Source organism: Sceloporus occidentalis, unplaced genomic scaffold (assembly GCF_023333645.1).
Source record: "Sceloporus occidentalis isolate IW3139 unplaced genomic scaffold, rSceOcc1.0.p SCAF_4, whole genome shotgun sequence".
NCBI classification, from domain to species: domain Eukaryota; kingdom Metazoa; phylum Chordata; class Lepidosauria; order Squamata; family Phrynosomatidae; genus Sceloporus; species Sceloporus occidentalis.
The window spans coordinates 37,364,710-37,653,067 of NW_028316984.1; the positions used below are offsets into that span (position 1 = coordinate 37,364,710).

General features: G+C 40.7%; 3 protein-coding genes across 11 annotated transcripts; 1 reads left to right on the forward strand and 2 right to left on the reverse strand.

Annotated features, from left to right (window-relative positions):
- The first annotated feature begins 9,251 nt into the window (after positions 1 to 9,251).
- Positions 9,252 to 82,469, forward strand: LOC149313754 (neurabin-1-like). Of its 3 annotated transcripts, XM_089519735.1 has the most exons (19): positions 9,252 to 9,781; positions 11,545 to 13,446; positions 24,944 to 25,076; positions 26,537 to 26,657; positions 33,226 to 33,330; positions 33,473 to 33,593; positions 36,664 to 36,807; positions 37,552 to 37,605; positions 38,991 to 39,220; positions 42,685 to 42,781; positions 42,869 to 43,040; positions 44,584 to 44,735; positions 46,589 to 46,910; positions 57,190 to 57,271; positions 58,237 to 58,308; positions 58,779 to 58,971; positions 68,900 to 69,016; positions 75,725 to 75,913; positions 81,158 to 82,469. In XM_089519735.1, the coding sequence occupies exons 2-19, from the start codon at positions 11,815 to 11,817 to the stop codon at positions 81,323 to 81,325; spliced, it is 4,104 nt and encodes a 1,367-aa protein (XP_089375861.1). In that variant the 5' UTR covers positions 9,252 to 9,781; positions 11,545 to 11,814; the 3' UTR covers positions 81,326 to 82,469. The 3 variants fall into 3 exon arrangements, with proteins under 3 accessions (XP_089375861.1, XP_089375863.1, XP_089375864.1); XM_089519737.1 differs by lacking the exon at positions 37,552 to 37,605; XM_089519738.1 differs by lacking the exon at positions 68,900 to 69,016 and having other exon boundaries at positions 9,253 to 9,781; positions 81,158 to 82,467.
- Positions 82,470 to 90,658: 8,189 nt separating this feature from the next.
- Positions 90,659 to 115,689, reverse strand: PDK1 (pyruvate dehydrogenase kinase 1). 3 transcript variants are annotated; one of them, XM_089519743.1, is made up of 11 exons: positions 115,407 to 115,689; positions 110,508 to 110,649; positions 108,277 to 108,348; positions 103,829 to 104,013; positions 103,487 to 103,582; positions 102,616 to 102,693; positions 100,686 to 100,762; positions 99,190 to 99,288; positions 97,279 to 97,389; positions 94,886 to 94,999; positions 90,659 to 94,774 (listed from the first exon to the last, which is right to left on the reverse strand). In XM_089519743.1, the coding sequence occupies exons 1-11, from the start codon at positions 115,522 to 115,524 to the stop codon at positions 94,634 to 94,636; spliced, it is 1,233 nt and encodes a 410-aa protein (XP_089375869.1). In that variant the 5' UTR covers positions 115,525 to 115,689; the 3' UTR covers positions 90,659 to 94,633. The 3 variants fall into 3 exon arrangements, 1 of the variants encoding a protein (XP_089375869.1); XR_016280857.1 differs by lacking the exon at positions 90,659 to 94,774 and adding an exon at positions 96,614 to 96,769 and having other exon boundaries at positions 94,918 to 94,999; XR_016280856.1 differs by lacking the exon at positions 90,659 to 94,774 and adding an exon at positions 96,614 to 96,772 and having other exon boundaries at positions 94,918 to 94,999.
- A 1,848-nt stretch (positions 115,690 to 117,537) lies between these two features.
- Positions 117,538 to 198,955, reverse strand: ITGA6 (integrin subunit alpha 6). 5 transcript variants are annotated; one of them, XM_089519750.1, is made up of 27 exons: positions 198,792 to 198,906; positions 161,647 to 161,774; positions 160,422 to 160,501; positions 159,158 to 159,413; positions 153,550 to 153,681; positions 151,914 to 152,030; positions 149,237 to 149,450; positions 147,763 to 147,956; positions 147,178 to 147,269; positions 146,101 to 146,228; positions 143,789 to 143,884; positions 142,999 to 143,060; positions 141,192 to 141,349; positions 139,223 to 139,381; positions 138,385 to 138,500; positions 138,085 to 138,274; positions 137,913 to 137,996; positions 137,201 to 137,280; positions 136,958 to 137,035; positions 136,769 to 136,871; positions 134,316 to 134,489; positions 132,828 to 132,926; positions 131,328 to 131,438; positions 131,139 to 131,234; positions 128,548 to 128,673; positions 126,489 to 126,618; positions 121,248 to 121,327 (listed from the first exon to the last, which is right to left on the reverse strand). In XM_089519750.1, the coding sequence occupies exons 1-26, from the start codon at positions 198,824 to 198,826 to the stop codon at positions 126,511 to 126,513; spliced, it is 3,216 nt and encodes a 1,071-aa protein (XP_089375876.1). In that variant the 5' UTR covers positions 198,827 to 198,906; the 3' UTR covers positions 121,248 to 121,327; positions 126,489 to 126,510. The 5 variants fall into 5 exon arrangements, with proteins under 5 accessions (XP_089375875.1, XP_089375870.1, XP_089375876.1 ...); XM_089519749.1 differs by lacking the exon at positions 126,489 to 126,618 and having other exon boundaries at positions 117,538 to 121,327; XM_089519752.1 differs by lacking the exon at positions 151,914 to 152,030 and having other exon boundaries at positions 198,792 to 198,925.
- Between the last annotated feature and the right edge of the window lie 89,403 nt (positions 198,956 to 288,358).

Genomic DNA, 288,358 nt, shown 5'->3' on the forward strand with positions numbered 1-288,358 from the left:
GTCTCCATCAAAATACAACAGAGAAATATAATTGGGAACGAGAACATGGGTCAAGAAAAACCAAGTCCGTTTGCTCCCTTTTGTAATGGGAACGATGGGCGTGATTCGAATATGACTCGGGAACTCTATCCGAGCCAGACTTGCAGCAAGAATCATCGCTTTATAGCCCAGTGGGAGTGGGGCCTCAAACAGTCAACTTTTCTTGTCTTTGCTCTGATCAACACAAGTAGGCCATCTGCTCAACTCACTACCACATCTGTTTCCCTTTTTGAGGATGCATTGTGGACAATTGTTGGTAACTTCAGTTAAATAAAAACATATTCTGTTGCTGACAGGATTGTCTCCTGACTTTTCTCTACTTTTGTCTCATGATAGTTTGTTCTTACTCATTTTACTTCATAGTATCTTATTAAATATATATGTGACTACATTTTTTAGGTTTTATGTCCATGCTTATATTAAGTCACCATGATGGGATTTGGTGTAACTTGAACTACAGTTTTAAATTATAACCTTTGGGCTCCAGTAGAGTGTAGTCTATAATTAGAGGTTCACTTTAAGCAGAGAGAAACTGTGGTCTGATTCAACAGTAAAGAGAAGCTTTTTTTGCCTTTCAATTTACTAACCCTATCTACAACTGAAACATGGTACCACACCAAACAGTAAGCTTTTCCTAAATTGAAAACACCTCCTTTAGTTATGTATAAGAGAACAGTACATGAATTATGCCTATCTCAACATTTGAGGAAAACCACTTTCACTCGCCCACCCTTTTTCCATTTGTGGCTCTCTCATGTACTTTCGGATTTTTTCAAGATTGTATTCAAAATACGTTGAACAATAACATTAATCTAGAAGTCTTTAAATGCACTGAATAGCTAGAAAAGAGTTTGGGAAATTAAATTTAATATGTAGCTATTCACTATTTCACTATGTTTCAGAAGTACTACTCACTGCTGTATCAAAAAAAGTAACTATTTGTGTTGCTCATGACAATTCAATTAAAGGGTGCCCTTGGTATCAGCTGGGCTTTGGTTTCAGGACTCCACTGTGGATACCAAAATCTGTGAATGCTCAACTCCAGTTAAATACAGTGGACTAGTGTCCACTGTATAAGGTGTCCCTTATACAAAATGGCAAAATCAAGGTTTGCTTTTGGGAATATGTGTATGTGTTTAATATTTTCAAGCCATGGATGGATGACTCTGTAGATGAAGAATCCATGGATACAGAGAGCTGACTGCATTTTATTTTAAAAGCTCTTAATGGTAAAACGGGAATGGCATAAAGCTTGTAAAACCTCTATCAAATTGCCTCTAAAATGTATTTAAAAGTAACTCGAATGTATTATTGACTTTGGCCCGGTACATGCCACCAAGAAGGGGAGTCCAGGCGTCGATTGTAGAGTTAGGGACCACACACCAACTGCACAGTCCCTAACCTTACGGCATCACGGTGGCAAAATGGTGGCCTCCCATCCATATGGGGGCCGCTATTGTGATGTAAGCAATGCACAGCATATGGATGTTGCTGTGTGTCACTTACGGCACAAGTATGTCAATGGTGCACTTGTGATGTGCGCACAGTGTCCTAAGAAGAAGCTGTTTTTTCTGGGTTCTTTTTGGGGTGGAGGGACATCCCTCTGCAGGAAAACCGGCCGCCTCCAGCCCGCCCTTTCGGGGAGGTATGTACCGGGCCTGTATCAGCAAATCAGTTTCATTCCCACTCTTCATGATACTTTTGGAGTGTGACTAAACTGAAAGTCTTATTACCAAAAGTAAGTGTAGCTCTTTATGCTAAAACCATTACTTGTATCCAAGCCCTGATACAATTTCAGGTAGTCTAATGTGTTTCAAGATTTGTAATTGTATTAAATATTAATAAAATACAATAAACATTTTATATTTCAATGGATCCCAATCCTTATGCGTTATTTCAGTAATAATACACTTTGCACTCGCTATCTGAAATACTGAAATAGTAACCTGAAGGACATAAATATTCTGAAGGTACAAGATCCTGTCTGATCTTAGAACCTAAGAGGGTCAGTTCTGGTTGGTACTTGGATGGGAGACTGCAAAGAAATACCATATGTGGTAGTCTATATTTTAGGGAAAGGCAATGGCAAACAACCTCTAAGTATTTCCTGCTTAAAAAAACACTGTGAAATTCTTGAGGTCACCATAAATCAACAGATCACTTGAAGGCACATACACACACATAGAGTAACCAGGTTTACTCAGCAGAGAACAATTTGGTGTTATAGTAGCAGTATGTGCCTTCAAATTATTTATCATAGGGTGCATGGAATACTCAGAAGTGGTTTGCCTCTGAAATAGCCTATAGCTCTTAATGGAATACAGCCAATATTTCTGTACCTCACCACAAGTAAAAGGTCTCAGTCTTACAATTAAAGCTGAACTTTCAGGAAAAGGTCTGGAATATCCCTGAGGAAGACAGCCTGATCTGTAGCTGTGACTCTGGCCCTGACTTTTCAACACAGTACTTTGACAAGAACCACTTAGGGATTGTTCACACTGGCAAAATAAAGCAGCTTCAAACCAACTTGAAGCCTACTTGTTCAGACAATGTACAGGGCCAGTCTGGGTACACACCAACATAAAGCCATGCTGGAGTGGGAAAAAAAGAAGCTCTGATCATGTTTAATGTGAAAAATTTTCATCATTGTACCAGCATATAAACAGCATGGTATGGATGAAGGAAGGCTAAGGTGGCATATGGAAGTGGCCTTGAGCATGCGGCGCGAACACATCACTACCACACACGCCCATCTGGACGGCGCGCAGGTGTGACGTCCTGGTGACATCCTAGGGTTGTGGGGCATGTGGAAACGGTGCCCCGAGGCAACCCTAGCACATTGCCAAGATGTGCTAAAGGGCTCGTTTGTAAAGGGCCATAGCCACCAATGCTATTGCTCACCATACTTTTTTTCATTTGTGCTTACAGGTGCACGAATATCCAGCTGCACCACTGACCCGTTGCACCATTGAGCTGTCTCACACCTCATGATACAAAAGTACAACAAACATGGGAGATCACCAATAATTCAATGCATGTAATTAAAACATACACAAACCAGTCAGCAGAGAGCATAGGTTGTAGGGGAAGAAAGTGCCAATGGTGTTTATCACACTATACTCTTATAGTGCTACTATTCCACTTTGACTCCTCTAGCTGCCTCCTGTTGCATTCTGGGATTGGCAGTTTTAAGGAGGGGTATTTAGAATTCTCAGGCTAAGAACTTCTCTGCCTGAGAATTCTAAATACCCCTCCTTAAAACTGCAAATCCCAGAATGCAACAGGAGGCAGCTAGAGCAGTTAAAGTGGAATAGTAGCCCTATAAGAGTATAGTGTGATAAACACCAATGTGTCACTGGGTGCACCAATGCACTCTTACGTATTGTTGGCTAATTATTGTGAAAAAATATTTGTAATATTACACTAGATAATCTTCAAGGGCAGCACCACGTAGAGTGCATTACATTAGTCTAATTGGGAAATTACCAGTACATGTACTACTGTGGCTAGTTTATTTCTATTTCAGTTTATTTCAGAAAAGACCATTGCTGGAATACCAGCCAAAACTGGCATCAAGCACTTTGAGGCACAGTGTGCACTTGGGCCTCCAGTGACAAAAAATGGATCCAGTAGTACTCCCAAGCTATATACCTGCTCCTGCAGGGCCAGTGCAGCCCCATCCAGGACATGCTATTTACCCAGTTCCCAGACCCACAAAACAACATTCAACAGAGCCTCCATCGTAACAGGATTCTGCTTCAACTTATTTCCCCTCATCCAGCTCATTTCAGCATCTGGACACTGGCCCAGTATTAGCACAGCCCTGCTGACTTTGATGGCAAGGAGAAATAGAGCTGAGCATCATCTGCATACTGATGACATGCAATGCCAAAACTCCTAATGACCTCCCCCGGTGTCTTTATATACATATTGAAGAACATGGGGGATAAGATGGAATGCGGCTACTTAATAGCTATGGGGCTAAACCGAAATCCTCAAATGCTGTTTTCTGGAACTAGCCCTATAGATAGGAGTGGAACTACTGTAAAACAGTGCCTCCTACTCCCATTTCACAGAGTTGGTCCAGTAATATACCATGAGCAATATTATCAAAAGCCACTGAGAAGATCCAGGTCAACAGGGTAGTAGTCCCCCTGTCTTTTCTCCAGAGTAGGCCATCAGTCAGAGCAATTACATTGGGCACTTGGCATCTGTTGGGATTTGGTTCCAGTACCCCTGTGGATACCAAAATCCATGGATGCTCAAGTCCCATTGTATACAATATCATAGTAAAATGGTGTCCCTTATATAAAATGGCAAAATCAAGGTTTGCCTTTTGGAATTTTAGGATTCTTTTAAAAAATATTTTCAAGCTGCAGGTGGTTGAATCCTTGGATGCAGAATCTGTGGATATGGAGGGCTGACAAATACTCACTGTTTAAGTGTCATACTTTGGCCTGAAAAGGGTCCAAATAACCTTTTACTTACTTAAAATTTGCCATGACAACTTTTTTCCTCTTCATGATTAGAATATTCACAGTGCCATTACATTGTTCCTGCAGATGATCAGAGTGCCTGGCACACAACCTCTGGAGCTGAGCATTTCCAGATCTTATCTGGGATTTCAACAGTCACTAAGTTCAGCCAACTTAAACACAGAGTCAAAGCTTAAGGCCTCAGACTTCTATGGCATGTCATTTATTTAGATTAGTTTGAATAGGTGTCACCTGCCAATATGGATGACGTGCTTGGCAGAGGAACCTATCAGCTGGGTCCATTTCTAGTCTGGCTAGCGAGAGCCAATTGAAAAATCTGATATGGTAGTTAAAAATGTTATTCGAGGGGCAGGGTGCCAGATAGCCTCAAGACTGTAGCTGCTTAGGCTCTGTTCAAAACAAAACAAAATATACTGCTTGCTTTTTGATTTCCTAGCCCTGTTTGGAGAACGCTGTTGAACAAGTGGTGGTTGTCTATCAGCTTCAGGCAGATTTGAATACTGTAATCATCTCGGAAGTATGCCAGCTTGGCACTGAGTATGAGTACAGCTCTAAGAGTGCTCTTGTGTACTTGGGTTGAAGATCTCTGCCTAGATATCACTATGGATAATGTCACTGGGCTGGTTGTGTAAAACTTTGCTGCACCTTTTGATACTGTTGATTGTGAAGTGGTTGTGATCAAGGGCAATGAGTGGCTGGCCCGTTTATTTGTTCAGTGTACTGGCTTCTTCCCTTTCAACATTTGCAAGGTTATTTGGAGATATGTTGCCAGGAGTTGACAGATGAGGATGGGTAACCTCTTTCACCCTAAGGGTCAAATTCAGTTTCAGAGTGCGCATTAATTCCAGGGGAGGGTGGGGCAACAGGGCAGGACCCAAACTATCAGCATATTTTAGATTCAGCTTTTACCTGCTGGTAACTATCGGCAAGCTTTAGAAGAATTTCAACCAATGAGAATGAGGTGGGGGAGGGAGATTCATACAAAAGCTGGGAAATAATAAAATGATCCAGAAAAAGGTATAGTCCATCATCCAGAAAGAGGTATAGCCCATCTGGAAAATTCTAAGAGTTCTAGTCCCAACATTCAGAACCATTGGTTAAGTTGGCTGATTCTGATACGAGTTTAAGTCCAAAAGTTGGAAGGCTGATCAGGGTTCCATTTCACATTTAAAGATGAGTGGCATTCAGCATTCAGTCAATGACAAGCATATCTTTATATTTATTAATTTTTGTATGTCTTTTAAATTATTTTTGTGGTGATTTTAATTGTTTTAAAAAATTATTATGAATACAGTATTTTAATTGTCTGGTGGCTGCCTTTAGTCCCACTTTGGAAGAAAGGTGGCATAGAAATTAAATGTGAATATGGTATGAATTTCATTGAAATATGATCACACATAGCTTCAGCATGCATATAAGGAGGAGGAAAATTGCCTTGCTTAGCTTGTCTTAATATAGATATAACATGTAGCAGATACAGTTGGTTCGTCATATCCACAGTTTTTTATCTGTAGATTTTAGCATCTACCGCTTGAAAAAAGTGTGTGTGTGCGTGTGTGTATAATTCCAAACAACAAACTTTGATTTTGCCATTTTATATAAGGGTCACCATTTTGCTATGCCATTGTATCCAATGGGACTTGAGCATCCATGGAAACCAAGGGCCCACAGTATAACACAGCTAGACCTCCATTCTGCTATCCACTTTGCTGTTGTCCATAGTAGAGAAACAACAGCCTGGAGCTTCATGCAGTTCTCCAGGAATTGTATTAATTGCCATCAAGTTGCCTTTGACTTATGGTGAGCCTATGAATGAAAAATGTCCAAGATGCTCTGTTAACAACCAGTCCTGTAAACTTGGAGTTGTGGCTTCCTTGATTGAGTCTTATCTACCTGAAATGAAGATTTCCTCTTTTCTGACTGTTTCCCACCTTACCAAGCATTATTTTCTTTTCTAATGAGTCATGTTATCCCATAATACATTCAAAGTATGATAGTCTCAGTTTGATCATTTGGGCTTCTAGGAAGAGTTCAGGCTGGATTTGCTCTCGTCTAGGCAGTCCATGGCATCAGTATAACTCTCCTCCTGCACTACATTTCAAATGAGTTCTTTTTATGTCAAGTTTCTTCACACTCAATTTTCACAACCATACCAACAAATTAGAAATATGATGGCACGGACAACCCTGATTTTGGAATTCAATTGTATGTCTTTAGACTTGAGGATCTTATCTAGTGCATTCATTGCTGCTTTTCCAAGTTCTGGTTTTCTTCGGTTTTGTTTTTCTGTATATCTCTGCTTGTTGATGTTTCTTCCTCCAGTTTTTTACAGTTCCTTCCCTTGAGACTAATCCATCAATTAAATCTACAAATAGTCACTGTAACATTTTTAAAAGTATCCTAAAACAAAAGTGGGTTTCTGGGCATGGGGGGGGGGGGGCGCAGTTTGTGTAGCCCTATGCCACACTGGAACAGAAAATTGGTATTTGGACTTGCTGAAGTTTCCTCCTTGGCCCAATCTCATAGAAATAGGATACAGAGTAGAAATAATTTGCTCCAAGTCAGTTAAAGATCTAATATATTTAAACATCTCACAAAACTAGTTCCCCGGGTGTTGATGCAGCAGCAGTCCCCACCAGTCTTGCAGCCTTATCACGCAAGTCTGCATGCTGTGTGCCCTCAAGTCATTTTTGACTTATGGTGATACTAAGGCAACCCTATCATGGGGTTTTCTTGGCAGGATTTGTTCAGAAGGGGTTTCCATAGCCTTCGCCTGAGAGCATGTGACTTGCCCAAGGTCACCCGGTGGGTTTCATGGTGGAGTGGGGAACTGAACCCTAGTCACCAGAGTTGTAGTCCAACACTCAGTCCACTAACCATGCTGACTCTACTCAGAAGTAAGGTCATTGTGTTCACTTGGCCTGAGTTATCATAGGAATGCAGATGTGCTGCACAACTGAGACTCCCAAATCAGCACTTATGGGATTACTCTTCAAGATGCTTTGCCATTGTCTGATACAAAAGGGCGTAATGAAAATTTAGTTTATTTAGTATTTAATTAGTGCTTCAGTTCTATCAATGTCCCTGTCCCCTGAGATGTTAGTGACATGATCAATAATCATTTTGGCTGTGTATTGTTAAAAGTAAATTATCCCGTCCACATACAATGTTTTATATTGGCAAGTATGAAGTATAGGTAGACTTCAAAGACATAGCCGTGTTAATCTGGAAAATCAGTATGCAGAGGGATCCTGTAGCACTTTTGAGACTAACTCAAACGAAAGAAAGAAGTTGGTAGCATGAGCTTTCATAGGACTTTTATCACACTGGGGGAAAATCAGGGGTTTAAGCAGGCATTTTCTGGGGACAGTTGCACATTTGTGGCAAAGATTTTCACACACATTGCATTTAAAAAGAGGACTTATCCTGGGAAGAACCAGGAATGCTCCAGGAACAAATCATTCATGGGATTTCCCTGTGAATGATTTGTTGCTGGACCATTCCTGGTTCTTCCTGGGATAAGCCCTCTCCAAGTGTGACATTGTGAGAAAATCTTCACTGCGTTTGTGCAACTGTCCCCAGAAAATGCCTGTTTAAACCCCCGATGCTCCCTTCTCCCATGTGATAAATTCCATAGACTTGAGCCTATTTCCATGAATCTGAGGAAGTAGTTCTCAAGTCTACATAAGCTCACGCTACTAGCTTTTTTCCCCCCGTTAGGGGTTGCAGAAATAACCCAGTTTGATACTGCTTTAACTGCCATGGCTCAATGAACTTTATCACACGGGAGGCAAACGTCCTCCTCCCATCATTAAATCATGTTAATTGCAGGATCGTGGGGAAGATTATCACAACCTTGTGCGCTTATCCCATTCTTGTCCCATCTGTAAACAGTAATGGATGCGTCATTTGGTATTAGCAGGAACTGCCCTGGTAACCCAACTCGATCTGTAGGAAGTGGCAGGATATAAATAACATTAATAAATTTATTATTATTATTATTATTATTATTCTCTGTCAGAGAGCTCTGGTGCCACAGCAAACTATAAATCCCAGGATTCCATAGGATGGAGCCAGGGCAGTTAAAGTAGTGTCAAACTGGATTGTTTCTGCAGTGTGGATGTGCAAGCTTGGTCTCATATGCAGCTCTTTGGCTTCTGTTGGGATTGGAACTCAAACACAACCCTTTCCAAATGCAAAATGTGGAAATAAATGTGTTAAACGTGTTTACTTGATGTTTTAGGGGAGAGAGGGAGGGGGAAATTGGGATATTAAATTTATTGTATTGTATGGACTTTTTAATTGTAAGCCGCCTCGATTGTGTTCTGACAGAAAGGCGGGGTAAAAATAAAGTTTATTAATAAATAACTCTGGGGGGGGGAATCTCTTGGCGTTGCTGCCAAAGAGAGAGAGAGAGAGAGAGAGAAAGAGAGAGCTGCAGAGGCCACCAATAAGAGGTCGCAATGGAAACCATCCAGGCCAGTTTTTTTCTGGACTTCCCGCCCAATGGTACCGCCCGAACCCCCCCCCCCCCCCGTCGTCCCACTATGGAATCTCCCAACGGATGCAGGCGTTTCCTTTTCGAACTTATTAGACTCGTCGCCGTCGCTGGCGCTAACACACTAACCTCTCCTCCTCCAGGCCCCGCCCCTTTCCTCGATTGAGTCCCTCACTCACCTCTGATCCCGCCCCGCCCCTCCCGCTCTGTCCGCGGAATAGACTCTCTTTGTGTCAGGGGGCCAAGGAGAGAGAGCGAGAGAGAGCGCGCGTGCGTGCGCACGCGAGGGAGAGAGAGAGAGAGGGGAAAGCGCGCGCCTGCCCGCGCGCCCCCGAAAGAAGGGAAAAAAAGAGAGAGAGAAAGAAGAAAGCTATTGAGATTGAGAAGTGTATAAAGCGGCCGTGCGTGCGGGCGCGCTAAACAAGAGAGAGAGTAGTACTCGCGAAGTAGTGAAAGGCGCGCGGGCGGGCGAATAGTTTTGTGAGGGGGAGGAGTGAGTACATAATAAAAAAAGAACAGAAGAAGAAGAAGAAGAAGAGAAAGGAGGAGGAGAGGAGGAGGAGGAGGTGCTGGGCAGCTGTCTGGGGACGACGACGACGACGAGTGGATCCCCAGCCCGTTGTTGTTGTGAGGCGGCTCGCCCGTTGGGCCAAGGAGCGGCCAAAAGGGAGGAAGGACAAGAAGAAGGAGGAAAAGAGGACGGTTAATCCTCCTCCCTCTAACCCCCTCTTCCTCCTCCTCCTCTGAGGTAGTAACACTATATGTAGTTTCAAGGGTTTGGAAAGTTGTTGTGAGGGGAGAAGAAGAGGAAGAGGAATAGGAGGAAGAAGACGAGGAGGAGGAGGAGGAGGAGGAATGTGAGGGAAGGAAAGAGGAGGAGGAGGAGGAGTGTGGAGTGGCGAAGGGGCTCTTTGGCGTCTGGCCCCTTTGTGAGCCGCCACCGTCCGAGCTGGGTCTCCTTCCTCCCTCCTCCTCCTCCTCCTTTCCTCCCTCGCATTCCCAGCCGGGCAGGAGGAGGAGGAGGGGAAGGACTCGCTCTCCCCCTGCCCCCGGGAAGTTGGGGCCGAAATGGGGCTGGAGTGGGGGGGGGGTAGGAGGGAATATTGGTCAGTATTGGGTGAGAAGTGGGGCAGAGATCATGGGTGAGGGGAAGAGGGTTGGTTGGGGGGGAGGGAGAGAACCTCAGTTGGGACGGAACACCTCCCCCTTTCTTCTCCTTCCTTCCTTCCTTCTTCTTTCATTCGTGCCTTCTTTCCTTCCTTCCTTCTTTCTTTCTCTTCTTCCTTCTTCCTTTCCCTCCTTCCTTCATTCCTTCCTTCCTTCTTTCTTCCTTTCTTTCTTTTGTGGCTTCCTTCTCTCCTTCCTTCTTTCTTCCTGCCTGCCTGCCTTTCCTTCTTTCTTTTATGGCTACCTTCCTTCCCTCCTTCCCAGGGGGACCAGATATGTCCTCCTCCTCCTCCTCAGCGCCAAGGAGGACCAGGCTCCGCAAATGGAGGGCCTTCAGGGGAAAGGGGTGACCAGAGGAAACGCTCCGAAGCCCTCCCCACCTGAGAAAGATCAGTGAATGCTTCCTCGTCCAGGCTCAAGATGGAGGGCCTTTTGGAATGAATGCCTCCTGGGCAGAAAGGCTGGGTGTGGAGGAGGGGGGCGTGTCCGGGAAAAGGAGGACAGCAGGCCACTCGTGTGTGCAGGGCCTCCCGGGGAGGGGGCAGGAGTAGATGGCCAAAGGGGAAACTTCAGAACTCTCATGGATCAGTTAATGCTTTCTCAGCCAGGCTCAAAATGGAAGACCTTCTGGAATGCCTCCTGGGCAGAAAGGCTGGAATGGAGGGCAGCTCTGGGAAAAGGAGGACTCTCTCTTCCTCCCCTGATTTCCTCTCTCAGGAAGATGAGGAGATGATGAGTGGCCCTTAAGGAAGTCTGCTTTAAAAGGACCCCGTCTCTTGTGGCCGAGGGGAGAGTAGGCGAAAGAGAGATGAGAAACGAAGGAGTTTCCTCCTTTGGGTTTGTTTCCGAAGCAGAAAGGAACTTTAAAAAGAGCCCACGGGTTTCTCCCTTTCTTTCACCTTGTTGTTAATAAAATGCCCTGGAAGTCCCATCCTCTGCCCTGGAAGCCTTTCCTCATAATCCCCCGGTGAGCAAAAGCTGGCTCTCAGTGGCCAGAGAGCAGGAGCGACTCTTCACAGCGGACTGACTTAAAAGGCATTTTCCTCCTCCACTCGCTTTCCCCTTATTATTTCCCCTCTTTTAGAGCTCAGCTTTGATACAGGAAAACTCACTGGGTGGCAGAGGGTTGGTATGTTTTGGCTGATGTTCAGTCCTGCAGTTCAGAGATTGTATTTAGTCTCCAATCTCAGCATCTTTTTTTTGCTTCCTTTTTGGTTGCTAGAACAGGATCAAGATTCTTGCTGTTCCTCAGGGCATGGAAGTGCATTACTGTCTGTGCTGGAAGAAAAGTGGCGTAAATGGATTAAGGTGTCAGATCACTGTTATTTTGTTTCATTTTAACAGATGGCTTCTGTATAGGAGCGGATCAGCTGTGACAGTTAGTGCCTCACTATTCCAGAGAAATTCCAGTCCTGTCCTGCCTGTGTGCTTCTTCCCACAATTCACCTCAATGCCTTCACGGATGTATAAACTGGTCAGCAGCATCTTCCTGTCTCATTCTCTCTCCAGTCTGTAATAGACTTGTATCCAGGCATTGTGGGGGGCAGCTGTTGTTGATTTTCACACCCCACCCCACCCCACCCAAAGAAGAGTGAAGGCTGTCTCCATCTGACAATGATGAAGACTGAAGGCAAAGGAGAGAGGACTTTAAGAAGTGCTTCTCCACACAGAAATGCCTATAAAGCTGATTTTCATGCCATTAAGTGCAGTTTTGATTCAGTAAATGCTGATAATACTGCAAACAAATCTGGTCCTCAGCAAAAGCTGACCAGCTCATCCAATGGAGGAGGTAATGACTCACATGTTCGTGGCAGAGCTGCCACTTACGGCAACAGAGTACACAAGATCAAGAACATGTTCATGCAGATGGGTGGTTCTTCCACTCCATCATGTGAGAACAGCCCACCATCTGAGCCCAAAGCCATTGTAAAAACAGTGCCGACGGATCCTTCTCCCCCTTCTCCCAGCAGTCCATCTTTTCTCTCTGTTCAGAAAAATAACCACCTCATTACTGGTCCTGTTCCCTTCAGCAGCCCTCAGGATTCTTTACCTTCTGCTTCTCTCAGTGATAAAATTATTTGCAGCAGTGATGAAGGAAATTTAGATAAAGCTGCCCTGGCAGAGAAGTTTTCAGAGACAAGAAAATTATTTGAAAGGAACATAAAAAAGCCATGTTTATTGGACAAAGGTCCTCCTAACAAAACGGAAAGGGCTGAAGAAAAGAGGAGGCACGGCTCTGCCTCTTCATCTGACAGTAGTAATGTAGCAGATCACTTTAATTTCAGTACTGATGTGAGTTCTCAGGTTGCCATAGAAAAAACAGAGAGCGAAGGAAGCAGTGAGCACAAGCAACAACAATCCATTGGTAGCTGTAGATCCTCACTGAATGCTGGACCCATTTCTAGAAGACTAGAGAGTTTTTTAGCTGATAGTGACAGTGAGGAATCCAAAGACACTCTGAAAAATGAGAGCACATCAAGCCCTGTCCAGACTGTGTTCTGCAGCTGGGAATTACCAGGGGTTAGAGAAGACCTATGCATGAAGCAGAATCAGTGTATTGCAGAACATGCCCTTTTGAGCAGCACAAGGGATGATCCAAGAAAGACCACTGAAAGAGATGCAGTAACTTCAGAAAGAGACCAGCAGTATACAACCACCACATCCAATAAAGTGGATAGAGCCCCCATAAAAATCTCCCAAGTAGAAGTAGTTAGAGCTGAATTAATTATGGTGCAGAACAAAACTTTAGGGGGTAACAGTGAAATTGTGGGGGAAGTTAATGTCTGCCAGAAGGAGAAACAACTGCGACTTCCAAGTTGGGAAGAAGAAGAAAAGGGCCTTATATCTGAGGAAATGGAGGAACTTAATGTATGCAAAGATGACCTTAATTTGTGCAGTGAGGCCAATCAGACAGAAGTAAAAGAAGTAGCATCTTTGGAAGAAGATCATACAAGAGAGCAGGTCCATAAAGAACCAATAGGCAATAGTGAAGATGAAGATGAAAATCAGGAGGTACAACACAGAGAGAATTTTAATGAATTTAGTTCCAGTGTTTTTGGAATTGAGAATGCAGCTTTTGATGATGACAGAGAAACAGACTCATATGCTCAGGGCCCTGAAGGAGAGGAAACTTTGCCAGAGGAGGAGTATAACTATGATAGTGACTATGAGGAATTTCCTGGACTTTCTGAGGAGGAAGAGCCAGATCCAGAGAGGAAAGTGAAGTTTTCCACAGCACCTATCAAGGTAAAACATTGTGCATAGATCTCTCCCCGCCCCCGCCTTTTCTCTGATTTATGTTTCTGATTATGGACTTCCTGGAAATTTGCTTGGCATGTGGTATAATTGTTACTGTTTTGAGTACGTTGGTAGAAATGTTAGGATATCTTATCAGAGCCTATCTCGTCAATTGGCATGGGCCCAGAAGCTTACAAAAACCAGTACATGGAAATTATTTCAGGCATGTACATTCTAGGTCTGGATTTTTTTAAAAAAATGTAAAAAAAAAAACTTAATGTGTTGTTCTGCTAATGTGTAAGTAGCTTTTGAATTTTAGGACTGGAGCATGGCTTTGACACAGCTTCCGGCCTCTTAGGACGCATGCATCATTTAAACAACATACCTCCAAAGTGACCCGAAGCAGCTTTATTTTGGTCTGTCTGGTCGAGCACTTAGGCCCAATACAGACAGGCCAAAATAAAGCTGCTTCAGGTCACTTTGGATTTATGCTGTTTAAATGATGCATGCAAATCAAGAGTCCGGAAGCCGTGCCAAAGCCATGATCCAGTCCTAAGGACTGGAGCACAGCTTTGGCGCAGCTTCCGGACTCTTAGGATGCATGCATCATTTAAACAGCATACCTCCAAAGTGACCCGAAGCAGCTTTATTTTGGCCTGTCTGTATGGGGCCCTAGTTAGCTATTTGAGGCTGGTATCCTAAGCATAACTATTGAATAGATGTTAAAGAAATTAGTGGAATGTTTCCAAATACACATGCTTAGATTTCAGGCTGTACAACAGCCATGCCTAGTCTAGTGATATTTTGGATGGCAACTACCAGAAGCCTTGACCATTGGCCATGCTGGCTGGGCATGATCGAGGTATAAGTCCAAAATATCTGGAGGGACACCAAGTATAGGAAGGCTGCTATACTTTATCACGGGGAATTAAAATGTCAGTACCTGCAATAAATAAATTCTGTTCTAGAACCATCTTATATAACAGATAATTAGGCTGTGCATCCTGTTTATACATTATGTGAGTTATGCTTACACAGCTTCTGTAATATTTGTGAGTTGTACTTTTTTGCCTTTTACTACAGCAGTAACGAGCCAAAAAGCAAAACAAAAATTAGTATTCGATGAGCATCTGGTAATAGATGGCTTGTATAGTCTGGCCTCATAGGGAGCCAGTGTGGTGTAGTGGCTGAGTTGTGGACTAGGACACTGGGAGACCAGGATTCAAATTCCCACCTGGCCACAGAAAGCCTGTGGGTGGCCTTGGGCAAATCATGCTCTCTTAGCCTCAGGGAAAGGCAACGGCAAAGCCTTCAGGACAAATCTCGCCAAGAAAACCCTGTTATAGGGTTGCCATAAGTCAGAAATGACTTGAAGGCACTTGATGAACAACAGTAGTCTGGTCTCACTGTGTTAGTCACTTCCTTGTGTGTGTGTGTGTGTGTATGTATTTGCCTTCAAGTCTTCTGTTGACTTACTTGTAACCCTATGAATTTCACAGGGTTTTCTTAGGTGAGGAATGATTTTTTTGCAAGGGCTGTTCGACAGTGGAACACACTCCTTCCTTGGAGTGTAGTGAAGTCTCCTTCCTTGGAGGTCTTTAAACAGAGGCTGGATGGCCATCTGTCGGTGATGCTTTAATTGAGATTTCCTGCATGGCAGGGTGTTGGACCGGATGCCCGTTGCGGTCTCTTCTTACAGCACCTGGTATTTGTTGGTGGTCTCCCATCAAAGTGATAACCAAGGCTGATCCTGCTTAGCTTCCAAGATCAGATGTGATCTGGTGCCTTTAGTGTATTTAAGCTGAACACATCAACAACAGAATAAATGGAATACAAACCATCTTCTCACCTCTGAACAGAAAATTATCATTTTCAAAACTGGACTTACACCCAGAAATTCTGCTGAATGTCCTAGTAGTAGAGTTTCAAAAGAGTATTCTGTAGGTCATATTAGAGAATAAAATTAGACAATTACACATTTGATTTTTAAACTTAGGCCTGTTACAGACTGCCAGAATAAAGCTGCTTTGGGTCTCTTTGGAGGTATGCTATTTAAATGATGCATGGGTCCTAAGAGTCTGGAGGTCGTGCCAAAGCCACACTCCATTCCTAAGCACTGGAGTGCAGCTTTGGTGCAGCTTCCGGATTCTTAGGATGCATGCATCATTTAAATAGCATACCTTCAAAGAGACCTGAAGCAGCTTTATTTTGGTAGTCTGTAACAGGCCTTAGTTCAGCAAATTGTTACTTAACATCTTCTGAGCCTCATTTCTCTTTTGAAAATGTATGAAATGTTTTGGCAAAGAAATTGCTTTGTATTACAGCCAGTTTATTGTACTTTCTTGGATCCAAAAACCTCATTAATTGTCCATGGGCAAATTTGAGGTAAACTAGTTGAGAAAAATATTTATCATGTGTGAATTCGTTTAATTGACTAAAAAGAGTCAGCTGACATATTTAATGTCACTTTTTTGTCATTTGTTACCCTAGGCCAAAATGTTTTTATTTTTTCCCTGTAAAGATAAGTGTTTGTCTTTTGTCCATATCATATTCATAATTTTAGTCTATAATTTTAGTCTATAGTTTATGTGACATATAGTGAGATGTAACATAATAGAATGGGAGCAACTGGATGACAGATTCACTACCTCCACCCCTTTATAGTACTGTTTTCTCCCTTGTCAGCATTACATCTTCACCAGTGCAAACAGGACTAATTATAACAATTTCTTAATTGGTGCTTGCGTACCTGTTCTACACTCTTGTTAAGGTGGAATCTTGATTAATGCTACTTGTAGTTACTGTGAATGAAGGTTGAATGCTTGAAGTATGATTGAGAGGGGGAAAGCAAAGGAGGTGGGACTCCAAGCCAGAGCAGGAAGGGCTACATACAAGTGACCATGTAGCCTGCCGCCAATAATATAATCATGGTTAAGAGAGTGGCAACATTACCTTTGCTGAGAGCCAGTGTGGTGTAGTGGTTTGAGTGTTGGACTATGACTCTAGAGACCAGGGTTGATTCCCAGTGAGGCTGTCTGATCTTTGTGGGTTTCTCTTGAAGGTGACTTGGAAGCTCCTTTCTTTTGTAAAGCATTCATAGTGGTTTGAGTGTTGGATTACGACTCAGGAGACCAGAGTTCTATTCCCCACTTGGCCATGGAAACTCACTGGGTGACCTTGGGCAAGTCACATGCTCTCCACTTCAGGGGAAGGCCATGGCAAACCTCTGAACAAATATTGCCAATAAAACTCCATGATAGGTTCACATTAGGGTCACCATAAATCAGAAATGACTTGAAGGCACACAACAAACAGTGTTCTACCTGTATTTGTTCTCATTTGGCTAATGAGTTTACTCTGAGCGTGGGATTTTGTTGTTTGTTATGTACTGATTTATCTCTTATTTGTAAATGCAGGATATGTAGCAGTATTCTATAAGAAGCAAGATATTTTTCATTTTATATAGGTTCGCAAAATAGTTTATATTAAAGTTCTTGTTGGTTGTGTTCAGTTGGTTAGTGCTGTACCAAGCTGAAATGTTCCCTCCCTTAAGATATTGCATAAAGATACTAGATGGAGGTAACCTCAATACAAAAAAAATTATTTAAACTTTCAAAATCTGTACTATCATAAACAAATATTGTGATGGGCATAAAACATTATTTTTATTTAAACAAACAGTTATTTTAAATCAGTGTTCTCTATTGCATCTATATCTTAAAATCAATGTGCATAAATACCATTTTCCAGTTGCCCCCATATTGCACCCTTTTTATGCATTAAAATCCCCTCAAAAACCTGCTTTAGGGTACTAGGATACTCACTGCAGGAGGTTTTTAGCACCTGAGATAACTATGGGGAAGCAGAAGGGACCAAAAATCCTGACATTGCTGCATGTGTCACATGAGATTTAAACACAAACAGGTGACTGGAACAATGAGAGCTGACTCTACAGTACTCATTATCCATTAAAGATATGTTTGGGAAATGCTGATTTTTTTTTAAAAAAATTCACTATAAGTTCAGTCTGTGTCCTTTGGAAGGGCCTGTTAATTGTTCCTTTATAAACTTGTGTGGGGTGTGTAAATGTATGTATGTGTGGTCACTATTTTTTTAAGCTTCTTACCTGAGTTGAGCACTTTACTTATCCCATCCCACAAGCTTTCAGATCATACTTTTGCTGATGCCATTCAGTTTTCTCTTACTGCAATCTAAGTCTGATATCACAACAAATTACTTTTATCAGCTTTCTGGTAAGATATCATATCCTTATCCATGGAGAACATGTTCCATGACCCCAAGTGGATGCCTGAAACTGTGGATAGTACCGGATCTGTACCTGTAATGTTTTCAGACCGTGATTGACCATGGCTAACTGAAACTGCAGACAGCTTCATTGTATTTTTGGTCCATGGCTGACTGTGGATAACTAAAACCACGGAAAGCAAAACCGCAGATAAGGGTGAACTGCTCTATTAGATGTGAGATTAGCAGGGTTTTTTTTTAAAAAAGTGAAATGAGTCATTCTTGGGATTAAAAGAAAAGCATGTAAACATACATCACTAATAAAATCTATTTTATCCACAAGAATTTAGAACTTTGTCATGTACACAACCTCCTTTTTCCATCTAAATTTCATCTCCCTACACAAATACACTTGTGGTTTCTGCACCACAAATATGAAGAGCAGTTTAACATGTTTCAGCAAACGTTATTCACATGTGAAATGGAAAAAGGTCAGGTAAGCCTTGCACAAATAAAGAAAAACATTCTGTAACTTCTAGAAACCATTTGAAAGCTTTTTCCAAAATACATTCCAGGATGATTTCTTTCTTTCAACAGCCTCTGCTTTTCTTATGATTTCCATGTTGATGGTGAAACTTATGAATCTATGCTATTTTAACATGCCAGGGTGTTGGTGAGGGAGGCTAATTTGCTTTCCCCTGTTTCTTTCTATTTTGCTTCATATATGCTCAGTAAGTGATTCTAGAATCAGCTGTTTACCTTGGCTGTTGTATGTAAGTGCACACAGGTACAGTAAGATTACTTAGAGCAGAATCCCATTCATTCCCAGGTCAAGAATTATTGTTGCAGTGTTTACTGCAGGCACACTGCTGGATACTAGCATTGAAGGTCTTTTGGGAGCCTTCCTTTATCTCCTCCCAGTGCCAAAGCTGCCAAAAACAAAACAAAATCTTCCAGCTAGGCAGAAGGCAAGTGAAGGCTGGTCTGGGCTGGTCTCATGTAAAAAGGCTTTGTCAAAAGGAGCTTCTTTGTCAGAGACTTTGTTAACTGCTTATATTTGCAGAATTATTGCTTTTGCCAAGAGACCAAGCCATTTTAAAATTACAGTTGGGCCTCTATATCCATGGGGGATCTGTTCCGGATCCCCCCCTCCCATGGATACAAAAAAGCAGGATTTCAAGTCCCATCCTCCCTTATGGTAGTGCGACATGCATGTGCCTGCTAGTGCACCTGCATGCATTTGCAGCCATTGGGGACAACAGGGCTTACCATCTTCGCATGCTCAGATCCGCAGATGTCAAGCTTACAGATATGGAGGTCCAACTGTAATAGACTCCAGAAAACTCACCCTACATATACAGTACTGTACTTACAACTTTCTTTACTAAAACTGAAAGTATCCTTGTCTTGCTACTTCTGAACTTTCGTCATTATCAACACATCAAATGTGTCCTATGTTTTCTGCTTTCTCCCCTGTCTAGTTAGATGAGATATCCAAAATGTTGATCACTTTGAATCCTTCTACCTGCTCTCTTGATCCTGTTCCTTCTTGCATCTTAATTACCGTTGCCTTGCTGTTCCCCCTACTCTTCTCCATCTTGTTAATCTGAGTTTAATCATGCTCATTTCATTTTGAGTTTAAACATGCTACTTCACTTGTTCCATAGAATCACAGAGTTGGAAGAGACCACCACAAGAGCCATCCAGTCCAACCCCCTGCCATACAGGAATACACAGTCATAGCACTCCCAACAGATGGCCATCCAGCCTCTGTTTGAAAACCTCCAAAGAAGAAGGCTTTGCATACTCTAAGGCAGCGTATTTCACTGTTGAACAGCTCTTGCCATCTTCTCTTTCTAATTATCATCCTGTTTCACTGTTGCATTTCCTCTCAAAAATTTTGGAGTGTATTGTTTATGGGTGTTGCTTCAACTTTTTTCCTCATGTTTCTGTAATAGATCTTTATCAATCAGGATTTCACCCTTTGCACTCTTCAGAGATGGTTCTTATGAAGATCACACATGATTTAATTTAGACCAATTATAGGATGTCTTTCAGCTACCTCAGAATGGATGCTTCATTGTCACCTAAAACCTAGTATGACAAAGACAGAATTACTTCATTTTCTTCCAAACCTTTACAACATAATTCTCCATCACTATTAATAATATTCTCATTTAGCCTGTTAAGGAAACATGTAATCTTGGCTTTATTTTTTACTCTTCTTCATCTTTTGTTCTTCACATTGAAGCTGTAGCAAAGTCATGTCACTTTTTAAAAATAACATTGCCAACATTAGATCTTTTATTCCTGCTTCTGCTAAGATCTTACTTCCCCTGGTCATTTCTCACCTTGATTATTGTAATCTTCTTTTGTCTGGTCCTCTGGTATATCATCTTAGTCTTCTGGTTTCCATTCAACATTCTGCTGCTAAGGTTATCTTTTTGGCCTGTTGTTTTGATCACGTTATCCCAGTTTGATATCTCTTCCTTGATTACCCATTCTTTCTAGCATTCAGCTCAAACTTCTTTTAATTTTGAAAGAACTACACAACCTAGCTCTCCCTTGTCTTTCAACCCTTATATCTGTTTACAGACCTGCTTGAGATCTGAGCTCTAGGAACTCTAGGCTACTCATCCAACCAAGGATTTCCCCATCCTGGGCTCGGCTTCATCCTTTCTCACTCGCTGCTCCATACTCTTGGAATTGCTTCCCTGCACATTTGTGGACTGTTCCTTCCATCATTATCACAATTAAAAACTTTTGTTTTTTTCAAAATCTTTTAGAATTTTAGTTTCATATTGTTTTATGAATTTGCTTTACATTATATTGCATTTTATCTAGATAGTTTGATTTACAACTGCATTGCATGGTTTTATATTTTCATTATTCCATCCTTCTGTGTGTGTATGTGTGTGTATGCTCAGACATACACATATAGTTTAGATTGTACACCTTTGGCAGGACCCACTGTTTTTGGTTGTTTCACTTGTAAAGTGCCATGTGCATTAGGGGCACGGAACCTATGGCCCTCCAGGTTCTGATGAACTACCACTCCCATCATGCCTCACCAGCAGCCAAGCTGAAGGAAGTTTTAGCCAGGCTCATGGGAGCTACGCTACATGTGGCATTACCATAAGGGGAGGAGCTACAACTAAGCCCTCATGAGCCTGGATAAAACTTCCTTCAGCTTGGCTGGTGGTGAGACATAATGAGAATGGCATTTCGCCAGACCCCAGAAAGCCATAAACAATATAATAAACAATAACAATAATAATTATAAAACTGTGAAGTTGAAGACTTTCATGGCGGGCGTTCATAGTCTTCTGTGGATTTTCCGGGCTATGTGGTCGCGTTCTGAAAGAATTTATTCCTGACATTTCACTTGCATCTGTGGTTGGCATCTTCAGAGGGTGGTAGCATCGAAGTATGTGGAGTGTGTGTGTGTGTGTGTGTGTGTGTGTATACGCAGTCCTTGGCACCACTTGGAAACGGGCTTTAAGGTGTTTCCCTGCCCTCTGAAGACCTTTGGCTGGGAGGAAGTCATTAACATTTTAATGTCAACTGACGTACACACAGATTAACATGTAAATCACTTCCTCCGAACCAAGGGTCACACAAGTATGTATATACTTCCATGCCACCACCCTCTGAAGATGCCAGCCACAGATGCAGGAGGAACGTCAGGAATAAATTCTTCTTCCAGAACACGGTCACATAGTATCTTTGTCTTGTTAATCTTAGAAAGCATTAAAATGTGGTTGATCAAGCTTTCTAATACATGATTCACAGTATTAATATAATAAGCAGGATTCATATATTTTCATTGAAACTTTAATGCAAAAAAAAGTTTAAACAAAAAAACCCTAGGGTGGTTGTTTTATTTAAAAAATGTTTCCCCCTCCAACACTGCGTATGAGCATTGTAATTATTAAATGCTTTCTTGGACTACTACTTTTTTCTGTTCCCTGTGTAATATAGGCCCCCGTTCAGACAAAGCCAAAATAAAGCTGCTTTGGGTCACTTTGGAGGTATAGTGTTTAAATGATGCATGCATCCTAAGAATCTGGAAGCTGCGCCAAAGCCATGTTCCAGTCCTAAGGACTAGCTAGAGCGTGGCTTTGGTGTGGCTTCTGGCCTCTTAGGATGCATGCATCATTTAAACAGCATGCCTCCAAAGTGATCCGAAGCAGCTTTATTTTGGCCTGTCTGTACGGGCCCATACAGAGCCAGAACATAGGTATGTTGCCTAAATTTACTCGATCCAGATAGGTATACAACTTGTTTGAATTGATGCTTTTTATATTACACAGAATTTACAAATCACTCATGCTTCTTGTTACTGCTTGTAATATTGAAAACTGGTTTTGGAGGTCTTATGCATCCCATCTCGCAACTTCTGAATTAGAGAGATAACATTTCAGTCATATTTAGACAATAAAACTGTTCTCTAAAGAACTCTTATAATATAAGAGTTATATAAATGATATGATTTCCCTTCTGCTGCTTTGTAATGCATTTTTAAAGCAATATTTACATATCTGGGACCTTTCAGTCAAGCTTATCAACCAGGTTCGAATGCAGTCCATATTATGTTTTGCTTTAGTGTTAAAAAATGCTAAACCAAAGAGCAACTGCATTTAGATAATGCATACATCTGTTGTTACTGTGTGCCTTCAACTTATATCCTAGTTATGGCAACTCTAGGGTGAACCTATCATGGGGTTTTCTTGGCAAGATTTGTTCAGATCAGGTTTACCGTTGCCTTCCTTTGGGGCTGAAAATGTGTGACTTGCCCAAGGTAACCCAGGCCCGTTACATACGAGCACTTTAGTACGTGCGGAGCGCGTACTAGGGTTAGAAAGGGCCGGTGCTTCCGCACCCTCCTAACCCTAGTGCGCGCTCTGCGCGCACAAAATGGCAGCAGCTGTTCCACACGGCCGCCACCATGAGGATGTCACGGCCGCGCTGCCTCTATACGGGGCAGCACGGACGTGACGTCCTCGCTCTGTGCCAGGGCGCATGGTGCGCCCTTAGCACGGAGCAGGAAGGAGCTCCGTTTCAGAGCTCCTTCCTGGTTTGGTCCACTGGGCGCAGCCTTCACATGGCTGCGCCCAGCGGACCAAAGGAGAAAGGGGCCAAGCGGCCCCTTTCTCCTCCTCCTTGCCGCCACAGGGTGTCCTTGGGGCTTGAAGCCCCAGGGACACCCCTTTTCAGGCTGCGGGGAAGCGGCGTTTTGCCGCTTCCCCACAGCCTGAAAAGTGGTGGATCGGGGCCTCAGCGGCTGCCGTTCTAGCCACTGAGGCCCCGATACACCGGGGAAAGGGGCGGGTACAGCCCACCCCAAATGGACGGTCTGTAACCTGCCCCAGTTTCTAGGCTGAGCAGGGATTTGTACTCTGGTCTCTAGAGTTCTACTCCAGCACACAAATTGCTACACCACACTGGTATACATACCAAATATTTATCTACAAATTGTTTTTTTAGATTAAAAAATTGAATTGCAGTGATGATTAAATGGCCACAGTATAACCACTGACAGAACAGCAGAGTTGAGAGGAAGTGGTCCATTCTCCATATTCTGGCCCCCATACGCTTCAAACATCTGCTTCTGAGGGCAGGGAAACACCTTAAAGTCAGTTTCCAAGTGGTGCCAAGGACTGTGGAGAGGTGTGTGTGTGTGTGGCAAGGGGATAACGTTCTGGTACTGCATTACAAGTACAATATAATTTGGCCAATGTTACTTGAAATGCAACATATCCTATTCCTAGATAGCAACTGATTTTGAGCACAAATAAACATGTTATGCTTTTAGAAAGCTCTGATTAGATTTAAAAATCCTTTGAATAATAATAGCTTTTGTCAATAAATAAAGTATAATGACTCAGAGCAGACTTTTGCAATCTTCTTATAGAAAATATACAACTCTACAAACCAGAGTTCTGTAGAAACCATTACTTGATATGAATGAGCAGCAGGCTGTTGTATGTTGCTCAGTCCCACTTACTGTGGAAATGGCTAAACAAACCAACTGTTCCATGTTGTTTGATTGTGTTAGTTTGGCAAAGGGCAGCTTCCTTTCTCTGGTTTGTTTCCTCCCAGTAAACGAGAGAAAGAAGCCAAGAAAAACCTGGATTATTTCTCTGTATTGTTTGGGAGGGGGCAACAAACCAGAGAAGAGAAGCTACATGTTGCCAGATGGCGATGAACCAACTACAAAGCGAAACCTTCCTGCAAACAGAAGTTACTGAACAGCATGCATGAGCCCACTGCTCCTTCGTGAGAACGCAGGGTTCCATGAAAGCCTGAGTTGTCTTATTGTGCAAGCTCAGCCATTGTGTTGAATGTGTAATTTCAACACTGTTCTAGTCTATATGTTTTCTAAACTGACCTGCAGTGAAGCTGTTAAATTTGTGCTGAAAAAGGACTTAGAAGATAAGTTGGCAGCCAAGAATAAAAGTTCATTGTTCTGCAAAGCTCTCTTTTTGTTTGTATCTACTGTTTGTTGCCTTTTGGTAGTCTCCTATTACCAGTCTTCATAAATTTCATTTCCCAGGGTTGATGCAGGTGTTCGTGTGTGTGTGTGTGGGGGGGGTTGTATTTATAATTAAATAAATAGTATGAATTATGAAAGCAAAATTATAAAAAGAAACTGAAATTTGCAACTCCAGTATGCTCTCTTGCTCTAACTTATTTTCTTTTGTTAAAAATTTTAAAATTCTTTTGGCATGGAATTTTGATTTTATTTCGGACAGAGGTGAGATTGTTCATATAGAATACATGGATACAATTATTGCTTAGCAAGTGTGCAAAGGGCGTGAAAACAAAGTAATATTTTAATCCATGTGTTAATTCTTAGAGCTCCCACTGTCCTTACAGGCATGCTGAGCTGGGGGGTCATGAGAGAAGGTTTTCTCAGTGGCTGTCCCCAGATTCTCTTCAAAGGAAGCTAGTTGTCTCTGTGGTCCTTCTGCCCTATTATTCAAGCAGGCATTGACTAGCTGTTGAAGAATGGGCTTTCAACTACTGTTGCTGTACCTTTTTTACCTCAGACGTGCATTTAATTTTTTTATTGTTTGAATTTGCTGGTTGTTTTAACATGATTACCTGTTTTAACGTAATTTAATGTGCTTTTAGATCTGTTTTTTAAGCATGTTGTAAGCCATTGGAAGAAAGGCAGAATATAAAACGAATAAGGTGCTTTTTTTTAGATCTTGTCAACTTGCATGAGTGAAAAGTTATTTATCTTTTATTTTCTCAGGTGTTCACTACTTATTCAAATGAAGACTATGATAGACGTAATGAAGAGGTTGACCCTGTGGCAGCATCAGCAGAATATGAACTTGAGAAAAGGGTGGAAAAAATGGAGGTTTTTCCTGTGGAAATTGAAAAAGGTGCATTTTTAATTGGTTGTATTAAAGTAATTAACTATTTTCCAGGCCCAAACAGTCAATATAAGTTGATTATCAGAGTTGAAATTGTCAGGTCCGTGGTTAGACGATCTCTAAAATTTGTGCTGCTTAAGCTGCAAGCAGCAAACAGAAAAGACAAACTCCACATGCTCTAAGATGGTCAACTGTTATTCAGCGTTCATTCAGTTTTTTAAAAGCCCAAACTGTTTCGGCCACACCAGACCTTCTTCAGGGGCTGAAAACAAATATACATACACTTAAAATATAGTATTTAAAAAGATAGGACAATACTGAGCAAACTATGATATACAAATATCCTTATAGAACTTAATAAGGTTATACATACCCTTTGAGAGAAATCACTGGAGTTGTTACCCTCTCCAGATTTCAGGACCATAGAAATAAAAGGACCAGACAGTATAGTGTTTCTGTATATATACATATTCTGAGATGATCTTGGAAAGGCCTAACTAGTGATATAACTTGGTACAGGACACGGACAAATGATGCAATCTCTCCTGATATTTGCTCATGCTATTCATTCAATTAAATCATTATATTACATTTATACCCATACATGTGTTTTGATATATAATTGAATGTCCAAATCTTCATTTAAACCTACAGGCACCATGGATTTCAGTTTTAGAATCCATTCTATCTCTTTTTTTTCTTTAGAATATGTTCTTTAATATTATAAATTCTTTCTATAACCCAAAATTGGAAATCAGCTGTAGAATGTTGCATTCCAACAAAATGACCAACTAAAGGAGTTCCCACTCTTCTATTTTTTTGATTTGTTCTTCATTTTACCGATATTGTGGTTCATCTATGCACATTGGATAGCATAGATTACAAAACTAGTATTGCATGTGCTAAAGTGGGATAGTATATATCGCTGTTAGTCATTGCAATTTATGAATTCTGTCATTTTAGTTGTGTGGGTGCAGTATATGCAATGACCACATGGATGGTGTTCTGTTGGTTTAGATAGATTATGTGCTTTCAATTCCTTATTTATACTGCTCAAGTTGCAAGCCTATACTCACCTTACCCTGGGAATAAACTCTGTTGAGATTGATGAGATGCTTCTGAGTAGATAAAGGACTGCATTGTAAGGGTTACAGTTAGGGATTGCTTCCTAAATGTTTAAGGGCTGCAAGGGTTGAATCTATTTTCAAGTAGTCAGTTTTTAAATTAAATAGAAGACTTATTTGGTTTTCTACAGGAATGTACACAAACAAATAGAAGCTCGCTAGGCTGCCATAATATATAACTTGATTAAGGAATGTGTAAATACACTTTTTTTCTTCAAATTTCATAGTTGTAAATGTTTACTGTTCATTTTTACAAAACTGTATCAAGGTAATTTGCAGTATCTTACATGTGTAACCACAAATCATTAAATGAACATGTATGGTCTGTTTTGTTGTAACCTATAGGTGACAGTGGCTTAGGTATCAGTATAATCGGAATGGGCGTTGGTGCAGATCAGGGCCTGGAAAAGCTGGGAATTTTTGTAAAAACAATAACTGAAGGTGGAGCTGCTCAGAAAGATGGTCGGTAAGTTTCCTCTTCGAATGCTTGTGTTTAGTAGACTTTTCTTGTTTTGCAAGAAACCATTCATGCTGAATCGCAGAAACATATGTATAATGTTTTACCACTCCTTGTTATGAGTATATCTTATTAGTTTGACTCAAATGTAAATGGAGACAATGACTTCCTGCTACAAGGATGTTGAGTACATGTGCTTTTTGCCCGCACCTCTCTCTTGAACCATAATGAGAAGGTGCTTTCACATTTGAGCTAATCACACTTCCCTGCAATATTTGAACTTGGGAAATTGTGGTTTAAGTCAGGATCCTAGATTATATAGGCTGCTAAAATTTTTACATATTCTTTATTTTACATCTCTTTATTTTAAAGGTTATTTAATAAAGCTGAAAAAGTCTACCGTATATACAGTCATCCCTTGGCATTTGCGCGGTTTAGAGATGGAGGGCCCTTGTGAATGTGAAAAAAATGCAAATATCTTAGCCCCGCCCAGACACAAACAATAAAGAGTCCTCTCCCACCAAGAGCACCACTCTCTTTGCAGTCTTGACACATCTTGCCTGCATTTCCAAGCCCTTCCACTTTCAGTCTGGTTAGAAAAGCTCCATCTTATCCCTGCATTTTCCTCCTCCCTCCTCTCCATCCAGCTGGAGTTTGGAAACAAGGGAGATGCAAACTCTGGCAAGGTAGGGAAGATAAGTGTTCCTTTTTTTCTGACTGGGTGGAGAGCGGGGAGGAGAATGGGGTGAAGGGGCTGATCTTGATAAGCAGCAGCTGTAAAGTCCTGAATAGTCAAAATCATGAATCTGAAAGCCGCAAAGGGATGACCGTACTCATGTATAAGTTGAGGGCAGTTTTGGGGCCAAAATTATGTTTTTTTGCCATGACCCGTGGATAAGTAGAGGGTAGAACTTGAAGGCTCCTTCAGTGTGAGTATATGTGTTCATGCGGAAAGAGGGACTTTAATTGAATCTTTTTGCTTCAGTGTTTCAGCTTTTGTTTTATCCTTTCACTCCACAGACAACAGCAGCATGGGTGGGAGAGGTACTCTGTTTGTTTGTTTGAAAGCAATCAGTCACCCAGGACTTTTGGCTTGGCTCAAGAGAGAAATAAACTGCTCTCCTGACCGTATGGGGAAATCTAAAAGAGCTGCTATCACATTACCATACTGACCCGTAAATAAGCCAGTGTGGGATTTTGGAGTCAATTTTTAGGCATAAATTTCTAATTTTATAGATAAGTATATACAGTAATTTAAAACATTTGTTTTTAAGTTTTTCTAAGAAAAACTGTTGTTTTTTGTTCATTATGCTATATATATTGTGGAACCCAGCACTTTCCTTGTATAGTTTGTGTGTGGGGGGGGGGGGTGAGAGATGCTGAAAGAGGACTGATGTGGATTATCACATTTTAGATTAATAAGCAGAGATAAGAACTGAAACTTTCATCCACTTGTGCAGGCCTTTTTTCTGGGTTATTTCAGAATTCTGTCCCAGTAGGGATGAAATGGAAACTAGAGCGAAAGGAAGAAGTTCTTCTTTGTTTGATCTATCCTCAGAAAGAACAGGATTCACTTGAATGGTCAGAAAGGCATCAAGTTCAATTAAATTTTCTGTTTGGCTTCTTGTTTTAGCCAAAACAACATACAGTGTAACATATTTTTCTTGGTTTTGATCTTCCATCAAAGTAAGAATGTAGAGGGCCCTTGAGCTCAGATGTTCTCTTCCTTTCCACCACTCTGGTTCAGCCTCAAGATTAAAATCATTCACTTTTGTTTTTGAGTAATCACTGCTGGGCATTATATCTGAAGCTGGACAAACTGTCTAGCCTTAACTGTACTTAATGAAGTAGCTGTGTTAGTCTCTTGCTTTCTTGTGCTGCAAGAGATTAACACAGCTACTGCTTTGAAAACTGCCTCAATGGAAAGCACTGTGTTTAATGAATGAAGCAATTTCATACCATTGATTCAAGAAGTTGCCTTGTTTCAGTAAACTAGCTGTGATTAACCTCACTGAAGGATGTTGAAAATAGAAATGAAGGGCCATGATCTCCTTGCAGCTACAGTGAAGAGGCCAAGAATCATTTGAGCCTATGACTCACTTAGGTTTGTTCTGGTAATATAAACCAAAGTTTGTTGTTACACTTTAAAAGCATAACTTTGGTTAAATGTTGCTGTTGGAGCATTCAGAAGTTGTGCCGAGACCGCCTAAGGCAGCCTAAATAGGAACTGATCTTTTCCACTCCTATTTGGGCAGGCAGCATGGTGTGTGTTTGCCACAGTGTTTTCAGTGGGGACAGCTTGAAGCTGGCCCTTCCTGCTGGTCTGTTCCAGCCATCAATGTAGTAAGCAACAAAAATAGTGAGGAAGTGGTCTTTCTGTAATATCTCTTCCCTGAAAACAAAGGGGAGACTACTCTGCTGACTAAGCTATGTCTTTATTTATTTATTATATTTATTTGTAGCCCACTCTTTTCCCAGGACTGGGACTCAGTCTTATTTAACTCCACTCTTTCTTCTACTCTTGACAGCTTTGCCCCTGTATCTGTATGCACAGCCTCCTCTATGACTAAGCTTCAGCCCTGGATTACTCCCATTGTTGGGTTACTCCGGTCCTGCTCTCAAACGGCCGAACATCTTTGGAAAAAGTCCAGGGAGTGGGATGATTTTATTCATTATAAATTCATCCTTTTATCCTTCTCATGTGCCCTGTCCATGGCAAAACAGAATGACAGTCCGTCCTCGCCTTACGCGGGGGATCCGTTCCGGATCCCGCCATGTAAGGCAAATTCCGCCTATGTTCAAGCCCCATTGGAAACAATGGGGCTCGTGCGCGGCGGCGCGCGGGGCGCAACGGGCAAGCGCACCCATTCAATTGAATGGGACACTCCGCCCCGCGCACGCCCCGCGGTTTGAGCAAACCGTATGGCGCGGGCGCGCTGTATTACAAATTATCGAGACTGCGCCAACGAGAGGCTCCTGCAGCATTTGTTCTCTTGCTTCAACACTTTGCTAAAACCTTCCTCTCCCCCCTGTCTGTTCATTATTTTTCCCTACCAATTTCGCAAACTATTTTATCACTAAGTTCATCACTATTCAATCTGAGATAGTTCTTCCTGATTTGTCTTGTACCACTAATCTTCTGGCAGCTTCAACCAAAAAACTCTCTGTGTTTCCTCCTGTTTCTGTGGACAAACTCCCCATGCTGCTGAACTCTTCCAAACCTGCAACCTGTTCTCTTGATCCAATTCCCTCTCATCTTCTAATCTGTATAGCCCCTTCTTTTCTGCCCTCGCTTCTCTATATCTTTAATCTCTCTCTCTCTTCAGGCTCCTTCCCTTCGGACTTTAAACATGCTCTCATTTCCCCAATTCTGAAAAAAACTTATTTGATCCCTCTTCTTTGTCTAGCTATCATCCGATTTCTCTTCTTCCTTTTCTTTCTAAGGTTTTGGAACGAGTTGTTTATTCTCGCTGTCTTGAGTTTCTTGAAACCAGCTCCATTCTAGATCCTTTTCAGTCTCGTTTCTGCCCACGGCACTCTACAGAGACGGCCCTCACAAAGATCTTGAACGATCTTTTGCGGGCCAAGACAAAAGGCCTTTATTCTGTTCTCGTTCTTCTTGATTTGTCTGTGGCCTTCGACACCGTGGATCATTGTCTCCTAGTTGATATACTTTCTGACCTTGGGTTCTCGGACTCTGTTCTTGATTGGTTTAAATCTTATTTGTCAGATAGGTCTTTTGCAGTGGTCACAGCGGGTCAGAACTTGTCCTCTGTTCCCTTATCTGTTGGAGTTCCCCAGGGCTCTGTTTTGGGTCTCCTACTGTTCTCTCTTTACATATTGTCCCTAGGAAAACTTAACAGTTCTTTTGGTTTTTCCTATCATCTGTACACCAATGACACTCAGCTATATATTTCCACCCCTGTCCTTTCTCTGGGGCTTGAACAGCAAGTTTCATCTTGTCTCACAGCTATCTTGCAGTGGATGCGCCATCGGCATTTGAAGCTCAACATGTCCAAGACGGAGCTTCTTGTCTTTCCACCTAGGTCCACCCTTCAGTACTCCTTTTCTGTTTCTGTTGATGATATCTCTATTCGGCCAGTCCAGGAACAGAGAAGGAAATAAAGTCTTTAAGGCTATTTAATATAGAATAATTCAAACATATACTTAAATGGGCATTACAAACTTTAGAGTTAGATAATGATTACAGTGAGATACAAAAGGATAAAAACAGAAAGTAGAAACAATAAGGTGGCAATAGTAATAAAAAGAACCTACACCAAAAGGCTTGAACACAAAGAGTCTTTTGACATATAGACAGATTGTACACATAGACAGAGATTGTACACCTATAAGAAAGGTTACATGGGCCCGTTACAAACGGGCCTGTAAGTACGGACTCAGTCTGTACTAGGGTTAGGAAGGGGCGGTGCTTCCGCACCCCCCTAACCCTAGTACGGACTGAGTCCGTACAAAATGGCGGTGCCCCTTCCACATGGGGGCCGCCATGATGACGTCACGACCACGCCGCCTCTGTACGGGGCGGTGCGGACGTGATGTCGTCACTCCGAGCGAGGGCGCTTAACGCGCCCTTTGCGCGGAGCAGGAAGGAGCTCCGTTTTGGAGCTCCTTCCTGGTTTGCATCGCTGGTTTGCGTCGCTGGGCGCAGCCTTCAGACGGCTGCGTCCAGCAACGCAAGGGAGAAATGGGCCAAGCGGTCCCTTTCTCCTCCTCCCCGCCGCCGCAGGGTGTCCTTGGGGCTTGAAGCCCCAAGGATACCCCTTTCCAGGCTGCAGGGAAGCGGCCTTTTGCCGCTTCCCCGCGGCCCGGAAAGCGGCGGATCGGGGCCTCAGCGGCTGCCGTTCTAGCCACTGAGGCCCTGATACACCAGGGAAAGGCGCACCTACAGGCCGCCCCAAAGGGGCGGTCTGTAACACGCCATGGAGTACTTTAAGGCCTCATTGATGCTACAATTTCTGGGTTACTATCTCATGCTGTAGCTCCTAAAGAGGGGAGATACAGTGCTTAGGGACCTGGATGAGCATAGAATGGAGGCGGCCCCAAAAAGAGCTCATGAGGCATCTGCACTGGCAATTCAATCTTCAGTTGCTGCTTTAATGTTTTCACAAGCTGCCTTATTGTGGTCTCAGCATATTTTAGATGCAAAAGACATTGAGGAGCAGGAAGGATATTTTAGATGCAAAAGACATTGAGGAGCAGGATTTAGCTAGAGCAGTGCAAAGTATACAAAAAAGATTGAAATCTATTGCAGATGCGGGTCATGACTTGGCAGCTTTTGTGGCTCAAAGTATAACACCAACTACAGTAGTAAGGAGCTCGGTCTACTTAAAACACTGGGAAGCAGACCAAAAATCTTGGTCTAACATGGTTTGTGTGCCATTTACTGGACATCTTCCCTTTGAAGAGAAGGCTTGAAGGGGGGGGGGGGGTTAATAGAAAGTAAAGATAAAAAATGAGTTATGCCATTACTCGGGGGGGGGGGGGACGAAAGAAAGCAAAATAGAAGAAATTTCTATTCCTTTCGAGGAGGTAGAAATTTTGGAAGACAAACATAGGGCCTGAACAGACCGGCTCTAAAAGCTGGCTTCCTGGAGGTTTGGGGTCATGGCATTTATACACTGCACACATCCAAGATGTCTTCAAGCCACCCAGCTGTTTAGACATGGGCAGCTTCAGGACACGTTGGTGGTGCGGCATTTATACACAGCATGCCGCCAGAGCACCTTGCAGCTACCTTCAAGACTGCAGGGCATGAAAAGTTGGCTTTTTGCTGGATGAAAAAGGAGCAGATCTTTGTAGCGGGGAAAAAGGGGATTGAGACTGCAGCGTGTGTGCGCCACCCCTTCCTTTTGTCTGTTTTGCCCCTAAGCTTAGGTATGGAAGAGCATGGGGTAGGAGCAGATGTCAATCAGAAGAGACAGGTCTACCAGCAAAGTAAGAGAGGGGTGAGCCAACCCAATAGAGGTTGTCGCTGGCAATATTGGCAATACAGGAATTCCAATTGGGGAAGGTTTCTGCAGTTCGGTTCTCTATGGCTGTGGATAACATCAGGCAAGTGGGTGATATAGGTCATGACAGTAGGATAGAAGATTATTTTTACACAAAGACCAAGGAGTAGCTACCTTCTTTCTCCAGTTCCAAGGAGGAGAAGAGAATAATACTGAAAGAGGTACAGAATCATCTGCAGATTGGTGCAATATAGGAGGTATCTTTTTAGGAAAGATCCAAGGGGATATAGTCAATATTATTTACAGTCTCAAAAAGCAATGATACTCTTAAATATTTAAATGTTTTTTTGAGTTATCAGAGATTCAAAATGAAAACTGCCAACTGTAGATCTAGAGATCAACAACTGGATGATCTCAATAGATTTACAGGAAGGATATTTTCACGTCAGTATAGCTCCTTCATTCTGTTGTGAAGGGGTACCCCTGGCTGATCTCACAAGGCAAGAGTCCTATGGGATGCAATGGCCAAACATGCCTTTTATTATACTTTTTGACTCAGAAACAGTGTTCTGTGTAGAGTCTAATGCTACATGTTCTTTGCCTTTCAGAATCCAAGTAAATGATCAGATTGTTGAAGTTGATGGTATAAGTCTTGTCGGGGTTACCCAATTTTTTGCTGCAACTGTACTAAAAAATACAAAAGGCACCGTCCGGTATGTTTATCTTCATAAAATAACCAGATAGACTTCTTTACTAATAATGCTGAAAGGGAAATATTAAGTTGTTTTCTGTTGAAGGTCCTAGCATAGGAAACTATATTGTATGAAGTAACTGACTGGTGATTGCTCTCTCTAGGTTTCTAATTGGCAGAGAAAAACCAGGAACTCAGAGTGAAGTAGCTCGTCTTATCAGTGAAACATTGGAACAAGAGAGATGTTTATATGAGCAGCAATATGCCCAAGATGATACAGAACAGGTATAAATTAAAATAAAATTAATTAAAATTAAATAAAATTAATTTAAAAATTAACATTACATTTATATTATTCATATGTTGGACTGTCTATAAAATGTTGCTGTGAATTCCTGCCTATATCAAGATATTTCTCTTTAAGTAGCCAGTTAGCTGGTTTCTCTAGGTCACTATATAACCTGTTAAGTGCAAAACTAGGAACTGTGGTCTGGTAACTGTATCCAGTGTGCATCTTTTCCTTTGCGCCTCTGTAGAGTGACCATGGACTGAGGTAGCCAGTATGGAGGATGGTGAGGTTTTGGGGTGGATGAGAGGGCAATAGACGGGGCAACAACCAAATAATGTAGGTTGAGAAGGCAGGGCAAAAGAGCAGCATAAAGGCTTTGTACTCAGGAGAGTTTGGGAGCAGAGTGAGGATACTCCATTTCTGCTGATCCAAGCACCTATTTCTGAAACTCAGATATTTGCTCAGGAGGTTAGAGAGTAGTCTGGAGTAATGCCCAGTTAGGTGTAAAGAAGCTCTGCAGAAAAGACCAAGGAAATGCTAAAGATGGTTTGTCCCCTGTGTACACGACACACTCATTTTTCTGGCCTCTTTCTTTCTTTTTCTTCTTCACATCCTTTTCCCCCTTTCTTTTTCACTTTTCTTTGTTGATTTGCAGCTTTGTTCCTGTGCATCTACTTCTATCTTCTCCATGTTTCATCTGTTCCTCCTCCCCACTGCTCACTGTACTTCCAATTTCAGCCTTCTCACTTCCACATTTCTCTCTATTGGATGTATACATATAAAGATATAATAACAATCTGTTTCTTGATGTGGTGCTGGACACAGCTGTTCAGGCTATTCTATACCTTTTTTGTACTTCTGCAAGCACTCACGTTCCCCTGAGCAGATTTTGTTGCCAGTTGTGCTGTTTTGATCATACATAAAATTCTTGGGCATTGCTAATAGAAAGAATGACTCCCAGTTGTTGCATATGCATGTTCAATAGGTTTCAGTAAAACTAGCAGTTACCTTTCTTTGGAAAGGTAGTTGAGTGAATAAATTATGTTTTTACTAAACAGGAACCATTTTTTGGGAGGAGTTTTGTTTGAGAATTGAATCAATGTTATTGGGCTAGTAGTCCCTTGACCACCAGCAGATAAAATATGCAGGTAGCAAGTTCTGTTGCTATGTATAATCCTTTCTTATTCACCTCCTCTACCTGATGGTCATTGAGGAGAGGAGAAGTGATGCTCTCCAGTTTGCTAAATTTGATTCAAGGGACACTGGTTGCTGACTTTCAATGCAAAATATCTTACACATTTGTTTAAATGTTGTAAGCCACATTCAATCCTACTTCTGATGGAAAAGGTGTAGTAGTTGTTTTTAGTGTAAGCTTTTGCATATATATGTTTGTATGTAGGTAATGTACTGCAGTTCATACAACAACTAACTTCAAAATCATTGTGTGTCTTTTTGAGGCATTATTGGACTTTAAATAAAGGAGAGTGTAGGTAACATTCAATACATGCTACCCCTGCATTAAATTAGTGGCTGTATGTCACCATAAGACATCAAGCATGGCTTGACCAACCTTGATTCTTCTGAGTACCATGTTAGCACGCTCAGCCCAAAGTGTCCTGTTTTGAAATTGGTTTATGAATGCTGGCTCATATGGGCCCGTTACAAACGGGCCTTTAAGTACGGACTCAGTGCATACTAGGGTTAGGAAGGAGCGGTGCTTCCGCACCCCCCTAACCCTAGTACGGACTGAGTCCGTACAAAATGGCAGCACCCCATCTACATGGGGGCCGCCATGACGACGTCACGACCGCGCCGCCTCTGTACGGGGTGGCGCGGATGTGACATCGTCGCTCCGCACGAGGGCGCTTAATGCGCCCTTTGCGTGGAGCAGGAAGGAGCTCCGTTTCGGAGCTCCTTCCTGGTTTGCGTTGCTGGTTTGCATCGCTGGGCGCAGCCTTCAGACAGCTGCGCCCAGCAACGCAAGGGAGAAAGGGTTCTCCTCCTCCCCGCTGCCGCGGGGTGTCCTTGGGGCTTGAAGCCCAAAGGACACCCCTTTCCAGGCTGCGGGGAAGCGGCCTTTTGCCGCTTCCCCAAGGCCCGGAAAGCGGTGGATCGGGGCCTCAGCGGCTGCCGTTCCGGCCACTGAGGCCCCGATACACCAGGGAAAGGTGTGCCTACAGGCCGCCCCAAAGGGGCGGTCTGTAACGCACCTTGGTCTCTGGATTAGATGCAATGGGCATCTTGGCTTAATTGTAGTTCCCTGGTCTGTTTACTTATTGGCATGAAAGGAGGAGCAAAATGAGAGCAGTTAGGCTGAATATACCAGCATATTCCTTTTACACTTGATTTGCTAAGCAAAGATTGACTTATTATCCCAATGCGTGAAACTAGCTAATGATGCAAAATGATGATTTTATTAATTGTGATATCCCAACTTTTCCCCAGTAATGGGACCCAAGGCAGCTTACAATTTACCAAAAAATAATATACAAAAATTATAGATTAAAACAACACAATAAAATTATAAATTTAAAAAAAGTCAGTTGAACAATTTCTAAAGTTGAAACCATTAAAATACATTAAAATTGCATACAAACCAGAGAATAGCATAGTGCACCATTAAAAGCTCATCACAGTCAATTTCTAAAACACTGACAAAATAGGAAAATTTTGTCCTGCTGGCAGAAGAAGAGGAAAGATGGGACCATCCTCGCCTCTTTAGAGAGGGAGTTCTAAAGTCTGGAACCAGCTACTGAGAAGGCCTTCTCCCCTGTTCTCACCACAGAGGGAAGGGTCTCTGCAGAAGGTCTTAGAGCTCTAATGGTTTTATAATCACATAATGATCTAATATCATTTCAAAAATAGTACTTAAACAATTTAAATGGAAATTATTTACAAAAAAAGTTCTAAATTTACACAAAAGGAATAAAACTTGAAATGTACTATGCATGAATATAGTAATAATGCTGCTTTTGTATTTCTTGAGTTCTGGGAATGATTTTATTTCTGTTTTAAAAGGTTGTACTGTATTCAGGTTCATTAAAATAGTATTTAATTCCTTTACAGGATGATGATTATGATGATGAAGATGATTCTTTTGAGTCACATTTACATGGAAAATCTGTGGAAGTATTTTACCTTCCTGAAAATGAAGATATCAATTTGCCATTAGATATGGATTCCACACAGTTTCTGCTAAAATTTAAAGAGGTACAGTCTGGTTTCTGCTATCTGGTAAAATGAAAAATAAGAGATCTCTTACATTGGATTCTGTACATGCCATATTTTAAACAGGTTATGTTATGGAAGACAGTAATTTTGTTGTTGGTAGACTGATAACTTTTTGATTTTGCCATTCTTTTTTGAAAACCAGTCTATTAGCAAAGCATTTCTGAGATTATGGATTTCATAAAAAGGGCAAATTAGTATAGGTGAAATATATTTTTTTCCTATTCATTATTAACATCTTCATTCAGCTGCTTTGAACCAGGTTATAAATTATAAGTTGGAATAAAAAAAATTCTATTCCACAAGAGTGTTTGCATTCAGGGACTTTTTGATTATTTTTGTTCATTCTCTGTTTGCATTTAAAGCAGCACTCAAATTGCAAAATTTTAGGAAATCATTTGTAGTGTGTTCACTGCTTTGAAAATCACTGTGATGAACTTTTTTCCTTAGCCATTTACATACTATTGTTTAGCAGGTAAAACTTTTGTCAGGTTTCTAATATGAAATCTAAAACAATGTGTGTGTAAAAGAACTTTGTTTAATTGCCAGATCTTCAAAATAAGCTTGTTAAGGGATTTCTTAAAGGTAAAAGCTCATGTTATTTTATTAGTCTATTTTTTCTACTGATAGATGCTGGGAGGGTTTTAAAAACATAATGGTAAGTCTCACAAAAGCAATGTCCACTTTTTTTTTCCCATTCAGCAATATTTTTTGTATCCTTTTTAGTTACAGTTAAAACATGCAGTTACGACTGCTGAAGTTAACCAGCTTAAGGAAAAGGTAAGTTTTTCATATGTAAAATGCAAATATTGTTTTGCTTCCTATTAGGTGTTTGTAAAACTGTGGTTTGACTACACAAAATACCACTAAGATAAAACCAAACACATACAAAGAAGTTAGTTCGTTATTTATTCAAGAGTTATTATTTCATTTTTCTTTTGGTGTTTTGTTAATAAGGGCTGAAGTTCTGTTAGAGGTATATGCATGTGTAAGTGTCCCTTAGGCATAAAGGTGCCCATTTTTAGCACTGTGGGAGTTGGCATTCCCTTCCTCCACAGTGTGCACCCTCTCCCTCCAACCTACTGTGAGACCTTGAAGCTGCCTTGAAAGACCATTCAGTGCTTTGTGGAGAGCAGGCAGGATCAAAGAAACATCTGGTTACATTCTCCTAGCCAGATGCAAAATGATGACATAAACACTGTGATCCACAGATATACAGAGAACTCAGTGCTGCTATATATATTGTGCATCTGACTTTGGAGGTAGCCACATTTTTTTTCTCATGCTGTCTGCTTGCTGCAAAATACAGAATGTCCATATGGGACAGCTTCTGGACCTTTATTGTAATTTGGAGGGAGGGTATATGGCTTGTTATATACTTGCATACATTGTTAGGTTGAGGCCAAGATGTGTTTGTTCAATAGTTTGGTTTTCTTCCTGTCTTTTCAACATACCCATATCTGTTTCCCTATCCCATTTTGTAAGAAAGACAATGCATTCTTTGTGGAGAGAAGCAACTTCTGTTCTTTGTCCATTATTCATAGGACAGAACTGTGTGATGCCTTATCTCAGGCTAAAAGAGGCCTTTCTACAGGAACTCCTGTTCTGTCTCTAATATGAGATGTACTTCTTTCAATACACTCTGTTTAGCAGGGAAGGAAAGGGAACTGCAGTTCCTCACTGGGAGACTCTTCTACATCATATTGAGGGAGTCTGCATCCCTGTCTTTATGCTAATAAAAAGAAAGCACAAGAATAGAATTTCTTAAAGTAGGCCACAAGAGGGTTTCTTTGTCTTAAACTTTGCAGTGAATCAAACTTCCCATACCAATGAAAGTACCCTGAATTTTACAGGTTGTTGGGTTATTTTGAGTCTAGCTAGAGATGAAAACTGGATTAAGATTTCTTGCAAATGAATTATTGTACACATCTTTTATCTGTATGGGTTTATAGAAATTTAAACGGTGAATCTGGTTATGTCATTAATATGATTAGCATTTGTATATTGAGAGAATGATCAGGCAGAGATCTTTGATATATTTTCCAAGCATATATTTTGAATATATTTTCAGGTTTTGCACTTTGAGTTTGGCTTTAAGAGTAGTATTTATGAATTAGTGTGAACCATTGTAGCATACTTAATAATGTGATTAATTGTTTTTAAAGTTAAAAGCAACTGAAGCTGAAAAGATTGAATGGGAATTAAGTAAATCACAGCTCCAGGAAACATTAGATGAGAACAAAGAAAAAATAAAGAAGTTGGAGACCTATTGGTTAGAAGCACAAAGCTTATGTAAAACAGTAAATGAGCATCTTAAGGAAACTCAGGAACAATATGATGTCCTGGAGAAAAAATACAACAAAGCCAAGAAATTGCTTAAGGAATATCAGCAGAAGTGAGTTCATTATCATTTTCTTACAGAAAGTCATACAGATCTGTGTTGTTGTTTATTGCATGTACTATATGGAAACTATGCATATATGCTACGTCTTGGGGTCTTAATGTGGGGTCATTTTAGCAAAAATGATATCACTGCTTCATTTTCGAGGAAGCTGGAAAATGTAGGATAGTTTGAAGCCAGTAGGTTTGAAAATGGAAACGGTAAAAGCAAATTGCAAATGATGGCATCAGAAGATTCTCGGGATGGCAGGGGTGATCAATACACTTTCACTGGGTTCCACACCATGCACCAACCGCAAGGCAGGAGTCTATGTTCTTTTCTGTTACAGTCCGTTGGGATTCAGCTCCCCTTCTCCCTCAGTTTTATTTTACCTGCCCTGCTAACCAGACTGAGGCAACCCCTTCTCCAAGGATTAGGTTGTAGGCAGTATAATAAATGGATAGGATACGGGAGACAGATAAAAATAATGAAAAATGCAAAATGGAAGGTAAAACAGACAAAGAAAGCCATGAAATGACAAAAGCCTCCCAGATGATTGCTGCCGAACAAGTCTCTGGGGAAGACCACTGGAACAGATTGAAGAAAATATTTATCTCCTCCAGTAAAAGTGAAAACAAGAACATAATAATGGAAAATAAAAGAGCTAAAGAGGACACCTGGCTCTGAAGGCACTATAATGGAGGACGAAAAGGGTAAAGAATCCAGATGGACACCTGACCTGGCTCAACCCCCGTTCAGACGCATGCCACAAATACTACAAAGGGAGCCCAGTGAAAGCCAGATGACTTTGGTGAAGAACAAGCCGACTTAAACTTACCTAAGGCAGGGGAAAGAGCTGTGGAGGCTCAGGCTTCTGCGTTCTCTGCCAGCGGTTGCAATTTTAAGCATCAGTGCTGCAGAGGTCTGGGCCACCATTTTGATTCGAGCAACTCCAGCATCCCTCTCAAAATCTTAAATTCCAGTTAATTTGTAATTATTACCAGACATGATTTCCTCAAATGCACATCATTGCAACAGCCTGCTTGTTTTTAAGATGTAACAAAGAGGTTTGTCTGCCATTTGTTACATAAATCCAGGTAGCTGCAGGAAGACCATGGGGTGAAACAGACAGGCAGGAAGGAATGGCCATAAGCTGCTCCCAGACCAATCACCCTTGGGCTGTGCTGAACATACGCTGTGACCCCAAAGGTTACTCCTGTTGTGGTCCAGAATGGACTACGGCAAGGAGTTGTAGAGATCCACTTCTCTGGGGCTGTTTTTGAGCTACCTTAGGCAGCCCTGGAGCAGCTTCTGGGCACTCTGGGAACATGCATTGTCTAAATGCCATGTCCCCAAAATGGCCAGAAGCCGCCCCCATCTGCTATCTGTTTCGGGCTCATGCATTTCATTTTAGGCATCAGGGAGAAACTAACTAAGGAAAGAGGGAATTAAACTTTTGAATTCAATATTATTACTCCCATACAAAAAATCCATCCAAAACTCGTCAGCAATGAGAAGTTTTCAGAGAGGAATGGTGAGCTGAAGAAAGTTAATCAGAAAAAGGTAAGGCATTGAGTGTGTTAAGTTTGTAGAAAGGCAAAATTTGCTGAGTAACAAGTCTTTCTAATGGTGGTGTCTAGGGAGGTATCCGGTTCTTCATTTGGTCAAGGTTGTTGGGCTCAGTTCAAGTTGCTTTAGGTCTCATGATATGGACAAATTGCTTCAGTCAGTCTGTCCTATCCCACTAGCCATGTACCTTGGTTGTTAGGAGCCAGATGACCTACTGCAGATTGATTAGGTGGGCCCAGGGAGGTGGTAAATACCTTACTATGGAGTTTATCACACGGGAGGAATTTCTCTTAATTTCGAATGAAAAGAATGTGGGGCCAGAATGCATTCACATGAATTCGCTAGTTCATTGAATTTACCTGAATTTGAATTGCATTCGAACTGACTTCCCATTGCCCGAAAATAGCTTGCTATTGCCCAAAATTGTGTGTGATCACCTCTCACGCAATAACGTGAAACCCCATGATTGCGTTCAGATTGCCACTGGATTATACTTTCAATTTCCCTTGTCTGATATGTCAAGGAGAGGTGCCTGCCCCTATGAAGAAATTGGTAGAGTACCAGCTCCTGAAAAGGGTCTCTCTAGATCCAGAGGTATATGAGAGCTACTGACCCATAGCTAATATCCCTTTTTTAAATAAGGGATTTGTTGAGGTTTTTGTGGTTTTGTCATGCCATGTGGCCGTGTTCTGGAAGAATTTATTCCTGATGTTTTGCCTGCATCTGTGGCTAGCATCTTCAGAGGTTGGTGGCATGGAACAGAGTGGGGTATATATCCAGTCTGCTTTTTAATATTTTATCCAGTCTGTTTTTTAATATTTTAATATTTTCTGACACTCTGTGTGAGATCATCAACTGTACTTCTTGCTGTAAGTATTAGCTGGGGCTGAGAAGGTGCTACATGAGAGCCTTAATGCTTTAATTGGCTAGATGAGGACAAGGAAATTGAAATTGAATCTTGATAAGATTGAAGTTGTACAGGGCTGATGATTCTTAGATAAGGGAACTGGGTAAGTGCGCTGGATGGGCACTTCCCCTTGGGTAGTAGGTGTGTGCCTTGGGAATGCGTCTAGATTCATCTCTGTCACTGGAGGCCCAGGTGGACTCTGTGACTATTGAATACCCTGAGGCCACTTTGGTTGGTCTTCCAAGTTACAAACTCTCCTGGACAAGGATAACCTAGCCACAGTAGCTCATGTGCTGTAACTTACCAGTGAGGCCTTCTGATCTTTGTGGGTTTCTTTTGAAGGTGACTTGGAAGCTCCTTTCATTTTTAAAGCATTTGCAATGGTTTAAGTGTTGGATTACAACCCTGGAGACCAGCGTTCGATTCCCCACTCAACCATAAAACCCATTGGGTGACTTTAGGCAAGTCACATGCTCTTCGCCTTAGGGGAAGGCAGTGGCAAACCTCCTCTGAACAAATCTTGCCAAGAAAACCAATGATAGGGTTGCAGCAAGTCGAAAACAACTTGAAGGTGCACAACAACAACAACAAACAACTTTTAAAGAGTTGATTTTGACTGTACATTGTCTTGCCATATAGGATGAATTAAATGAAAATATTTTAATTTAATAAATAATTAAATATAAGTAAAGTCAAAATAGAATTTCACAACAAGATGACCACTGAATACTTACCACCAGCTGTATACACAAGAAAATTAAACATGTGTAGGCATATTTGCAACAGGGAATGTGTTTCAGGGCTTAGAAGAACTGGTAGTTCATTCAAGCTCACAGGATATTGAGCTGAGCAAACTAGAGAAGAGTGCTGTGAAATTTGTTTAACTGCTAGGTAGAACTGAGTACTAGCTCAGTTTAATATAGGAAGAATTTTCAATAAATGTCCTTTTTCATATAGAAGGGATATATATTACAAATTATTATTCTGACTCTTCCTGTACTAGAGAAGTAGAACTTATGAAAAAAGAAGAGGATCATAAAAAGATTCTTGAAGAGAGGAACCAGGAACATGCAAATCAACTCAAAGCAATGCAGGAGAAGGTATGGCAAGGTGAATTTTTAAATATAGTTTTTAAAAATGTTTATAAATTCATCTTGGGCTTTTAAATAGTATTGTAACATTTTCAGATGACAGAGCTTGAAGATAAATTAAAAATATATGAGAAGCTTCCTTACATGTTTGGAAATAACATTTTGTTAGAAACTGACACTCCAGATCCTGAAAAATTGACGGAAAAGTTTGAAGTTAAAGATGATATTCTGGAAATTGAATCTTCAGTGGAAAAATTAGATTTTTCTGGTAAGTATAGAATTTTAAAACAATCTCATTATTTCTTAAATGCTTATGGATTTTGCTTGAAAAGAGTTCAGTCTTCCTAGCTAGTTTTTCACTTTAAAGGTTTAGCTTTAAAGCTAACAAATGAAAGACATACATTTTTTTCAGCATAGGTAGCAGTGGCAGAATAAATATGTAGAGATGCAGTATTTTCTGTAGCATTTGCATTGGCACAAAGCTGGGATTAGGTAATATACCCTTCAAATACTGCTGGATCAAAATTCAAGATGACCTGAATAGACTAGATAACTGAGCCAAAGCTAACAAAATGAAATTCAACACGGAGAAATGTACGGTACTGCACTTAGGGCGGAAAAATGAAAAGCACAGATATAGGATGGAGGACACCTGGCTGAATGAAACTACATGTGAAAGAGATCTAGTGAAAGTAGACCATAAGTTGAATATGAGTCAACAGTGTGATGCGGCAGCTAACAAGGCCAATGCAATTTTAGGCTGCATCAATAGAAGTATAGTGTCTAGATCAACGGAAGTAATAGTGCCATTGTATTCTGCTTTGGGCAGACCCCACCTGGAATATTGTGTCCAATTCTGGGCACCAATATTTAAAAAGGATGTTGAGAAACTGGAGCGTGTCCAAAGGAGGGCGACTAAAATGGTGAAACGTCTGAAAACCATGCCCTATGAGGAATGACTTAGGGAGCTGGGGATGTTTAGCCTGGAGAAAAGAAGGTTAAGAGGTGATATGATAGCCCTGTTTAAATATTTGAAGGGATGTCATGTTGAGGAGGGAGCAAGCTTGTTTTCTGCTGCTCCAGAGAGTAGGACCCGGAGCAATGGTTGCAAGCTCCAGGAAAAGAGATTCCACCTCAACATCAGGAGGAACTTCCTGACAGTAAGGGCTGTTCGACAGTGGAACAAACTCCCCTGGAGTGTGGTGGAGTCTCCTTCCTTAGAGGTCTTCAAACAGAGGCTAGACAGCCATCTGTCGGGGATACTTTGATTGTGATATCCTGCATGGCAGGGGGTTGGACTGGATGGCCCTTGTGGTCTCTTCCAACTCTACGATTCTATGATTCTATGACTGCAGTTCTCAATATCCATACAATTGGTTTGGTTGACAGAGAATGATGAGAGTTGTAGTACAATATCTGGCGAGGCACACATTTCCCTTTCTTGCCATAGTTGGTATGCAGTCTAAGTTCTGTCTTTTAAAAGTATTCTTCAAGGTATTCCATTTAGAATTGCCATCTATATACTGGTTCAGTAAGGTGTGTCTTCTCTTATAAAAACCTAATATATAGGAATCAATGTTACTTGCATTATATTATGAATAACAAATAAAAGGACATTTTATTGAACCAACTGTGTAATTGAAAGAACATGCAAGCTTTTGAATTTGAGTTCACAATATTTTGTTTTGGTTACTTAAGATTAAATTTTAATTCATGAAGGAGCACGGAATAACTGATGACAGAGGTTAAAAGCTGAGAAATCTTTTACTGCTGGAATATTCTTTTTAAAGATAACTGCGATTTCATTACAGATTTTGATAACTTTGTTGGAGACACACCGAGGTTAGACACAAGTGCACATAAAGCAAAAGCTCAGCTTGCCTTGAAAGTAAAACGTCAGCCACCTTCTCGGTCAAAGTTAAAAGAGTCTCTTGGAGCTGGACAAAAAGATATAAATTCACAGGTACAGTGTTCACTTTATTGATTTTTTGTAGCCCTCATTTTTAACTATCAATGCATTCATGAGATAAGTTACAACAGCATGATGGGTGTCTAGTAAGGTCTAGCATTGTTTTATTCTGCCAGTTTTTCAAATAAATGATTTGATTGTACAATGTACCTTTGTTTTACACAGGGGATCCATTCTGGGACCCCCCCCCCCCCCCCTGCATAAGGGAAATACTGTGGGACCTCAAATCCCATTGATTTTAATGGTGGCACACTCCTTCGCGCTATTAAGAGGTCCAGGGCTCACTGTCTGCATGACCTTGAATCTGCATATGGTGTGGGCACCCTGTATTTACTTTACCCTAAATATAAATAGATCTCTAGTGCTAGTTCATTAGCAGACTTCAACAAGAACTTTGTGCTATTAAATCCTGTGAATATAAATGAATTTAAAGGGAAGAGGGACTTACAAGGCTGTTACAAGTGTTCGGATAGAACTCAGTAAAACTTAGTTTTATCCTCTGTAACTCTGTGAAAGAACTCATCTTCTCTGGATAGACAGCACGAGTAGTCCACAAGAAACACTGGGTTGACTGCATTGAACTATGAGACATGTAAGGGAATGGTAAAAGAAAATTTAATAAATAAATAAATGTACAGATCTCTATTGTGCTTGAAAGGAGGAGCACAGTTCCATAGCCCAGTTCTTGTCTCTTAGGGAGATACTTAACTCCCCCTTTTAACACTGATCAAAATTATTTAAATTTGTGAATGCCTGCTACGTTTAGTGCCTTTCAATGTGATTTTTAAATACCATATATAGTCGTGTACAAGTTGACCTCATGTATAAGTTGAGGGAAGGTTTTAGGGCCAAAATCATTGATTTTGATATGGCCCATGGAGACAGAAGGTTTTAAGATCAGGTTGGAAGTGGAGCGAAAATGGGGAAATGCAAGGAGGAGGAGAAGCAAAGGTTTGGAGATCGGGTAAAAGTGGAGGAAAAATGGGAAAATGCAAACAGGAAGAGGAGGAGAAGGAAAGGTTTAGAGATTGGATTGAGAAGGGAATCACCACACATACTCACACTCATGCCTTGCTGCTCTTTCAGAAATCACTGCTGAGCCACAGAGAGTGGGGTATCAGGGTTGCTTTTTAAAGGACCTTTATGAACAGTATTACTGATTGTTGTTTTTGTTGTTGTTGTTAACTGCCCTCCAGTCGATCTAAACCCATGGTGACTATGTTGACCTATATATACGTTGACCCCAGATTTTAGGGTCAACTTTTGGGCATAAATTTCTTGACTTATATAGTTGAGTATAATCAGCACTGCATTTCAAACTGAATTTTATTATTGATGATTTTATTTTATAATTCTCAATGAAATATTAGCATTTGCTTTTCTTGTTTGATGTTTGCTTGTTGAGTATATTTTATACAGAATGTTTAAAATTCGGAGTAAATAAGTAAATAGTAACATTTGCTTACCAGTAAATTATAAAAAAAAGCCAAATTGTCATAAAAATTGAAGAAAAGATAAAAAAAATAGGAAAACAAATTCCTGTGCTCTACCCCTAATGAAAACTTCAGGTAAAGAAGATAGATTTTCCTTGGTGTTGTGAAGAGTCAGCACAGAGTAAATGTTTCTGAAAGAGCATTTAACAGTAAGAATACTGTACTACCACTGAAAACAACCCATGCCCAGTTAGATACCCATCTAACCTCAAATGAGTGCATCCACGACAAGCCTTAGATTATGGTGTCATTTAATGAAAAGATTTAACAAAGATTTAATAAAAAGGTGGCCATTCATTTTGTCATAGACTGTTTAGATTGTACATTAAATATTGCTTTTCACCTTGTTTTCAGAGTGTGGATGATAATAATGGTGAGACAGAGGAAAATAGTGGGATTGGTTCTTCAACGGTCACAGAGAAGATCACTTCATCACAGCAGAGTGATACAGATCAAAGCACTGATAAACATGAATGTGGTGAAAGTACTGAAAGTTTATTAGAATCAAGTCCATCCGTTTCTGTGAATTCTTCTCCAGTTTATAAACCACACACAGAAAGTAATCCTGGAGTAACTCAACCGGCCCATAATGATGATACTACTCCAAATTCTCCTTCAGGATACTGTCGAAATGTAAAGTACAGAGAATCAAAAGGAAAAGGAAAAGTGAACAAAGGTAAGTTTTAAAACTTTGTTTTAAAGATTTTTAAAATCTTGGCTTATTGTTACACCGTTCATATCTAGAGAAGGCGAACAAAGAGGGAGTTCCAGAGTGTAGGGGCAGCCACTGAGAAGGCCCTCTCTCTTATCACCACCAATTATACTTGTGATGGTCGTGGGACAGAGAGAAGAACTTCTCCAGGGTATCTCACAGCCTAGGCTGATTCATACTGGGAGATATGGTCTGCCAAATAGAGTGGACCTGAGTCTAAAGAGGGGAGGGCTGTATAATGTCACCTCTGTTAGAGTGTCGTCCTTTTCATCTTAACCTATGTACAATTGTTAGTGCAGTTGTTTCCATAGCTAGTACAGGTGAACTCTCTTAACCACAATTGGATATAATTTGAAGAATCACAATAATTGCTTGTCTTGTGCCTGCCCAGAGCTGCTCAGAAACTTCTAGTACTCAAGATGTACTGGAGTTTCATTACTAAGGTGGTAGTGTTTAGGTGGAGGCACTCATCCTTATCACCTGTTCCTTTTTGTCCACTGCAGCTCAGAGGCATTATTTTTTGTGTAATTTTATTTTTTCTCTATCTGTTTCTTCTCAATTGTTCTTTTTCTCTTTGTGTTAATCTCATCAGCTAATACTTCATCAGCATTTCTATTTATTTTCTGTCCATGAGCCTTTGGGCTTATTGTACCAAGAAATCTCTTCATTGCAATTCATAGCATCTAGATTTATTTTTAAGAAACATGTTGAGTGTGGCAATAACATTCCTCAGTCAGATGACAAGTCCCACTCTGTTCTCTTTAAGAGTTTGTCACATTGTAGTGTAAACATTGTCAGCACTTTACAAAGTATGCACTCAACTATGTAGACCTGAAGTGTCTACAGCAGGGGTGAGGAAAGTGCAGCCCACTGGCCACATACTCCCATGCTATTTTTTATGCCTCACAGTGCTCCCCCAACAAGCCCTCCCAAAGAAATTGCAGGGGAAAATTGCCATTGAATGTCACCCAACTTACCTTAGAGAACCTAGTGCAATTTCACCACTTTTTTGGGTGGGAGCTGTGCAGTTTTAGGCCCAGGAGAAGCCATCTTTCAAACAGGAGACCTTGAAAAAGGCCTCTCTTGCGTTTAAAACAGCATGGAAGGAATACAGGAGAATGGCGTCCTCTTTGGGAGGTACAGTGTGACCCCTATTATTATTATTATTGCATTCATTTATTTATTTAGTTATTTACTGTATATCCTGCCTTCCTCCTGTACAGAGACTCAAGGCGGCTAGCAAAATTTAAAACAGTCCCAAGTTAAAACAATATAAAACATTAAAAATACAAAGTTTTTTTAAAAAAACAATTTCAAAAAGTTAAAAATCTTACATGTTCAAATTTATAAACTGTTTATAAAACTCTTACAGCACTCATGTCAGTGTGAGAAACCTGATGACATAAAAGTGTTTTTATCTGCTTCCAAAAGGAAAGCAGAGATAGAGCGAGCCTGGCCTCTCTAGGGAGAGAGTTCCAGAGCCTGGGAGCAGCCACCAAGAAGGCCCCTCTCTTATTTCCACCAGATAAGCCTGAGAGGGTGGTGGGACAGAGAGAAGTACCTCTCCTGATGATCTCAACACTCTGGTGGGCTCAGATTGTATAGGTCTTTATAGATCAAAACCAGCACTTTAAATTGTGCCCAGAAATGAACTGGGAGCCAGTTGAGCTGTTGCCACAAGGGTGTTGTTTACTCCCGGAAACCAGCTCCAGTTAACAACCTGGCTGCAGCTCTTTGGGCCAACTGAAGTTTCTGAGCACTTTTTAAAGGCAACCCCATGCAGAGCACATTACAGTAATCCAAACGGGATGTAACAAAAGCATGTACCATTGTGGCCAGATTTGACTTCTCCAGGAATGGATGCAGTTAATGCAGTAATTTTAGCTCTGCGAAAGCACTCCTGATTCCACTGATGCCTGGGCTTTCATGCTCAGCGCTGAGTCTAGGAGTATCCCCAAAATGCAAACCTGTGTTTTCAGGGGGTGTATAACCCAATCTAACACAGGCTGAATGCCTATTCCCAAATCTTCCTTTCAGCTGACCTAGATGTCCTCTGTCTTGCTTGGATTAAGCTTCAGTTTCTTTGCCCTCATCCAGTCCATTACAGCGGCCAGACATTGGTTTAGGACAGGATCAACTTCCTTGGAATTAGGTGGAAAGGAGTGATAGAGCTGGATATCATCAGCATACTGATGAAATCTTACTCCAAAACTCTGGACAACTTCCCCCAGTGGTTTTATGTAGATGTGCATAGGAGACAACACTGACCCCTGAGGGACCCCACAGGCCAATGGCCATGTAATCAGAACCGGAATCTCCCCTCACTACCTTCTGAGAATGTTTCTCCAGGAAAGAGCAAAGCCACTGTAGAACAGTACTTCCAGACTCCATCCTGGAGAGGCAACTCAGACGAATACCATGGTCAATGGTATCAAAAGCCACTAAGAGTTCCAGCAAAACCAAAAACAGGGACACACTCCCTGTATCTAATTACCTGCTTAGCTCATCCACCAAGGCTACCAAAGCTGTTTCTGTACCATAGCCAGGCCTAAAACCAGACTGACATGGATCTAGATAATCTGTCTCATCCAGGAACACCTGGAATTGAGTAGCCACTACACTCCAGCACCTTGCCCAAAAATGGAAGGTTGAGACTGGCCTATAGTTATCTAATAGAGTAGGATCTAGGGAAAGATTTTTTCAGAAGAGGTCTTACCACAGCCTTCTTCAGGCATGTTCGGACCCTGCCTTGCTGTAAAGAGGCATTAATCACTTCTCTTACCTACTCTGCCAGTCCTCTTCTGGCCTGTTTAATTAGCCAAGAAGGGCAAGGGTCTAGAACACACGGTGGCTCTTACCTCTCCAAGCATCCTGACTACATCCTTGGGCTGCACAAATTGAAAAGTATCCATCAACACTGGACAAGCAGAAGCCGTGGTTACATTCAAAGGAACTGTATCCACTTTGGCATCTAAGTCAGAGCAAATCCGAGTAATTTTATTTGCAAAATGGTGAGCAAATTCTTCGCAGTGAACTGTCGAGTGGCTTTCATTCTCCTCTGGTCTAGATTGCAACAGATCTCTGGCCACTCAAAACAACTCAGCTGAACGATTCAGTGCAGCTTCAATAGTCTTAGCCAGAAAGGCTGTCTTTATTGCTCTACCATATGCTTTCAGATAAATTTTAGCCTGTTTCCAGTCACATTCACCCTAAGTTTTTTGCCACTGTTGCTCTAGTCTCCATCTCATTCATTGCATTGCTGCCAGCTCCTTAGAAAACCAGGGAGCTGGTTTAGCGCCACTTAGTGAGATGGGACACTTAGGAGCAATTGTGTCAATTGCCCTGGTCATTTTCCCATTCCAGAGATCAACCAGGGCTTTGACAGGACCACCTGTCAAGGCAGCAGGAAACTCCCCAAGAGCCAACAGGAATCCATCTGGATCCATAAGCCTCCTGAGGTGGACCAACTTAAAGGGTCTCCCACCCCTGCAGAGGTTCTGAGTTCCAGCAAGTCTAAACCTAACCAGGAAAGCTCCTTCATTTCCAGATCACCATCATCCCCCTTCCCTACAGAACACAAGGTCTAGAGTGTGCCCTGCAGCATGAGGGATCAGATACCACTTGGGAAAGACCCATAGTTGTCATGGAGGTCATGATGCCTTGAGCCACCCCTGACAGGGTAGCCTCAGCATGGATGTTGAAATCTCCCAGCAATATAAGCCATGGAGACTCCCAACACCACCCCTGAGACCAGCTCAGGCAGGGAGACTGTTGAACAGCAGTATAGGCAATACACAAACAGAATCCCTAATCTGTCCTAGCTGCCAACCTTTAAATAAACACACTCAGACCCTGAGGACTGAGGGATAGAATGCCTGGTCAGGGGGGATATTATTCTGATAGACCACTGCAACTCCATCCCTCCATCTCCCAAACCTTGCCTGCTGCTGCACAGAGAATTTTGGTGGACAAAACTGAGAGAGATTACCTCCCCCCCAAACTCATCCAACCAACCACTTTTGAGACTAACTGAAAATGCATCTGAGGAAGTAGACTGTAGTGTACAAAAGCTCATGCTGCCAACTTCTTTCTTTCAGTTAGTGTCAAAGGTGTTACAAGATCTCTCTAGATCCCAATACCCTGTAAAACTTCAGTGACTGCTCCCTGAGTAGCATTACCTCCCTCCTTGGCTACACATCTCCCCTCCCCCATATGACTGGTCAGTTGTTTACCCTGACAAGCTGTGTCTGTTAGCAGGTAAGAATTTTGATCAGACAGCAGAGGAACAGGCCCTTGCTCTCAGCTTAACCCCCCTCCCCCGCCCCCGCAAAAGCAACCCTGCCAACAGGGGACTCGCCCTCTCAGTAGTCCCCACCCAAGCCAGTTGATCAAACTGCTAGGAACTGCTGGCTTGGCCTCAGTCCTGTAAAGAGGCAGCTCTCCCCTAGGCTCAGACATTTGCCCACCCCTGCTCTGCAACTTCTGTCATTCACTGAACAGTTTCTTCAGCCGTGTCTTCCAGTTAGTAACCATAGTTTTCCCATTTTGTCATCAATGTTGAGTTCACTGTTCAGTGTTGATACTTCAGTGTACCAACCTGAGACCAAGTTTTGATTATGACTCTTCCCTTGGTACTATGCCAGGGATTAAACCCCAAATTCAGACAGTTTTAAGGTCTCTTATGAAGAAGGTGGCATAGGGGGAGAAAAAGAAAAGGAGAGGTGGCTGGTCAGAATCCAACTAAGATTCTTGGCTAGACTTTCTCACTACCATCTCAGTATTAATGTCAGGGTCAACAATGATGCTAGTGGTACATCTACAAGCATCAAGTACACCTATACATTAGATCAATACATTGAGATTGCTGTGCTGACCAGAATATGTCTGAGATACTGGTTTTGATCTTTTTTTAGAATGTGTAGCTGGCACTTTAATAACGTTTGGATAACTTAGTTCATTGTCTTTTTTATGTTACCCAAAGAAAGGTGAGGGAACTGGGGAGGTCTCTGCCAATTGTGTCAGCTTGTCTTTTAAAAATTTGGGAATTTAAGGATGCTTATGAGAGGCTGGGTAACTTGAAGAGTGTTCCCACCTATGTATGTCAATATGAATTGATGAGGACTCCCAAGTTTGGGTGTATAAGAAATACAATTTTTATTTAGAAATATGCAAGAGTGCAACCAAACACATGATAATAACTCAAACAGACATACCATTCAGAGCCAACTGAAATAGAACTGTGGAAACTGGATAGCAGAATTTAGGAGCATAGGAGGGATAATATTTACCTTTCCTGAAGAGGTGACCACAACAAGCGAGATGTAGCTCAGACGGGATCTGAGGGAGACACAGTAAGTAGAAGAGTCTTCGGATACATTGTACTATCTGTGCTCAAAGACACTAGGTTTTGGGACTTATACAGTCAGCCCTTCTTATACACGAATTTCTTATACAAGGATTCAAGCATCCATTTTTTTAAATAAGGGACACCGTTTTGCTATGTCTTTATATCGAATGGGATGAGCATCCACGGATTTTGTTATCCACGGGGAACTTGGAACCAAACCCCAGCGTATAACAAGAGTCCACTGTATTTATATCTGAGATCCTAGCCTCAAGGGGAGTTAGGTGCGATCTTGCAATGTAACTCCCAGGGAATCGACAGTGGGATTCCAGAACTACTGATGACTTTAACTTCAGAGTAACAAAAAGAACAATAGGATTTAGGACAACTCTGGGATAGATGGATAGGGAAGTGGGCTGGGAACACAGCAAGGGATAGGCAAGAAGCATTGGCTTACTGCTTTCACCTTTATGTATGGTATGCAGAAAGCCTGGGGGGGGTGGAGGGGAGATGGTGCAATCAGCAAACACATTCAGGTTTTGTCTTGGTATTGCATGGGTCCTTCATATGTCTTTGGGTCTATATATCCTTCTGATGGAAATTCACATGGTGTTCCAAAAGTCACTGTGACCTCTTAAGAACATACCTGGCTCCAGATCTGAAAATATGGAGACCCTCAAAGAGACATGTGGGCGCTCAATAATGGCGCTGCCCGCATGTCGTAGGGCTCTGGAGCGTGTGTTTGGTGCGTGCTCCCATGCCCTACTGTCGCCATCAGGACGCCGCTTCCTGGTGGTGTGTACCACGCCTTTATTACCTAATGTTAATCAGCAATTAATAGAAATAATTCAGGAAAGAAGGAAAGTTCAGCAGTTGGAAGTAAAGGAATTAGGCAGAAAGGAAAAACTGAGTTAAAAAGGAAATGGTCAAATGCATGTGGGTAGGAAGTGTACTAAAAAACCTAAACACATGTTAGAGAATGCTGAAGATTCTGATTCAGATTTGGAGGCTCCGTCTTACATGTTGGTAAAATTTTGGGTAACAAGGCTTCAAAACTGGTGATTTCACAAGGGTCAAAAGTATGCGTATTCCTTTGTTATGGTCTGACAAAAGTATCAAGACCTCAAAATGTTTCATCTCATTCTTCAGTCATGACAGAAAACAAATATTATTCTTAATTTATGAGATTAAGTCAAAAATTTGCTGTAGTACTTACATGCACATTATTTATTAAATTTAATGTCACTGAATTTTTTTTAAATAAACTTTATTGAAATAAAGTTTCGTAACACAGGATGATGAAAAGGAGAGTGACCTGGCAAGTTCTTTTTTTTTTAATTATTTTATTGGTAGAATGAAATTGATACATGTTATTATAATAAATTGATAAAATATTGATTAAATTCACCTTACAATAATATATAAAAAAGACTTTTACATTATATTCCCCATACATATAATATATCCCTTTATATTCCATTCTTTACTACTTTATCTAACTTTAATTCATATTTCTTTTCATCATATATTTTTCATAATTCCCCCCTTCCCCCAAGTGCTCCCCATCACCCGAGCCTGTCTTCTTATTACTCTATCTCCAGAATTGTAACTCTTCCTCTGGTGGTAAAACACCTCCTTCTTTTCCTAAAACTTTTTGTACAAATGTTTTCCATATTGCTTCGAAATCATTTCTCTTGATTATTCCTCTTCTAAACTTAATTTCACTAGTTAACTTATCATTAATTGCTATTTGCCAAATCTCTCTATACCAATCTTGTATTTGTAAATCTCCCTGGTCTTTCCACTTTTTGCTATCATTAATCTCGCCGCTGTTAATAAATTTGTAATTAGATCCTTTATAACTTGGGTGCAGTTAATTTTATCATATAAAGATAATAACGCTATCTTTGGACTAAATTCTAAATCAATTTTTGTTATTTCTTTTATCTCCTCAAATACAATTTGCCAAAATTTCCTTACGGTTCTACAACCCCACCACATATGCATATAAGTGCCTATCTCTTGACACCCTCTCCAACATAACCTTGAATAATTCTTATTTATATGACTTAACCTTACAGGCGTTAAATACCATTTCCAAATTATTTTGTAATAGTTCTCTTTTATTCGTATAGAATAAAATTTTAAATGGCGTTGATTCCAAATTTTCCCCCATTCGTGGTCATTTATTTTTTGTACTAAATCATCCTCCCATGTTGTCTTTAAATAATCTTCTTTCTCATTATATTTTAATAATAATTTATATATTTCACTTGTGACCCCTTTCAAAGTTTCATTTGCCTCTATACTTTCTCTTTGCCTAATCAACTGTTCAAATTTTGTGTATTCTCTAATCTCTCCTATATTTTTCTCATACTTCTTTATCCATTGTTCCAATTGAATACAATTATACCAAGTTAATTTTGATCCTCGCAATTTCTCCTTTATTTTCCCTTTCTCCCTCATAGTCTTCATCCATTCTCTTATCCTATATATTTCTTGACCTTTTACTAATTTCCCTACTTCTTCCTTTAAATTTACTGGAAATTTTTTTAGCATTATAACTGGTTTTAAAGGTGAAATAGCTGGCATTAGTTTTTCTTTATTTTTTTTCCAAATTTCTAATATATTCTTTAAAAAGGGGTTTTCTATTTCCTTCATTTCTTTCATAGTAAGTTCTTTAAAAAATATATTTTCCAATTTTTCCTCTATTCCTGTTGTTTCCATCTCTAACCAATCTAATTCCCCTTTCTCTGTGATTCCATCTATAATATATCTTATTTGGTTTGCATTATAGTACAATTTTAAATTTGGGAGACCCAAACCTCCTTCTTTTTGGGGTTTATACCAATATCTTTTATTAAGCCTTGCTTTTTTATTCCCATTACAATAGTTATTCACTAATACTTGCCAATTTTTAATTTCAACCTCTGATATTTGTATTGGCAACATCCTAAACAAAAAATTAATCTTAGGCAGAATTTTCATTTTTATTAATGCGATTCTACCGAACCATGATAATTTTATATTTTTATATTCTTCTAATTTCCTTTTAATTTCTATTCTTAATTTTTTATAGTTCTGATCCTCTAATTTGTGTAGATTTTTTGTAATTTTTATTCCTAGATATTTAATTGTATCTTTTACCTTTATATCTATCTTTCCATCCTTTACAAATTCCTGTTCTTCCGTTTTTGGATAATTGAACAACATTAGCTCTGATTTATTCCAATTGACTCTTAGTCCTGTCATTTGTCCAAACTCCTTTAAATGGTTTTTCACATTATTCATTTTTTCCAAGGGGTCTCTAATTGTTAATAGAGTATCATCTGCAAATAAACTTATCTTATTCAATTTTCTCATCCCAATTCCTTCCAGATTTTTATCCTCCCTAATAATATTTGCTAATATTTCAATAATTATTGCAAATAAAACCGGGGAAAGAGGGCATCCTTGCCTTGTTCCTCTAGAAATTCCAATTTGATTTTTCTCTCTTCCTTTTGTCTCCTTACCTTGCATGTTTCCCTAATACAAATCCCTCTTGCCACTGCTTTCATAGTATCCCATAATAAAGCTTGAGAAATCTCTTTGTTATTAATATCCCATATAACCTGCCATTCTTCCTCTTTTTTATTCACTATTTCTTTATTATTAAGTATGCTAGTGTCTAACCTCCATCTTTTTGCTTCTCTATAATCTTTTTTAATTATGAAATCCATGTTTACTATTCCATGATCTGTAACTTTTATTCCTTCTATTTCACTATTTAATACCCTTGACATCATATTTTTGGATACAAAAATGAAATCTATTCTAGAATAATTTTTATGAACCGCTGAATAGTAAGTATAGTTCTTTTCATCTCCTTTAATCCATCTCCATACATCTTTTAATTCTTTCCTATTCATTATCTTGTTCAAAGGTGTAATCTTATTAAGTCTGTCCCTTATTGTTGGGTCTGATTTATCTTTAACCTTATCCATGACCATATTGAAATCTCCTGCCATAATTGTGTAATCTCCCTGCATATCCTCCATTTCCTTAAATACTTTTTCATAAAATTCCATTTGATTTTCATTTGGAGCATACACATTTACCAACAAGTATTTTTCTCCCCCCATCGTTCCTTGCACCAATACAAATCTTCCTTTTTCATCTGACTTAACTTTTAGTATATCAAACCCACATTTCTTAGATATTAAGGTTGCTACTCCTCTTGCTTTAGAAGTACCATATGCTTTTTCATATGTGGCAACCCAGTTCATCTTCAATTCTGACGATCCTGATTTCGCTTGGTGCGTTTCCTGAATAAAAAAAATATCCACTTTCTGTTTTTTCATTAATGATTCAATCCTTTTCCTTTTAATTACAGACCCCAGTCCTTTCACGTTTAATGTTGCTATCCTTATTTTGTTATCCATGTTGCTATTCTACATCTTCTATCTAGGCTCTTCAGGGCACTACCCCTACAAACATTTCCCCCCTCCCTCCCGTCCCTCCCCCCCTTCCCCATTTAACCCACCTATCCCTTCTTCCCCTCCTCCATCCCCAAGGTCTTAGACCTCGCCCATGGCTTCTATTAGCCCTCCGACCTGGCAAGTTCTGACAGACACAAAACTCGTTGTTTACATTTCAGTGACATTATATATAGATATAGATATAGATATATGTAATGTCACTGAAATGTAAACAAAGAGTTTTGTGTCTATCAGAACTTGCCAGGTCACTCTCCTTTTTGTCATCCTGTGTCAATTCAGTAAAGCAACAGAATACATATTTTGAAACGTTTGCTAATTTAATGTAGTTTCTGTTCTTACCCACAGACAATTTTAAGCTTTTTTTTTAATGAAAAATATATTTATACAAGGTGTCTTATATCAACATTGTCATTCAACACAGATGAAAAAAAAAGTGAAGAAAAGATTGAATCAAGTGAAAGTGCTTCAGTGGGAAAGTCCAAAAGGCGTTTTCCAGATTTTGGGTAGGCATTCTTTATTGTGTTCTTGTATTAGATGACTAAACTGCATATTTATCATATATCAGAGTGAGTTAAATGATTACCTGAATAAGTAGCAATCAACTGTGTATGAATACATCAAAACTGAAAATGCCACTGTAACTGGACAGTGGATCTTCCTCTGGTATCTATTGAAACGTAATAGCTTGCATTATGCCAAAAGAGTCTTTGAGTTAACTTGACTGAGGTATACATGGTTTTTAAAAAATATAAATGGTAGATAATACAAAATGGGTACCTTTTGTGACAGCCCTTAAGTATTAACGTACATAAGTAAAATGCCATTATGACAAAACAGGCTGTGTCTTGGGGCTAGATCTTTTTGTTTAAAATTTGAATTAATAAATATATAGCAAGAAACCCATTAGTAGGTCTGTGTTCACATGTCTTGGCATTTGTGTGATCATACATATTCTTACAAATGTAGAGAGATTCAGGCCCATCTTTGTCAGGATCAAATTAAGGTATATTTTCACAATAAGTAGCTGAAATAATAATCACATACATGGCATTGTGACATTGCTAATGGTTTCTTTCCTACTTCTCCCAGGGTCAGTATCCTAGTACAGAGCAAACCAGTGCATAGATGTGCTGCAAGGCTTTAGCTGTAGGTGCTCAAGCAATCCTTAAGTTGAGAGAGAGAGACACCTCAGCCAGTGACAGCCAAGAAAGCATCTATCCTTGTACTATCCTTGTTTACATAAATACATGGGTTACATCTGTTTTCTGTAGCAACTCTACATTTGCTGTACTCTGTTCTACAGTAGAATACTTTCCAGTGTAAAAAAACATTGTGGTTTGTAATTTGATGTAATGTGGCAACTCCTGTATTGTTTCATGGTACAACAGAAATGTTTTAGGACAGTCCGTTTTGCTTTACGTAATCTTAAAACTAGTTATGTTCAATCTTGCTATTTTCTTAATTTCAGAGGCCTAAGAAAATCTGGTGGTAAAGGCAAGAAACAAGAAAAAGAAAATGCAAGGGGTTCTCTGGATAGCCGGTATGTACACATACATGTTACATTCTCAGCTTGTATGCATTCCAAGTTGAAAAATTGATTTGGAACTAGAATATTGTTCTGAATGAGTGTATATAATTTTCAATTTTGTGTATCATATTGTTGAATAACAGTATTCTGGAAAGTGAGGAATTTCAGATAGAATTAAATTTCCTTTGAAGGGTTCAGAGCTGGTAACAAATTAGTTATCTAGTTTGAAAAAAAATCACACACTAAAACACCTGCTTCTGAAATACTTTGAAATGTAATAATCTAAGCCTACTGGTTAGACCTATATTAAATGCTTTACACTTCATGCTACAAAATGAAGATACCAAGATGAACAAAACATTAAAATATGTGACCTTAAGTCATATATATTTAATGTACGGTACCACAATTATGCCGATAAATGTAAGAATCATGGAGTCATAGTTTTTCAGATCATTTATGAAAAAATGTAATTGTTTCAGGGGGTCCAGAGAACTACTGGAAGATTCAGTCAACAATTTGTCCGCATCAGATTCAGATTCTCCAATTCCCACTTGTATGCCTTTTTCTTGGTTTGGAGACAGCCATAAAGAACATAGTTCTAGTAGTACTCTGAGCTTTTCCCAAGGTGGGCATGATGTCTTTGAACAGAGCCAAGAAAAGAATAGAAGCAAGGTAAATGTAATCTTATTTGTACATTATGAACATTAGTTTTGATAACTATTGCTCTAGAGTTAAATGTTTGGAGTTTGCTGTTCTTGTCACATGTGCAAACTGTGACAAGAACTTGCCTGCAGTAGTCTTTACTTAAGATGCTCTCCCAGAAGATGATGAATTTTTAAAGTAAAATTACTATGAGAGTTTTAAAAATGTATCCTAATGTACACATTTTCCACATGATGTGAAGATAAAAGTGCAGAACAAATATGTTTTGCTTTTGTATTAGAATCAAGAGGCTGGGTTTTTGAAATATATTTGGCCCTCCATATTCACAGATTCAGCATCCACAGATTCAAACATCCGTGACAAGCAAACCTTGATTTTGCCATTTTACATAAGGGTCATAATTTTTATTGTGTCATTGGATATAATGGGACTTGATCATCCACAGATTTTAATATCCACAGGGGCTCCTGAAACCAAACCCTAGCATTTCCAAGGGCCCACTGTATGTAGGAATGGTTCCAGAGTTTGCTGCTACCAGAGGTCAAACTTCCTGAATTCTTCACAAGATGCTTTTGAGAAGGACGCAGTGTTTTCCCCCCTTAATTCCACTTTACTTATCTCTGATACTGTGCCAGAGTATCCCCCAGTTTTCAGATGCATAGCATCCTGCATGTGGAAGGAAGGATAAATGAAAATTACATCCTCCTGTGTTTCACTAGTGGAAGTGCTTTGTGGGATGAAATCTTTCTGTGGAGAGAAGGAACCTTTTTACTTGTGGAAGGTGACAACTAGGGCTCAGCAATTTACAGCCATTTGAACAAACTTGTTTTCAATCCACACTTTGATTCTTCTTTCCTATGTTCTCTTTCCATTTCTTTTAAATGAGAACAATTTATCTCTTAAATGCAGGTTATGGAAATAAAACATACCACAATTAAATGTACTGTCTACTTGTTCAAGGGAAATCAGTAAAATTTTTATACTCAAAAATCTCGTAGCTAACTTCTCAAAATTTACTGATTTGGGATGGGTGCATGACCTTACTAGGTGGCTATTAACATATGAAGAACAGAGTATATAGAATACATAATAATCTTCCTGTCTCTGCTTTTTATTCTTAAAAAGCATCAAATACACCTTTGTTTTTATAAAATTTTCAGTTCAACTAACATTATTATTATTATTATTATTATTATTATTATTATTATTATTAAAAATGTAGTGCAATATTTTTTGTAAGGGTAGAGATTTTTACTTTTTCCAGAAGTGTGAAAAATGTACATCTTTACTTTATGGCATCTATGGTTTGAGATTCCTCTCTTGAAAAACAGCAAAAAATAGATGTGGAGGAAGGTCCCCTTGCTGAAAAGTGTATAGTCAGGAGGGTTTTTAAAGTTATCTTTCTTTTTGTTTTGTTTTTAAATAAATGGAATATTCTCTATTACTTGAAGTTACTGAAGCTACCGAATGCTACTCATTTTCTATATCTGAATGTGGTGGTTACAATGAGGCTATCTGCTGTCAAAATAATGTTCTAATGTTGTGGTCGTTGTCCTTGTCTTCCAGTAATTCTTTTTGTTCTTGCATGCCCTGTCTTTTCTGTATGGCTTTGATAGAACATACAGTTCTTAGTGTAAATCTTTCCACAGCTAATTTTGTTTGGAGGATTTCTTGTTCATTTCAGTTTTTAAGCTAATCTTGTGCATACATTTCAAGCTAACCGTACTTTACTTTGTCTTTCTTTGCTTCAGAATAGGTATTTATCACTTGAAAGATTGCCCTATTTGTATACAGATGCTTAATCTGTTTATATAAATGTTTTTATGGCTGCTTATGCCTGCATATATGTAAGAGGCTGTATAGTTCCCTCATCCATAAATAGGAATCTCATGAGTTAGTAAATTTGGGTGTGACTATAGTTCTGCCATTGAACATGCACAGTCAGGATTAGGATTGCACAGTTATTGCAAGCAAAGTGGGTTGGATCAAGAATAAGTGGGTTGGATCAAGAATAACCTATCTATGAATGGAAGGGCTCATTACATTTATGGATGTACAGGGGTTTAGCAGATGCTGTCCTTTGAGTGTGGGAGACAGCCATTCTGGATTCCTGCTATGTTACCTCTCATTCTGCCCCAGCAAGTCACCTAGCTCTCTAGAGCACCGTCTCAGGGGTCAAAAGGGACATCGGAAGGAAAAAATTTGAGGACTTCCTCCCTGTCCATTTCCTCTGGAGATGGCAGAATGCTGTTTACTAAACTAAACCAAACTAACTTGGGGGCAAAAACAACAGCCAAAAAGGGGTGGCTTGGAGCCACCTTTTTTAGGCTGGATTGGGGCCGCAGCAAACAGATATGCGGCCCCAATCTAGCCAGGTTCCTCCCCAAATGGAAGCGGAAAAAAGCTGTCCTTTTGTCGGCTTCAGGGCGAGTGGCATCTAAACGTTATGATTTCAAGCTGAATAGAAGCCGGACAGCATGTAATTGCCAGCTCAACTTTTGTCCAGCTTTAGGGCATGGCATGTCTAAACGCCATGCCCCCAAGCAAGCATGAAACCAGCTTAACTGGGCCATCTGTTTTGCCTCTTTCTTACCTAAACTAAAAAAGTACTAATCAGGTTGTCATGTTATACCCATATCTATCTTTAGAACTTCTCTGATTCTGTATCTCTGGTCCTAGCAGTCCTATCAAGCAGATAATACTTTTGACTCTTGGAACCATGCTGTTACTTTAAAATCTCTTGAATATACTATCATCACTATTAATATTCAGCAAGATCTCATAACACCCTTGAGACTGAGAGAAGGAGGTTGGTAGCATAAGCTTTACAGGCTTAAGTCTACTTCATCAGATACTACCAGCTTCTTCCTCTCATTTAGTCTCAAAGGTGGTGCAAGATCCTTTTGCCTTATCACTTGAAAAGTGAAACAAGACCTGTTTGTTTTTTTAATTGTCTTCACCTGCTGGCAGAAGGACACTGTGGAACAGCCCACTGTACCAGAGCAGCCATCAAGAAGGCCCTTCCCTGTATTTCCACCAGCTGTATTGTGAGGCTGGTGGGATGGAGAGAAAGAATTCTGGAGTTTTTTTGAGGATTTTTCGGGCTATGTGGCCATGTTCGAGAAGAGTTTCTTCCTGACGTTTCGCCAGCATCTGTGGCTGGCATCTTCAGAGAATGCTTGGCTGGAAAGGAGTTGGGTATATATACTGTGTGACCTGGCAATTTAGGAGTGATTTGCATGTGTATTGTTCTGTTGCTAATGGCAGGCCTCAGGGTAGGAGGGTATTCTGGAGTTCTCAAAACCTGAGCGGACTCATGTGGGGAAACATATTTTTTTGGATTAGCTTGATGCAGACATTACAGGGCTTTATAGCTCATAACCAGCTCTTCATATTGTACCCAAAAACAAGCTTTTATTTAGATATCTTTTATTGTAACCACTAAATACTATCATATGGTTGATAGGAATTTGACAGTGTGGCCAGTCTGTCAAAACTAAGTCACCTCCTTTCTCATCTTGTTTGATCTTACTTTAAGCTGATAAAAGTTCCCCCTGGTTTTTAAAATTGGGATTACTTCTTGCCAGGATCCTTGCATGCACGTCTGCTGATGGAAGTTCTACTGTCAGCAGAGTTAAGAGGGAGGGGAACCTAAAACCAAGTTGCCTTAAAAGCTTGCTCTGGCAGGCTTAAAAAAATTTCAGAACCGGTTTGGGGGCAGAGTGAGAAGAGTAAGAAGGTCTTGTCAGCATGATGTTACCTTTATAGATGTATCTGGAATTCATTATATATTCTGTAAACAGTTATAATATTGAGTATACTAAGTCTAAGAGAGGCTAAATCTTACTAAATCTAAGTTTATTGAGTTGTATCTACTAGTATCATCTCACAGTTGCAAATGTTCTTCTACTTTGGGATATGCTGTTTTTATTTTTGTACATGTGTTAAAATCCCATGTTTTAATTTTGTTTGCATAAGATGTTTCACAAGTTATTGCACAAATGGTTTGACAATTCATTAAGAATACTAGGTGTTGCTTCAGCTAGTTGTTCTTTATTTCTGGTTGTGCTCTTGGATACATACAATACAGTATTTCTTATTTGTCTAAGGAAGTCTGGCCAATTAGAAGACATTTGGCTTCCTCTAAAGTATGAAAACAAATTTGTGGGATGGGTGCAAGTATTTTAGTTCAGTAGACATTAAAATGTGAGTACTATAAAGACTGTATATTCCCTAGTTTTTGTTACTGTTCCCCCCCCCCCCCACTGCTGTGCAACACTGAAATAAGAAACCCCCTCTTTTCATTTTAGACATCTATTTCCTAGGCAACACTAACCAATAATCATATTTTTAAATCTTTTTTAAGTAAAATTCTCTGCAGTGCAGCCAACATTATTATATATTTTATTACTATGTATTTAGTGACTTGAAAATATTTTAGTAAAGATGCACTTAACAACTCTGAAGATTGTTTACAGTACAGTTGGCAAACAGATTCACATATTTCAATGCAGACTGCAATTTCTCATTATATACATTCAAATTTAATATCTGGCTTTATTACATTGCTTTTTAGTTTTGATGAAATAATAAAACATAGCTAAAGATCTACTACATTAAAAAAAATTGGACAGTTTTCATGTTTAGACTGGACAGACATTTGACCATGTTGACTAATATATAGTCAGCCCTCCACATTTACGATTTCGATTTTTCCGGATTTGATTATTTGAAGATTTGATTAATGTGATCTCTCTAGGAATTTCTAGGTCCTCCAGTTCGACTCTGCTGAAAGTTGACTGTAGAATCATGTAGGAGGACCTAGAAATTTCTAGAAAGGTGTTCTCTCAGGTTTAAAAAAGTGTTGTTTTATTTGTGTTTTTTTCCACTTTCACAGGGGCCCTGTTCCCTTACCCTCAGTTAAGAGAGAGCCCACTGTAATCCAAGTGATCTAAGTTTTTGTCAAATACCACAATTTTTTTTATTATTAATACCGAAATATCTGCCCTTCAACATTCCTTGTCCCTCTCATTGCATGCAAAAAAGTCAGAGTTAACATACTAGGATTACAAAATGTCTTGAACTTAACCTTTGTAGTGTGCTGCATGTGCCTTTTAAAAATTCTGAATCTAGAGTTCTGTCTGTGCATATTATTTAATCAATTGTTTTAGCAGCAGTTGTCTCTAAAAATGTAATTCCAAGTCTATTTGTTTTTGTAATAGAATGCCAATGCTACTGGTGAGAGTTAAAGACCAGAGAGTTTTTAGAATAAAATTTAGTGGGTCAAAGTTGTAAAATGAGAATTATGTCATCAGAATTTTTCTCAGCATGAAGTAGTAGAGTCAGCACATCACAGTAGAGGTGTAACTTACACATTTGCAATGTTAATAACTAGATAATTAAATGCATGGATTAAAGATAGTGGGCTGTTCTTGAAAAGGTTGCAGGCTGACACGTGACAAATCATTTCACTAATACTTCCCTAGGTGAATGCTGCTGCTTTTCCTAGCTGAGGAAACAGATATTGAGTGGGGAACAAATAGACTTCACGTATCTTGGATGTGAGTTCAAAAAACTAACTTGAAAGCAGAAATCACTTCCCAAGCCTGAAATGAAAATAAAATAGAAAAACTTTCTCTACATTATTTTGTGTACGTTAGAAACTTGGCTGGACACAAATGAGTGATCTTGGTGATATTTGCGCCTCCAGCAGCTTGAGATATTATTAGGATGTGTTTATTCTCTTTCATAGTAGAAAGAAAGAAGATTTACCTAGACATAAGCATGCTAGCTGTTAAATGCAACAGAGAAGGTGCCAATCTAGAAAGCTTGCACTGAACAGGCTATCTGCTGCAGAAATAATAGCAAAAAGAAAAATTCTCTTACAGGCCATCCATGCTGCAGAAATAATCCAGTTTGACACTACTTTAATGGCCATGCTATGGACTTCTGGTAATTGTAGTTGTTGGGGCACCAGAGCTCTCTTACAGAGAAGGCTAAAGGTCTCATAAAATACAAATCTGAGGATTACATAGCATTGAGCCAGGGCAGTTAAAGCATTGTCAAACTACATTATTTTGGCAGTGCAGATGCAGTCTTAGTTTACAGTGGTATACATATTTATTACTATACTTGCAGTTTGAAGGCAGGTTGTAAAAGGATCTTGTAGTACCTTTGAGAATGAGAGAATGAAGTTGATTGCATAAGCTTCCGTATACTTATGTCTACAAAATCTTATGCAGCCAGCTTCTTTCTCTCAGTCTCAAAGTTGATACAAGATCCTTTTGCATACTAATCCAAACTAATATGGCTATATCTTTGAAGGCAGGTTGTATATGTCCAGCTTTCTAGTCCTTTTTTAGCCGAAAGAACATGGACCGAAGGGCTGAAGAGCAATCCTTAGTCAGCAAAAATAGATTGCAAATTGGAGAAACATCCTTGGGAGATCATCCAATCAGAAGTTTCAAACTTGCATAATTGTTCGGGGATAGTGGCAGCAAAGAACTCACACTAACAAATGCACTGCTCTTAAGAATTGCAAGATGTGTTCGAACCTGTCTTGTAAATGCTGGAAGGGCCAGTTTGCATTGCCAGTACACAAAGAATTATGTGGATTAATGCAGCTGTTTTCAGATACTGTACTTTGGAGGCCTAAATAGTGGCATTGTATTTAGAATGTGGCTCAGTTCACTGCTGGTTTTTTTATAACTGTGTTTCATGATTTAGTATATGTACAATTCTATTGCATTATATATCCACTATTATACAATAGACATACACACACACACAGAGTTATATTTACAGTACATATATACAGTTGTATATATAGCACATAATTGTGTGTTTTAGCATGCCTAAAAGTACCAGATTCTGTCTGATCTTGGAAGGTAGGCCTTGGTCAGTACTTGGATGGGAGACTGCCAACGAATACCAGGTGCTGTAGGTGATAGTTTGGGGGAAGGAGCTGGCAAACCACCTATGAGTATTCATTGCCTAAGAAAACCTTATGAAATTCATGGGGTCACCATATGTCAATAGGTGACCTAACGGCACACAAGCACACACAACTGTGTGTTTTGTGGCTTTATGTAGAAGATAGACGAGTTATTAGTCTGCCAGTTTTGTCAAGGCTGAGGCTACGTTCAATTAAAGCAGGGTATACAATTGGGGCTACATGCAGCCTTTGGCTGCTACCTCTGCATCCTTGAAACTGGTGGAAACCACGCCTGTTCAGCTGAGCTAAGCAAAAACACTTGCTTTCTTACTTCCAAGATAGTTATTTAATGGCTGCTACTACAAGTAGTGAATAAATAATTACACTGATGTGTGTTTGTATGTATGTAGGGGGATGTATAGGTGTGTGCATATATGATCCGCAGTCAGCAGTGGATGTGACCCATGGGCCCAAAGAATTCTATGGCGCGTTACAGACGGACCCATGAAGGGCCGTCATCACTCCGTCATTACGCATGAGGGGCAGCGCTTCCTGACGTGCCTTGCCCCTCGCGCGTAATGACTATGTCAAAATGGCGGTGGCCGTTCCACATGGCCGCTGCCATTTTGATGTAGCAGACGCTCTGCGTCCACACATCACGCGGCGGACTAGCGCCTCGCAGCGTCTCTTCCAGGGCCGAGGAAGGATCACAATTTTCGCGCTCCTTCTTTGCTGCGTCCGGGAACCACGCGGTTTGGATGCTGCGGTTCCCGGACGCAGCAACCAGCAGTGGCACGAGACTGCCCCTTCTGGGCCGTCTGTAACGCGCCTAAGTCACCTTGATTAGAACCTTATGTGAAAACTAATTCTTAGTAATCCTATTGTCAGTGTTCAACATGAACATTAAAGTCTATAGTACAAGTTGAGATTTAAAATTTTTTTATAGTTTAGCTAATCTGTGCCATATTTAGGAAGTGTGACAAATGGGCTGTGCATTGGTCAGTAGTCTATGTAAGGTCTAATCTGCACTGCAGAAATAATGCACTTTGACACTGCTTTAACGGCCATGGCGCAATATTATGGAACCCAAGGCGCCATCGTGTCCCCGATGCTATATAACATCTATATGAAGCCGCTGGGAGAAATCATCTGTGAATACGAGGCTGGGTGTTATCAGGCTGATGACACCCAAATATATTTCTCCATGTCCTGGTCATCAACGACAACGAGAGATTGCATCTCTCCCCTCAACCAGTGTCTTCAAGCAGTAATGGATTGGATGAGGGAAAACAAGCTCAAGTTGAATCCAGACAAAACAGAGATACTTATGGTAGGGCCCCCCAAACCAGATATTGGGCTGCAACCTCCAGTCCTAGAGGGGCTCACGCTCTCCTCGAAGGACTGTGTTCAAAGTCTGGGGGGTACTTCTTGACCCGTCGCTTCAGATGAGGAATCAGGTGAATGCGACAATCAAGAGCGCCTGTTATCAGCTTTGGCTGATACGCCAGCTGCGCCCTTTCCTGCAACAGGGTGACTTCGAAACTGTAGTACATGCGCTGGTAACCTCAAGACTTGATTTTTGCAATGCGCTCTACATGGGGCTACCCTTGTGCCTAGTCTGAAAACTCCAGTTGGTACAGAATATGGCAGCCAGGTTGGTCACAGGAACAGCAAGGAGTGACCATGTAACACCAATATTGAAGTCACTCCATTGGCTGCCTGTCAGTTTCCGGGCACAGTACAAGGTGTTGGTTATCACCTTTAAAGCCCTACATGGCTTGGGCCCAACCTATCTAAGGGATCGCCTGTTTCCATATAATCCACCCCTTACACTCAGGTCCTATGGGAGGAATTTATTAAAGCCCTTAAAGACCAGGTTCACGGCGACCTCCCAGAGGACATTTTCTGCAGCCGCTCCCAACTTATGGAATGGCCTGCCGGATGAGATCCATCAAATTTCTAATCTAGAGGACTTTAAAAAAAGCCATTAAGACGGATCTCTTCCGGGAGTCCTTCCCGGAATAAAATACTTGGCCACGAATAAGACTTCCCATCTAGTGAACTCTGCCCATGATGATTATTATTTGGATTAGTCGGCTTTCAATATGTAGTTTTTAATCTTATATTGTTTAATCTTGTTTTAAGGGGGGCACTATGTATATATGGATGCATTTTAACTTGTTATACGTCGCTTTGATTGCCTGGCAAAAAGCGGGATAGAAATAAAAAATTTATTATTATTATTATTATTATTATTATTATTATTTAGTGTGTTGTGGCACAAGAGCTAAATATCTCATAAAACTAACAATCCCAGAATTCCATAGCTTTGAGCCATGGCAGTTAAGGTGGTGTCAAACTGCATTATTTCCACAGTGCAGATTACACCTAAAATAAACTTGTCTTCCGATTTGCAGTCAGGTTTGCTGTTCTTAAAGGAACTGTACAGCCATTTAATAGTGAAGCGGAAAATTTGAAAGAAGGAAATTTCTTTTAAGTTTTGAGCTAGGATTTCAATTTTCTTCTGTGAATAGGCTTTCTAGTCAGTGATTTGCAGTGGCGGTAGTCTACTCCTCAGCCTCCAAACTGTGCTCTTGTGGTTGAAGGTTATCTCCATAAAAAGGATGGCATGTGACACATGGGGCTGCAGCAAGGGACAACAGTGAAAATTACTCACCCACCCACCCTGTATAGTTGAGTGCCCAGAATCTAGTATTGCTAGTAGAGTGTGGGGTTTCAATTTTAAGATACATGCCTCTGTGTCTGCTCTGTCTTTACTACTAACATTGTGCACTGAAAATATTTGACTTCACATATTTAGACTTTTGTGAAAATATGTTCATACAGACCTGGTTGGTAAGAACCAGACCACTTATGAATTGTTACTTTGGTGAGAATAGTATGAGATTCCATAACCAATGTAATTAAAATAATACTGTGTCTCCTTTTGGCTTCTTATTCTAAGGGGTAAGTTAACAAAGCGTTATTTCCACTTGTTTGCAGAGTAGAGTTGTCATAGATGATTCATGCCATAGCAAGCCAAGTTGTGATCTGTCAGGGTTAGTGACAGAACCAAATCTTTCAGGGCGTTCACACACTTTAACCTTCTCTTCAAATGAGGTGAGTTTTAGTGTGTCTGTATGTATTGTTGGTGTCCCCCATCAGACTTCATTTTTTGTTTAAAATGATACAGTAGGTTATTATATTTGTACCTTCAATATTATTATAATATTTAAATATATTACTATAAAGGATCTAAATGTTATTTGCCCCTTAATAATTTTTAGATTAATGAATGTGTTGTTGACTATCCTCACTAAACATATTGTCCATTATTTGCTAACATATTTTGTAAATACGTTCTGAATTTTAAACTGCAGAACTTATCAGAGTCAGCATAATTTATTAGATATTGCATTTTTGTATATTCATGTAAAATAGAGAGATCTTACTGCTCATTACTAAAGAAAGATATGTCTTCAGTGTGTTGATTTGCTATATAACCAGTTATTGTTGAAATTGTTCTAGATTCTTTATGCAGCCAATCCTTTGGGGGAAAGATCTAAATTAAATCTTCCAAATCTACCTTAATGATTTATTATCTCTATAAAAACTGCTCTTTACCTAAGGGTTTAAAAGTATAAGGTTTATACTCGACTATAAGTTGAGAAATTTATGCCCCAAAATTGACCCTAAAATTTTTGGGTAGACTTATATAAGGCTCAGTACATCAGTGGTACTTAGAAAGGTCCTAAAGCAAACAAGCCTGATGCCCCAATCTCCATTGAAAACCAATTTCTTCCCCCTCCAGTCTGTTTTGCAAGCCTTTGCTTCCTATCGGAAAAACTCCCCATTTAAATCCATTCGCTTCTCTGTCTGGTCCCATTTGCAAGACCTGGCTTCCTATTTAAAAAAAACCTCTCCATTTAAAACCATCTCTCCAATCCCTTTTGCAAGACCTTGCTTCCTATGGGGAAAAAAACACCTCTCCATTTAAAACCACTTGCTTCTGTCTCCAGTCCATTTTGCAGGACCTTTCTTCCTATAGAAACAACTCTCCATTTAAATTCACTTGCTTCCTTTCTCAATCCGATGGTAAAACCTCTCCCCAGTACCTGGGAATCGGTTGGGAGAGGTCCAGAGAAGAGGGAGGAGGAACGGAAATGGTATTTCCCCCTTTCCATCCTTCCTTATAGCCCCCTAAATTTTACCTTTGACTTATCCACGGGTCATACCAAAATCCAGGATTTTGACCCTGAAGTCTTCCCTCGACTTATACATGAGTTCGACTTGTACATACCGTATATACTTGACTATAAGTCGACCACATGTATAAGTCGAGGACAGGTTTGGGTGCCAAAATTATGGACTTTGATATGACCCTTGGATAAGTCGAGAGTAAAATTTAGGGGGATATAACAAAGGATCTAAAGGATGAAGCAAAGCAAAACAATGTCAAATAACTTCCAAAATTCAAGCAGACATAAATCTCTGTGCTCACTCTTAAGGCTGGCTGGATGAGAGAATAGAGGGGGGTCAACACTTCCAGGGCATATTATACTCTTCACTTTCACCAGGGGATGTTTTTTTCTTTGAAATAAGCGTTCAGATACAGTACTTACATTGACCTGTGGATAAGTCGACTCAGGTTTTTAGGGTCAATTTTTTTGACCTAAATTTCTAGACTTATACATGAGTATATACAGTAAATATATACAGTACTGTTCCTTCTGCCTTTCTCCCAAATTCAATTTTGCACTCAAAGCAGCACGATGTTGTGTTCATTCCTTATGCTGTCTTATATGAAGATTGTTTGCTTTACTGCCCAAGGAGCCCATACTGTGATCTTTTAATATGTACTGGGACAAATATGTCCAAATCTTCACTTGTTAGTAAATCCCAGAATAGTTTTCTGCTGTGCAAGTCTCATTTCTCCAGCTTTCGTTTTATATTTTCTGAATCTACTTGCTTACTTTTGCCTTAGTTTTTGCTCTTTTTCTAGTCTCTCACTTACCACTACCATCACCATCATTCGTATTCTTATTTTCTGTATCTTTTGCCATGATGTTAGCAGGAAAAGTCACAAAAGTCCTTTAATCTTCTCTTACACATTTGCTCCAGCTAATAAAGTCTTCACTAGGAAAGTATTACGGTACATCATGTAAACCTACATGACAGGCAGCTACTCCCTTCTCTGTAGCAGTCACCTTTGCATGAGAAAGTGAATGGCACAATGAATCATAGAATCATAGAGTTGGAAGAGACCGCAAGGGCCATCCAGTCCAACCCCCTGCCATGCAGGAACTCTCAGTCAAAGCATCCCTGACAGATGGCCATCCAGCCTCTGCTTAAAGACCTCCAAGGAAGGAGACTCCACTACACTCCGAGGAAGGAGTGTGTTCCACTGTTGAACAGCCCTTACTGTCAGAAAGTTCCTCCTAATGCTGAGGTGGGATCTCTTTTCCTGTAGCTTGCATCCATTGCTCCAGGTCCTAGTCTCTGGGGCAGCAGAAAACAAGTCAGCTACCTCCTCAATATGATATCACTTCAAGTATTTAAACAGGGCTATCATATCTCCTCTTAACCTTCTCTTCTCCAGGCTAAACATCCCCACCTCCCTAAGTCGTTCCTCATAGGGCATGGTTTCCAGACCCGTGACCATTTTGGTCGCCCACCTTTGGACACGCTCCAGTTTTTCAACATCCTTTTTAAATTGTGGTGTCCAGAACTAGATGCAATATTCCAGGTGGGGCCTGAACAGAGCAGAATAGAGTGACACTATTACTTCCCTTGATCTAGACACTATAATTCTATTGATGCAGCCTAAAATTTCTTTGGCCTTGTTAGCTGCCGCATTGCACTGTTGACTCATGTTCAACTTGTGGTCTACTTGGACTCCTAGATCCCTTTCACATGTAGTCTCGTTCAGCCAGGTGTCCCCCATCTTATATCTGTGCATTTTATTTTTCCGCCCTAAGTGCAGTACCTTACATTTCTCCTTGTTGAAGTTCATTTTGTTAGCTGTGGCCCAACTTTCTAGTCTATTCAGGACATTTTGAATTTTGATCCTGTCCTCTGTGGTGTTAGCTACTCCTCCTAATTTGGTTTCATCTGCAAATTTGATAAGTATGCTCCCAATTCTGTCATCCAAGTTATTGATAAAGATGTTGAATATCACTGGCCCTAGAGCCCTGTGGGACCCCACAGGTCACTTCTCTCCAGGATGAAAAAGAGCCATTGTTGAGCACCCTTTGGGTTCGGCCAGTCAACCAATTGCAAATCCATGTAACGGTTATGTTGTCTAGCCCACATTTCACTAGCTTGTTTGCAAGAATGTCATGGGGAACCTTGTCAAAAGCCTTACTGAAATCAAGATATACTATATCCACAGCATTCCCTTCATCTACCAAGCTGGTTAATTTATCAAAGAAAACTATCAGATTTGTCTGGCATGACTTCTTTCTCTGAAACCCGTGTTGACTTTTTGTGATTATGGCATTGCTTTCTAGATGTTCACTGACTCTCTGTTTAATGATCTGCTCCAGAATCTTTCCTGGTATAGATGTCAGACTAACTGGATGATAATTGTTGGGATCCTCTTTTTTCCCCTTTTTGAAGATGGGGACAACATTTGCCCTCCTCCAGTCTGCTGGGACTTCTCCTGTTCTCCAGGAGTTTACTTACTATGAAGTCTCTTCTGGTCTGCTGTACAGGAGGCCTTTATCTCTATCTCTCTAGTGACTGCAGTCATCACTTACAGCCATCACTTTATGCAGTAGAGATTTCTGCCCTTTGATGACTCTTTGTGTCATTGGGTGGGCAGTGGAGGTGAAGGGTCTACCTAGCACTCTACGTACATCTCTTCTCTGAAGAATTCCCCTGCCCCTTTGTCTTTGCATGGAGTTATAAATCCTAGAGTATTGTATACTAAAAATCCTACTTTGTGATCCTTGCCTTTCCTGGATCGGGCTAGGAGGTTCATGGTAAACTTAAATGGACCTTCACCATAAAATAACCAATATACCATTTTTTTTCTCTAAGAAAACCAGTACGGTGTAGTACTTTGAGTACTGGACTAGAATAACAGAAGACTATGGTTTTCCCACTCCTATTCCCACTCAGCAATGGAAACCTTCGGGGTGACCTTGGGCAAGTCACACTCTCTCAGCCTCAGAGAAGGGCAAGGGCAAACTCTTCTGAAAAGAAGACTCCATGATAAGGTTGCCATAAGTTGGAAGTTACTTGAAGATACAACAACAACCATTTTCTCTCTCAGTAGCAATAGAGAATATCTGGAATACATCCTTGGAGCATCCCAGAGAATGCATGTTTTGTATCTAAAAAAATAATGAGATAGGTTATCTGTAATAATGAGTGTAACAATTTGAAGTTTCTTAATAAACATTACATACTTGTTTAGTCTGAAAAATTTAATATAACCAAAAACTGGGGTAGAGGGAATGTAGTGTGAGATCTAGTTAAACCCTACTGCTTCTATAGACTCTCCTTCTTCATGGTCTCTGTGAACCACACAAATGGGTTATTCTGCGCCTGCGCAAAATGCTGGGATCCTTCTTCCACATCTGCTCCAGAAATTTTCGGGAATGCACAGGAGATGGTACTTAGAAAATGACCTGAGAAGTTTCTGTACCATGCCTATTACTTGCTGATGCCTCATTTTTATGATATATTTAAAATGTTTTATTTATTTAACCCAATGTAACTGGTAGTTCATAAGTTGTGTCTCATACTGCAGTTTCATGTGGTCCTGAAAGTACAAAATATTGAAAAACTGGGATCTAGTTATTAGGAGTAGACTGTTTGAAATTTCAATGATGTATGAAAGGGGTGGCTCACTTTCAACCTTAATTTATCAAATTTAGCATAAGATAATTTTGCCTATTCAGAACTACTGTTGCAAGTGAAAATTGGGGGGGGGGGGCGGGCTGTGGCTATATGTACAACCATATTCTTATTTTTTTAATTATTGAATTCAATAGATTTACAACAATAAACACGATAAAATAACATTAACATTTATAAGTATCAGGATGGTATGATCATAGTGTTTGAAACTGGTGACCAGTCAGTTTGTAATTCATGTAGTTTTGTCTCTCCAGTAAGTTTCTTGTGTAGCACACAAAGTTATTTAGTATGTACAACATTTTCACATGTCAAACTAAACAAATAATTTAGTTTGAGCATAACAACAGAGATTGATGCAAGATTAGTTTAAATTTGAAGTATTCCTACTTTATGGTAAATGCAAATAAAAAACATTTTTCCAGAAGGTGCATACCACTTGGAAAAATAATCTTATAGTAAGTCAGAAACCACTGTTGTCACTTAAGAAATGAGAGGGAGATCTAATGGGGAAAAGTGTTGACCTGATACCACTCTTTGTTCAGCTGTTGTGGACTTTTTACATGTGGTGCAATTGGTGGCTGCAACTTATTTTGGCTAGAATTTATAAATAGCATGACAGTTGTCCAGAAATGTACTAAAAACAGTATGGCAAGCGTAGTTACATTAACCTAAATACAGTTCAAAGTTGACAGAAAGCAAAAACACAACATAAAATCTTGATTGATACTACTGTCACAATTTCTCTTTGGCAAAACAGATAGATCATGTAGTTTTTACTATATGTTATTGAGTAAGAAATAAAACAATCCTATCTTAACCAAAGATTATATGATAGCTTTAGAGAATCGAGAGCCCATTTTTTTCTTAGTGACCTTGAAAGCCATAATACATCCAGAGGAAGTTGACATATGAGAAGATCGTGTCTATACTGTCTTTAGCTATATACTGTATCACCTTAATGAGATTCAGGGAATAGTTCAGACAAACTGTAGCACTTTAATAGAAGTTTAATATACACTTTTTTGCTTTTTGCAATTAATTACATGGTAGAATTACTGTATTTGTGTAACTTAAAAGCTGAACTGTAACAATTGTCACAATCCTGGTTTTTTGTGGGTTTTTTTGGGGCTATGTAGCCATGTTCTAGAAGATTTTCTTCCTGACGTTTCGCCAGCATCTGTGGCTGGCATCTTCAAGATGCTGGTGAAACGTCAGGAAGAAAATTTTCTAGAACATGGCCACATAGCCCGAAAAAAACATGTATGCTGGCCATGAAAGCCTTCAACTTCACATGTCACAATCCTGTTGAAGGACTTCATCAGCAGAAACAGTATTTGTTTAAAATCAATAGGTACAAAAGATGCTTGGTTCCCTTGGCCTAGTTTTTACTCTAAAAACTAGTACAGTAATTCCCACCACCACCACTAGTAGTGTACTTCTACAATTGTATTTTTTTCTTTTCCCCAGCCTAGTTTCAGCTACAAACAGATGTTGCAGTATACATAGGGGGAAATAAATAAATGATAGAAATGAACTTTACTACATTTGATCTAAATATAAAAATCCTTCACATAAAAAGACCAGAATCTGGTTTAAATGTATTTTTTCAACATTTTATCAGTATTTAGAATGATTATAAAATGATCATAGTTGAAAATTATCATCCATTTAATGCAATCTTTGTTTTCTAGGTATCTATGAAAAGAGTTTTAAATCATTTGTCAGAGATATAGAAGTGTTCTGGTATAGGCTGGGAGACATTATGTAGCTACAGAACTAAGAAGGTTATGCATTCATAACTGCCTTAGTGAATTCCAGTCATACTAACAAAAGAAAAAACTTCAAAATTGGCCTTTGTGAAAACCTTTGAGGATTTTACACTTTAGAAATGCTGCATTTTTTTAAATAAAATCAGTAAATTAAATTAAGTAGACACTGATTTGCTTGTTTTTTCTTGATCAGGCTTTAGATGATGAGCCATTAACTACAGGGAAACAAAACCAGTGGCACAGTAGACCCATTTCTGAGTGGACAAACCAACAGGTATGCCATTGGCTAATGGGAATGAACATGGAGCAGTATATTGCAGAATTCACAGTCAAGAATATTGATGGACAACAGTTGATGCTGCTTGACAGTGATAAATTGAAGGTAAGTTTGATTCATACCAACAGTATTTACAGTGGGCACTCGCCTTACGCGGGGATCCGTTCCGGATCCCTCAGTGTAAGGTGAATTCCGCCTATGCTCAAGCCCCATTGTAAACAATGGGGCTCGTGCACGGCGGCGCACAGGGCGCAACGTGCGCGTGCCCATTCAATTGAATGGGACGCGCTGCCCCTTCTGCCCCGTGTGTGCCCCGTGGCTTGAGCAAGTATGCTCAAGCTGCGTAAGGCGCGCCCGCGTATGACACAGGCACGCTGTATTATGGTTGGCAACAGGTGCTTGCGGACACGCTATACACGGATTTAAGCCTACGTGGTAAAGCTGCGCGGGGTAGCACGTCCCACTGGCGCCACCACACGTACAAGCCCCACTCACTTGAATGGGGCTCGAGCATAGGCGGAATTTGCCTTACACAGGGGGGTCCGGAACGGATCCCCGCATAAGGCAAGGTTCCACTGTATTCTCTACCTTTCTCTAGTATAAAACTAATACTCCAGAGAAACAATTCTTAATACAAAAATATTTGAGTCTGTGCAGGGTATGGGCTGATAAACTGTATAACAGTCCTCAAGAAACAACTTAGGGATTGAGCAAGGTGGAATAAAACTAGAGAACTGATCCAGTGTCTGTTCTGCCATGACTGTACCATACATTTTGCTCCTTTCCCAAACAAAGAAAGTAGTAGGAGTGTCTATCAGTCTGTATTATCTTGCCCTTACACCTCTTTCACTTTTTGAAGAACTCCTTTGCAACCATGGGCCCTTGAAGGCAGCTACTTCCAGTGCAGAAAGTCTGAAAAGTCAAAAAACAGCAGAAACATTCTGAAAAAACAGAATTGATAAACTGTACATAGTGTGAGTAGAGAAGAACAGGATACCTAACAAATGCTCTTAGTTCTATAAAGATACAATGTTGATCTGTGTGGGTGCAGAGTGACCTATATATATGAATCACTGAGACCATGAAGAACTTACATTATACATTAATTATTGCTGCCACTTGCAGTTGTTGGTGTTTGCCTTGAGGTCATTTCCTACTAGAGTGAACCCATTGTGGGATTGATATACTTAGTTGTATTAGTAGGATTTAACACCCTGTTATCACCTCTGGATTCCCTCCATCCATTTTTGGTTACATTTAAAATTTCAGAATAAGAAAGTATCTAGTATTTACTAAGAAACTTCAGAATTATACACATTATTATAGAAATCATTCTTTCAAGATACAAAAAATGCATTCTTTGGAATGATCCAAAAATGTATTTCAAATATTTTCTCTTTACAGAGAGAGAAAATGGTGGTGGTTGTGTCCCTTCCAAGTAAATTCCAAATTATGACAACCCTATCAAGGGGCTTTCTTAGCATGCTCTTGTCATTCTCTGAGGTTGAGAGAGTGTGTCTTGCCCAAGGTCACCCACTGGGTATTCATGGCTGATGGGATTCAAACCCAGGTTGCCAGGTCATTGTCCAGCGCTCAAAACTACAACACATGCTGGGCTCTTACCTTGCATCGTACAGTACTAAGGCATAATCCCCACTGGCATTGATAGGGCTTCTTGGTTTAGGGTTGGACTGTAAAATAATTTTTCAAGTTGATTTCTTACACTTGACAGTACAGTCTTAGGAATGTCTATCCAGACATTCATTGTGGGCTTATACCCAGGTAGGTGGATATAGAATTGCAGCCTGATTTTTCTATTATGTAAAACAAATTCATTTTAAAAATTATGTACTAGTAGAAGAAAGAGGAAGCTTTGAAAAGTATGGAATGTTCTCATGTTCAAAAATAACTCATAAGTCTTTCCAGTTTTATCCTATGTTGCCATCTGCTGATTAAAAAATATACTACACTTGCCTAACGATCTGATATAAGTTGAGTCTCCCTTATCTGGAATTCCAAAATCTGAAGTATTCCAAAATTGCTCACATGGCAGCTGAGATAGTGACACCTTTGTTTTCTGATGGTTCAATGTACACAAACTTTGTTTCATGCACAGAATTATTTAAAATTATGTGTATAAAGTTACCTTCAGGCTATGTGTATAAAGTGTATATGAATCATAGATGAATTTCATGTTTAGACTTGGATTCCATTTCCAAGATACCTCATTATATATATGCAAATATTCCAAAATTCAAAAAAATTCTGAAATGCTTTCTGGTCCCAAGCATTTTGGGTAAGGGAGACTGAACCTGTACTTTGTTATGCTAGAACATGTTTTTTGTTTTTCAACTGAGTTTGGTACAATCCCTTCCACTTTGGAAATTAGGATCGTATGAGTGAACTCTCATTTTTACCTTTATAAATAGTCAAGTTGGGTTGTCTTAAAAGGTGGTGACTGCACCTATTGCCAGAAAGAATTTGAATTCACATCTGTCCAGTGCAGGTCCAACAATTTTAGCTCCTACACTGTTACAGAATTTACTGGTGCATAAAATGAGTTCTCTGTCCTTGTGCCACAGTGTAAATGCAGGTCCCATCAGAGTTTTAACAACTTTGAATGTTAGGAAATGCAAGTCCAAAAATTCAGTTGAATGCATATTTGGTTCTTTAGATCTCAGCCTAGAATGCTACAGTAAGAACATTTTTAAATGACAGATATTCAGAAGAGAGTGACTCCTAGCCAAAGATTTTAAATTTCCTTCTGTTGTATCGAGACTAAGGCCTGAAACAGACCAGCCAAAGAGACCAGTATGAGGCTACGCTGGAACCATAGCAACCACATGCTCCCGATCCAGGTTGCTGCCACGGTCCTGAACTGGGTTGGAAGGAATGCATTGCATCCGCTCCTGCTTGGCCTGGTTCTTCCCAGATGATATGGGCTCGGCGTAGCTTCTAGCCATGTTCGGGGTGTATCATCTGACCTCTATGCCCCGAACACCCCTGGAATCTATGTCATTTTGCCCATGTGTTTTGGGCCTTAGTCATACTTGTAGTAGATCAAGTGGATTTGATTGGATTTAAGTTTGGATCTGACTCATCAAAACTAGTTGAATTTATTTGAGGTGTGACCAATTTGTTCATTGATTTCTACCAGTACAGTGATGAGCTGCTTAAAGTACAGTGGGCCCTCTGTATCCGCAGACTTGCCATCCGTGGATTTAAGCATCTGTGGACAGCAAGCCCATGGGGGGGAGGGGGAGGAAGAAAGAAGGAAGTGGAGGGAGGAGGAGGACTGAAGAAGCCATGGAGGGGAAGGAGGAAGGAGCAGGGAGAAGAGGTGGGAGAAGGTGGGAGCAGTGGAGTCTAGGGGGTTGTGGACCACCTGCTGCCTGCAGTTGCTCCTTGGGGCCATGTAGGTGCTGCTCCAGGCCTCGTGAGGGTCTCTGGGCCTTGTGGGGTCTCCAGGTGGGCAGGAAGTGACCGTTTCCATGGCTTGTGTGGCACTTCCCCCACACAGCCATTTCTCTGCCCAGGCAGGAGTTTTCCCGGCCCACATGGCACTTCTCCCGGCCAGCACAGCTGTTTCTCTGGCCCCAGAAGTTCCCCCTCCTCACACCAGTGTGGGATCCCCACTGGGTGGGAGGAAGCCACAGAGGAGGAGGGAGGAGGAGCAGGAGGAAGTGGCAGCAGAGGTTTCTTGCCACCAGCCGACAGGTGAAAGCAGGGAGGGAGGATGCATCAGGTGAAGTCCCATTGTCCCCACGCCACCATTGAGGACAATGGGACTTGAGCATCCACAGATTTTGGTATCTGTGGGGGGGCGGGGGTCCTGAATGGATCCCCCACAAATGCTGAGGGCCCACTGTAATAGCAGATTCACTACATGTAAAATACCACGCGTTCATGCTGGGTAAACTTAACTATGAACCAGACCATATATAGAAAACATTTTCTTACAGTCCCAGGAATAAATGCAGCAGTCATTTTAACATTAACCTTTTCCCATAGTTGTGGTTTGTGGTTGAGGGAGTGCTCATGTTGGGGCCTTATGCTACTATAACTGGAGGTTGATGCTATAGGATCTACTTCTTACTGTGATGCAGTACCTTTTTGTAGGAAGTTTGCTTGGCAACATAAGAGCTGCTGCATAGTTCCATGGCAAAGTTCTGTCTTTTTACCACTGGCTGGCCATGGAGGTTGTGCCATGAAAGTTTCTTGTTAGTCATCTCTCTACTGCCTCCCAAGTCCAAACTGTATCCAGGTATACAGACAGAACTTTACCCTTAGCAAGTTTTAGTTTTATAGAGGCCTTCATCAATGTGTTACAGTAATGGTAATTCTAAACATTGGTCCATATTCTACATTGTCTAGTTAGTTAGACATATGTAACTTAAGTAAGGTCCCCTGGCTCAACTCCAACCTACTTCACGAGGCATCAGCCATGTTGGGTAAAGGAGGTCTGTTCTTCTGGCAATTGGGACACTTGCAAATGACATTCTTTGTGGGGCTGAAAACACAATCCACAACACATGGGTTTATCCCTCATATCAACCAGGTCAGGCAGGATCTCAAAATTCCAAGACTTTGTAACTGTTGCCTCCAACCCTTTCTCCACAGTTTTGTTTTCTAGCCTTGATAACTGATCCAACATTAGTCCACACTAGAACTATTTGTTTTTGATCATTCTTGGTATGCATCAACCACTAATTTCCACCTCCATCCCACCCAAGAGTGAGGCTTTGAGAATGATTTGTGACAGGGATTCTGCTTCTGATGGTCACAGGTGTTCTGCTTGCTGATGGGAGGGGTGGAAATATCATTCACCTGCACCCCAGTTGCCAGCAGGAGAGAACTCCTTTGCCAGATGCAGTTGATAACTAGAAAAGCAGGTTTGGAAGATAATTTACAATCCTGGCAACAGTGCCAAGATCATGACTCTGTAGTGACAGTGAAAACAGAGCAGTTACACATGCATAACTTTCCATTAGCATCCATAACTGCAATACTGGATTCCAAGCATAAATATAAAGCAGCAGTATCTCATTTGACTTATGATATACTTGCAGAATGTCTTCTACTGATCATGTTCTTTAAAACACACACCCTCTCTTTTCAGCATATCCACATGTTTGCATTTCTTCTATATATTTGCATTTTATAGATTGCAAAGCAAAATTAGTTTGAATGATTTTGTTGTGCTGATTTCTGGTTGCAAAAGTTCATACAGCTCACATATTTTGAAGTAAATGTTTCTGAGGAGTCACCTCCTAAAATAACAAGTGTTTATTTTTTGCTAAACAAATTGCTACTTTTTTGTAATTTAATAAAATACAACTTTTCTTTTAGACTCTTGGAGTATGCAGTCAAAATGACCGATCAATAATAAAGAAGAAAATTAAAGATATTAAAAAAGCACAAGAAAAGCTAGAAAAACAGAAAGAAAAGTGTCATAAGAAGGAGAAGGAAGTTCGGAAAAGTGGCAGAGTAGTAGCCACTGTAGAATCAAGCTGCTAAAATGAGTTAATAGTATAAAGAACTGTGTCCTCCAATGCAGTTTCAAGGGCTAAAGTGGAGCTATGCCAGTATAATGCTTCATTTATTTTATCAGACTTTACTTCAGCTTCAAGAAGTGTAACACTTGTATATTACTGTATAATTATGAATGTAGGAGGGAGGAAACAAGTTTTTCAGTATAGATTTTTTACCTCCAATTTCCATTCCTTCCCCATTTATATGATTCATTAAATGAAATATTTTCAATTTTTTATATTTAGAGCATTAACTTGTACTAATGGACAGTAAATTAATTTCCCCATAAGTAATGTGTATATATATGTGCCTGACTGTTCCAGCTCCCTGAAGTATCTATTGAAACTGGTATGTTCAGTTTCTGAACATTAGAATCTGAGAAATTACAATATAATGTTGGGTGGTATCTGGTATAAAGAGAAAGTATCAGGTCACTGTGTTCTGTTGGAGATAGTTTGCTGCCACTAGTGTATAGAGAATAATTAAGTTTTTAAAAGTAATAGAAAATTAATTTAATCAAATGTAATGAAGTGTTTAAAATACTGTATTTTCCAGAGTTCATTTTAATTTCAAAATTAGTAATATAATTCTTGACTTGCCTCTTTTTATTTTCTAAGATAAGATAGCTCTATGTTTCTAAGCTGCCAGGTATGTTGGAACAGGATTTCAAAGTTTACCATTCAATTTTTATACACTTTTGTATGGAAATTTTATAGTTCAAGTAATGAATAAGATCGGACTGTAATACATACATTACACTTTCTTACAAGAGAAATGTATGTAATACATACATTACACTTTCTTACTCGAGAGTTTTGAGGACCAAAATTATATTTTTGCTAATTTTAAAATGCTGTTGGTCTTCCAGGCTTAAAATAATACCATGATAGGCATAGTTGGAGAAAATGTTAATGAAGCACTGGGTTTCTGCATTGTACATAATTATTCTGTAGACACAAAAGTCTTCCTTTTCATGAGTAGCATTTGTTTTCTAAAATAGTGTAAAACACCATTGCCAACTGCTCTTGGAGTAACATCACTACATTAAAGTGACATTTCTGAAAAATGAAATAAATTTCATTAAAAAAGATAAACTTTTGTGTTTTTACTATGCTTATTATGTAAAATACGAGTTAATGGCATGCACTTTTGATAAAATGGTTTTGTAATAAAGGGTTAAAACAACTAATTGCAAAGACTAGTATTTCCAAATTAAAGATTTAAATTATTTATACAAAATGACTTAATTTGGATTCAACTAACCATGGGAAAGAAGTAAATATATTAGTATATCAGAAATTTATACAGTAACTTTTCCTGTGGTGTTGTGCCAAAACTGTGTCACAATGAAACACAGTAAATAAGAAAGATCAGTGCTGAAGTACCATATAACTTAGTGCAGTATAACAGAATGAGCAAACATCTCCATTTGGATGGAGCCCTGTTTTACACAGTTCTCTCCTAGGTCAGAAATGGATGTTCCATTATCAAGTTGCTTCTTGAATAGATGTACGTGCTGCTGATTGTCAAGACCAATGCCCTATTACATTAGTTTGGAAGAATCTAAAATATGCTCATAATTCAGTTTCTGAAAAACCGAAATTTGCTCTGTTGAATGTTCAAGAAATTCAAAGTTGGACATTTCAGAAAGTTATGCTTCAACTAATAGTTACAAGAAGAGTTTCTATTTTACTCTTCTTACAAGAGAAATGAACCCTATGTAGGTGTTTTGAATAAGGATTATACACATGGAGAGGGCAGTAACTATTAGTCATCACTTGTTTGTATGAAAAGTTTTGAGTCTGAAATGGACAGTCTCTTGTACGCTGAAGGCTCATGGCATGAGTCAGAACCCTAATTTTTCCAAGAACCTAATGTCTGTGGAGATTCATTCAGTGACAGAATGGAGCTAGCATGCTCCCTTCCTTACATGTTTAACTGCTATTTAGAACATTGGAATAGGGCTATACTTGAAAAGCTGGAGATACTGGTAACAATCTTCCTGCATGACAAGATGCCAAGAAATGACAAACATGACGATCCTTCTAATAATTCAGGTAATGTTAGAAAGAAATATTACAGAACAATCCTGGAGCTCATTTCTTGGCTTTTCTGTCACATATTCGGACATGTTGGAGGAAGCAAAATTCACTAACTTGGGGGGCTAAAAGCAACCTATTCTGATGCTAGGCTAATAAAGCTAGTGACCTTTGGATGGAATGAATGTGGTGGTGCAGTGGTTAAATGCCTGTACTTCAGCCACACACTCACAAACTGCAAGGTTGCGAGATCAATACCAGTCAAGGGCTCAAGCTTGACTCAGGCTTGCATCCTTCCGAAGTCGCTAAAATGAGTACCCATGGTTGGGGGCAATTAGCTTACACATTGTAAACTGCTTAGGGAGTGCTTAAGTGCACTGATAAGCGGTATAGAAATGTACTTGCTATTGCTATACCTCAGATTCATGGACTAGAAGTGTAATTATTTTAAACATGCATGCTCTCACCATTCCGATTTTATTTTTAAAATACCTGGTTTCTCTTAAGAACAAATTGTAGTTCCTAAAACAGTACTGATACTGTAAATATGCTACAATCCATCTTCCCACATATTCTCCAGGCTGCTGAGAGGTGGAACCCACACATCCTACTTTTTCCCATTACCACCCAGAAACAGACAGAAAGTTGCAGGACGTCTTGAGCTATCTAATGAAAAAAACTGAATTGAGTCGCCCCATCTTAGTGCTCAGTTCTTTTTCTTGCCTGTGCCCAAAGCAGAGCTTTTTGCCTTTGCTCCTACCTTTTTTTTCTTTTCTTTGCTGGTGCTTTTTCAGATACTTGTTTATTCTCTCTTTTGTCTTCTGCTCCAAGTTTTTCTGCTTCACTTTTTCTGGTTACTGAAAAAAAACCTCCTGTTTTTCCTTTTTATCTCTTAATCCTTTCTGTCCCCCCTCCATTCACCCCCCCCCTCTGCAATGGCTCCAGTGGGTGGGAAGAGTGATATGCCACTTGCAAAGAAGAAAAAGCCCACTCCAGACTGTTGCGTGTGCAATTCAAACTGCAGCAAGGTCAATTTTACAAAGGGCCCTTCTGCTGCTGAAGCAGTTGAAGTAGGCAGTGCTGGATCCATGCCATGGCCCAGGCCATTCCTCATATGGCCATATTGGCACCCAAAGAAGAAGCGGCATTAAGTACAGAGTAGTTAGTTTCAATGGAGGCTTTGGATGAAAGGATGTTAGTTGTTGCAGCAGCTAACAACTTGTCAGAGCTTGCCAGGGGACAGTATTACAGTCAGGTTGTCTCACCTTTGCCCTGGAGGAGGGAATGTTTAATGAGGGGTTCTCAAACTCTCTCCCTGTCCAGAGCCCCTGGGGTGTGTGTCCCCCCACCGCCTTGCCTGCCATTAATCCACTAGGTGGGCTTGTAATTGGTTGACCAGCTGAATCCAAAGAGTGCTCAGCAATGGCTCCTCTTCATCCTGGAGAGAAGTGACCAATGGGGTGCCATAGGGTTCTGTCTTGGGCTCAGTGCTATTCAGCATCTTTATCAACGACTTGGATGAAAGAATAGAGACCATCCTTATCAAATTTTCAGCTGACACCAAATTAGGGGTAGCTAATACCCCAGAGAACAGAATCAAAATTCAGAATGACCTTAATCGATTAGAAAGCTGGGTCAAAACTAAGAAAATGAACATCAACAGGGAGAAATGTAAGGTTCTGTACTTAGGCAGAAAAAATGAAATGCACAGATATAAGATAGGGGACACCTGGCTTGACAACACTACATGTGAAAGGGATGTAGGAGTCTTAGTAGACCACAAGTTGAACATGAATCAACAGTGTGATGAGGCAGCTAAAAAGGCCAATGCAATTCTACGCTGCATCAACAGAAGTATAGTGTCTAGATCAAGGGAAGTAATAGTGCCACTCTATTCTGCTTTGGTCAGGCCCCGCCTGAAATGCTGTGTCCTGTTCTGGGCACCACAATTCAAAAAGGACATTGAGAAACTGGAGAATGTCCAGAGGAGGGCGACCTAAATGATGATTGGTCTGATGCCTTATCAGAAGAGACTTAGGGAGCTATGATAACATTGATTAAATATTTTAAGGGATGTCATATTGAGGATGGAGCAAGTTTGCTTTCTGCTGCTCCAGAGAATGGGACCCGGAACAATGGATGCAAGCTACAGAAAAAGAGTTTCCACCTCAACATTAGGAAGAGCTTCCTGACAGAGCTATTTAACAGTGGAACGCATTCCCTCAGAGTGATGGAGTCTTCTTCTTTGGAGGTCTTTGAACAGAGACTGGATGGCCACCTGTCAGGGGTGCTTTGATTGAGAGTTCCTGCCTGGCAGGGGGTTCGACTGGATGGCCCTTGCGGTCTCTTCCAACTCTATGATTCTAATAATTGGACCACTTTTTCTTATCCTTTTCACTGTAATGGGAGTGGTGATCCTGGCTACCATTTTGTCAATGATTGTAGTGCCCACCATTTTGAATTGGGAGATTAGTGAGGCATTCCTTGGTATTCTGTTTTTCACTCCAATAAACAAAATTAGCCTTTGACAGCAGCACTTTCAGCCTTTTCAGTTGTCCCATCTACCAGCTATAGACAGCACGCCAACCAGCATCGCCACTCCCCTCCGTTGTCCCTTCCTCCTGGGAATGCAGCTGTTTCAGTTATTTTCTGAGCAGTATGCCCCTCTGCCCCTCTCCCTGGAGTTTTCCTTATGAAAAGAATTTGGGGAAATCCATCCATGATCTGTTGGAGCACTTAACACAACTGCTTGAATCCCAGGCTATGAAGCAGTCTGGCCACAAGAGGGCAGATGAGAGATGCAACAAAGGCCACAGTTCTGCTTCTTGGTTGCTAAAATGCCCTTTTGAAAAGCTTAGGCAGACCCAGTCCTCTGCATCCTGTTCTAGATCCCAGTTTTCCAGAAAACGTCTGAATGTTCCTACCCTCTGTTAAGAGGAAAGCCACTTCTCCATCCCATTCTTCTGAGGCCTCTGATAGTGGCTCAGATCTTAAATTCTTGATTTTAGAAGAGACTCCTCAGGACTCTGGGAGAAACTGTGTTTCTGATCATGAGGAAGGGGTGGTCAGATTCAGGGGGTGTTCCCACTCGCTTATACACCGGTTTACAAATCGAATCCAAGGTGTATCGTTCCCACTCAATCCCAAATTAACTCTAGAACAGTTCTAGATTAACCCGCAATTGTTCTCACTGCGATTCTAATCTGATTCGAATAGTAACATTTAACCCAGATTAGAAGTCTATAAACCGGCGTAAAAAAATACTAGGGTCTACCCTAGTATTATCCCTTGATCCAAGATAGGAAGCGCTGTATTTAAATGGGAACATTTCGGCGTCTGATTCAGGTTCCACTGGAGGAGCAGCGCTCAAGGGGCTGGCCTGGGAGTGTCACCCTCTTTGGTTTCTTTCTGCATTGCCGGCGGCATTTTCTTCCATTCACATAATAGCCTTTCCTCCGGTGGATTGCAACCTCCCCTCTGCTCCTCTTTCATAGACCGATGTGTGAGGAGAGCCATTGAACACCATTTTTAAGGCTCTGTCCAGAGGAACTATGGGATGGGTTTTGCAGGACATATCCCTGCTTCATGGCTCTCCAGACAGCCCTGGGAGCAATTTTCCCGAAAGATTCTCTCCCCATAGGACAGGCAAAGCGAATTTTGGGAACCGAGGCTCTTTCCAGAGGAACTATGGGATGGGTTTTGCAGGACATATCCCTGCTTCATGGCTCTCCAGACAGCCCTGGGAGCAATCTTCCCCAAAGATTCTCTCCCCAATGAAGCCTTCCTTGATCTGATTTGGCGAAAACACAGGCACACACACTATATAGATAGATAGATAGGTATGTAGGTGTGTGTGTGTTTATACACACACGCTTATATATGAATGCTCTCACACACATGCATATATATATTATGGGAATTATGGGAACTGTTGTGTTTGTGAGACATTTATCCTCCTCTGCCAGAGAGTGCTGGTGCCATAATAAACTACCATTCCCAGGATTCCCTAGCACTGAGTTATGGCAGTTAATATGGGGAGACACAGAAGAGGACGAATAAGCGCCTCCTCATTGGCTCTTTTTTTAAAAAAAAACAAACGCAAAATTTATAATGAATTAAAAATGGCCAGGTAGTGGGAACGCAGGTACAGGCTACATCGGTGTATGTTACTCCGAATTAATGTGACATCATGATGATGTTGCTTTGACTGACAGCCGAAACAAGTGAATGTGAACGAAAAAGTAACAAAACCGGTTTAAATATACACCGATTCATCCTTGAATGGGAACGAAACAGGGTCAATTACAGCGAATTAAAATAAAATGTTACGTAAATGGGAACGATACAAATAAAGCAATTTGAAAAGCGGGATAACATTCGCTTTATTTTGAATCGCTTTAAAACGAACCGCTGTATTTAAATTCGTTTGAAATCGCAAGTGGGAATGCCCCCTCAGACACCACTCAGAATCCTCTGATCACTTGTTCCTCAGCGCACAGGTTAGGAACTGCCAGTCTAAGGTATCTGCAACTTTGTGTCTCTCCTCTTCCATTACTGATTCCGATCATCAGTGTGAGGCAGCACTGTCTTAATTGAATGAAAGAGGCACCATGTCCCATGTCCGCCAAAATATTAAGTGAAAGAAATTCCCTTTTCATCAGTTTTTCATAATCAGAATAGCCTTAACATTGCAAAGCAAGAAATGTGGTACCCTGGTGGCACAAGGGTTGATATGAGCATCTGTGGGTGGCAAGTCCCATAGTCCCCAATGACTGTGCATGCACATGGCCGCACTGCCATTAGAGAGAATGGGACTTGAAGTCCTGCTTTTTTATATATATTAAGGGTGTGTGTGTGGAATGGATCCCCCCCTGGATATGGAAGTCTGACTCCTTCAAGAAAAGTCAGCTGGGTTCATTCCAGGCCATCACCCACTTAGGAGCCCTAACAGATACTACCAAGTTCATACTCAGAGAAATGGTAGCTGAATTTCCTGTCCAGGGCACAGAGGTTTCTGTCTCTCTGGTATCCCTTGTTCAGCTCCTAGGCCTAATGATCTCAGTGATACAAATAAGTACCAGGGGCCTGATTTCACTCAACAGCAGTGGTTTTTGAAACCATACTAAGAATTCATCACCCATCACAAGCACTTACTGCTCCACCTTCTATCTCAGGTCAGGCTTTCCCTATCATGATGGTCCTATCAAGCCAATGTGCAGAAGGGATCTCTCTTCACTGAACCTCGCCGTGTTATGGTAACTTCAAAGGACAGTCTCATCGAATGAAGAGCCCATTGCCAAGAGAAGGTGGCCCAGAAATAAAGAAAAGGTCACAGAATGGCTAGAGTAAGCTCTGTGTTCTCCTGGTCTAGAATAAGTTCCTGATTGAGCCATCCTGAGACTCAACATTACCTTCTTGCTTGCGTTGGTGTCACCTTTCCATATCAACCTAGACATTGTTCTCCCAGCTTTCCTGTAGAACCCTGGCAGATGGTGACACTGTCATGACATATGAAGGACTTTGGCCTTTTATGTCAACAGGATTGTGACCTTTCAGGCCCCACACTCTTTGATTTACTCTTTGTCACAGCATTTCTCACAGTGGCTGATGTTGGCTATCAACCTAGCATTTGAACAGCTCAATTTGAGCCCATTCCATGCAGGCTGTTGCTGCATCCTATGCTTTCTTGGCTGACGACATTTGTAGGACATCTACCTAGTTGCAGCCCATGACGTTGATAACTCACTTGAGAGTGGACTTGAGGTCTCAGACTGATACTGTTTTGGGGAGAGCTATACATTCTAGTATATATTATCATTAAAGTCTGACTGCTGTACTGTGTTTCTACATTCCAGGGTACTTCCTCACCTTTAAAATGCTTCGATACTTTTATTGCCTTATATGGGTGGGGAACATTATCCTTCTGGTAAATATTTTGATGTTTCGCTCAATGTTCAGTAAATTTTTTACTTGTTTGCAGCGACATTCCTACCTCCTACTTATGTAGAATCATAACAGCTGGAAGAGACTACAAGGGCCATCCAGTCCAACCCCCTGCTATGCAGGAACTCAAAATCAAAGCATCCCCAACAGAAGGCCATCCAACCTGTTTAAAAACCTCCAAAGGAGACTCCACCAAACTCCAAGCTAGCTAGTGTAGCTAGCTAGTCTCCCATTTGAGTGAGTCCGAGACCATAAAAGAGGTCAGGTTGCACACCTGTAACTGTAGTTCTTTGAGTGATCATCTCTGAACTCACACAATCCTGCCCAACCTCCCCGTGTCATATGCTGCCTACCCTTTGGATTGCTGCATCCAGGGAACTAGCAATTCGGGGGGGAAGGCCCCTATATAGGCCGGAGGGGTGGGGCTACCATCAAAACACTTATGTAATGCTTATGCAATGTTCTAGGTTCTAGAACAGATTCTAGATCACAACTTATCCAGGTGCAGGGTAATTCATTTCTGTGAGTTCACAGATAACCACTTAAAGAACTAGTTACAGGTATATAACCTGTCCTTTTTGCCTTTTAATCCAGTTTCCTCAAAGTGCAAGTTGTCGCATTTCACAATAGCTACTTGGATTATGGTATGCATCCTCATGATCTTGCCAAAATACCTCAACCTTTGAATGTTGCTGCCCATTCTATGACAGCTGCTGCCACTACTGCAGCATCCGCTTCTAATGCCTCTATCAGTGATATCTATAGGGCTGTCACTTGAAGCATGCTTTCTGCCTTCATCCACCACTACAAGATTGATAAGTATAGATCACTGGATGACTTCTTTGACAGAAGGCTCTTTCAAGAGGTACCACAAGGGTCTTTGCATGTGAGGATGTGTGGATTCCTTTTCTCACCAACCTAGAGGTTTTTTGGTTGTTTTTAATATGCAGGTGTATTCTGGGTTGTTGAGAAGAGGAATCCACTCCTCCCATTGTGACTGCCTCATTTTTCTCAAAGTGTGATGGCTTTGTTGTTGTTTTGTTTTTTCTGCTTCTGTGAATTGTAAATTATGCACTAAGACTACTGAGCTGAGAGGAGCCAATTCAAGTATTTTCATCAGATATTGTGAGATCATGAGACATCCTGCCTTTCTGTGGGTGGTGATGGGAGAAACCCAAGTAGTGTGGATTCCTTGTCTCAACAACCGAGAATGCATATTCACAGTAAGTAACCAATGTGGCATTCCAACACCCCAATATACTTCAGGTTTCTACAATCAAGGCAATAAAAAAAACTGGAACAGCAAAAGTTACTCACAATCAATTAGAAGTCTGTGTTTTATTTTAAAATGCTTATTTTATTGTTTCTTACAAAAATCACTGTAATTCATCTTGCCAACCAAAATTATTTTCACAGTAGAAGATTAAAATTCTATATACAAAATGTGTGGTGTACATTTCCAGCTGCAAGCAAATTTTGAAACCTAGTTCTAGTACTAGCAGCAAATGAATACCTGTAAAGGTGCATTGTCAATTATATTCTCTGAAATACTGTATTAATGGGATCAAACATCAAAATAACAGCAAATAAATGTCTGGGATTGAACTCTTCAGCTGCACACCACAAACAGCTGTTAACGGTTTCCCCTAGTAATTATTGTTAATATTTTCATCCAGCTCAGCTAATATATATCTAAACATTAATGCAAATCTTACCGGGTTCATTTTGAGCTTGCCCATATTATTTTCAAACTTCAGACAAAGCTGCACCTAAGAGGTGAAGGCTAGAACCCTAATTATGAATGTCTTTAAAATTGCAATTTCACTGAGGATGGCAAATCCAGCCCCCGTTTCCCTTCATCTGAAGATCAGTAAATTTTTGAGTATCAGGGCAATGCATAAAGCTGAAACTGGAAAAAAAGGGGACCTCTGTATAGTACATCTTGGCCAGAATCCTATCAATGCACTACACATACATAGCTATAGCAATGTATACAGTAGTAGCAGAAGGAAAAAGAAAGCAAGTACAGTAGCAATGAAGGAAGTCAGACATTGGAGCCACAAGGGGCTTGAAGCAGGCAGATTCTGCTTGCCTTCCTTTACCACTGCTACATGAGGTAACAGTGCACATCATGTAGTGCACCAAGAGGTTTCCAGCCTCTGTTACTGAATCCACATACAGCTCTATTACTGATGTGAGGATGGGGGATCTCATAATATCATACAATAAAATGTATCTGAAAGTATATCTGAAAGTCTATTCTGCAGTTCCACCTTCCCTGCCTATTTCCCCCAGACAATTTGGCACTACTGTTGCTCTTCAAAGGGTTTTTTTTAAAAACCTAAATAAAATGTTTTTAAGAGCATGGCCTAAAATACTACTATGAAATACTTTTGCGACCTACTAGAGTAGACCCACTGAACTAATGTTAAGTGTTGGCTTACCAAGTTTCTATTGATTCAATGGGTCAACTCTAATGAAAAGTAACAGTAGTATTTAGGCCTGTATTTCACTGATTTCTGTTCCATTCGTGCAAACTACCTAAAAGTACATTCTTTATTTTTGTATGTGCATGTCAGCAATCAGTGATAAAGTATTTCAATTACAGATACAAATTAAAGCTAGTTAATGTGATTTGAGAGCAGCAGAGGCCTGCAAGGAAGAAAGAATTGTAGGGATCTTCTCCATTTTGATTATAAGATTGCTGGACAGAAGTACCATACCCAAGAAAGATTCACAGGACCTGAGATTTTACGTTCATCAAGTTGAGAGCAATTATTGACAGTTATGTTGTGCCACAGCTTAATTAGCTGTATGGATCTGTAACAGAGTTTGTACATTTTAAATATCTTTTGCATTGACTGAATTAATTTCTTGTGAGCAACTATGTTTTATCCATAACTTAAAAGTTCACATTTTCCTTGCAGTTTGTAATTAGAATCACTTAAAAGAAACATCTTGTGCCTACCTAGGTCATACGTAATTCTCATTGCATTCCACAGGATTAACGCCCTAAAAATGTGCTTAGGACTGCCATATTCAGCCTGAAATCCCTTATCAAATTGGAAGCCCCACTTCTGAGCAGACATACAGGACTGTGGTTTAAATATTACTATGACAATAATAACCATTGCCAAATATATAAAAATTCTACTGAACTCACTGGAATGGAACTGGTTTAATTCCTTACCTGGTTTAATTCTCTTAATTATCTGGTTTAGCTTAATTACCTGATTTAATTAGCTTACATGGCTTGTTGGTCAGATTTGACTGGAAGAAGATGGGGAAAGCATAAACAAAGAGTTTAATATATATAGCAATGCAATTAAAAGACTAAAGCAATGTAATACTCTGAAAAAGAATTTAGAGTTCTGAAATTGCATTAAATTATAGTGTGGGGGGAAAGCTTTAACCAATATTTTAAGAAAAACTGTGTCAATGCACAAAAGCTGTATCAAGCAGATGTCAAAGTGCACTTGCCTATAGTGACTAAATTGTCTTCACAACTTAAAGCGTGTTGTAGTTTGCAAAACTAGTGCAAGTGTTAATGACATTCGGTTTAGAGACAGGCAAAGCTTTATCAACATCACTTATTTTCCTGAAAGTGGTAGTAAAAGTCAGTAAAAGAATTAAGTACTTTTGAAACCATTAACTTTTAAAATCTCTACAACAGAAAAGAGAAATTTTCCATTTGTATAACCAGCTCTGTAGAAAATACCACTGAACTTGCATTGTATATTGGCACCGTTAAAGGTTAAACCAACCTTCATCAGTAGAAACCAGTGGTGCTTAGTGTTTTTGCTACATGTGTTGCTGCTGACAGGCAAGTATAGGGCAAGCTCTATAGAAACAAGTATTTTAAAAATCAATTTGTTTTGATATTTTAATGCTACTTTTATGTAATACAGTGGGACCTTCCCATCTGGCTGGGGAGGTTGGTTGGTTGCAGGCTGCCTTGCAGACAGGAGAAACTGTAGCTCAAGCCCATATTAGTCATTGGACAGTGATTTGCACACCTGAACAGTGTGCAATCACTGGCTAACATAGGGCAAGGCAATCCGCAAGAGCTCCAATCCACAAATGGCCAACTCACAATACAGCAGGCTCACTGTACCCAACTTAGATTTTCATTTGAAATTCCCTAGGTGGAAAACAGGACCTGATCTAGCCAAAATTAAAAGTTCTTAAGTGCCATGGATTTCAGTGTCAATGGACAATGGATTTAAATATATAGTTCAAAATTCTGTTGGGCAGTTATGACTGCATAAGCACCATAAGTATGGTGCTATGCAGTGCCTTCTGTCTTCATCCTCCCCAATCCTCACTTACCAGGCAACAATGACTATGGTTAATGAAGATCTATTTCTTCTGTGCCTCAGGAAGAAGCTGACTGACATTCCCAGACCCTCCTGTCAGCTATTACCAGTGAAATAGTAAGAAGCCGGCCCTCTTGTCAGAATTCCCCCTCATGTTGGAGATCACTCACACAAGGGGGAGTGGGGAGAACCATCAGCCAAGACCTTCCCAATCAACGAGGAACAGATGCCACACCATTGATTGCAATAGCTTCTTTGCAGTTAGTGGGGACTGGGAGACTTTCATGGTCCCTATATATCCCTAAACTAGGGACTACTTAGAGAACATGAATATGAAAGTCATGAATGTGTAACTCTTGTTTACACATTCGTAACAGCACAACAGGATTCCAGTCATGTTTAACCTTTCAATTAAAATGAATTAGACTTAAGCACTTTTAATATTAGCTGGAACACATACAGATTTTAAAGTTGAAAAATTATTTACCCTAGGGCTGGTGCTTAACATTAGATGGAACAAACTGATTCCAAGAAATATTTAAATACAAAAACACATGAAAATCATGAAATGTCTCTCATGTTTTTGAATTCTTCAGAACAAAGTGCTGTGATAGTGCAAATAATTCTCGGAGGTGGTTTACAAAATAGCCATACATTAATTTTTGGTAATTAAATCATATAATATTTGAACAAGCTGGTCACTGGTCTCCTTGTATCAAATCTAGGTGCTGAACACTAGAACATTAGATTCAGCTACTGAAACAACTTAAGGTAGAAGGATTGGAATAAATTTAGACTATTTATTTTTCAGAATGAACCTTGCACTGTACTCTAAAAGTAAAACAAAAACATGGCTTTCTAACTGCTGTTTTGTGGCAATCACTACTCCCCCAAACTAAATATTAGAGTTGTAATGGGTTAGCCAAATTTACACAGTACAGACAGAACTGCTGTACTAAAGGTTGTCTTCAGCTTGGTACATCTATCTCATCCTGCTATGTACTGCGGAATGTAGTCATGTCCTTTGGCTCACTGCTGGGGACACACCAGTCATCTGCTTCATGATTTGCTGTGTAATGTTTCCATGCTGATTTGTTATACACAGGCAATCTTTCAACAGATTCTGTTGATAAAGCCTTTAGAAAGGAGAGAAGAGAAGAAGAGCAAGTGTTAATATAACCTCCCAAAAGCAGAATCATTAAAAGGCACTAAGTTTGGTCAAAATAAATAGTAAATGAATGCCATGCCTTTATGAAGATAACAGCATCAGTACCATAACCCTCTAGCGAGTAAAGCTTCAGATCTCCTTGGAAGTACTGAGCATAGAGACGTGATATAGGTAAGCCGTAGCCAAATCCAGCCTGAGAAATAAAGCACACAAAAAACTTACGTTAACTGAAGCACCTGAAGCCAATATAACTACCATTTTGTAGAGTCAACCAAACATACTGCTAGATACACACAGTATCACAGAGAAAAGTGAACAGAATGGAGGTAATACTACAGATGGCTTCATTCTCAGCTGGAACTGAGTGTGTTGTAACTGGCCTTAGGTGTTTCTAATGAAGGACACCTGGAAGATCTGGAGGCTTTACCCTCTTCTTTGGATAAAACAAGGTTCAGAGGGGGAGAGCACTTCTTTGTTGGGGGGAAACCCACTGCAAGGTTTCCAGAGGCACATATCATCATTTTTTGCCAGAATATTTTTTTCAGCAAAGGTATAGTGCTCTGCAAACAGCACAAAAGGTACTGATGACTACACAATTTCTGCCTCTGCTTTAATACATGCAATTCTCTACGATTATAGGATTCGGGAGGAATATGCACTGGATATCTACTAATTTCATTTTGGTTAGCATAACTCTCATTATCAGATATGTATGAAGACTGTACAGGATGGTAAAGCAGAACACAATAAAGAACTCCAGAAAAGAAGTGAGTAAAATCATAGACAATGTATCTCCTTGACACACAGGCAAATTGAACTGTCATGATAGAAAACTGCTTACACCATTTCAACTCACTGGGCCATCTGCTTATACCAAGTCAAATCATTCGGCCATCACACTCTGTACTTCTATACCGACTGGCAACAGCTCTACAAGGGTTTCAAACTCAATTTTCCCAGCTCCACTGGGATATGGAGGGACTAAACCACCAAATGAACATTCCCCAAATACTAGTACTAACAGGTAGGTTGTTAACTTTTGTACAATCCTGTTCCAGTTTGTTTTGCAGGCACTGGTAGATGTTAAATCTCTTGGCTTGAAATGTTTCACCTGCTGATACCTGAAAACCAAACTGCTATTAACATCTCAAGTCAAGCAACTTTTCCTGGTTGAGGCAATTCTACTAAACAGAGTGCATTTGCAAAGCAGAGCTTCTTCCAAATAAAAGATTCATCTTGCAAGCACAACACAGAATGCTGTTCATAGTATGAGCCACTAATGTGTTAAGGCGGGAGGGGAGCTACCAAATAAACTCTGTATGATAATTCACTTACTTTACCCATAGTGACAAGATTAATTTGTTTCAGATGAAAACAGGATTCATGTGTTTAAGAAAACAAATGCAGCACTTCTAAATTTCTTCTTTACATCTGTTTCAGCAGCTTCTTTCACAACAGCTGGTACAGATATTATTTAACTAACCACTCTAACTTCTCACAGAATTAAATTATGCCTCTACAGGTGTGAGCCATTACATACTGAGTTAGCTGAGTGACATACCAACACTAGCTCTGCTCTGCGATACTACAGAGGTTGCTGAAGTATAAGGGATCTAACATTAAGGGTTAGTACCCATTCCTAGAAAAATACTCAGGAAAAGGGGCAGAAGAAATGTATTCTGTTTACTGAGGATTGTTCTCAAAGTAAATACAGTCAGCCCTTCTTGTATACGGATTTTTTATACACGGATTCAAGTATACACGGTTTGAAAATGTTCCAAAAAAGTATAAATTTCAAATAACAAACCTTGATTTTCTATTTTTTATAAGGGACACCATTTTGCTATGCCATTGTATTTAATGGGACTTGAACATCCACGAATTTTGTTATACACGGAGGATCTTGGAACCAAACCCCAGCATATAACAAGGGTCCACTGTATAAGTAGGAAATTTAGAAGTACTGCTGGTAGAAGAAAAAAATATAGAAATCACATCTTGCATTTTTTCAACAAGAGGAAAACAACACTACACTCACGTCTCACATAACCTGAGTGAATCATTAACTCCCTGGCTAATCCACTAAAACAACAACGGCTCACAGAAGGTAAAAAATGAGCATCTCTAAAATGTTCAGAATTTTGAATTGGCCCAGTATGCTAATACTGTGAAAAATGACAAGACAGTGGGATTGTTCTTGCTCAGGTAACATTGTTAACTGCAACAAGCAGACGTCTGAGAGGGAACAGATAATCTGGTTACAGCCTGAGCACTTTCAACAAGCATTCTTGCATTGAAAAAAAATTTCCCATGCAAAAGGTGGTCCTGTGGATACTAGCTTTAGTTCATTTGTTTCCAGCATATATCTGTACACAAGCAGTGGATCTATGAAAATTCGGCTAGAGAAATAAAGGATAAAATAACTCATGCATTTCTCAGCTGACAATGTGAGGGAGCATACAGTGTACAGACCAAAGGTGTTGCTCGTGATGTCTCAACACGAGGACGTGGAGCTGTTGAATACATATAGTTAAACAGGCGATCAATTTTTCTTAAAGGAACACCACCACCACGATCACACATCTAGAATATGAAGAGAAAAAAACAAAAACCCTTGACTGAATTATTGTATGTACATGAATTCCCTATCTCAATATTTATTAAGAATATTGTCTGGAATTCTACATTCCACTTTTTAAAAATATGCATAACTAAGTACAGGTTGAGTCTCCTTTAAATCAAAAATACTCCCAAATTGTCCACATGGGTAGCTGAGACTGTGACCCCTTTGTTTTCTGAAGATTCAATGTACACACTTTGTTTCACACAAAAAAATACTAAAATATTGTGTATAATGTTACCTTCAGGCTATGTACATAAGATGTATATGAAACAAATTAATTTTGTGTTTAGACTTGACTCTCATCTCCAAGGTACTTCATTATATATATGCAAATATTCCCAAATCCAAAAACTTCAAAATCCAAACACATGGTCTCAAGCGTTTCAGATAAATGAGACCCATCCTGTAGCATCTCTTGGCCTGATCCCATCCCCAAACTATTTTACTGAGCATCAGTTGCACCAAGAGAAGGAAGTTTGTTTTGCTGTCAATTGGGGCATGGGTAGATGACATTTCCACCTGCTTCCAACCAGCCAATGAGGCTGTGACAAGGTCCTGCTTCAGACTGTCCCAGCCTTGGTGGCTGGCAGGCGGGAGATGGAAACATCATCAGCACAACACAAATGATGAGTACTCTGGCTTATTTATACAACATATCCTATGGCTGGTGAAAAATGCACACCAATGGTAGCCTCCCTCTCATCCCAAAAGGTGGATTTTGCACTGTATTTATTAGATATTCAAAATATTTTCTATCCACTTTGTTAATCAAAGTTTCATAATAAATACATAACAATGACACACAACCAAAAATTTAAAAAGCACGTTTCAATATAATCTCCAACAGCCTCCAGTCACAAACCCTCTGTAAAAAGCCAGGCTTAGCCCATGTGCCAGGAAATGGAGAGAAAGTGCAAAAGTCTGGCTTTTCAAGCAAGTTATTCCACAACTGAAAGGCAGCAACCATGAAAGCCCTGTCTCATGCACTTGCCTCCCTGTTGGATGAAAAACATCAGCAGAAGACACAATGACCAAGATCCTGCATTGCTGACATAGCAATGACATCACCATACCCCCCTGCCAATCTACTACTTAAGCAGGCATTGCCCCAACTGAAGGGCTTCTGTGGCCTGCAGAGCGGAGCAATGGGAAATGACAACTGCAGTACTCTCTTGATTGTAAGTCACATTTAAATAAGCAGCTGAAGAGGGACCTTCTGGAGCTGCTTGTCTCAAGGAGCCCTTCAAATAGGAGAGCACTGCAGTCATCATTTTCCACTGCCCTTAACTGCAACACCTTGGAAAACCGTTTGGTTGGGATGCTGTCTACTTAAGAGGTAGGTTTTGGAGGCCATATTTGGCCATAAATGACCATAGACATGAAGTTATGAGATCATAAATTAAGCTTACAATTTAAAAAATATTGAACAGGAAGCCAGCCAACTTTATTATTTATTCTATATCCTGTCTTTCTCTCCCTATATGGACCCAAGGTAGCTCATAATTTCAGTTAAAGCAAAATATATTCTAAAAATGGATAGTACACAAGTTTAAAAACAATTAAAACTACTGAATTAAAACATTAATTTTAAAGTTTTTTAAAAACACTGGATGCAGTGATGGCTCTGTGGCAGATATCCCCACTAGGTGAGACTGGGATTGCTCTCATTAAGTCATTTGCTGAGTCTACAAACTTCAAAATGAGAGAATAAATGAGAAAAGAGCTTTGAAATGAGACAACTTGAGAGAAAAAGTTGTTACCTTCACAGTCAAATCCTCATTGCCTAATGTGACATGCACATGGATTGGAGGGTAAATGCCACGATCAGCATGATGTTCCATAGTAGCCCTCATTGCATTCTAAAATTGCCAAAATATTAAATATAGATTAATATTATAGCTTTACTTCCTTCTTGCTTACTAAAGTTGAAGAAAACATTTGCCCTTAGGTAATTTACACATTTTGTGTCAAAATTTTTGAAAGAAAATTATTTTATAGTGCACTGAATTTATACTCTGCTGTATGATAAAGTCACTTTATTGGGAACTAATGGATATTGGATTGCTTTTGTAAGCAGATATTTTTGCTGTAAAATACTGAATGTTGTTTCGTGTAACTTAATACGTAACAATCCTATAACTAGATACTGCAAAATGATGGAAATTTCTCTTCTGACTTTTTTAATACAGCCATCGAAGGGTGGGTGCGTTGTCCCTTAAAATAAAAGTTGTTTTCATTTGTTTACAGCCTTATGAAATGGAGGAAAAGGCTAGGGAACACCATCTAACTCCATATACATGAAGAAAGTGATTTACCAAAGCATTCAGACATTTCCATATGCACGCCTACTCCATTCCTGTTGAGCCTCAGCCTGACATGCTGCTCTGTGCCAGGTACAAAGGTATCCTATACCTAATGCACAATCATCCACCAGCCCACTCTTCTCCAGACTTACTGGGACACAACAGATGATGTCCTGTTAGAGACATATATGCAAGTGTGGCTTTACACACATGGATACCTCTTTTTGGACATGGCGCAGGGTGTTATTCTCTCTTTATGCTTCATTCAAAATGCACACACACCCCCACATCTTTCAAGTTGCAGGAGAGGTTTCTGCTTACCAGAGGGGAGGTGAAAGGCAATTCACATGAGGAAAATACAATTACTCTGGGCTCTGAGGGGAAGGAAAGGAGTGCATTCTTTCCAAGAGTCTTCCTCTAGCCCTGAGCTATGATCAATTGTTTCTTCCATTCAGACAAAGGCTAGCACAAATTGCCTCCTCCCTCCCTGCCAGGAGGATGCAGCACCCGACAGCCTCCAGGGCAAGCCGGAGGACACAGAACTCTGTGGGCAGCTTCACACTGCCTCCTCAATGTAAGATCTCAACCAAGGTGTTCCCACAGAAGCTGTAGCTCACTGGAGGCTTAGAAAAAAACAGTGGTACACAGCCAGCCAAACTGTGGGAGTGGGAAGGTTTCATAATATTAGAAATTGCTATCAAAGGGATGTTATCACTCCAAGAGGGAAAAACATAAGATTGGAAGTTTCAGCAGAAGTCCCCAATAGTTCCTTTTGAGGACTCAGGTTATATATGTCACATGTTCCTTTCAGGCACTTATCAAAAAAATGACAATTTTCCTAATTTTTTCAAAAGTGATTTTCAAAAAGTGTGAGGAATTACCACATTAATCTTTCTTGCCAGTCTGCCTATGGAGAATAGAACACACAATATATCAAAACATTTTGTACAAACCTTGAAAAGTTCAAAAACCATGTAGTAGAGATGTGACGGTACATACACCACCTGCATAGGCTGCCCTGGTGATTTTACTGCAAAGAAGGGGGAATGAATAGTAATCAGCTGAATGCTAGACAGACATTATCAGCTTTGGCAAAACTTTCACATGATTAAACAGGGCAGCCATGTTAGAAAATAGCTATGGCTTTGATCCAAAATGCTACTCAGTCATGCTATCTATCCACTGGGAATTGTGGCTCCTTGCTCCCGTTTTGAAAACTAGACACACTGCCATCACTACACCATATCTAATATTGATTCTGCAACTATCATGATTTTCAAAAGTTGTTTGTTATGGGGATACTCAAAAAGCTAAAGTCTAAACTTCATCTCTCAGCAATTTAAATACAGCAACCAAAGCTGGGATTCCTGCCTTTAAAATAAATTTCTTTCCATTTATTTACAAAGTATTCAATGGGAACAACTACACCATTACCGTATAATGTCAAATTGCATGCTTATTTGCATGCTTGCATATTTTATTGTATGTTTGCAAGCACAAAGACATAAATCAAACAACATAACTCTTGATTGCTGTTAGCAGAAAACATACTCAAAACCTTCAGAACTTTGCAATGAAATAAAATCCAGAAAGCAGGATTGTGGTATTCACACTGGAATGTACTCAGATCTGAGCACATCTTACCCATCTCATTTCAAAAGCAGAAGCAGGGAGAAGAAAATCTCTTTTCCACAGTGTAACTGTTACAAGTACAAAGTAGGAGAATGTATCACATGGTATGATGTTATCTGGAGGTAATATGGTACAGCTCAGTACTGAAGTCTTTTCCACACACTCCAGATTAGTGTGAATCTAGCGATCAGTGTACTGATCGTGTATTTTCACACTGAATCCTGTAATATACAAGGCAGAACACGTTGAAAGAACTGCATTTGCCTTTTTATAGCATATTTCTGCAGTATAATGAGTGTCTCAAGACACTTCACAGCACAAGTTAAACAGTCTCTTGTCTCTACACTGTAAGTAGCCCTGGAATTTCTTTTAACAACTACAAAGGCCATGTGTCAGGATCAGCACTTACCTGCACTGCAGAGCAAGCAAGCCAATGTCATGAAGTCAAAGAACCGCTTCCCACTATCACAAATACTATCTAAAATACTGTATATAATAATAATAATAATAATGTTTATTTATATACCGCTTTTCCAAATTAGATCAAAGCGGTGTACAACAGCAAGTACAATACTCATGCATAAGTCTAGAAATTTTAATCAAAAATTTACCCAAAATCCTAAGTCAACTTATCCATGGGTCAATGTAAGTACTGTACTTTAACTCTTATAAAAGAAAGGAACCATCCCCAGGTGAAAGCCAAGAGTGCGATCTGTCTTGGGAGAACTGACCCCCTTCTATTCTCCCATTAATCAAGCCTTTAGCACAGTTTTGCCAACTGGAATTTTGTAAGTCTTTGGCATCGTTATCCTTTGTTTCATCCTTTAGATCAACGGTTCTCAACCTGTGGGTCACAACCCCTTTGGGGGTCTAATGACCCTTTCACAGGGGTCGCCTAGGACCATCGGAAAACACATATTTCCGATGGTCTTAGGAACCGAGACACCACAATTTTATGGTTGGGGCTCACCACAACATGAAGAACTGTATTAAAGGGGCGTGACATTAGGAAGGATGAGGACCACTCCTTTGTTATATGCCCCTACATTTTACCCTCAACTTATCCACAGGTCATGTCAAAATCCATAATTTGGGCTCCAAAACCTGCCCTCGACTTATGAAATCGACTTATAGTTGAGTATATACAGTATGTCTGTTCGTTTTGAACTAGGAAGCATGAGAAATACTCCTACTATGCTTGACCAGAGTGCATGATTTCCTTCAGTAAGCCATCTCCCTTATCATTCTTACCATTTTGCTCATCAAGTACAAGTTCCGGGCAGCTCATATAATATAAGTCACAGAGTCTCTTGGCATTTTCATAGCCATCTGTAGAAAAAGCCACAACAATTCTGTTTAAATAGTTGAACTGTTTAATAGTTGAACTATTAAGTTTGAGAACATGTGAGCAATGCCTGGTAAAATCTCAGAAACTAGTGGAGTTGGAGATTAAGACTTTCAGTGGTTACAATGCAAGACTTCAGTGTCCTTTGCAGCTCCCCTACCCCACCCAAAAAGCACAAGTATCTGAACAGAATGATACCCAATAGCACTCCTGTACTTAAGCATTAGCTTGGCCACAGATCACCAGAAATTCCATGCAGGTAAGTGAGTGGACTGGTGGAGGAGAAATGAAGTGCATCCTACAACAAAGCATGTGGGTTGCTAGAGGACAGAAGCTCCCTCTGTCCCTCTTCTACCAGTCCAAGTAAAACATTTACCAAGCTAACAACTTTAGGAGATTATTTACCAGGACACAACAGGAAATACAACAGAATAACTGCATCATCCTTTGCATATTTGTCTAGGCATCAATCCCTTGAGTTTGATGGAGCAGATTTCAACTAAGTGTGCTCAGGACTGCTGTCTGTTGCTCTAGTTTGGAACTACAATCTTAATTACACTAAAAAAAATTGTATATAAATTCCATCATTCAAGCATTCTATATGCATAACTGGGATCAACTTTGGCACTAAGACAATCATTAGCATTATACTTCAGCAAAACTGAAAACCTATATGCCAAATAAAACGAGATAAAGGCACAGTCAAGAACTCGTTTATGCTACCATCATCTATTTGTTGTCATATTCATTTTCTTTAACAGATTTGCAAGAATTTACCTTTTATAACTTCAACGACATTGCACTTAGGATCAATGCTTCCAATGTGTTTTGGATGAGCTGGATTAACTTTGACTTTCCCCCCAAACAACAAGGCTACCAACAAAAGATAAGAAAAGTGATTTTACAATGTACAGGCCATAACAACAGCAGATTTTACATTAGAAGGGCAAAGGCTAAGAACACACACACACTTGGAAAGCCTTTACCAATAGATGAGGAAAATGTTAATAAGATCAACAGATATAAGAGGTGGAGATATGTGGGGTTCTTTCCCCTTTGAAATGCACCACTCTCACTCACTGCAAAAAATTGTCTCCCAACAAGTAATGTAACACTTACTGTGTTGATTAAGAAGCATTCTTATTGAAATGCGACTCATGAAGAAACGGTCCAAAAAATACTGCACATTCTGACTGGTCACTGGATCGACACCATAGTGATCCTTATATTCTATCACGCCCTGAGCCATAGTAGGAATGACGTCATTGTGACGATTCCGGATTGTTATCACAGTATCTGTAAAACTTAAAAAACCAAATGGACTTTCTATGAAACCAATCTATGAAATATTAAATTCAGCAAGCCTATTCCTAGATAGAAGCTCCAGCTTCTGTGTATCTACTTAGTGCAAAATCAATGGTTACAAAAAGCATCCTGACATCCAACGAAGAGCATGTGATAGTTCACAGAGAAAAGATGGGAGGATTTCATACTAGTGAGGGAACTTTCAGATATGATGCCACTTCTGGTTGCATAGCCATGATTATTTTCAGAGAAAGGACAGCTATGTTTATACAGGGTTTGTTTGTTTGTGTGTGTGTGTTTGTGCACTTAAGAAATAGTGGGTTGGATCCTTGAATTCCCTGACTGAAGTTCCACTAGTGGAAGAGAAGAGGGTATTTCTATTTATTCCTTCTTCCCCTTGAAGTCCCACCAATATCTCTCCTAAAGGAAGAGATTGGAGGCAGAGGTTGCAGGGAGCAAATAAGACAAAATCACTTCCCCTTTCTACAGCCTATGGAGAGGCAAACAAGTAGACATCAAGCAAGTATTCTCTAGGCTTGATGGAACCTGCAGTACAATAAACACAGAGAGACATTATTTACCACAAGACTATAAAAACATTATATGCAAAAACACTAAAAATATCCAAGTCCCACCAAGCTTAATGGAGCCTCCTCCTAAATAAGTGTGTACAAACTAACAAAAAGCCCAACATCACAATTCTATACATGTTTACTGGAAAATAACCCCCACTGTATCCAGTATAGTTTGTGCTTAGAAACGTATGCACAGCATTGTATCCTTAAGTAGGGAAATCCAAAATAAGTACCAATGTAAATATAATTAATCCCCGATTTACCTGCCATTAAGATATTTCAAGCAATATAGTTCAATTTATGGAGAAGCAAACAACAAGCAGCTATCAAACAAGTGTATTTTTGGAAACTCTTCTGCAGTCTGAAAATAGCACTGAGAAGGACCTGTCCTTAGTAAGAACATGCTTTACCACCAAAGGCAGAGGCATCTAAAGCTGAGCCTCTGACACACAACCTCAATAAACAGGCAGGTTCACATGTGAAGCAGCTTCTTCTTTGGCTGTATATTCTTCCAGTTTTAGGCAGGACCCAAGGAACCTTTTGGGCTAGTACAATATAAACTTGTAATATAGGTGCCTTTCCCACAATCTTTTACCCCATTAAAAATGTCTGCTTTAATTCTGCAACTAGTTATATATTGTACATTTTTAAAAGAAATATCCAGTTTTGCACATTTTGTTTAATAACACCACCCAAAGTGTACTATTTTGTAATTATTCTGTCATTAACTTTTCGCCCACTATACTCTCACTGTCTTGATTTTTCTTTTTATTCTAATTTATCAATGCAAACATATAGTTGTGTTAGTCTTAGAATCAGTACATAGAGAGATATGTAGAACCTTTGAGACTAAGGCGGGTTACAAACCGCCACTTATGACACGCTCCGTGCGTGCTAGGGTTAGGAAGGGGCGTGGTAGGGTTAGGAAGAGTCGCCCCTTCCTAACCGGCCCTGGCTCCAACACGCGCGGAGCGCGTCATAAACGGCGGCACCCATCCACATGGGCGCTGCCATTTTGACGTCTTGGACGCATAGCGTCCAGACGTGTCATGGCAGAAGTGACACCGCGAGGGCGCGCTTTGCCCCTCGTGGCGCCACTTCCGTGTTTTGCCCCTCGCGGCGCCACTTCTGCGTTTTGAAAAGGAGCGCCATTTTGGCGCTCCTTTTTCGCTGCGCCGGGAAGCCTCGCGGTCTGGCCGCTGGGGCTTCCCTCCACAGCGAATGGCGGCGGTGGGAGAACGGCCGCTTGAGGGCGGTCTGTAACCCGCCAAACTAAAGGAAAGAAATTGGCAACATGAGCTTTCATAGACTTCAGTCTACTTCCTCATATGCATTTGAGGAAGAAGATTGAAGTCTACGAAATCTCATGCTGCCAATTTCTTTCTTTCAGTTAGTCTTAAAGGTGCTACAAGACCTATCTACTAATTTATCAGTGTAATTGCAAACATTAAAGCTTTATTTATTTATTTTTCCTTTTTATAACAAAACCATGAACTAGTCCCCCAAAGTCAATTTGCTCTTGAAAGTTCACACTCAGCAGACAAGAGAGTTTGGGGAATTTAGCCTTCTTGCCCCATTGCAGGCTGCCTGCAGTTTTTCATGAGTGCCAGCTGGCTGAAAGCCTTTCAGCTTCTATCAAAGTCAGTGGTAGTATGAAAAAAATCTGTAGGGCTATACACAATTCTTTTGTTTCTTGTAAATCTCATTTAATAATGTAAGCGAAAGTAGTTCATATAGGAGTCTGTCTGCAAGTATCTTGATGACAATGCAGTGATCAGTAAAAGCCAGTATAGGTTTGTCAAGAACAAATCCTGCCAAACTAATCTTATTTTTTTCAATCAGGTCACTAGTTTAGTAGATGGTAGAAATACTGTGGATGTCATTTATCTGGATTTCAGCAAACTTTTTGCTAAGATCCTCCACATTTTGATTAGCAAGCTGATTAAATGTGGAATAAATTGAACCCTAACAGGGAACACTGTCTGATTGATCCACAATTAGTTTGAAAACTGTGCTCAAAGAGTTGTAATCATTGGCTATGCTTCAAAATGGAAGGTCTCAACTGGTATGCTTCTGGGTTCTGTTTTAGGGCCATCACTCTTCAACATTTTTATCAATGAGTTAAATGACGGGGTAGAGAGAATCCTTATCAAGTTTGCAGATGATATAAAACTGGGAAATAGAAACAGAATTCAAAAGGACCTAGGTGAACTAGAAAACTGGGCAGAAATTAAAAGAATAAAAATCAAGCAAAATACAAAATTCTACATTTAGGCCAGAAAAACAAATTCACAGGTATAGAATGGAGAAGTATGGCTCAGTAGTACATGTGAAAAGGTCCTGGGGATTACTGTTGATCATGTGGAACATAAACCACAGCAGTGTGGTGCTGCAGCAAAGAAGGTGAATGTTATTTTAGCTTCCATTAACAGAATAGTTTTCAAGCAAAGGGAAGTAGCAGTCCCACTATATTCTGCAAAGGTCATCTATTCATCTAAAGTACAGTGTTTAGCACTGGGCGCCTCATTTTAATAAGGTTGCAGACAAGTTGAAGCAAGTTCAGAAAACGGCAAAAATGATGGTAAGAGGTACAGAGAACAAACATAATCACAAAGGTTGAAGGAGCTCAGCTTGTTCAGCTTGGTGAAGAGAAGACTGAGGGTTGACATGATGACACCCTTTTAATACCTCAAGGCCTGTCACAGAGAGAAAGGGGCAGGCCTGTTCTCTAATTTCCCAAAGGGTAGGAGCAGGTCTAGTAGTTTGAAATTACAGAAGAGTAATTCTGTTTGAACATTAGAAGGAACTTCTTGACAGTAAGAGCAATACAGCAATGGAACCAAATGCCTAGAGAAGTGGTGGGGTCCCCTTCTCTGAACATCTTCAAAGAGAAGCTGGGTAGCTATCTGCTGGGGATAGTTTAGCTGAACATCCTGCATTGAGCAGCAAGTTGGACTTGAAGGCCCATGAGGCCCTTCCAACTCTAAGATTGCAGGATTCTTTTTCACAAGATTTTCTTTTACATAACATTTCATAAGAAAAAAAATCTTATGGACATCTGTTGGGGGATATTTGTGATGTAAATATATACAGTAGATGCTTATTCCAGTTCCTGAGGCTCTAGTTTCATATATTTTAGGACTGAGCAGAATGTAAATTATATGCAGTTGGTTGCTTTGAATCTGTACTCCAATGGGTCAGGAAATCCAAAATGATACTGTCCAAAGAGTTAATCAAAAATCTCTCTCTCTCCCTCTGTGTCTCATACAGACTTAGTTTAACTGCTCAAGCACATTATCATGTACTTTAGAAAACCCTTAGGGATAAAATCAGAAGGCCCATCAGTTCAGTAAGTTCCTTGAGATGGCTCTACACTGCTTCTAATCCAGCAGATCTTAAGATCTGGAAAACAGATGAAAGGAAGTAAGTTTCTAGAAATCACTTCAGGAATTATGTATAGTTTACATAATGTCTGTGCTCTTCTAGGGCCTTCTATTTGCAGACTTCTTAAATATACTTTTCACCAAAAATGTAAGTTAAACGTCACCAAAACATACTGTACAGCAGATGAACAAGAGCAGTTCTGCATCTGTGCTCTTTAAGTAATTAAGAAACAAAGGAAATGTAAAAAGAAAAAGAGAATCCGTTTCTACAGCATATAAAATAATATGGCAAAAATATGCTTACCAAGAAACAGCTTCTGAATCTTCAGAACTTTTGTCTTTAAAATCAAGGATTTCCTGAAGACTTTGGACATACCTAAAAATACAATGTCCATGTGGTTGATTTTTGTCAATAATTAACCATTTTCTTCTAATGTTTTCTAACTACTAAGGGAAAAAATGTGAGTTCACTAAAGAGCTAAAGGCTCTGGTCTTGATTGCCAAATATTTTCCCACAAGTTAATGCAAAGTGGTATGTTATGATGTTCTATGGGCACAGAACCAAATGCTGCTAGTCTGTTATGGTTCTTAACACAAAGAAGCCACCATTGAAGGTCTTCTGGATCCCCCTTCCACTCCTGCTGAGCTGGATGGGACCCCTTGAGACCACCTTTTTCAAGTAGCTGCCACTAGGTGAATTTCCTTATCTTCCCCCTTAGCAAAACACCAGGACTTTGCTAAGTAATTCCACAAATAGTTTCCGTTGCCAATTTGAGAAAGAACTAGCACATGAAAGAGGAGTGCGAGACAGACAAGGTATTTTCAAGATAAGCTTTATTCTAATTAAGGAGTTCTAGAGCAAAGGATATCATGACATGCAAGGCCATTTGTCCTACAGGCACAAAGAAAGGTAAGTTACAGAATAGTCATTTCAGCCAAGCCAGTAAAATAAACCCAAAAATCTAATGCCACTAACTACCGTAGTACAGGCTCCTAACCTTACTTTCTGCTCAGATGGGATTTGTAGTCCTTGATGTTTCTGGACAGCTGGGGGCCTGGATTCCATTGTCCAGCTCTACCAGCTCATTATGGTCTGCCCCAGGGCCGACAGCCCCAAAAGGTAGACAAAGGTAGACTCCAAGCCTTGTGCTGCAAACAGGCTTTTGAAAGTCTCTCTCTCAGAACCATCTCAAAGGTTTGTACTTCTCTCCCAATTCCCCCATCTCATTGGACCACTGCCATTTCATCAGCTATGATGTCAACTGTCACTAAAATGTACATCCCACCAACAATTAACGCTTTGTTATCTGGGATGAAGTCCTCTCATAAATGGAGGGACTCCCATTTGTCATAGGGTACCATCAGTACCATCCATCCTTTCCACTCCAATTTGGCTGAGAAGAATTTTAGTTTTCTGCTTTTGGTTAAAAGCTTGCCATGTTGTCCAGACCTGAAATGACAGCTAACACTAATTATAGTTAGTTTGAACAAGTCCCTTCAAAATCATGATTTAAGGTTGGATTGTTTTATATTGCGAGGGACAAATGTTTTTCACCTGATAAATTAAAACGGAGTGGAAGCAACATGCCAGGGATCTTACTTATGCTCATGGGGGGCTCACAGCCAAGGCTAGCATCTCTTTTCCCAATGTACACAGGAGAGAGCAGAATACAAAGCTGGGACTCACTGGGGCTCATTCCTGCTCATGTAAATTTATGCTTAATCTATGGATGAAAAAAACTGCTGTGAGGACCAATTATCTGCTTCTGGTACCTTCTGGGGGCTGCACAGACTGCAAGAAATAAAATATAACAAAAACCAGAATGGTCAGAAGTCCACTTCTGTTTTTGAAAAATGAGGGTGGCTGGCAATATTAAACAAAGCCGGGGACTGCAACCTATTCAGAGATGAACTGCTCCAGGAAAGGCAATTTTCTTTTCTTTTCTTTTTTTGCGGGGGCTAGAAAAATGATGGTCCAGCGAGACTACTTGTAACACACCTTCGAATCAACTTCACTTTCTAGGCACTCTATCCTAGGATTTTCTTGGCAAGATTTGTTCATTGGGGGCTTGCCTTTGCTTTCCTCAGAGACAGAAAGAGTATGACTTACTCAAGGTAACTCAGTGAGTTTCCACAGATGAGCAAGAATTCAAATCCTGGTCTCTCAAGAGTCATCCCTGGATCATCTCTGGTTAGTACTTGGATAGCAGACCACCCAACGAATGCCAGGTGCTATATTCTATATTTCAGAAGGAATGCGCAAAACCATCTCTGATACCCCTTACCTAAGAAAACCCTATGAAATTCATGGGGCCATCATAAGTTGACACACAATACATACACACACACAAATCCAACAGCTAATCCCAACTGAGACAGACTCACTGAATCACAGTGATTTAAAGAAATGTTTACATAAGTTGACTGAGTAGGTTTACTTGACTTGGATCCAGCAATAGAATTCAGGTCTTCATCATGACATACACTCATGGCTCCAGTTTAGTCTTACACATTTTTTTAAAAATAGATTCTTACCAACTTTGGACAAGTTGAACTGAAGGTGTTTTCAGAAGATTATCTGGAAGCAAACTTATTTCTTTCATTATGTTTGCCAATCTTACAGGCAACTCTTGTCGCAGAAACATAAACGAAGTCTTCTCACAAGCATTGTCAGATCCTAGACAGAAAATACCAGGAAAAAATGGCTTGAATAAATAGATTAAAATAAATATATTACAGACTGTTAAGTGAATTCATACAAAACAGTAATAAATACAAAATAGTGATAAACAGGTGCCAATAGATTCTCTGCTTTTTAAAAGATCCTAGATGACATTTTTATCTTTGGTATAAATATGGCATTCTGCAATAGTCAAGATTAAGCATTTTTGTTACAGAGTGATAGATTACCATTTTCAGACTGGAGACAACATTATTTTTTAAACAACTATTGGGCAGAGAAACGTTCTGCAAAAAAGAAAGAATCATATTTAAATGGTTTCGTTTTAAGAGTACAGTTACTGGAGAGTAAAGTTGTTTTGACCTCTAAAAAAGACAACTGGAGCATAGCTTGCCATAGCAGTAGAGAAGTAGGTTAGTGGGTCAAGAGAAATCTTCCTCTGCTGAGTATCATTTTTCCACATGCCTACAGACAAACACTGTTTTGAACAAGATAACTCTTCTCAGGAACTACATAAAACAGTAAGGCAAATTTTACAGGGACAATGTTGGTAGAACTAGAACATTTCTCTCAGGCCATTTACGAGACAAACTAGCACAAGTCCAGCAATCACATTATTTGCACAGAATAGTTCAATATAACATCAACAAACAAATGTATAACATCGATAGAGCCCACAGAGGCAAATATATGTTATGCTATCTGTGCCACATATCAGAAGTGGATCTGATGCTGAATAGATGATTTATGCTAATGTCCTCAACATGCAAACCTTTTTTTAAAAAAAACACAAAGGCCAAACAGTAGTAGTTGTGTGCCTTCAAGTAATTTCAGACTTATGGCAACCTATCATAGGATATTCTTGCCAAGATTTGTTCAGAGTAGGGTTGCCTTTGCCTTCCTCTGAGGCTGAGAGAATGTGAATCACCCAATGTCACCCAGTGGGTTTCCATGGCCCAGCGGTGATTCAAAACCTGGTCTCCACAATCATAGTCCAACACTGAAACCACTACACCATGCTGGCTCCTAAACAGTAGTACTGCAGTTCCTATTAAACATGTTTAGGAAAATATTAAATTGTGTATCCTTGTCCAGATTTAATAGAAATCCTGCCCAGACTGTGTGCTCTATAAGCAGTGATGCTTGGACCACAAGCCTGAAATATACCGTATTTCGCCTTCCAAGTGGCCACCCCAACCGCAGCTGCTACTCACAACTGCTGCAAAGCACTTCACTCCAACAACACCAAGATAATTGAATTAACACTGCAAACGCTAACATGCATGTAGAAAATGCAATGATTCAAAAAATCCAAATAAACAAAAATCTTCCAAATCTGTTTGGATATATCCAGTATGCTAGCTACCATGTCACCCAACTAGTGTTGTTGCAACAGCACTGCACTTGAAGGAGAAGGCCACATACATGCCAAGTTAGTTGTGAGCAAATACTACCAAAAACTGGGACTGTTCCAGTGCATTGATTTCTGGTTGTTTTTTTAAAATTGAAACTTGTAGAAGCATATGCATTTTAAAACTACATTCTTGTAACTTGAAATGTAACTGATGGTCAGCCTAGCTAGATGTATATGTCATTTTTATAGCAAAAAGACATTTACCCCAAGGTTGGAAAAGCAATTTTGAACCATCAGTCAGTGGTTAAAGGATCATAGGTGCATTACAGAGCACCCAAGAAGGGCGCTCTGCCGCCTCCGCCGGTTGCTACATCTGGGAACCTCAGTGGCCAAACCGCGCGGTTCCCGGGCACAGCAAGAAAGAAGTGCCGAAATGGAGCTTCTTTCTGGGCCCTGGAAGTGGCACCGCAAGGCGCTAGTCGTGCACTCGCGGCATCACTTCCACCGTGCACTCGCGGTGTCACTTCCACTGCGCGACATCCGGGCGCTATGCGTCCATGGCGTCAAAATGGCGGCCCCTGTATGGACAGGCACCGCCATTTTGTATGGACTCGGTCCATATTAGGGTTGAGGGGTGTCCAGAAGGGACGCCCCTTCCTAACCCTAGTACGCCCCTTTGGTGTGTCTGTAACATGCCTTACTATATCAACATACAAACAAGCATTTTACAAACACCAGCTCTAAACAGATCCTGGTTGGGGATGCCAGGTTTTTTTTTTATTAATGAACATAGGCCTATTGTTATTGTGTGCCTTCAATTTGTTTCCGACTTCTGGTGACCCTATCATGGTGTTTTCTCAGGCTGAGAGTGTGTGACTCGCTCAAAGTCATCAGGTGAGTTTCCATGGCTGAGAGGGGAATTGTACCCTTATCTCTAAAGTCCAATGCTCAAACCACTAATTCATGCTGGCTAGTCCATTAAAACTCCCATGTGTTTCCCTATTTTTTAATTCTTCTATACTTTCGTTCTTCTCTTTTAAAAAATATAATAACTCAGTAACATTTTTAAAAGACTGCTGAAACACTTAAAATGTTTTACAAGGCTGCAATTCCATGTTTGTATATGTAAGCAAAAAAAACTCTATTAGTAGCTAAGAGTATGCCCCATTAAACTCAACAGATCCTATTTACAAATATACACATGGAAGACCGCAGTGCAAGCCAGATGTTTGCTGATTAATAATGTGGAACATGACTGCTTCCCCAGAGATAATGAGTACACAGTTTAACTGAAGCAATATGTATGTTTACACCAAACTTTCAACAAGTGTATGTGCAAAAACAAAACTAGTTATTGAGTTTACACGCCACACACTTTTATGTTTGGATCACTGTGGAGCTGTGCACATCCAGCTTGATAAAAAAATAAAATGCTGCACGCTCGAGCCAATAACTGATAACTGCAACTGTCTGGAAGGAAGAATATGCAGGGCAGATTTAATAAGAAACAGTCTTTAAAATTTTTACTATTCCTTTAAAAAAAACACATCTGACTAGAGAATAAAGGCCATTCTACTGAATAAATCAAATTCATGATACTGTGACACCAGGCTTCTCTATTCAAACCCCACAACATCTTTCTGAAGGCTTCTGTCATTCTCCCGTTTGTTTTTCTGGAACAGCTGTGTGGCCATTTCCTTTGCTAAAAACAGTTCCTTTGTAAATTAGGTCCAAAACACACTGCAGAAATAATCCAGTCTGAGACCGCTTTAACTGCCCTGGCTCAGTGCTAGGGAATCCTGGGAATTGTTTACTGTGGCACCAGAGCTCTCTGAGAGAGAAGGCTAAACGCCTCACAAAACTACAGCTCCTGGAATTCCCTAACACTGAACCAAAGCAATAAAAGTAGTCTCAAACTGGATTATTCCTGCAGTGTGTTTTGGACCCTAGTCATCCCTAGAGGCTTTTGGGCACCTGCAGTAATGACTGTTTCAGTTAAATGCAAGCGCCAATTCCAAGGACTGTGTGTTTATTCAGCACTGAGTGCCCCCGTACGTTGTTGTGTACCTTCAAAAGTCACTTCTGACTTTTGGCAACCCTAATGGAAACCTATCAAGGGGTTTTCTTGGCAAGATATGTTCAGTGTGACTTGCCCAAGGTCACCCAGTGGGTATCCATGGCTGAGACGGGATTCGGACCCTGATCGCCAGAGCCACCGTCTCCCAAACCACTGGGCCACGCTGACCCTTAGATAACAAAGCACACCCTTGTCAAGAGTGTTGCTGCAGCCCCGGTTATGCCATGTGGGCTCTCCGTTGTGAAATCCTGAGATTCGAGTTTGTTGTGGCACCAGAGCCCTCCGACAGGGAAGGCTAAATACCTCACAAAACAACAAATCCCAGAATTCCACAGCACTGAGCCAGAGCTGTTAAAGTGGTGTCAAACTGCATGGATTCTGCAGTGCAGATGCAGCCACTGCCAAAAGAAGAGAACAAGCAGGTTGGCCGGAGAGGTCCTCCTTTTCCCCAGGACCTGTTCTACATTTCAGCCTTCTGTCCAGCAGGAATGCCTCCATTTTGAGCCTGGCCTGAGAAGCATGGATCGGCCTTTCTGAGTGCTTGAGCTTTTCCTTTGGTCATGTCCTCCCACTGAATGAATGGCCTCCGTTCTGGCGCCTTGTCCTTCTTTGCTGTGAGGAGGACACATCTGGTCACCCGAAGAACGAGGGACCCGAGGCCTCCCTTTGGCCGGAGGGAGGCTCCTGCTTTGGGCCCCATTCCCCCCCAAAAGGCGCCGGCATTTTCTGAGGGGAGGAGGACTCACTCTTCCCTCTCTCCTCAGGGAAAAGAAAATGGAGGGGAAGGAAGGAAAGAGAGACAGAAAGAGAGAGAGAGAGAGAGAAGGGATTTGGGAGGGAAGGAAGGAAGGAAGGAAGGAGAGGGGGGGGGAGAAAGAGAATGAAGGGAAGGGAAAAAGAAAGGGAGGGAGGGGGAAGGAAAGACAGAAAGAAAGAACGAGAGGGAAGGAAGGGAAGACAGGCAGGCAGGCAGTCAAGGGAGGAAGGGACAGAAAGAGAGGAAAGGAAGGACAGGAGGAAGGCAATAAAGGGAGGTGGAAGGAAGGAAGGAAAGAAAGAAAGAAAGAAGGAAGGAAGGAGCGAAGGAAAGGAATAAAACAGGAAAGACGGAAAGAAATGGGAGACGGAAGGGAAAGAAACATAGGAAAGAAGGGAAGAAAGGAGAGAGGGAGGGAAGGAAGAGAAGATAGAAATTAGGAAAGGGAGGACAGAAGGAAGAAAGGAAGGAGGGAGGGAGGGAGGGAAGCGGGCCAGTGGGAAGAGCTGAGGGAGGGAGGGAGGGAGGCTGCCTCCTGGCCCTGCTTTCTCGGGTCCGTGGCTCACCGAAGTCGAGGAACTGTTTCATGGAGAGGGGAGACGGGGAGAAGCGGCAGTAGAAGTCCACCTGCTGAGGGATGGAGGCCGGGGAGAGGCCCCTCAGCAGCGCCCGCAGGAGCCTCATGGCGGCACGGAGGAGGAGGAAGGCTGCTTCTGCTCGCCCCGCTCCTCCTTCGGCTGCTTCCTCAGCTCGCCCCGGCCGCCATTCCCTGCCCCGGTGGGGGCGCTGCTCTCTCTCCTCTGGGCCCAGGCGCCGGAAGGACGAGGGAAGGCCCCTCCCTCCCTCCTTCCTTCCTCTCTGGGAGGGTCCTCCTCAGAGTCCCAGATAATAAGCCCTACCCGCCCCACTTTTTGGTCCGGCCCTTAGTTTTTACCTCATAACCCACTAGGCTAGAAGTTACTTAAGCCTGCGTCCACATTGGAGAAATTATCCGGCTTGGTACCGCTTTAACTCTTTTCTGGCTCACGGCTATGGGATTCTGGGAGTTGGAGTTTGTTGTGGGTCCAAAACTCTGCCCTTCAAGGGATTTTGGACTTCAGCTCCCAGAAGCCTCAGCCACGTTGGCCAATAGTCTGGGATTCTGGGAGCTGAAGTCCAAAAGCCCTTCAAGGGCACAGTTTGGGGACTACTGCACTACACTCTTAAAACGTGGCTAATTCCCTTTAACTACTCTGGCTGCCCCTTCCTGTTGCATTCTGGGACTTGTAGTTTAGTGAGGGGCATTTAGAATTCTCAGAGCTCTTAGACCTCACTGGACTACAAGCCCCAGAATGCAACAGGAGGAGGGCAGCCAGGGCAGTCAAAGTGGAATAGCAGCAGCACTATAATAAGAGTGTAGTGCAGTAATCTGAAAGAGAGAAATTGGCAACAGGGACTTAGGAGGTAGGCTTCCCTTGAGGCTACTTTCTCACATGCTTTGGGTGGAAATGCATCTGAGGAAACAGAATCAAGTCTAGGAAAGCTCGTGCTGCCAACTTTCTTTGTTAGTCTCAAAGGTGCTACAAGATCCCTTTGCACACTGGTTTTCCAGTTCCCGTCAGGGAACTCTGGTGCCAAAATAGACTACAATTCCCAGGATTCCATAGCATATGGCAGTTATAGCTGTGTCAAAATGGATCATTTCTGCAGTGCGGGTGCAGTCTCAATCTTCAGAGACACAGCCCTGTTAGCCTGGAATATCATTTCATAAAAGGATCTTGTAGCACCTTTGAGACAAGAAATGGGTGGCATTGTCTCATAGACCTAGGGCGCATCTACACTGTAGAAACAGTGCAGTTTGGCACCACTTTTAACTGACCTGGCTCCATCTTACAGAATCCTGGGATTTGTAGTTTCGTGAAGGCACCTGCAGTTTGGTAGAGAAAGTTAAAGACCTTGTAAAACTACAGTTCCCAGGTTTCCATAGGATGGAGCTACAGCACTTAAAGTGGTGCATTATTTTTACAGTGTAGACGCAGTGTGCAAAAAAAGCTGTAGTAAAAGCTTTAGTAGACTTGCTTATTTATAGGTAGACCATGTTTATGAAAACTTAGGCTGCAACTTCTTTCACACAGTCAGTCTCAAACATGCTACAAGATTTTTTGTGGGCTTTTTTGGGCTATGTGGCCATGTTCTAGAAGAGTTGCTTCCTGACGTCTCTTCTAGAACATGGCCACATAGCCCGAAAAACCCACAAAAAACTGGATGCCGGTCTTGAAAGCCTTCGACTACAAGGTCCTTTTGCCCTCTGTATTGTTCTCCCTCAGCCAAGGCTTAAGAAAGATAAGAAAAAATAAAAAGGCCTGTTGACTGTAAGCTAAATTGTGTCTCATAGGGGAAAGTTTCGCTAATATATAATGCTTTTTGTAGTATTCTAAGAATTCCTGATTCTTATACTCCATTGAAACTGTACAGTTAACACTAGCTTATTTTAGTGTCAAGAAAAGTACTGTATCTAACTTGATTATAGAGCTCATGAATTTATTTGATTTGTCTTCAGAATATCATGGGCTGACTATTGTGCTGTTTTGCACACACTCATGTTTCCTATGTAAAATGTGTAGAGTGGGTCTAACTGAAACAAATATTTGTTCCACGTTTACATAAATTAAAAATGTGTAAGTAGTAAATAATCATTACCACCAGAGAAAGAGCTTTTCATACAAAATTTATTTTCACGCTTTTACAGAAATATCCACAGGTCATTTTAAGCCATGATTTAACATTAGATGTTAGTAACAGTCAATGTATAAAATGAATATATAACAGTGATGTGACTTGAGATGACATTAAGCCGGCCCCAATTCAACACTGCCTACATTTGCTCTTTTTGACCAGACATTCATAATTGTGGGTGTTTTTGTTGTTGTTTTTTAAATGCAGCAGTGTTTCCAAGTTCTGTATTTTCAAGTGACTAAGTCAAAGCACAAAGATGGGATTTGAAATGATAAGATGCTACCCACCATACATGCTGCCATAATGACCTTGTGTAATCCCTATTTAAATGAATAGGGTTGGTTGACATAGAAGCAGCAGGTTTTGGTGGACAACAGTGTCAGGCATTAGAACAATAACTGACAAAATAATTTTCACATTTAATAAACACCTTTCAAACAAATTAAGATTTTGTATAAAGTGTACAATTGAACAATCATTTGGATAACAATAAAAAATGGAATGTAGAAAATTGAAATTAAGAACCAGAAACCAAACCTTAGAAATCACTTGTTCCAAATAACGTTTTGTGGGTATGTCTACAGAGCACAAGCATCCTGGTTTCTTAGGGTAAATATTTAAAGGTTTGCATAGTTTTCATCCCTTCTCAAATATCAACCACATATTAAAAGTTTTGTTTATATTTCATATACAGTAAATGTTACAGCACATTTATAATTCTTTCTTTAACAGTACCAACATTTTTAAAGATGTAGCTTTAAAATACTGCAGATACTGTGTTACAATCACAAGTATTAAACAGCACAAGTGTGTGGAACTATACTTACAATTAAAATTTAGGTGTTTAGGACATTTACTCAGTAGTCTTAAGTTGGATCAGTACAGATCCATAGTTAAATTTTGGAGCTTATTTCTTCTTTCAAGTGCTATAGCATCTGCAGTAGTTAAATCTTGTTCCAAAGCCAGTATTAGAAAATCTTTCCCTTGTGGTGTCAATGAATACTTGTCTTATTTTCTGTTAAGTTAGTCATATAAAATTTTTATAGATAAAACATCTGTAAGTATGCATTAGTGCAGTTACTTAGAAGACAACAACACTTCTCTACTACATAACCAGAAATATGTAAAGAACAGCTTTCCTAGAATGTTTTAGTCATTGAAATTCAAGGGTTTAATTATTGGCACATGTGGTAGAAAGTGTTCATTTTTAGGCTGCAATCCTATACACACCTACCTAGGAGTAAGTCTCAATGAATTCAGTGGGACTCATTTCAGGGAAGGCATCTACAGGATTCAACTGTTAATAAATCTGTATTTGTTTATTCACTATTGCTCACCAGTTTTAAAATCCATTTTAAAATCTTTGGCTTAACATTTAGTCCAAGACAAAGATTTATAGTAAAAATAAATATATAAGAATGACTTACATTATATACAAAAAAGTACAACGAGTATTCAAGCTTTAAAAAATAAACCTGTGTATATTTGGTGTGAGCAATGGTTTCACACAAACTGATTTTTAAAATATTACTGAAACATGACCTATTGCACATATACGATCACACTAATTACCATGGGCACACATGAGTTTTAGGAGAAGGAATTAGAGATTTAGTGATCTTTCATTCACCTGAAAAACACAAGTCAGCACCACTGTATACACTTGTAGTTTTATGGGTAGCAGAGCTGTAATGGCTTAACTCCCTCCCTTCCCCACTTTAGAATTGGAATATACCAAAGAAAAAAGTGATTTTCAAAACATGTAGGCTACCATGGAGTCTCTATTGTGAAAGATCAGCTAGTCTCTACAGCCATAGAACAAAAAGGATGGCTTACACATGAGTATGATGTCCAGACAAAGTTGAACCTCAGCACCCGTCATTTAGAAATGAAGCCATAAAAATTGCATCAGCTTTTGAGCATATGGGATGGGATACAGGCTGACTTTGTTCCCATGGAGATTAACAGGACTAGCTAGTCAAGGCTAAACTTAAGGCCCCATTTATTTAAATAGGAACTATGTGCAACTAACATAGCCTAGATCCATCACATATATTTTAACAGGAACACACACACCTATTTCCGGAGGAAAAACCAAATGCACCAAAGCCTTACAAATATAAAGGACACTCTTATATTCTGATCAGATATAAGGTTTGCTTTTTTTTTCTGGGGTGAGGAGGTATCTCACAAAAAGTTTCAAAATCCAAACTACCATTTGTTCCATGAAAATGGAAAGACCCCAAGACCTTTGCTGCAGATGAAGGGGAAAGACTGAGTTTGAGCCAGGACCTATTAGAGTTCAGTTTTCAGGGACAAGGCTTTAGCTGTATAATGTGGAACAATAAGCCTGGTTGTGTGCAGAATTCCTCTCGCTCTGAATAATCACAATCAGCTTCCATGTGTCTGAGAATCAGAGAGCTTGGAAAAGCTACTTTGTTGGACTGTAATTCCCAGAATCTCCCAGCCAGCATGGCTGCAGAATACTGGGAGCTACAGTACTAAAAAGTTGTTTTCCCAAGCTCTGTTTAGGGTCGGGGGGTGGGGGGGACTTCCAGTTTGTGGATAGGATGTTGGTCAGCAAGACAACCTGAAAGATTTGAAAGCCTACTTTTCATTTTAGACATTCAATAAAACCTCCTCACACAAATGTGAGGAAATGCAAATCAAGCTGCAAAGGCAATCTAAGTGGAAGAAGGAAAACGAGCTCACAAAACTCAATCACACAAGAGTCTCATACTATTTTTTAAAAACCCTAAAACAATGCATGGCAAGGCACTACTCCCAACCACAAAAAAGGAAGAGTTCATGTAAACTGGTTTACCCTTCCACCATTCAAATAACAAAGACTAACAAATTGAAGTACAGGAACATTCCAAGTTAGGAAAATGGATCTCATGATCTTTCATTCAGGTTGGAGTGGGGATCATGCTGTTCAGTAGAGGGCAAGGGAGCACTCCAGACAGTCTGAGGGAAAACCTAATAGAAGATTCAGACTTAGAAGGACAGACATAACACATAGTTCATTCTATGGGAGGGATCCCTAATGAGCCATATGAGGATTCAGGTTACTTCAGCTGTCTTTTGACTAACACTAAACAACACTGAGCACACACATCCAGTTTCACCCTGCTGGCCACAAATGGGCTGTTTTTCCCTCTCTGAAGTCCACTGGCTGCCATTGTGTATGCCTTGCAGAAGGGAGATGACAAAGGATCTAGAAAGGCAGCCAGTAAGCAGCCAGGATCATAGGTACAAAAGATGTGCTGGAAGAAAACAGATCCACTGAGAGGGCCCTGGACAGTTTTATTCTGTAGAAAGAAAGGGAGACTTTTCTTTGTAACTATTCCTGAAGACTCTGCTCTCCCTTTCCAGAAAAGCTGGTTTTATATATATATATATATATTTAAAAAGTGGACATTTTAAGTAAGACGCAGAGATTGGTTTAGACAGACTTAGCATTTTGATCTGTAAAACAAAACAAAAAAACTTTGATATAAATCTACAAAAAAGGGGCAGCCATTTTTTTATACTAGTCTTCTTCCATTCATCCACTGTGTGAATCAGACACCTTAAAAGCCATTTAAGTCTTCAGTACAGGGTGTGTGGAGATTTACCCCTAGGAATAACTTTCATTTTCACTCCACTTTGTGATCCATTGTTTTTTCACTTTAGTTTTTCCATCTTTGATCTGCCTCTCCTCTTTCCGAATTCTTACAGCATGGTAGCGGGGGATGCTGTCATCGTACCTGGAACGCTGAAAGAATCCGCACTACAGCAGGAGGAGAAAAGAAATACAGATTTCAGTACATGTCTAGTCTAGTAGAAGACAAATGGTCTTCCTTTGAAGAGAGAGGAAAATGCAAGATGTGAAACCTCAGATATAGCGACAGGCAACAGCAAACAGTGCAATCCAAGCAGAAAAATCTTCCATTAAACTCAGGATCTCACAGAGATACAGAGAGAAATGTATTTTGAGCTATGACATTGATGCTTTCTATCCAGTCAAGATCAAGGTGCAGTTTAAATTCTGGATTAAAAGCCCAGTATTAATGCCCTCCTCAATCATGAAAACAACACTGGTAGCTGCAAATTGGTCCACCATTGGCCCTATACTCGGTTTACATGTAAGGGCTAAAAGTGATTGGGATGTGAATGCTCACATAACACAAACACCACCACCACCACCACCACACAAACAAAACCCTGTATACACTGGATCTGCCAGCCCGTCTTAAAGCAGTGATCTCTATCACATGGAAAAGGTAAGTTGAAAACAGATTTTGTTTCTCCGTTTGGCAAGGACAGATATGGAAGGGGAGTAATAGGGCTTCTAGCCTACACAGGACTAATAATAAGCAGAACTCTATTCCAGGAAATGCCCAGCTATTTATGAACAAAAGGCATAAGACCTTTCCCTTCCCTAGTCCACTATACTGCATAGAACTTGTGACGGGTGGGAGAATAAGGACTGGTAATGAAGTCAGTGGGATGTAGTGGTCTGAGTGTTGGACTAGGACTCTAAAGATGAAGATTTGAATCCTCATTCAGCCATGGAGATCCACTGGGTGGTCTTGGACAAAGTCGCACTCTCTCACCTTTTAAGGTAAACCTCGGAATAAATCTTGCCAAGAAAACCCCATGATAAAATTACCTTAGGTCAAAAAACAACCTGAAGGTGCACAGCAACAAATTCACTCTGCCAGCCTGGGCAGAGCAACCAGGCCTCCCTTTCACTCCCCTAAATACATTCACAGGAACGTTTCTGCAGTTTGACTCGACGGACAAAGTTGGTCTTTCATGAAACAGTGGCACCTGATGGGGTGAGAATATTTCTTGCGCAGGGCTGAGAGGCAGTTAGGAGCAAACTTTGGAAGCATTACGTTTTGAACTGTTAACTCCCATAATCCACTGGCCATACTGGTTGGAGAAGATTGGGAGTTAGAGTCTGAAAAGGTTATATTTTCAAACTCTTCTTGGAAGAAGCCAAATTACCCTATACATTTAAAAAATTAACACAGAGAGAAAGACCAGCCTCTCACTCCACATTAGGCTAGAGGAAAGCTGAAGGGGAAAGAAGCTCTCTCACTCCTTTAGAGTGCCGCCACAGGACAGCACAAAATGGTTCTTCTGGGACTGAGGTACCTCATTCCCCTTGTATCAGACTAGGAAGCACTTGGAAGTGGCAAGGATCAGCCTGTTGTGTGAGGCAAGAGCTGGCCTTCCCCCTCATGGCTTATAGAGGCACAGCAGTGGCAACGGATAATGGCTGGCTAATAAGGCATCACCTAAATCAGTGTTATTCAAAAGTTGTAGCCATTGGAGGGAGACTGGGTTGGAGAAGAATGCCATCAGAGAACCATACAGCAAATGCCTGGAGCAAGATTCTCCAAGCATTATTCTTTTCCATTAAAAAGTATGCATTTGTTTGTCTGATCCTTAAAAGAAAAATGCATCTCCCTGCCCTGCACACATGGACAACATGCCAACATTTGGTGGTAGCACTAAGTCCATCAGTGGTGGGGGTAGGATACTATAAACCAGTGTTATAGAGGTTTGTATAGGACAATTTAGGTTTGCCATGAAGGTTCACAGTGAATACTGTCAAGAAATTCTGCTGGAGGGGCAGAAAGCTTACTGACAGCTTTATCAAATCTTTTAGCAGGTTTGTATTTATTGCTATGTTTTCTGGAGCTTGTAAATCTTAGAACTGATGCTGAGCATGGTGCTCCTACCTTCTTGGGTATTTCAATATCCTTTATAATTACTATACAAGTCCCTCCCTTCCAAAAACTGTGGGCTCTTCCTATCTATGTAGCAGGGGTGGGTAACTGGGGAAGGCTAGGGTGCTACATTAGACCCCTTTGAGAGCTCAGAGGGATGCACCTGCTCCTCATGGCCCCCAAATGCCTCAGAGGAATTGGGAGTATTTTCACCATATTTTAGGTGTTTTTCTTATTTAAAAAAATCAGTGGATGTTCACCTTATGTACCCTAGTGAACCTTTTGGAGCCAATTCTTTTGTAGGAAAAAAAAATCCAAAAAATATTTTTGACCAGGAAGGGGCAGGAGGCCTCTTTGGAGGCATTCTAGAGCAAAAATAAAAAAATAAAAACGTTAAAAGAATTTGGTTAAAAAATGTTTTTGAGTCACAAAAACAACCTTGGGGTTACCCATGTTATTTAGAGGTAATTTTAACAGTAACTCAGGAAACTGAGGACTTGTAGGGTTTGAGAGAATTTCTCATATATAAAGGCATGATTCTGTGTTTCTGGTATAACCCATGGTTCAGAATGCTGTGTTTCCTCTGCTTTCTAATGCTGCTTTTAATGCTCCAGGAATCCAGAACTTGCAGAGCAGATGTCATGTTTGTGTTGTCTCTGTATCTTTGGGCTCTAGTAAGATGTATCCTCCCCATCCTGCCTTGGACGAAGTTACATCAATAGAGACTATGTTCAGATCACTCCTATATTTGTCAGAGGAATGATTCATTCTCCCCTTAGCTGTTAACATTTCAGCCTCTTCAGCCATAATGTAGCTAATGGGTTGCTACCCCCCCCCCCCCCAATTTTGCAAGCAGAATGAATATTTTTACATATGTGAACTCAAGAGTTGCAGGAGCACAAGGTATCATGCAGTAGCCAGGCTTCAGAAGAGAAATATATGTTCAAGAATAGAAATAATAAGTAAAAAAATTTTTCCAGTAAACTTTCCACAAAAATTGAGAATCAAGAGCAGCCTTTTACTGGAAAAGGCAGCAACAGCAGTAAAATCTTTTGACATGCATTAATGGTTAATAAAGCTATTTAACATCCGAAGATAGGAGCTTCTGCAATGAAATCAATATGTATATATTGAATCTTGTTTTATAGAACATGGCCCATATTGTATTGAATCCTCAGACTGATTATCAATTACATACGTAGGCCACATTACAGATTGATTTACTCTGTACATGTCTTCTCTGAGAGTAAATGCCATTGAACTCAATAGAGCTTATTTGTGGGGTTACAGCTTTAACTCTGTGTTGGAGTGTGGCCAGAGAAACTGCTAATTTAACTAACAAAGGCACGTTACAGACAGGCCCTCACGCGTAACGAGTGCATCAAAATGGCGACACCGCCATTTTGATGTTGTGGACGTGTAGTGTCCGGACGCCGCAAGTGCGCACCTTGCGCTTTGCGGCGCCCCTTCCAGCGAGCAGGAAGCAGCGCCATTTTGGCGCTTCTTTCTTACTGCGCCCGGGAACCGTGCGGTTTGGCTGCTGCGGTTCCCGGACGCAGCAGTGTGAGACCGCCCGTTTTGGGCGGTCTGTAACGCGCCATATATTGCTTTGTTGATCTAGTTGGCAAGGCCTATCAACAAGTGTTGGAAGAACCCATAGACAGTTTTATATTTACATTTGAATTTACATTAACTTTTGTCACCTTGAATAGTGTCACTGACCACTAGTATGAAAACAAGGTACATGTTTTTAAGGCTACAATCCCAACCGTATGTGCCGTCAAATTATTTTCTATTAAAATCAATGTAAGCAAAAGCTTTTTTAACAAAGAACACTGAAAGATGTTCTTGCTTCAAAACTACAATGTGAAAGTAAAAGCTAACTTAGCCAGAATGTTTATTCCCTAATTAGGTACTTCCCTTCTGCTTTCTCCACATTATCAACTATCATTCAAACAAGTGGTGCAAGAGAGACTCAAAGACTATTTTAACTTCACATATGAAAATGCTTTCTCCCCCAAGGTTAGAGGGATGGCATTACCAGATTTTTTACTGTTTGTTAAGGCATGATAGTATAGCTCAGAATTTCAGCTTCATGGAAACATTTACCGCCTCAGTTTATCTCTAAATAGCTACTGCAGAGTGACTGCATGTTGGGGAGGATCCTGGGCCAATTTCGTGTGGGGCACAGCTCAAGTCTCATATAGTCATGAAGAAAGGGGGAGTGTATCATCACTGCTGTTACATCACATTGCCTCCAACTGTCCTAATTTGGCAGGGACAGGCCTGAATATTGTAATTCTCTGTAGTCCCACTTTTTCAGCTGCTTTTGAAATTACTCACTTTCTCTCTCCACTCTCTTCTTTTGTCCTCAACTTACTTCAGTTGCTGCAAATTGAATTAAAAGTGCCCAAAAGTATTCACTGAATTAACACAGCGGGGAGGGGAGTGGTGAGGATGGACATAACTCTTTCCAATAGATACAGGCAAAAGCAAACTACTTCTTCTTCCCCTAGCTTGTGTGTTCTTCCTCATCAATTACTTTTGCCATTTTGACTACATTGTGACATTGCTTAGCAACATATGTCCCAGTTTTATCTGTGACATATTGAAGGGTATGAAATCATTGTGGGTCAGAACCCTCTGCCCTATTAGAAATCGCCTGGACGTCTACCAGCAGATCCGAGGCTAATTTCCGTTTACTGCAGTCTAAGACGTATCCTTTCCTGCAAGTCATAAATTGAGATTGATAGCAGCTGGCAAACTATGTTATAGGAAATCTCATCTGATATTACTGATCTTTTTCATGAGAAAATGACCCAAAGAGTCCTTGGAACACAATATGAAAGCCACCAGCTTGGCTACATTTAGTATTCTTTCCTTTTTCATAACAATTTTTGGAAAAAAGCCCCAGGGGTATATTCTGTTTTCTGTGTTCAGCATCTAGGTGCCAACTTTAAATAAAAAGCTTTCAGAACATCAAGGAAGAAAGCACAAGTAGGCAACTGTTAAAAAAGAAAACAATTGACAAAAGAACTGGCGTCCTCGTGCATCGAGAAAGGGATTATAAACAATGCAAGCAAGCAAAAATTGATATTTCAAAATGAGGCAATTAGTGGAACAGATGCAGCAAGCTTCCAGTCATTAGCCACCGCAACCAAAAGCATATCCCGCAGCTAATAAATCCAAACAAAAAAATTGATCAATTACCAATTACAGAAGTAGATCAATACTATGCATCAGAAGTAAGCCTCTCTTTATCAGATGGCTGAGTATGGATCTCAGCCTTGTGATATTTGGCATCATAATGATCTTTCTTATCTCTCTTGAAGAAACCACACTATAAGGAAGCAAGGCACTTTAGTCAATATTATGGGCTAATGGGGAAAAATAAAATAAAAGGATGAACCAGATTGCTTTGCATGTACATTTAAAACATTTTCCCGATTATCTCACAACTCTAAAATAATATTCCAGGTTAATACATTTCCAGCAGGACTTTTCCATAGCTATCTTCTTGACTGCTTTAATCTTTCATTTTTATAGAATATGCATTAGTTATCAGTAAACATAATATCATTATTTTTTAAAGCCTGACATGTATGTTCAGCACACAGGAATAGCACACTTGAAAGAATGTACCACTTGCTGTATGTACTAATGGCAATACCCAAACTCAATGTTCTACACAATCTAGTGCTGACATTATAAAGGAATGAAGAAGTAATGCATGCATAAATATAGGCTAGCATCCTGTTAGTAACGTATGCAGGGGCAAGTCCAATTTATGCCTATGTCAGTGATTTTTCTGGTTGGTAAAGAGGTTAGAACTCACTGCCAACCTTGTGGTATAATGATAATATTCCCTCACTCCAAACCCCCTTTTGCCTGCTTGCAGCCTCTCCCCAACATGGCTATTTTTACTGACAGGTTGACAGTGGCAGAGAAGCATCTAGTAATGTTCCTATAGCTGGACACACATCAATGATGTCATTCTCTGGGACCACCAAGGACCATGGGAGATCCTGGTCACTGTGCATCCAGCATGGGAATATAGCTGAGTTGGATGCTTCTATGCTGCCCAAATTCTGCTCTCCACCAGCCAGTAAATGGCCATGTTTGGGGAGGATTGCAGCAGGTAAAAGATGGGGTTGATGGTGGGAAAGCAGATATGACATTGCTCTCCTTGGCAGAACTTTATGCTGCATCACCCTGATCAAGGAGCCCAGCTGCCATTCTGACTGTGCATTTACAGCTACCTCCTTTAAGATGTAAAAGCTTTAAAGAAATTATCAGTTGATAAAAGATTTCCAACAGACTTTATATATCTTTTATTTCAGGCAAGTCAAAGTCCAGGCTTCAAGTAATCTGAATAGCACTGACAGGGAAGGAAACACTGAAACATGTACACAGATCTCCCATTCCCTATAATGTCTTGGCATCTATATGTACATGAGGATATGAGAAGGAAAGAAATATCAAGTCTTATGAGAATTCCTCTACACCCATACATGCATCTTGACACTGGGAAAAAAGGTAATGTGTGTATGGGAGAGAGTCAGTGACTGAATAAGTGATATAGAAAGAATTAATGGCCAGTTTCAAAATCTTGGCCTTTACAGAAAGGTTAATCCCACCTAGACTGTATCATCTAAATTTATATGCATATAATGTATGGGCTTGTCTCTAGCAGTGTCTGCCCAGGAATGAATGGGTGCTGCTAACAGAATGAACTCCCTTCTCCTCTGCAGCCTGCAGTATATAATTTTAGATGATACAGTCTAGGTGGGATTAACCTTTAGCATACAGACACTATTTACATGTCTGTGCACTCCTCATATCTACTATGCATGGTTTTTACTATTTTGCTGCCATTCATAGATTTTTGAAATGCTACTGTTAATGTGTTTCTCTTCTGCCCCTTTAAACCAGGTGTGGGAATCATGTGATCTTCCACATCTTTTTGGATTGCATCTCCCAGCATTGTTATCACTGGTATGCTGTCTAGGTGTGCTGGGACATGTAGTCTTACAGCACCTCGAGGGTCATGCAATTCCCACTCCTGCTCTCACTGATAATGATGATGAGTCAAATGAAAAAAGAAATGGGGGGAGGGGTCACACTTTGCCATCTCTGCCCTACATTAAGCTGATGGTGGTCTTTTTCCATCTGTAAAAATACTTAAAAGGTAACTTGTTAAAACATTTCAAACAATATGTAAATGGATATTTAACAAATATCAAAATAATATATCAGTAAAATAACTCACCTTCCATAGTAAGAATACCAGTAGAGCAAGCATCAACAATCCTGCAAGAATGGCTATTAAGATGATCCACCAAGGAACCCCTTTATATAATGCTACAGTCTTTGCAGGAAAGACAGTGACCCGTACCTACCAGAGAATAGGAAAGTATATAGATGTTATTGAGGAGGGCAGAATTTCATTAATTCAAATAATGTGTTACAATTTCCAGTTTACTGCCACTTTCCCCTTTCCTCCTGTGCTCCAGATGTATTAGACTACAAGTCTCCATATCCCAAGTCAGGAAATTTACTGCTGGAAGCTTACTTGAAAAAAATATCTTGTTTTTTCTATTCTTACACAAGCATTTCTCATCTAAAACCTGGCTACTCCAGGATAGCTTCTGCTGGTGGTAAAAGCAGTCCAACAGATGGCCCTTTTGCACTGCCTTTTGATGGCTTGGGAGTGCGGCGTTTACACGCCACATGCTCCCAAGCTGCTCAGAAGCCACCTGGCCATTTACATGGGGGAGGCTTCATGACACTCAGGCGGCTTGACATTTACATGCCACTGGAGCATCATGAAGCAGGCTTCTAGCTGCAGTTTGGCAGCAAAAGTGGCTTTTTGCCACTCAAAAAAGAAGTGGGTCTTTGCTGCTCCTTTTTCAGGTGGCTTCAAGGCAGACTGGGGTCACAGTGTGAGGTTGCTGCGGCCCCGATCTGCTTTCGGAAGGCACCCCTTCTGGCTGACTTTTTTGGCTCTTAGAGGGCCAAATGCCAGACTAAAGAAGGCTGACTTTGAACTATTAGACTATAGCAGACAATGCTAAATCTGCTCAGTTAATTTCTTATTAGCATGTAAAAACAGAAGTGTTTATTTTTAGTTCCCATCCACACTTTTGGAATGTGCAAATGCTTATTAAAGTTCCTGTATGATGTTGCCGCAGAGAGGAACATGAATGTGTACCTTAGAAGTGTAGAAAAGACAGATGGGGGGGGGGGGAGAGCTCAAGTTTTATTATGAATCTGAGAAATGTCATTATTTCTAAAGCAAGCCAAGTCACTGATAACAAGAAAATGCACTCATACTGTTGAGTCTCAACAGAATATTGTGACATGATGCATGAATCAAGAACTTCACTAACAGTATCACAGAACGCAATATATGTCCATTTGGTATGACCTGGTCATATTCATACTGAAGTGAAATATACAAGCATAAATGAGCTATTTCAATGCCCTACCGGTATGATCAATACTATACATCAGAAGTAAGTCTCTCTTTATCAGATGACTAAGCATGGATCTCAGTCTTGTGGTATTTGGCTTCATAATGATCTTTCTTATCTCTCTTGAAAAAAGCACACTATATGGAATGGAATTTTAGTCACTATTATGGGCTAATGGGAAAAACAAAAAATAAAAAGATGAACTAGATTGCTTTGTATGTACATGTAAAATGTTTTTCCAGTTATCTCATCTACAGTAACATTCCCAGTTAAAATGATTTCCAGCAGGATTTTTCCATAGCTGACTATCTTCTTGACCGCTTTAATCCTTGACTTACACAGATTATGCATTAGTTATCAACAGACATAAAATCATTATTTTTAAAACCTTAACACTATGATAGAGTGTTTAGATTGTGGGGGACAAGACTGGTGTAACCTAATCTGAGGCGAACCATTGTTCTGGTCCTAGTAAAATACACCATGTAATCTTGGGACCAGTCACTACCTCTCAGACTAGCCTACCACAAAGGTTTATTGTGAAGATAAAAATGAGGAGGAGGACCTCACACACTGCCTTGAGCTCTCTGGAGGGAAAATGGTATATAAGGTTCTCAGGACCAACAAATAATATGCCAATACTGCCAGCGTGGCATAATGGTTTGAACACTGGTCTGTGACTATGCAGAATAGCAATAGCAATACCATGTACATTTCTATACCACTTATCAGTGAACTAACACTCCTTAAGCAGTTTACAGTCTGTAAGCTAATTGCCCCCAACAAGCTGGGTACTCATTTTACCAACCTATGAAAGGGTGGAAGGCTGAGTCAACTTTGGAGCTCTGGGATCGAATTCAAAACTTTGTGGCTGCAATACTGGCATTTAAGTACTGTGCCACCAGGGCTCCTATGTAGAATGGGATTCGAATCCCCACTGGGCCATGAAAACCCACTGGTTGACCTTGGCCAAGACATAGTCCCTCAGCCTCTGAGGATGGCAATCACAAACCCCTTACGAAGAAATCTGCCAAGAAAACCCTGTAATAGGGTTGTCTTAGTATCACCATAAGTCAGAAACGACTTGGACAAAACAACACATAGTGTCTTTGCCCTCTGTAATGTGTTTTACCAATTTTCAACAGCAAAACATAAAGGTTTGTCTCCTGGAAATGTAAGCATGGATGCCCTTTGCAAACCATCTCAGAAAATGATGAAGTCCTAGAGTGCTAGGAGGTGACAGCTAATGAATTAATATTTTGAGGCTGGAGTGATCAGTCATTTAGAAGTACTGGTTTGGACAGACTCAGCACATCTCCTATATAGGTACACTTTCTAATGTATAAAACATATGGTCATCATAATAAAAGTAATGTTACAGACTCACATTAGTAGCTTCATTTGCCAGTTTAATATTATCTGCAGCAGCAATACTGATTGAAGCTTTAAGAGGAATGTCTAAATAGTTCATTTTGGAGTACTCCTGGTGAACAGGGTAGAAAAAAAGAAGAAACGCTTTCATTAGAAAAAAAAAGAGAGGACCTAAATCTATGCAGAATAAATGAGCAGAACATACCTCAAGAAAGGTGCTATTCCACAGTCTTGAACGCAGCATTATGGATGCTTTGCTGTCCAAGCCTTGCAAGGGGCATCTTATGTTGACACATTTTGCCTCCCCGTTACATTCCTGCATTAAAATACACCAAACATTTATAAAACTGTATACTAGAAAGTAGATAGTCAATGTTTCTGCCAAGAAGGCCTTTCTATTAAGATAAGATAGAAAGACTAGCAAAACCATGTTCTACACAACTATCCTACAGCAGAAGCGAGAATCTGAAGCAAAACTGACACCAGTAGAGAAAAATTGGGGAGCATTTCTTCACCTCATTCAGTTCCCTTGTTAGACTTCTTTTTCCTCCTCCTCCTCCTGGGAAATTAAACTTTGGAGTTTATCACACAGAGGGCAAATTGGTAAAATCCCGTGTAGAAATGGTATTTAAAATCCGGGTGTTGTTTGTTAGATGCATTGATGTGAAAGAGAAATAATGCTAAAATAATCTGAACGGAAAGCTACTCTGTACTTTTATAATTTAAGGAAAGTAAAAAGTAGCTGGTTTTGGTGACTCTGTGTTTTGGTTATTCTCACGTTATTTCTTTGTCACATAAACGTCATCTGAAAAACATCCTGCAAATGCAGTTTTTTTCAACTTTCTGTTTGGGTTAACCCCGAATGTCATCTGAAAAACAACCCACGAATGCAGGTTGTTTTCAGTTTAAATTTAGTTTCTGCACAGGATTCGTCCATTGTGATAAACTCCTATGCCAGATCCAGGGCCAATGCAGTTTTGCAGCCATTTGGGGGGCATGCCCAGGGAAATGGGGAAGCTGAATTCCATTGACTGAAAGCTTCTCCTAAATCCACTCCTGGCATGCCTCCATTTTTCCGCACACAAGGGTGACAGAACTTAGGTTAGAGAGGCAAGGGCTGCTGAGATTTCTCCATGCTCAAAGAGAGATCCACTCTATTTGTTGCAGCATGGTATTTTAGATACGGCAACCTTAAATGTATTTATTCTATTGCATAATTCTGGACAGGACCACCAATATTTCAGTACAATCAGGGTACAGTAAGAAACAATGTAAGGCTCAGCATTTATTTCAGCAAAATTGCTTTTTGCTTTATTTTCTTCTTCCCCTTTTTAAAGTTAGTTATATTTTTCTGTGGTAACAAAAAGAGAGAGTCTTGTGGAAATGTAAGGACTAACAGTTTTATCAGGGCACAAACTGTCACTTTGTACCCTCATTCTGACCACTTTATGCTACCATAAAATTGTTACGCTTCAGAGTGCTAGAAATAACGTTGTTGTCTAATATCATTTTAGAAGCAGAAAGATGGTAATTTTAAACATTATGCTTAATATATTTGCTACATTTGGTATGGTTTGGAATTTCTAGAAAACAGAACAGAGACAAAACTTACTTTGTTGTTATTTTTTTGTTTTTTGATATACACCCCCCAAGCAAGGGGGAAGGTCAAAAAGCACTTTGTAGCTGGGTAAAAATATGTGCTTACCAAAGTCTTATATTTTCTTTCTGAAAGCAAAGAAAGCCTTTTGCCACCTTCTGTCTGCTTCTCTGCAACTTCACGTTTTGTCCTTAAATTTCGAGAAGTCTAGAATGAACCAGACATAGAAAGCAGTGAATAAAAATGTGATAGAGAATACAATTGGATCTTTGGAACAGGATGGATGTATATTCATTTGTTTAGCTAGAAAAGGCATTGAATTCTGCAACAACCCACAAGAAGTTCTGATCTTTTGCTCTGGACCCATGGCAATTTTGTCACTTCAAATCTATAGCAATCACCTAATTCCTGTATGAAGGGCTGGCTCCACCATAAGGTAGCAGATGCTGGGGGCAGCAATGGCAGAGCACCTCACCCATTTCTCCTGAGCCCCCTTACTATCTTCACATCTTGGACACCTTGTTGTCGCCCCCTGTGCTAGCATTGCTGCCTTCAAGTATGATGGGGAGATGCCAGCTGAAGATTCAATTTACAGTCCAGTCCATATGGGCAGAAAATGAAATATTAAGATAATGGGGTGGGGGGGTCGTTTTTGGTCCATTGCCTCAGGCAGCAAAACATCTTGGTCTAGTCCTGTTTATATGGAATTGTTCTCAGGGTCACTTGTTCTCAGGGTGACTTGTGTTTATGACTGGACAGAGACAGTAATATAACAAGCTTATTTCCAGTTTTCACAGTACTACAATACACTTCTACAATTGTGGAACCTCTGACTGGTACTTCTAGAGGCCTGATTGTTGCCAACATTACTGTTCAGGCATCAAGTGAAAACAAAATCTTTGGGGGATTGTTTTTACTAAAACCACCACATGTACACGATTTTAATTTGCTTTTGAAATATTATAACAGTTTTAAATTTTTCATTTAACCTGTTAAATTTTTAATATGTTTTTAACCTTTTAAACTCATTTTTATTATTTATACTATTTAAATTTGTTAGACTAGGTTTATTGTATGCCACCTGAAATCTCTGGATATAGGGCAAGTTATAAAAATTTTAATTAAATAATAATATACATTTTCAAAAACGTAGGCCTGGTACATAGCACCAACAACCAGCGATTCCTAACCCTATAACATCATGGTGTCGCCGTAATGGCAGCCTCCCATTCATACAGAGGCTGCCATCATGACATAAGCGATGAGTAGCATATAGACGTCTCTGCGTGTCGCTTATGTCATGAGTGCCCAATGGCGCACTCATGACGTCTGCACGGCATCCAAAGAACCCAAATTTTCTTGGGGGGGGGGTTGGGGCAGAGGGATGCTGTGCAGTTTGGCTGCTGCGGCCGTCCCTCTGGAGGAAAACCAGCCCGCCATTTCAGGGCAGTTTGTTTCACACCTTAGATACTTCATTCCACAGCTAAGATGCCAACTAAATGCTCCAAATTTCATATTTCCTTTAAAAAGAAATGCTGCTGATCTTATGGTTGGCAATTTTGTTCAGCAATAAGCAAACAGAGTGCAGTCATTTACCTCAATTCCCAAAGGATTTATTTCATGTGGAGGTTCACAATGGAGTTCCCCTAATTCTTTGGAGTGTATTGACACCAAGTACAGCAGCCACTTCCCTCCCTTCAGTTCTTTTGGCCACAATATGTCCAAGAAGGCTGTGCCAAATGTTTTCAGTGGCCTCCCCAAGTTGGTTATCTGTCAGGAAGAATTTTGTTGAATTGATATGTGTTTCCTCACACAGTAAACCTTTATCCACATACTTTGTGAGGCATTCATTTTAAAAAAATAAAAATAAAAGATCATAATATACAAGCATCCATCCCAATGTTAATATAAATACCGTATGAAGAAATCTTGCCAAAAAAAATAAAAATAAACCATGACAGATTTGCCTTAGAGTCGCCGTAAGTCAGAAATGACTTGAAGGAATACAACAACAACAAATTTTAAATTGCCATAAAAGAAATCTGGATTAAAATAACAATGTAGCAATACAACATAGCATCTTTCATTGTAATATGAATATAGAGTGAAATGGATTTCAGTTTTGAAATATAAGATGTTTGGTATTGTTTCTTTTGAAAAATTAATAAAGCTCACATCATCTGGAGAATTTGAGATGTAGAAGGAAAGGATGTTTCATACAAGCATATTTTGATAGGAATGCAGATTACTGAAATACTATCAGAAAAAATAGCCATTCCTCAAAGTTTAATTAACTGGTTAAATAATTCAGATTGGGAAAGGTGCATTCCATGGGTCACATGCATCCTCCCAGGGCCATTTTTGTGGGCTTGAGGGCCTTCCAGAAGCCCCTTAAAAACAGTCTGTCCCCCAAAGCACTTTGGGAGAGGGGAGCAATTTCAACACTTTTATGGCCCTCCTGGGCTTTTCTTCCATATTTATGGTCCCTTCTGAGCTTAAAACAGCCCAGGAGTGGTCAAAAGTGAGAGTGAAATGTTCCCTATGCCCCCTGCAAAGCACTGAGGAATATTTGGAGGCAAAATGTTTGTTTGTTATTGTTTTTAGGAGTATAAATTTGTCCATGGTCTCCTGGGAGGGCTAATGTGGCCCGCAACCCTCAATGGTTTTTAGCCCCTGAAATAGGCAGCCAGATATTCTGGACTTTAACTTGTAGACACCTTCAGCCAATATGATGAATAGTGAGGGATCCTTACAGCTGAAGCCAAAAACATAAAGAGAGCTGGTCATAGATTGAGATGCATTGGTACAGTTTTTCCTACTTTTCTCTCTCTCTGCTATTACTACTAAGTCCTGAAAAATGCCATGATTTCAAAATGGAACACATTTAGGCAATGTGTTTTTGCTTGGCAATACATAGACATAGGACCTTACCGCATTGCCTCCTGGGACGTGATGAGGGCGTGATGAAAAGGAGCAGGATGAGAACAGAATGGATGCTATCACCCATTTACCGCATGCTGGAATGCCGCTGCCACTGCTGAAAGTTCCCACTGTATTCCTGATCCATGCCAGGAGACGATTTTCAGGAACTGTTTAGAAGCATTAGAGAGGCCCCTTCCCCACCACCACTCCCTTTGTGTCGAGTCTTTTTAGATTGTAAGCCTGAGGGCAGGGAACCGTCCAATTAAAAAGACTGTATGTACAGCGCTGTGTAAATTTACAGCGCTTTATAAATAAAGGTTGATAATAATAAGAAGAAGCATTCCTGAAAATCGCCTCCTGTGGCATGGATCAGGAATACAATGGGAACTTCTGGTGGCAGCATTCCAGCGCGTAGTAGAATGAGTGATAGCACCCGTTCTGTTCTCATCCCGCTCCCTTTCATCACACCCCCATCATGTCCCGGGGACAATGCGGTAAGGTCCTTTATGTGTCTATATCTGAGTGCCCTGAACTTACATCCAGAATGTCACTGTGTGGTTTTTGGTAGGTGTTTACTTTCATACAGAAATGGCAGTATGTATGCATAAAATTTAAAAGGGGAGCCAATGTACAGCAATGGTTTGACACTATATTTATGACACTATGTAAAGAGGAAGTGTATTATGCTGGTATATAGTTGAAGAAGAGAGACAGCATGGTGTAGAGCTTAGAGTGTTGGACTATGACTCTGGAGACCAGAGTTCAAATATCTCCTCGGCCATGGATATCCGGGTGACTTTGGGTGAGTCACACTATCTCAGCATCAAGGGAAGGCAACCTGTTTCTAAACAAATCTTGCCAAGAAACCCCTGTGATATGTTTGCCCTAGGGGCACTGTGTGTTGAAATGACTTGAAGGCACACAACAACAACCATCACAACAACAGCAACAACATTTAGAAGAGAGGCTGCTGTCTGAAAAACAAACAAACTCAAAACCACAGTATCTTTAACACTGGCCAGTTTTCAAGAAAATGTCTTACAATGCACAGAGAAGATCAAACTTGGAAACAGGAGGTTATAGGAATACCAAAAAAGAAATCTGTTTCTGAATATAAAAGGACTTACTCTGAATTCATATTCAATTAAGCTACCAATGTCATCTTCAATTTTCATAGCACTTTCACCAATCACAGTACCTCCAAAGTACACTTGGGAAGGCTTAGCAACTCTGTCATTCAAAGAAACATCATAGTTTAATGACCATAATAAAAGATGTCTGTAACATCGATTTGTTATGCTAACTATGCTACTTACCCTGTGAGTGACAAAAGCAATTCAATAACCACTTTAGCACTAGCAGTAATTGGATCCAAATTAACTTGATTGCTTGTTCTACAACATAAAAAGGAAACACAGACATTTAAAAAAAAAACAATTCTTTTAATTATTTTCATGTTAAGTTCCACAACCAAATTGCAGCATTTTCAAAACATTTGTAAGTATTGAGGATGGTGATGTCTACAACTGGGGGGGAAAGGAAAAAGAAAGACATCTTACGTTTCCAGTTTCAAATTAATGTCCAAATCCCTTGTATCAACGTTAACTTTAGTTGTGCTTAAAATCACATAAAATGTTACCTAAAACAAGAACAAATGAACAATCCTTAAAATACATTGCAAAAGATGCATTTTGCATGACAAACTTGCTATATGTGTGGTGGTAGTTTAAAACCTCATGTTGGTGTTTCTTTCTCACTCACTCTTTGCATTTTAAAATTCATATTAGTATACAAGCAAACAAGAAGTGTTAACCATTATTTCCAAATAAGTTATATTATACTGAAGAATATATATGGAACAATTTTATCTTGAACTTTGGCATCCCAATAGTACATAAATAAAGACCAGTTTTCTATGGAATGGTTGTTTTATTGTCTCCCTTCCCAGATTGCTAATTCAATTTGTCAATTTTACAATTTCTTTTTTAGAGATAACACCAGCCTTAACATTAAAAAAATAAAATCTTGGTAACAGTCCTGGTGTTGATGGCAGAATTATAGGAGGCCTGCATTAATACACTTTAAGGCACACAATAACAACAAATACACTTGTACCACTGAAAATTAAACTCATGTGGGATATAAGAATGAAGCATGACTTTGACTTTAATTCAGGAGCAAGGGAGGTGTGCCTGACGTACTGGAAGTCTAGAAAATATTGTTTCCCGCCAAAACATTCCAGTGTGAGCTATGAAAAAAAATACCACTCACATTAGAATTTCTTTTGAAAGGATTTCCAAGTTCACACTCCACTTGAGAACCATTTGGATTAGCACCACAGATCAGCTGTTTCTCCTATATTAAAAGAGACAAGGGCATCAATTAAAAGTTAAATGAACTAAAAGTATCTTTGAACATTCTTGTTATTTGCTGTAACACTTACTGGAAAGCCTTTGTGCTCCCTGAAAGCAGAATAAGTCAAACTATCTGGAAAGGTAGCAATGAGTTTGGCTTCATGAGCATCTTCACCATCTTTCTGGAGATTTTTTGGATCGGATGGACTATTTGTCACTGTGATTTCAAGAGCAATATCCTTCTGGTCTTTGAGGACAAGCACTGGAACATTGTTTTCCCTAGGGAAACAGCATGAGGCAAATTTTAGGAATTTATAAAAAGAAATGGGTTGCAAAGGAACAAATGCCACTTTCATTTTTAAACAGCCACCACATCCTGTAAGACTTACATTGGGAAGTAGGCAAATTTGTCTTCATTGCCTTCTTTGGTGCAAAATCTGTAATGAAGCTTTAAATTGCTGTTGCATATATTGTCTGATCCGCAACCTTCTTTTAGGAACTGCACCTGCAAAGGACCCATGCCAAGCAATTAGATTTTTTAAAGTATGTTCTATTTAAAATGATTTAAACATGTACGGTGCAATGTAGCATTTAGTCAATTTTCACAGCCAATTCCTATTAACCTTCCTGCCATCTCCACAAATTGCTGCTTCTTTTGCAAAATGTACATTATTTGCATTTTGCCAGAGAAGAGCTGGGAGTTGTATCCTTGAGATAATGGGATAATGTGAGACCCTATCCCACATTATCCCAGTAATATCTGCATGACTGAAATCTTTATCTGTCAAACATTGTCTGTTATACTCACTGGAACTACTTCAGTGACCATGCGCACAACTATAGCTTTCCCAAGACAGCTGGTAAAAAATTAAGGCTTGAGAAAGTTCTTTTTTAAACTACAATTCCCAGAATACTGCAGCCAGCATGGTCACTGCTCCCTCCCTTTCCTCTCTTAGACCTGAAATCACTTTTTGCACCCTTACGCAAAGGGATAAGAAAAACGTCTGAGAAGTGGTTCGTGCATGGTGAAAGGGGGCCGTGAAATGCAGTACCATTACCCCACTTTCTCCATTCTGTCTCAGGATGAGTTGCAACAGACAACAGACGCCTGAATGGTACCTGACTGCAGATAGAATTAAAATAAGTTGCTCAGATAACATTGTGCAACATAAACTAATAATGTAGAAATACCTCTGGAATAAAAGGAAAAGAAAAAAACAAACATACTTCTGCATTTACGGTGCTTGGCTCGTTTGAATTGAGTATTGGAACAAGGTCTGGAAGTGACCTTCCTTGCCTCCTCCTAGATGATGAGCTGGACTCAGAGCCATTAATTGTGACCCCGACCGTTACAGGAATTGGACGCAGTTTATCTTTGATCTTTTCCTAAGTAATGTGGAGGAGAAAGACAAGTTATAGCATGAAATAAATCCTTCTGGGTTTGATAACAAGCAACCTGGCTTCAACCTTGTGCATCACCAAACAAAGGCTTGGAATCTGGGACTTTTCCAGTTTGCATAATGTCATGCAACTGGGTTGTAACGGCAGCAATATGCTGAAGTGAAACAAATATTTGGGATTAAAGAGAACTACATCAACTACACTTGACACATAGATCTGCTCTACTGAGGCAAAGCACACAACTGGACATGTTAACGCAAAACATGTGATACAGATATGCATCTCAGAAAACTAAGGCCTAAGTGTAATATTACATTCACCACAGGGTCTAGCTTGACAGCTAGGACTATGATGCCACATATTTACTCACTTCCTCCCGATCAGTAGCAGGAGTGCCTCTATAACATGGTCTTGATTTATGTGGTGCCAACCCTGTACATTACAACAGGGAGTAGAACAGTTGTCTATGTCTGTATAACATGCAGCCTGAATCTTTGGAAAGCTTCTCATAGATCTAGAGAATGACAGATTTCTATTTCTTCTCACTCTTCACAGCCTAATCTGCTTCACAGAGTTTTTGTGAGGTTACGGTGAGGAGAAGGATAGCTATGCTCAATGAAAACAGGACAGGATACAAACATTGCCTGGAATTCTATCATTACACATCTGTAACTGATTTGTATTCATGGCCTTGCATATTCATGATCATGGCACTATTGCCAAGATCGTAAAAGTCCTCCAATCCTGCTTTACCAGGCATCAGCCACTGCAGGTAACAGGAGTCTGTTCTCCTGTCAATACAGAAGCAGTAGACTGCTGTTTCTACTCCACTCCTATCAGCAATCTCTAGGAGGAATTGCAACAGGGACCTTGCTTCTGATTGTTGCACCAGAGATTGCTAGGAGAAGAGGGTGGTGGAAAGGTCAGTATGTTGCATCCAAATTGACATGAGAACTGACTTAAGTGGGGTCATGCCAATGTTACTTAGTTGAGTATACTAAGTAGCTCACCTAGGATCTCAGCCATAATTAATAAATACAAGCACAGTAATTCTTGATAAGCTGTCACAGGTCAGGATAATAGTAGGAAACAGTGCTGTGGTAGCTACAACATGTATGCATTCCCTCTGCATTGCATTTTGGGTGGTTCTGCCTGTAGTTTACTGGGCGGGGAAGCAAACAGAAACATAATCTGCACTGCAGAAATAATCCAGAATGATGTCACTTTAATTGCCATGGTTCAATGCTATGGAATTCTGGGAAGCAAAGCTCTAGTGCCACAATAAACTACAATTCTCAGAATTCCACTGCATTGAGACATGGCAATTAAAGTGACATCAAACCAGATTATTTCTACAATGCAGATGCAACAATAGTGCCAGAAGGGCTGGCAAGAGTAAGGGTCTCATGCTTTGCCATACCCAGACTTGTGAGACCTTCTATTTCTGCCAGTCTCTCACTTCCTGCACCTATGTCAGCCGGTACATATATGCTATATTTTTATCCTACTCCTCCTCTATGAAGCTGAGGGTAGCACACGTGGTTCTCTCAATTATCAGAACTCTGCCAAACGTGTCAGACTGAAAGACTGATCTCTTACTGGGCCTTGTATCTGAGACTTGAATGTTGGTTTCTCTGATCCTATTGTTGTTACCATTACATCACACTGCCTTTTCACTTGTGTTTCATGAGCACAGGTTGGTCGTCCATAAACTACATTCAAGTTCACTGAGTTACAAAAGACAATCAGGAGCGACATTGAAATGGGGTAACATGTACCTTTCTGTTCATCATACCTGCAGTACAAGCGATGTAGTCACACATTCTTCCTTCTTCTGCCCTGCAAGAGTCACAGTTCCACTAAACTGATCAGACTGACGCTTGGAAAAGTGTACCCTGGATGGCAAACCTAATCGCCGCCTTAAATTTTCTGCTTCAAATGCATAGTTCAAAACTGGGGGTGAGGATGGTTGGAGAAGGAAAAAAAAAATAAGTTGTGCTCTAACCATGCTAGAAAGAGAAATAAAGATATCAAATACTAGCAATTTACTATATATGTATTAATATATATCTGTTTATGTATTTCATATAATATATAATATAACTGTACAGATGCTGTACTTCAACCAGTTATTTCTCTATATGCCCTGTGTCCTTGCACAGGTTATACCAATGTGACCACAACGCAAGACATGACACTCAACTGTTTTTTTCAGGGATGTTGTAAGAGCATTAGATATTATGTATTAAATGAGGAAGAATAAGGCACTTTAAAATTAGGAGCCTTTTTATTTAAAAAAAAAAAAAACCAACCAAAGAAATTATCCAAACACACACACAAGTATGAACTGTAATGGTGGCAACCCAAAAACTGATAAATTTAACATGGTTACAGCTCTAGGGAAAACTAGAAAACTATTTCCTTTAATTTGGTAACTGATTTAATGCATAATACTGATGAAAGCTTGTTAAAAGGTGCACATCTGTGTTGGAAGATCTGTATTGGCTCCTGTCTATCCAAGCACAATCCAATGTGTTGTTTTTGAATCTGAAACATCATACGAACCACACTCTGTGGCTCTGCTCCAAGAACCAGCATTCTGATCTTACAAAGGCAAGCAAGAAAAGTGATGCCTTCTCAATAACATTTCATTAGGAAACTTCTCCCTCTAAAGAGGTTCAGCATGTATGTTCAGCCTTGATTCTTAGGCACTCAATAGACCTCTTAATATTCTTATAGGCATTTGAGAAAATTGTGATTTTGATCCAAGACACAGGGGCCCATCCACACTATGTAATTATAGCACTACAAATCCAATCTAACTGCCATGGCTGCATCATGTGAAAACTAAAAACTCTGGGATTCTGTAGGATGGAGTCATGGCAGTAAAAGGGGAATCATAGTGAGTGGGCCCATAATTATTTGATATTATTACTATCTGTTGATGCATAATTATGAGAGGCAATGTGGCATAGTGGTTTGAGTGCTGGACTATGGCCCTAGATACCAGGGTTCGAGTAACAGCTCAGCCACAGAAACCCACTGGGTGACGTTGGGCAAATCACTCTCTCTCAGCCTTGGGGAAGGTAATGGCAAACCTCCTCTGACCAAATCTGGCCAAGAAAACCCCATGACAGATTTGCCTTAGGGTTACCATAAGTTGGAAACAACTTGAAGGCAAACAACAACACTAACGATGCACAGTTGCTATTTATCGTATTTATTTCTAACTAATATTATTTGAATATGAGACATTTCCGCTGTCATTTAATTGTTCTTAAAAAGTATGTGGCAGGATATTTGTTGGAATTAAATAAATAAATAATATCTACATGCACAACCATCTTAAGTGCACTGTTTTGATCAGGAGACAGGACCCTGAAGAGCATCGCAGCTGGGGAAAAATCATCTTTAAATTAAACCCACTTCAGAAGATCACAGTGTCATATGAAGAGCCATTATGAGCATTCACATGATGTACTGAATAGCCTCCATGTGAGAATGGAACACACACACAAATAAAACAGTATGAGAAAACCAATTTCCTGAAATCATTCATACATAAAACTTAGCAAGAAGCAAGCATTATTACCATAACTTACTTATTTTGGGGTTGAAGTCCTTGGGATTTGCTGTATATTCAAAACAGGCTCTCACGTTCATGCTGTAAGAATTCAAGAATGCAGAACTGGCTTTAAAAAGAAAGCTCAGCAGGGCAAACATTACGTTAAGAGTTGCTGGAAGCTCAGGAGGAAATGGAATGTGGATTACATCCCCTTCCTGCAAATCTCAATGCTTGGAAAAATTACTTTTGAGGAATCACAGCTCTAGTGGCCATGCCCCTTCCTACAAAGCTATTTTCTTCTACAAGTGTCTGGGTTGCACCCGGGGGGGGGGGGGGGGGGGGCTGAATGGGCAACTGTGACAGTGATGAGGAAGATGGGAAGGTCACTGAAAGAATCCTGACCAAAAGCACCTCAAAGCCTGGTGAAAAGAACTGAGGGGAGGGAGCAGTGTTCTTCCCATACATTTCAGGTTTCTTAGCCAAGCAACTTGGGAAGAACAGATACTGCTTTTGTTTCATCCCTGCCAAGGTTGGAGTAATGTAGGTACCCAGCTGTAGAGAGACAGTATTAGCAAGCTAACACAGTAACCTCTGATCAAAGAATGGGGAGGTTAATTCTTTGTACTACAATTCCTAGAGTCCCACAGCCACCACAGCCAGTGGTCATGAGGGCTGGGACATCCTGGGAGTTGTAGTCCAAACAGTAACTTTCCCACACTCTGCCTCTAATGCAATACTTTATATACTGTAACTGAGGTTTTCATTCCTCTGAAGTACGATATAGTTTGCTTAAACTAGAAATACGGATGAAAAGGTCCACAGCTTACCAAATCCCACTGGGCTCACGGCAGTTCTGCATGTTCAGGTCAATTCTGTCTGGAGATATCTCAATAGTTTTCTTAATGTTTACCACAGGCCTCGATCTTTTATTATGAGGGGAAAGAAGAAGGCAAGAAAGAGCCTTTACATTTATGACACTATGTAAAGAGTAAGTATATTATGCACTACAGCATGCTGACTCTGGAAACCAGGGTTCAAATCCCTCCACAGCCGTGGAAACCCACTGGGTGAATCTAAGTAAGTCACACTCTTTAAACTTCAGAGAGAGGCAAACCCCTCTGAACAAATCTTGCCAAGAAAACTTCGTGATTGGTTCACGGTAAAGTCATCATAAGTTACAAACAACTTGAAGGCACACAACAGCAAATAGTTCAAAGAAGCACTGAATCTTGCATATATTTTAACTATGGGCCCGAACAGACAGGCCAAAATAAAGCTGCTTCGGGACACTTTGGAGGTATGCTGTTTAAATGACACAGGGATCTTAAGAGGCCAGAAGCTGCACCAAAGCAGTGCTCCAGACTTTAGGACTGGAGTACGGCTTTTGTGTGGCTTCCTTAGGACACATGCAGCATTTAAACAGCATACCTCCAAAATGACACAAAGCAGTTTTACTTTGGCCTGTCTGTACGGGCCATATAACTGTTTAACTACAGGCACACCTCAGTTAACAAAGCCTCTAACAAAGAAGCTCCTTTTCATAAAGTCTTTTTGTAGGAACCCAGCCCATCTCTCCCCTTTCCTTGTCTTCTGTCTATCTGCAATCCCCACCCCCCAAAAGCACTGGCATTGGGAGGATGGCAAAGAAGGGTTGGAAAAAAAAACTTTCAGTGTTGGTTACAACAGCATGTCTTCAGTAAATAATGCAATAAAGATTGGCCTGGGAAAGAATAGGATCCTATTATAGGCAATCCTGCTGTAGCTGTCTGTGCCTACATACAACAGACAAAGGAGTCATTCCCACTGGCAGGATGAATTGTTTCGGGATTCACTTCTGCCCTTGGTTTGAAAGCGATTCTTAAAAAACCCAGTCCCCACTATTAAGGAGATATTTTCCTTATCCCAGTCCAAGCAATTTAATTTGCCCCGATTGTTGTCCCCACTGGCAGCGCTGCTTCAGAATCGCCCCATCAATCATCCGTGACGTAAGCAGCTTGGGCCCGACATGAAGAGGAGGAGGAGGAGGAGGAGGAAGGTAGAAGAGGATGAAGGCACTGGTCAGGGGAGGAAAAGGTGGGTGCTTGGGGCCACACACGAAGAGAAGGAGGAGGAGGGACCTGGGGAGCCTTGCAAAGGGAGGGCTTACAGGAAGGAAGATAGGGCATATTTTCTTTTCTTGTAAATAAAATTAATCGATGAAGCAATAGAGTGGTTTAGGACCTTTGCAATTAGTTGCTAAACTGTTCTGTTGCTTCATCGATTAATTTAATTTAATTTTTTTAAAAAAGGAACCAAAAGTCACACCAATAAATGACAAGACAGCACTGAGGGAGGGGGCGCATGGAGGAATGACATCTCCAAAAAAACGGAGAGGGATGATAAACACCCCTCTGCCATTAGTCCCTCCCCTCCAGAATGCTGTGATTCCAATCTGTCGTTCCCACTTGGTCAACACTCTTTGGAATCGCATTTTTTCAAAAGAACCTCTTTTAAGCTAATGTCTGAAAAAAACGGTTCTTTTGCTTTTGCCTTGCTTCATCATGACAGATTCGATCACATCGCGACACGAAGAGGTTTCAAATGGGAACGAGGGTCATTTAATTTGATCAGCAATTTGATTCTTTTTATAGTGGGAATGACCCCTCTGTAAACAACTGCCACCAAAATCACTGGCTAAGCATCTAGGAAGAATAAAACAGAAAGGAAAGGGGAAAGCAGATTAGCCTGCCTCACCAGGTCCCTTGCATGTTGAAAAGGGATAGATCTACATGTTTTGTCACAAAAATGGAAATCATAAGAAAAGTGGAACCTGCTGAAAGAAAAAAAAATCATCCTGAAATACATTTTGGAAAAAAAAATTCAAGTGGGTTTTAATAGATTCAAAATGTTTTTGTTTATGTTTTGTGGTTGTTTCAGTTCACATTTGCATAAAGTTCATTTTTAATTAAAAACTTTGTTGAAACATGTTGAACTGCTCTTCTTTTTTGTAGTACAGGAACCTATTCCTATTCCTTCCATGTTATTTCTACCTCTAATACCAAAGTTTCTGTTAAAGAAGTAAAGCTCAGGAACACTTCTACTTTGTTAACTGGGAATATAATTGCATATGCTTATAATTTTAATTTGTAAGCCAGCAAACCTGTAGACAGATACAGAATCTGAAAGGGATCCAACAGCAATGTCAGGGTAGGAGTTTTTATCTAGATCCATATTTCCAGTGATAGAATAACCAAAGAATGCAACTCTGTTTGCTTCGCCATCAAGAACCTATAAACCCATAATAAAGAGAATTTAGTTCTTACGTCACACTGATTCAGGTAACACTTTTATCAGCTTTAACTATTAGCAAAAGGAAAGTAAAATCAGTGATTGGTAACCGGGGAAGATAACACAAGGAGAAAAGGACAGCGATAACCAAAGAAAGACGCAGAGGAAATATGGTGGAAAAGACATCCTAGAAGAATATCAAACAAAAATTATAGTCGTGGGGACCAGCTGAATCTTTACATGGCTGCCATAATGGTGAACCACTGAACCACAGGTGGCAGCCCTCAAAATAAAAGTACCTTCATGCCCAGGAGCCTGTTCAATACTACACAAATGTATCACTGTTATTCCCATACTATGGAATCCTGAGGTGTGTAATCTATTAAACCACTACCACTCTCTGGTTGAGAACTCTAAGGGATTCTAAACTGCAAATCCCAGGATTCCATAGGACAAAACCATGGCAGTTAAAGTGAAATAAAAGGACTGTGATAGTGTAATGTGAATGGGCCCCTGGACTGACTTTTCCCACCTGTGCTACTCACTGCATCCTCCTAGTCAGGAAGGAATAAAATAGCATTTTTTAGAACAGCCTTCACTAGTCTTTGGAGTTTTGCTTTGTTTTTGGTTCTGCCTCCTGATTTGTCCATCAGTTGTTGTTGTTGTTGTTGTTGTTGTTGTTATGCTTTATTTACATAGCGCTGTAGATTTACACAGTGCTGTACATACACTCAATAAAATAGATAAAATAGATAAAAATAAGCCTGCTACGTGATTCCTAAGGGCATGAACAGAATGTAAATCATCTGGAGTCAAAAGAAGCCAAATAAAAGAAGCTGGTGGCTGAGAAAAAAATGCAGTAAGAGTAGGCAGCTATTTAGGAGAAACCACGTGTGTAAGCAGCAGTTTCATTCCACTGTAGGTAGTGGCGGACATTACAAGTTAGTACCTGTGCTGGTTTTGTAATTATTCCATTCTTGGAGCCATGATATATATACACCTTGCCAAAATCTCCATCATATGGAGCTCCCACAGCAATATCTGTTATTTTTTTCAAAAGAAAAGAACAAAAACATTCAAGTCATCTTATTATTTAAAAAGCAACATGAATAGTTCCAATAAAGCATGCAAATGAAGTACATATAAGCATGATCAGAGAGGGGAACAACTATACTAACGAACCAATTTGAAACCACAACAATCAAACTCCCACTACACAACAATTCAGAAAAGCAGTATTTGCCAGATGCACATTTTATAAGGGCACACTTAAGTTTCAAAAGATCAAGACATTAGAAACATGTATTGGTTGTTGTTGTTATACTATTAACTGTCTAGAGCAATTTTTTTTAAATGAAACGCAGAGTGGAAATAATAACATATGCATAGATTAAAGAAGAGAGGATTTGTTTTTCAATTCAAGGAGACTAACTTTTAGAGAAACTCAGTTACTGAATAATCCCATTAATTCATCAAATCCACCTTTTATGTTGTGAGGCAATATATAAATGAAGCTGCTATTGCTATTGCTTACCTGGGAAGCCATCTTGGTTAACATCACCAATATTTTCAACCGCAATCCCAAACATGGAGTTTGCAGGTCCACTGAGGCGAACTGGCTTTACCCCTTCCCACCTTCCTTGCTGATTAATGTAAACATACACAGCTCCACCAATTTCACCATCTCTGTCAAAATATTGGGGGGCTCCAACAACAATATCTTGCCAACTAAGAAAAACAAAAGAAAAGCACAATTATTTTGAAGGCAACAGCAAGGAACAGGTTAGAAAATTGACCCCTGAATGACAACAAACAACTCAACACAATCGTATAGTGCAATATGTGTTGGAGTTTTGTAATGCAACCACAGAGAAGAATTACTGTGATGCTGTTTAACAAGTTCAGTGATAAACAAACATAGCTTTTTACAATAGTTTCTCTAACCCAGTGACCCTCAGATGAGTTAAACCAATGAGTTGAACCCATTCAGATGAATTCCATAATCCCAGTCATCTTGGCCATTTGGGGAAGTCAGTACTTTACAATACCTTTTGACTGATTATTCTTCCAGCAATCCTACAAAGGTGATTATTACTATTCCAAGTTTCCAGACTGCAAACTGAAATATCTTTATGAGTGAGTAAAATCCAATGAACACGGTGTGACTTAATTTTGAGTAAATATGTACAAAGTTGTACCATGAGGCTATCAGGTGTGACTTGGTTCAAATCAATAAAGTTTAATCTGAACCTAGATCTCCCAGATCTAAACTCAGCTACATCCACTTGAAACCCTAGAAGAAAGTACAAACACTGGTTTGTCTAGATTCTCTGAGACTGTCAAAATGTTCTAGAAAATATTAATTTTATTAGGCCTCAGGAAATCTTGGGCAGACAATACCCCCCACTGTCCCCACCCTGCGCACATCCCAAATGACCTCGGGAGATGTAGGGAGCATTTTCACCATGTTTTCAGGGGCCTCCAGGTCATGTTGGGCCTAGGAGACCTCTCTTTTTTTAACAACAGTATAAACAGAAGTCACTTCCTATTCTTTAAAAAGGCCTCTCCTGGACCTAAAATGTCCCAGAGGGAGGCACAAAAGTGGCAAAAATTCCAGCCACACTGTCCAGAAGGCATTTGGGTAGCAAGGTTTTTTTAAATACAGCCACAAAAATGGGCCTGCAGAGCCACACTTTGCTTCTCCTGCTTTATAGTAAAACTTGCTTACTCAGCCATTTAAACTGGATATGCAGAAAATTTGAAAAATGTAATAGCCTTTTAGTTAAATATGAAGACTAGGGTTTTTTAATAGTATTGTAGCATGCAGTGTACTTTTTCTCTACTGTTTCAGAGGGCTCAGAACTAATGAAAAACAGCTCGTTTCCTCCCCTTTTCTGCAAGAAACAGGTGATATATACACTAGATAGACAAATAAATCAAATAAGAGAAGTGACTACTCTGCACCCGACAGGGAAAGAACAGGAAGGGGGGAGTGGAGGAGAGTTTACCCATCACTGTTGAGGTCCACAACAGCCACGTCATAGCCAAAGGAAGAAGCCAGGCCCTCACCCTCGAACACATGCACAAGGGACAACGCCCTCTGGAGATCACTGTCTTTTTTCAAGAGAACAACAGCTCCACTATGGTTTGCTCTTGGGGCTCCCGAAACAAAAGTGATATTTTCCTGAGAAACGATACCTTTTCCAGAATCCAGAGAAAAACCTACAACACAAAGGACCCATTGAAGGTTTTACTGTTGAAAGCACAGAGAAGAGAAGCAAAGATGACACCAGCTCGGAATGGCATGCATCACTCACTGTTCCTCCATACAGCTGGGAGGAAGAGTGGTGTGTTGGGGGAATCCCAGCAGTTATCCCCTCTAACCCCCCTAGTCTATAGAAAGAAGGGCCCATGCTCCCATGGTAGGAAGGGGAACCTAGAACCTCTGTAGTTTGGGTTGGAGGCTAGTTTAGGTTGAATACATGTTCCCGCCCCTCACTCTTGCTTTATACTGTTAGCTATAAACCTCCATGACGGCAACTATGTTAAAGTGTGGTTGAAAGCACTGTAAGCCTACACATATATTTTAAGTCAAATAATTTATGTAATGTTACATAGTAGGCACAGATTAAGTCAAGACCTGTCTCCGCAACCTTCATATACTGTATGCATGAAAGCGCAATCCTGTGTTCTTTCTGTAGATACCAAAGATATATACCAGAAGTGGACAAATGTTTTTTTTTCCAGTTGAGGGGCACATTCCTTCAGATAATATCTGTTGAGAAGTTGTCAGTGGAGAGGGCTTGACCTCTATTATGATCTCTACAGCTCTACACTGTTTTTCTCTCTTTTTCTGTTCCCCATACTACCCCCCCTCTCTCTGAAGGATCTTAGAAGAGACAGAAATATTGTGGATGCTGATGATGGAGAGAAACACACATGTGTTGCAATAATGGTGTTCCTCTCTCCCTCTCCTACCTCATTCTTGCACACCCACACAAACTCATCCGCCAAACTCCCATTATCCATATGCATCTACATAGACCATGTTCCCCATTCATCCATCCATCACATACACCAGTCACATATTCAGCACACATGGGACCACTTTGGAAAGCAGAAGGAGGGAGGTTGGGAAGAACAGCCAAAGACACTACCAGACATGTGTAAGCCACACTTTCTCCAGTTCTGGTATATGCCATGATAATTCCATACCAATGATCACTGCCTAATCACATAAACATTTGGTCCGCTTCAAGCATGGTGATACACAAAATTTATATTTCTTTAAAATGCTATGATTTGTACCACTTTAACATAGCACACCCATGATGTTACATGAATGTTAACACTTGAAAAATGGATCATGCTGAAAAATGCCCAAGCATGTCAAATGGACTTTTGTTACTCTTGAGCACAATCCCATCCCCAGGCATTCTGCATTGACTTCTATGGAATTTGGACTGGCACAACACACCAAGAGCTGAAATTTTAAGAAAATAATCAGTGATGAAACCATCTGTATGACATGTTTCCCTTCCTCACCCTAAACCTGGCCCTTAGGATGATGTACAATGTGTGTATGTCCCTTCAAGTTGCCTGTTGACTTATGGCAGTCCCATGCATTTCATAGTTTTCTTGGATTACTCTGCTGTGGTTTTGTCCATGCCTTCATTTTCTCAGAAATATAGTCTACAATACCTGATATTGGCATGTTTACAACTATAAGCTACTTCCCATCATCATCATCACCATCATTATCATCCAGGGCTGATTCTGTTTGGCTTCCATGAACAGATAGGATCTGGTGCTTTTACGGAATTTGTTTTAGGCCCAATGAGTAAAATCCAAGATAACTGAATTGGTCCAGAGTGTTGGAGCTATGGGATATTCTTCCTAATGTATGATGTTTGAGGCTTAAAAGAAAGTGGGACATATAGCTCCTTCCTTGTACTAAATTCTCTGACAGCTGGAAAGGAGAACAGCCTAAAAGAAGAAAGTGATCTGCTAATGGATCACTGAATGATTTTCTGTAGATTGGCAAAAGTACCTCATGCCCAATACTGGCAAGAGAACTCACTGCAAGGATGCAGTATTTAGGGAAGACCCTATAAGCATAACATGTACTTCCACCCTCCATTTAATTTGTGTTCAAAATTCAGTCCTAAAATACATCCACACATTCAGGAGAATGTGTGTTACCAATCCCAACATTTTCACAATTCTGAGTAAAAGCAAGGAAGACAACCTTTTGCCATACCCAATAATCTTGGGCTGCTTCATTGGTGCCATTCCAGTTGTCAAAGAGAGCATGTAATTGATTGGATTTTCCAAATACTTTCTTGATTACTGTCTCTGATGTTAACACATTCATTTTACCATCTCTTCTTCCTATGTATTTGTTAGGTTGAAGAGGAAGGGAAGAAGAAAGACTGCCTGTAGCACCACATGGCACATGAGCACTGGGTCTTCTGGTCTTGCCAACCTAAAGTGCCACAGGCCCCAAGCTAGCCAAGTCAGCAACTGCAAAGGGCAAGTTCCATTGTTTCTTCACCATGAGCCATCCGTTTCCCTAGGGTCTCTCATATAGTCTGAAACTCTTCCACAACATGCATGATTTTGAAATGGAAACCATAGAATGCCATGAGTAAAGTGACAGGGACCATCACTTAAGACGTCACAAACCTAAATAGCTATTCGTCATCACATCGGTGTGTTTGTCTACTCTGATGCTGGGAGGTAGAGTTTTGTACACAAACTGATCAGGGTTAGCGTAAGAGACACTTGTCATAAAAAGAAGACCTGTAAATGTGAGCACAGAAAGAAGATGCAGAAAAGAAAAGAGGACAGATTAAGCAGAGAGCATAACAACACAGTGCTTCAAGGGCTGTGTTAAACAAAAGTGTTTAAATACAGGCCAGCAAGAGTGTCACATGATGCCACTACATGTCATTAACCCAGCTATAGCAGAGAGTGAAAAGTCTCCAGAGAAGAGATGCAAGAATGCAAATAAAGAAGATTTATAATGAAACTTTATTATTAGTAAACATCACAAAGAGGTATTGACCTATTTATTTAAATCTTGTCATCAGCAGATGGGATGCTTTTCTGATGCTTTCTCCCCATCTCTCAGGGCCCGGACCCACATGAACCAATGTGTGGCATTCCAGATGCTGTAACTTAATTCCCATCACCTTTCATTACTGTCTATGGCACATAGGGCTCATGAGTCCAACAATGTTTGGAAGGCCCCATGTTTTTCCAGTTCTCCCAGGGAAGCCCTATCCTTAGGTAAATGCCTTAAGCTGCCAGGCAATGCCCTGTTGTCCGAAAAGGACAAGGATAGTGGGCATGAAAGAACAATGTTAACCTGCCTGTCCTTTAATACCCAGAACAATTACAGATGTCCACATCTGGCAGGTGGTACATATGACACTAAGTGTATAAACATTTCCACAATGTAGGAGGATGGTGGCATGATGGGAATTGCCGCAGACTGCATGATAGAATTGGAAAGGTCCCTCCCAGAGTTCAGAAATATTAATTCAGCATACACACAGCTGAAGCTTTCCTTCTATCCCCTGGATCAGACTTTTTATAGCAAAAGATAGTTCTCAGCCAAGCATTCTGCATGCTGTCTCAAGCTGAAGCTGGCTTATTACAGAATTGTTACTCTGCATTCAGGATATCTGTCCCAAAGTGACAGGATGTTGTTCATCCTCTTGTTTGCATCAAGGGACTATTTTTACCATTCATTGCAAATGCCACACAGATTTGTCATTAGTGTCAATCCACATTCAAAAAAGCAGGACATCTAAAAGCACACCAGCAATTCTCATGTGACATACAAGTCTTTCAAGAGCACCATTAAAGCACCTCATAGAAACCTTGGGAGCTGGCTCACAATTCCAGAGGGCTATTTGGATACTATCACTGCAGATATGCCACAAAAGCCATTCTTGGCCATGACAGTCCTGTTCAGAGACAAACAATGGCACTGGCTTCCCAGTGCTATAAACTTAAGATCACTTGACACAAGTCTACCAATCCTCATGCAGTACTTACTGTGTGTGATGAGGATAATAATCTTGACATAAGAACTTGCGAGTCTTTGTTGGTCTGATTAAAGAACTCATTACATTAGCAGCTCTGGGATGGTACCTCAGCCAGAGAGTAGCGTCTGACACTTCAAAACAGCCATAAAAATGTAGGCAGTGGACACAAGCAACAAACTCTTGGCTTAATAACTAAATTTCTTTTACACTAATGCTCCATGTTTTGGTAGAGATTTTCTGGAGATCTCTGAAGAGCTTAATCCTACCTAAGTAACTGTTAGCTGGAACAGGAACTAGGCTCTCATCTCGCCGGCTCTCATCACCAACTTCATAAGGCCCGTCATCAAAGATACCATAATCATAAAATGACTGATTCTTTTGCTCTGCACGAACCACTCCTGGAACAATGACATGACAAAGCAAAAACAAAAAGTGGGATGAATGACAAAGGGAGGGAAGAACTTTAAAACAAAATAGTGAGTTTTTACAAAAGAAAAAGCAACCAAAATGGCATAATTTTGTGGAGAAAAGAGGGAGGAACCATAATGCAATACTGTGTGCAATAAATCCAGTTCTAGGTCTGGTTTGAAATTTCATGATACAACAAATAATGATACCAAGGAAGGTTCAAAAGATATGATCAAGGCAATGTATCTGCTGTATGAACAACAAAACCATGTAAGTACGTTTGTATGTTGACAGTAAAACATACAACTGGCACACATTCTACTGGGCTTATTTGGGCCTTGCAGAATTTAGATTGCTTTGGTGACACATAAGGAATGATATGGGAGGAGAGACATACTCTGAAAGGTATCCATCATGTTAGAGGTAGAACAGCAAGTGCTACAGGAAAGAACACAAAGTTGGTGATGGTAAAGAAACCTGGAGAATGCTGGCTGGGGAATTCCTGGAAGTTGTATGCTCCAAAGCAATGTCCCTACTGGTGCTGAGCACTGTTACAGTGAGGAAAGGATGGCAGTGCTGGCAGAGGCAGTAGTGGAAGGAGGCACCTACCACCTCTGAGCCACTTATATCCAAATGACTAACTGGATGGGCAGGGGCTTCAAGCTGAGTCACTCTGCAAGAAGCATACAGTATTTGCTGCAAGACAGGCAATCCTCTACACCACCCTCTCAATATCCCACAGGCCAAGCCCCCAGATTTCCTGGATTTGGAAAAATGCAGCTCAGAGTTAACAGTTGCCTTCTCCTTTTTCTGCCACTGCTACCTCATACTCTCTACCCAAACATGGAAAATGTGCAATCATTAGTAAACCAGGATGATGCACCAATAGGATTCCAGCCTGAAACTTAGACATCATCTAGACATCATGGGATAGGTGTGTATAAAATAAGGATTTCCAAAACATGCTGTAAAACAATAACCTGAACTGGACTCAAGACTGTATACTTGCGTCACTAGATAAATGAAGGTAAGCCACAGATTTTAAAAAACAAACAAACCCTGAACTCATTCCCTTATTTTTTTATCTTGTGTTTATCTTAGGCCTTACTAAAGAGCCAGTTTCACAGAAACCATGTGGACTTAAGCAGAATTGAAGGACAAGATTTTGCTTTTTGCTTTTGTTCCCTAAAGTCTGGAGAACTGTAAACCTCTCTGAAATTAAAAGGTAAGGTTCATAGGATGACATATTCTGCAACAAGTTCCAAGGTGTACAGGCAGTCCTTGAAAATACACCCAGCCCTGTTAATCAGTACATAATCTCTTGTCTGGACATCTCCAGGAACATGACCTTTCCCTTGCCATACATTACATGACTGTTCAGCGTTCTTCTAACTCATCAGAACCACAAAAGAACAACCAAAGTCCTGTTTACAAATAGACCAGTCAAACAATATCAGCTTCAATAGTAACAACTTTACTTTGTCTTCTATCAGCCGATATTTTGATTTCATAGTAACTCCATTCAAGGGAGTCTACTATCACTTCACTGAAACCTCAGATAGCAATGGTAATTCTACAGTGGAACACTTGATTTTTTTATTCAGAAAGGGACAGCTTTCTTCCATCTTGAGTTAAAGGATTCAGATTACAGACTTGGGGCTCATCTACTGGCCAGAATACTCTGGGCTACTCCAGGAATATTCTGGTCCCAGAGCTGCCCCAGATTCCTGCCATTACCTCCGCACTCCAAAGTGCAGATCCTTTACAACTTTGTCCTTGTATATGACGATAGGGTAAAAATGCCTAGGAAAAGGAGAAGACCAGTTGGCGGGCAAGAGAGGATACAGCCTCCCCTCTCTGCCCAAGCTATCAAAGTTCCAAAACACATCACAGAAATAATCCAGTTTGAGACCACTTTAACAGTCCTGGCTCAGTACTAGGGAATCCTGAGAACTGTAGTTTATTGTTGCACCAGAACTCTCTGACAGAGAAGGCTGAATGTTTCACAAAACTACATTTCCCAGAATTCCTTAGTATTGAGCCAGGGCAGTTAAAGAGTTCTCAAAGTGGATTATTTCTGTAGTGTGTTTTGGACTACTGACCCTTACATGGTGAGCTTGGACCTTTGGGGGTAGTAGCTCTTTATAGGAAACTGATCTCTACAGCATGGGCTGAAATTTGTAGGACTGCTTGGTTGTCTACTGCATCACGTGCAAAGAAAAATAGTTAAAGTAGTTTTTTTTTAATATTCCTCGTGGTATTCTCCCTATATTCTATCATCCTGAAGAATGGTGCAGAATTATTTTGCAGAGAAAAATACATGTTTTCCTGTGTTAAAAAAAAAAAACATATCTGCACCAAAAACAGATTTTCTACACAGAAAATGTCCATTTTCTACACAGAAAAAGGGTTTTACAAACACCAAAAAATGTTTTTTCTCCACAGAATAATTCCTGCATACATTTTGGGATGGCAAATACTGAAGAAAATTGCTGGTACTTTCTTGCTGGTCTATCACTCTTCCTGATAGAGCTCTGGATTGTTGTGAAATATCCCTTTCAACTTGGGAATGAATAATTGCCAATATTATTTTCATCTTTATCCGGCAATACACCATCTTCCCATCCACCACGTTGTTACCTCTAGACCCACAAAAAAGCACAATGGCAACCAGTCAGCATCTTACCCACAGGATAATCCACCCCTACCATTTCATCAAACCACGCCTTCTTAATGATAAATCACACACCAATCAAGCAATGTCAGCCCTAGTTAAATTGCAATCATAAAGTAACTTAAAGCTGCACCTGCAATGCAGAAATAAGTTTGAAACCACTTTAAATACAGTGGGGCCTTCTCTTATGTGGAGGATCTGTTCCGGAAACCACTGTGTAAGGGAAATCCAGCGTATGCTGGAGCCCTATTAGAGATAATGGGGCTTATGCCCTTGGTGCAGTGCGGCTTTCTTCCAGGGCGCATGAGGGCTTTTTCTGGCACAGCTGAAAGCTGCATAAGGCATGCCCGCGTATGACGTGGGCACACTGTACTATGTTTCAATGCTATGGAATTCTGTGATTTGTAGTTCTTTGAGATATTTACCTTCTCTGTCAGAGAGCTCTGATGCCACACCAAATTATAAATCCCAGGATTCCACAGCACTGAATCATAACCGCTAATGTATTATTAAAACTGCATTATTTCTGCAGTGCAGATGGAGCCTTATAGTTTTATTACTGAGAAATAATCCCAAGTACTAGTGATAATACTTAATATCATTCCCCAATTAACACCATAAAATCTGTAAATTTCATAATTAAAATGGGATGGTCAACGTAACCAAATAGATATTGTTGGGCTGCAAGTTCCATTAGCTCTAGACAATATAGCTAGGGGAGATGAATCCTGGGAATTGATACCCAACAGTATCTGGGTGGGTAGGTATGTTTTGCCCACCTGATCAGCACTTCTGCTAGATAAAAAAAAAGTCTATCACCAACAGCAACCATTCACTTGGAAAGATCAAAATGCTTCTGTTTTAACAATACTCTCTCTCAAAACAAATGTGACTCCCACAGAGTATGAAAGAACATTTTTAAAGCCAGGCCAAACTGTATCAGTAAGAACGTGCTATTTAAATAAAGCAATTGATCAGTGTGGCAGACCATATCACAGTGGTCAGATTTCTGTAACAAAACCCCAGTGTGTGGAAGGGCAGGTTTTCATTCAAGTACATCTGGTGCCAAGACTCAATGATTTGGCATGGTTCACGTGTCAGGCACAGGTGTACACAGCAAGGATTTATCGGTGAGCCTGAAAGGTCATAGGAGGAAGGAATTCCACAGCTGTTGGTATAACAGTGTGTGTCAAGAAAAACCAAATGCAGCACTGGGGGAAAAAGGAGAAAAAAGTAGGGGATGATGTTTCACATCTTCACAGCATTCACAGGTGGAGACAAATCCAGTGGCTCCTTTATTAAATTTGCACTGCCTACCAAATGAAATCCATCAGGGTTCTCTGTCTTGACCTAATACAGTGAGGTCAATGCATTTTCACTTGGCTATAAAAAAATTCACTCAAGAATTTCAGATATTATTTAGTTGTTAATTTCTTTGTAATAACTGTACATGAACATCCTCCACAAAGAGAAACTGTGTCAGCAGCAACACAATCTTTGGCAGGTTCTACTGAGCTGGTAACACTTCAGGTACAGCCCAGGTGACAGACTAAGGCCAACATCCTATAGATTATTACAGTAACTCTAATACAGCTTTTGGCATAGTACAAATATATGCTGTTTTGTTACCCCCCCATCCCCCCATCTGTGAAACACCAAGGCTTTGAGCCTCTGAGAAATAGTCAAATAGTTTCTTAAGCCAAAAGTGAGGGAGGGGGCTGGATGGGTGCTTCCAGAATGTTTGACTGCACTATATAAGATTTCTTGGTCAGATATGGTACAGGGTTCCTATAGGTTTAATCCTGAAAAGACCGTGGAACAGAATGAAGTACCCTGAAGCTCTGTCAAGTGTGGCAAAGACCTCTGTCCTCCCGTACCTCCCAAACTGCAGTTTTCATCCACAGCTGTCCCCTCCCAACACAAATACTGCCTCCCTGGTGGAGAGCAGAGGAAGTAGGAGCTCTCCTCTTGTTCCTGGTGTCTCTTTGTCCCAGACCTCACTTTCCACTGGCAAGGCAACAGCCATGGTGGAAAGGGATGGCTATGGGTCAAAGCTGGGGATTGGATGGTGAACACGGATAGGTTCCTCCCACTTGATGGAGCTTTTCAGTACCTCTTGCTACTGCAAGATCTATTAAGGATTGAAGTTACAGGAGCCCCAGTCCACTATGCAATCTCGCAATCCTAGCACTAGAGCTTACCCTTATACAGCCTCTAAGAAAGTGCAACTCTTTGTATGAGGGCGTGCTGCCCCAACAGGATTCCACTTTCTGTATCTCTCATTCAAGACCTCCAGGAACGGCTGTCCACACTTTCAGTCAGACAACAGCACTTTGTGGTGTTGCGAGATTAGCAGTGGTAACACAGGTTACATGCTGAAAGTTTTACACCAATCAAGCTTCTTTCAAGCCCTGTGCTCCCCAACCACCATGTTCAGGAGCAGCATAACTTCATATTCCGGAATCTGGGGTTTTGGAAATGTTATTTTGGGGATTACAACTGCCAGCATCCCCAACCAACGTTGCTACTGCTCTATTCCCAAGACAAGCAGTCTGGATACTGTAGGATATACAAGGACAGGTATTTTTATTTTCTAAATGTTGCTAAAACACTGATTTGTACATGAGATGCAGCTGTGCCCTATGCTTTAAAAAAATGAAAGAGAGTGGCACAGAAGGCAGCATTTGTACAACTAACAGTAGCTTCTAGGATTGTTTAGATTATTTCGCAGAAAGCAAGAATACTCACTCCAGCAAAGAGACAACAGGAAAGCTAAAAAGGAGAAACCTTACCTTTCCAATTATAGGTACCCGGTGCCCCAAATACAACATAGTGGTAATCTCTGGTAAAAGTGGCAGCAACACCTTGCTGGCATGAACCAAACTTCTCATGTCCTCTCAAGCGACCATCACAAAAACTCCAATCCCCACCATCCATATCATCACTGATGGTGAGATCCTGACTCAGTATGTAGCACCTTCCAATGATATCTCGCGTCTCCTGAACGGTGTTTACATACTGCCTTTTCTCATAGCGATGTGCACACGTCTGAAAGATGTTAAGAAACCAGAGAAAAGCATACATATTCCAATTATGTCACTTCCTGAGTGTGGGAAAAATAAACATTCCAGCTTCTAACTATATTGACCTATGTGTAAATACACACATTTTACTTGGTATTAAGCACAAAACAAGCTACAATAAGTAGTACAGTGAGTGAAATAAATATTCAAAGGCCATAGAACAGGATAGAATTATGCTTCCACATGCATAAATTTTGCCTGCATCATAGAAAATAACTCCAACACACCATCAGGAATCCAAAAGTCTGATATGACAAAGCAGGTCAGATTTAAGAGTTTGTTGTTGGTTTATAAAGCCCTAAGAAATGTGGGACCCAGTTGCCTGTGAGACTGAGGGCCAGTATCATGTAGCAATTTGTGTGCTGGACTAGGACTCCATGAAACTAGCATTCAAATCCATGCAGGGCAAGGGAAAGCCACTGGCTGACCTTGGGCAAGTCAAACTCTCTACCTCAGAGGAAAGAGGTGACAAACCCCCTCTGAATAAATCTTTCCAAGAAAAACTCATGGTAGGTTTGCCTGAGAGTAGCAAAAAAACAAACAAAAAACAAACAGAAATGACTGCAAAGTACATTCTGAGGAATATACAGTTAGCTCTCCATATCCATGGATTCCTGATCCATGGATTCCACTATCCATGGCTTGAAAATATTTTTAAAAAAAATATATATACTCCAAAAAAGCAAACTTTTGCTTTGACATTTTGTATAAGGGACACTATTTTACTATGCCACTGTATTTAATGTGACTTGAGCATCCATGGATTTTGGTATCCAAGGATTTGCTATCAGTAAGGGGCGTCCTGGAACCAAACCCCAGCAGATACCAAGGGCCCACTCTACCATTGTTCAGGTAGCATTGGATTTGAAATTACTTCATTAGATGTGGAAGTAAAATATGGGATCCTGGTCACCATCCGACTTTATGAAATCTAACAAGAGCTTTACAGACTGGTGTCTTTTGTAAAACTTACCACTATTTTCCCCCCAGGCCCTTGACTTTGGACTGTTACACCCATCCATTGGTCTTCTTTGCTTTCTTTGCTCAGATCAGCTGCCAAATAAAAACAAAATTAAAAATCACCAAGTAGGTTGGTACACTCGTTCTTTCCAAGTTTCCATAACATTTCTTCATTTCCTCACAAAACATAACTATTTCAAAGGAAAATCCACTGACCAAGTCATTTAGTACCCGAAATGATCTTTAGATGGCACTGTTTGTCTACACATGGGATAAAGTCTTAACATTTTAATATTACTTTCGCTATGGAAATATCAGTCATTATATTCAATACAAGTAGGTCCTGAACCAAAATGTTGTAGTGTAAGAGTGTTCCTTGTTTCACATTTCAATGACTCTATTTCTTCATTAAACTACAGCCTGCACAGTTTCCATACCCCACATCCTACCCTAAAAGATTCTGTTCCATTCTCTACTGGCTGAACATGCTCAGCAGTCCTTACTGCACTTTTGTCCTCCACAGCATTCCCCTCAGTCTGCCGGTGCCTTTTGTGTTTTGATGATGCCTTTCTGACCTGGACACAATTGACCCAAGCTCTGTGATGGCCATATGGCATAATCCCCATAGGTTTTCCCCATTGAGGGTAGGTTGTATCCCTAGGGATCCTTTCATAGTTCTATGCACTAGACTGATCTTCAGTTTTCAACATCATTTATATACAAACACAGAGCTCTCCTGGTACCTGACAAATTTGGCAAAAGATAGCAGTATTTCCACAACTAACCTTGGGTTGTTTTGAATCTTTTTTAGATGCACTCAGGAGAACTGAGACTGCTATTAATAAGCACCACTTTTAGGGAATTGTGTACTTTTAAAAAGTAAGAGACAAAGTGAGTGTGCGTGCATATCTTGGATGTGAAATGTGACTGTGACACTTCTTTAAATAACTAAATTATCTGAGCAGAAATTCTAAAGGACAATACATTGGGAAGTTCTCAGGTCCCCTTCCTATGGAAATACATGGGGTCTGCCTCTGTAGGAGGACTTTGGGGATTGTAATGAAACTGTGCCTTTTAACAACACAATTAAGTCACTTCACAGCAAGGTTTGCAACTGAAAAATAATTGCAAAGAGATCACAAAGCATAAATTAAACATCAAGAAATGAGACTGCCCCAGTAAATATTTGAACTCTGCCTGAAACTGAACAACATAGAGAGATATATTGCTGTGCTCACCTTTCTCATCAAATCTGATACGTGTGCATGGCACATCTGGAGTTAAAATATCACAGCTGTACAGTCCGCCAGTTCTGTTGGCTAGCTGTGTTGGGAAAGCTTTTTGTCGAGGTGCTCCAACCAGCAGCCTGTTGAGAGATGAACAACAGAGCACACTTGAATAATGGTGGACCGGGATTTCAAAGAAAAATGACAAAGAAAGAAACCTGACTACTGAAAAAAAAGAAGAAAATAAAATGTCATTTTTATACATGTATAAATAGCCTCTTTCCATATAAATTTTCTTACAATACTTATATACAGTACCACATAAGGTCTGCTCTGCCACCCCATCATGATGTGTAGAAACTCATGGACTCTTGAAGGCTGTACCAGTGAAGCTTGAGCCCTAGCAGGTTCTACAAAGTTGGTAAGGCTTTGAGTAGGGTACCAATAGCAGTCTGTGTATCTGCTATTTGAGGACCAATGTAGCTAAGTATAGAGAAGCTTGTAAACAAAAGCTTGGCCACCATGTGTTATGCTGGTCACAGGCTTCGGAGCAGAACGACAGTGTGGAAAATTGTAGTCTGCCCTGATGAAAGGACTACTTGCTGTGATGAAATCATGCATTTTCAAGGTATTTATATACCACTCACTAACCATGATTCTTTAGGCAATTCACAGGAATTCAGGGTTACAACATTTTGTAGAAATACCAGATACTAATGTTCAGCACCCTCTTCTCCTTGCTGGAAAGATTCAGAGTCTTAAAATGCTTGAAATTCACTCATGAATAAGGAATAGGTACCTTATTCTGTGAGCACAGCACTGGAAGGCATTAAAAGTAGCACAATCTGAAAGGGAACAGCACGGTGTGCACCAGAGTTTGGAAGTACAGTTGCCCTCCATTTTCACAGACTTGGAATCTGCATCCCTCGCCCGTTTGTGGGCAGCAAACCGAGGGGGACAAAATGGGGAGTGTGCCGCCATTCAAGCCAATGGGGCTTGGATAGCAGCAATTTTCCATTTTCATGAGGGGACTGGAAAAGACTCTGCAAAAACAAAGGGGTGACTGTAATGTGTCAAAAGTAACTTTTCATAAGTAACTATGGCTCTGTCTGCACAGGTCAGAATATTCTGGGGACAGCCTGGAGTATCCTGACCTCGTAGCTGCCCTAACCTGCCTGTTACCTGGCCCTCTGTTCCCACACTGCAGTAGCTGTCAGTACGGGCATCCCACTGAGCCATCTGGTGTATCCACCGCTTGGGCTGCTCACTTTTGAGGCCAGAATGAGGCACAGCAGGAATCCCACCCTGGGCACCTTGTTCTGACCTCGCAACAAGTGACTTGTGGCAACACAATCGTAACAATGGCCCTCTTTCGCACACATCCAAAGGTAATGGCCAGTATGTTTGTGGCTATAATCCTGTACGGCTCAGTTCTACTCTGGCCATAAATCACCAACATGCTGGACTTACTGTACAACCTCTGAAGCCTCCCCACACACACTCACACACATCCATTTTGTACTTTGTGGAGAGTGGGCAAGATCAATCTTTTCAAGGTCTCAGCACTGCTGTAATTATTTTTTTATGCCTGGCTACAAGGACATGGCCTGACACTTCTCTGGTTCTGCCTGCTCCCCACAAGGCATGTAATATAAGAGATACAAGGGAAATTTATAAATGTGCATCAAAAAATTTTCTTCCAATGTTTTAGGGGCCTGAAAAGGCTTTTGATGGGATTTTCCTCCCAAATTTTTGGCTATTTTCTTACCTGTTGATTTTTTTTAAGGAATTGTAAAATAACAGAAAAGCAACAAGTGATGTAATAAGCCACACAAGTTATAAAAGCTGCAACAAAATTCTTGGGGATCTATGTGATCAAGAGCACCCGCCCCACCCCTTCCATGTTGGAGACCAATACAAATATGTAGTGGATGCAGAAATACAGCAATCAGGAGGAGCCTTTGATTCAAAACAGGGTGGAGAACTGGATTTCACCTGGCTAACTAGGCCAATGGGAGGATTACGGAAATTGCCCCAAAACATCTGGAGGGCCACAGTCATTCATGCCTAATGTAGGACTAGCAATTTCAAAAAAGCTGCTGGATCAAGACAGGATGGGTTTGTCATCACTATATGTTGGCTCTACAAATTTTGTACTAATTGATTTCCATTGTTTCTTTTGCTTTCAAAAATATCATGTTGAGCTCTTTTCTTTTTTAGTACATAAATATTGGGCCGCATTTGCTTTACACAACAAGACATCTTGATAACCAGCTAAAGCAGTAGGCACTAAATAGCAAGGTGCTCCCCCCCCCCCCACAGACAGCTATTAACAATGCTGCATTTGTTTATAAATTAAGCCATCAGCACTATTTGTCGGACTTTTGGCAAAGTCACAATTAAATAAAATGTAGTCAACACAGAAAAAAACAATTTAGCAACATCTTGTTGGGAAAAAATATTGATATCTCTTACAAATAAAGGTTTTATTAAAAAGCATCCAATGTGGTATAATAGTGTTGTACTGAGCCTTTGGAGACCAGGATTTGAATCCTTGCTCAGCCATGGAAACCCACTGGTCAAGTCATACTCTTTCAGCCTTAGAGGAAGACAAAGACAAACCCCTTCTGAACAAAGCTTGCCAAAAAAATAGGTTCGCTTTGGAGTTGCCATAAGTCAGAAACAACAACAGTCCAGAAAATTAGCATTCTGATTGCTTTTAGAAGTTAGCACAGTGTTCATCTATATTTGATGAAAAAAAATGTGTGTGACTTAACACATATATTTAAAAGGTTGATAAACAGTCTGTGGGAAAAGCAATAAGTTTGTTAGAATTTAAAGAACCAGTCTCCTCAATTAGGGCTGTGGAAGTTCTTCTCCCAGTCTTTTAGGGCTGCTGAAGATTTGACTCAAGCCACTTTAAACCATGGTCAAAATTAGGTAATGAGGCTGTGCCCATTTGGCTTCCTGTCTCTGGTCTTCCACTGAAGTGAGAAAAGCTCTGCTACAGCACAAACCAGGACCTTACATCTAACTGACACACATATATAATCACACCTTCTTTAGCATTATCATCATTGCATAAGCATACACATCATGGTTTTGTGTATGTAACCATGTAGAGTAAATTCACAAAACACGTGAGGGGATTTGAGAAAGAAGCATACAACACCACTCTTGATAACTAAATCGGGGTTACTGCTCGCAAGCATTACCTGCCCTGAGTATCATCTCATTCTATATTACTTGGATATTTGGTAACTTTCCACAGGTGACTTAGGCGCTTTACAGACCGCCCAAAAGGGCGGTCTGAAAAGCACCTTCATTTGCTGCATGGAGGAGCCTCAGCGGCCAAACCGCGCGGCTCCTCCGCGCAGCAAAAAGAAGCTGCAAAATGCATCTTCTTCTTGCGGTGCGCTAATGATTATTGCCGTGCAACATGCAGACGCTAGGCGTCCACGACGTCAAGATGGCGGTGCCCATCTAGAACGGGTGCCGTCATTTTGTACGCGCTGAGCGCGTACTAGGGTTAGGGGCGTCCATCAAACTTCAAAATCAGAACATCCAGATTAAAAGCAACAAATTTAAGGAGTATTTTTCTGCCTTTAATGGATGGTTTTTCTCATCTCATCACATAATTAAAGAACTCTGAACTTTTATTATATTCTGAAAACATACAGCTTCCTAAATTATTTTGCTTTCTTGTCCAAGCCCAATGAAGTGTAATTATTAATTACTATAATGAGTTGTTTTCTACCTTTCATTTGTGTGTTATACATTCTCAAAGGGATTTAGTTTAAGGAAGGGAGTAGATGTAATTCCTGTTGATTTGGTACTCTCTCCTGATCCACAGTCCTCCTGGTAATGATGAGCTATGGCTTCCATCGTTCTCAGCCAGAGGGTGATGGAAGTTAGCAATCCAATCTTTCTGGATAGTGGCATGTTGGGCAAGGCTATTGTATGGTACAACTACTACATATGATAAGCATGTTGAGATAATATATGATGCAGGAATAAACTTTTACTATTTTAGAATTAAATGAAGTCTCATAATATGAAAATTATAAATTCACATTTTATATATATACAGAGACACAAGTGTATGTGTGTGTATGCCTTCTAGTTGCTTGTTGACTTATGGCAACCCCATTAATTTCATAGGGTTTTCTTAGGTAAAGAATACTCCAAAGTGGTTTTGCCAGTTCCTTCTTCTGAAATATAGCCTATAACACCTGATATTCATTGGTGGTCTCCCATCCAAGTATTAACCAGGGCTAATCATATTTAGCTTCAAAGATCAGATGAAATCTGGTGCCTTTAGGCTATTTAGGCAGAGATTAGACATAGACAAATACAGATAAAGATGTTAAGATATATTAAGATATATTTTGAGTTCATATCGCTATAGTGTTATCTGAAACTACAAATGCATATACCTATGTATAAGCTGATAAAAAGACATACAGATAAATATAATATAGATATGATATAAATAGATATGTACCAGTAGTCTACCTATTCATTTATACAGGTATACCTCAGCCAGTAAAGTAGATGTGTTCCTGGGCTTTACTTCTTTAACAGAAAATTTGGTATCAGAGGAAAGAATGGAAAGAATAGGAACAGGTTCCTATAGCACAAAAATGAGGAGTAGCTCAGCATGTTTCAGCAAACTTTTTATCCAAAACTAACTGTATGCCCATGTGAAATTAAACAACCACATGAGGTAAGCCATGCATAGGTAAGCAAAAATATTTTGAACTTTATAGTGACCACTTGAAATTTTCTTCCAAAATATATTGAGAGATTTTTTTTCTTTTGCCTCCACTTTTCTTATGATTTCCATTTTGGTGGCTTAACATGCCAACAGGCTTTTTTATGTTTAACATGGTGTGGGGTAGATGGCAAGACAAGCTTGTCAACTTTCTCCTTTTGTGTCCATGAAGGGGATATTGAGGGGAACTGCTGTTTAACTTGCCTGTTGTAGGCAGACACACACAGCTACACAAGCTAGAATCCCATTCTTTCCCAGCTGAAGTTTTATCACATTGTTTTATTGCAGACACACTGCAGTAATCCAACACCAAAAGTGTGTGTTTCTCTAGCCTTCCTTCAACATCTTTCCAATTGTGATGCTGTTTAAAAAAAAACCCTGACAGCTAAATAGAGCTTAAGAAGGAAACATGCGGGCTGAGCAGCAATAAAAAGATTTGGTAGAATCATAAAATCGGAGACCACAGTGGTCATTCACTTCAACCCCATTCTGCCATAGAGGAATATACAATCATAGCACTCCCAACAGGTGGCCATCCAGCCTCTGTCTAAAAACCTCCAAAAAGGAGATTAAAAGGAGTTTCACCAGTGGGGTATGGCTGTATATAAATATGAATAAGATGGATAATTAAATATAAATACAGATAAGAGATAGTGGTGATATATTTCTAATCCATATTGCCAACACACACACACACACAGTGATAAAGATTCTCCCCATCATGTGGCATCTCTGCAAAAATAACCAAGGATATTTCTGTAAATCAAATTGCACTGTTTTGCACTTCACTAAGGCCTGTTACAGACTGCCAAAATAAAGGTGCTTCGGGTCTCTTTGGAGGTATGCTATTTAATGATGCATGGGTCCTAAGAGTCCGGAGGTCGCACCAAAGCCACACTCCATTCCTAAGCACCGGAGTGCAGCTTTTGGTGCAGCTTCCGGATTCTTAGGATACATGCTTCATTTAAATAGCATACTTCCAAAGAGACCCAAAGCAGCTTTATTTTGGCAGTCTGTAACAGGCCATAGTCAGCAATCTGCAGAGGAGGGGGGGCTAGGAGTACAAGAACCTCTCTGACTCAGGAAGAGATCTCTGTACTCGTACTGTATAAATATCAGAGCAATCTAGAAAGAAATTGTTTCTTGTCTTTGAGGTAGAGACAGACAGGAGCATGTGAAGCTGAGTGGAAGGCAACATGGTCATAATATAATATGTCTTCACATGAGCACACTGTGAAAGAGGGGAACCTGTTGGTACTTTTATCTCTGGAACCCACACCTTACTGTATGTTCATTAAATTATACATGCCAAGTCATACAATTACTATGAGAATTGCACATTCATCATTTGTATAGGTTTATGGCTCGGGACACCACTTCCGTTTCTGTGCTAATGATCTTTACTACAGTTCACTGGTTATGAATTCAGGTACTCTGCATGAGTTTCTGTGCCATCGCTTCCACACCTTCTTGTCTCCACTGTCTTGTTTAAATACTTGAAGGGATGTCATATTGAGGAGAGAGCAAGCTTGTTTTCTGCTGCTCCATAGAACAGGACACCGAACAATGGATGCAAACTGCAGGAAAAGAGATTCCATCTCAACATTAGGAGGAACTTCCTGACAGTAAGGGCTGTTTGACAGTGGAATACATTGCTTCCTTGGAGTGTGGTGGAGTCTCCCTCCTTGGTGGTCTTTAAATAGAGGCTGAATGGCCATCTGTCAGGTATGCTTTGATTGAGAGTTCCTGCATGGCAGGGGGTTGGACTGGATGGCCCTTGTGATCTCTTCCAACTCTATGATTCTGTGATTCCATACAGGCCAATGGTTTGCCCATGCACTACCTGAGGTGGCCCAATGCCTTCAAGTTAGCATAGACCATACTACCAGTTTACAGTTAGAAAATTATATTTTCAATATTTCCTTTCATATAAAACTTGATTCATTTAAAAAACAAAAACAAACCACAGTAGGGCAAATGGTTGAGGAAGCTCCCTGATGGCCAAAGAGATGCAGCCAGATTATTAACTGAGAGTGGCTACAGGGAGTGCTGAACTTTCGTTGCAAGAGAGCCACTGGCTGCCAGACTTTTTATGGACACAATTCAAAGTGCTGATTTTGACCTATAAAATCCTATGTCATATGGGCCCAGGTTACTTGAAGAACTAAATATCCTTTTATGAACACTCTACAGCTCTAAGATCATCTTGAGAAGCTCTTCTCTCTTTCCCACCACCCTTTCAGGCTCATTTAGTGACAACAAGGGAGAGGACCTTCTTGGTGGCTGCTCCCAGATTTTGGATCTCTCTTCTTAGAGAGGCTGGGATGGTCCCATTCCTGCTCTCCTTTTGGTGGGAGTTAAAAACAGTTTTGTGCCATCAGGCTTTTTCAAACTCACAAGGGTTGGGCTTATGAATGCTGTGCGATTCAGATTGTAACTCTTGTATATCGTTTTTTAAATACATTTTAACATTTAATGTTTTTCACTTTATAAATTGTTTTTAAATATTATATTTATACTTTTTGAACATCTTTGTATTATATTTAATTTATATTGTTTTGAATAAAAATATTCTATCTGTAGATGCTTTCTTTTTTAACACTGCGGAACATTCAGTAATGGCATTCCTCTTTTAAACTCCACACTGATGAACTTCCTTCTACTACCTCAGTTTATCTTGTGAAATCTTTTTTTAAAATAGTTTACTATAAGCAAGAGCTGGCTGTTTGGCTGCCTGCCTGGCTTATACTTCATGTAATACCTTCCAATAGCCCCACATTGGCAGGTGCAGTCCTGATTAATCCTCTGGCCTCCTGATTTTTCATCTGCATTTAAAAAGTCCCAGTTTCTGTCATCTCATCCCACTTTCCCCCTTTGCCCTCAGCTTATTTCAGTCACTGCAAAGGTCCAAAGGAGGAGAAGAAAGGAGAGGGGGGATCTTACTCTTAGTTTTTTGTGGGGTTTTTGGGCTATTAGTACGTTTTCCAGAAGAGTTTATTCCTGATGTTTCGCCAGCAGCTGTGGCTGGCATCTTCAGAAGATCTTCACTCTGAAGATGCCAGCCACAACTGCTGGAAAAATGTCAGGAATAAATTCTTCTAGAACATGGCCTGATAGCCCAAAAAACTCTCAAAAAGCTATGGATGCCAGCTCTGAAAGCCTTTGACTTCACAAATCTTACTATTCCTAGTAGGCTTAGGCCAAAGCAAACTGCTACAGCCTCTCCTAGAGTGTGTTCTTCCTCATTAATAATGTTTGCCATCCATGCTCTGATGTTGTTTGGCTCCATATGTCCAAGTTTTCATATCTGAAATGTTAGAGGGTATAATATACTGCTTTGAAGGGGGACAGGTGAATACTTTCCCAAAAGAGCAGCAACAAGGGTAGGGTAATGGAAGAGCCTAGGAAAGTTACTCTTGGGCATACAATTCCCTAAATCCTCCAACCAACTTCTCTGGGAGTGAAGTCTTCCTAACATCACTGAAACCATGAAGACTTTCTCTGACTTTGTCATTTTTACTCAAAACCAAAACAGGATGGAAAGTGAAAGTAATGAGCACTGGCTAAACTCACACCAGGCCTTGTTTTTTTTAACCAGAGAATGTGAGAGTGAAGGAAGGTAACAAGGGTCAATCTGACAAGCCCTCCCACTACTTCTGAACAGGGAGGAGAGGTTAAAGGCAAACAAAAACCATCCCTAAATGTTATAATTTGATGGGGAAAATGGTGGGTGGTGGACTAAAAATGTAATGAAGATGAAAGACATCTGTTTACAACCACCAAGCACTTGCGCAAATGCCTTCCCCACCCCCAAAATACAGAGAAAGACTGAAAAACAGTTGTAAATCAATTTTTATTCCAAGAGTACAGGTAATGTAAAAACCTGATACCAGAACAGTGAAAACAGCATTTCTGACTTCTACAGAGACATTTTGAGTACCAGAACACTTGAAACAGGTGGTGTGAGCTCCATCTGGATGCAATCCTACTGCACAAGTTTCAAGCTTGCATTGCTTAAATGTGCCATTCTTGTCAGTGGAAGAACTGCATATAGAAATTTTCCAAAATCATTAAGGCTGGGAAAGGTCCCTGTTCTGGGCTCCTGCCAATCAGAGTAGACAATGCTGTATGAAGCCAGCTCAGAATGTGGCCATTCCATGCATTCCAACAGCCACAAATAGTTTTGGGCAGCCATTGCTTTATAGGTCCACGGGGAAAAATACTAACAGACACAAGAAACACTCACCATCTAGTCCAGCTGTGTAACCGGCATGACCACCCAAATGCCCTGGAAAACTACATCACTGGACATGTGTCCTCAAACAGGCTGCCACTGAAGACGAAGATACCATTATATTCTTCTGCCTAGTAGCCACTGTAAATTCAACAGACTGCCTTAATAACCCAAACCATCCTTCCTCAACATGAAGTCAATTTTTTGCTGTAAAAAAAGCACAGTGAGAAAAAATATATACCTCAAAAATTGATGGGGGGGCACGTTGGAATCCCTGTTCCCACAGACTATACACTGTGCAGGCTGCATGTTTCCCAGTCCTGTTCTGGAGGGTGCCAAATTCATATCTAATCGTTTTAAAAAGCAAACCAAAACTAGACGCTACCACACCATCTCATGTCAATGAAATTAGCCACATTCACTACATAATGTCTGAAGCAGCCCTTTCTTTACTCTGCCCTGAGACTTCCTACCACAGATCTCTCTTGGAAGGATTGCAAGCATGTCACCCTCCAACTGATGCCTTCAATTCCTATCAACCCTCACCCCTAGTTAGGCAGTCTAGCCTGGGGCAATGGAAGCCCACCCACCGCCTGAGATGGAAAACAAAACACCACCCCCACCATGACTCAGATGTACACACAATGGAAGAGGCACATCCAGCCAACTGCTGCACTATATATAGAGGATAGCACACAGCTTCCTTCCTCCCCAAAGGGAAAAAAGAGGGAGGGGTGGAGAGAAACTGAGACTGACTGTGGTTGCAATGGCAGTACCCACACATAAGGCCAGCAATGGTTGGCAGTGGAGGAGGAGGTGTATGTCCCACACACCTTCCAAGGCAATCCTCACACAGTGCCTTGGCTCCAAGGACCCTTGGGGCCAGGAGTACAAGTTGAGTATCCCTTATCCAAAATGCTTGGGATCAGCAGTGTTTTGGATTTTGGAGTTTTTTAAAATCTGGAATATATGCAGATACATAATGAGATATCTTGGAGATGGGACTCAAGACAAAACATTCATTTATGTTCCTTATAAATCTCATACACATAGCCTAAAGATAATTTTAGATATAATATTTTTAATAGTTTTGTGCATGAAACCAAGTTTGTGTACACTGAACCATCAGAAGCAAACAAGTCACTACCTCAGCGATCTGTGTGGACAATTTTGGATTTCAGCATTCCGGATAAAGGAGACGCAACCTGTATAAGCATTCTCCTCTAGTAACATGAGAGTTGCTGGTGTTCTCGCAATAACAGCAATACAGCCACTGCCACCTCAACTACTCCCATAGCATCAGGTTCTTCTTTTCTTCAAGGATCAATCAGTTGGGAGGGAAGCCCAAAGTATGAGATCCCCCTGAGCACTAGAGGCCTTCCTGAGGTAGGAGGGGAAGTTGTGAATTTGAGACATTTGGTCCTCCACGATCTGAAGCAACTGCCCCACCCAGCCTTATGGAAGGGATTACTTATGGAAGTCTGAAACCTGTGGGCCATAAATTCTCCATTGTGGCTACCTCTTTGATTCCCCAAACAGATAAAGGCCCAGTCTCATTTCCCCAAATCTCACTCTCTGGAACATCACTTCTCTGCTTTGCAATCAAGCTCCATTGGGATTGACGGGATTTAATTCTCAGATGATTTTGATCAGATTGGCCTGAAAATAATATGCAGAAGTTGACAGTGGCTATTACTAATTGCATTGCGTACTTTTTCATTTATAAAAGATTAAAAGGATGTTTAAAATTTCCTTTATAGCATTATAAAAATGGCAATAAACAAAGAATCAAGCTGAAAATTATCACATGTCACTGATAAGGACATTCCAAGCACATTTGCTGCCAGGTTTGGGTGTTTCCTGAACAAATATTATTTCCTTTTGAACTTCAACCCACCCACACCAAGTGTGGTGATCTTACTTGCTTTATCGTTAGTAAAATGTTTGGGAAAGGTTTTAAAAAACTGGTTGTTGCTCCACCTTGATTCTGATTTAAAGCAAACATCTATGATTCTATGAGTCTATATTTAAACAATATCTGATCTATGCAGGCAAATGAAGGGCTTATTTGGATGATAAGATGTAGACAGAATCCAGAAAAGTCACAAGCTTGATTTCTACAAAGCCTGAAAGATCACAGATAATCCTTAGTGCACAACTTCTCCTGCAAATAGCCACTAGACTACTATATGTCTATAGATTTTAGCTCAAAACCCTGAGGCCCTTTCACACTATATAAATACAGCAGTATGATTCCACTATATCAGCCCTGGTTCCATCCTATGAAACCTTGGGGCTTGTAGTTTGCCCAGAGACACCAGAAAAAATTATATAGTAGAGATTTCCAAATGCCACTCTTTAAACTGCCAATCCCAGGATTTCACAGGACAGAACCATGGCAAGTGGCAACTTAGTGATATAACTGTGCAGTGAGAAAAGGTCACAGATTTTAATTACTAAATTAAGAGCCTCAGAATGTGTCTTTTACGTTAATTAAGCCACCAATACATTTAAATCATATGGCCCTCCAGTTGTTGTGCAGTTCTAACCAGCACAATCAATAATAAGGAATGCTAGGAGTTGCAGTCCTAAAACATATGGGAGGTCGTATGAGTTACACCCCTGATCTAGTTGAATGTTGTTGGTTGTCTACAGAGAAGTTCTCAGGGGTCACATTCCTATGGTGGGTGGAGAAAGTGCAGGAGCAAAAAACCCCCAGCACATTCTAGTTTAAAGCACGTTTTAGCTTAAATTAGCTTAAATTTGGCAAAGTGGGAACAAATTTTGATATTAAGGACTTCCACTCCCTTCTCAAGTATGAATCCCCTTATTCACTGATTGTAAACTATGTGGTAAATTAAGAAGTTGCTAACACTGTTGCCAGTGCAACTAGGACAAAATGGGACTGGGGTTCTCTATCTTTCATAGTTGTGTTGTAGAGAGAATAACACAATTAAAGATATAGGAGCCCTGTGTTCTTTTGACTCTGACCACTCTAAATATACATTTAACTGCAGTTAAGGCCCACAGTACAACTCAGAGAAGAGGTGAATAGAGGAGATAGAAAGTACCTGGAAGCACTTTATATTAAACTGGCCATATGAAAAAGAGGGACAGGGCATCTGTACCTTTCCTAATTAGAAAAGGGGAAATTTTCCTAATAAAAGAAACATTTTAGCAGGAAGGTATTTTTACTAGCTAAACCCACTGATATTTGTTCTTCAACACAACTATTGGGTACAGGAGCCTGTCTCTTTTTCCCCCCAAGGGATCTCTCTATATGCACTAGCCAACAGAGGAAGAAAATGATAGATGACCGTACCAGAAAGTGTTAAATTTATTTGTGGATTCTGGGTTTGTCTACCCCACTCATCACAACCTACATCCTTTTCCAACTATAGTCATTGTTTGTATAGATTAATCAGAACATGAGCATTGCCTTCCCTCATCAAACTCAAGATCCATCTAATCCAGCCCTGCATTTCCAGGAATAACTTGCTAAATATTCTCAGATGGTTCACAATCAGGGCATAATGGAAGAAAGAAGCCACCCTCTGCAAATGGTCACTAGTTGCTGGCAAACAAAAGTACCTCTGAATATGAACGTATTCTTGGGAACGCCCTAACTAAATCATGACTAAACAAATGAGCAAGCCATGCATTTGTGTATGTCTGTGTATGCTTCACCCAGTATCCACTAGGAATATTAAGATATGGGAATTATGCAAGCAAGATAAAATGTATACCTACAAATGCCTGGTTCACACAGTGGATGGACACACACATTCTCTCACCCAGGCTGCATATACATTGCAGAATTAATGCATTTTGACACCACTTTAACTGCCATGGCTCAATGCTATGGGATTCTGTAGTCTTGTGAGATATTTAGCCTTCTCTAGTGTTACAACAAACTACAAATCCGGGTATTCCAGAGTATGGAGTCATGACAATAAAGTACTGTCAAACTATACTTATTCTGCACTGTAGTAGAAGCCACGGTCTCTCCTAAACACATGACTTTCACATTCTGGGAGCATATGCCATTTATGAGCATATTTCATTCCTCAGGATAACAAATTCTCTTGCACCCATGTAACCCATGTAGTTGTCATCCTTTGAGTGCATATCTGGTGGGTCATATGAACTAAGGTTCCCACACTGGCTCTGAAATATCCAGTCAAGGGACTGAGAATGGATCCAAGTTAACACAGCCTCCAAATTGTTCCACAGAGATAGGTCAAACTTGCTAATCTATTGGCAATGCCATTTGCTTATCTCCTGCCAAACCATTTTGGATATTTTGGTGACATGTGCAAACTAATGATCAAGTTGGACTGTACCAGGACTAATACAAGAGCCAGCCCAAGATATTTTGCTGCCTGATACAAAGAAGCAAATGGCACCCTTGCCTCAACATTATTATCCAAAGCCACTGATATTATTTGGTACATAGAATCGTAGAATCATAGAGTTGGAAGAGACTACAAGGACCATCCAGTCCAACTACATGCCATGCTGGAACACAGAATCAAAGCACTCCAGACAAAAACTTCCAAAGAAGGAGTCTCCACCACACTACAAGGGAGTGTGTTCCACTGTCGAACAACTCTTACAGTTAAGAAATTCCTCCTAATGATGAGGTGGAATCTCTTTTCTTGTAGTTTGAACCCATTGCTACCGGAGGCAGAAAATCCTACTACCACTTCTCCCCATCTCCATGACAATTTGCTTCTTGTTAATGACACAGCAAATCCATTGCCTAAAGAAGTGACTTCACTTTGCCTAATAGTAGGGTTGACCATGCCCAGTACCAGTCTTTGAATTATTGGTCAAGAAGGTATTGGATGTAACAGAGGCTGAGACCACATACTTTAAGGAAACAGCTCCACCTCTCAGAGAAAGTAAACCATCAGGACTAACCTGGAAGAAGGAAGAGCCCTCCCTCCAATCCATCTGCCTTGGTCCAGGCCTTAGAGGGAGAGAAGAACCACTGGACCTCATCCCCTTTCCCTCCACCATTCCCTTCTCCTTTTGTTTCGTGTCTTTTAGATTGTAAGCCTGAGGGCAGGGAACTGTCTGATTAAAAATAATATTGTAAGCCGCCCTGAGAGCCATTAGGGCTGAAGGGCGGGATATAAATACCTAAATAAATAAATAAACAAACAAACAAACCTAGGCCTGCAACTGCCCCCCCCCCCCCGCAATAAAATTTTCCTTCATTCCTCCAATTTCTAACATCACATTAACTTAAAACTTCAGCATGTAGAAACACAGTTTAGGCATCCAAAGAAAGGGGCAGGCAAAATAGTAATAGCATTTACATTTCTATACCGCTTCATAGTGAACTCAACACTCCCTAAGGAATTTACAATCTGTAAACCAACTGCCTCCTACAAGCTGGGTACTCATTTTACCAACCTACAAAAGGATGGAAGGCTGAGTCAACTTTGAAGCCCTGGGATCTAACTCACAACATTGTGGCTGCAATACTACCATGTAACTGCTGCGCACCAGGGCTCCTGGTGACCAACAGCATGCACACACAGTAAATAGAAGAGTTCTAGGGGCTTGTCTACAATGGTCAGGATACTCCCGGAGTATTTGACCCCAGAGCTGCCACAGATTCCTCCTGGTATCTCTGCATTCTATAGAGACTCCAGGCAGCTGTCTATATACACATCCTTACTGTGTAGCCCAGCATGGCTGCTGCTGTTGCAAATAATTCTCTCACAGGTGAATATCTCAACTAGCTCTGTTGAAAGAACTCCTCTGAGGTTAGAAATTATGCTGCCAGCATCTATTACATGATTGTGACCTCAGAGTTAGCAACTTGTGCTAGCGGCAACAGCACTGGGCAACACAACAACACATGCATGTGTAGATAGCTGCCCAGCAGTGGTATGGATTTTCTGCAAAATCTGGAGCAAAAGGTAAGTATTTAAAAACCACTGGGGTGAGGGGGGGGGGAATAGGGCAGATTCAATACAGAATTGACCTTACATCATGAAAGTTTTTGTACTTAAAGTACTGTGAGGTATTCTATGTTCTCATTTCCTTAGGAGAAATCCCAAAGGAGCTCGGTGGTCCATACCTACCTCTTAATATGCACAGGATCGCACTGCAGAAAGTACAGTGTTTAGCATATTCAAGGGGAATGAATTCTCACTGAAATCAATAGCAAGGACTGAGCTGTAATTATCTCTCAAATATTCCATGGCAACCTATTAGTTTTATAGCTCAAGCTATTAAAATGAGCAAAGGGAATGTTGAGTTAAAAACAAGTCATGCCTTTGGTGTGGCTCCCCTGAAAAAGCTCCTTCACTGGGGAGGTTTCTTTCATTTCATCTCATTTTTATGCTGCCTGTCTCTTGCTTTGGATTTACTAGTTCTGGAAGAAAGCCTCTTTCCTTCAGTACTCAACCTGATTTTGAGATGTTTCGGATGGGGCAGAGAACCTGTTTTCACTTGATGCCTGGCTAGGGTTTGTCTAATCCTTGAGAACTTTCCTGGATGACTGTTTTGTGAGGGAGTAAGAGGGTGCTTGGTGGAGCCTCCGGCTACATTTTTAATGAGGAAAAATTGGCACCCTGGAAGCTCCCGGCCTTTGCAGCTTTAGAAAAGATTTCCTTCTGTTCTGATGCCAAACACTTTAATTGAGACAGTGACGTAGGAAAAGTTCTGATTAACTTTTGTTAATGGAGGGAGGGCGAAAATCCCAATCAGGAATGAAAATGTTCTGTTCTTTTATTAGCTCTATACGAAATCACATTTATAGATGGCTAGTTTCCTCACTACAGCTTTTTCCTGGGTATGCAGCCAGTTCATATGCTAGATGCTTTCCAAATCCTTCCTCCCAAGTTTAAAACTGCACAGAAGAATATTAGCTCTGGTCTGAGTGAAGAGGCCCCAAAGCAAGGACTAGTAAAATTCCTATGTACTTCCACTGCAAACTGCTTGATCCAAGTGTCAATGTCTTTGTCTTTGTTTTGTTTTAAAAAAATCAGCCAGATTTACAAACAAGCAGCAATGTATTCAAATATTTTACTCCAAATCTCAAGTCAATCTACCTTCAAGTCTCAAGTTGAGTCCCAAGTCCCTGAAAAATACAAGTCAAGACTCAAGGCAAGTTTCAAGTTACATCAGAGGAGCCTTCTATATGTTTTCCCAGGAGCAGCAGGCAAGACTCACCCCATGTTTCTCGGAAGGGAACAGCAAATGTGTTAAGCAATGGGCTTGATGCAGGGGTCTATAGGAAGTGGGGGCTTCCTGCACAGCAAACATAAAGTACCGCTTCCATCACATGACCAACAGGTAAAAAGCGGTAAGATGGAGGCATAGTTCGAAGGAGGAAAACTGTTTTCCATTTCATAACATTTTTGGATGAAGTCAGGCCAGCAAGTCAGTCACTAAAAATATGCCAGTCACGAGTCAAGTCACAGCTTCATTCATTGTAGTATACAGTTGAAGTCAAGTCAATGAAGTGACTTGAGTGGCCTGAGTCCAAGTCAATTGACTTGTCTCACTGCAAACAAGAGATGAAAGTTCCAAGATAGGGCCTCAGATTTGGAAAGGCCTGTGAATACCCCCACAAAATAAATAAATAAATAAAATATTTTTAAAAGCGGGGGGGAGGGGGAGGAAAAATACACCTTGAAAAGTTCCATTATAGTAACACATACTTTGGATAATGCTGCAGAGCCTTTTAAATTTTTTATCAGTCAGGCCTCAGAATGTCTAGTCATCTTCACTACCACTACCACAGTTTCAAAGAGTTTCTGCTATCTAATAGGGGTTACAAGTAATAAAAAGATTATTATAGTTAAATCATCAATGTGGTGTCAAAACAATACATCCAAGCAACAAAACTGGGAAGCAACAACATGGAACTAAAAGAGCATCATCAGTTACCAGTTTGTTTTTTGAGTATGCACCTACTTATTTTCATCCACAGAGGCAGAAATGGGCTGAGATGAAGCCAAGCTATCTGAAAGATCATCTTCCCAGCATGTGAACCTGCACATGGGGTTAGATTTTTGTCAGAGATCCTGCTCTTGATGTACTCTCCTCTCTCCATCCCCATATAAGACAGATCATCGGCTACTAGTTAGCAGTGGTGGCGAACCTATGGCACACGTGCCAGAGGTGGCACTCAGAGCTCTCCCTGTGGGCACACGCACCATCATCCCAACACAGAGTTCACTAGAGTTTGTCACTAGAAATCCAGAGGGATACGGCACTTTGCGATAAATAAGTGGGTTTTGGGTTGCAGTTTGGGCATTCAGTCTCTAAAAGGTTCTCCATCACTGAGTTAGGTATTTCTGGATGGTGCTGCCTTCCTTATGAAAGTTCCTACTCAGGTCTAATTGTCTACAGATATCATGAAAGTTTTGAAGCGCAAGGTAAAAACATGGTTGCTGTTTAAGTTACATACCTAGTCTAAATTGCATTTTTAAAATCAATCCTATAGTTGCTTTTATATTTTAACAATATTTCTTGGATTTCGGTTATATTGTAGGAAGTGATCAATCTGTTTCTGGTCTGGATCAATTTTGAAAGTATTCATTTGTAACCTTAATCCATCTCATTTCCACTTTACTTTGTTTTTTAAAAATCCACATGGAAATTTGTGACTCTGTCACAACATATATAAATAATATTAAAATTAATGTATTTTATCTCCAAGTGTACATTTCTACAAATATTTTGCACTAAAATAAGCATTTTAAAGTGTAGTTTGGCAATTTCTTTCAAACTGAGAACTGGATTGCAAAATGTAGGGAAGCAGGATAATCACATTTCAATCCACATATTAGTCCAGATCATTTTGCACAAAATTCACAAAAATTAAATTCCTCAAGCATCCTCAGTCATCGCCTGCTCAAGAACCCTCCTTAGCCAGCTGGGAGGAGGCATTTTAAATGAATCCACAAGAATTAAAAAAACAAAGACAATATTTCTCTGAAGGTAAAAAGGACCACAAGTGTATCTCAGCTAAAATCTGTTATTATATGCTTTCAGGTGAATTCCAGCATATGATAACTCTCTCATAGGGTTTTGGGTTTTGTTTTGTTGGAAAAAAATTGTTTAGAAAGTGTTTGCCTTTGCCTTCCTCTGATGCTAAGTGAATGTGACTTGCTTAAGGTCACCCAGTGGGTTTCCATGGCTCAGTGGGATTTGAGCCCTGGTTTCCCAGAGTCCCAGCCCAGCACTCAAACCACTACACTGTACTGACTCTGGTTTCCCAGCTAAGATTGCACCTCTAATTTTCAGGACACAAGAACTGAGGGAGAATCAGAAAGGAGGACAATGACTCTTTTGAAAACTGTGATTTCTAATTCCAAGCTCAGTGTGGATGACCACTTTCCTTTTCAGCTGAGTTTTACCATATCCCATTAAATTTCCAATTCTCAGTTCAGATGCCTCACTTATCAGGACAGCTTTGTTTAAAACAGTGACCCTTTTAGAAGAAAGAATGATTCATTAACAACTCCACTGAAGACAAAAGATTACATTTGAGAAAGAGACAGGATTGTGTTGTGTGTCTCAGGCTACACAGCAAAGGTCTGCCCATCTGTCTCTGCATGTCTTCATCACCCTGGCCTCAAAACAGAACAACTGGTTTGGCCTTCTTTCCTTACAATCATTTCTATATGTCATTCTTCGATTTAACTATTTTTAATGGTTTCAAAGAAGGCTACTGAACTAGGAACAAACTTAGGTTTCCTTCTGTTATTCAACCCAGTTGAATAGGAATACGTTCTTGCCAAGGTCCCAGGGTAAAAAAGCACATGATGGGAAGGGAATGCATTCTAAACCCATCCAGTCTACTAAGGGAGTATCAAGATTAATCTGTGAAGTTTTACAACTAAGATGGCAATTAGTATTTTTGTCTACTGTCTAGTAGTAGTAGTAGTTGTAATAACAATAGGAGTGGTAATATTATCAACTTCAACAACATTCAACAACATTCTTCAACATTCTCTTTATTCATACCCCACATTTTCATCTTGAATTGCCTACACTCTGCAACCTTTCCTATCCATGTGCTAATGAACTGGGGAGCTCGTGGCTCTCTAGAGTGCAAGAGGAACCCAAATCAATGGGAATGAATTCCTGACCACTTCCTGTCCACTTATTTTAATAAGCATACCTAGGACAGCTCTCTTGATACCACTCTAATCTACCCAGAAAATCTAGGAAATTGCATGGCCATGTTCACAACAGCCCATGCAATCAATCTATCTGAAAATCAACAATAACAACAAATCAATGCAACAAAAGAAAAAGAAAGGAGAGAGAGACCATAGTCAACCAAACATCACAAATGATGGCTATGATCCTGTACTGTCAGACATAGCTACAATGATGGAGCTCCATTTTCATAGCTATATCTGACAATTCAATTCCCCAAAGCCTACCGTAGAAGCTGTGGTGTCACCAGGCTTGGTGATACCCAGTGCTGGCCAGTGGCCTGCCCTGCTTGCCCTCCTGTCCTGGTGCCTTGCTTACCTGCTCCTCTCACTGCTGCTTTGGCTCCCTCTCCAGGAAGAGAGCCAGGCCAGCAACTAAGCCACAAGGGGTGTACTTTCTCCTCCGCCAAAGTGGGAGGAGGGCCCCATCAGGTGTCACCCCTTCTCTAGGGTGTCACCTGGTGCTGTCCATACACCCTACACCTGCTCAGTAATGCCACTGCTTCAAAGCCTGGCACTGAAGGAGTTCCAAGGAGCTGGAGAGCAGGGCACTGAACAATGATGCATCCAGCCCACTGCTGCCAGGAAGGCACTGTGCAAAAGTAAGCAGCAGGTACTCCTTCAGTAGGGGAAGTTGACTAGCTTTTAAAGTGAGATTAGGGGCACATCTGCAGTCATGGTATCAATAGTACCATTACCATAAATGTGAATTACATTATTTACAATGTTGTAAGACTGGTCTACAACATCACAAATATCATACAGGTTGGCAGCCGCTGATTCTAAATTTAGCTCCATCCAAAAATGATTACACAATTTTTTTTAATAGCATAATGATCTTAAAGAGGTGAAAGTAAAAATGTTCAGTGATGTGATGGTGGACCACACAGTGAATCCTCCTCAGTTACTGATAAAATAAAAGGATACCAAATTGTAGCAAATGTGTCTTTTTTTAGTGCCCGTCTAGCCATTTGGATTCTACAAATCAGTTTTTCTGCAAGAGCAACTCTTTATGCATGACTAATATACCAGCCAGATTTTGTACTGTCTGAAAGCCACTTCCATTCTGTTACAGACAGTGCAAAAATCTGGTTGGCATCAGTACAAGATTCACAATATTTCCAAATAATCTTCATGGCTGCACAAGGAACTTTGAAAGCAGAAGGGAATGTGTTGCAGTCCAGTTCCCATCAGCCCTGTGCAACCTGGAGAATGGTGAGTGGTCTCAATGCCAATATCTGAAGGGCTACACTTTCCCCATTCCTGCTACAGTATATTTGTTCATTTAGATTCTAAATTTTGTAAATAAATTCCATTGGATTCTGTGGATCTGTATTCCCAATTAAGTATATATAAGATTGCAGCCTTTCTTAAACACAAATACACAAACACCCCCACCATGTATTATTTTTTTTCGCTACTGAAGTCCTGTAAAAAATGCTGTTTTCAGGATACAGGATTCTTCTCTCTGCTGTACCCCATTAGCTTATTGATTGCTATCTGACATGAGTGTGTCATTTTCTTTCTTTTTTTAAACTTTATTATATAAAATCAAAAATTCACAATTGTCAACATATGAATCAAACCAAAAATACTGAAAAATATATAAAAATATAGTTCAACTTCCTAGCTGTGGCTATGAACGTGTTAGTATATTTTACTTATTACTATCTCTTATAATAATCCTTCACTATTATCCAAAGAGTGTCAAAAATTACCTATTCTATTCATGTACCAAATATATTTTGATATGTCTGTGTCTTGTCCCTACTTTCTGTCCCATCTATAAATAATAGTAGAAAATCAAATATTACATTTAAGAAGTTAGTTTAGCAAATTCCCGGTTAATATCCCTACAATTCAACTATTCGCTCTTTTACATATCTTCCCTTTAATACCTATCTTCTGTCTAGCACTACCCCTCATTTCATATTGGGTTGTCTCATCATAGGTTTTTCATAGTAAAAGACATTCAAAGGGATTTAGTGTTTCTTCAGCACTAACAAGTGTTAACCATGATGCCACTGCCATTGTCTTCTTCACCAGTGTCATCCCCTGCAACAACTATAGTTGCCCAGTAGCTGTTTGGCCTATCTAGCAACTCTGTCTAGGCACGTACCTATTTAATTTTTAAACACATTTTTTCCATCCTCAGACATCCTTGCTGGACAATGAGAACATCACTCTCAACTTTATCTTGTCTGTACAAGGTTGATTTATATTTGCTAATAAAATAAAAAAAATTCATTGGTATGCCATACACTCATCTCAGTGCTGCCTCTGCCAATTCCTCAGTCAAATAAAGATGGTAGAAGTGATGTAAGGACTACTTGAGTGGGTTTTTATTTTTAAGCCATCGCAATTGAAATACATTCCAGGAATGGTGACGTCTTCCACAGCACAGTGCCCTACTGTGTAAAACACTGAGGCATCATTAAAACTGTCACAGCTTCAGAGTCCTTGCTCTGACATCACAGTCCAGGCACCAGGACTGTGTTTCAGACTGATGTGTCCTCATGCCCTTCAATTCCTTGTAACATAACCTCCTAGTTTGCCACAAACACCCAACTGGACAAGATACTGCTACTACAAAACTTGATTTCTAATTCCAGCTTGCATGCCAGTTACATTACAGCCTAACAAGAAATTGCTTGACTTGGACATCAGCCCCAGTTCTGAACTCAGACATACAGACAAGAGTCAGGGTGCACAAGGAATGCACCCAGAGCTTAGAAATGTTACATAAATAAACTACAAATTTCTGGCCATAGAGAGAGAGAGAGATAGGCAAAGCTTAGTAAAATAACTTCTTTTGACTACAGTGTTCCCTCTGGATTTATGGGGGTAAGGGTGGAAGACCCTCACGAATCTGGAAAATTTGCAAATAATGTGGCAGGGGAAATAGTGAGCATGTGCATTCATTTCCCTTCCAAAGCCTCAGACAGCTCTAGCAAGCTGTTTGAGGTGTTGAAAGGGCAGGGGAGCACATGCTGGCTGTTTCTCCCTTCAGTCCCAAGGTTTGAGAAAGGGCCAGGGACCTCTCTCAAACCTTGGGAGCGAAGGAAGGAGGGAACACTGTTATTCCAAGTCCCTAGCTGTGTGCTTCAGGGATCTCAATTATTCCGAGTCCCTAGCTGTGTGCGCACACCCTCCCAGCTGTTCCCTCTGTCCTCAGCTTTCCCCTCACTCACAGGGGGGATGTCTGGCAGGGACAGAGAGGGAGGACTGCACGCACTCACAGCTAGGGACTCACGAATAATTGAATCCATGAATCCCAAAACCGTGAATCTGGAGGGATGACTGTATTCAGAAGTATCCCATAACCTGCAGAGCTACTGAGTGGGGGCTTCTAGAAGTTATCTTCCAAAACAGAATTTTGGGAATGGGATGGCTATGGATTTTTCAAGCTGACTCCCAAGGTGCTCACATTATGCCTTTGTTTTTCAATCTGCTAATCTGGGAACTCCAATATGAGAGGCTGGAGAGGATTCCATGGTTGTCAGGAAGGGGATGTAACACTGAAGTAACCCCAGAGGGAGGGACCCCAAAAATCCTATAGCTCCTAGGACTCCTTCTCAGGAACTAAGGCATTGAAGCCTTATTCATTTCAACAATAATGCTTATTTTATGCAAAAGCTCAGACCAAAGGGAGAACAATGGCATGACCTACCAAGTTCAAGGCAATGAAGCTACACTCACTTCCTTAAATCCTACATTTGATAATTGCTGGAATATTGGATCATCATTTATGTCCACTTTTCTTTCAACTGCTCCCTCCTATTTCCCACAGATACTCATCAACAACCTCGAGTGGCAACAGAAGCAACAGTCAAAAACCTGTGAGTAGATTCTCCACTTCCACAGCAATGGATACACCAGATGCCCCTTTAATAGACACTACAATATCAAGAGGGTTATTGACAAGCTGGAGCATGTTCAGAGGGGGGTGACCAAAATGCAGAAACATCTGGAAACCATGCCCTATGAGGAATAGCTTAGGGAGCTGGGTATGTTTAGCCTGGAGTAGAGAGGATTAAGACTTGATATGATAACCCTGTTTAAATATTTGATGGGATGTCACATTGAGGATGAAGCAAGCTTATTTTCTGCTGCTTCAGAGAACAGGACCCGGAGCAATGGATGCAAACTAGAGGAAAAGAGATTCCATCTTAACATTAAGAAGAACTTCCTTAAGGGCTGTATAGAAAGATTTTGGGAAATATATTTAATTACAAATTCTGTGTTAAGGGGCAACTTATTTTTTTTATTAGCAATGTGATAAAAAAAAATAGACTGTTAGTTAGGAAGTACTAAATAATAAGGTTTGTATGATTTTATCTGTGAAACATCATAAGTTTCTGTAATCGATTATTATTTTTATATTATGCTTTTATGTGTATTAAAAAAATTAATAAAGATTATATTTAAAAAAAAAGAAGAACTTCCTAACAGTACGAGCTGTTCAACAGTGGAATATGATGCCTCAGAGTCTGGTGTCAGAGTCTCTTTCTTTGGAGGTTTTTAAATAGAGGCTGGATGGCCATCTGTCAGGAGTGCTTTCATTGTGTATTCCTGCATGGCAGAACAGGGTTGGACTGGATGGCTCTTATGGTATCTTCCAATTCTATGGTTAAATCATTATTTATGGTAGGAGCTCATTCATTCATTTATTTGATTTATATCCCATCTTTCACCCAAAATGGCTTAAAATTTAAATTAAATTATGGAATTCTACATCTACCTGAAACTGCTAAATGATGTCTATAGTAAAGGCTATTGCTGTCAGGCTGGTGGGGCTGGGAGGAAACCTGTAAGTTTCCCTGCAGCTTTAGGTTGATCACTATAGAAAACAGGGTGCTGGATCTAATGGCAGGCCTGGTATTATCTAGCAGGACTCTTCTTATTCTTTTATCAAAACATGCATCTACCACCCCACAGAAGGACAAAGGCTCATGATTGAAGGAGGAAATGGCAGGAACATCTTCTCTTCTCAAAATCACAACTTCCCCATGTTGCTTTTAATTTTTTTAAACAAGGACAGTTCAAGGGAGGATGTACTTCAAAACTGCAGGATCTACTCTGTTCTTACTAAACATCAGAGATCTGCCAGTACCACCTGACATACTTCACTCAGAAGTCAAAGAATTCTGAGCCCAAGAACTTTAGTTTTGAGCACCAGAAATGTATTTATTGAACTGTATCAAGCTCACAGTTGTTTCACTTAAAAATAAAATCCTGATACCTGCCCAACTATCTTCATATATGCAGAATAGTTTGGAAAGGTATTTTGCATTTGCTGTGGTTTGAGCTTCCCTAAATCTATCAGAGATCTACTCCTTGATTCCAGTTTGCCTTGTGCCCACATTTGGCATTGTTTGCTTCTTTCTCTGACCAAACTGGCATTGAAATAAAGACTGAAAACCCAGTCACCTATTAAATAAAGTTTTATTCGGTCCCATAATATACTCTGGATTTCAAATACAAGTGATTCACCCATCAGAGCCTTGAGGAATCTTAAGCATGTAGAGCCTTACAGTAAAGATTAACTAAAAGACTGGAGTGCATCACCTAGCAAGAGACAGGAGAGACTTGGTGATTACCAAGCTAAAAATATGCTCAGTCCTCTTGGTCAGCCAGTAAAGTGAAGGAGGGGAGTATTAGTAAAGATTTCAAGAAGTGGTCAGTTAAAATACTTTCAGGGACATCACTAGTGGACAATTTATTTCAAGAGCCACGGAAACCAGTCTAGGCACAGCAGCTGACCAGCAAGTACCAATTCTCCTACAAGGCAGAGATAGATTAGGATGGGGCCATCTACATACAAAGCACGTACTCTTCCATCAAATAATGATCCAGTATCTGCTTTATATCCAGAGACTGACATGAGTTTCTCCAGTATCCAATGGTATTGTTATAAAACATGTGTTAAGAAACTTGTGATTGGTGTGTATGCTGCAAAGCCATGCTCATCTATACAGTAAATCCTTGCTTATCTAGGCAGTGAAGCCTTCCTAATCTCTATAAGCTTCCACCAAGTTCCTTTCTCGTGTTGTATTAGGAGATATAATTAAGAGGGTCCCTTTGGCCACACTTTGTTTTGTTCCTCAATTGGCAGAAAACAGACCTGCTGGATTAACACTTATCTTCCCTCTCCCACTCCTGGATACAACTGTTGGCAAACTCTTCTATTTAAAAAAAAATCATATCTGAATAGCCATCACATCTGAATGGACTTTGAAGTTTGTGCCACCTATTCATCATGATAGGTGAAAACAACTGCCTCTCTTCTTGCTATTGTGTTAGTCTCTCAGTTGATTCAATGAGAGAGGAGAGTATAACGATGAAAACAGGACTAGGAGGGATCAAGGACACAGCTGGGAACCAGAAGTATCTTCTCATCTTTAATTAAATGTCTCAAAATCATTTAATCCAGTTATTACAAGAAAAGACAACAGGATTACCCATCCTATTCTATTCTTATTATTACTAAAAGAGTTTCCGATTCCACCTGGTGCTGCTGAAGACACTACAGATGGCTTGTTGGATTATATTATTTTAACCACATTTGTGGGACATTTTGGAGGCCGTTAATGGAAATCCATGATTTAAACCCTTTAAACAAATAAATAACACAAATTGGATCTGCATGATCATATATTTAATTAAGATATTCTCAAGGTCACTTGAACTTACACTTCCTACACAGTAACATGGTTTACTGCACAATCTAGTATAAGTTTACATGGAAGAAACGCGGATTTCAAGTATGCAAAAACTGAGAGGCGACTACACTGTATATTACTATGTTGTCAAATATATAATAGTTTTATGTATACCACTCTGGCATTACCTTTGGTGATGATGCAGTATAGCAGTTTTGCAATATCTACAGGCTCCTTCATCACCAAATGTGATGCCAGAGATGCATATATAAAACAAAACAAAAAAAGGGGGGAGTGAAAAAATAAAAGCCTGTTAAAAACAATAAAAAACAAAGTATAATTGTAAAAAGTAAATAAAAAATAAACATCCTATGCTCAATTTCCAAGAATAAACCACAATGAATTAAATGGGACTTACTTCTAAGTAAACATGTATGAAATTGCATTAAGTGGTTAGGCTGCTAAAAATATTTCTTCTTCGCATATTTCAGAGCATCTTCTCACATGTATGTATATAACAGTATGAACTCAAGAACCCTACAAACCTAACTGAGCATTCTGTTCATTGACAGTGACCAACCAGCTGCTTATGGGAAGCAGACATGTGCAACCATAATTAAGTTCCTCAGCAACTAGTACTGAGAAGCATACCACTTCCAATACTGGAGATAATAAATAGCCATCATGCCTAGTACCCATTGATAACTTTGTCCTTCACAAAATACTTTCAAGTAACCCATTGAGTACTTTATTCAGGATAAATTGATCTGAAGGGTCCTTCTGATCATTTACAATGATTAGAATGATCACACGGCACACTTTTCAATGTACTCTGGAATTTTAATACAATTTTTTTTTAACTTGGGGAAGAGCACTTAACCTGTGTGAAGGGAGATCTAATCCCTGAGCAATATGTTAAGGGATAACTCAACTTTTTGAAGTAATTTAATGGACTCCTGAACTGAGAGGTGCCCTTATGCTTTTATCAGTGGAAATTAGAGGTTGAAAATATACAGCATGGGAGTAATAAGCAGCAGAGTTCAAAACTCCTCTGCAGTGGTAGTTCATCCACAAAACACAACTGCACATGGAGAAGATACAAAACACTGAAAACCTGAAAAGCTACAGATGCAGGCCCACTCTTTTTTTAGAAAGCTAGTTTTTCTCAAGTCATCACAAATGCAGTTTCAGCTTTAGCCTTCTCCAGATTCATGGAACGCCCACAGCTGCCTCTGTGCCACTTACTCAACTTAGGAAACCGTGCAGCTGTATATCACAAGACTTAATTTTCAGCTACAAAGGACCATTGAAGAGGGCTATTCTTTTCCCTGAACAAGAGAGATATTTGATATACTTTTACTCCCCTACCCACCCACCCCCATCCCCTTGGATTCTGCAGGTGCAAAAGAGACCAAGTCTTGCCCATAATTAGAAATGTAGGCTAAACACATATCTGACAATGGAGATCTCTGCAACAACAAAGCATATACCAAATTCTCTTCAGTAATGGGGAGAAAGTGGGATGACGACAGAGGACAGAAGATAGAGGATAATAATAATCTTGTCTCAATGGATAATATCATACAAATAAACTAAAAGAATACCCATTTTGGTCTGCAAGCCACATATTTTGGGTCTGGTTTGCGCTTCATTCCCAGGAAACAAACTGTGCATCCCTTCTCAGTCTGTGTCTCTCTATGTATTGAACTTCAGCTCCTATCAGTCCCAACCTAGCATGGCTAATGCTGAGGATACAGTAATGGGAGTTGTAGTCCAAGACACCTGGAAGGCAATCGTTTGCAAAGGCTGATTACTAGAGCATAAGCCTATGTTGCTCTCTGTATGGGAATTCTTTGAGGCATTGCATAGCAAACAACATATTCATGAACGATCAATTACTAAGTAACTTATTCTAATAGCAGTACTTTATAAGCACAACACTTCACTGTTCACCACTTCACTGTCAGTTCATTGCCACCAACTGTTCCAAGTTTTCTTACTAAATCTACTCCCTCAGGGAATAACTAATTAAAATCAATTAAATTAGAATTTTTAATGAAAATGGGCAACTTGTTTAAATTTATTTTTAAAATTCATTAGGTAATTCATTTAATTAAGTCATGCAATTAACTGAATGAGATTAATTAAAAATTAACTTATTGACTAATTAAATGAGAGACCATGCTAAAGAGCCAACAGATTGAGTATTTCCCAGCTGCTTGTTCATCCAAAACCTAATTCTCTTGGATTTGGGGGCAGAAAGTTTCTTGCTTTTTGTTAGCCCCTGGGGCTAGTGAATTGCAGTGTTTAGGTCACAAGAGTCAAAGCATTTACCCAAGAAAAGTCCCAGTGGGATGAATTATGTTAAGAACTTTTGAGGTTAGCAGTCTCAGCAAATGATCCCCCACCCACACTGTTCCTGAACATAATAAAGAGTTCATTTTACTGAAACCAGACATTTCTTTATGTATATAAAATCTTAGAAATTCCAGAAATTTATAGGAACTTTTCAAATCCACATGAACTATGGGATAAAAAAACAATGGAAACAAAGGGTGGAGAGTGAAACCATGGATGGCATTTTTGAGCTTCATTCTGTTAAGACTTTCAGTGCAAGTTTTAAGTTAAACTTAAATGGCCATTTAATATAAACTTAATAGTTTAATATTTTCCTCTTCATCACCATCAGCATGGTGTAGCGTGTGAGTGTTGGACTACGATTTTGGAGAACAGGGTTCAAATCCCTGCTCAGCTATGGGAACCCACTAGGTGACCTTGGGCAAATCACACTCTCTCAGCCTCATAGGAAGGCAAAGGCAACCCCACTCTGAACAAATCTGGCCAAGAAAACTGCATGGTAAATTTGCCTTACAGCTGCCATAAGTCAAAAATGACTTGAAGGCACAAAATAACATGAAATGCAAAATCAAATTGAATTAGAATATGTAGCTTATTAATAATTAACTAAAAGCATTAAACATTTCCTGCTACATTTCTTATCTCTGCGCAATCCTCATTTTCTATGGGCCTTACATCAGATTTGGAAACGAGTCATTCTGAAAAAACCAGACGTGACAGAGGAGAAGAAATGGGTCAACAGAACCTTAATTTATTTGTGTGTGTGTGTGTGCGCATATACAAAAATAAATTATGATAACAAAATGTCCACTGATTTCAGCAAATAGTTTATGGGGAGCAGTATTTTTATCAGTTACTACACTGAGTCCATAGGAGTTAATTTGACCTTGTTTGATATAATATGAAAAAGGGAATGTAGCAAGGGTGGGAAGAGTTTAGACTGACAGGATCTAATTTATTTTCCACCAGAAACATGGTGAAAATGATACAAAATTGTGGTTAGGGCAAGGGGGGAGATTGCAGAACAGGTGCCTCTGAGCACATGATCAGCCCAAGAATGTATACTGAATTCCAGAGCAGGAGCTAATGCACATAAATCCTGTTACACACAAATCTGTTCCTATTTCCCCCAGGTTTTCTTGATTTCAGACATCCAATTTAGGAGATGTTGTTGATGTTGTTGCTACTTTTCAATCACTCAAAACCATTGCTAATCTGCTGCAAATAACCCAGAGATCTACAGTCCATCTTCTACTTGCCCTATGTCAATGGGAAGAATGAAATGAGAGTTTGATTTTGATAAGATGGGGGAAATCCTGTTTTAAGTTCTTTTGAGGAACCTCAGGAAAATCACAGCCTCCTTGATTTTTTTCATCTCACAAAGGTATTATGAGGGTAGCACAAGAACAGGCTGCACCCTGCCCTTGGACTGCAATAGAAATGCTGAGGATAGACACCGATTTGCAATTATCAATCAAGCTCACAGTTTACATTATAGTACACTACAGTCTCATACTGGGGAAAATTCAGGATATAAATTTAATAAATACATGAGTTTTTGTTTGTTTGTTTGTTTTTGTATCCTCTCTTTAAAAGAAGATTTGGAGAAAAATATAAAATAATGTGCCAGAAATTTAATGTCAAGAGTGCACAGATTACTAGGCAACAACCTAATAATTAAGATACTCATGTTTTCTTATGAATCCAGAAACACAGGTTCTGATATCTGCCTAGCGCTAACAGCAATATTTATATAAGAAGAATTCAAAGTACTTCACATTGCATTATCTAACTGTAATCTAACTGTAAACAGCAACCCTATAAGGTAAATCAGAATTATTTCCTATACTGGCGGGACTGAAAGTAGAGAGAGCTGGAGGCTGGGATAAAACAGCTTTTCTAAGGAACCAATATAATCATAGGGGTGGTAATATAGCTTTCTAAATAAGAACCACATTTAACTTCAAGAAAGGAAGGCTCTCAAGACTCCACTAGATAGCATATCCAGCATGTCCATGCATGGAGATGGTGGCAGACAAAAGATGGCTAGCAATAGTTGGTAAATGCTAATGTACTTAATCTTTGAACCAATGAGATCATCAGGGAGGCAATACTGCTTTCTAGTAACAATCACATTTTTTGCCTACTGCTTAGCTTTTGAAGCAAAAATAGAAGTCTAGCCAGGCTTATTTAAAACCTTTCAGAAACTTCATCTGAATGTTCTTCAGACAGATATTTGGGCAAATTAAGTCCAATTTCCATGCAATTAAACCAGTCATTATACCTGTCGGAATAGTTTCCATCAGCTCTCTTAAAACACCCATCCACAAAACCCACTGAGATCTGCAGTTCCCCCAGCAGAGAGTGATATGACCCCCACACAGCTAAAGCTAGACAAGACTTCCTCAGCACAGTGCCCTCCAGATGCAATGCACCTGTATATTTCCAGATATGCTATGGGAAATCATGTGATATGTTAGCTCCCCCCTTACAACTTTTTCTAGTCCTTTTACAGTATAAGCCTTCATATCTCCAGCTGGACTGCATGGCCGTACTGCTGGACTATTATGGAAGTTTTCATCCAACAGGTGTGGAAGGCACCAGGTGGATGATGACTAAGTTTGGCTTATGTCACTACCTCACACTCATACGATATGGAGGTCTGCAGACAAAAACAAAGCTGATTATGACAAACCAAGATAAGAATTTCCATCCTTCTTCATCCACAGGGGTCTTGCTACTCATGATGTAGTACCACTGGCAACTGGTACTAGCTTGCAATTAATTCATCTTCCCAATAATGCAAGTTTAACTACATTAACATTACTACTGACATACAGTTGGCCCTCCATATCAATGAATTCTTTATCCACCGATTCAACCATTCATGGTTTGAAAATACTATATATTCCAAAAAAAGCAAACCTTGATTTTGTCATTTTACATAAGGGACAGCATTTTACTATGCCACTGAATATAATGGGACTTGAGCATCCATGGATTCTAGTATCCATAGGGGTCCTGGAACCAAACCCCAGCAGATACCAAAGGCTGATTGTATAAGGTTAACTTCATTTCTTCTGTAGCGCTGCAGTAACAGTTTTAGACATTTGATAGTTAAGGCAGGTGGTCTGACTAAACTGTGGAGGAGAAATATCCTATGGTTCAAATACTGGCTTGGGCTCTGTTGTGAGTGTTGAGAAATAAGGTGAATGAGAGAAGTGTGTGTTTTGTACATCAGGTCAGCAGTTTGCATCACTAAAATGGGGAAAGGGTCTGGAAGTGATTAAAAGTACATATTTCCATCACTTTGAAGAAATAAATAAATAAATAATATCAGTATCAATAATAATGCTAGTATGTTGTAGTGGTCTGCATGTTGGACTAGGACTCTGGGAAATCAGGATTTGAATCCCTGTTCAGCTATGGAAATCCAATTGGTGACCTTAGGCAAGTCGCACTTTCTCAGCTTCAGAAGAAGGTAAAGGCAAACCCCTTCTGAACAAATCCAAGAAAACCCATGATAGGTTCATCTTAGTGTCACCATAAGTTGGAAACATCTTGAAGGCACACAACGACAATAGTTACTTTGAAAAAAATATAACTATAACAATTCCTAACGTCTTGGGGAAACCAGGTAGGACTGATAGCTGTAATTAAATTATTTTTTAAAAGAACTTTCCAAGCTCTGCTCATGGTTTCAAAAGGAAGTGTTAAGCTGTAAGAATAGATAGGGGCTTTCATGTACTGCAGCCTTCTGCAAGCAACTCTCATACATTGAGATGGGGGCAAAAGGGAAGGGTTGTATTTCAGTCTTCCTCAACCAAGTGGCATTCAGATGTCTTCAAAAACAACTCCCATAATGCCCTAGTTAGATGATGAATTGGTCCAAGACATCTGAAGGGTGACACCTGCTTGGGAAAACCTGATCTATTCACATAAAGAAGCTGACGCAACCTCCCTCAACCTGCACTGGTAGCAAAGGAACCATTGCCTGTTTAACAATAGAAAGCCTACCATAGAATCTGTTTTGTGTTGTGGTTAAAGGTTACATCAGGTCTGGGGAAACTCAGGTTCAAACACCCAATACATAAGAAAACTCATTAGACCATCTTGGTCAATTCTATTAGCCTATTCTACCCCACAAGATAAAATAGGAATAATTAGTTGGAATATATGCTACTTTTTCAGGAAGGATGAGTTAGACATGTAACTATAAATATACACAATTTTGCCTCCCTACTACTGTTTATCAGCACAAGGAAAGAACTTTATTTCTTCATTCATTCATAAATGTGGACTCACCCCGCCTTACACAACACACATCCTGGATAAAATTACTGCTATACAAAAAGCTGCAAATGTGTAATAGTTTTCAAGATGGAAGCAGCCTGCATTACTGTTCAGGGAAAAATGGGGCAAAAAAATTAGATAGTGAATAGTTACAATAACTATTGTACATACATGTACATGAAGAATAAATATTCCTGCCTTACACTTCCTTCTGACCTCACTTTTTACTCTCCAGCCACATCTGCTTATAAACCTTCCTGCCAACTTATGATAATACTTCTTGCATCTGATGGAGTGGCCTCTAGATTTGATAAACAAATAAACATATGCCATGATAATTTTATTTAAGAATGGATTTCATATTTAAGATGCCCCTAGACTAGCAATTGTTCATACAGAGTGAGCAACCAGATTTACCTCAGGGGTTTTAAATAATACTTCTTATAATCTGTCCATACAAGTTTGGACTTATGGAAGTTATTTTCCAACAGATCTGGAGGCTGCCAAGTTGCCCATCCCTTCAAAAGAATACAGAAGGCCCAACAAATGAATCTGACATGTTAATTTTAAACTACCTCAAAGTCACTGATTTTTATCCCAAATGTAAATATTTGAATATGATGGGGGAGTGTGAATTCCTTTTATTGAAATGGATTTCACTACCAAATGAGTGTATTTAGAATTGCTAACGTAAAATAAATGATTCACTGGCACTGGCATAGTTGAAACCAAGCTTTCTGAGCATGTCTGGGGAACCTGTACTCCTTCCAGATGTTGTTGGGCAAAAAATAAATAAATCCAGACTGCCAGCCTAGCCAGATGACAGTAAAAACAGTTCACCAACATCTGGAAGATCAGTAATCCCATCCCTGTTTTGGCATCTCCCATGGCATGTATACTCACAGCAAAGGAAAGTTACTGGGGGGAATAAAATTCACAGTCCAAAGGCAAGTTGATAACTGTTGGGTAGAAGCCAGGAGTGGCATGAGTCAGCCGCACCCAGAGGAAGCACATGTTCACACTTGTGGCAGCTCACCCGAGCCTCCGGGGCAAAGAAAAGGGAGAGTTACTCCTGTTTTCTTCAGCCCTGGAATGTAAAATGCAACTTATTTATTACTCATCTATGTACAGTGTGGGCCTTTGGTGTCCGCTGGAATTTGGTTCCAGGACTTCCCTGCAGTGGATACCAAAATCTGTGGATGCTCAAGTCCTATTAAATACAAGAGTGGCCCTTATAAAAATGGCAAAATCAAGGTTTGCTTTCTGGAATATTTTTAATATATTTTCAAGACATGGATGGTTGAAGAATCCATGGATACAAAGGGTCAACTGTATTCATTATCTTGATATACTGCTTTCTCTCCAATAAACTCAATGCCCTCTTCCTCTCCATTTTTTACCTTCAGAACAACCTCCTTGTAAGGTAGGTGAGGCTACTATTGAGCAACTGGCTCAAGGTTGCCCAGGAAGTACCATGAGTCAATGGGAGCCTGAACCCAGATTTCTCAAGTCCCAGTCCAACACAGTGGGATTCATGTGGCCCTTCAGGTGTTGTTGGACTGTAACCCCAACAGCCCTAGCCAGCACCCAATGGTGAGGAATGGTCCTGGCTCTCATCAACACACTGCACTGGCCACCAGATCCTCGTGGTGGAGGATCATGAAAGGGGACAAAACTATGTACAGCCTCTTGAGTGCCTTGGAGGAAAGATGGGATATAATTCTCATAAATAAACAATATTTCTAGTTCATCCTGTTTAGTTTCACAAGTATCTTCACCAGGCAAATTTTGCAGGTAAAATCTCTATGAATGGGACAGAAGTCAGGTAGGCAATGTTTCTATCCAGATTAATGGTGGTTAAGCAGAGCCAGAGCCCCAGGATTGTCAGAGACAATGATTTCATCTGCACCTCCTCTGCACCCTGTTTAACTGCAACCACCACAACAGCTGGAGGGGATGTGGATATTGTCATCAACAATGTATTGTTGTGAAGCATCTCTGTTGTGATCCAAAGTTTTGGGAGGGAGTGGCTTGACCTCAGATGAGCAATGAAGACCATTAGCTTTACAAAAGATCTGCTCCAACCCAAGAGGAAAATCGGTTAGAAGTGGTCTGTTAATTTGGCCTCACACAGCTGCCTATGTTTTTGGACTTCACTTTAGAATGTTGCTAAAGGGAATAGACGTGAGGGCCTGCTGCTTCAGAATTTGCACTACAACACTGTCAAGCAGTCACAATTTGATTCCCTGAAGGAATTTCCCTAATTTTTAATACGTAGCAAGCCCCCTCTGAAGAAACTGGCCAGGAAATCCCTACAATAGGTTCACCTTATGGTTGCTGTGAGTCAAAAATGACTTGGAAGCACACAGCAACAACAGAACAACCAGCAGTTGGTGAAAAGAAGTTGAGGGGGGATGGCAGGGCTGGGCCTCCTGACCGCTCAGAAAGACTGCATCTCAGCTGAGTTGCACACAAAAGTGGCACACAAAAGAGAAAGCCTTCTTCTTCCTCCTCCTTTCTTTCATCTTCAAAGAAGCCAGCATTCCAATACAGTTCAGCCTGGGCATCCTGTCTTTTCCATTTGCTTTCCTCCAAAAGACAACACATTTGCTTGTTTTAGCACCACCCTCTGGGGCTGGGGCTGAACTGACCTGTGAAGTTTGCATTCCCTTTGGAGGAGGGTGCTTTTGTTGCTGTACACACACACACACACACACAGAGCCCAGGAGCCCCCGCATTCTTTGTTAGCAGGGATCAAGAATGCCAAACCCAGCGGCACGCTTTTTGCTTTCTTTCACAATCTGCTTTATAATCTTTTTATGGTTTGTGTTGTGCTTCTATTTTCAATACACACACCTGCAACCCATGTTGGTCTGAAATCAGGTAGCGTTTTCAGAAAAGATTTGTTCTGTGTGTTTGTATGTTTTTATGGTGTTGTGTGTGTTAAAAATACACGCCTGCTTGCAAACTATGTTGGTTTCAAATCAGATTGCACACCCAGAAAGGGTTTTTTTTTGGGGGGGGGTGTATTTTTAGGGGGGTATATTTGTGTTAAAAATACACACAAATATCCCTATAAACCACGGTGGTTTGAAATCTGGTAGTACTCCCAGAAAACTTTGGGTGGAGCGGGGTTATGGTGTTGCGTGTGCCTGCGTTAAGAACACAAACATGTCTGCAAACCATGTTGGTTTGAAATCAGGAAACACTTCCAGAAGTTTGGGTGGAGGTTTATGGTGTTGTGTATGCCTATAGTAAAAACACACACCTGCAAACTATGTTGTTTTGAAATCAGGTAGCATTTTAACAAAAGGTGTGTGTGTGTGAAAGGTTTTTATGGTGTTGTGTGTGCCTGTGTTACAGAATACCCACAGCTCTGCAAACAGTGTTGGTTTGAAATCAGGAAACACTTCCAGGAGTCTTTTGGGGTGAAGGTGTTACTATGGTCTTGTGTGCGCCTGTGTTAAAAACACATATAGCCCTAAAAACCATGGTGGTTTGGAATCAGGTAGCACTTTCAGAAAAGTTTTGGGGTGTGTGTGTTAAAAAAAGACACACACACCCCTGCCAACCATGTTGGTTTGGAATCAGGCAACCAGCCCTGAATTAAGTGCTGTTGTGCATGTGTTTATATGGTGCTGTCTGTGCCTGTGTTAAAGACACACACACACCCCTGCAAAGCAGGTCAGTTTGAAACCAGGCAGCACTTGCAGCAAAGTTGTTTTGTGTGTTTGTGTGTTTCACTGGAGATGAAACTCTCTGCTGCTTTTCCTCCAGGAGGACCTCCTCCCTCCCTCCCTTTGCCTTCTCCTCCTTCCTCCTTCCCTGTTTTTCCCATCCCAGCCAGCGGGGGCTAACAGGTGGCTTCCCTGCCTGCCTTCCTTCCTCGGTCCCAGCTCCCCTTTAGGCAGGCCCCACTTCCTTCCACCGCGGGATCGTCCCGAGACAAGCCGTCCACACGCTCCCCAGGCGAGGCGAGGCGAGGCCTGCTCACCGCCCAGGAGGACCAGGCACCGCAAAGGAAAGGGAGGACTCTCCAGGCAAAAAGGGAGGGACGGGAGCCAGGCAAAGCTCCAGACCTCCCCAAGGAAGGTCCAGCCCTGCTCCAAAGGGAGGACATGACCAAGGGCGAGAAGCCCCAAAGGGATCCCTCCTGGGCTGGGAGGGGGGTGGAGGACGGGCCCTGGAAAAGCCCTCCCTCGATCCCAGTCCTCCTTTTCCAGGACGCGTCCTCCACCCCCTCCCAGCCCAGGAGGACTGCCCGAAGCCGGGCCCAGGAGCAGCCAGGGTCAGACCCAGCAGGGCTTGCCGTCTGTTTAACTTTTGCGCGTTTCCAGGTTAATTTGTGTCGCCTTTCATCTGGGTTGTTTCCATGGCCTCTTTTTTCAATCAGGAAGGATGCGTGTTTCTGTCGCGAGCGTCCGCCTTGGGTCCCTTTGGGGAGAAAGGCGGCCTAGAAATCAAGTAGCCTATCTAATCAATGGGGTCCTTCTCCTCCTCCCTCTGGAGCCTGACTGAGGAGGAGCAGGCGTTGCTCTTCCCGGGAGTCTCCGGAGCCCTCCCTTTGCTCCCGTCCTCCTTTCCCCGGCCTGTCCTCCTTTCGGAGCCTCCCTCCCTCCCTCCCTTCCCCGGTTGCTACTCACAGCCTCCTCTCCTGGGGCTCCAGCTGGCGGTGCATGGCGAGGGAGAAGCCGAAGAGGCTGCCGGGCTCCCCGCTCCACTGGACCACGTTGCCGGCGTCCAGGTTGAAAGCCCGGCCCAGCCTCGGCCCCAGGGGCAGCAGCAGCAGCAGCCACAGCAGCAGCATCCTCCAGCCCAGAGAGAGAGAGAGCGAGAGAAGGCAGGGGATGGAGAGGAGAGCGGAGGAGGAGGAGGAGGAGGAGGCGAGTTCCCAGGGAGCTGCTACTGCTGCTGCTGCGCTCTCAAGGCGCCCTTGTTCTCTCCAGAGACTCCCTCCCTCCTCCTCCTCCTCCTCTGGCTTCTTTGCACTCAGGGAGGGAGGGGCCAGGAGCCCCCAGCTCCGCCCCTAAAGCCAGCCCCTGCCCCGCCCCCAGCCCCTGCCCAGGGAGGATGGGACTCCTCCTGCAGCCCCTGGCCTGCAAGCCTTGCCCAGGGGCACCAAGTTCCAGTGCAGCAGCCTTTCTGCAGCCCAGGAGGGAGACCAGAGCCTCCTCAGCACCACAGAGCAGCAGGGACTGACCTTTCTAGGAGTGCTTTCAGCTTTTTATGGAGTCATGGCCTCCCTTTTCTCCTGACTGTCCTCCATTTTGAGCATGGCCAAGAAGCATGGACTGACATTTCTAGGAGGGGTTTGAGCTATCATTTGGCCATGTCCTCCCTTTTTCTTGACTTCCCTCCATTTTGAACGTGACCATGAAGCGTGGATTGACATCTCATCATCATTATCATGGTCATCATCATCATTTATTACAATCAACAGACCCAATAGTTCCAATAGAAGACTCAAACTTAACATTAAAAACAACATCCCAAAGGAATAAATAGTACTGTAAAAACAATAAAAGGATTGCTGTCAGCTTTATCTAAAACCCACAGAGAGCTCTCATCCTCTTTGCCTCTGAAAGATATTTAGCAACAGCCAACGTTACATTTGGGGACCAAGAACCTGATAGGAAATAGGAGAGAATAGCCAACAAATGTTCTCAATAGTGGAATAATCGGATTCTGGCAGGCCTCCTTCTCGCAGCTACAGGATGATAAAACCAATCTGCTTCCATATTATTACAAGCACACTGTCTCTCTAAGTAAGGGACCCCAGCAAATCTGCCTTGGACCAGTTTGGTGGAAAAAACGTTGCATCTGACCAGGGTGTATTCACACTGCAGAAATAGTGCAGTTTGGCACCACTTTAAGTGCTCCATTCTATGGAATCTTGGGATCTGTAGTTTTACAAGGTCTTTAGCCTCCTCTACCAAAGAGTGCTGATGCCCTACAAAAATACAGGCCCCCGGATTCTGTAGGATGGTGCCATGGCAGTTAAATTGTGTCAAACTGTATTATTGCTTCAATGTAGATGCACCCATGGTGAGCATCACGGCTGAGTTGTGATTTGAAGTGGGACGTAGGAATTTATCAGACAAGGGAAATTGGAAGTACAATCCAATGGTAATCTGAACTCAATCACGGGGTTTAACGTTATTGCGTGATAACCCACTACACACAAATTTGGGCAATGGGAAGTCAGTCCAAGCGCAATCATGGGATTTAATGTTATTGAGTGATAGACTACCACCCACAAATTTGGGCAATGGCATGCTATTTTGGGGCAATGAGGAGCCAGTTCGAATGCAATGAGCATTCATGTAATTTTGCTAAAGTAGCAACTTTACATGAATGCGTTCTGGCCCCACTTTCTTTTCATTCGAAATTAAGAGAAATTCCTCACGTGTGATAAACTCCAAAGGAGTTTATCACACATGAGGAATTTCTCTTAATTTCCACTTCTCAGCCGCCCTTCTGATTCCTAATCTGTCCAACACATTAGCTGTTCATAAGAGCAAGGCCAGAGTATGTCTCATGAATGAGCTCCTTCTTTCAGACTTTCTAGACAGTCTGGTTCACCATGCTTGCTCAAGCCAAAAACCCAAAACCAACATGAACACACTTTTTTGCTAATAGGCATGTCAGTGTTGTGCTGACCTTTTCTGCAACAAGCGCCTAAGGCAACCTTCTCCAACCTGGGTCTACAACTCTCATCATGCCCAGCACAGTCATCTTGGTTGGTGAAGATGGGAGTTGCAGTCCAGCACATTTGGAGGGCACTGGGTTGGAGAAAACTGACCTGTGTGAATGACATATGGATCCCTGTAGGTCTCTGCAAAGTGACCTGATTATTTACAAACATATGGGTTTATGAATTGGAGAGAAACAGCAGACAGACAAATGGACAGACATTAGTCATGCTCATAGCACCACTTCTCACAGGAATAGGATATGCACACATAAAAGTGCTACAGGCACCCTCATCCACCCACTCCTATCACCAAAGCATGGTATTTGGCTATTAAATTCCAAAATCTCAGTTGTCACCGACCTAGTAGATAATGTCCCTGCTAAGCAACAGTGGCCAATTTAGTTGTATTTTCCCCATTGTGCTTTAGAAATAATTTTGCCCTGCTCCCAACATGCACACATTCATACACTTCATTATATTTATTAGTTACATTTCTAGCTTTCCTTTCCTCCAGTGAGTTTAAGCACATGGCTGCCTTCCTCCTCACTTTATCCTCCCAATAGTAATACGAGGTAGGTCATTCTTGAAAGTGATTTGTCTGAGTCATAGCTACACACCTTGATTTCTTATCAAATACTCAACCATCGATGCCTGCCAACTTAAATACAGGAACTGACTCTTGGTGGTGACAAAGGTCTCTTTAGATTGGTGGCTTATTCACATGTGCAAACCATTACTTAGAGCTGCATCTGTGAACCAAGATGTGCCAGCATGCAAAGGAATCTTGTAGCACTTTTGAGACAAACTGAAAGAATGAAGTTGGTAGCATGAGCTTTCATAGACTTGAGCCTACTTCCTCAGATGCATGGGATACAATCTGCTTCTTTCTTTCAGTTAGTCTCAAAGATGCTACAAGATCCCTTTGCATACTGATTTTTCCAGACTAACATGGCTATGTCTTTGAATTCTACCAAGATATGCTAGATTTAACTCGGCCTTTGCAGTAGCATTCCAGTAACTATTAGCAAGAAAAGGAGAAATTGGTATTTGAGTTAAGGTTAGAGGTACATGGAATGTTTTGGTTCTAGATATTCAACTAATTTTGTTCACACTTTGCAGAGCATCTACTAACATTATGTAATCATCAGAATGTTTTACACTTGGGTTTTCCCCTTGCTTCTGTCTTTACTCTAACTTTAGAAAATCCAGCTCTCACATTTAAAAAAGGCAGAAACAGTAGCACAGTCTCCACAAACCAGGTGGTTCTAATGCTACCTTTTCATCATATAAATAGCCATAGTTTTGGTACATGGATTGATTTATTGTGGGCAATATGAAGTCGAAGGCTTTCATAGCCGGCATCCATAGTTTTTTGTGGGGTTTTCGGGCTAAGTGGCCTTGTTCTAGAAGAGTTTATTCCTCATGTTTCACCAGCATCTGTGGCTGGCATCTTCAGAGAATGTTGGCATAGAAGAGAGCTGGATATATATATACTGTGTGACCTCCCTACCCACCTGGCTTATTTTTATCTGTGTGCTTTAATCGATAATTCTTTTTGCTTGCACCGAATAACCTGTATGTCTGTTTTAAATAAGCCAGCATGGCGCAGAGGTTTGAATGTTGGACTACAACTCTGGGGACCAGGGTTTGATTCCCTGCTCGGCCATGAAACCCATGGGTTGACCTTGGCAAGTCACATGCTCTCAGCCTAAGTTGAAGGCAATGACAAACCTCTTCTTGCCAAGAAACCCCCATTATAGTTTTTGCCTTAGGGTCGCCATGAGTTGGAAACTATTTGAAGGCACACATCACACACACACACACACACACACACACACAATTTTAAAGACAGTTAAAACATATGTAATCATGCTCAAATGATGGAAAAGATAGTTATGATGATTAACTTAAACTAAATTCATGTTTAGTCTGGGTCCCACCTATTTTCTCCAGCACCTGCCCCAAGCACCCACTCAACCCAACAAGTAAGTCTTTGGACTATAAATACACACACTTATTGAATGGCGGATTCAAGGAGTTGTAGTTTTCTCAGGGCCCTTTCACACTACACAGTTATAGTGTGCTATGATTCCATTTTAGCTGCTATGATTCCATTCCATGGCGTTGGGGCGGGACTTTAGACTACTCATCCAGAGAGCTCTTCTGGTGCCTCCGACCAAACTAGAAGCCCTGGGATTTCATAGGGTGCAGCCAAGTGGCATCCTAGTGAATAACTGTGTAGTGTTAAAATACCACCAAGCTCTCCCCAGTATTGTCAATAATGCTGTCTGGGTATGGCTGTTCAGGGTTTCACAGGACCTTTTGCATTTGTATCATATAATGCCAAGGATCAAATCTGTGATCTTTTACATCATGTAACGCACCATAAAACACATGGTCAGACATGGAGCTACGTCCTTTTCCAAATGACATTATGCAGGTGGGGAAAATGTTAATGGGGGCCATGGCATGGAGATGAAGGAAGAATTTCCTCCAACCAACTCCCCAGTTACAATCTGACTTTACCAGAGTAACAAAACATCATAACTGCCAAGGAGGAAAAGCCACTGTGACACGTAGGACATTGAAGAAAAATGTACGATGTTACAAAATAAAAGCTAAAAAAACTCAAAGAAATATAAATTAATGCTTCTTAGTCATATGCAAAATGGAAGACCTCTTGGAATACCTCCTAGACAGAAGGCTGAAATGTAGGCCATGTCCTGGAAAAAGAGGACGTCTGGTCATCCCGGATAGGGTTGCCATTTCACGGCAGTGGGCGGGACTTTCCCGCCCCCTGGGGGCGTGCCCGGTCCCATCCCACCCCCGCCCCCATTCCCGGGTGGCTGCCCAACTCTGAGCTCCCAGGGCTGCTGCCTGCCTTCTATAGAGTGCTGCCTGTGCAGCTTGTCTGGAGCAGCAGCAGGAGGACTGAACCCAGCAGGGGCGGGGTCTGCTGCACTGCCCTGCCCCTATTGGCCAGCCCTCTGCTTCCTTATTTGGGCAACATCCAACATCCAACCAGGGAGGAATTTGGATTCAGGCAAGCTGCTTTTAGTTCTTCCCCTCTTTCTCTTTCTCTTTCCCCTCCTTCTCTTCTTCTTGTTACCTCGTTTTTTTTCTTCTCCTCCTCTTCCTCCTCTCCTTTTTCTTCCTTTCTTCCCCCTCCTCATCTTCTTTTTCTCTTTCTTTCTTCCTCTCTCTAAGCCCCCCTCCTCTTCTTCTCAGGGGTCCAGGGCTTCTCAAGGCTTTGCCCCCATTAGAAAAGAAAAAAGGCTTTGGATCTGTCCCATAAATCCCTCCTAAGTTGAGACATACCTGGGAAAAAGAGGGCGAGGGGTTTGGGGGGGTTGGAGGGGGCAAGGAAAAGGAGGAAGGGGGGAATTGCTAAGAAGGCTTGGGAGTGAGAAATGTAGTTTTCAAAGGCACAAAGGACTGCCTGTGATCTTGCAAATGCTATGGCTGCCTGGGGGTGGGAAATGTAGTTTGCAATGGCACAAGGGACTGCCTGTGATCTTGCAAATGCTATGGCTGCCTGGGGGTGGGAAATGTAGTTTGCAATGGCACAAGGGACTGCCTGTGATCTTGCAAATGCTATGCCTGCTTGGGAGTGGGAAATGTAGTTTGCAGTGGCACAAGGGACTGCCTGTGATCTTGCAAATGCTATGCCTGCTTGGGAGTGGGAAATGTAGTTTGTAGTGGCACAAGGGACTGCCTGTGATCTTGCAAATGCTATGCCTGCTTGGGAGTGGGAAATGTTCTTATAGAATTTGAGGGGGGGGGGTGTTTGGCCAGAAAGAGAAGTACGTTTCAGCCTTCTGTCTAGGAATAATCCCAAAATGTCCTCCATTTTGAGCATGCCTAAGAAACATGCATTTATATTAACATTTTAAAAAAATTATCAATTTTTTCATGTGTCCTCCATTTTAAAAAAACGTGTCCTACATTTGAAAATGTGGCCCTACATTTGTCCTACATTTGTCCCGGTTTGGAGGTCCTGCCTTATGGCAACCCTAATCCCGGACTGCACCTCACTAGCTGTTATCTCTAAGGAATGAGAGGTAGATATATATTTATATATAGATATACAGCACTCCATTTAGTCCTAAATAAAAAACATCCTCAGAACGAACAAATCTCTGAAAGCCTTATGTGTTTTGGATGCAAACATGAGAACACCAAAGGCTTAAATAGAAAAAACCACAATATATCACCAAACTGATGCTAATTCAGGCCCCACTGAATATGATGAATGTGTCAGTTCATGGAGATACATCTGCACTAGTCAGATGTAGTATGCATGACTACCACTGGACTGCAGCCAATACGGATAAAATAAGTAATCTATCAATGCACAGTACCCTGTGATGCACTGCACTATGTTGGGATTCTGTAATATATGTGCCTTCTTTTCCTTCTGCTCTACCCTTCATAAGGTTGGGCTTTTGTTAGTTTATAATAAGAAAATAATTGCCATGAGGTAAAGGTGTTAGATGTCGGACACTCGCTTAGGCTATTGGCTATTTATTCTGGTTTGTTTGTTTTGTTTGGCTTGCCTAAAGTGCTGAGAGGCAAGGAAAGCAGCTACATCAGATTTTGAGATCATTGGACTGTAACTCCTATCATCACTGACTACTGGCCATGCTGCTGGGAACTGGAGTCCAACAACAGCCAGAGAGGCTGATGTTTCTCATACCTGATGGAAGGAAAACCAGCTTTGTGGTGTTGGGGAGATCTCACAAAATTCTCCAATAGCTGCTGGAAACTCCTTCCCTCCATTCTCACATTCATGGAAACAATATTAATGGCCCCTTAAAAACTGTATTACAGTTTGCAGCTACCAACATTTAAGACAAATCTGTCAGCTCCACTGATTTTTATTCTGAGTATTTATTGTCATCCATGTAAGAAAGGAAGCTCTGGAAATTCCCTTTTGGACTGCCAGCATGCTGTCTGGGGGATTATGGGCCCTGTACTCCAAGAGGCATTTCCCCCCAGCTCTAGTTAAAACCCTTTATATTTTAGATATATGAATTTGTTTCACCTACAGTCCAAGAGAGAGACACAGCAATGGGTACACATATATCCCAACAGAATATAGTTGTGTGCCTCCAAGTCATTTTTAGTTATGGTGACCTTAAGATGACCAAATCATTGGGTTCTCTTGGCAATTTCTTCAGAGGGAACTTGCCACTGCCATCCTCTGTGGCTGAGAGTGTGTGACTTGCCCAAGGTCACCCAGTGGCTTTTCTATGCTCAAGCAGGGAATTGAACCCTGATCTTCAGAACTGCAGTCCAATACTCAAACCACTACATCATACTGGCTTTCTCCCTTAGGCCAAACAATTGTATAGGGTTCTCTTTTTGTCTCAATGTCCGATGAGAGCTTAACAATGAAAGTGACTGTTCTTCGAGTGCCTCCAGAAGACGGAGTGAAGTGCCAGATTTGGCTCCAGCTTCCCATCCATCTTCCCCTCCCTCCATTTCAAAATGAGAATTTCAGTTTCAACCCTATCATCAGAGAAAGAATTCTCCCATTGATGACTAAGGAAATCATGGCTGGCACTGCTGCTGCTGCTCAATATGGAGCCCCAGCAGGCCCATGCCTTGCAAGCACAACTTGGCAGGCGACCAACATGCCGTTAATAAACTGGCAGCTGAAAACCCACAGCAAGGACAGGAGAGCACAAGCTGGCAGAGACAACACACAGCTTTGCCCTCACTGAGAAGCCAGTCAGGTCAATGATCTTTTCCCCAAAATATTTATCACAGGGTTTTTTCCCCTTTTTCCTAAAGGAGATGGCACACAGTAAAAAGAAAAGAAAAGACTAAAATTAAATAGAGTCACATAAAATAAATCAAGACAAATTTGTATTACAGTCACATAAAATAAACGGAGACAAATTTGAAATGATGTGGTGTAAGAGCTGGGGAAAGTTACTTTTTGGACTACAGCTCTGCGAAACCCTCATGATTACTAAAATGCTAGCTAGTGGATTCTAAATGCAAGTTAACCAAGCTTTGGGAGTGTGAGTGCACACACACATGTGAATATGGAGAAAAAGAGAGAGAGAGAATAGGTTGGATCCTGAGTTACATCATGCTTGGAGCAAATCCACTGAAATCAATGTGAATTAAGTTAGTTTATGGATGTACTCTAAGCCAACTCAATTAATTTAGCCATGTCAAAATGCCTGGTGGAATAAATGCGGTTTTCATAGTTTTTCTGGAAAACTCTGACCTTGACAAACCTCTTTCAGGCAGAAGTTCCATAAGAATCATGTCAATTCATAAGAAGCCCTGCTATGACTTTACTGACAGTCTGGTGTTATTCTGTGGTGGCCCTTCTGTCTGGTGGATTCTGAAGCTTGTAGTTTGAAAAGTAATATTCCCAAGCTGTAGTACTGGACTGGATGAACTAGTGGCCTGATTCAGAAAAAGGTAAATTTCTAATTGCTTCCTGTCAGTCACTGCAAGGAACTTGCCGCCTTTCAAACATTATTGGACTCCAGTTCCCCTTGGCATGGCCAGTGGTTAGGGTTGATGGGAGCTGTAGTCAAATCACATGTAAGAGCAGAAAGTTACAAACTCTTGTCTAGACAATACTGAGCTAGATGTAACCAGTGGTCTGACTCAGCTTAAGGTAGCTTTTTATGTCCTCTAGCCTGAGGTCCTTTAGATCATAATGGGCGCCTGGGCTGGAATATATTTAAAAAGATATTCGTAATAAATTCTGCCATGTTAGAAAGACCCACAAGGTTGCTCTTCATTACATGTCAATGCTTGCCTCTTGTTGCTTCATGATGCAGCATGAAGTGGACCTTGTCTTGTTACAGTTTGTTCTCAGTCAAAACATTGCACTAAAAACGAGACCAAAGCTTCTTTCATTCCTTCCCGTATGAAAGAAGGACTGACGGATGAATAGGATGCATCCCTTCTGAGGTAGAACAACTGACGATCTGAGTCAGCACATAACATAGACTTGGACATGTTGGTAAATGAAGGCCGAAGCTATTTGCACCGGAGGCCAATGGCTTAATTTCCCTGTGCAAGCAAAACTTCCGCATTGTTGCCAGTAGTTACCAGAATGCAGAGAGCTCTGTCAACTGTGGAGACAGTGGTTTTATGAAAGAGAATTCGCAAGAAGTAATCTTTTTAATATCTCTGCTATTACTGAGCATAGCTAAAAGATCTAAATTTCAGCAGACGAATCATAAGAAACAGCTTTTCTGACAACAAGCTACAAACACACACAATTATTTGGATTTAGGTATATCAGATGCAACTGTAGTAAACCTCTCAGTGCTTCTAATCTTTTTTGGATTTTGGTTTTATTTGTTTGGAGAAGATCTGTGGAAATGTGATCACGGAGTGCACAGTGACTACATCTGGAGAGTTCTGAGTTGTTTCCAGAAATTTTATGTTTTAGCACAATATCAATGCAGTTGTTGTTATGTTGTTGTGTTCCTTCAAGTCATTTCCAACTTAAGGAAATCCTCAAACAATCCTATCATGGGGTTTTCTTTGCAAGATTTGTTCAGGAGAGGTTTGCCATTGCCTTTCCCTGAGGCTGAGAGCATGTGACCTGCCCAAGGTCACCCAGTGGGTTTCATGACCAAGCTGAGAATTGAATCCTGGTCTCCAGAGTCATAGTCCAATACTCAGATCACTATGCCACACTGGATCTAATGCAGTGGTAGGAACTGGAACTAATTAAAATAAATTATCAATTAGGCTAGAAAATTTCTAATAAAAGGGCATGTGAACTGAATGCTTAACTTTTTGGACTATTGTTCTCACAATGCTCCAGCCACGAAGGTCTATCTGTCTATGCCATATTTAAGTGTACATTTGAAGTGGACTTAGATCAGAGCCCGGCAAAGCGTGGCCTGCAGGCCATATGCAGCCCTTGAGACTTAAAATGTGTATCCTGAAGCCGCCCCCCATGCCCCCAGACCTACCCCAATTAAAAAAAATCATACCAATTTTCAGGTGATTATATATATTTTTTTGCTCAAATCCAGCCAAATGCACTCCAAATTGGCCTTAAATGGAAAGATCTACTTCCCCAACCTCCCAATGCCCCCAACAGCCCCTGCCAAAAAAAACTAGTTGAAAATTGGCCAATATGATGCAAATGCAATGGTGTGGCCCACTGCGAGGGAAATGATTCCCAGCCCCTCTGCAGTTGCCCAGATATACACTTGCTAGTAGATGTAAAGTGGAAAGTGGCCCTCTGCTTCTTCCTAGTGCAAGGAGAAAAAAATACCAGGTCTTATTCCCTACAATGGGTAAACTAGGCCAGCCATTCTTTTATACTCTTGTCATCTTTCACAGATGGTTACTGACACAGACAGACAGAGAGCCAAAGAACCAGGAACTTTCACAGGTTAATGCTTACTTTCAAAAAAATAAGCTTTACAGTGGCTTACATTTGTCACCGTCATATTTTGCAAGTATCAAAAGGTTGTTTAGAAATATTGAAGGAGAAGTCTCCAAGAGTACTGATTGTTCAGCACTACCCATATTCTTATAAGAATTAAATAAAACTAAACAAACCATTATGTGGCTATTAAGTAACCACTAACTTCCAACTGTGACTTTTAAGACCAAAGAATTATTTCTTTTATGCATTAATTCATTTTCCAAAAAGGGGCTTAGTTCAACCACTGAAACTACTTAAATAGGGCAACTATTATTAATTTACCTAAATTTTTGCAGCACTGGGGGCTAAGAACGGGACTTTAAAATGTTTTATTGGAGTACAGCCTTTCTTTTTTCCTTCCCCCCCCCCCCTCATTCATACTTATCCTCCCTCTCACCCCCTGCCAAGCAATGCTCATTCAGTATTTTATGCTAGGAACATTTTAAAAGCAGGGTGGGGATGGGCAAATGCTTTTGCCAAATAATGTGAAAGGTCAGAGAGGGAGTTGTATGAGTTTTTATGTTAGTCTCTAAACATTCTTGAATAAAAGTGGAAAAGGCTATATAGGAATACCTGTTAACACACACTTTTTAAATGGGATTCAGTTTCTCTGTGGAGCTCCAGTTTTATTTTTTCAACAGCTTCCTTGCAATTCTGCTGCCATGAACAGACAAGCTTAGCAAGTGAACAGAAAATCTAATCAGTTTGGCACACGGGGTTTCATGGGATCTGGGCAAACAATGAGAATAGTTGTGCTGGGTTCACTGACTTGAAGTGATTCACTAGTTTATCCAGAAGCACCAAAGAAGCAACAAAGCACGCATTAATTACTGATGTGCACATCTCACGCTAGACAGAGGGAAGTAAACTATTCAAAGCATTCAGGAATGGCACTGTTTCAAAAGAACATGTACTCCATCATGGTGTGCCATGAACTAGTCCTTCTTGTTTTAAGCTTTTTCTGACTTATGGCAACCTTAAGGTGAACCTATCATGGGGTTCTCTTGGCAAGATTTATTCAGAGAAAGTTTGCCATTGTCTTCCCCTGAGGCTGAGAGCATGTAACTTGCCCAAGGTCGCCCAGTGGACTTCATGGCCAAGCTGTGAATTGAACCCTGGTCTTCAGAGTCGTAGTCCAACACTCAAACTACTACACTATCACTCTTCAATATTTCTGTTCCTCATGCTATTATTATTATTATTATTATTATTTATAAAATTATGAAACAACATACATGAAGCCTCATGCTTTTATTCTGGCTGTATCTCCATTGCAGAATGAACGCAGTTTGATACCGTTTTAACTGCCATGGCTCAATGCTATAGAATTCAGGGGTTTGTAGTTTTGTGAGATATTTAGCTTTCTCTGTCAGTCAGTTGTGGTGTCACAACAAACTACAAATCCCAGTTATAGAAGTGTGAAACTGCATTAATTCTGCAGCGTAGCAGCAGCCTTGGTTCAGTTTTTGGACAAAACATAGGAATGTGAAGTCGAAGGCATAGGGACATCATCAGTGGAACAATTACCAGAGAAATATCCACAGGCAAGTTCTGACAGTGATAATATTCACCATTCACCAGTGAACACCTTTCATAGGTTCCTCCTACCAGTTTCTACATCCAAGTATAAGAATAATATTTTTCTTACAAGTAGCAACATGTTTGCACACACTCCATATTTGTTTTCCCAGAAGTGATGTTTCTAGTGAGCGTTCCAGGAATCTCAGACTGAAACATCATAATCTTTTTCACAGTTAGACTTACAGTTAATGTCAATGCAGACTTTATGAGCTACCTGGCAGAATCGAAAGTACAGCGGAAAGAAGAAAAACTATTCCAGAAATATCCCAGTTCTAAACATTTCTAACAGGAATAGCTGGACTAAAACGTCCAGCATTCTTCACCATGTGCTGTGTGTCCTGCAGTTGCTGAGGCTGGCAAGCCAACATCATCTGGAGGGCCACAAGGTTCCCAACCCTTATTTATACCCAATTCTTGGCATGACCAGATTGGGAAATAAATATAACATCTGCCTGCTCCAGCAAAATTTCTTTGTGTGTGTGTTCTTTTGATAAATACAATACGGAACGCTTGGGAAAACTGTAAAGCTTTGTGATAGTGATCTCAGATAAAGAGAGAAGCAAAGCAGGTTGCCTGGGTGACTTAGCCATGCCTGGAGGACACTCATTGAAATAAAATGGATACTTTAGCCAGTCTTGTTCAGATTTGGATGGGTCTACTGTAAGCACAGCTAAGAACCAGTCTGTTGAATCAATACATTTTGTTAAAAGCATAGACCTTCTTTTTCTGAAACGCCAGAGACAGGTTTCCTTCCTGCTTAAATACATTTCTTCATCATGACTACAGTGAGCCAACACCTAAATATTTTGGTGTGCTCTGTCTCCACATGCCAGAGCTGAAGCAGATCCATACCCTCAGGTGGCTTCTTCATGAGGTATTTCAATTGCTGCTCCTGGGTATGTATTATGCATCATGTACGCAAGTAGTGGGTGGAAGAGAGCAGCCTCTGAGAGTTAAGCAATAATTCCTAATGAATCAAATGCTAACCCAAGAGGCACAAACCAGCAATCTTTTAATATCAAACAGATTAACATTCACTGAATCACAGTCAGGCAGATTCGCAAACCACAAGTCAGCACATTCGGCTTTAAACGGATTAAAACCAAAATCACACACACAGACACTTTCAAATGCATTAATGATCACACAGGAATATTCCATAATGCCAGTGAATGTGGGTGATTAACAGCATCCACAGCTGATTACTTTCCTGCTTTAAATGTCACCACACCCAGACAACAGAAGATACACACCCATCTGCTGGCCCATTCTGCCTTGCAACTACACTTGGATTACAGTGACCAGGTGTCCTCCTTTTCCAGGACATGTCCTACGTTTCAGCCTTTTGTCCAGAAGGAATTCCAAAATGCCCTCCATTTTGAGCATGACTAAGAAGCATGGATTTATATTTATATTAGTGTTTCTAACTTTTATTTGGTAGTGTCCTACATTTTTCTTGAATGTCCTACATTTTGTGGTGCCTTGTCCTGCTTTGCAGTTATGACATCTAGTCACCCTGACTTGGATGCAATCGCATTGGCTGATATGGTTACTAATTATCTAACCCTCTGTCTTGGGGTGCATATACACTGTAGAAATAATGCAGTTTGACATGACTTTAAGTGCTGTAGCTTCATCCTATGGAATCCTAGGATTTTAGTTTTACAAGGTCTCTAGTCTTTTCTGCCAAAACTACAAATACTAAAATTCCATAGCATGGAGCCATGATGGTAGTTAAAATGGTGCCAAACTGCATTATTTCTACACAGTAGATGGACCCTATATCTTCTGTACCTGCCATGCTCCACCACCATTTCCTTTACTGCCTGTTCTTAAAGGGTTTCATGGAACAACAAGATGGGTGGTAGATGGGGAATCCTTGTCAGTATCACAGAACAAGAAAAGCTGTCAGTCTCACAGATGCTTCCATATAGATCCTTATCTGTATATCTGTGGGCATGCATAGTGTAGTAGTTTGCGCATTGGACTAGGACTAGGCTCAGCCATATAAACCCACTGGGTGACCTTGGGTAAGTCACACTCTCTCAGCCTCAGAGGATGGCAATGTCATACCACCTCTGAAGAAACTTGCTAAGAAAACACCATGATATGTTTACCCTAGGGTCACCATAAGTCAAAAACATCTTGAAGGCACGCAACAACAACCTGTCTATCTATATATTGAATAAGATAGACCATGGATGTTACTACTGCTGTTGTTATTCCCAAGTAGAGTAGCTCCATATTTGTCCTGTCTGAACTCAAAAGTGGGGTCTGGCCCAATTAGTTTTTGAAAGAAAGACTTCCAGGTGCTCTATGATATATTCAGAGAAAGGCAATGGCAAACCTCTCTTGACTAAATCTTGCCAGGGTTTTCCTATGATAGTCACCATAAGTTAGAGTCAGCTTGAAAACTCAAGACAAAAGCAACAACACTCACTATTCAACAGACGATTCCATGGACCCACAGTTAAGATGGAATGAACCAGTAGGATTGAGACCTCTAGTCACCAGTGCTTGTACGTTTTTATGCCCCTTTGATGAAAAATAAACATATTGGTGCAATTGGCAGAGTGAGTGCAGAGAGTGGGTGGCATGAACCCTAAAGGACGCAGCTGAACTGTAGGTATCCACTGAAAAGAAGGAGGATGGATTGTGTAAGCAGTATCTGTTAACTGTGACCAAAAGAAAATTGATGTACAGCAAGGAAGGAGGGGAAGAAATAAGCAGGATGGGGAAATGTATTACAATGTATTGTGTCACACTACAAAGTGATATTGAACATGTAAACCAGGGGAAACAGCTGTTTACAAGTTGAAATTGATATATCAACTTGTTTGCTTTGAACTGAATCATCTGCACATGCACAAACACGCAGACACACACTTTAACTGTGAAAAAGCTGTCCCCAAGTATTTAGAGCTCAGTGGTTAAAATGGGACAAGGACAATTAAAAGTGCATTACTCTTTACATAGAACACAGAAATGAAGTTTTTGTGCCACTGTAAATCCACTTTACTCAAGGTTTCCAACTACAGTCTCCCTTATTACAAGGGAGATCCTTTATTTGAGGGCAGGAAAGCTTGTCTCTCATGTACACTGAAAAATCCCTTGATTTTGGATTCTTTAGGAAAAGATGAAGCTGAGCTGCAGCTGAAGCTCACTGCCAGTTCATTAGATCTCCCATCCTCCTTTCTTGTACCTTAAAGTAAGTGGATTTTTCCCCCTGGGTACCCCAGCAACTAATCACAATGAACAGGGTAGTCAAATCTCTCTTTGGCATGCACACAGAGACTATTTGACTACTTCATGTTGCATTCGGTATGCAGCATCTCCCAGGCAGAATTTGACTGAGCACCTGAGAAGGGAAAGACAGTTGGATAAAGCAACAAGGAAGTCATAGGTTTTCTTCCAGTCTGTGGGTGGCAACATATTGTAATAAAGGAATGGAGTATTCTGGGATTTAAATATTACAGAATAAAGGAAAGGAGAATTCTGAGAGTTTAGTCCTTAGAAATAAGAAATAAGTTTGATTTTTATGAGGTTAATTAAAACCCACAGTACATTCCTACACAATTAAAAACTCAGTTTGTAAAAACTCCAGTCCAGAAAACTGGGAGTTTTGCCTAGATTCCCCTCTCCAATTTAAATAAAGTTTGGGTTGCTTTCTTGCCCCACCCCTAAGCTATATGTTAAATGCCATTTTACTGGCTCTGTGGATCCGTTTTTAAAATGCAAGAGATATTGTTGTTCTGTCAATGATGCATTATGATATTTGATCAATCTGTGCTTTAATATAGCACAGGATTTTTCTTCTTTGTGGTTTTTTTCCCCATTTTAAAGTGCTTTGGATGGTTTCCAGCAGATAACACTCACCATAAATAACTATCCATTTTTCTCCTGCTTAATTTTTTCCCAGTGAGGGAGCTGTATGACAATTTTATATGTAGTCTATATTCTTGCATCTTGCATATTTTTGTCTCTTGGAGGAGTCTTTTATAGTTAAGCTTCTTTGATGCCCCTCCATAAATGTACATCCATTATGAGGCACTGCCCTTACATAGCTGGCAGAGAGATGCCCCTATGGGAACTTTTGGAAAGAACTGGAGACTGAGGGTCTCACTCTTGCCATTTTTTGACCACAGCTATGATATGGCACATTTCGTGTTCTATATGGTCCCTCCATCACAAATATTATATTCTAGAACTAGGCAAGTTGCAGTAAAGACAAACAAAAAATTATCAGAGCAGTGAAAGATTATCTTTTCAAACAAAGGATAAAATGTTCAGAGCTTCTATAATCATTTTGGTAAACCCTTAAAATCAAGTTGTATTGCTACTCTGAGTGTAGCTTGAGTGTAACTTGCTGGAACTTAGTATCTGTTGTCTTGGAGAATTCCAAGGTCAAATGCTTTTATAGAAAGGTTTTTAATTTAAAAAAATAAATGAAGTGATGAGAGTAACAGATGTTCTGTTAACCTAATCATATTTGAATTTTAATCACAGATGTCAAGCATGGGGGGAGGGATATGATTAAAACAGATGTGGGACTATTGATGCATACCAAAAGAAAGGATCCATATATGGATTTTAATAAAATCTGGAATAACCTGCCCAAAGAAATCTGCCAAATACCCTCAACTGAGGCTTTCAAGAAGGTGGTAAAAATGACCCTCTTCAGGCTGGCCTACCCAGATTGACAAGATCCTGAATGAAAAAATCTGTCCATATTATGCTCCTATATTAGTTGTCACTGTTCAATGAATAACATCTTCCGGTATTATTGTGAGGCTTGCAAATAGCCACTATTTTATTTTTATAGATTTGTATTTTAGGGAGGGTGAGATAGGGGTTGGGTTTTTTTGTTGTTTATTATATTGTAGTTTTAAATTCTGTTGTTACCCGCCTCGATCCCCCCAAAGGGAAGATTATTTTATTATTGTGAAGTAGAAGGCTTTAGTGGCCGGCATCCACAGCTTTTTGTGGGTTTTTCAGGCTATGTGGCCATGTTCTAGCAGAGTTTCTTCCTGACGTTTCACCAGCATAGTACTCATTGTCTGCTGGGAAACCGCTGACCCTGGGAGATTTCTCATTTGCATTTGTTGAGTCTTTATCTTGCTATCTTTCAGGACTGGTAGCCAAACCTTGTTTACTTTAATGGTTTCCTCTTTCCTGTTGAAATTGTCCAAGTGTCTGTGGATTTCAGTGGCTTCCCTGTGCATCCTGAAATGGTAGTGGTTGGCATGGTCCAGAATTTCAGTGTTTCCAGCAGTATTTTATGCCCAGGATGGTTTGTAACATGTTCTGCTACTGCTGATTTTTCTGGCTGGCCCAGTCTGCAGTGTCTCTCATGTTCCTTGATTCTTGTTTGCAAACTGAGTTTGGTGGTCCCTATGTAGACTTGTCCACAGCTGCATTGAAATCCACAAACACCTGGACAATTTCAACAGGAAAGAGGAATCCCTTAAAGTAAACAAGGTTTGGCTACCAGTCTTGAAAGATAGCAAGGTAAAGACTCAACAAATGCAAATGAGGATTCTCCCAGCAGACAATGAGCAGCTTCTGGGAGTATTGGGGGCATGCGGCATCTAAATGCCATGCCCCCAAGCCACAAGGAAGCTGATGTTTAGAGACAGTTTGTTTTGCCCTTCAGTCATAGACAATAATATTGAAGAGTAATAGCTCTAGAAAAGAACCCTGAGGCACACCACTCAAAACCTCCTTCCAATTTGAATGCCATTGATGACAACTCTTTGAGCACAGTTTTCCAACCAATTATGGATCCATCTGACAGTGTCCCCATCTATTCCACATTTGATTCTAACTTTAATTCTAATAATTTAATTCTAACTGGATTTAATGCTAAGCTCTTAATGTTCCTTTTTTTAATGCAGCCGAATGGTAGACTTTCCATAAAAGAACAACCACCACTTAGTTATCGAACTATTCTATTTCTTATTTGACATTTAGAAGTATATTCAGAAGTTAAACATTACTTAAGGCCAATAAAAAGTTTATGAGTCTCTAGATCTCCTTCTGCATTTGACTTTCTGTCATTTCTTGTTGTTGTTACTGGTTAATATTGTTTGACCATTGATATGTCCCAATGAGAAACAACCTGAACCCCACCAACTTAGATGATTACCAACCAGTTTCCAACATTCCATTATTAGTCAAGATTCTGGAGTGTGGTGGCCTCTCAATTCCGAGGTTTCTTGGATAAGACAGATCTAGAGATAATGGATTCAAGATACAGCAGATATTCAACTCTTATTTGAAGAGTTACGTAGCAAAGACTTTTGGAGTGTGGCTTATTGATTGGAAGACTTGGTTCTATTGCTAATTCTTCATTCCACAACTTGCCTAATACTGAATGTAATTCAGTTCACTGAGGAGCAGTTAATACAATTGCCACTCTGTTATGCCAGATTTAAACCAATGATCTAGTGCTTTTTCCTTTGTGTTTCTGCTATATTTAGAGCTTAGACAGCAAAAGCCTGGCATTTTTTTGGCATTATTCATTGACCTGGACCTATCAATGGACAGTGGATTGTGGAGTGGGTAGAAAAAAGCTTGTTCTTTCATAATCCTAAAATTCTATAGATGATTTTTAAAGCTTTTATTTCACCTGTATAACAATATGAGTTAAGAAAGCTTTTAAGGGTTTTATCTTTAATCTGGAAGTCAGTACTTGAAAGTCTTTTGAATTATACAATAGAACTTTGTTGTAACAGTAGACAATAGCAGCCTGTTATTTTCTTCTTAATTCTCCCCTGCACTCTTTGTATGTGGGGTTTATATCTAAATGGCAAATGCAAACCATTTTCTGAAATAATGCAATTATTTATAAAGAAGTTCTGGCAACCCTTCATTTCTCCTTTGACTGTAACTGGCAACACATTTGTACACTACCCTGAGATTACTCTATAAACAGTGCTGAAAATCTACACAGCTGTCACCCTGCAGAATACATAAACAAAGCAAGATTCATCCACAAACCCATCAATATAGCATAATAGTCTAATGTCTATTTTAATCTAATAGTCTAGTATTGCACCTGAAGCACCTCACAACAACAACAAAAACTTTTCAGACTAATATATTTATAAAGATGCAAAAAACCAGAGAACCCAAAGGATTGGCTCACTAGTTACCCATATTGCAAAGCAGCATCAGTGAAAATGAGTAGGATACAGAGCTTGGAAAATTTCCTTATGGAATGCAACTCAACAGAATCCCTCATCCAATATGCCAACTGGAAGGTTTCAAAACTCTGGAGAAGAACAGACCTGTATGGAGAACCAGCAGAACATTCTATATGTCAGGCAATCATGTTTATGCCCATACTGATTCCTAATTTGAGAGTACAGTATTGGCAAAACATATGGGCATCACAGAATCATAGAGTTGGAAAGGCCACCTAGTCCAACCCCCAGGAATACTCAACTACAGCACTACTGAAAGATAGCCATCTAACCTGTGTTTATAGACCTCCAGAGTAGGAGAGTCCACTACCTGTCAAGGCAATCTATACCACTGCTGAACAGTCCTTACAGTAAAGAAAGAAGTTTGTCTTAATATTTAGGTAGAATTCCGTTTCCTTTTCCCTTTTTGTCATTCGAATCCATTGAGGTTCATGTGGAGGACAGTGGAGGACATATATCAAAAATCTTACTTAGATCACAATAATATTATTGTTTAAATAAATGGCAATCAGTGTGATGCAAGAATGTATGGTTTATTTGAACAATTTCTTCTATTATTTTAACAATTTATGTCATTTTTTCTTCATATGAACATGGTGTTATTTTATTGTTTTATGCATATATTCTAAAATGTTTCAGATTCTGATAAACAAAATCAATATGATTTTATAAATAAAAGACACCACCTCTTCTAGTATATTGTGAGCACGTATCTTGAGTGTTTTTATAGGTTTTGTTTAGCCTGGATTCCTTTAAGGTTAATATAGGAGGAAAGATCTTGTGCCAAATTTCCTGAGTAATCACAGCACTGGTAATAATTTCCCATTTGGAGTTAGAGTTATTTCCTGCACGATCTTCTAGTTTTAATAAAATGGAATCTATTTTTGACAACAACATTTTGTTAAAGTTGTTTCATCACAGGTCTAGAAATGGTGGACTTTAATTACTGATTTCTTCAGTTATTAACAAACAATAAATACAGGGGTTTGAACTGGAAGTACTAAAAATCTCTTATTCTACTGAATATATTGTTTAAGCTAAAGTAACTTTTCACTGGCCGCTTTGTAAATATGACTTGATAAAGACTGAATAGCCCAAACCAACATGCGACAATAGCCAACCTGTAATGATTATGCTGATCATACAGAATTCTGTTTAATTATTACACAATTATTACAGTATGTGGTTTTTGTGACACTGCCCCAAAAGATCTCATGCAGTCTGGTGGTTCCCAGAAAATGATGGATTTGGTTTTTTAACTCCTGTTGCTGCATATCCTCCATCTGCCCTGATTCAGCAAAGACAGTCTCAATTAATCCACTGTTTTCCCACTTTTTCATTTCCTTTTAAAATATCCCAGTTTCTCTTTCCTCCTCACTCTTTTTTCCCTTTGGACGCAGTTTACTTCAATTGCTACAAACTGAGTTTAATGTGCAAAAGCAGTCAAATCAACTAATCTAATTAACTAATCAGAGGAGAAAGCAGGAGGTGGAATCTTGTCTTTCCTAGTGGGCTTAGTAAAAGCAAGCTGCTGCAATCTCACGTAATGTGTATGTTCTTCATTCATAAACTTTTGCCATCTTGACTGCACTCTATTGTTGCTTGGCCACACGTGTCCCAGTTTTCATCTGTGAAGTGTTGGCAGGTATGACACCAGAAGCACAATAAATCTGGGGAAAAGATTGTTCCATTTTTACTGTATGCATGGCAATAGCTTTACTCTGAAAGGTTAATATACTGTCTTGATTTCTCTTGGGAAAATGAAGCAGTTGTGAGCACTAACACAGAATCCTTGGGGCAACATTCCTGGCCTCCACAGAACCACATTCAAATTCACTTAGCTGCATTGGCCTTCATAAAGAACCTGGGAATTATGGTTTTGTGAGAGTCCTGAATGATAGGCCCGATACAGACAGGCCAAAATAAAGCTGCTTCAGGTCACTTTGGAGGTATGTTGTTTTAATGATGCATATGTACTAAGATTCTGAAAGCTGCACCAAAGCTGTGCTCTAGTCCTTAGGACTGGATCGTGGCTTTGGTGCGGATTCCAGACTCTTTGTACGCATGCATAATTGAAACAGCATACCTCCAAAGTGACCCGAAGCAGCTTTATTTTGGCCTGTCTGTATGGGGCCATAGTTACAGAACTTCTCACTTGGCAGCTATCATGGTTAAACCCATGCCTTTATTGTGTGTGTGTGTGTGTGTGTGTGTATCTATCTGTAACAATGTTCACTTCTCCTTTTAAAACCTGCTAGACATGTTCTCATTAGACATGTTGATGCTTTTGTTTTGCTTTTGTTACAAAAATAGACAATTAATTTTAACACTTGCAGTAAAAGGGAAGTTTAGCCTGTTATGCATGTACCTATGTATTTATATAAAGTTTTTTTCAGAAATTATAGAAGTTAAGCCTAGCAAAACAAAAATGTACACTCACTAAAATACTAGAAAATGAAGTATGCCAAAGTTATATGAAAATGAAGTATTATAGCCAAAGTTGAATATAGCCAGTGCTTAAGATAAATCTTCATATAAATCAAATTTCTCCCAAAAGATAGGCATTGGCTATACTGAAGGATTAGTGTTTACATAAAAATATAACACAACCTATTACTAAATGAGTCCAATTGTATCATTCCATCAGATGCATACAGTAGCTCAGTTTATTTGTCCATGAACACTCAATCCATAGTCATGGGTATCCCTTCTGAGTATTTTTTTTCTTTTCCTTCATTGATGAACAATATCTAAACCAACCAACAACAGCTAAAAAAGAGTAGCATGCAAGTGCTATAGCCCCTGAGACATCATTCCAGGCTCCACACTAAACATTTTATATTCCCTCCACAGCTGGAGAGAGAGCTTTGTCTCCAGAGGAGGTGATGCAACCTCCACTCTGCTCCTTGTCCCCATGGAGAGTTCTGTCACCTTCACCCCTTCAACAGGTAAAGTTGCAAGAGAAGAGAAACAGAGATAAATGAGCGGAAAAAGTAAGCAGAAAACAAAAACTCTACTCTTTGGCTCTTCAGAATTTGCTCTTCAAGCCATATGATTACTTCAGCAAACCACACTCCCCATGCCCCTTTTTAAAAAAGCTTTTGGAAGAGCTCTTGCACAGATCAAAGAAATCACTACAAACACCACCACCCCAAAAGGGCACAGTGACAGAGAACAAGTTAATGCAGTGGTGATAACATCCAGCAAAACCCAAGGAGTTGTATTGTAAGAACTCACGCTTCTTTAGGCCAATCTGACTTGTAAACCAAGTCAGTAAGAATCCAATCAAAAATTCGAAATAAGGGCAGCTCAGGGTTTTGAACGTCACCCTAAACCTGAATCTGGATATTTTTATAATTGTATGGTCGACTATGCATTTTAATATGGCCCAGTCAACATCTCCAGCAGAAAAATGAGTTTCCAAAATGGAGGCAAAACCCTTGCATTGGTTATTGCTCAGTATCAGACCTAGCCAATGTATTTGGACTGCCTCCAAAGACTCCCACTCTTTCTGATGGTGATATTCAAGACTGTGACCTCTGTATGAGGAAACCAAGGATGTCTGTGATGACCAGTCCATTGGCGATGATCACTCAACTACTTATCTTTCAGCTGGCAAAATGACAGCTGTCAAAGCTAAAGGGCACAGTATTCCTGGACTCTAGAATAATACTGCATCTAAGAATAAGAACCAAACTTCTATGAAGTGAATAAACATCATATGTGAAAAAACTCCCACTTTCTGTATTATAAACTGGAGAGCAAGTTGTTCTTATAAACATCCCATAGTTGGTTCTCTAAAGTGTTTTTTAACATATGTTTCTCATATAGTTATAAATTATTATCTTCTCTATTTACCCTGCTCCTAGTAGATAAACTGTTTCAAAAGGAAAGCAAGGGAAGTCATGTTGGTGTTTATTGTGACTGGCATAAGATAAACACCAAAAATGCTATAACAAGGAGAGCCCTTTGCCTTATGTAACTCTTGCATTGTTGTTTATACAAGTCTCCAAAAAGGAGAGAAGGGAAGCAGTTGTTTCCTGCATGTAACATGTGCTTTGTCATTTGCCCAACAATTTTGTAAAACGATTGGTAACCTTTATTCTGCTTCCCTGGAGTCGGGGGGGAAAGTGCTTGAACAAAGCCCTTGCTTGTTTCTGAGAGACATTTTCCTACTGTATTTGCTTTGATTTCTGCTTTTGATGAATCCATCATCAACATCAGCCTGTAACTGTATTCAAAGAGGTAGACAAAGGGATTGTGTTTGTGGAGTTTTTCCTTCTCCAGAAACTGCATTGGTTTCAGCCATTCATTTCACTGCTCTAGTGGAAGGAAAGTGTGACTGGTGAAGATACACATACATAAACGCAGGCACACACTAGAAATAATAAGGGTCATGGGGGAAAGATAAAAGGTAACAAAAACAACCATTTGAGATTGTGAGGACCCTCAAGGCCTAGAAAGTGGGCCTTGGAAATCAATAATAGGAAAGTGTTGCTAAGAATCTCCTATGGGGGTCAAATGGGTTTCTTCAGAAACATTTTATGTTTGGAATGAGAGAAAATGTACTAAAACTGAAATCAGTTCACAAAAGAAAAATATTATGGCATAAGGGGATGAAAACCTCTCTCTGTAGGTGGTATCTTCAGTTTTTAATGTCCATTGAAGATGGTAATGGAGGAACCTTTTTACATGAGTGACATCTGCTTGTAAGAAACTGAAGAAACTATCTAACCCATACAATGAACTGCCACCATATTTTGTAAGCTTAATGGTCTTTCACTCCTCATGACTGAACTCTGCCTCATGTTATCTGGTGTGCTAGCTGGATCCATCTTGCTGACACATAGCTCATAGCCTCCCATAAATTTGCACACCAACACACTTTGACAACCTTCTCTTTCAAACACATCCCTTCTACTTCCTCAGCCCCCTGCCTCACCCCATAAATTTCACATCTTCCTAGATGGGCACTCACATAGCCTTGCCACTGGATAATCCAGTTATTAGATTTTTTAAAAGAGAGAGAGAAATTACCACAACCCTTTCCCCTATGGGTATTTCTAAAATGTTAGGTACACAAGCTCCAATAATCACCTCTAAGCAAAATGTTCTCAGTGTTCAAAGTACAAGAGGAAAGGTGTGAGGAGGGAAATTAATGAAACTTCATAATCCTTTATTTTCTCTTGTTTCAGGCAGATGAGCCAGGTCCCTCTGTGCTCACTCACTTTGATAAACTGGTTACATGCATCTTGCTTTGAAAACTCATTGTTTGCACTGAGTTTCCCTCCTCCAAGTCTATTTTCCTGCTACTGTCTTTTGTATGTTTTGCTAATAAATCAAACTGTTTGCTTAAAGTAATCCTGGTGTGACTGAGTTCAAGAGATTGCTGAATAACATTCTCCATACCCTAAGACTCTAATGCTTTGGGCCTCTTAGGACTTCATCACACACCAGCCTGCTCTCCTGGAACAATCATGCTAGTTTAAGAATGGAAACATATTAGTCTGACATCATTCCCCATCACACGTTTCCCCACAATAGTACTTTGGTGATCCATGGTTGTATAATCTTTTCCCCACACACTTCCACCAGCTTCTAGGATGAAGGAGAGGGGACAATTGATCTTAGCCGCCAACTGTCTCCTAAAACTGGCTGATGTGTGACTATGCACACAACAGCTGGCTTTGGGAAGATGTTGGTAGCAGTAATTGCTGCTCTGCCCACTCACTGAAGCTTGGGGCTGCTGCATGCACATTCACACAACAGTCTCGCCCTTGAGGAGTAAGTGGGGGGGGGGGAACAAACTATCATGACTGCCAACCACCTTCTGAAGGTGGCTGCTGTGTGAATGTGCACACAGCAGCCAGATTCAGGAAGCTGTTGGCAGCTGCAATCGCTGCAAGGGAGAGGGGAGAATCATACCCACTCATGCAACATGACTGCCTGCGAAGCGGAACTGCAGTGGGAGGGACCTATTGCATGAAGGCAGTAATGAAATAGCAGTGAGATTGAGACTCTATTGACAGATTTTGTCCATCAGTGAAAAGGTGCACTGTAGTAAATAATGGAATGGAAGACAGCAGCAGAATGTACACAATGATAGCTACCTGCCAAAGACATTTTTATCCTGTTATACAGTCATAGAATCATAGAATAATAGAGTTGGAAGAGACCGCAAGGGCCATCCAGTCCAACCCCCTGCCATGCAGGAATCCAGATCAAATCATCTCCGACAGATGGCCATCTAGCCTCTGTTTAAAGTCGCCCCTCCCAACTCATGGGGGATCCATTCCAGACTCCCCTCACGAAAATGGTTACTTGCACATATGCGAGTCCCATAGAGAATAGTGGCATGCATGCCCATTTTAAAGATAGCATCTTGTCCCTCCCGTGAAAAGCAAGACTGTGGACTCCAGGTCTGCACATATGGAGGGATGACTGTAATTCTGCTTTTTAGGCTCATGTGATAATCCTTAGGACACTTTCACACTATACTGTTTATAACACTATGATTCCACTTTCACTGCCAATGCAACGTCTCATAAAATCTTGACATTTGCAGTTTACGGAGGGGAATTTTCAGCCAGAGAGCTCATATGGTTTGTCTGACCAAACTACAAACTCCAGGACTGCATAACTGCCATGGCAGTTAAAATGGAATCATAATGCCATAATGTGTGGTGTGAAAGGGCTCCAACAAAAGCTACTAAGTGGTTGTACTGCTCTATATTCTATATAGGTGGTGGCAGCTAAACTATTTGTCGGCCTATTTAATTGCAAGTCAGTAATAAGTAATTAAGATGTGGCACTCAGATGACCATTAAGATTACTTTTCCTACAATCTTCTAAAATGCCAGGGTAGACAAAAGGGTAGGGAATATTTGCAGTAAACACAGAAGAGATTATCTTCCTGAGATAAATTGCTATTATTATTCAAAGACAACAAATATGCTACATTTACAATATTAAAATTTCTTATCAAGCATTATTGTGTACACAATGGCCCGTTACAAACGGGCCATTTTGTGCGTGCGGAGCGCGCACTAGGGTTAGAAAGGGGCTGTGCTTCCGCACCCCCCTAACCCTAGTGCACGCTCCGCACGCACAAAATGGCAGCGGCCATTCCACACGGCCGCCGCCATGAGGACGTCATGACAGCACCGCCTCTATACGGGGCGGCGCAGAAGTGACATCCTCGCTCCGCGCCAGGCACCTAGTGCGCCCTTAGCGCAGAGCAGGAAGGAGCTCCGTTTCAGAGCTCCTTCCTGGTTTGGTCCACTGGGTGCAGCCTTCACATGGCTGCGCCCAGCGGACCAAAGGAGAAAGGGGCCAAGCGGCCCCTTTCTCCTCCTCCCCGCTGCCGCGGGGTGTCCTTGGGGCTTGAAGCCCCAGGGACACCCCTTTTCAGGCTGCGGGGAAGCGGTGTTTTGCCGCTTCCCCGCAGCCTGAAAAGCGGCGGATTGGGGCCTCAGAGGCTGCCGTTCTGGCCGCTGAGGCCCTGATACACCGGGGAAAGGGGCGGGTACAGCCCGCCCCAAATGGGCGGTCTGTAACCCACCTAAGATTAATAAAATGCTGTGAATTATCTTAGAGAAGTTGGTCTTTTCCTTGCATTGTGATATTATATTTTTCATACCCCTCTAATAATGAAATGTTTATTAATGTTTAAATTCTCTTCCTCTGATATAGAGATGAATTTTTATAATGATAAGTGGCTGCAGGACAATTAGTGAAAAGTGGTGTTAGGTGTGATAATGAAAAATCATGAAGGTACAGGGCATCCATAACACTTTTTAAAAAAAAATCATGGTGTTAAATAACTCAGTAAAGGAGTATCTCACCAAGCCAAATGCAGCATATTAGCTCAAAATAACCCTTGAAGCTTCATGACAAGAGGTATGTTAAACAATAGGCTTCATAGTTGATGGCCTTCATCAGAATAGATCATATCCTAAACCTGTGTGCCTTCAAGTCATTTCTGATTTTTGGCAACCCTTTGGCTCCATTCACACTATGAAATAACTTGGTTTAGAAACCGGGTTATTTCCCTGTTGTTCAGACTTGCACTGATTTTACTCGGTGCAGTTTGTGGGGGGTAACCGAAAAGCCCATTTAAACATTTGGCACCAGATCCCTTAGCGGTTCTTTTTTAAAGAACGGCAACAATCCACATCTCCAATAGTGTGAGTAAGCTATCAGATTGATTCAGATTGTGCAGCCACCGTTTGGGAAATGAAGGCACCTCTATTTTGATCCACAATAGTGTTGAATGGGAACGTCCAACCGGATTCAAATGCCACCAAGAGATTCGTTGCCTTGAAACGTCATGGGATCAGTGAATCGATATTGAATAGATTCACAGATACAAATCTCTATGAAAAAAAACATAAATGTGACTGAACCTATCATGGGGTTTTCTTGGCAAGATCTGTTCAGAGAGGGTTTCCTTTGGACTTTGTCTTGGACTGAGAGAGTGTGACTTCCCCAAGATCACCCAGTGGATTTCCGTGGCTGAATCAGGATTTGAACCCTGTTCTCCCACTCCAGTGTTCAAACCACTACACCATACAAGCTTTCTATCCTAAACCTACTTATACTTAAATTGTAAGGCAAAACACCATCATATTCATCCCTCTTCCTTGGTTTGAACCAATGTAATTAAGAGAAAATATGAGTTCACAGTACGCAAGTTTGCCTTTTTTTTTCCAACTGCACTGACAACATTTTAGACTGAGTTGATTTTTTAAAAAAAGTTTGAACAAATAGGTGATTCTTGAATCCAGAATCTCAAATTTTGTCAACAAATGAATCTATCTAGAGCAGCAGCAGCTGTTGACATTTATGTCCTGAAGCAAAAGTGACTAAAGGAGCCTGGTATTTAAAAGAATACCTTAGATAACACATGCATCTTGTTTTGAAATGTTATTCCTCCTCACTCTTGCAAACAGAGTCAAGAGTAAAGCTGTTGTCTGATCTTCAAACAGAGAAATAAGTTATAGATGTACATAACCATGAGAGAATCTCAGGGTACTTCCATACTGATGTCTCCTAACACTACCAGTCAAAAGACACTGAGCAATGCTACCATCATTTTCTCCTTAGTGACTATTCTGTGATAAGAAAACAGATGAAAGAGAATGAAAACATAAGAGGATTACTTATGGATGCTCTCATAAAATCCTGTAAATTCATAGCAAAAACCTCATCTGGATGCATCCTGTCTTCATGACAAGACATCACTTTGTGCTGAGTTTTGCATCTTCCTTTACTGCCTTGAAAATCATCCATTTTCAGCTTGAAAGACAGAATGTTGTCTTGAGCATGCTCACCTGGGGCCCATTCAGACTACACTTTACCCCGGATCAGGAATCAATCCTTTCAAAGAGGGAAGGGAAAAAAGAGTCTGTGGCATGTTTAGGCCTAACCTATTTATTTCAACATCAGTTCTCATGGATTACAGATCATTTCTTCAAATGCATTCGATCTGATATCCTGGTTTTATAGGATACACTGTAATGGACATTTCCCTGTATTTCTTTATCATCTTCAAAGCAGATGCAGGTGGGTATTTGAATCTGAAATCCACAACTCTGTTGTATCCTGAGCATTTGTACAAAATTTCAGATTGCTATTTCAGTGGTGCCATTGCATTGTCAAGCAAATTTACAGTTTGACTGACCAAACCCAAAGTGTCCCTTGACCCTGAATAGACAAATCATCCATCCTTTGCTCATTTCACTTCAGGGATACATACAGAGTTGGAGTTTAGAAGCAAGAATGATGGGAGGGATGATGGGAGTTGTGGCTCTTCACCTCTGGCCTGGAACTCACCACCTGGTTGTGCACCACGCTGACCAGTTTTGGCCAGTTGTTATATCTTTGCAAGAGTTGCAGAGAACAGGCTGAAGACCCTGACAAACTCTCCAAGCCTTCTCGCTCTTGCTTCCACAGAAGTCTTCACCCTTCTTCACCAGGGTCCTGCTGGTTCTTGTAGCTTCACCCAAGACACCAGACAACTCAGTAGTCTTATATAAAAGATCTACTTTATTCTACTATATACACAGCTCCAAACTATCCAACACAACAATACTCCTCACTCCTACTATCCACAACTACTACCCACAAAATGCATTGGGATCTATAGTCATTATTATAGTCAAAGCATGGTACCACCCACTGTGGTCTGTTTCCACCCAGTAGGCGTGTACATCATTCCCATTGGTTCTCTTGTTTCTATCCAGAATTGATGATTTCATCATCTCAGCCTTGACCACTTAACAATTCTCAGGTGTGCCCAATTAACCACTTTACATTTTTTGTCCTTGGCACTCAGTACTTGTTAATTGTATTACCATGTACACCTGTGTGGCTTCTGATTTGCTTCTGCTGAGTCACTTTGACTCTCACATACATGTTTTATTTCAATCACTGTATGTCCCATGTTGCTTTTTCCTTAACAATAGTCTCCATAGGAGCCTTTACTTGAAGAAACTGTTTCCTATTGTTCCATTCAAAGGCAAGGCTTGGTCTAGATAATTTAACAGCAATGTTCATTTTGCAAAATGCCCCTCTATTGCTATGCGTTTTGGTTCCACTACTTGTGGTGATAATCTTTTACAGCCTTTTCAATGTACTAGCTGACTCTCCCCTGCCAGAAAAGTAGGTGGAGCAGGAATTGGCCAAAATATGCCTTGATTAATATAACTTTTAGGCATGGTTAATGCCTTAGAAATGTGGAATTTTTGAATGGAAAACTTTTGAGTCAACACCCAGTATCTGGAAGAAACTATACATAGAAGTATAAATTGCAGGTTGAAGTTTGCATCTACATTCAATTTACAGTCAACAAAACTGGAAGCCAAGTTTCTTTGGTAGTTCTTCTTGGATGAGAGTAGCAAATATAGGCATATCTCAGTTAACAAAGCCTCTGTTAAAAGAAGCTCTTTTTTACAAAAGTCTTCTTCTTGTCCTTGCCTCTGTCTAGCTGAAACAGCACTGGGAAAGGGTGAAGGCCTGGAGAAAGTCAGGGCTCATTTCCACTTACATTTAAATTGGTTCACGATTCACTTTGACACTTTGACATAGAAGCGATTTTTTCAATAATTCTATACATTCGTGTCTTTTTTGACATGCTTGTCAACCTTCTTCCATATAGTCACTCCCTCCCCTCAAGTACAATGTGAATGCTCTACGTCATTCACACTTTTTGGACACGCTTCCAAACTGCTTCTTTTCAAAAGAACTACTTTTTGATCCGTCTTCAGAGTGAGTTTTTTGTGTTTGTCTTGCTTTAACGCAACTTCAATCAATCGCAGTTGCATCTGAACCACTTTCAAGTGTGAACAATGCACATATAATTTCAACAGTGATTCCGTTTATATCAGAGTGGGCACAAGCCCATAGTCTTTCAGTTGCTGGGTTGTAGCAGCGTGTCTGCAGTAAACAGAGCAATAAGGCTGGAACTGGGAAAGAATGAGATACTCCTCAGCCCATCCTGCTCTAGTTGTTTGTGCTTGCCTACAACAGCTACTTCTAGAATGCCTTACTGAGAACTTTATCACATGCATGTTTTAAACCACAATTGCAGCAAGAGAATAGTGCCTTTGGCAGTACCTATAATGCAATGTCATTCCCAACCATTTGCTGCTGTGCCTCTGAAGTGATGCTAGAGGGCATCTTTTCAGTAATGAGAAAATCCATCAATAAGTGGCCAATCCCACAAGTGTGATAAATTACTGCAGCAGTCCCAATATTGAGCAGGCACAGAGTGCCAGTCTCTTCCTTTGTCCATCTCCCCGCACCCTGTTTTTTTGTTTCCACATTTTTCTCCCCACCTTCTTTTTTTACTAAAGCATGGCCCAGTACACACCACCAGGACGCGACATCCTGGTGGAGATAGTAGGGCTTGGGACCGTGCACCAACTGCATGGTCCCGAGTCCTACTACATGCAGGTGGCACCATTACAGCCCCGCCCCGCCCACACTGTGGGTGTGTGCATGACTTATCCTGTGCGATGCATTCGAACTGCACATTGCACAGGACATGTCGCCATGCCACTGGAGGGCGCTTATCATGCCTTACGAGCAGAGCAAAAATGAACTCCATTTTGGAGATCCATTTCGGCATGCACATCATTGGTGTAGCAACCAAATAGCCACGCCAAGATGCAGAGGAGTAAGGCACCGCCCCTTTCTTCTCTTTAGCGCCAGGGTGTCCAGGGGCATGAAGCACCAAGGAAACCTCTTTTCTGGGCCACAGAGAAGCAGCATTTTGCCGCTTTTCCATAGCCCAGAAAAATGCCAGATTGGGACCACAGGGATGCCGGTGACATTGCCCTGGCCCCAATCCACTACGAAAAGGGGCAGGTGCAAGCTGCCTCTTTGGGGCGGTCTGTACCGGGCCCTTGTTTCCATAACTCCAGAACTGTGTTACAATTTTTTAAAAATAATTTAAATTGCTGGGTAGGGTATAAAACAAGAATCATAGAATCATAGAATTGTAGAGGTGGAAGAGACCACAAGAGCCATCCAGCCCAACCCCATGCCATGCAGGAAATCTCAATCAAAGCATCCCCGACAAATGGCCATCCAGTCTCTGTTTAAAGACCTCCAAAGAAGGAGACTCCACTACACTCCAAGGAAGAGTGTTCCACTGTCAAACAGCCCTTACTGTCAGGAAGGTCCACCTAACGTTGAGGTGGAATCTCTTTTCCTGCAGCTTGCATCCATTGCTCCCAGTCCTAGTCTCTGGAGCAGCAAAAAACAAGCTTGTTCCCTCCTCAATATGACATCTCTTCAAATATTTAAACAGGGCTATCATATCACCTCTTAATCTTCTCTTCTCCAGGCTAAACATCCCCAGCTCCCTAAGGCTTTCCTCATAGGGCATGGTTTCCTGGCCCTTCACCATTTTAGTCGCTCTCCTTTGGACATGCTCCAGTTTCTCAACATCTTTTTTTAATTGTGGTGCCCAGAACTGGACACAATATTCCAGGTGGGGCCTGTCCAGAGCAGAATAGAGTGGCACTATTACTTCCCTTGATCTAGACACTATACTTTTATTGATCCAGCCTAAAATCGCATTGGCCTTCTTAGCTGCCGCATCACACTGTTGACTCATGTTCAATTTGTGGTCTACTTGGACTCCTAGATCCCTTTCACATGTAGTTTCATTCAGACAAGTGTCCCCCATAATCCTATATCTGTGCATTTCATTTTTCCGCCCTAAGTGCAGTATCTTACATTTCTCTGTGTTGAATTTCATTTTGTTAGCTTTGGCCCAGCTTTCTAGTCTATTCAGGTCATTTTGAAGTTTGATCCTGTCCTCATGGGTATTAGCTACTCTTAAAGTATTTTTTGCAGTCCCAAAATATGAAAAATCTTACAACAGCTGACCATTTTTTAATATCAAGACACCCTTTCTCCCCAAGGTCAAGAAATTTCAGATGTATGCTTTACACCATTAATCCTAGCTTGTTTCAATATAGCATAGTAAATAGCCAAATGAGTATTACATCCTCTCCCAGTATACACACATTTATTTTTAAGTGCAGACAAAGTAATTTTATTTAAATACCTCTAGAATACCATGTATGAGTCATGGGAGTTTTCTGAATTAAGTTTGTTTCACTAGACACAAGCTATTAAGAACTACAACCATGGCATTTTAAATAGCATCGAATGGACTACGTTGAATGTAACATCACTCCTATGCAATGAAAAACTAGCCGTATTTCTTTCTAATTCCATGTAAACCATACAACATGATCATGCTAAGTAGATTAGAAATCTCACATATTGGTCTCCATGTAGTTTGCCTTTAATATTTGTACATTTATGATTGTTATTATTATTATTATTATTATTATTATTATTACTATGCTTTATTTATATAGCACTGTAGATTTACACAGCGCTGTACATACAGCTTAGATAAAAGCACAGAATTTGCCTTTCTGTATTCTAATGCTGGATTTATCTGGGATTTAGACGTATTTTGAGATTAGTTTTGGGTTCATGGCACTCCAGTGCAATATTATCTTGGATACAGAGAACTGAAATTTCTGTTTATCTGGGATGTTCATATAGCAAAGGTGTGAAAATACAAAGAGGGTCTGAAATGACATGCAGGTGATGAATCAAATTGCCAAAGAAAATCCATTTTTGCAATTGAATGGATTAAAAATGCTGTGATATTTACCACAAGATCTGAGGCACATATAAGAAAGAAAAGCTTGTAGCTTTAAGTCTTCATGGGCTCCCAAGTTGTTCAAATAAGTAAACAGAAACAAAGTGTGTGTATATGTATGTATACACACACACAGAGAGAGAGAGAGAGAGAGAGAGAGAGAAGGGGCTGCACCTATCCAGGGGTCTATTCACATTATACAATGGTAGCATTATAATTCTGGTTTAGCCGCCATGGCAACATCCTATGGAATCTTGGGACTAGCATTTTGGGGAGGGGTATTTAGAATGTGTACCCAGACTATTCTAATGGTTCAACAGACTACAAACCCCAGGATTCCATTAGATGGAACTATAGGAATTAGTGGAATATAGCACTATAATTGTGCAGTGTGAATGGGTCCCATATTAGCCATTCCGTTCACAGAAAGCACCAGGATCCATTGGAGACTCTTGTATGGAGGAGAGGGAGACAGAGCAATGCAGAAATAGCAATCATTTGTTTCAGCATTTGGTACCTCCTGTTTCTGTATATTTCATGGCTCTCAGGTCATTTCCTTCAGGTTCTGTAACATATTCAATGCAGAGAAGAAATTATGAGAAATACAATGAAGATGTACTTTTCTATGTTGCTTTTTCAAAGATTCCACACCCATTCTTACGGGTGAGGAGTACATCATTACAAATATATATGATTTCTGACTAAAAGATGCTTAAGGAATCCCAATGCTTCATCACACACGCTTTTCTAGCACCTAAAAAAACTATTTTGAGAGAATGTAACATCCTAATATTGTTTAGCTGTTCCCTTTGAACAGGCAGGAAGGCTGAAATTCTAGCTAAACCACACCTTAGTGTGAGACATGGAGAGCAAATATTCAACTGGGTGGCATGCAGATTGCATTTGATATAACCACTGGATAGTCATATTAGATTCAGAATACTGAGTAATCTATGGTGAAACGGAAGCAAGGTATGTAGAGAAGGATGCATAGGTAGTATGTTTAGCAAGTCCAGGCATATGCCTTATCGCATCATCTTTCCAGATACATTTGACTTAACAACAACTGGATGCTCAGGAAGAATAAAACTACCCTGGGAACAGGAAAAAGAGCCTTTGTCTCATGTAACAAGAGAAAGGGGGAAATTTGAGGAAAAAACATGACATTTGCAATTTCTGTTAATCCACTCAGCCTTCACACACAGACAGCTTGCCTTCCGAAATAAACCAAGCAGCTGACATCTGAAGCTCTTGAGATAAGACAAACCTTATTTGCCCTCATACTTAGGAAATGACGAGAGGCAATAGATGAAAACCTTTGTACTCCTAGTGAAGGAAACGCTGTTGTTCGAAGAGGCGAAAAATATTCTATTCCAGCAGAAGGAACTGAGAATTGATTTGCAGGACAGGGAGGTGTTTATATGGGCAAATATTCTGCAGAGTTTTTCCTTGGTTATATATTCTCACGGCCTTTTCTCATGATTCTCCTTGTGTCTCTTGACACTTCCCACAAATGGCAGCCGTTTCAGAGAGAATCTGTGTTGACTTCCAGCTACAGACAATATGTTCTGAGACAGCTGTAGGATTCTTTGTGATACGAACACAGAGAACTTACTATATTTTAATAAGGGCATGGCACAGAGGTCCCTTTCACTCCAATCCTCAGTAGTACAAGAGCCATTTTCTATAGTGTGGTCCCAAGTGGTTAGAGTATGGAATTACACCTGTTTGGTCAACAGTGTTGGCCTTTCAGAAAAAGAAGCATGATAGTTGGTCACAAAAACCCAGCTCTACCCAGAGCTTTGGAAAACTATTATTATTATTATTATTATTATTATTATTATTATTATTTGGCTACAACTCCCAGAATTCCTGGCCACCCTGGTCCAAGGCCATGCTGGCTAGGAAATGCTGAAAGAGATAGCCCAAAAAGTAATCTTTCCAATTTCATCAACGAGATTCAGGTATTTGCACACACTGTGTATCTGCAACAACATGGGAACCACTTCCAGAATCATCACTAGAAGACCCCGCTGTATGAATCTGCCTGGGAGGAGGGTGCAGCAACTGAGTATGAAAGGCTGATGGTCAACCCAATTCCATTTTTCACACACACAGGAAAATGTATATATGTTTCCTCATGGGAAACATCTACCATGCCACTGCACTCCAGAGTTCTGGCTTGGAACACTGTGTAATATAATCAAGTAAATGTGTGATTGGAATTTGGAGGGTGACTACATAGAAGGCACACCTGTGACCAGTGGTGTCACTAGGATTGGCATCACTCATTGTACAGTAACTCATGGTGTCACACATACACACCCATTGGCCTCCTCCCATACTACACCATAGAGAATCCTTAGTAATTTTTTGTATTAATGTTACTCATAAATCATAATTCCTGTCTATCACTGAAAGTAATGATAATAGTTGTGACACAAACTACTATCAAAATAAAAAAATATTCTTTTAAATTACAGTATTATACACACATAGTTTCATGTGATTAAAGTGAAAATTTCATAAGACGTGATGTTTTTAAAGAAAATGTTTAAAAAATTATTTTTAAAAATACATTTACATTTTTAAAAAATGAAACCTAGGACTCCTTTCTCCTCCCACTGAGCCTTGCCCCACTCACACCATCTCTTCAGCATTTTACAGGAAAGCAGGCAAAAAGAAAGATGTTAGGGGAACAGTGGTCTCATCTCCCCCCTCCCTTAGAGTGTCACCTGGTACATCCTTCACCTCTGCCTGTGACCAGTGTTATGCAGATTTTAAAATTATGCAGGTTTTAGAGAACCTGGCAGACATTTTATTTAATAAAATAAATATTTCTCCCTGCATAGAACCCAAGACCTATATTTTACAGAAAGAAGTCCAGCTAAACAGGAAGGGGTCTATGCTGTTTTAAGTCACACAAGGGTGAGGAACCTCCAGATTTTCAAACTAAGGTGGGATACAGACCGCCCCTTTGGAGCAGCCTGCACCCGTCCCTTTCCCCGATGGATCAGGGCCTCAGCTGCCACAGCAGCAGCCCTGAGCCCCCGATCCGCCGCTTTTCCAGGCCGCGGGGAAGTGGCAAAAGGCCACTTCCCTGCAGCCTGGAAAGGGGTGTCCTTGGGGCTTCAAGCCCTAAGGACACCCTGACAGCAGCGGGGCACGGCCGTTTAAAGGCCACGCCAGCGATAAGAATGGCCAAAGGAGCTTCAAAATGGAGCTCCTTTCGGCACCGCTGAAAGGACACCACGAGTGTCCTACAGCGGTGCCATGACATAACGGCTGGGCCGCACCATGCCATATAGACGCAACACAGCCATTACATAAAAATGGCAGTATCCGTGTGAACCAGGCGCTGCCATTTTGTATGTACTCCATGCATACTAGGGTTGCAGACGTCTAAAAGAGGGCCACATTCAACCAGGCAAAGGCCAGAAACCAACCCATAAGGACCGTTTGGTGATCCTGGAAGAGGAGACCCTGCTATCCATATCAGAGATGGGAGATTACAGTAAAGATTCCTCTGTGCTCATGACTAATGAAATGATTGTTGCAAAAGAACTGAGATAGCCTTTTCTCTCTACTTATCTCCTATTATGTTTAAAGTAAATAACAGAACCAACCTCCCCCCCCAAAAAAAAATCAAACTTTTAAAAGTCTGTAGCACAACATATACACACCTATTTATTTCTGTGAAAGTTGGCAGGTCCAATCCCCTCCTTAGGGACAACTGTGCATGCTGCCTTTATCCAAACCTGAGAAAGAGAACAAAGGTTATAACATTTTTTAAAATTTCCCACAATAGACAAAGGGAGCTCCAGACCCACAGATTTCCAAATGTTTTCTCATGTCCAGGATCTGAGTCCATGTGGACTGGTTCCAAATCAACCTTAACAGGAGCACTGAACTGGGCCCTGAACCAAATCTGAGTGTTTGTCTCAATCCAAATACACACTAATATTGGTATTAATAGAAACATTGATGTTCTAAATTGAAACAATCCAATCATAATTCATACTAAGGTCTAGGAGTACAAACTGTTAACCAATTAGCAGCAAATATAATTCATCCTGTAATTATGGCAAAATATGGGTCCCAGCAACAACTCCTAAACTGATGCATGCAGGCACCTTCAGCAATCTAAGTATCTGTTATGTATAGGTTTGCCAAATCTCAGGGCATAGCCTTGAGTCTCCAGTTTTTTGGGATCACCTCCAGGTGGCAGGCTCATGTCATGGGGGGGGGGGGGCTCAGCCGCAGGCAGGAGGGAAGGGTTATGTGTAAGGACTATGTATAAATCTCCATCTCAGCTATTAAAGCATGCCAGGTCTCACCCTCTGCGCTCATCCTGAACTGGCAACCCTAGTTGTGTCACTGGAGCCAGGTCCTACAGGACTCGCTAGAGTTTGAAAAGTTACTTTTAAAAGTAATTAGTTACACTCAGGGTTTCAAAAGTAGTCAGTTATAGTTAAATAGCCACAGTTGTACAAAAACCTTCCTTCACTTTTCACTTTCTCAAAAGTAACTCAGATAGTTACTTTTTTAAAAATTTGAATACTACTAGTTATTGGTCTGTGGTACAAAACATATCTTCCTCCTATCCATCTTGTGGCTGACTCAACACTCAGACTGAAAGTGAGGTAATAACAATATGAGGCACAGCATGAGATAGAACACTACACCCCATAGCTATAAAAGTAACTTAAAAGTTACAATTATGCCACAAGAAAAGGGAAGGCATCTCTCATTAAAGGGCAGAGATAACATACCCGAGTTCTATCTTTATTACTGGAAAAAATAATAATTACAAATAGCTCATCATTTCTAATGAGTTCATTCCAAACTCAAAGGTCACCACTAGCAACAGGCATGAGAGGCATCAGCCACTCATGTCTCAACCACAACTTTCCACAATCTAGCCTAACTGATAGAGTAAAAAAAAAAAACAGTAGGCTATAAGAAGACAAAATGCGATAAGACTAGATAAGAGAATAATAGAAGAAGAATAAAACACTGAGTGCAGAAAAAGAAATAGAAGAAATTTGGGGATAGGTTGCAGGACAGAGGCAAAGAGGAAAGGCAGAAGCAGCGAAATCCAGCAGATGCATAGAGCAGCCACTGTTCCAAAAGATAAGAAAGAACCATACTATCACTTCCTCTATTGCCAAAGGCAGATACCATACTTTTATTTGATTGGATCCCTGGTTTCTTTTTTGTTCATTCAGTGAAGCCATATGTGAAGTGGAAGGCTTTCATGGGCAGCATTCATAGTTTTTTGTGGTCTTTTGGGCTATGAGGTCATGTTCTACAAGAGTTTATTCCTGACATTTCACCAGCAGCTGTGGCTGGCATCTTCAGAAAATGCTGGCATGGAAGAGAGTGAGGTATATATATTGTTGGTTGAGAAGAGGTGTTTTTGCATATTAATCTGCGTATTGTTCTGTTGTTGAATGGCAAGGTATCAGGGTGTCTATTTAATTAATGATCCATTGTCTGCTGGGAAACCCTCCTGACCCGCCATATATCTCTGCTTTTAATATGTTTGTCATTGTTCTTCTCTTGTTAAAACCAGATTAATTTTATCAGGAACTGAACATGATTGGAAACAGCTGAAGCTCCCTCAGGTGGACACTGTTGTTGTTGTTGTTGTATGCCTTCAAGTTGTTTCAGAATTTTGGTGACCCTAAAACCCTAATCCCAGATAGGCCTCACTGAATGATCTCAGAATCTCAGCATCAATCCATTTTGCAAAATTTGGAAGGGCCATGTATGTTGCCTTGACCTTCTTGGCAGAACAGCCAAAATTAAAATGATACTATAGCCTGAATCTTAATATTAGTCCAAACTAGAATAGACCCATTGAATCAGTAGAATGTACTTACATTTTAACTTGCCATCCTCCATTCATGAATCTAGTGTGGTTGGGACTGACCAGTGGGATTCAGGCATATATATACACACACACACACACACACACACACACACACACATACATACACACACACACACACACCATCTTTCCTCTAAGGAGCTCTAGACAGCTAACATGTTTTTTCTATCCATTTTATCATCTCAACAATCCTGTGAGAAATTTGAACTTGCTGGCAAAAGGAGAACAAAAGAGACTGGTATGTAAAGAGATCTTGTAGCACCTTTGAGACTAACTGGAAGAAGTTGCCAGCATGAGCTTTCATAGACTTCAATCTACTTCCTCAGATGACCAGCTTAGTCTTCTGCAGAAGGACGTTCCAAAGGATGGGAGCAACCACTGAGAAGTCTCTGGGGCTGAGCAGACAGGCCAAGAAAGCATGGTCTGAAAAAGACTAGTTTTACAAATTGGATTTTTTTCAATATTCATTTTGAATGAATACAAACAAACAAATAAATCAATGGAGTTTTAAAAATCTCCATTCATTATTAGCAAATTAACTCACACCACTTGATTAGTTAGTATGTGGAAATATTAATTTCATTACGTATTAACAAAAACATCCACTCTTATATTTGATTATTATTGTACATATATGTAAATGAACTTAGTCTGACTTTAAGTTTCATTGGCATATAAGTATAATGTAATAATAAAGTATGAGAGAGGGATGTTGCTGTTGTTGTTGTTGATAAATAAACTGAGTCTTACATAGCTTCAGGAAGATTGCCAGATCAGGGGCCTTCAGACCATTCTTTGGCTCCTACATCACAACCCTGGGCAATATAGGATTTGACAACTTGTATAGATTTCCCATCACCCCTCACTGTCAGCTACACTGAGTAGGTTAATGGGAACTGTGGTCCAAAAACACCTGGAGAGCCAAAAATTGCCATTTATAATAGCCTATAGTGATTATACTGTAAATTGATATTTGTCAATGGGGAAGGAGAATTTCTTCATGGGCAAGTAAGCAATTAAGAAAATAAGACTGCATAGCTAAACCAGTTGGGCTTAGTTTGGTTTTAAACACAGAGGGAGACACAGACAAACAAACATGTGAAAGTCATCCATTCTGTCCGTGGTCGCTTGATTAACATTTAAATGTGAATTCACCACTGTCATCTGCTGCCTACACCATAGATGCCAAAATACTAGATAAGCTGGGTGTAAGTTTTTTTGCTCCTTCCCAACCTCATGCTGAACTCTTTCATTGGGTTTTGCACCTAATGTTGGTGGAAACTTAGAGAAAATAATGTTACTTTTCAGATAATCCTTGAAAATATGTCCCTTATTTGAATTAATACGAAATTTGAGCTGATATACAGTGAGCCCTTGATACCTGCTGGGGTTTGGTTTCCAGGAGCTCTCATGGATATAAAATCAGTGAATACTCAAGTCCCATTATGTACAGTGTTGTAGTAAAATTATGACCCTTATATAAAATGGCAAAATCAAGGTTTGCTTTTTGGATTTTTTTGGACTATTGGACAAACCATGAATGGTTGAATCCATGGATGCCAAATCCATGGATATGGAGAGCCAACTGTAGAAGTAAAAGGAGCTTGTATTCCATTTCAGCTCCATCCCCAAATGAGATTTAAGTTAAATTATGAGATTAAGATATATTTATTGTTTTGAAATATCTGGGATATTGGGAGAGGGGATTGGGTTGTGAGGCAAGCGGTAGAATTCTGATGTGAGTCTGGCAGGAGGTCCTCTTTAAAACAGTGTGGCAAGTAGGGGACCATGGTTTGACAGCTGTTAAGTGCTCCATTGATGGAGCAGTGGTTGCCCAGCTGGGGCCATTGAGTTGGCAGGGGGCCGCTTTTCAACTCATGGGGCTGATGGAGCCACACACATTTTACCTAGCAGCTCCTAGTAAGAAAGCTTCTCCGCTGAACAAAACCTTGCCAGGCTCTTTTCTTTCTTTCTTCCTCAGCCCTTTCCCAGCTCCTAGGGGATTCTCTGTGCTGTGCTGTGCTGTATAAAAGAGCCTGTTGTTTCAAATGCTCCATTTTCTCCCTTATTTTCAGCACAGCCACAAATATCCCCTTTAGATTGTAGTACATGAACTTGACCTACATAAGCGAGTCACTTTCGGCTAGTTCCCTTCTCTCAAAAGGAACTTTGTAAAAGAATAAAACCATCTCATTTTCTTTTGTCCAAGTTATAGTATTGGGGGGGGAGGGGGAGAGAGAGCAGAGAAGCACACATTCAGAAACTGCTGCAGTTGTTTTTTGTTTAATGACATTTGCATCAGTATATGGAGAGAACTGGATTTCACAGTGTGTTCTGCTGTTTAGAGTAATTCACATAAAAATGTTACTTGGGGCCCTGAGCATGGACATGTCTTTGATTTTAAAAATCATGGTGACTTTCTGAAACTCCTGTTGGTCAGTAGAGAACATTGTGGTGCCTTGATCAAGGTAGGTCTATCCCTTGACAGTATCCTTCTGCAAAATAGAACTAATGTAGTTGCAGTGCCATAAAGAAAGAAGGAATTCATTGTCATGCTTTGGTTTCCACACTGTCTGATCGGCTGCTGCCAAGATTAGAGAACGGCAGCATCTGCTTACTTTCTTGGGCATGTTCTTGAGGAGGGTGGTGACATTCCATCTCACTCCAAATATTTTAAACATCTATAATATGCAGCCATTGGAAGAGAACTTCCACTTCTCCAGTTTGTGAAGACAGGACAGCAGCAAATCTTGGGAAAGGACAACCACTGAAAACCCTCCTAGGGTTTGTGTCACCCAGTTCAGTAACTCCTGTGTCACCCCCTCACTGACAACCTCCCATGCCATGCCATAAGGAACCTTAGTAATGTTTTTTTGTACTAGTGTTACTTATAAATTGTAATTCCCATATATCACTGAATCTAGTGGTAATAGTTGTGACATAAACATCTAGCAAAATTTAAATTATACCTTTAAATTACAATATACACAGTCTAAATGTATTTACATATAGATCAGTGGTTCCCAACCTGTGGGTCGGGACCCCTTTGGGGGTCGAATGACCCTTTCATGGGGGTCGCCTAAGACTATTGGAAAACACCTATTTAATTACAGTTATGAAGTAGCAATGAAAATAATATCATGGGTTTGGGTCACCACAACATGAGGAACTGTATTAAAGGGTTGTGGCATTAGGAAGGTTGGGAACCACTGATATAGATAGTTTCATGTGGTTAAAGTGAAAATTGGGTAAAATGTGATGTTTTTAAAGAAAATTTTAAAATATTAATTTTAAACAATGATTTTTCTTAAAAAATATATTTTTGTTAAAAAAATTAAAATTCAATTTAAAAACACTAAGGTCTCTCCACTGAGCCTCATCCCACTCACACCACTTCTTTACTGTTTTAAAAGGACACAGGAGAGTGCCACAGCCCATTTCTGCCCAAAAGCAGATGTTTGGGGAGCAGTGGTGTCACCCCACCTTAGGGTGTCCCCTGATGTGGTCTGCGCCCTCACATCCTCCTACTGCAGACCTCCAGCTCCCACTTTTAATGTTAATTACTTTAGTCGCATTTTCAGATCTGTCTTTGCTAACTTTCAGCATTCAAGAGAAATCCATCAAAATTACAAAATTTTATTATCAAAAACTGCTTCTAAACTTATTGTAGTGTATATTACAGTTTCTTCTTTGAACCACAAGTCTCAGAACAGCAGCATGAAGAAATACAAGGAACACCACTGGTGGATATGAGAGAAAGAGACTTCTCAGTGGTTGTCCCTAGAAATTGGAACTCTCTTCCTAAGGAGGCCAGAAATGGCCCCCTCCTTGCTATCCTTCTGTTGGCAGATGAATATTTTATTCTGACAGGCTTTAGAGAACTGAAGGCTTTTAAAGTAAGGGCTTTCAAGAAGATGCTGTACTGTTTTTATTGTTTTCATTGTACTTTTTTTTAAAACTGCTTTTTATCATTTTAAACTGTATGTTTTAATTTATTTAAAAATATTGGTAGTTTAATTCCATTTTAATGTTGAACTTTAGTATATTTTAAACTGTATTGTGTTTTAATTGTGAGCTGTGTTGAGTATCACTTTGGTGGGCGGGGAAGGTGAGGTTTACATAAAGTTCATAAAGGGCACCTCCATATGGGGGAAATGTCTTTGGAAGTCTCAGGTTTTGTTTCTGTACAGACCAATTTGATTTCGAAGATCTGTATTATGTTTTCCCCATTCCAAACTGTTTCCTGGAAATTTCCTACATTTCCAAGTATTGTTCATTCCCATTCCCCAGGTGGATTTAAATTATCTCAGTACTTTCCAAAGTGAAATGTATCTGTACTTGCTTAAGGGTTTCTGCTATCTCAGAAGCAGCAAAGATGGCCACTGCCACATAAGCATAGCAGTTTATCACATTGGCTTTTCCCCATCGCCATGGAGTACGCAGCCCATTTGCAACCCGAGCTTCTCTGGGCTCTTCCCACATCTTTTCAAGAATGGGATTTTTATGTTCTTGAAAAGATGCAGCAGAAACCTGGGTTGCAAACGGGCTGCATACTCCCCGGCAACAGGAAAAGACACAGATTCAACAGAGATCAAGGACACGTCTACATGATGCCATTAAAACAGGTTTACCCGCCCACTCTGCCCTCATGTCACCCTGTCTAGACAACGCAGAGCCAAGGCTCTGATTCAGGTACAAACTAACGTCACATGGAAAGGCTAGTTCAACACTGAATCTAGGCAATCCCTGTCTTAAACCAGCTTTTTAAAAAAGCCTACCATTTCCTCTGCATTTTCAAGGAAAAGCCGAAGCACTCCAGGATGCTGCTGCCATGGCTCCATCCTGCACAATCCTGGATTTGTAGTTTTATGAGGCACCAGCCTTTTTTGGCAGAGAAGCCTAAAGACCTCCATAGGATAGAGCTACAACACTTAAAAGTGGTGTCAAACTGCATTCTTTCTATAGTATAGATGCACTCAAGGCTATCTGGCACTCAAGTCTATCAGATTCCTAATAAAGTGATCAGGAATTATGAGAAGAGAAACACTTAATACTATGGGCATAACAAGAATGCCTGGAGGTGTATATAGAATTTTTGCAAAACATGATGAAACAAGCCAAAGAAACAATTTGGTCAGAGTGAAGGTTAGCCTTGAAGCAGATAAAAGCAAACAACCTTGGTTAAAATCCAATCAATCAAAACATCCAACAGTTGCCTCTTTGGCCAGGTTATATGTTTAAACAGCAGCTTTCAAAGACATATCTTTATATAAGCACTGGAAATGGTAAAAGGCTACTGAAGAAAGGAAGCACATTTAAGATTTTGTTGCTTCTAAGGACCTTATTGCATGGCCAAAAAAGCACAACTTACCTCTTCTAGGATATAGTCGCTTACGGGATGCAGTCAGGAAGTATCGCATGGAAAATGCCGCCGATGCCGCTAGGCGACTGCATTCTGACTGCATCCCATAAGTGACTCTATGCCGGAAGGGGTGAGTCACCCGTTTTTGGCCATGCGATAAGGTCCTAAGTCACCCAGAGCTTTCTGAGTGAGATAATAAATTTGATCTAGGATACAATCAGAAATCACCTTCATACAAGTCACCCTTTGGGAACTGTATCTTTTCTAAAGTTATCCAGCTAACATGGATCGGCCAAGGTGGTTTACTAGATTATGACTTGCTTATATTGACTAATCCTGGTTACAATACAGCCTGAGTTTAAATATAGCAGAATTGCACCTGCTCCCTGCAATCAGGAATTGCTTATTCTGGATCAGAAGGTCATCATTTAATAAAGACCTTATTTTGGAATATCTTTTCTCCTGGCACATCCAAAGTACATATTTCTACATTTCTTTGTTCTTCTTTGGTGTAATGAGATGCATGTTTGAGAGCATTAATGCCACTTCTGTGTAAGCAAAACAACTGTCTTCCTTTTCCAGCCTGTAAAGCATGATTTTCCTTTCTCACACTTGTTATCAGCACGCTTGCTTAAAGATAACAAACAGCCTTGGAAGAGCGGCAGTGTATTGAAATCAAAGAGTTCACTGTGGATTACAAAGTTAAGTTCATGCTCTGTAAACATACAGTAGACAGATTGACCAAGAAGATTTTACAGAGTGGGAGAAGGGTATCAGAACTTGGGCAGATCTGCAGCTGCTGCTGTGTGTTTGTAAGATTACCGTACTCCTTCAAGAATGCTGTGAATTTTCTGAAATCACTGTAGCACAGATGTCCAGAGGCTCTTTTGCCACCACCTGCCTATTTTCAAAAAGTATACCCAATGTCAAGCAATCAAATTCATAAAGAGAAAAAAAATCACCATGAAAATGGCTTTATGAGAAAAGTAGCATTGCCAACAACTCCCTAAAATAATTTAATTCTGAATAATCCTATCAGCCCTAATGAGATTGCTTTTGGTAATGGTACATCACAGCTGACACCCATACTAGAAATTGTAAGCCCAAACTGGTTTCACTGAGCTGGATTTCAAAAAAGACATGCTTGACCTTGTTGTGCACAATTCAAAGTTAAAGCAACCTTGCTATGCATGCAGACTGATTTTAGGCATATTAAATCAGGTCTACCGATTTCTTCCAGAGATGGTATGCTAGTTAGTGGATGTTCATGCCTTCCTGTCTAGGTTATAAACTTCACACAGATATTTGGCTGGCCACTGTGGAATCAGAATGTTAGACTAGGTAGGCCTTTGGTCTGATTCAGTGGAACTCTTCATGTATTCTTATGTAAATATGAACTTTAAACTCTTCTAGATTGATCTAAGAGAGTGTTAATCTTGCAATATTGCTACTTGGAATTTGTTAGTTGTTGTCTCCACATTAAAACATTCCAGACTTTTGGGGGACTGTTTATAATCAATTTTTTTGGATCTGCATTAGGGTTTCTCACGGGCATGATTTGGTAAGGTAGTCCTATGTTTTGAAATGTTGTCCTTTTTTTTAAGAGTGAAAGGCCAAGATTGGAAGCTACAATTCATAACTTTATGACTTTCTATCTACATTTCTAACGGGAGGTAAACCCTTCTAGTAAATTGCAATGACATGTAATTGGGTGCCCTGCATGATGTCCTATTGTGCAGTGGGTCCCACAGCTTTCTGGTGGCCATGGAGCAAGGTGTCCCATAACAGTCTGATGCCTATTGGGAAATGGCCATGTGATTCACTCCATTTGTAAAATAGTCCCAGAGACATAGTTACTTCATTGATCCCCCTTTTCAGGATATGAACATTGTGTAACATCACAATTTATCTTTACGTGATCATAGATCAGTTTACAATGACATAAATTCCTAATAGGAGGCCTGCCATTGTGTTATAGTGCAAAAGTACTATTACATTGGTGTACTATAGCACTATAACTAAAAATAATAAAACTATAAAGAACAGAGAAAGGTACATTTTATTCCATCATGCCTCAGAATTAAAAAGAAAACCACTTGAGGGTGACAGTAAACTATTGCAACTGGTGCGGAGAATAACCAGAGAATAATCTCAGACAACAGAAATTTAATTTGGATATGAAAAAAAGAAAACATTTGTGAACTACAGAAATAAATATTGCAATTTTCCAACACATTTGACCCATCTAGAGGAACCCATTGGCAAAATTATATATTTTAATATTGAATCTCTACTTTGTAATCTGAAATGTACAGATGAAGAATATGCAGTGGCCAAAATCATACCAGTTTAATCCAACTAGAATAGAATCATTGAATTAATTACTGGATGATGAATCAACAGATAGGTAAATCTAATTGATTAAGTGGGTCTGCTCTACCCAGAAGTATCAATAGAATTTAGGCTAATGTCACAGAGCGGTGTTTCTTAACATTTTGGGGATCACAGATATGAAAGTTATGTACTTTGTGTTTAAAAGAAAATAGCACTTAAACCAGATTTTCAGAGTAACAGGAAGGAAAATGAAGAAGTGGGGTGTCTTTTTCTGCCCCTGGTTCATAGACCCTATGAAACCCACAGGTTAAGAAAAACTGTCATAGAGGCTTTTGGCCATACATCTTAGACATTACACCTGTCACTTTGAGAGTCCCTGCCATACTGTTTTCCAACAAGATCAATACTCTTGATTAATTATCTTATAACCCTTGCCCAATAAACTAGTTGTTATTTTCCAGATATTAGGGAGGAATAGAGGGATTTTGATTTTGATTTCTTTTGCAATGTTCCACTTTTTAAAACTGTTTTTAAAAAGAAATGAGTAACATAGTGTTTCACAGGCTGGCCAATATCCTGTGGCAGACAGCATGGCTTCATAGTTCCACATGCAGAACTACATTACACTGGCTGTTCACAAGACTTACCAACGAGTTGCCACACACATGCACCATGTTATTGGCTGAGATCCCTAGATAGGGTTGCCATAACGGTCAACCTCCAAACTGGGACAAATGGGGGAAATGTAGGACAATGTAGGACAAAATTTAGCCCCAAATGTAGGACATATTTTTAAAATGGAGGACACGCGAACAAATTTAATGATTTAAAAAAGTATTAATATAAACACATGTTTCTTAGGCATGCTCAAAATGGAGGACATTTTGGCATTATTCCTAGACAGATGGCAGAAATGTACTTCCCTTTCTGGCCAACCCCCCCCCTCAAATTCCAAAACACACACAAAAGCACAAGTCCAGGCATCCTTAGCATTTGAGCCAAGATAGACAGGCAGCCCCTTGAGCCGACAAACTACATGTTCCAAGCCTTCTTAGCAATTCCCCTTCCTCCTTCTCCTTGCCCCCTGCAATCCCCCCCAACCCTCACCCCCTCTTTTCCCCCAGGTACAGTATATCTCAACTGGCTGTAAGGGGGATTTGTGGGTCAGTCTTTTTCTTTTTCTTTTTGCATGGGGGCAAAGCCCTGAGAAGCCCTGGATCCCTGAGAAGAAGAGGAGGGGAGCTTAGGGGGGGGGGGGTAAATAGATTGAGGATTAGATAGAAGGGGGTTAATTAAGGGGGTTAGAGAAAGAGGGGCTAGAGAAGGGAGGCAAGAGGCAGGGTTGCCATAAGTCAGAAAGGAGTTGGGCACACAACAACAACAACAATAGCAGCAGCAGCCAAGGAGGAAGGGGGGAGGAGGAGAAAAAGGAAAGGGAAGGAGAAAAAAGAAAAGGAGGAGAAAGAAGAATAGGGAAAAATATAAAAAGAAGAGGAAGAAAAGAAAAAAGGGGAAGAAAAAGAAGAAGAGGAGGGGGAGGAGAAAGAAGAGAAGGAGGGGAAGACAACAAAGAGGAGAGGAGGAGGAGAAAGAAGAAGAAGAAGAAGAAGAAGAAGAAGAAGAAGAAGAAGAAGAAATAGGAGAAGAAAAAGGAAAGGAAGAGAAATAGCTTGCCCGCAAAGCTATTTCCTGCTCTCGGCCCGCGCGAGGGACCAAAGAGGAGACACTCCTCCTCTTGAGGCTGGCTGGCCAATGGGGGAGAGTGGAGCTGGAACAGCCCCGCCTCCTGCTAGCAGTCACAGGCTCCTGCAGCAGGGGCGGGCTGTCCAGCCATTGGCCAGCCAGCCTGAAGGGCAGGAGCTCCTGCTCAGCCCTGCGCATGGCCGTGCAAGAGCACGCAGGGCCAGGGAAGAGCGCTCAGGGCCAGGGCAAAGCGCAGCAGGCGGTGGAAAGGCTGCAGCAGCAGCCGCAGCAGCAATGGCAGTGGCGGCTGCAGAACAGCCGCGGTTGTTGCAGCGGCAACCAGCTCAACCCGGGGCAAAGAGCAAAACCGGGGCAAAAAATCGGGTTTTTCACGCCCCCAGGCGGGTTATGGCAACCCTATCCCTAGAGGCCCTTGCAGATCTTAGCAGAGGATGTAATCATTTTATATATGGCTACAGGAACATAGCCAATACTTTTCCAGTCTCCCCATTTTCCACCAGACACATAATGTCTGTGGAAAACCAGAAGCATCTCAATAATAAATATTGAAGAGGTTAATTTAAGAGGGGTGGTGGTGGTGGTGAAGGGACTACCAACCTCTGCAACGGCCAAAAAAGTAGTCATCTATGATAGCCTTTAGGGCTGAAGGGTGAGGTATAAATACCATTAATAATAATAATAATAATAATAATAATAGTAATAATAATAATAATAATACATCTGCATGTGCTACTAACAGGATGGTAGCCATCATGTTACAACAACAACAACAACAATCACAATCTGTATCACATGGGGGAGGACTCTGCAATGAATAATATGATGAATCATTTTTTTAAAAAAATTAAATTCAGACTCACAAAGTGGCATAGAAACTTAATTTAATGGGATTTCTTTTCCCCTGTTGGAGCCAATATGTAAACATATTCATGGGTGCATGTATGATGGGGAGCAACGGCTTCTAGGGCAATACAAAGAGAGAAGAAAGTACAAGGAATGGCAATCGACAGACCCCTGTTCATCAAGATTACCTGAATTTATCCATGCTCTGTGTTAACATCCCACTGACTTTTATTTGCCTTTTGGCCACACCATACAAAACAGTTTTTATTTTCACAACAGTTCACCTACTTAAAAAAAATAAAAAACTTATTTCTAGAATCCCATGAAAAAGTCTGTAGCCCACAAAATCTTTATGCCACAGTAAACAAATAGTCTTGAACATCCTGAAGCTTACCCTATTGTGCCACTAAAACAGAAGCGGTAATGAAAGATTATGACCAAAATAAAACTGGAAACACAACAGCTGTTCTAAAAGCAGTCCCTGAGACATGCCAGCTCCCTAGAAATCCATTAGAGGAGCAGACTAAGAAGACACACAACTGTCATTGTGGACTCTATAGGCAATTCATCAATTTCAGCCCAATCCTACACAGGCATTTTAATTACTGACATAAATCATTACTGGAAGGTTACCAAGCCTCAAAGACAATCATGATGGAAATCACTGCATTCAAAACCATTCAATGTGAGGCTTCACTTTAAAAACAGAGACAAGAACATTTTAGTTAAGCAATACCTGCCAAACATTTTGCTGCCAAATAACATTTTGCTTTAAAAAGGGGTGGGGGTGGGAGAACACACTTTCTTTGTTTCTATTATTTAATTTAATAGCCAGCTGAACTGCCATCCACATAAACATGAATCTGGCTGTGAGACAAGTCTATGGAAGTATGAATTAAAAATCATTAAAATATTCACACTCTAGTGAATGAAATTAGCATTTTTGCCACTCACACTTCTCACCCCTGAACAAAAACTCTCTGTGGAAAGGGAAACTGAGACTGGCTTGATTTCATAAACTCTCTTCCTGAATTTGTAGACTGCTTTTTTGCTTTATAGGCAGGGACACCTGCAAATCAGGGTCTCAGTTGGAGTGGGCCTTTCCCTCCCTTACTTTTCTACCAGGCAGAGTTTGGAATGAATGTGTTATAACAATGTTACCTGTAATACCTTACTTTGAAGGGCAAAGAGGACATAGCAGTGCTCCTTTTGCAAAATAACATAACTAGTAACCTTGTTACTTCATTTGTCTTCTCACTACATTTGGGGAGGAAACAGTTTTGAAGATTTTATTCAATTTTAAACTTTTTTTTTTACTTTTTAGGTGTATCAAAAAGAAAAAAAACAGGAAAGTTACAAATAACAGGAACAACTGAATAACGAACAAAAACATGTTAAAAACATTAACAGTTATAGTAACAATAATGGTCCACATTCTACATTGTTAACTTAATTACAAATGGGTAAGTAAATAACCAAACCATGGGACTACCTTTCCATAGTGGTGGGAGTGCGTGCTTCTGTGAGGCAAAAGGCTATGCTGATGGCAGCAGTGCTGCTGGTAGCGTCTCCCATATCAGAGAGGCTTTTGTTGAGGAGCCAGACAAAATGTGCCAAACGACTACAGGCCAGCAGCAGGAGTGGGGGGTGTCACTTATGGAAGATCTCTCAGAGACAATGGCAGTGGCACCATAGCTAGCTCTTGCTAGTACTGTACAGAAGGAAGGATGATAAATCTATCTGAATGTCTTTTACCACAAAAATCCTATGATGGAAAATGGAATGAGATAGTGCCAGAAAATAATACTCCCAAGTCAGATAGCACTCAACAAGCTACTAGGGCACAGCAGGCAACAACTATGGCTAATGATGCAACTGGATTCAAGCAGAAATGATGTTCAGCTGCTGATGTACTCAGAGGTGAAGGGAAAGTCCAAAGCTGTGCAAAATGCTATCATAGGACATATATAGAATTATTATTATTATTATTATTATTATTATTATTATTATTATTATTGAAACACATAAAGAAGCATGACACCAGACACAGTAAAACAAGGAATGGAACATATAAACTTTGCAGTTTGGGGGTGAGTGAACGAAAGTGGACAAGAACAGGACATTCTGAGTCAGATAATTACACAATGTTTTACTCAGGAAATGAAAATCTAAGAAGAAATTGGATGGCATTAATAGTGAAGAGAGATGTAGCAAAAGTAGTCAAGGGATATAATGCACCATTTTACTGACACATATAAATAGGACTTCAGGGAAAACCCATCAGTATAACCATAACCCAAATTTATGATCCCATATAGAGGCAGAAGAAGGAGAACTTGAAGGATTCTATGATGGAGTCCACAAGAAAATTGGTCACACATCAAAACAGGGCATGTTGGTAATCATAGACAATTGGAACATAACAGCATAACAGAACCAAAGATTATAGGAGAATTGGGCTTAGGATCAATAAATGAAGGAGAGCAACTGACTGAATTTTGTGAAACCAAAACCACATTTTTCAGGCAAGCAAAAAAAGGTGACTATACATGAACATCTGCTGCTGGCAAATATGGACATCAGATAGGCTACGTAATTAGAAGCAGGAGATGGAGAAGCTCAATTCTCTCTGCAAAAACAAGACTAGGAGCAGATTGTGGCACAGAACAAGAACTGGTGATATCAAAATTTAGAGTAAAGCTAAAGAAAAACACTAAGCCAACCAATAGAGGATGATTCTCTAACAACCGTTTATATATAGGACTGTCCTCTATGCAGTACCCAACCTTCTGACTGGTGAGGGGTAAATCTTCTGGACAGAGAGCCAGCCTGGTACAGTGTTTTAAGTGCAGGAAAAGGACTGAGAAACCAGAACTGGAATACCTGCTCAGCCATCAACACACTTAGAGTGACCTGGAGCAAGGTCTCTCTCTCAGCCTAGGAGTAGAGCAATTGCTAACCTTCTCTAAATAAATTCTACAGAGAAAACTCCATGATAGGATCACTTTAGTTACCATAAACTGGAAATGACTTGAAAGCATACAAGACACACCACAAGCCTTCTGGACAAGTGGCAGCTTTTGCTTTTTTGTTTGTTTGGTATCACCTCACTTCCTTCCACTTCATATTTTTCCTTGAATTACTTCTTGAATTGCTACTTGAAGTCAATGTTTATTATATTATACGTGATTCTTACAAATGGTCCCACCTTGCAGGAGCACAGCCAGGCTGTGAGCCAACTGGCACTTGCTATGTACTTCTGCTGTGTTGGGAATGTCAGGCAAGGTCACCTCAACCTGGGCAATGAAAGCAGCTCTCCCTCTCCCCTTCTCTCTCAGCCACATTGAAACATCCCTCTGCATTCCACCTCCTGGCACAGCTTGCCTCTCCACAGACACACTCCTCACTCAGCAGGTTTTTCTGAATCAAGAAAACCTGTAAAGTAAATTCTGCCCAGTACAGAACAGCCAGCCAGCCAGGCAATGTTAATTCCCACTCTGAATGGAGAGAGAAAGCCCCTGGGATCCAGGCCAAGCTCCCTATTTGTTCATTCCACTTCCCTCTCCACTCCCCTTTCCTAGAACAGCACCACTTGAACTGGCAAGGAAAAGGTGTTTGTAGAGCTGGCAGAGAGTTCTTTGGTTGTGGAAAAAGATCTTCCATAGCAATAATGCACTCTTCTGAGATACGTGGGGAGGAGCACTGTGTATTTTCTGTAGAAACGTTCCAAATAAACGTCATTTGCAGGCAAACCATGTTGCTGGATTCATTTTCCAGGACTAAGGAGGAGTGGCTGTCATGTGCATGGGAAAGTAAACCCAACCTGGGATTCAGGTAAAACTTTAAAGGAGGTACCCAAGGTGCTGGGCCTGTTTGAGGGCTAGGGATCAGCACTTCGGATACTTCTAAAAGCAGAAGCAGGTTCACTGTCCTCTTGACAGAGCAGACTCCAGCTGCCACTGGGGAGGAGTTACTCATTTCAAGAGCCACCATCTTGTTTTAGTCTCTATGGTCTACCATGTCCCCAGTGCTGCACACAAAATGGTGGTGGAGTCATACAGCTGGACAACATGGCCTAAATGAAATCAGAAGACTTAAGCAAAGCAACCTGCCCCCTGTAGCTCAGCTAGAGTTATAGTCTTCCCTCCAGCTCCACAACCATCACTTGATTTGGTGGATATGTCCAGATACTAGAAATTCTTGGACTACAGCTCCAAACATGGTGAAGATAATGTGGGGGATTCTGACTCTTGTCCAAAAAGGTAAGCTCTAGCCTTGTGCCTCTAATAGGTGATGGAACTATAGCTACTATAGCAATAGCAAACACATTTCTATACCACTTATCAGTGAACTGAGCACTCCCTAAGTGGTTTACAATATGTAAGCAAATTGCCCCCAGTAAGCTGGCTATGCATTTTAGCAACCTACAGGAGGATGGAAGGCTGAGTGGACCTTGGAGCACCTGGGATTGAACTCACATCCTTGTGGTTTACAGTACAGACATTTAACTACTGCATCACCAGGCCTCTCTCTGCCATAATTGTCTACCATGATGCCCACAGCTATTCTGGTTGGAAATACTGTAGTAAGAATTGTCCAGCATCTCTGGAGGTCACCAGGTTGAAGAAAGCTATTCTACATACCTACAACTGTGCCAATCTGGCAAGGACAGGCTCAGTTAATCCTCTGTCATCCCATCATCCCACTTTTCAGATGCTTTTATGTCTTGTTTTCTCCCCCCCCCCCCCTTTTTCCCCTTTTGTCTTAAGCTAATTTCAATCACTTATTTGTGAATGAAATGTGTTGTGCAAACTGAGTTCAAAGTGTCATAGTAGTTTGCACTCATTTGATTCAGCAAGGGGAGAGGAAAGGGAGGGACAGAATCATGCCCTTCCCAGTAGATTCTGGCAAAAGCAAACTGTTGCAGCCTCTCCTAGTTAGTGTGTTCTTTCTCATTAATACTTTTTGCCATCTTCACCACACTCTGATGTTGCTTGGACACACGTGTCCCAGTTTTCCTCTGTGATATGCTGGAAGGTATGATTCTGCTGTGAGACAGCTGTGGAGTGTGAGGCCCAAGTCACCCTCCCCAGGCCTGACTCCACTCTCACACACACACCACCTGATCTGTGAAATTCAGAACTTTAGCTTGCTCACACAACAAACCAGAAGCCAATTTTTGCCTAGGCTCAAGACTCCCTTTTCTTTGTACGGCCTGATTTCATTAAGTAAGCAGATCTAATGAGCATGCTAAGAAAAGAGCCCTACAGGAAACACACCAGAATCTTAACTAAGGTGCTGGCTGGGAAGTACTGTATTTGCTATTGTTAGAGCCTGGAGAGTTTTAAATCCCTCAGCAATTACACATTGGCTTCTGCAAGTCCGGCTGTGATGGGAAGCTGTTGTTTTTTTCTAGATAGTAAAGAAACACATCAAACATGTAAACCATCAGATAAGGCAATTGGCAATAGGCAAAGGATATGATTCAAAAGGAAGCTATGTTACTAATCAGTAAGCATGAAACTTTTTTCAATGCTAGGATCACCTATCAGCTAGCTTCATGTATTGCTATAAATGATTCATCACAAAATTATTTCTATTTTTGTGTTCAACCTTACCAACTAATTTTACCAAGACAGTGTATATATGCCCCTTTATTACATTTTAATAATATTCTTGCACCTTCAAACAAGTACAGTGGCAGTTGGTGACTTCTAGTCCAAATTTTAAAGGTGTTGTCCAAGGCACCAAATCCTACCCTTAAAATAAATGCAGCCCTTTGGCTCAATTCTTTAGAGGCTGGAATGGAACCTGGAGCAGGTTCATCAAATCATTGACATGGGAGCCACGTATCACCAATGCCTTTAAGCCAGAGAAGACTAGATAGGAGCTCATCAAATGAATCCACATCATAAATAAGCTATAATGACCAGAGTGAATTTTAGTCATAGCAAGCCTGCCATTGTGTCTATAGTTTCATTAATAAGAAAGAGAGGAGAATGGTTTCAAAACTGTCATAGCATAATGTAGGCAGGACTTGGAAAAGTTACTTTTTTACTGTAATTCCCAGGATTCTTCAGCCACATAAGGAGGATTCTGGGAGTTCTTGTCCAAAAGGAAAAAAACCTTTCCAAGCTCTTATTCTGAGTTAGATGGACCCAGTGGTGTCACTAGGGTTGGTTTCACCCAGTGCAGTAACTTATGGTGTCAGCCTTCCATTGACCTCCTACCATACCACACCATGTTGAGGTTTTCTGGAGCTTAAAATGTGTGACTAACCCAAGGTCACCCTGTCTCTCATGATTCTACTCATAAGAACTAATAATAGGATTTACGTCATGGATGTCTGCTGGAGAAAGCCTCTGTGTGTAAAGGTACCCTCTAAGGCCATGATGCTGAAGATGGGACCTGGGGAAACTAGGCAAGGTTGGGTCCAGGTCCAGCAATGTGATCTCACTGCCCCTTGATCTCATAGTGCCCTCTTCAGCTGTACAGCATGTGAAGAAAACCGTGTTTACTTCAGTTATGGAACCTTACCTGGTCATCCTTTCTTAGACTAACCTAGCAAGAGGTGTGGCTTTTACCTGCATCAAACCTCTGTCCACCATAATTTTAAACTCAGTTTTAATACTTCAAGAAACATGCAGATCTGTGACCCTTTGTTGTTGTTTACTGCCTCCAAGTTGACTTTGACACATGGATCACCCTATGAATGAGAATCCTCCAAGTCACCTTATTCTCAATTGCCCTGCTCAGCTGCTGCAGACTCATGGCCATGGCTTCTCTGATTGAGTCTATCCATCTGGAATGCAGTCTCCCTTTTTTCCTATTGCTCTCCACTTTACCAAACATTATAGTCTTTTCTAGTGCTTTCTTCTCATGATATGTCCAAAGTACTACAACCACAGTTTAGTCATCTTAGGTTCTAGGGAGAGTTCAGGCTTCATTTGCTCTAGAACCCACTTATTGGTCTTTTTAGCAGTCCGCAATGTCCATAGAACGCTACACTAGCTATGGCATGGACCATCCTAACTTTAGTATTCAGTGATATATCATGATCTTATCCAGTTCCTTTATAGCTGACCTTCCAAGTCCAGGTCTTTTTCTGATTGCATGTCAACAATTTCTGTGCTGATGTTTGAACTCAAGAATGGAAAATTTTGAATTATTTCAATGTCTTCACCCTGTCTGCATGGGCAAATACAACAGCCTCCCCCAGTTCTTTTGGCAGGGAAACTAGACAATACACAGCAAAAAGCCTGGTTCTGATGCAAGTAGACTAGCCAACAGCAAACCTGTTCAGCAACAGAACTGGGTTCTACCCCTCTTACCCCACATTTTGAAAAGCCCCTGTTTGTTCTGGATCTTCCTGGAAGATCAGGAGCTCTCTAACTGCACATGCATCCTGCTGACCCACCTGGCATGTCCACTGCTGCTGGCAGTCACTCACTCTGAGGTCAGAAGAAGAAGCCCAGGAATGTAACCATCACTGAATGTAACCCGCAGCAGCAGCAGCAGCAGATACACCTGGGGACTCAGCAGGATTCACAGGCAGTCAGTAGCCCAGTGTCAGAACAGAGGGCTTTGCAACAGGGGAGGGTCAGGGCATCTCCAGGGCCAGGATACTCTGGGCTATCCCATGCTGGTGTTGACAGGGCCTTCATCTGTGGTCATTATTTTAGTTTTCTTTAATGTTCAGCTGTAAACCTGCCTTTGTGCTTTCTGCCTTGACTTTCTCCCATAATTGTTCCAAATCTGTGATATTTTCTGCTAGTAGTATGGTGTCATCTGCATATCATAGATTGTTGATATTCCTTCCTCCAATTTTCACGCCTTCATTTTCTGAGCCTAATTCTGCTTTACGTATTATATTTTTGGCATACAAATTAAACAAATAGTGCAATAGAATGGCCTGACCCCCTTGACATTTCATTATTGACATACTGACATTTCATTCCTCCATATTCTGTATCAACAATAGCCTCTTGTCCTCTGAACAGATTACACCTTAGGACAATCCAATGCTGTAGCATGCCCATTTCTTTAAGAGCAATCCATAGTTTTCATGATCTACACAATCAAAGATTTTGCTATAATCTATAAAGCACAGGCTGACCTTCTTATTGAGATTATTTGTTGTGCTCCATTATTCAACGTACTTTTGAAATATGATTCCTAGTGTCCCTTCCTTTCTTAAACCCAGCCTTATGTCTGACAGTTCTCACTCCATATATGATGAAAGTCCTTGTTATAAAATTTTAGCATCACCTTGCCTGCATGGTACTGTGATTATTGGAATCCCTTGCACCCCTTTGGAATGTATACTAAGCATTTCCAATCTGCATGCAATTATTTTGTTATCCAAATTTGTTGACTAATTTTAATTTCCACAAAACATAAAAGTAATTACATGATGGCCCCACTTTCCTATATGATATAAGGCAGCAGGGTTTGGCCTTGAGGTTTTGCTAAATATAGAATTGCTAATATACCCTTGAAATCCATTCTGGAAGGTACAAGATGGAAAGAAGCCAGAAAAATATAACTGAGATCCTACAATTCACTCACCTCACAGTAAGGAGCCCTTTAAAAGGATAGGAAATCCAGTGCATGGCTGTCTCTCTTCTGCTTGCATACTGAGTTTTTATGTTGAGAAATGTCAGCTTCATGTACACAAAGATATGTGCATGCAGTTGCTTCTGCTTTCATGCGTAAAAGAGATGTACAGAAGTCCAGGAGCTTCATCCAGATATGGAACTCTGGATTGGTATAGAGTTATTTGAGACCCAGTGTGGCATAGTGGTTTGAGTTGGACTTCAACTCTGGAAATCAGGGTTCGATTCCCAGCTAGGCCATGAAACCCACTGGATGACCTTGAGCAAATCACACACTCTCAGCCTCAGGGGAAGGCAATGGCAAACCTCCTCTGAACAAATCCTGCCATGAAGACTTCATGTGAGGGTCATCTTAGGATTACTATAAATCAGAAATGACTTGAAAGTACACAAGATACACACACACATTAAGCATTAGAGCTAAAAGGTTCAAACACAGCTGCAAACCTCATCATTACTGCTACTGAATGTGTGAACAGGCTCCACACTGAGTAACAGTTGTTGCTGTTGATGCTGTTATTGTTGTTGTTGTTAGTGTACAAAAGTCATTTCTGACTTGCATGGCAATCGTATGGCGAACCTCTAATGGGGTACTCTTGACAAGATTTATTTCAAGGAGATTTGCTATTGACTTCATCTTAGGCTAAGAGAATGTGACTTACCCAAGGTCACCCAGTGGGTTTCCATGGCTGAGTAGGGATCATGCCCTAGTCTTAAAATATTGCCTTTTAGGGGACATTGTGAAAAAAAAGTTTTCACTGCCATCATTGTTCATCCATTAAAGCCTACCATCTGGAAAAAGGGGCATCATTAGGGGAACATGGGGTATGTGGACCACACTAGGTGACAGCTCAGTGGTGTGGGTGAACAACCAGTGGAGCAGTCACTCAGCACACATCTCAAACCCTCCCTGCTGCCACCAGCTAGAGCACCTCTGCAAAAGTGGGGCATGCCACCATTGCAGAGCATTGTCTTGCCTTGCCTTCCCTCCTGCTGCCTCCCTTTTCTAGGTTTGGCTGGATGGGTGGATGAGGCGGTGGGAGGGGAGGCAGTTTGCTGCTACCACTGCCACCCCACACAAGTGACTCCAACCCTAGTTATGCCACTCCTTCAGTGGGCCAACTAAGGTCATGGGGAAGGCCAAGAAGGAGCAAAGCTGGGGGTGCAAGTGCCACGAGATAATTTTGCTCCTCTGCCCTCTTCCCCCCACAGAGAAAGTGAAGGAGACAGAAAGCCAAGTTGTTTGTTGGACTGCCTGGTGGCAAAGCTCCACTCAGCTTCAGACATGGTTGAGGCCAGGCTGTGGCCATGCTTGCCAATGTGATTTAGTTTATGGAGGATCATGGGAGGGTAAATTGGTCTCACATCCCAGAATCCTTTTGTCTTAAAAGAAGGATGGCTCCAGTGGTATATCAAGCAATAAATATGGCATTGTAGCCATGGTTATGGCTGACCATTTAGTGTGCTTTCATATTTCACTTCCATCCCCTCCATTTTTGCTAATGGCTACAACTAAATACTAATGATTCCACATCTGACAGCAGGGAAAGCTAGGGTATCTTTTACATTAATCTGCCTTCCACCACCACCACCACCACCACCACCACCACCACACTCTGGCATGGCAATTTCTGTTTAAATGTTAGCCTTGCACCCATACCTAATTCATCTTTATTTGGAATGTTGCCTAATCCTAAGATTTCACCAGCTGCTCTACAGGCAGATCACATCATGTGTTTAGATCTGCCTTTAATATGAAAACCAGAGCACTCTGGTTTATGGGAAAATAGAACCACAAATCTACAAAATATATAAAGTTCAATCATATTGTGTGCTTTGCTGATTTGGGTCTAAAAAGCAGCCCTTTGAATAGATTAAACTTCCCTCCAAGGAAAGCAAACAGAGCGATTCAGGGGAAAGCTTCAAAGTCATTGTGTAAAATGTAGTTGATTCAATGTGGCAAATTCTCAGTTGGCTCGTGTGACTGTTTAACATCATCATCTTGAGGCACAGAGCAGTTGACAGCTTTTCTAAAACTTGTGGCTTTGCATCTTCTCTGTGTTCCCTCAAGGGAGGCTGCTTCCCTGTGAGGCTTTCCCCACATGTTCCTGCATCCTGTGTGAATAACTGGGTGTTTTGTGGTTTTATCTTTGTCCTCCCTGCCAACCCATGGTGCCAACCTGCCAACCAGTGGTCAGCTTTGAAGGCCCAGAAATCATCATGGTAGTCCTCAAAGCCATGCCCCCAGAACAAAGAAAATTGTTTCTCTCCTCTCCATCCATCTATCTCTCATCTCCCTGTCTGAGGTAGTTACATCCATATACAAATATATATTCATAACATACACACACAGATCGGCATCCAGTTAATGACATACACATGCATGAGTCATATTGTGCATGTAGGGGAAAATACTCACCACAGTACAACTGACATAGTCTGGTGACAGTGGTAGAAACAGAGTTGCACATACAGCAAAATTTCACATTGCAGTTGTGCATTGTGTATTGCTTTTGCATTTCACAATGTACAATGGCACCCAGTCATTGGCATGTGTTGTGCAATATTGCCTTTTTTGCACAGGACTGTGTAATGCTGGTTTAATGTATCTCTGCATTCAGATATCTATACACTACTGAAGGGCTGTTGAATTGCAGCCAGAGTGACAGTATTCAGCAACACAGCTGTGTTCGTTTGTCTCACCATTACAAGATATAAAGGAATACTGCAGAACCTTTGAGAATAACTGGGGAAAATATATTTCTAGCATAAGATTTGTTGGACTCCACCTTTCATCTGATAAGGTAGACTGGAGTCCATGAAAGCTGGTGCATTGTTGTTGTTGGTGGTGGTGGTGTGTGCCTTCCAGTAATTTCTGACTTATGGCAACCCTCAGGTAAACCTATCATGAGATTTTTCTTGGCAAGATTTCTTCAGAAGAGGTTTGTCTTTGTCTTCCCCTAAGGCTGAGAGTGTGACTTGCACAAGGTTACCCAGTTGGTTTCATGGCCAAGAGGCGAATTGAACCCTGGTCTCCAGAGCTGTAGTCCAACACCCAAACCACTACTCTACAGGTCTCTAACCTACATATGTATTTTTTTCTTATATCTTTTTACACAATGAGTGTGTCAACGAGGTGATGAAATCCCTTCAGGTTTTCATCTAAACTTTTACATGAACTATCCAAAGTGCTGAAGCTATCTGGAAGACAGAGTTCAGCAACTTGTACAACTCTTTTAATTTACCCAGAGGGGGCTCACTATCCCACGAACTTGGAAGCCACCAGCCTTCACTGCCTGCTCAGGCCCAAGAGCAGCAGCACACAACATAATGCCAAACTTATTAGAATTATTGGATAGTCCTGGACTAGGGAGATGTGATGGCTGGTATCATGGTCAGCATGTTGGATATTTGGCTAAATTCTGAGAGAATAAGGTAGCTAGTGGGGAAGTCACTGCGTGGCATCATCCAGTTCTCAGTGGTTTGACACTATGTACCATTGTTGCACTACAACACGTCTGCTCACAGGTTGGTAACCAGATGGGAAATACAATTAGCCTTATTCCCATAGATGTGATTTACATATACTACAACTTTACTTGATACATTGTAGTACAATAACATCCAAAATTTACAGAATAGGAATACCTTTATTGGACCAACCAAAATGCACAAAGTGCATCAGGTAAGCTTTTGAAGCTCCACTGGCTTCTTCATCAGGCAAAGGTGTTAAAAATCATACATGAGAAATGGGGGGAGGGGGGGTTTGTGATGATGTTGGAGTCACAGGCCTGCATTTTGTTACAATGTTGTTATTGTTGTCAGTTCAGATGGTATATCTATGCAGCCAAAGGCCATTCCTCCCTTTTGTCCATGTGGGCTCTTAGAGACAAAAAATCATATAGCCCAGGAAATAAAATTTAAACTCCTTTACCAACACAGAAAGAAACCTCCTTTGAGATCCAGGTTGTCTCTGTCCTGTGCATGGCTACCCGCCCCCTTCTTTGGCACAGAACATTTGATTTCTGAAGAAGTGTCTGTGTTGTTACACTGCAGTTACATTCCAAAAGAGCCACTCCTACCAGCAGGGCTGGGTGAAGATATTTTCCTGCTTGAGATGATGCAAGAAACGGAATCTGGCCCACCCCTTCAACGCAGGGTACATACCACCCAAGGACAACCCAAGCAGTTTTGTCTTCCGAGATGAAAAAACCCAGCAGCACCTCTCCCTGTTCTGGGCATCACAATCAAAACAAATTAAATAACACAAACAGCTGACTGCCCTTTTGTGACATACAAAATTATGTGTCTTTGCCAATTGCTCCACTCTGCATAGTGGTAGGGCCTGCCCTGCCTACCAAGCTCAAGAAATGTCCCTAAGTGATCCAAATGAGACACAAATCCACAAACATTCAAAAGGACCTACAGTATCTATCTTGTCCACTGTAAGTAAAACCACAGAACTGTGGAAGTTTTTTAAAAGTTAGAACATATAGGGCAGGTCAAGACATTCTGCTGTGGCTCATACGTGCCTCACCTCAAACATACCGAGTGGGCCAATGACTCAGAGAGGGCTCAATAGAATTTTGCAAGTGGTGGCTTGCAGGCCATTCAGCCCCAAGCAATTCACTGCCTTGTGCTACCTCCACCACTGCTGCCGGCCCAGGCAGTGTTGCTTTTTGAAATGCGTGACCTCCTCTGGAAATGACACACAACCCAAGCCAAATGCGAGTGTACCTGAGAGACACAACACAGTTCATCTTCTGGCCAGGAAATGCAGCAGAGCTGAAGAGAAGAAGGCCTGGGTATCTAACAAAGAGTGGATGGCCTTTAAGATCTCTTCCAATTCTCCTACTCTGCATGGATGGTATTGCCAGTGAAGACACAGCCTGGGATAGCATACCATACCTGTTTTTGTTGTGGTGAAGACAGAGCCTGGGATAGCACACCATATCTGTTTTTGTTGTCAGTTGCTGTCAAGCCAATTTGGACTTATGACAACCCTATGAATAAGAAACCTTCAAGCCTCTCTGTTATCAACAGTCCTACTCCAGTCCTACAAGCTATCATATCAGTAATGTTTCTTTGATGGTGTAGTACCAGATCCTGTCTGATTTTAGAAGCTAAGCGGGATCAGCCTTGCTTTTTACTTGGATGGAAGACCACCAAGGAATATCAGGTGCTGTGAGCTATATTTCAGAGGAAGGAACTGGCAAAAACACCTCTGAGTATTTCTGGCCAAAGAAAATCTTATGAAATTCATGGGGTTGCCATGAATTGAGAGCTGACTTGAAGGAACATATAGACACAATAACAACTACTATTTCCTAGCATTTTAGAGCTTGAGTGAACATGAAAAACCCATAACACAGTATATTAAATCAAAAGATTTTTACTTCATTGAATATCCCATCAGTCCATACATCTTCCCCACTGAGGTAAGGCAGAGGGCAGGTCGATAGAGGTGGAAGCCAAATCATAGGGTTTTCCATAGCATTTTAATAGAGAGAGGTGAAGTCTAACCATGTAACTATGAGGTCAGATTATTTAATCATCAGCAGGCAACAAAATAAAACAAAACATGTCATGGTTTCACTGCCTCAGCTGTAATCTTGAACTGATAATTCAAAAAGTAAAGGCTGCACCCAGACTCCTCAGATGCTAGCAAATATTGTTTTCATCACTGCTTTTCCATCTCTAATATTAATAAATACCGAGCATGGGAATTGCACTTAATCTAATAACTAACCTAGAAGGATGACTTTAGAGGGGAAGTGTTAGGTCTGCCAAAGATGGGCAAACACTGACATTCCTGAAAACACAATTGGATTCACATTCATTTCCTTTTCCATACCACCAAAGGCTCTTACTCTCAAACAAAATCTGTTTGTCACTTCCTGAATCTGCCTTTGGGCAGGGCATCCTGCAACAGGGTGGAGCATCAAGATTGTTCAAGGAAAACACTGGCTGCTGGCCAGCGGAAATTGCATGTGTTGCAGAGTCTGGTACCATTCTGCTGTGATTTACAGGCCCCTGCAACATGACGTGAGCCACATGCCTGCAAACAGGGGAAGAGAAAAAAGAAGAAACAAGAAAAGGAACTCTATCCAGGCTCTGGATTTCTATCCAGGGAGAAACACCCATTTTATATGAACTCAGATATATAAATTCAGATGTTGGAGTCTCATCTCCCTTCCTGTTTTTTTTTTGTTTGTTTGTTTGTTTTTACTTTATGGTGAAAGATTTAATTAGACATTATTTTTAAAAATAACAACCCGAAAATGAGATACTGTTGACATGTTTAAGATTCTTACATATGTTGCTACTATTCACTGTTTAGCATAGAGATAGGTAAAATGATATCTTACACCAGTCAGACACCATCGTGCTTCTTTTGGGGATCATTGCAGGGCTGGAATTTTGTTCCAACAACAAATGACCAAAAATCCTCCCTAAAGCCCACCTTGTAAACAGTGCACCACTCCATAAACATGGCAATTTCTGTGCATTTGGAAAGCAAAGGAGATGGGTGCAGTCATGTCCACTTTTTTTGCAGCTGGACATATTGCATGAAGGTCATCTGCAGACACCAGTGCTCCCCACCTCCCCCCCCCCCCCCAAGATATGTGCAGGTTCCTGCCAGAGTGTGTCTCACTATCGGAAATTGGCTGGATGTGTCTCTGCTGACCCCCTTCTTCCCCCAAAACATGGAAATTGTCCTGCTGGCTGACCATTTCGGTCTACAATAGTAAGATCCATCTCCACAGAGATTTATCCTCAGAATAATCCTGAATCAGTTAAACTGAGAGAAAACAAGTGACCCAGGTTCATCCAGTAAACTCAATGGTTGAGTAAGGATATGAATTCAGGCTATTCTGATTCTCTGTGTATAATACCAACTCTGTATATTACACTACACTGCAAAAGTGGGGAAGGTTTAATAGACCTCGTGTTTACACATCCCATAATCTTTTACCATTGGCCAAGCTGACAAGAGCTTCTGGGAGCTGAAATCCAACCTATCTGGATGACCAAATTTCATTTCCCTACCCTCCAGCTATTCTGGTTCAAAGCTGTGTTCTCAGCATTTGGCAGAAGTGGTAGCCTTACAGTAGGGCTCTGATCAAGACATCATAGGACCTATTCCCACTACAAACTGATAGCACTTTGGTTCCATGTTAACTACCATAGCTGCATCCTATGGAATCGTGCAGCTTGTAGTTTGGTTAGAGGCACCAGATGAAAATTCTCTGGCTGAGGAATCTAAGCTCTGCCCCCCCCCCCCCCAATAATCTGCAAAACCCAGGATTCCATGGAATGGAACCATAGCTATTAGAGTAGAATCATAGGTTGCATCCACACTGCAGAAATGATGCACTTTGAAACCATTTTAACTCAATGGTATGGAATCCTGGGATTTATAGTCTGTTGTGGCACCAGAGAACTCTGACAGAGAAGGCTAAATATCTCACAAAACTTCAGAATTCCATAGCACTGAGTCATGGCAGTGAAAGTGAGGTCAAACTACAGTGCAGATACAGCCTCAGTAACATAGTACTGTAGTATGGAAGGGCCCCAGTGACCAATTTCAAACAAGCAGCAGTGTTGTCAGCCCCAGTGTCACCCGGGGGGGGGGGGCAGGCTGCCAAGGGAGCATGGCCAAAAGCTCACCCCTTCTTTTCCCTGCAGTGGAGACCATTGCCACTGTGAGGAAACAGGGCTGGGTGCCCTTGGCCTTATCTTTCTCGGCAATGGCAGTGGCTCCTTGTGAGGAACTGCAGTCACTGCAAGGAACAGGGTCAGGGGCAATCAGCCTTGTCCTTCCCCATGGTGGTGGTGGCTCCTCATTAGGAACCACCACTGCTGTGGAGAAGCAGGGCTGCGCACCCTTGCCCTTCTCCCCCCAGAGGGAGGGGGGCCCGACTGGATGCCACCCCTCCTCTGATATGTCACCCGGTTCACACCACACCACTGCACAGGCAGGACATGGCATCAGTTCAGTTCCCAATGTAGTGGAGTTGATGTATATAGCAAAGCAGTTTTGTCGGTTGGTGTGAGATATTGTAAATATCGGAACAAAGTTTAAAAGCATGTTGCCATGTCTTCAGCTTCTGTGTGTGGGAGAAAGCATTCTCCAGCCTGCACTGAGCTGTACAGCAGAGCTTTCTGTGGTGTTGTGTTCCTGGTGCAAGCTTCAGCGTCTAGACTTCAGGTCAAAAATGCGCCAACACCTCTGTGTACACAGTATGACTTATGCAAGCCATTCCATCCTATGCTTGCCTCTGCTTGAACATTAGATTGCTGGAGCTTGTATAAAACAACAGGCAAGCCCAGGAAGTTAATAAATGTAAATAATCCAGTCAACACCCATATAAACTCCCTCTTGCTGCAGTGAAGCCTTTAGTCTGGGTGCTGAAGAAGGTAATGTATGCCAGCTTTTGTTGTCTCAAGTAATAATTTAACAAGACTGATAGCCTTAAGTAAATAATCTGGGGACAAAGTTTCTTGGATCAAAGGCTGGGTGGCTTTAGAAAACTGCTATGGCTGGCTGACCTTACAGTACAGTGGATTCATTAATTTTGGTGACCTTTTCCCAGTGGTTCTAAATGACATGAATATTGCATGACTGGCTGAGCAGTACGATGAATGACGAAGAGCTGATATATTGGTCATTTGACCTTCTGTTTATGACAGGGAACCCAGCCATGGAGCAAAAGGAGCTTGCATTTCTGCTGAATAATCAAGAAAGGCAATAGGATTACCTCTGGGAACGTTATCTCGCTCTCTTCAACAGCTAATTGTCACCTGACTTAGACAGGGATAAGAAACAACTCACATCTGGAAATGAGATGAAATTAATAAGGGATACAATTAGTCAAAAATTGCTGGTTATATCATAGCACCTTTGCTAACAGTGACAATTCCTTTATTTATTGACTTTTTGCCTGCTGCCTATGAGGCAGGTAGGGTACAACACCCCCAAGTGAACAATTTAGGATGATAGTTAAGGCTACTAAATACTGGCATTCTGTTAGTGATACATCACACAACAGATGTAGGATGAAGTATTCGCCATTGTGTGTGTGTGTGTGTGTGTGTGTCTTCAAGTTGCCTGTAGACTTATGGCAACCTCATAAATTTCATAGGGCTTTCTTAGGCAAGGTGGTTTTGCCAGTTCCTTCTTCCAAAATATAGCCCACAGCACTTGGTATTCATTGACAGTTTCTAATACAAGTAGTAACCAGGGCTGACCCTGCTAAGCTTCCAAGATCAGATGGGATCTGGTACTTTTTAGTGTGTTTAGGCCAGCTAGTACAACAGACATATTCTACTAACAGTAACAGAAGCAAAGTTATGCATACAAGATTGGACATTATGGTTCTGCATTCCACACGGCAGTCCCACATTGCTTATTTCACAGTGCGCATTTCACAAAGGCACCCAGTCATTGACATGTGTTGTGCAGTGTTGCTATTCTGCAGGAAGCTGCATAGTACTGGTGCAGCATATATCTGCATGGGGATGTATGTACACTACACTGAGATGATAGTGGATTACAACCCAAAATTGTCTCAAATATAAGTATCTCAGGCTCACTGGGAGATGTTGCTAAAGGCTGAAGAAAGAGCCACAAGAGCAGCAATTGACCCGAGTTGGCATTTGGATGGGATACCATCAATGACTACCAGTTGCTGTGGGCTATATTTCAGAGGAAGGGATTGGCTTAAAACCACATCTGACTATTCATTGCCTAAGAAAACCTTAGGAAATTAATGGGGTTGCCATAAGTCAACAGGTGACTTGAACGAATACACACACACACACACACACACACAGAGAGAGAGAGAGAGAGAGAGAGAGAGATGCACTTTTGTAGCTGCCAGAGGTTGGTAGCAAGAAGTGCACTGAAGAAATGGGTAAAATTATGTTGGTAACATATGTGTTTGTAATGTCAGGTTAGATACATGTATGCATAGGCCCTGGAATGTGGGTGGTAGGGGGACTTGAGCCCTCTGAGCCCCCTTCCCAAAATGATCAGGCATCAAAGATCAAGGCCACTGAGACCCTTGTGTAATTTTGCACCACGAGGAACAGTTTGTAGCCATCTGACAAAGAAGCTCCTTTTTACAAAGTCTTTTCCCACCCACCTAGCCTTATTTTTCTTCTTGTTCTCTGGAAGATTTTTTTAGCAGTATTGGGAGTTATGGTGAAGGAGAACTGGAGAAACACAGACTTTTGGTGTCAGGGTGCAGCAGGATGTCCAAAATAAACAATGCAATAAAGCCTGAGCTGGGATTTTGCTCTAGCCAACTGAGGGATCTTATCTCATGGGGGGGGGGGGGGGCGGGGAACGGACTGCACCCCAATGGGATGCAGCCAGGCTGTGGGATGCAGGGGGGAATTATCGCACATAATTTGCTGCTGATTCCAGTAGGCGAGTGCAGCCTGGCTGCATCCCAGATCGCAGGCACACTTCAAAGGCTGCTTTTCAAAGGTGGGAGCTTTCCAACTTTGAAAAGATACCTCCAAAGCGCACCTCAGACCTGGGATGCAGGGTTAGAGTTAGGGTTAGGGTTAGAGGGTTAGGGTTAGGAGTTAGGGTTAGGGGGTTAGGGTTAGGGTTAGTCAGCTGTTTGTGGTCATGCCTGCTGGAATGAACAGCGAATTACATACAAGAATTCAAGCCTGCCTCCTTCAACCCGGCTGCATCCCGTTGGGATAAGCTCCCTACTACAGCTGTGTTGTGCTTGCCTACAACAGGAAAGGTAAACAGCAGTTGCCTCCAAAATCCGTTAATGAGCATGTGTAAACTGGACATCAGGGAGAAAAGGGGAGAGCAAATTAACCTATCTCACCAGCCACCCCCAGCATGCTAAAGAAAAAGCATAGATATAATCCCTGGATGCATTTTGAGATAGGTTTTCAAGTGTTCTCTAGAAGGTTCAATGTATTTTTATTTACTTAAGCTTGGCTCTTATAGGTCTGGCAGATGGCCCTTATCACAAGAACTTTCCCTTGTTTAAGATTTGGAAAGCTTTTCCTCAGATGTCAAAAATTCCTGTATTTTTAGTGGTCCCTTCCTAAAGGCAAAAATGTAGGCATTATATAATTTATGGATGTGGACAATATTGCAGATAAACCCATGGCTAAGTTAACTGGAATCAGTACTTTCATTTTGTGTGTAGGTAGAACCTTTTATTTATTTATTTATTTATTTATTTTTATTTATTTCACATCTATGCCACCTTTCTCCCAAAAATGGACCCATGGCAGCTCACAAGATTATTATCATCATTAAAAAATTAAACAGTTAAAATTGTCTGGTTAAAATAGTATAAAATTAATACAGAAGCATACAAAAGTTAAAAACATACCTAAAACACACCACCCTGTCCTGATTGTATGTTTTTAAACCTGCTTAAATAAAAATCAACTTGTTAACAGAGACTTCCTGATTGTCAACTCGGCATGTTATGAATTTTGACTATCTCTTATTGCTATTTTGAAAACCTGGCAGCACTAGAGGTGGTGCAGAGAGAGAAAAAGAGAAAAAGAACCCAATGTGGATGCCTGTTATGGGAGTTAAGGAGAAATTAGACTTGAGTGTTCACAGGAGAGGAAAAACAAAACCTCTTAGAAAGTGATACATGATAACAGAGATGAGGCTTTGATCGTGAAAAGATAGTGTATCTTTACTGAAGTGTTTGCTCCTGTATATTGCTGTTAGCTTGTCAAGCAATAGAGGAGTGGTTCTCAACCTTTCTAATGCCACGACCATTTAATACACTTCCTCATGTTGTGGTGACCTCCAATCATAAAATTGTGGTGTCTTGGTTCCTAAGACCATCGAAAATATGTGTTTTCCAGTGGTCTTAGGCAACCCCTGTGAAAGGATCGTTCGACCCCCAAAGGGGTCGCAACCCACAGGTTGAAAACCGCTGCAATAGTGGAAAGGACTTGCTCTGCCAGGCTGCCATCTGTTTCATCCCTCCTTCTAGACCTTGCCCTTAGTCAGAAAGGGTGAAGAAACCACATGCTTTTCTCTGTAACTGAAGCTGGAGAAAGGCTGGGTTGCTGGGAGGTCCAGGGAGCCCGTTATGGAACCATGGTGACTCCGTTGTGTTCACTCTGCTGACTCCATACTTTCTCCTATGTGCCTTTGCAAGCTTAGCTTCTATGAATCACACAAAGGGCTGGTTCCTGTCTTAAAAAGCACTCCCTCTGAAGGAGGTTGTCCCTAAAAATAAAATGAGGAAGATACAAGCTTTGGGAACCTTGGAGATTTGCTCAACCTTGTGAGTTGTGTCAGAAGTTTCCTAATGTCAGAAGTCTTTTTTATTTAATTATAATAAAAAGGCATGCTAAGGACATAACAAATCACTTCTTCTTTTCTCTGAGGGCAAAAGGTTGGTTGGCAGTGGGGTGAAGCAGGGCTGCAGGGCTGGATTTGGATATGGGAGATCCAGAATAAAAAATACTTTCAAGCAGGCCAAGAATTTTATAGGGCCAGGCTCGTAAGATGCCACAATCATCAGTCTAGGAAATGCAAACACACCGGGTTGAGGACAGTCATTATTGAACAGCTCTTCCAAATCACCATGGTGCTGCTTCTGTCCTGGCCTTCATAGCCCCATCTCTGTCCTATTCCCTTCCCAGCATGCCTTACAATCTGTATTTATTTTTATTTTTAGGGCAACTGTGTGATCATTGCAATCCATTAAAAAGTGGGGGGACAGCCTGCTTGGAAATAGTGAGGGATTGTGGGAGAGGAGCATAATCACAGCCAAGCACGCCATGCACCTGCCTGCATGTCAGTACTGCATCAGGAGGAACTTATCACATGTGAATCAACAGCAGAACAACTGGGAGGCACTGACAAGTTTTGCCCATGAATGAAAAGGAGCACTCCAGCTATGAATGGACTACAGATCATCTACTCAACATATACAACATCATGTAATCAGGTACAGCCACAGACACTGCTATCCTGCTCTACTCCACTTTCCAAGCATTGTGTCTCAAAGCAGCTTAGTCCTCATTCTGTGCTGCATGTACAGGTAGGGTATCCATGGTGGATGGGGCTGGGTGTGTTTAGCCCCATAATTGTGCTCCTTCTCTTGCCCCATTCCACCACAGCTGCTTTCTCCATAGCTTTTGAAATGGACAGGCGTGGAGCTCCTACAATGGCAAAGGCTCATGCACTACTTAGAACCTGCTCTAGTCAAGTTCTGACTCACACATAAAACTTCCACAAATATAGGTTTCCAAATGGAGTAGATGCATGGGGCAACACTTGTCAGCGTCACTTATTTCAGCTGGAGCTTCTGGAATCCCACCACCAGCATGACCACCATGCTGGCTGGGGGTTTCTGGGAGTTGTAGTCTTTTTTTAAAGGAAGTTTCCCCAACTGTACTGGGTGGGTTGTAACAGCTAAATGGAAGGAGTAGAGACCTGGGCAACAGGGCTAAATGTACAACCACAACCTCTTCGTCCATGGCTATCCTATTGATTTGAGGCTTGCATAATTTGACCATAATGTTTCAATGTACTGTAATCTGACTCACAGGGATTTTTCATGGGTCCAAGCCAACTGAACCATTAGGTAACGTGAGGAGGCCACCTGAGGCAGCTCCTCTTGGATAATATCATGAAACTGTAGAAAAGGGTTAGCTATTATTATTTTTACTGCCAAGGTGGAGTGTTGCGCTTGGAGGCCAACAGGGCTGGCAGTCAAGGTGCCCTGCCCCAAGTCAAGTAAGGGTAGGCTACCTGTTTTTTTCCACATGTTTTGGACTCCAGCTTGCATAAACCTGCCTATTGGCTATGCTAGGTAGAATTAATGGAAGCTGTAGCCTCAAACATCTGGAAGGCATTTGGGTTGCCTGTCCCACTTGATTTGAGGGAATCAGTTCTTGTTCAAGCAGCCAGGTATTTTGGGTTACCCCTCAAAATAAAACAAGGAAGATACAAGCTCTATAACACCACTTTGAGTTCCTTGACTTTGTAGTCCCCACTGATATATCAAAATGTGAAGTGGGGAGAATCTGCCAGGAAATTGTGCATACGTTTTATTGACTGCTAAAAGAGAGAGAAAGAGAGAAACCTTCATCCTCCCACATTCTATACTCTGCAATGGCATTGTCTGTAACAAAAGTGGGAATTAAAGAAGCAGATATATTAGTATATGTCCCACTCCCTAAATATGAGTTTCTGTTTCATTAGGGTATGCTCCCCCAAGCAGTCTGATCAAGAAACAGGTGTTCAGTTTTTTCCTGATTCTGCTTCAGAACAAAAACTATATTTACATCACAAAAATCCAAAGCATTTTGCATCCTCCCACACTGCTCAGAGCCAGTCTTGTAGAAATAATAATCCGATTCTGTATTTGTTTATTTCCTTCCTGCCATGTACATTTCTCATGCTGTCTTTGTGTTAATAAAAGGACTCCTTCTACTTCTGAAAAATCTAGTATTCCAGTGAAGGATGCCACTCACAGAAACCAGGGAGGGGGAAGCCCTTTTAAAGAATTCCTTCTTCAGCCTCTCTTGTGCCACTTTTAACACTGTTCCACAGCGTCCTCCAGCTCTCTGAAACAAGAGGAAATGGTGAAAAACGGGCAATGCCATCACTCTGACATTTAGTCCTAACTCAAAAGTGCTGAACTTTTTGTGGGGATAGGGTTCAGCTTCTTAGGGTATGTCTACACTAGCTCCCTTATTCTCCAGAAGTGCCTCAGGCTGATACACAGCAGGCCAAACTTGTCCAGATGGGCTGCCAGGTGACACTGCAACATCCCACTGGCCCCTTCCCCTCAGTGCCACCACCACCACTACTGCCTTGCCAACCAAGCAGCTCTCTGTTAGAGCCTCGCCATCACCGTTGCTTCGGCTGAAGTCAGAACCGGGCACCCGACATGATCAACAAAGCCCTGTTCTGACCTCAGCAAATGCATAGGTGATGGCCAGGCTCTCACTGAAGCTGCTTGGTTGGTGAGGTACAGGGGGCTCCAAAGAGAATCAATCCTCTTCCCTGTGTTGTTTAACACGGGATAAGGGAGATGGCGCCACATATGCTGCCTGTATCAGGACAAATCAGACCAGATCCAGCGAGTGGAATCACTAGGGAGGTGCAAGGGGTTCAGACTGCACCAGGTGACACCCTAAAAGGGGGGGGCGTGACACCACTGCTCCCCAAACACCTACCTTTTGGCAGAAACAGGCTGTGGAATTCACCTTCTTCCCTTTAAAATGATTTAACAGATGGTGGGAGTAGGGTGAAGCTCAGTGGGAGGAGAAAAGAGAGTCCCCAGAATTTTAAAAAATTAAAATTTCAAATTTCAAAATTTAATTTTTTTGAAATTTTAATTTTTAAAAATTCTTTTAATTTTTTCTTTAAAAGCATCACACTTTAATCAAATTTTCACTATGTATATGCAAATACATCTAGGTTGTGTGCACATGACATTGTAATTTGGAGGTAAAATTTTAATTTTGCTGGTTGTTTAGGTCACAACTATTAGCATTACATTCAGTGGTATATGAGAATTAGGGTTTACAAGAAACATTAGTGCAAAAAAGCATTACTAAGGATTCTGTACAATGTGAAATGGGAGGAGGTCAATGGGGGGGTGACACCACGAGTTACTGTGCTAAGTGACACCAACCCTAATGATGCCACTGGATCCAGCTGTCCTGACAGTCCAAAGCACTGGAGGCATTCCAAAAGTTTCCTTGAACTCTGGAGTCAAACTCAGGTTCTCTTAAAACAGATTAATGACTTATAATAGTGGCTTTGATGCAGATGTGGCCATACCAAGACTGGAGTGATTCCAGGGTATATCCTTAGTATAGACAAGCCCTTGGGTGGCTTTTTCAGGTTCAGACTCAGAGCTGATTCCCAGTCCCACTGACACAGGAGACATCAGCTGCTATTCTATACTGGAGAATTCTAAATACTTCACCATCTAGAAACCCCAGAATTCGACCGGGTGAAACTGTTCAAGTGGTATTGAACTTGCATAATTGCATGGTATGCACTCTGTTCAAAATCTGGACTGGAATTTTCATGCTTTTATAAAAGGTTTACAAGAATGTATTGTCCAGGCATGTACTGTCTGATGGCAGGGTGGAGCCACAAACAACATTAGCACTGCAAAGAGACAATAAGAGTTAGAACATTAACCAAGAGCTAGAAACTGCTCTATAATTGGACAGTTGGACCAACTGTCCCAGATATCAAAACAAAGAAGAAGAGATGTGTTAGGTTTTGAAAAGTTGCCTTTATGTTATTTTCTCTGCTACATTTCATTTCCCTTCAACTACCTGAAGATTTTTATTTTTCACATAGGAGTGTGTCAATCAGATTGAACTGTGTATATGAAGAAGCAATCTCATGTACACTCTACCACAGGTCCCAATGCTGAATGAACAGGGTCACAAAGTACTTTTGAAGCATTGAGGAAGCATGAACAATTCAGATCAATTTGCGTATTTTTGTTATGGACTTCCACATAAGGGTGCATCAAGTTACTCTGAAATCATTTCAATTCTTCGTGATGGAGGAGAAAGCAGTCCTGTATTCAAAACTGTCTTAATATCCATTCCTTGGAAAAGAAAGTAGTTGTAGTCATTGGTGAATTGGTAAACTATGAAATGCAAAAAATCATCATGACAGCGCCATAGGCAAGCCCCCAAAAGATAATCCCAAAATGCAACCAGCTGTATTGATCCATCTCAACAGGGCAGTTCTAGCAGTTGTTTCCATTACCAGAGGAGGCAGGCTTTTTGTAAAGCAAATGTTCTTAACTGCCCATTCAAGACAAATCACTCTGCAGTGGCTTGCATTATAATAGGAATGATTTACATCCAGTATTTTTTGTCACTAGGAAAATCTATTCCTCCCATTTACTGTGAGGATTGCTCCTATGTTCAGAGGGAAACAGTGAGCAGAATACATCATCATCGTTGTTGTTAACTGCCCTCAAGTTGACATCAACTTACGGTGACCTTATGAATGAGAGACCTCCAGGTCTTCAAATGTTTTTTCCAAGAACGAATCTGTCGTCCTTTTATTTCTTTAATATAGTTCCTCTGTGTATTGTTTCCATTGGCCTTTTGTTTGTACTTGGCCATGTAGCATTCCCACTCTTGGTTTAAACTTCCATTTGATTTCTTGGATCTTGTGGAATTGATCTCTTGTTCTGCCTTTTTTGTTGTTATCTTCTATTTCTCTGCATTAATTATTATAGTAGTTGTCTTTGTCCCAGTGCACAAGTTGCTGAACTGTTGCATTCAGGGTTCTGAGCCTATTTCTGCCATTTTTGTCTTTTGCTTCTTGCCTGTCCCATCTGGCACCATCACCATCCCTGCTAATAATTTTTTTTCTAGAATGTAGCAATTTGATTTTGCGAACCCTGACCCCAATATACCACTGACCCTAAGCGGAGAGCTTTGATCATATCCACTCCACTTCCTTTTTTCTCTTACCTCTGTTGTCTCTCTTACCGTGTAGCGATTTAGACTATAAGGTCATCAAACAGACGTTACTCTGGAAGTAGAATTACAGGACTATTTACCCAAATAAATAAAAATGATGATTACCCCATCATTAAAACATGTACGGAATGTTTCTCAGATAACTTCATGAGTATCTCCTTGTAACTGATTCTCTTGCTGTCATATCATAGGGGCTTTTTGGTGGCTTTATGGAACTCATTTCTTAGAGAAGTAAGAATGATCCCTCTTTTCAATCCTTCTGTCAGCAGGCATAGATTTCTTTTATTTCAACAGGCTTTAGAGAACTGAAGGTTTTGAAAGGAAGGGCTTTTAAGAATGTGCTATCCTCTTTTAATTGTACTGTTTTTAATTGCATTTAACATATTGCCAGTATGATTTAAATTGTTTTTAAGATTATTAATACTGTTTTCTATTTAAATACTCCACACACACACACACACACACACACACACACACACACTATATTAAACTATGTTCTATTTGTTTTCATTTGTAAGCCCCTTGAGTCCTGCTTTGGGGCAGAAGTGATGTATAAATAAAGATCATCATCATCACACGGAATGATCTTTATATTGGCCTCCATTTTTAGGGCACGTAATTGTTGCCACCAAATGAATAAGACAGGCATGTTTCATGTGTATTATGTGCACTCAGGCAAGCATGAGGCAAAAAGGGAGAAGACCTGAGGTGTGAAATGCAGCCAAACGGAACAGCAAAATGGACATTTGCAATTAAAGGAAGGGAAGGAGTTAGTTTGGGAAATTCAAAACGGTTCACCTTAGGGTGGAACGGGGAGAAAAAAAATGTCCTCCAATGTATATGGACAGATGACAGGTTTGCTGTGATTGTTTTCTCCACTTGAGAGATTAGGGCTCATACAAGGTTACATCCACTTAAGAAACAATGAGCCACTATTTATATCAATGTCAGTTTGAAGAAATTTCTGAACGGTTACAAACATTGCCTGGCATGTGGCAGAGTAATTTGCCTTCTCTGTTGATATGGTAAAGACAGCTCATCCCTCTGCCCTCCCTCCTTACAATATATTTAATCCCAAACACTGTCACAGTACAAAAATTCTATCACACACAGTAGCAGAAATGTATTAATAATGGTCACATCTCTTCTCAAACGTGAAAGTTTAATTTTTTCCGCAGAGCACTCAAAAGTTATCACAACTCCCAGAATCAGTCAGGGTCAGGCTGGCTGGACAGTGCTAAGAGGTGTAGTGCAAAATGTAACGTTTATTCTCTGAATGGTGACACCAGTGGTGGTGGTTCTCAGGACACCAACTGGGGACCCCCCTGCCTGGAAGGCCCTCAAATGATCCCTTTTGTACCAGTCCGGTGCGCAAGAGGATCTGTGCACACTACACTAGCTGGCTTTTTAAAATAAACTAAAAAACCACACAGCAAAATCTGTACAGGGGAAACCCAGGAAGGAAAGGATGCATGGATCACTCTTACAGGACTGGAGCAACTATCTCAACTTCAGTTGTCATTTGCATGTCTCCATGTGCTGTTATTTGCATGTCTCCAGTATGGGGCAGTGGCTAGGATGCTGGACTGGGGTTTGGGATGTTGTTGATGTTGTTGTTGTTGTGTGCCTTCAAGTCATTTCTGGCTAATGTAAACCCTAAGGTGAACCTATCACAGGGTTTTCTTGGCAAGATATGCTCAAAGCTGATTTGCCATTTGCTTCCCCTGAGGCTGAGAGAATGTGACTGTGGGTGTCCCAAGACCTGTAGAGCCCTCAAGGTCACCCTATAGGTTTCAGTGGTCGAGCGGGGAGTCCGACCCTGGTCCCCCTGTGCTAGTCCAACATTCAAACCACTAAACCATAATGGCTCTACAGGTCTTGGGACACCCACATTCAAGTCCCTACTGGGCCAGTTGATCTGTCTCCTAGGATCACTGTGAAGTTAGAGTGGGAATGAAGAGTTATGCAAGCCACCTCAAGGTCACTGGAGGCACTGCAGGATAATCTTGGAGCTAATAAATTATATGATATGCAACAGGCTATCACTGTGAGTCCAGAGTGGTAGACAGGCAGATCAAGGGATTTGGTCACACTGCACAATGCAGCAATTTGATACCACATTAACTATTGGCTCCATCCTATGGAATCCTGGGATTTGTAATTCAGTGAATTATGTGGTATTCTCTGATACATATTCCTCAAGAATAGTATCAGAGCTTTCTAGCAGAGAAGTCTAAGTCTCTTACCAGACTCCAAATTCCATTATTCCATAGGATGGAGCCAAGGCCGTTAATATGGTATCAAAGTGTTATAATGTTGTACTATGGATACATCCTAGGAGTGTGCTGTAAGTAATATGGAAGCATATATTATTGTGTGTTACTGATTTTTTGTGTGTGCATGAAATAACCATTGGGGGATTCCCCCACAGAGAACATTTTATTGATGGTAAAACATAATGCATTATGCCAACCCAGTGCATTTGTTTCATTCAGTGTCATCTAGAATTACGAGGGTCATTCAATAAATACTTAGCCTACAAAAGAAAAACGAAAATTTTGGAAAAGTGGCGATTTATTTTTCAACATAGTCTCCTTTTAGCTCGATGCACTTGGCCCAGCGATGCTCCAACTTTTGCAACCCGTCCAAAAAATACATTTTCCCGAGGTCTGCAAAATAGGCCTCTGTGGCGGCGATGACCTCCTCATTCGACCCAAATCTATTCCCGGCAAGTGACTTTTTCAGGTTTGGAAACAAAAAGAAGTTACAGGTGGCCAAATCTGGGTAATACGGTGGATGGGGCAGCAATTCGTAGCCCAATTCAACCAATTTGGCCATGACCATGGAGGTGTGAGCCGGCGCGTTGTCGTGGTGGAACAGCACCCATCGTGCCGATAGCTTTCTCATGCCCAGTTCTTCGTGTAAAATATGATGCACCGTTCCTTCTGCGATGCCTACAGTCTCAGCTATCTTACAAACCTTCAATCGGTGGTCTGCCAACACGAGATCGTGCATTTTTTTTTTACGTTTTCCTCCATAGTAGCCATTTTTGAGGCACCTGGGCGTGGCTCATCAAAAATCGACGTGCGGCCATGAACAAACTCGTTGAACCAATTCTTGACGGTCGCCATCGAAGGAGAAGAGTCACCGTACACAGCATCCAAGCGCTCTTTGATTTTGCTGCGCTTTTTCCCTTTCAAAAACAAGAATCTAATCACCGAACGATATTGCTCTTTTTCCATTTTTGTAAAACCGACTGACATGCTCACTTCCAAAGGCTATCAAAACAAAACAAATGAAGGGAATTGACTGAAACTTTGACAGTAGGCTTCTAAAAGAATGTACTGCACAATGGTAAAACTCTTTTGTAACAGCAGCACCATCGGGCGGTGAGGCTAAGTACTTGTTGAGTGACCCTCATATTTTCCTTACATCTATGAGCTGCCTTGGATCCCACTCTGGGACAAAGGCAACATATAAAATAAATAAATAAACAAATGTTAGCATCAAAGCCATGATCACATTTGAGTATAAAATAAAGGATTGTGTATTAACTAGGAAGGTTAAACAGTTGGAAGTTGGGAATGAATGAATGAATGAATATTCCCATGTTCCATAGGTTTAAATACTTGCTTTCTCCTCACCTCCCTCACCACACTCCCACTCACATTTCATTTGCAAAGGCGAATTTGAAAGAAGGAATGGAAGGTAGTGGAGATGCAGATTAATTCAAACTTTACCGGGACACTGGGCACAAAGCAGAACTGAAGGGAAATGCCTGAAGTGATGTTGACCATGGGAAGTGGTATTTCCTGGGCAATCCTGTCAAAATGTTCTGGAAAGCTAAATAGAATTTGAGCTCCACACTGCAAGCCAAGACATATTTCCTGAAAAATATAGGACGGTCATTCAGAGGATTCAGAGGACTTCCATGTTTTGTTTTTAAAAGAATATATAGTTTACTAAACACAGGGTGGGAAGTCAGGCTTACTGTGAACTTTAACATGTTTTCCCTCCTATCATATCCTGAATCCTGACAGTAATTAAAAAATCAGATGAGAGTAGAGGAAGACATGCAGAGAGCTATATTGAGACAACAATTAAACCTGAAGGAATTGTTCCCATTACATTCTTGGGTGTGGTTCTCCTCTCTGAAGTTTTTGCAGTGGTAAATAGTTTCACGTAAATCCTATCATATACCATCCAACTGTTCAGATTTGACTAGGACAGTCCCAATTAATCCTCTGTTGTGCCACTTTTTCAGTTGCTCTTAAAATGTCCCAGTTTTTGTCTCCCATTTCCCCCCTTTGTCCTCTGCTTACTTTAGTTGCTGCAAACTGAATTCAAAGTGCAAAAGTCATTTGCACTCAGTTAACTCATCAGAGGGGAGACAAGAGGAGGGGGCGCAATCTTACCTTTCTCCATATGGTCTGGCAAAAGCTAACTGGTGCAGTTTTTCCTAGCTTGTCTGTTCCTCCTCGTCAATAATTTTTGCCACCTTGACCACACTCTGATTACTTGGCCACACATGTCACACTTTTCATATATGAAATATTAGAGTGTATGTCATTGGCTGACCCAACTAATATTGACATATTAAACCAATCACTGAACTGTAAATCAACACACAGGTAGATCCCATTGACTCTATAGCTCTGCTCTAACAGTAGAAACCAGAGCTTTACCATGTTGTTAGCTGCCTTCCAGATGACCTCAGCTCATGGGGACCCCATGAATGAGATGTGTCCAAGCCCCTCTATCCTCCACCTCCCTGTTCAGGTCCTATAGGTTCGAGCCCATGGTCTCCCTTATTGAGTTTATCCATCTGGCCTTTGGTCTTCTCTTTCTACTTCCCTCCAATTTCCCCAGTATCATTGTCTTTTCTAATGAGTCATGCCTTCTCATGATATGGCCGAAGTATGACAGCCTCAGAGGATGCCAGCCACAGATGCAGGTGAAATTTCAGAAATAAACTCTTCTAGAACATGGCCACATAGCCCAAAAAAACCCCACAAAAAATATGGATGATGGCCATGAAAGCCTCTGACTTCATACTGGAAATCCCCACAGGGAAAAACTGTTCCAAGACACCCGGAGACTGGAAAAACTCCAGACCAGGAAAGCACATCTCCTCTGCTCACTAACCTTCCTGCTACCACACTTTCTCACAGCAAAAAGGAACAATACACAGATTAACATGGAAATCACTTCTCCCTACACAGGGTCATACAGTATAGATATACCCCACTATTTTCCATGCCAGCATTCTCTGAAGATACCAGCCACAGATGCTGGTGAAACGTCAGGAATAAACTCTTCCAGAACATAGCTTGAAAAACCCTCAAAAAACTATAGCTTCAGTTTTGTCATCTTGGCTTCCAGGGAGAGTTCAGGCTTTTTACCATGCTCCTGCTATTTCCATACTTCTCTTCCTAAGATTTCTACATGCCAGAATAATAATGGTGTACAAAGTCAGAGAACCAGCATGGTGTAGTGACCTGAGTGCTAGATTAGGACACTAGGAGATCAGGATTCAAATCTTGACTCAGCCCACAGAAACCCAAATGGGTGGCCTTGGGCAAAGTCACACTCCCTCAGCTTTAAAGGATGGCAATGGCAAACCTTCTCTGAACAAAGGTTGCCAAGAAAACCCCATGATAGGTTCACCTTAAGATCACCATAAGCTGGAAATGACTTGAAGGCACACAACAACAACAAACCTATCAAGGCTTGATCTGTTCTAGGGGCCCTGTTTTCTTTGACAAGGATAAATCTGTGAAATAATTGTTAAGAAGAGAGTTAAGAAAAGAGTGCTTCTGACTATGGAGTTTATCAGACAAGGGAAATTGGAAGTATAATCCAATGGCAATCCAAACGTAATCATGGGGTTTTCACGTTATTGCATGATAGACTACCACACACAATTTTGGGCAATGGCAAGCTATTTTCTGGCAATGGAAAGTCAGTTTGAATGCAATTCAAATTCACGTAAATTCGCTGAACTAGTGAATTCATGTGAATGCGTTCTGGCCCCACTGTCTTTTCATTCGAAATTAAGAGAAATTCCTCCGTGTGATAAACTCCTATGAGAACCAGTGGGAGAAATGGCCACAAAACAGATTTCAGGGAAAACTACCTAACAAGAAGAATTGTTCAACCATGGAAGATTTAGGAGGCAGATGACTCCTTCACTGGAAGTCTTTATGCAGATATTAGATGGGAGAATCTCATGAAATGTATTTTGGATTAGGTGACCTCCTAAAATGCGTTTTGACTCTGAAATTCTATTATGCCAGAATGGAATGCATCTTCCTCACTGCTCAGTCACCAAACCCCATGGCCAGATCCTGCACTTCCACAATTAGCAGCCACTGCTTCTTATTTTTTTAAAAAATGACCAGAGAATCTCTCACCATAGCCATAGACTGAGGTGCTGTGAGTTCAGTAAATTTTCATAAACGCACACAAATTTAAATGGCCAGTCTGGGTGCGGCTTTTACATTTCAATGTAGCAGTTCAGGATTACAGCCGAGGCAGTGAAATGACCATGCAATGTCTTGTTTTTTGTTGTTGCCTGCTGATGGTTTGGATGCTCTGACCTCATAGTTACATGGTTAGAATTCACCTCTCTCTACTATACTGCTAGGAAAACCCTATGACTTGGCTTCCACCTCGACCGACCTGCCCTCTGCCTCACCAGCCTCAGGGGGCATGATGTATGGACTGATGGGATATTCAATTAAGTAAAAACCTTTTGATTCAACATACTGTGTTATGGGTTTGTCATGTTCACCCAAGCTCTAAAATGCTAGGAAATAGTAGTTGTTATTGTGTCTATATGTATCTTCAAGCCAGCTCTCAATTCATGGCAACCCCATGAATTTCATAAGGTTTTCTCTGGCCAGGAATATTCAGAGGTGGTTTTGCCAGTTCATTCCTCTGAAATCCCTGATATCCCTTGGTGGTCTCTTATCCAAGTACTAACCAGGGCTGACCCTGTTTAGCTTAGAGTATCTGGTGCTTTTAGAGTGGTTTAGCTGCAAACCTTACTAACTCACCTCAAAAAGTACAGCAGCCTAACTGCTTGCACGTGGCAGTCTTTTGTGGCCCAAAGGAGGTAAAGAGCCAATTTGGATTAAGATATCCTGCCTGGTGGCCTTTCTTAGCACAGGTGTGTAGCTGTTTATAAGTCTACATTATTTTCTTTTTAGATCAGACAGTTCCACAGCTTACCATGGTGATGACACTATAATTTTGTTTGTCTGCTACAAGTTTAATTTTGAGATTTCATGTTATTTTAAGCTTAATCATTCTTTTCTTCTTCCTGTGCTACTGTTATGGGAGGGAGAGTTCACAATAATATATGTTCCCCCTCCTGGGTCCTCCCTTTTTTTACATCCAGCTTTCTCTACAATGCTTAACAAAAGCCAACTAGACAGACCAACTAAAGCACAAGATTCATGGGGTCTCAATCTATGTGGGAGTAATGTCCATAGAAAAAGGCAACAGTGCAAAAGAGTACGAGTCTACAGGAGTCTGGAGTCTTTGTTTTGATCTCCAGCGTCACCAAATTCAGCTGCAGCCTAGGGGCAGAGTCGGGGTATAGCGTCCATATGACACATGCCCTGGCTCCGCCCCCAGGGTGGTGTGACACCACACACTACACCACGCCGCACAGCGCACAGCATCACAGTGTTCTTCTGGTGCTATGTCCGCATGACACAGTGCCAAAGGAGTGCTGTAAAGCTGAGCACAGCAGCTATCACAGCCTTTCCAGGGCACAAAAAGGAGCCACTTTTTGTGGCTTCTTTTTGTGCCTTGGAAAGGCTGGATTGGGACCACAACATGTGATTGCTGCAGCTCCGATCTGGCAAAAATGGGGGTGAATACAGGCACAGCCCCTAGGTCATATTGCTACAAGCTCATTTAAGAATAACATGGTCTCTTTTAAAATTATGCAAAATGTTCACAAAATCATCCCACTACATTCAGACCTGGCCCAAGGGTAAGGGTCAGGGTTAGGGTCCAGATATGATCCTGCCATGCTTAATTGTTGTGTTTGCACATATGTGTGCAAATGTGGGGTGAAGCTGTGAGTAGGAAAGATTGTGTATCAGATGCGGCCTAGGATACTGAGCAGATGTTTGGAGACGAAGTATGAGTTGCCAGCTACCAAGGTCATTCTTGTGGGAATCTGTAGCATGGCAGAGAGAAAATACACAGAAGCTTGACTTGGGAAAAGAATGTATTTTGAATTGCTGACAAATGGGGATAAAGGCTTTTGTAAGAGGTGAATTGTTTGAACTCTAAATTTACTGGTGTAACTGGGGGGAATTCCTCATTCCTGACAACTATGGAGATTATCAGAGAGGGGATGGGACACCCTTGTCTTGTCCTTTTCCTGTCCTTGTCTCATTCCTTCCACGCAACATTCAGAAGTCATCATACTGATCTAGTCATTGTCCCATCCAGGAAGTGCAAATGACCGCAATCGCGCAAAACACTTTCAAATGACGTTGTGCTGATCTTGTCATTGTCCCGTCAGTGAGGTGGAATTGTCCTGTCCTTGCACTTCATTTTGCATTAACAGAAGAACCTTTTAATGCAATTCCACTTCACTGACAGTTTAATGACAGGATCAGCACGAATGTGTGAATGTCTTTCATGCCATTTCTTTCACAGAAGGGATAAGAACAGGCTTTGCTCCCATCCCCTGTCTGATAATCTCCTATGTACTGTGATCACCTCTGCTTATTGAATGAAGCTTTTCTGAACTGCTGAAGGCTTGTGTTTCTGAAGTGAAGTTACCCTGTACATTACACATAGGTGAAGGGAGAACACTTTAGCATGTATATATTAAATGTATACCCTGTATTTCTGTCAACAAACAGCCCTCAAGGCAAGACTCAAGTTTTAGAGTTTTCTGCTCTTTGTTGGAATTGGGAAAAGTTAATGCAGTGGACCCTTTTATAAGTTGGGGTTTGGTTCCAAGATCCCCTGTGGATAACAAAATCCGTGGATGCTCAAGTCCCATTAAACATAATGGCACAGCAAAATGGTGTCCCTTATAAAAATGGAAAATCAAGGTTTGATAATTGAAATTTATACTTTTTTTGAACATTTTCAAAACATGGATGCTTGAATCTGTGTATAAAAAATTTGTGTATAAGAAGGGCCGACTGTATAGTAATATAACCTTAATGTGAAAGAACTGTCTCCCACTGTCAACCTATGCCACAGTTTGCTTTTTCACGTCTTTAATAGGGAAAAGACTAAGACGATGACAGGCTACTCAGTTTTCATGGCTAGCTTTAGGACCAGGATCACCCTTAGAGAGAATGGAGAAATCTCCTCAGGCAGCCAATGCTGGGATACAAGAAGCAGCGGTGAGAGAATGAATAACAAATCTGTATCAACGGCCAGCTTATTTAGTATGGGTTCATGGGATAGGAGGACTGTCATCTTGCTCTGTGCCTCTGGCACCAAAATGTCATGGACTGGTCCTAGTAGGAACCAAGAGAATCTCTATGCCCTATGTTGTTTATTATTAAGGTAGAGTTGTTATCTCAACAAACTCAGGGCATGTGTACATGGGCCAAATGAACCGGTTTCCCCGTGCCCTCACAGTGCCCTGTTTCCTCAACTTAAGGCCAAAGCCCTATTCAACTATGGATTGTCTTCATGTGAGGCCAGTTCTGCAACTGTTTACACACGCAACCTGCTGAGTTGACAGGCACTGCAGCCACTGGCATGAGTTGCTCCCTCTGAGCATACAACAGGGCACCCAGCCATTTTTCAACTTCAGATGGCATGGTGGAGGTAGCAGCACTGGGCAGCACAGTAAGCTGCATGTGTAGACAGCTACTCCATGTCACTCCAGAGGTAACGGGTACTTTGGAGGAGCTTCAAGGTCAGAAACAGCCTATAGACCCACCTTTAGTCTTTGAAATTACCTCAGCCTCCATAATCTCTTACCTGTCAAGAATTAAGGCAGCCTTACCAGCATTCTTCCTGCCCTCTTTACACAACATTCTACAAATGAGTTTCGCTATCAGGTTTTAATAGTGTTACATTTAAAACTGGGTGCCACAAAGAAATCCATTGAGCTCACCCTAAGGTGCCAGGATGACAATTGTACAGTCTGCCCACCCCAACCACAGATTTGAGTTGGAAAGAACCACCATTGATATGAAGGACTGACTCTATAAAATTTGTGTATAACACTGCAGAAGGTAAACAACTGCTGGATTTCAGTTTGACACACAGGACGAAGAGAGTTGACTACAGTGGCTATTCATGGTTCTCATGAAAAATGCTAGCCTTTGGTCTTCCTTCATCATTTCTCATAGAAGTGATTAAATTAAAAGATTATGTTGTTTTGTAATGGCTGCAGCTGTAGACCTCAAAGTCAACCTCCTTAGGTATACATTTGTGGTGCCAATTAAACAGCTGGAAAAACTCATTTTTTGATGCGACTTAAAAATCACACTCTGGGATTACTTTTAAAATGCCAATATATGGCCCATGTTGTATATAATCATGCTGTGCTCTGTGCTTTTTAGGGATTTGTTTCTCCTCAGGTCAAAAAGGCTGAAAATAATGCTGTACCTCACTTTGCAAAATATCTTTTAAAATATTGACAAGCAGATTACTTGAACTGCCTGCCATTTCTCTCTCCTTTGTATATTCAGTTTTCCTCCTGTTGCTGTTGTGTTTGTGTTATCATGATTAATCCATGCTTCTCTAAGGCTCAGTGGTGCTAATCACATTGGTGTGCAGAACAGTAAAAGCAATTCTTTCTCTGTTTTTATGCAGAAATTTATCTTGTATCAATGAATTAGCATGCTGTTTCATACATATCTTTTTTTATATCAGTGACTCACCAGTCACAGTGTGACTCAAAGACAAAGAAAACAATGCTAATTTGACCATGTAGTGAATCCAGTTTTCAGTTATTTCTGTCCTCAGTGTAACATCAAAATCAAATTACAAACTTCAGAATTCATTATGTTAGTAGAGACTTTGGCATCCAGAGTGACACAGTTTAATTTATTTGTGGGGTTTAGTTTGAGCTAGGACTCACAAAATTAAACCCCAGAACCTGGAATGATGGCTGGCTCAGACATTTTGAACAGTGCACAATCCACCCAAATCAAGATATATAGTAACCAAAGCCATCTAAATTAATTTGGTAAATGAGAATTATTATTATTATTATTAACCTTTATTTATAAAGCGCTGTAAATTTACACAGTGCTGTACATACAATCTTTTTAATTGGACGGTTCCCTGCCCTCAGGCTTACAATCTAAAAAGAAACGACACAAAGGGAGTGGTGGTGGGGAAGGGGCCTCTCTAGTAGAATAATACATATAAAATACATAGCAATACAGAAAATTATTCAATAAAACAGACAACAAAAGAACATCAAATAGCAAGTGACAATTATGCAATGCCTGGGAAGGCTTCTCTGAACAGGATGGTCTTCAACTCCGTTTTGAAGCTGGTTAAAGAAGTGATGGCTCTTGCTTGTGGGGGAAGAAGGTTCCAGGAGTGAGGGGCAGCGAGTGAAAAGGGGCGAATCCGGGATGGGGCAGAGGAAATCCTGGGCTGGGACAGCAGACCTTGACTACCAGAACGGAGGGCCCTGGTGGGAAGGTGAGGAGAAAGAAGGTCTGATAAGTAAGGAGGGGCCAGATTTTTCCCAATATAAAATTCATTGTATAACACAACTGCTGGAAAGCTTAAGGGAAGAGCATTAGAAAAATCCATCAGTCTTTTTTATAAGAACTGATAAAATGAAAAGGATAACAGGATGGAAAGTACTAATGGGAATGCCTCATCTTTTAAGCCTTCAAATACTTCAGAATAAAAAAATCCATACATTCCTTCAGAATATTCAGAACAAACACACTTTTCTTATGTGTTGTGCATGAGCTACTTTAGCAATAACCTTATAAGGATGGGCGCAGAGTAGTTAATTCCACTGAAGGGAATTTTTAAAAATTCTTTAAGGCTCAAAAATGGTAATAGATTGTACTCAGTCGTTTATTTAATGCTGCAGAACTGGTAGGCCAGGATCTATGCTGAACAAGCAATTATATCAACTTTATACAGAATTCTTACAAAAACATGCAGTAGTAGCAATTGAACAATGAAGGACTAGTAGTAATAATAGTAGCAGTAGTAGTAATAGTAGTAGTAGTACCCCACTTTTTCCCCCAAACTGGGAGTCAAGACGGCTTACAGTCTAAAACAGTACAATTAAAAACCTATAAAACTGACATTTAAAATGGAATTAAATTATTACAATATTAAAAAAGATCATTTGTTTAAAAGTAGTATAAAATTTAAAAAGATAAAAGCACTTAAAAACCACAATAAAACAATACACTTTAAAATAATACAGTACTCCCAGTATGTTCTTTAAAACCCTGGTCTGTTTTGAACACCTGTCTGAACAGGAAGATCTTAGCCTGCCAGACAACAAACAACAAAGGCCTAATTCCTACTATGGTTTAAACAGGATCGTGATTCCAAATGATTCAGTTTAGACCACCATGTTTCCCACTTAATATGAATTGCTGAAGAGATTCGGAAAGGGGAGGGGCATGGTTTTTACCCATTTAACCCGCATCAAAAAGAAATAAATTGATTCAGCCCTAGTGGGAACCAGGAGGATTCGAATCGGATTTGAATCTGCCCTGGTTCCTACTGACAGCGGCTTTTCCCCAGCCTCTCCGCCCCGCCATGCCTCCCTCTGTCCCCAGCCTTCTTCCTGGCCTACCTCCTCTGTCCTCCCGGCCCAACCTGCCTCCTCCATCCCCCAGGCCTGTCTGCCCAGGCCTTCCCACAGTCTCTCCAGCATCAGCCTTGTTCCGATGCAAAGATAGTGGGAACCATGTTCGGGTCATAAATAAGGTAAGTGGGAATTAGGCCAAAAGGGGAGCCATTTGGGGTTGCATCTGCACAGCAGGAATAATCTGGTTTGACACCACTCCGTTCTGGTGTCACAATAAACTTCACTTCCCAGAATTCCAGAGCCATGACAGTTAAAGTGTTGTCCAAACAGATTATTTCTCCAGTGCAGATACAGCCCTGGTCTCCCTGGGAAAGAAGACCAGAATAACAGAATGGCAGTCATTCAAACTCAACAACCACTTTTTCCAAATTATGTATGTCATACTTCTCCTTTGTATCTTATTCCAGGGTCCTATCTGTTATCTTATCAACAGAACATGTCAAGATGTTTTGGAACATGGGTCAGAATGCTTTGTACATGTTTAACTTAATTTGAAATCACTAGGAGCTAACATTTTCTGTTTCTAAGCAAACGGGTACATTCGACATGGCTCTAATTCATTTAGGTTTTAAAGGAACATTGTGAGTTTTCCTCTTTACCATTCAGACTTAGTACATTCATAAGTCCATACACACACACACACAAACACACGCACACACACACACACACACACACACACACACACACCATAGCCTTCTGGGAAAGTGCTTAGCCATGTCAACATTGTATGTATCCACCCACCCCACCCTTTTCATCTGTAAATGCACTTGCCATAAATGAGGCCCCCATCAGCATGCCAATAGACAGTATCAGCTCAGGCAACCCATTGCTGGCAAGCTAACACATGTGTGTATGTGATGGTGCATGTAATGAGTACATTTAATCAAATGAAAAATGTTTAAGGGTGCATCTACACTGTAGAAATAATGCAGTTTGATATCACTTTAACTGCCATGGCTTCATCCTACGGAATCCTGGTGTTAGCACGCCCTGCATAACCCAAGCTATATTTTGAAGTCCCCATGTTTCACATCTCATCTCTGGAGATAGCGTGTTTTTGAGAGA

Coding starts and splice junctions, on each gene's coding strand:
- ITGA6 (XM_089519744.1), bottom strand. CDS start 198,955: ATGCTGCTGCTGTGGCTGCTGCTGCTGCTGCCCCTGGGGCCGAGGCTG. Junction 147,270..147,762: donor TAACCAAGATGGCTTCCCAG/GTAAGCAATAGC, acceptor AAAAAATAACAG/ATATTGCTGTGGGAGCTCCA. Junction 138,275..138,384: donor AAATTTGCCTACTTCCCAAT/GTAAGTCTTACA, acceptor CTGTTTCCCTAG/GGAAAACAATGTTCCAGTGC.
- LOC149313754 (XM_089519735.1), top strand. CDS start 11,815: ATGATGAAGACTGAAGGCAAAGGAGAGAGGACTTTAAGAAGTGCTTCT. Junction 36,808..37,551: donor TTCTGCTAAAATTTAAAGAG/GTACAGTCTGGT, acceptor TATCCTTTTTAG/TTACAGTTAAAACATGCAGT. Junction 58,309..58,778: donor AGGGGTTCTCTGGATAGCCG/GTATGTACACAT, acceptor TAATTGTTTCAG/GGGGTCCAGAGAACTACTGG.
- PDK1 (XM_089519743.1), bottom strand. CDS start 115,524: ATGAGGCTCCTGCGGGCGCTGCTGAGGGGCCTCTCCCCGGCCTCCATC. Junction 102,694..103,486: donor TGTCGTTGAAGTTATAAAAG/GTAAATTCTTGC, acceptor CTTTTTCTACAG/ATGGCTATGAAAATGCCAAG. Junction 94,775..94,885: donor ATGCTGTTATCTTCATAAAG/GCATGGCATTCA, acceptor TCCTTTCTAAAG/GCTTTATCAACAGAATCTGT.